The following is a 249,916-nucleotide window of genomic DNA, read 5'->3' as shown; positions in this document are numbered from 1 at the left end:
GAATAAACTGTTATAAATTATACAAACGTTAAAGGAATGTAACTGCAGGGCGTATCAGGAGTAGAAAGCTGTTTCTGAATCCTTATTTTTAAATGGCAATCTGATTTTTCTATGCCCAAAGTCAGAAATTCTGGATCCAGAAACTCCTTTCATATTAGCAGGCATTTAGTAATTGTGGAAGCAATGTGGGAGCTAGTTTAAGAATACCTTACTTGTCCTTCCAGTGCACAGATTTCCCCAGTTTCCTATTTGTGTTTATAAATAGCAGCGACCAAGTCACCTGCACACAGCTATTAGAACTTCTGCGGTGGAAGCCCTAGGCGAGAGTCTCCTTGCAGTCTCCCAATACAATATGCAACAATTAGTGCCTTTAACAGTGTGGTGTTAATGATATTTCCAGCCAGGGGTGGCTGTCGCTGCTGGATGCCTGGCGTACGCCTCCTGTGCAGGGGGAAGCCTTGTCTGTTCATCAAATGACAAAGGGCAGGTCCTTCCCACCAAAGCTTGTCAGCACACACAGATGCAAAGCAGCCAAGTCTGATTTACCTTTTATCCCACTAGGTTCTTCAGCAGCATAAAAGTGCTGACACAATGGTGGCTTTGATGAAGGTTTATGAAGAAGAAGACGAAGCTTATCAGGATTTGGTCACCATGGCAACACAATTCTACCAGTATTTACTGCAGCCCTTCAGAGATATGCGAGAGCTGGCGACACTCTACAAACTGGAAATCCTGGTAGGTCTACCTTTACAAAGTGAAAGGCCAAGTAGGGCATCAGCTGCTCTTGGAGCAGTTTAGACTCAAATCACTTAACATTCCCTACTTCTGTCTGTACCTGTTGTTTTTTTTTCCCCTGCCAAGCTACCAAACGTGACTGAGAAATTCAGTTAGGGCAGAACCACCCTCAGAGGTTCTCAAGAGTCCATGGTATTAGCTTGAATAGAACCACATCTGTCTTCCCACCGGTGTCCCACCTCCCTCCGTTTTGAGGAATTAAAGTGTCCCGAAGCTCCACCCCTCTGGGGTTTACTCTCTGGTAGGCTGAATTTACAGAGATCTAAGTAGCCTTTGTTGTGCCGCCTTTGGTGGGAGGCTTTGTGACATTGAGAATGCCATCCCCCAGCAATGCTGATGCACCAGATTAACTCAGCTGAGGTAGAACAGACGGCAGAGGAGACCTTATCGCACAAAGTAATTCTCTATTGCTGCTACAACCTGCTGGAAGTACAGATTAAAACATGTCAGTTATCACTGTGTTCATTTAATTTTCTGTGCATCTTGAACTGGAAGCACATACTGAAAGCTGTGATGCCTCTGGAAAAGACAGCCATCTACTACTTTGATTTTTCCTTAAGTAGTCTGTGAAAATTGAAGCGAGCTGTTCTTGAAAAGAGCAGAACAGTTTTAAGTTTAGACTAAGGTTCTTGGATACCAAAGGTCTAAATCTGTGAAGATAAAATACCCAGTATGCTGTACTGAAAATCTAAGTGAAAATTGGAATGGATAAAACAGAAACGTTGTTTCTGTATAAAAAAACCCTCTAGGGCTCACTAATTCTTTTAAAAAAATATTTGAATACTAGTCTTGCACCCATGTACGCTTTGTGGACTTGAAAATATTCTGTTACATTTCTTTTCTATATCCCTGTTCCTATGTGAAAGAACTGCCAAACTGGAGAACCTGACAGTGCAATGTGCTGTCAACACGTGGGGAAAAATAGAAGAGAACATTGCACGTAGAAGAGTGGTTTTGAGTTACTTTTAGTAACAACTAAAACCACTTGTGTTGGACAAGATTTTTAAGATGATAGTTTAAAAATATTTTAAGAAATAAATCAATCCAAAGTTAAGTGTGAAGTCATAATTGGGAAACAAAGGTTCTGAGTTAGCCCAGAGAAGGAAGAACAGGGCAATACGCAGGCATGAGTAGTGATTCGCTTTGTGTCAGGCGAGGGGAAGGTCATGTTTGCTACTGTACTCTGCCTTGCTTGAAATGTCTCCAAGTATAGCATAACGTGAGCTGCACCACTGTGGTAACCAGTTAGCAACTGAAAGTTTTGTCTCCTTGCAGAAATCCTTGCAGTATGATAATTTGGGGCCTAAAAGAGTAGCTGCTTTGCAGAAAGATGCTGAAGAATGGACTAAGCGGGCTGAGAATGCTGTGCGCTCCATTCAGGATATCACTGTGAACTACTTCAAGGAAACTGTAAAGGCTCTGGCAGGTAATCAGAATGATTTGCACAAAAGGTTGTTCAAATACTTGACTCGGGGGACTGAAAGGTCTTTTTATTACCTTTGCTGCTCTCTCTCTGCAGACCCTGAGGTTAGGATGAGTGTCCAACTTAAGCAGCATTTTGTTCACTTATCTTTTAACCAATTTGGTTTACAACTTGCATTTGACTTGCACACACAAACATTATCAAGGCCTGAGACATGCCTGCGCACCTCCGAACAAAAACCATGCACGCTTTTAATGCTTGATAAGCAAGCCTCAAGGATTTCAGTGCATTAACTGAATAGATCACTGTGTAACTGTTAAGGCATGTTTCCATGGTAAAATGAAATATTTTACTTACATATATAAAACCATTCATTCAACCTTTTAGTCTTGTAATTTCTAAAGAAGCTTCAGAAATTGTTTAATAGTATCATCATTTTTAGTACTGCAGCTATCACGGAAACACACGAGGGCTGTAAGTACACTGTATTTCTCATCTCCTGTTGCAATGTTTTAATCTGCAGCAATGGAAAAACAGATGGAACAAGATCAGGAAAGATTTGGTAAAACAGCCTGGGCATCAGCCTTGCCACGACTAGAAAACCTGAAGTGCATGTTAGCTAAAGAAACCCTTCAGCATCTGCGGGCAAGAGAGTTGTGCCTGAAACAGAAGAGAGCTGGCATTCAGAAAAACGTAAGACCTTGAAAAGCCTCCTTTTCTGTCACTGGTTTGTGAAGGGCTGAGCAAAACCTGCCAAAGTGGTCATGGCAGTAGACCGTCAAAGTCTTTGTCTGTGAAACAGCTTAGGTTTTCAACATGGTTTTAAGTTGTGGAAAAATGCATGTCTCCAGTTTTTTAAAATGCTTCTGCACATATGAGGACGCTTAGCAAAGGTTAAGATGCATTCTTTTACAGTTCAGGTGTCATGTTAGCATTTGTAATACTAACCTTTAAAATTGTTAGTTTTAGGGAGATAAAGACCAGATATTATTTTCAGGGGACGCTGCAAAATAAAGATACTTACTTGATTTTAATCTTCTGATCTTCTTGATTTGATGCTATCTAACTGCTGCTAGGAGTACCTGACGTTTATTTTCCAAGAGTGGTGTACTGCACTATATATAATTGTCTTCAGGAGCAGTATTATTTGTGCAGATTGTAATGAAGGCTTTCCTGGTAGACTTAAGGTAAAATTACACTTCCTGTTAATAAGGCTCTCTGTTCCTCTGAGTTTCTGCTCCAAGCCATTTCTAAAGTTCTGTGCTTTCCGTACCACTGTGCTTTCCATACCTAAGCAGCTGCCAGTTAGGCCAGGCTCTGTACAGGTATTTGGGCATCCATGCATGTTTCCGGTGTGCATATTTTGTTATTAATGCTTTTTATTTTCTATTTGGGGCTACACAGATGGAGAACCTCAGTGAACAAGAAGAGAACCTAACTGTAGTGGAGGAGCTGGAAATACACTATTATGAAACCCAGCTGGAATTATATAATGTACAGCTTGAAGTATTAAAACATGAAGAGATGCTGCTTATCGTACAGTTGGACACTTTAAGGAGACATATTCAAGGTAAGAATAAACAAATATTTAAGCACATATCCAAAACACAGGAATGATATAGCCTGCTCTGTTTTCGCTTAAAAAAAAATAAAAATAAAAAAGGAGGATTATCACTGCTCAGGTCTTGATAGTAGAATGCATCGTTGGAAAACACTGATGCTGTGGCACAATCTGGTATTTTGTTTTCTGACTAACTAGACACTAATTTGGCAACACAGTTTAAAAAAAAAACCCCACACTGGTAGCTGATCTTGATAGCAGCTGTGATATGTGCATGCACTGGTTTAGGGTATGGAATAACTTATATTGGAAATACTTAACTGTGCTTGTAGTTACAGGATCTATGCATAGAAACTGTGGATATCATGACCTGCTGAAATGGGCCCTGAAATTCATCACAAAGCTGTTGTAGTTTAACAGGTAGAAATTGCAACACCCTGTAATGACAAAAAGAGGTGATTGTAGTTAGGTGGTACTGGAGTACTGCTATATTCCAGTTTTAAGTGTCTCTTTGTAACATATTTATGACCAAATTAGGCACCGGTCTTGTTTATGCTTATTTGTTCTTATGAATACTCTATTACCATGTACGCTGTGAAGTAAATATTGCTCCTGCTTGCTGCATAATTAAAGCCTGGTAAATAGTTAAATAAGTCACCCAGTGTTGATCGGAACAGTCTTCAGTTTTCCAGGAATACTCCAGTTGGTGAAGGTAGGGATTAAAGCACAGAGGGCCATTTGAAAGGGGAAGCTAAACAACAACAAATGCTAACAGCATAAATTTGATCCTGCAAAGCGCCCCTGTGAGTAACATCACATGTTTGCGTAAGGCTTTGAAGGACCAAGCTCGGCTCTGGAGCATTAGACTTTCTACTAACTCACTCACTGCCTTCAGTGGCTTTTAAAATGTCATTAGTTCTTTAAATGTTTAAATAACTGTGGCAAGTTTTGGTTTTTTTAAAAAAATGCCAAATGCCTTTTTAGAGAAACAGGATGAAGTTGTTTACTATGATACATGTGAAAATCCTGAGGAGCTCAAGGTCATTGAACAGACAATGGGACAACATTACGCTAACTTGTCAGAAATGACGATGCTGAGGCAGAAGACTAAGCAGTTGGAGACAAAGCGTGGGACTGTCTGTGCGAGGAGAGCCTACCTCAGGAACAAAAAAGTAAATGCAGTCCTGGAGATGTGCATTTTCTTTAGCTGATGTCTTGACTCACGAGGGATGGACAGGAAACAACTAGGGAAGCTTTGGGTGGAGCGTGCAAGATGATACATGGCTCAGTACTGAGGCCACCAAACAGAAAGAGGGGCAATGTGATCTTGAGGCAGCTTTACACTCCGCTGTGTGGTGCAAGTGCCTCTCTAGTTTAAAAGAGCACAAACTGACGTGGATCAGGAGGTGTTCCCCAATCAGCTAAACCTTACCAGGGCCCCGCTGTGACCAGCTGGAGCTTTGCCCTGGCAGAGTTTTACAAAGCAGCTGCAGTAAAGGAGGAAACCTGGCCTGCAATGAAGGAAGCTGCAGTGACAGAGCAACCCACACAGGGATACTTACTTTACCTTTGAATGGGGGGGAGCGGGGGGGGGAATTCAACTGTTGCAATTCTCTCTCCAGCCTCTCAGTTCTGTGGAAAGGGCAGTTTTTTCCTTTGCTTCCCATTCATAGCAGACGCTAGGAAGACAAGTGAGATCACAGTTGACTCTCAGGAACTTTCCCAGTGAGCTGAGCTTACCTTACGCTTGCACAGTCATGCTGGGGCAGAGACCAGAGATTTAAGCTCAAGTCTGTCTAGCCTTTTACCCCTCACTAGCCTGGACAAAATGGGAATGACATTGGAAATGTTTTGTGAGCCATCATTGTCTCTTGCTTGCAACTGCTTCCTCATCAGACGCTTCTTTTGCTTCTGTTTTCATTCACTTAATTGCTGTCTGTTGGTTATGTAACACTAAAGCCAAGTGCCAGATGATTTGCAAATGCTTACCCAGCCATGTGGATAATCCCCCGCTGCACAGTGACAAATAGCGACTCCCAGAGAAAATATTGAAGCCTGCAGCTTCTCTGCGGCACTTTGTTACTAACAGAAGGTACCCCTGTTAGGCATTCATTGTGCTTCCTGTACCTTTGCTTCCCTGGCTTTTGTATTTGCGAGCTATGGCAAATAAGGGGCAGAGGGAAAGTAGCCTTGGATTTTTGTAATGCCCTGCTAGCTTCCCTCTTGCCTTCTTCCTCATGTCTTTGCACCCCTGCCCTCCAGCTGGTACCTGGGTGAAATTTCTTCAGAGCTTGTTTCTGCCTTTTTTTTTTTTTCCTTCTCCTTTTTTTTGAACCTAAATGTAATGCAGAGGGATCAGTTCAGATCTGGGTCTATTTCCTCTGCAGCATGAATAACCCTAATAGGTTATTATACACTAATTAGGAGAAAAAAGATCCCATTTGCTTTAGCCATGAAGGAGTCCCACAGGCTTCACCGTCAGGGTCTCACACATCTGCCATAGGTTGAGCTTAGCCATCCTTCTTGGCACAGCCAAGCACTTAGCCTCGGTCGCTGTTTAGTGGCTTCTGCACAGGAGTTAATGGCACAGATGGTGCACAGTAAATGTGAACTAACCGAGGGTTGCATGAATTTTGCTGTTCTACCAGGATCAATGTGAAGCAAGCCATCAGCAGAGACTGCAACAGGCAGAAGAGAGCAAAAAACGCTTTCTGCAGCATCACAGCATTCAGATAGTGAGTACTGAATAGCAGCCTTGGAGAATGTAGCAGCTGCTTGTTTTCACACACTAATGCTTGCTTACTTCTATTTTAATGCAGAAGAGAGAAAAGCAAAAAGAGGAGGAGAAAAAGAAAAAAGCTTGGATAAGCCAGGAACGTCAGAAAACACTGGAGAGGCTGAAAACATTCAGGGAGGCAAGTACTGTGAACTATGGTAGTCCAAAATGGTGTCAAAACACAGCATCAGAAAGTAGCCGTAGCTCATGTGTGAGCGCGGTCCAAACCAGAGACCACCATCTGGATGACCATGAGCCAGCAATGTGCCCTTGCGGCCAAGAAGGCCAGTGGCATCCTGGGGTGCATCAAGAAGAGTGTGGCAAGCAGCTCCAGGGAGGTCATCCTTCCCCTCTACTCTGCCCTGGTGAGGCCGCACCTGGAGTACTGTGTCCAGTTCTGGGCTCCCCGGTTCAAGAAGGACAGGGAACTGCTGGAGAGGGGACAGCAAAGGGCTACGAAGATGATTAGGGGACTGGAACACCTCTCTTATGGAGAAAGGCTGAAGGATTTGGGTCTCTTCAGCTTGGAGAAAAGACGACTGAGGGGGGATCTTAATCAATGCTTATAAATACTTAAAGGGTGGGTGTCAGGAGGATGGGGCCAGACTCTTCTCAGTGGTGCCTGGGGACAGGACAAGAGGTAATGGGCACAAACTTGAGCATAGGAAGTTCCACCTAAACATGAGGAGGAACTTCTTTACTTTGAGGGTGGCAGAGCACTGGCACGGGCTGCCCAGAGAGGTGGTGGAGTCTCCGTCTCTGGAGACATTCAAAACCCACCTGGATGCGTTCCTGTGCAACCTGCTCTGGGTGACCCTGCTCTGGCAGGGGGGTTGGACTAGGTGATCTCCAGAGGTCCCTTCCAGCCCTACTGTTCTGTGATTCTGTGATCTGGATAGCCTAAAAAGAGGATTGTGTGTAATTGTGTGTAATCTAAAGGATTAAATACACTAAGGGTATAGTTTCCAGATGCAGAGCCTGTTGCAAAGAATAGAAGTGAGGAAATGGCTTTAAAAGAAATACCTTGATATTGATTTGAATATGTTCAGGGTTGAATTTTCTACTTGAATGGGTGAATGGGACAGGTCTGTACTCTGTGGCTTTTTTGTTTCTCTGGGATTGATGTTTTGACCAGTCCAATGGAGATGTGACCTTCTGCCTTATGATTTGTTTTTCAGAAGTGTCCAGCTCATGTTGTTTTGAAAACATCTCGTCCCCAACCTCTCAGTCCCAAGTTGCCACGAAGCATCACTCAGCAGGTTGCAGTAATGTCCCGTCCACGTTCATCAAGAGCAAGGGTAGCTCCAGAGCAGCCAAAGAGCATACTGCTAGTAGAAGCCAAAGAATCAAAAGCTGCACATCAGAATACCCCAGCGGATATCCCTGTCCAGATCTTTGTTACTGATGGTGACACAGAGCAACAAAAGCACAGCGAGGGACCATCCTCCTCACCACCATCACCACCTCCAGGACTGATGGTCTCTCCATCCTCCTCACCATCACCACCTCCGGGATTGATGGTCTGTCCATCCTCCCCACCACCACCACCTCCAGGACTGATGGTCTCTCCATCCTCCCCACCACCACCACCTCCTCCACCCCCTCCTCCTTTACCCTCTCCTCCCCCACCTCCCCCTTTACCTCTCCAGTTAAAGACACCATCAGCAACAGAGGATAAGCCACTTCCCCTTAGCGCCGATGGCCCCACAGAGAGCCCTGCACTGCACAAACAGGATGACTCATCCAGGAGGTCTATAAATAATTACATAGGTAAGAAGGCTCACATCGACTGGTGATGTTTTCTTCGTTTCCTGTATTTCTCTGTTCTCCCTCTCTCTGGTTCTGGTCAGCAATAGTGTGAAGTCTTGCTTAAGAGAAGGAAGCTCTTGGAAAGCTTAGTCTAACGAACCACATATGATAACACTGACCATAACTCAGGATGTTAAATGAGTAACCATGATTTGTGTATTCTGTTTGCACTTGACAGGGTTCTGATGCTCACAGTGTGTGACTCGGTGTTTTTGGGGAAGTGCTGTCAAATTGGACAGGTCAATCTTTTAGGACATTTGAACTTGAATCTGCTGGAATCCTACATTATTAAGTACAGCCTTACAGGTTTAAACCGTGTGTTGTGGTTTAACCCCAGCTGGCAACCAACCACCACGCAGCCACTCGCTCACTCCCCCCCAGTGGGATGGGGGAGAGCATCAGAGTATAAGTGTGAGAAAACTCATGGGTTGAGATAAAGACAGTTTAACAAGTAAAGCAAAAGCCCCCAACATGAGCAAAGCAAAACAAGGGCTTAATTCATTGCTTCCCATTGGAAGGCAGGTTTTCAGCCATCTCCAGGAAAGCAGGGCTCCATCACATGTAACAGTTTCTTGGGAAAACAAATGCCATCACTTTGAACATCCCCCACTTCCTTCTTCCCCCAGCTTCATATACTGAGCAGGACGTCATATGGTGTGGGATATCCCTTTGGTCAGTTGGGGTCAGCTGTCCCTGCTGTGTCTCCTTTGAACTTTTTGTGCACCCCCGGCCTACTCACTGGTAGGGTGGTATGAGGAGCAGAAAAGGCCTTGAGAGCTTAGCAACAATCACAACCAGCAATCTGCTATCAATGCTATTTCCCATCCCGTATCCAAAACATAGCACTACGTCAGCCTGCTCCTAAGAAATTCGTCTCTGCCCCAGCTGAAACCGTGACACCATGCTTAATCACAGCACTGCTAGTTCTGTGGAGATCTTAATTCAGGACCTGCCTTTCTCATGACGCTGAAAATCCCACTGCTGTAATAGGTAGGAAAATGTCAGAAGAAATTCCAAGGAGAGAGGGGTTTATTCATGTTGTTTGGCGAGAGGCAACTTTTATTACCAGGTTTGTTCTTGCTGCAATTTTGCAACTTTTGGACCGAATGTTATATTTTGATTAAGGATTAATCACCTGTCCAGTCAGAAGACCACAGTGGGTAAATTTGTGGTTGTCCTATGGCTCCACTTTAGTGTTGTGATTTATGTACTCCAGAGCTAGCAGTTGGGCTGCTCGCATTTCCAAGGTCTGCACAGCCCGAGTCCACTTAGAATTTGCTTGGTTTCTAAATACGGATTTCTTAAGGGCATTTGTGCAGAATTCAACCAGGATTTGAAAGGCAGGTGGATAACTTTGGCACACTAACATTCCTAGGGCAAAAATTCTGTTCTGCTACACCTCTGCTTTGTTAGCAAGATCATGCAGGTGTAATTGAAGGCTGAACTTGGCAATTGAAACAGTAGTTTGAATGAGAATAGAGCTCAGCAGCCTCCCGAGGCCGCACTGGTTACATCCTGCTAACAGGCTTATTTTTATCTCTAAAGCAAGCAGATATTTTTACTATGTCAGGGAGATTGATCTAAGTTGGAAGGCAGCAATTTTTTATTGTCGTTTTTCACAGTGGAGCTTATGCTAGAATGAAGCACGTCTTTAAATGCGGTACATTCCTTTTCCTTTTCAGACTATTCACAATACCTCTAAGCAGCCTTTATATCCTCTCAGTTAAGAGGCAAACCGCAGGCAGAAATCCCAAGGAAAGTTCAGCATTTTCAGTTCTTCCAAGGTGCGGGGAAGTACAAGGGCTGAGGCAGTCGAGGTACCGTGCCAAGCTGCCGCGCATCCAGTGGATCAGTGAGCGGACTTCAGTCTGGGAAGTCCGTGGGATAACTCCGCCACAGATACTCTGAAGCAGCTTTGATCAGCAGCAGGAGTTGTACGCCAGGGCAGTCTGACTGCTGCTGGAACAGCCTTGCTAGTAGCTACTACTTACTACCATTTACAGCCTAACATTGATGTTACTACACTGTTTTTGGATAAGAAAAATCCTGTTTTGTTTATTGGAGAGATCTGGTTGGTTGTTTACACCCATTTCATGAAGAAAACCAGCATGCTAATTGCTGCAATAGTAATCGATAAAATACTGCCACAGGAACTTACTGAAACAGCTTCATAACCAGGTTGGTTTTAGTTAGACGTGGGCTACTCATGTCTTTGCACGTGAAAAGCCAGGAGAGGTTTATATTCTGGTGTTGAAAATATTGTCTGTAATGTGTTAACATCCTTTCCAAGGGGAACTTCTTTTATAATTTGTGAGTCTGAGTAGTCTTTTACCAGGCAGCCCATTTGATTAATAGACTTAAGGTTTACTTGAAGGCTTTGTAAGACAACTTGGTGCATCTTTGCTCGATCCTTGTCTGGCATCTCAAGTCTTTGAAGGTACCACAGATTGAGCAGAATGTTATGTTTCGAGCGCTTGATGTTAATCGCTTATCCTTCTGTGCACTGCACATGGCAAAAATACTTGTAGATGTGAGGCACAGATGGTCTGAACCTGTGGCCGAAGGAGTCGACTGCTGTCCAGGGAAGCTGCCTCCCTCCCCGACAGTCTGAAGCAGCAACAGAGACTCCAACAGAAGGATTAAAACCCAAATTACGGTGTGTATGAAGAGAACTAGTGGAAGCTCTCTCAATGTGATGTCCTTTATGGTCTGAAGTTCAGAAACATACACCTGAGATTTAAATCACGCTGTAGAAGGGGAATTATTTTTGAAGTCCATCCAGAAAAGAGCTGCCTGCCTGCTCAGGGCCTGATCTGGCTCCCACTGACTTCAGTGGTGCAGTTTCAAGCCCTTCTGCTCAAATCCTTTCGTTTTTCTCTTGGCTGAGCAGAAATGCAGTTGACAGTCTCAGCAGGCATCTGAGCGAGCTAGGAGGAATAGTAGATTGTTGCTAATACAGAATACAAGAGGTTTTTTGGTTCAGTGAAATTTTTTTGAAAGCCCATAAAGTTGTAATGAAAAAGAAGCATCCTCCTTTGCGTATAATTTCTTGCTTAAAGCACAACCTTGTATAATGTTGAAAAGGCGTTGGATTCTCAATTCAAGATGTAAAAGCTTTAACTGCTTTTTAAAAGCAGTTCCAGAGCCTGGTTGTTGCAGAAGCTTGAAAGAGCCTGTGCCAGAACAGACCAGTCTTCTTCCTGTCTCCAGCAAAGATGAAAGGAAGACTCCTGAGCACTTGAGTAGGGTTTTATACCTTTGAGTGGGGCTGTCTTGTTCGTTCTTCTGGTAACAATAGATTTATCTGTTGCAGGTTCCATGGACGAGGTTTTGGCTTCTCTAAAACGCGGTGAAGTTCATCTTCGCAAAGTGGAACAGCCAAATCCATATGCCTCTGTAAAAGACAGCATCCTCTCTGCCATAAGGCAAGGAGTTAAACTAAGGAAAGTGAATCGAGATACAGAGAAAGATGTCAGTAAAGGATCCGCTAATGAGCTAGAGAGAAGCATTAAGGCAGCCATCCAGAGAATTAAGAAAGTGTCTGCTGATTCGGAAGAGGAGGAGAACAATGATCAGAATAATGGAGAATGGGACAGCTAACCAATTCAGATAACAGACTTACTGACTGGAACAGCATGTGTCTCATTTTGCACATTGTGGAAGACTGTCCCTTTCAGAAGGAAAACCAGTGTGATTGTGTGTTCTCATAGTCCAAAATGTCTTGTAAAAGAATCCTGTTGATTTTCCTATAAGAGCTGCAGATTCTTATTTTTGCATGAGAAATCATACTCCAAATTATGCTTGCATTAATAGGTATTTCTGCACAACCGTGTAGAGTTTTCGCCACATCTGAAGACAGCTAAAGTGTTGGATTGAAACATACTTCATTTAGATTGTTACTACACAGTGGGTAATGCTATCACAACAAAATTTAAGGAGTGAAAAACTAACTGAAAATCTGTTTTGTCAGATAAAAGTAGAACAAAATCTGTGGTGATAGAGGCAGACCAGAAGACTTAGCACAATCTGGAACCTCTCATTCCTACCTCCATTATCCAGAAAATTCTTTAACATTTTGCTTGTCTAATACAGCTCACTCTAATAACTACATGGATTCTTCATTTATCATTATGTTACAAAGTGTGCATTTAAGAATGGGCTTGGTAATGCCAATTGGAAAAATTACAATCAAGTTTGAAATAAACACTACTGTAGTAATTACTGAAAAGTTTACTTTTTAGCTGGAAGCTTATATATAGAGGATTTTTAGATGGTAAATGTTTTTCATACATCTGCATTTACAATGAACTGTTGGCGTGAAAGCAGGCCAATATATTGTATATAATATTTTCTGAGATCTAGCCCTGTAATACAGAGCTGCATTTCTCCACTGAGAACATCGATATGTGTTTGTAACTACTTTCATGAATTTAAATTACCCGATAGCCTTATAAATGGCAGATATTTGCATTGTGCCTGGAACCTGACTATTTAAAAATTCAGCTACATTCAATTTAGAGACTGTTTCTATTTTGGGTAGATAGTGACAAAAATGATTCAAAGTTTCTTTTGGAGCTTATACTGACCTTTAATAAAAATATATCCTGACAGAAGTAGCGGAGTCAGAGTGCTCTCATTTTAGGATGCTGCTGGGAAGTAAGCATTGCTTACACCGTGCTGCTCTGGGTTTTGATAGCAAGTGGCAGCCATACAGCAACTGTGCTCTGTCACGAGCCGTATATGGAAATGCCCTTATTTTCTCAAATATTTATGAATTGTAATCTGTTTAATCAGCACGGTAAATATGTGTGCAACAGTTTTCATGCAAGAAGCAGAAGCAGCAGCTGGGGGTTCATTTCTTACTGTTTCAGCACCTATTGCTGTTTGGAAGCCAGAAAAATATGACTTTTTTTTTTTTGTGTCCACTGCCATCAAGCCAAATGGAGAGATGAGCGGTGTCGGCGGCAGCACAGGTCAGTTCTGCACGCTCAGGCTTTCCCGCGCCCGCGCACTCCTGCCGAAGGCAGCTCCGAGTCCAGCACAGAGCCCTTCCACGTTTTATTGCTACGGTTGAATCCTCAGCTAGTGTGCTAGGGAGTTCAGCGCGGCAGTTTAAAGTATGCAGAGAGTAAGTGGGTTGCAATTCCTCCAACAAATCTTACGGCTTTTGCGTGTTTAAGAGCAGCAGTTTGACCCAGGAGAGGCCGTATGAGTAACAGCAGCCCTGGACGGTGATTTCTCCTACCTAGAGTTGTGGAACCGTATCTGGAGCTCGGGAAGGGGCTGATCACAGGTGTTCAACATCCCAGGCTGTAAAACTTCCTTAAAAGCTGACTCAGAAACCACCTGAACCCACTTGTTTTTCTGAATCCCACTTCATTTGCAGTGTGGGCAACAGACCTGCTCTGTGAAAGATGTGCTGCGGCGATTTTCTAGTTGGGGTGGAAGAGTTCACCTCTGTCAAATACCCCTGCCGCTTGGTTCGCTACCAAACTCTGAAGGATGCGACTCGGCAGAGATGAGCCCTGATGGGAACAGGGCTCCCAGGAGGCAGAGCAGCCCTTGCACACCCTGGAGACAATGGTGGGGTCCCGGCCGTGCCTGCGGGTGCTGCCGGAGCATGAGCGCTCCCGGACATCAGAAACTTGACCAGGGAAAATACCAAAAGCATGGTGCTAGCGTAAAGAAGAGAAGGCGAGAGAGCAGCTTTCAAACACATAAGAGGCTGCTGCAAAGAGGAGGGGAGTAATTTGTTCTGCGTGTTCACAGGGAGATAACGGGCTTAAATTACAGCCAGGAGGATCGGGTAAGGGGAGGAAAACCTTTGTAACAAACAGGGAGAGCAGAGAGGTGCAGGGACAGATTGCTTGGGAAGGTGGTGGAGTTTCTGGCTGTCTTTCAGAGCAGGTCAGACGAACAGCCCCCGAGGTGCTGCTGGAAGGGCTGCGGCGCTGCGGCAGGGCCAGACGATGGATGCGAGCGCGCTGCTGTGCTGCCCTGCGGCTCCCTGTGCTCTGTGGGGGAAGGCACAGCTCGTTTTGCAAGAAATGCCCAAATGTAAGAGGACTGGAAAAAAAACCCCTTACTGAATCACCCTCAGATTTTTCCTCTGTCTCTCCATGACTATGACCTGCCCTGTGCCACTGGCAAGGGGCTGTGGAGGGAATGGCGGGTAGGAGATGGCCCCGGTGCCCCTGCTTCACCCCAGGTTGATGAGGGGGTCAGGAGGAGAGAGGCCTTAATCTGGATTTGAGCTCAGGCTCCAGCAGGCGCCTTCCCACCACGGCAGGTTTGGTGCCACGGGCTTTTAGCAATGTGCAGGGGCTGGTGGGCAAAATGAGAAACTGGAGGGGCGGGTTGGCTCTGGGGTGACCAGCTCTACCGGACTACAGTAACATTAACCCGCAAAACTGCTGCGACAGCTTTTTGACATTTAAGACCCTTCTTAAAATAGCTTACTCTGGGCTAGTAAAAGAATCCCTCGATGGGAATAGTCTGCCCTAACCATCCAGCTGCAGAAATCGCTTTGTTTAAACTGAAAAAAATGCAGTTGTCTGGCTTTAGAGAGTTAATAATGCACAGATTTGCTGGAAAGCCCGGTAATGAGGTAAAAAGAGATCAATTTCTATAAATCAGCATTGCTGTGGCTTGTGATGTCTCTGACTAGACGTGGGCAGCCCAGACAGCAGCTGCCAGTATTTTTAGGGAGGCTTAAAGTTAATGTATTCAAAGATGACTTGGTCTGACTAAAGGAATTGCACTTTGAAATCCCAGGGCTTTGATCACAGCAAGAGGAGAGTCGCGGCAGCGTTACGCAGCGCATGGAGCACCGTGGCCATAGCCGGTAATGTCAGTGCAGCTATGGATTTGTCAGCATTTCTGTCAACATGCTGTTTTTCAGGATTTATGAAGCTCCTCCATGACCAGCCCCAGTCCAGCACGCAGGGCTAACTCACAGGCTGGATGCTGGCTTTTTTTTCCCCTGCAAAATGGTATTGAATCAAGCAAATCAAGTCTGAGTGTGACCGCTCTGAAGTGATCCAGGCTCTGATCTTACAGGGGCTGGAGCAAGTATGTCACTTCACTCGTGCCGGTTCAAAGAGCCTCTTTGAATTAATTTAATACTATTTGGAAATTGATGCTGATTTATATAATGTGCTCATGCCAGAAAAAGCCTGTCCTCCCCTATGGGCTTCTCAGCAACACGGAACACCATGTCTGCCGGTCATGGAATTACTGCTGTTTGTACAAGGGACGAGGAATGTGTCCAGAGCTGGGAGATGCCCCTTCCTCACCACCAGTGCTTGGGAACTGCGGGCGTTTCTATACACAGAGAGCTACGAACATGCTATAAATGTTCTTCACCTAATACCAAATTGTATTAAAAACTCCAGTGCCTGTCTCCATTCCAACCACATGAGTGTTCCTTCTCCTTGGCTGTTTTCGGAGATGCCTGGTTGGAAGTGGCTGGTGTGCAGCACGAGCAGCCGGCTCCCCCGTGCCAGCTGCACTGTGCCTCCCTGTTAAAACCAAGAAAAAAAGCCCAAATCCACTCAATTGCTATTTCTGCCAAAAATCAAGGTTTAACCTGGTCTTCAGAGGGCCTTTCCTCCTCTTCCCCTGGCAGAGGAGCCGGCCCAGGGGATGGCGTTGCCCACTGCCCTGCCAGCCACCCTGAGCCAGAGCTGAACTCCCAGCGGTGCCACCACCAGCCTCCTGCTACCCCTCGTGTCCCAGAGGCCACAGAAACCCAGTGGGACCTACGGGGACTATTGACCGTGTCTGGGTTTGAAGCGGTGCCCGGGAAGGTTTGCAGGTCAGGGCCCATGCCCTGTCCTTTGATTGCTTCCACTCACTTCTTTTATTCCTCAACTGAAAAGATGCCTGTGTACGCCAGGACACCAGGAGCAAGAGGGAGAAAGATGATCAGTATTGGGCCTAACAAAAAAGACGGTAAATGCTGCTTTTTTCAGTCCTCCTTGACAAAGAAGATGAGAGTGTGCACCCTTTGGAGAAAATGAGATTTAAGGCTACGCATGCCCTCACTTGAAAAGCGTGGTTTTAATTCCAAAACTTCCTGTTTGCATCCGGGAGCGCATCTGTGCACTACACACCATAATAACATGATATTGGCAGGAAAGAGGGACACGGCGGTTCAATTAAACCCGTGGCGATGATAAAATGTGAGTGGTATTGAAGGCATCTTTTAATAAATGCCACAGCAAACCTTGGCCGCAAAAGCAGCTCCGAACAATATGTGAACGAATCCCTGGAGGAAACACATGCTCGAAACTGCTCCAGAATGTGGCATTTTCTTTTTTTTTTTCTTGGCGGAAAGGTATGTGATTTTCATTCTCAGCATGTCATGCTAAGCTGAAAGCAAGCAGCAGCACAATTAAATCTGCTCAGGTAGCACTGACATTAACAGCTCAGCTACTTGTGAAAATGCTTTGTAAAACAAGCCGTCTTTAGCACGCCATTGCTCTAGCAGCAAGAATGAGCCACAACCTGCTCAGAATATACACTTAGCAAAATTACAATTGCTCATTTTCCACTAGATCCCCCTCCTGCTCCTTATGCCCAGCAAAGCAGCGAGGACAGGGGTGAAACCCCCCTCCCCGGGTGAGAAGGGTTGTGTGGCTGCAGTTTGGGGCCAGCCCCGAACAAGAGTGTCCCGAGGGAAGCAGACTACATGTGCCCCCCCACCCTTGCCCCATGGCAACATACAGCTCTGCCCTGTTGGTAGCCGAAGGGGGAGAAGTGGGCAAATGCTGGCTCAGCTGCAGCTTGGGGAAGAAACTCAACATCCTACTGGGAGACAGGGTTCGCCCCCACTTGACGGGCTCAGTTATCGCTCATGTAATAAAGACGTTTGCAGCTCCCTTCTGCCCCAAGGCAATGGCCTAACCACCATCCCGTGGGTGTCTTTGCAGAACCGAAAGGTGTTTCTCTGAGAAGCAGCAACAGCCTCTGCTCCCCCCCCCCCCCACCCCCCGTGCAGGGTTTCCAGCCTCTCCTCACCCAGAAGGGGTTGAAAAGCAGCCAGCTCTGACGCCAGCAGCCTGGCATCGCGCGGCTCGGCGCCGTGGCAGTGGGCAGTGCAGACGCTGCGGGGGGTGACGAAATGAATCTGTCCCACTCCTGGAGATGTGCTGGAATCACTGTTCATCAGCAAGTGAGTCACTGCCCTGCCCACGGTCTCTTCCTGCCAAGCAGAGGTGACAAAAACAGGATCAAGCACCTACGCCCCCCCTCTCCAGCCTACACAGAGAGCTCTGCTCCATCCCTCCCTCCTGAGCCAGCGGGCCCGCGATTTCGGAATGAAAATGCTGAGCAGTGTGCAGGAGCGTGCAGGCACACGGAGCCGTGAAGCAGAAGTGGATCTTGTCTGCGCTGCCAAAAGGAGCACTTTGCACATGTAGATGTGCTGGGAAGTATAGCACCATAGAATGTGTTGGGTTGGAAGGGACCTTTAAAGCTCATCTACTCCAACCCCCCTGCAGTAAGCAGGGACATCTTCAACTAGATCAGGTTGCTCAGAGCCTCATCCAGCCTGGCCTTGAATGTCTCCAGGGATGGGGCCTCCACCACCTCTCTGGGCAACCTGTGCCAGTGTCTCACCACCCTCATTGTAAAGAACTTCTTCCTAATGTCTAATCTAAGCCTACCCTGCCCTAGTTTAAAACCATTGTCCCTCGTCCTGTCGCTACATGCCCTTGCAAACAGTCCCTCCCCAGCTTTCCTGTAGGCCCCCCTCAGGTACTGGAAGGCTGCTATAAGGTCTCCCTGGAGCCTTCTCTTCTCCAGGCTGAACAACCCCAACTCTCTCAGCCTGTCCTCACAGGAGAGGTGTTCCAGCCCTCGGATCGTCCTCGTGGCCTCCTCTGGGATCTACTGCAGCATCTACTGCAGGAAAAAGGGGCTGCAGGCTGGGGAGACCCAGCCTCTGTGTGTGTGTGAGAGACACTCCTGGTCCCTCCTGGCATTGCTCACCGGTGCATGCCGAAGGGCAGGGTCTCCTCACGCTGCACCCGGTGGCAGAAATGGGGCTGGCTGTGCGGACCAGCCTCCATCCCTGCGGATGACTGCCGGCAACAGCGGAGTGCTTCCCACGGCGACACGAACGGCAGCCCATCAGGGCTGGAGTCATCTCTGTAACCGTAATTGGCTTTATGTTGGGCAAAGAGGCATCTGGCCCAGAGGTGAAGCAGGCGTCTAGAGAGAAGCAACGCTTTCTCTCGGCGCAGATCTGCAGAGCCTGCCAGGCTCCACCGCAGTGCCCTGGTGTGACCCAAAGGAGGTTTCGGGATGAGGCGTCCCAGTACCGCTCCACATTTTGCACAAAATGGGCCGGTCTGCAAGACAAGGGGAGCCCAAATTTGCTGAAACATTGTGGTTCTCAGTCCCTGTTTGCACACTCCCATCAGTGCTGGTGTTGGCTTTTATATGTATTTATCACACACGGAAACAAGGAGTTGTACATCAGTAACAGCCTCGCCATGCCGTTATGGTGCTTTTCTAAAGAGGCGCTATGATCAGCAGTGTTGGCTTACCCAGAAGTACTAAAAAACACCCCCACATCCGTCACAGCAACCATATCTGAAGAAAATTGTCCAGAGTTTGTTCGAAACCCTCTGCGGGTCAGAGGTTTTCACCTTCTACCTCCAGTGCCAAGACAGGCGATACAAAAGCAGGGCAGCCGAAGCGGGGGGTTGCCAGGGGACGCTGCAGCTCACCTTAGGGAGGGACCAGGCCACTGGTCGTCTTTCATCCGAACCATAAGGCATACAAAATGCTAAACCCCGTGATTTAGAAGAGCTTGGCTGCAGTGCAAGGCATCCGTGCCTCTTTTCCTTCTTGTTTTTAAAGCAGTGTTTGTGTGTCTCTCTCATCCCTGTGCTAAAGCCCTTCCCACTGAAATGACTGTGCTGACGACTGCGGGACCTCCGCAGTATGAGGAGAAAGTGAATCACTGCCATTTCTCAGGTTTCAGAGAGGGATTATCTTTATAAATGCACCCAACACTGCCATAGATAAGCAGGATTCGATACATAAATACTTTGTTTCTTTCCTGGCTTCTTTGTTCTTCAGGGAACTCCGGGATCTCATTTTGCATCATTCATCTCCAGCCTAATGAACGGTGCAAACCTGCACCCGCAGGAAAATGAAAGCCATGGCTAATGGTAGCAACAAAATGAATGGCAAAAGCCATGGTAAATAGCTTTGAAAACTGATACACTTCAGCGTGACATGATAATGCAGAAAGGTTGCCTGTGCTGGTATTATTTATAATTCCCTGAATGTCTGAATTCCCTCCAGCCAGCATACATTAAGCACAATCCAGGGCATATGCAACAAATCATATTCAATGATGGAAAGTTGGGAGAAAAGCGAGAGCTCAATCTCTCTTGATTACAGCAGCCACAGATTTCGTTTTCATAGACTGCCAGTACTAATGAATGAAGAGGACATGAAAGGAAAACAAAACCACTCAAACCAACGTGGTTCACGTACCAGTAGATATATCTGCTTGTAAATTTGACTAATTAAATGCAAACCATTGTCAAGAAATGTTGTTTGGGGTATTTAAGCCCTCACTCAGACTGCAGCATCCAGCCACGCGTGGACCGGGAAAGCTGCGTGATGTTTCTCTCTGGGATGCTGGATACAAACCACTGCTGCAGGCCAGCACACGACACATGTGTTTATGAAGAGAAGCGCTTTATGGTGGACAACAGCTGGTCCCCAAAGCTCTGCTCCAGCAGGACCAATTCAGTAAAATGTCTGTAAGTGCTGTGCCTGTGCGCTTGGGGTACCAGCCCTACAGCCAGAAGCTGGGCCCCACATCGGCACGCGGAAGTTTCTTACTTTCAACCCAAATGGAAGCCCCGCAGTTTTCTGTCTAGAGATCATTTCATTTCAGACAGTGCTTCTGAGAAGATCTAACAGTTCTGAAAGGTGACTGAAATACTTTCAACTTTCAAGGAAAGTGCTAAAAGACCCAAAGGGAATTTCACAGCATGGAGATCCGTCTTTGAAAAAGTCGCAGGCGGAGGTCAAAGTACCGCTCGGCTGCGATGAGCTGTCGAGTGTTCCCAGCAATGCATTGTGGCAATCAGATCAGAGATGTTTGCCTTGCAAAGGTTAGCCAAGCTTGTAAAATTCACCAGGTCTCAGATCCCGGTGGCCGCTTGGAGCGCTGCTCGCTGGGATCAAAGCTGGCCGTGTGCCTGGCAGGGTGGGTTTTTTTCCACTTTTGAAGGATGGTTGGACTTCGGTGCAGTGGGTTCGGTGGTGGAAGCAGGGCGGCCCCACCGCTGTGCGTCAGGGTCCCAGCCACAGCCATCGCCCAGCTTGGCCTTCTCAGCTGCTGCTGCTGCTGTGCTTTTACAGCGTCTGACACGTAAAGGCAGCCGTGCGCAGGAGGACGTCAGGTCACTGGTGCTGCTGGTCGGCTCTGCTGGGCAATGCCCATTATGTAAATGGTACTTAATATTGTAAATCGTTAAAATTATTTACAAGCTTTTGGATACTTCCTAGGAGAGAAAAAGAAATAAAAGGAAAAAAGAAATGTATGCACATTTCTCTATGTATCAGTGGGTTTGTGCATAAATGCTCAAGTCTCCTAGGAAGTGGGGAGACAGAGAATAATATATAATTAACACATCCTCTTTTCTTCCCTTGTTGGTGCAGACGTGCCTTTAGATGAAAAGTGCAGAACATTAAAAGCGTTTGGAGCGCGTGGGACAGAATAATGTTGAATTTTATGTAAGTTCAGCCCTGGCAGCAGTTCCACGTGTTACAGGGAGAGCGAGCCTGCTCCTGCTTGGGGAGCTCATCCACTGTGACGCTTTTATACTGGCCTCCCCCCGGGCGGGGTGGTGGGGTTTTTTCCTCCAAATGGAAGGAAATTAGCTTTCCCTATGCTCCTGAAGGAACGCAAGCTAACCAAAGGGAGGACAATTTACAGTGTCGTTCCTCCGCTTAGGTGTCAAACATTAAACCTAAACTTTGTCTCACTTTTTAGCTCATGTTTTCACCAGACACCCCAAGGTGACACATCACAGCTCAGCATCACGCAGCAAGGTAAAAAGCTGTTTAATGGATAACTTCAGAAATACAAACCCCATTTAGGAGGCTCCCTGAGCTTTCTGGTATAAATCCAGGTGAACGCGAAAACGAAAGGCTTGCGGAGAGGCAGCAGCAGATTCCCCTGGTGGCACCGTCGCTCAACTGTCTCCTTGGATCACCTGCGTTAGGAACAGCCGGCGAGGAACAGCCTTTCACACGGACCAGTAACTTTCTCAGTGCTAAAAATACAACCTGGGCTCAATGAGGTGATTCGACTGCAAGAGGCATCAGGTGTGCCTGTCCCGAATAGGCACCTCCACGGCACCAGTGGGTGGGCGGAGAGGGGTGCTATCGGCTCCATGTGGCAACACGCGCTGCCGGATCATCAGCTGGGGCGGTAACAGGAGAATGAGGCTGGTTTCTGATAACCGTAGGTGATGGGACGTACACACTGGTACTTCTATTATGCTAAGCTTTGCAATTTTGCAAATCCAAATAGATGAATGCTTTTTTTTGCTAAGAATTAGAGACTGTTGCTTGCATTTTACCAGAACACCTATAAGCTGCCCTTATAGCTACTGGTTATTCAGGGACTGCCAAAACTGACTGCTGAACTGTTTGTCAGAGCTATTCATGGCTCCTGGTAAAAGAGCTCTGGCAAAAGGTCAGGGCAGACATGTTTCTCGCTTGCCCCAGAGCTGACATTTGTAGCCTTGTAGCCCAGAGCAACCAAGGCACGATGAGCCTCGGCCGTTTAATGGTCTTCAAACCTTCTTATCTCCTTTAGGGGAGCCTGGTTTGGTGCAAAGACAGCAAACAGCGTCTGCACGATGACAGCAATGATGCTGAGACCATCATTACGTGCTACCTGTAGATGGACTTCAGCATTACTGCCTACCAGGGCTGCGCTGCTGAGTGGGGACTGTGTCGCCGGACGCCAGCGGGGACCTTGGGAAACAGTCTCTTCTGAGAGGGCTCTTATTTACCACCATGTGCCAGTGAGGGAGATGATTGGTGTCAAAACCCCTCTAATTTCAGTACAGAGGGTTATCCTGAGTCCTAGTTAGCTCCTCCAGAGAAAATACCAGCTCTAGCTGCCACCACAGGCTGCTACAGCAGTTACAGGAATCACAGGAGGGTTTTCGGTCCTGAGCATCCCCCAAACAGGGCGACAGAAACCCTTCTCCGAGCGACAGGCCTTTCTCTGCGTGCAGTAAGGCCAAAATTTCACAACCAACTATTTCTAGATGCTGCTTTTCCAGTTTAGTATGTATGTACCCAACGTGATCCTCCACTCCCATCTGGATGCGCTAACAGTATTGAAGTCAGTCAAAACCGAATGTTTTACAACTTCTCCTCCTGAAAAAGAGCTTTTAAGCCTATCTAAGGCACCTAAGGCACAGTACCATATCTATAGATCAAAACCATGCTCCTCTTACCAAAGGCCAGCATCGCCTTGAGTTCAGATTTGCAACTGCGACAGAGAAAGGGTGTTCATTTGCTGAAGTCAATGAAGACAGTGAGACGAAATTTTACTTAAACTATATATTTTTACATAAAACAACTTTATGTTACAATAAAATCAGATAAAAATCACAAAGTTATATAATAAGTTCATAAAGAAAAAAATCAAGTTTTCCTTTTATATATATAAAACCCAGCATTTACTGCTACTAGGAGTCTAAATGTTAACGTTGACTGTCCATGGTCAATTGGAAATTAAAAAAAAAAGAAAAAAAGGAAGAGGAAAGTACTTTTTCACAGCAGACAAAATGACGAGGTAAGAGATGTTTTTACAATGATCCAACTGTAGTAAACACTTCAGTTTTCATTAAACCATATACTAAATATAATAAACCCAAATAAAAATATACATGTAGAGCACTGCAGTGTTTTCCTACAGTTGTATATCAACAAATTGTCAGTCATCCACTAAACTTTACTTGAAACAGTAAAAACAGGGTGTATGTTTATCTTTAGTACTAAAATCTCATAATAATCTAAATATTTTGGTATAGCAGACCACACTAAAACACTCTCAGAACTTTCAACTACAAGGGGTATATTCATGTTAAAAACGATGTGCTTTGTTTGTTACTCAATCAAATGAAAACATCTAAATGCTGCAAAATACTCTTTTATTGAGCATAGCTCCCTCTTCACGCACCCAAGTTAATCAACGTACCACAAACTTAGAAGCTTAGTTCACAAATCCTACATTATCAGTCCTTTTAGCTAGTTTATGGCTAAAATAATTATTGCTGACCAGTGTTAAAAAAAAAAAACCCAAAACAAACCTAAACATAAACAAAAATACAGACAGACTTTTCTCAAGTGCCTTTCTTGTAAGTGCCATTATTGTTAGGTAACTAAATGACCAGAAAGGAAAAATAAACCTATTTCAAATGTGCATATAAAAATTTTTTGGAGGTATAGGCACCTTCATCCAAAGACTGTATGTCTAGGCTATCTGTTAAAAAAAAAAAAAAAAAAAAAAAGCAAAATAAAAAGCAGGAGAGGTAAGACAAAACACAGCAGAAAGTCAAACTGGTTTGACACCCGACATCCCCAGGGACGCAAGCAAAGCCCTCCCGGCAGGAGCAGCCCTGCCCGCAGCCTGCAGGAGAGCCCTCCTTTGGGAAGCACCTTCCCCACATCTATCGTTCTCCTCCTGACTCTGCATTCCGCTGCAGGTACCTTAGTGCTTATCGCAGAGAACAGTATTTAAGACATGGGAATTTCATACAACTGCCACGTTCATGCTCTAATAAGGAGCCCAAAGCCCTGCCCAGCTCCCAGGGGCGCAGGGCTCCAGGCGCGGTGTCCCCGGCTGGGCTGCATCGGCCAGACGGGGCTCTGCCCTTGGGGGTCCGTCTGCATTAAACGGCTCGTGGCTATGTATTGCTTTGCTCGACACACAGGTGCTCGGTGAACAAAATCCATGGAAAGAAAAAATACCTTAGGGTAGCTCTGTGCTTTACCATTGCTAACCAGTGCCCACAACGAGAGCCCGGCCGGGGGGGCCTCGCTGCCTCGCAGCCCCCCGAAAGATGAACCTGCCCTTCTGCGAGGGGTCTCTGGTGCCGCTGAGCCTGCGAAGGATGGCAACAGATCTTCCTATTTTTGACTGAAAGCATCTGACCATAAACCAGCACTGCTCGGCTGGGCGTGTGGCCATTTGCCCGCCATCCCTCACATTGCCACGTTAGTGATATGCTGAGGACTTTTGGATATTTACAGGCTTGACAAGCCTAGAACTGCCCGGACAAAGGTGGATGAGCTGACGGATCAGCACGGCCATCCTAGACCTTTGGCAGAGCCACAGCTTGCGGGCAGGGCACATCCTTCACCGAAGCTTCTGCTGAAATGATCATCAAAATGACCTGCTGCCGGTTCCGCCTTCCACCCCTTCCCTTCGGATTCAGCATCAGCCACGCACTGAGTGGGGCATCTCCCCATGAGGGCAGTTTTATCTTCACTAATCCACAGGCTCTGGAAGACAGCGCTATATTCCTTACAAGCCATGGATGCCCTGAAGGGTTTTGCAGAGATAACTATTCGGAACAGCCTGACGAAGAGCACAGTCTCGGAGCCGAGATGCTCCCAACACTATGAGGCGGCAGCAACCACAGGGAATTTTCCTTCGGTCATTTATGAAGCAGCCAAAGGTGGCAAGAAATGAATAAGGGAGAAAATGAACACTTGGGGGAAAAAAAACCAACAGCGCGACAGAAGAGTGCAGAAGCCTGTGGATAATTTGTGCCCTGCTGAGGGGGGGACAGGGGTCACCGAGCAAAGGTGGGACGAGCACCCGGCGAGCACCCGCCGTAACACCACTGATGCTTCCGTTCATATGCTTTGAAAGCGACGGCAGCAGCAGGGACGGCAGGAGGAACAGCAGGAACCCTTCCCGCTTGCCTTAATTCATTGAGCAGCTTTAAAAAATGTCCACCCTAAATCGCTCACAAAAAAATAAAATCAGGTGTTCGTCTGGAAAAAAAAAGGCATTGTCTAAATAACATTTGTTTTCTGGGCACAGATGCACCCAGGGTAAAACTGCTTTTAAAAAGTACCTCTTTTAAACACTAGGATATAGAAAGTGAATGGTGGGGCTGAATTTCTTACAGAAAATACAGTTTTCTTCCGTGAGCTCACTTAGTAAAGGAGACACCAGACAGACGCAGACAGAAGAACACTGGAAAGTACCACTTTCGCTGAAAATGCACTTCTAAGCCAAACGAAACGACCTGTGAATTTGAGTCAAAATCAGCAAATAAAGGTTCAGCCAAAGAGGAAAAGAGCAAAAGGTGAACCTGTTTTATTTTGGGGTGGGAAACAATGTTTTGGTTTTTCATTTTGAAATAATTTATGCCAAGATGGTGCTGAGGTCATTTTCCAAAACATGAAATAATGTATCTAATGAAACACTCTTTCCCCTGGAAAACAATATTTTTATGTCACTGAATATTTTTAGGTTTTGTGCCAGTACAAAGTGGACCTATTTATTTGTCATTTTGGCCACCAACTCCCTCCTCCCATTATTCAGCAGCTCTAACAGCAGCTCAAAGGAGCGTCTCACTGGAAAGGCCAGTAGGAAAGGCAGTAAGACACTTTCTCCCTCTGACCCATGGTGTCACAAGAGGCCAGCACAGATTTTCTGCTCCCAGAGCCACCAGCTTGCCGATGCCACCGGGGCCAGACAGGCAGGATGGGCAGCGTGGTGGGACCCACGGCAGTGCAGCCGGCAGCCATCGGCACGGGAAGCGCCAAGCACAAGACCTCTATTAACAAAAGACCATTTAAATGAGGTAGGCTAGATCCTGCCATCAGCCACTTAGAGGGAGAAACCTGTGCCCAGGGAGGGGACCCAGGATTGCCCGAGGTGAGATATAACCCCATATAAAGACACGTCCGCTCAGGCTCGATGGAGACGGAGCGATGACCTACTTCATTGCCGATGGCGTGGGGAAATCAGGCTTCGCACAGCACTGCATTTTAATGACTAATAAAATCAAGCTCTGCAGACGCTCTCTTGGACAGGGATGAGCATTTCTTGGCCCCAGCAGCATTTGGGGCCATCCCTAAGCAGCTGGCCACCAGCCAAGCGCGATTCCTGGAAGGGGCTGAATCCCCAACGTGCCCAACAGGAGGAACAAATGCATCCGCAGGAGGGTGAGAGCATTTCGGTGGGGGAAGGCTGGGCGCCCCACTGCTCCTGCCAGGAGGGAGGAGGCGTTTCAATGCCAGGACGAGTCCCTGAAGAGCAGCGTGGGGCTCACAGTTTGGCACACAGGGGTTATTGCTGGGCCACCACAGAGCATCAAGGAATGATCAGTGTGTGACAGCCACGGTCCCTGCTCAGCAGGCGCACGGGGCTCCAGCCCTGGGGCAGGGACGGGAGCTGCACTGGTGTCCAAACGCTCCTGAGAGCATGCGCCGCCTCTTCCTTGTGCACTTTTATCTTTTGAAGAAGAAAAATACAACATCAGAGAGGGAAAGGTTAAAAGAGATGGAGTGTGGGGGAGGTTTTTAAGTGATCGTACATAGAAGCTCTCAACTCACTGCTGCTGGGAAGGAAAAAAGAGAGAAAGGGGGTAATTATAGCAAGACCTTGGATGTTTGAAGGATGGAGTTTCCCATAGTGTACAGCCATGCAGGGGCATCCCTAACAACTCAACACCAGAGCTGTAGCAGATAAGGAAGACATACATTTGGGGCACAACTAGAGGAGCCAGAGCAGCGACTCCTCTGAGGACACCCCTATTGTTCTTCTGGTGGGCACAAAGCACCCAGATAGCTGCCCTTGTCAGAGCTGTGCACTGGTTTAATGCAACAGTATTAAACTCCATCTGTTAAATCGATGCAATTCCATAGAAACACTTTTCCTGCAACTCAAGAGTGGGTTAATACATTCCTAATGAACTGGATCTGAGATAGACCTGGCTAAACGGGAAAAAAGATCTGCATTAACCCCAACAAAATAATTTGTTCACAGTCTTTTGCACCCTCTACCCAGAATCATGTTAAAAATCATATTTTATATTAAAACCAAGAAGGAAGCCCTAAGACTGCTCAAAAGCAAAAAGGAAAAAGGAGATGGAGCAGGGCCCGCAGTGTGAAAGCAGCAAAACACCGTGATGAGGGCGACCCTGACTACCGGTATTGCTTGCAGCTCTGAGCTGCGTCATTCCCTGGCTCCCAGCTGATGGAGGGACCGGCTGCAGTTTGGGAACACTAAAGCAGCATGGGAGGAGAGGAGAAGCAGGAAGAGCTGCCTATTAAATGACAGTGTCTATCTGACTTGCTATCAAATAAAAAGACTAAAAATGGAGACTACTTGTGCACAACCACACGCAGTTTCTGACGTCATTTTCAATTTTGAGAAGTCTGATCTAAGCCCACATTATGCAACCGTTGAATCTTCCACGCTGGCAAAGTCTAATTTTCACACGCCTGCATGCTATGTACCTGATTTTTATTTTTGAATATCAACAGCCTACAGCAATGTTTTTTTAAAGAGACTTAAATGGTCATAATGGTTATGAAAGGTCCCGGTTTCACATCCGCTGTTTAAAAGGAGTAAAAGTAAAAATGCACAAAGTCCTGTCTAAAACCCAGGCAATGAAGGTAACGCAACGGCAACAGATGAAATGAAAATTCAAGGGACAATCGCAGACAGAACCTGTCTCCAGCATGGGGGTTATATATCCATGTGCAAAAAGTATTAAATGCATATTTCATCTATAACCCACCTTTCTTTTAAAGGTCACTTTTATAATTGAGATGTGCTGAGAAAATAAAAAAGCCCCTAAATAAAAAAAAAAAAGCATGGCCATTTTATATCAGTCCCTGCTGGAATGCACTAACATGGTGCTTAACTAAGCTTTCGCCTGAATTAAGCAAATAATAACGTCACATAAACAAAAGTTTTTTCCTGAATTAATTCAGATCCTGTGTAAACAGAACCTCAAACCAGGTTATGGGGAAAGAAGGGAAAGGAGCTGAAGGCAGTCCTGGGGGCAACAGCAAAGCTTGGGCTGAATTCTCCTCTCTGGCCCTTTCTACATCCCTCCCTGTGATTAAGGGAATTTCCTTCTCGTTGGAGCCCAACGTATGAACTTGAATTTCTCAAAACGTATTTAGAGCTGCTGAATAATCAGTTCGAGAATACAACAGCATTTCTGCCTCTCAGGTTGGGGGTTTTTTTGGACAGTCTAACCTGGTGACTAATTCCCACCCTACTGCCAAAGACAGAGGCGAGAATGCAGAAATCATAGGAAAGGGGTTTAATTTCATGCGGTCATGACCCTGCCAGTCTCCTGGGCAGAACCTTGCTTCTGAGCAACCCCCTTTCTAATAACCTTATACTGCTCTTCACGTCAATGTCTCCTTCTCCACTGCTGCAGAAGTTAACCAACGGCGTCCTGTGTACAAACCAGCAACATACCGCTTTTTAAAATAAATACCTGGTCCCGAGACTCGGGTGGGCATTATCTCAGAGATGCACATGAACGACAGAACTATATGGGTTCAAAATCGAAGGCCAAAGAGAGGTGATCTTGCTAAGCAAGAGAAGCTGTCCTCACCTACCGGGTAAGATGCATGACTTGAAGAGCTGAAACTCATTCCCACATCGTTGACTTTGAGCCGGTTGGGTCCAGGCAAGTACACGCAACCTATATCGGAGGTTATCTGAAATCCATTGGATTTTTTTCGGCGAATCAGGCATGATTGGCATGGTCCCTAAAGATACCGGTATCCGCGTGAAGCGATTCACTTGGCTGCAGCTCATCACAGGCACATTTTACAAACTGCAGGAGCTCCAACTAATCTTCTCTCTGCTCCACCAAGGAATAAAAGTGGATGTTGCTAGGAGTGCTGATAATCCGGACAAGAAAAAGACTTGTTTTCTGTTTCTATGGTTGCAACAGCCCTTAAGAAAGATATAATTTTCCCTGCAACGACTAACTGCATATTCATTTTAAGGTAGATCTAGTTCCAGATTCCTGAGACAGAACCCTCTACCTGTTCCCAACCCCACAAAGCCAGAGCAGCAATACAGAAAGTTTCTAATCTCAACAGAATTCAGTGAGCAGCACGATTGGTTTGGAAAACAAACAAAACAAAACAAAAAACAAACCAAAAAACCCCCACAGCAAATTTTCAGCCTCTATGTACAAAAACAATGCAAACAAGTGGAACATTCTAGTTATATTTTGTAAAACACACGTTTGGGATCAACAAAACATCAAACATCCAGACCCTAGATTACAAAAAAAAAATCTATTGCCATCTAGTTGTCAACCCCAAGTTTAGACAGTCCTTGTCGGAAATCATGTAATTCATCTATCTTCCCGTCTAGTACATCTAAAAAATTCTTTAATTCAGTTTTAAGGTTGGTCTGCCTATGTTTGCTCTCTTCAACTTCTGTCCTTAGCGTTCTGACTTTCTCTTCAAGATCTTTGTTCTTTTCCTCAGCAGCCTTAAAGACAAAAGAGACGATAAGATGAATCACAGAGAAGAAGGATGAACAGCATTTAACAGGGTACAGCAACAAATGGCAGCCGGGCTGTAAAAGTTTGCTCCGACTTCTGCAAACTGATTAACACAAGCACCTCTGAGAGCAAGTGACATGGGCTAGTCAGATTAAAAGGAAAAAAAAAACCATGCAGGAAAGGACAGAGATTAACTGGAAAAGACGCTTTCCATCAGATTTTGTCACTTGGCTGATATCTTAAAATTCAGCTGGATTTAAATCATGCACTGTGCCTAGATTTCTGTCAGTGCTACAGTTGCAGAATTAGACACTGTGCCACCAATTACATGCAGAATTATCTATGATGAAAAAACAAGCTTACAAAATACTGCCTGAGGAATAATATTGCTTTATTCAGCACTTTTGGATTTATTGGTATTTTTTTAAAGTTCCCCTTTGTGTGAGCACCCAGGCAAGGAACAGGGCAGCCGTGTAACACCTCCCTTGCTGCAGTTTGTTCTATTATTTTCCCCTCTCATTAGCTCTTCTGCCTATTGTTCTCCATCTCATGCGTGTAAGCACATGCTCCAAATCCCACAACAACATACTGTACCGTACCGAATCAAACAAAACCCCTGTTTTAACCATTTTCAGCACCTGCACTCCTCAGCAGCCTTCTAAATAATTTTAGATCATTTAGATTATCAGTGTGATGGATTGGATTTGACTTCATCGATGAGATGCCTTATATTTGTCCTCCTTTCATGCACTAATTTACTATATTTACACAAGCCCTGACTTTAACAAGTGATGGAGGTGGAAAGCCCAGAGCCCGGCAGGAGCCCCATGTGCACAGCCAAGCCCGGCCAGCCACGCTTAGCCGGGAAGGAACAACGCGGCACGTGAGCGCATCCTCAGCTGAACCTTTTTCCCCTGGTGGTGTGGAGCTACGCTCATCTGTTTCTTTCCAACAAGCTTTCCCTAGTGCCGCCACGGCAATTAGCCGCAGGTCTCGGAGTGCCGCTTGCCACATGTGGCTGCGGTGCGGTTCCGTGAGCCCAGAGCAGCAGGAAAACGGGATACAGGATAGCCTGGGATCCGCAGGAGGTAGATCCACCATGATCCCAGGCAAACCAACTTCTGCAAACAGTAAGGCAAAGAAATGGAACTATTTAATTACTCCTGTGCTGGGAAGGGCACGGTGTATTTCGCATGTAATTAGTATTTCTTGGTTTTACCAACTGCAGTTCTTTTGCCTTCAAACACTGAAGTCTGAACAGAGAAAAGCATATAGTTACGAGAAAAAAAGTAAATGTATCAACTATTTTAAAATTCATTTCATTGCTAAACTGTACCTGTAATTGTTGAGATACAGATTCACATTCTGACATTAGCTGTGGTATAATTTCACCCTGCTTTCGGAGCTCTTCCAGTTCCTTTGAAAACATAAAAAAAAAGAAGAATGCAAGCTTCAATTTAAAACATAATGAAAACTTGAGAATATGAAATGACTTTGCATATTTTATTGTATTCTGTACGGTACTTGGACGCAAAATAATCAAAATAGCATGTCTGCATTCCAAAACTCATGCTAATTTTCTACTAGAATACATTTTTTGCACTATATTTTTGACTTTTTATTTCTAAACCAGACAATGTAATCCAATCTCTAGCATGTATGCCATTAATTATATTGATGAAACCTTAACCTAAAACACATACCTATGCAAAAGATATATTCAGTAAGAGAGAAATCTGAAGGGCTGTAATGCTGCAAGCAATTTATAGATGGTAGCAAAGAGCAAATTAGACATGAATTTTCAATGATATATGGCAGCAAAAAAAGGCCAATGATGTTACGAGCTGAATATATAGAGGCATCATTACAGAGCGCAGCTGTAATGGGCTCTCCTCCACTGTGCAGCTCCGCGAACCCTCCCCCCCTCCAAATTTGTATTCGGTTCCAGCATCACTATCAAAATTGAGAGGACTGGCTGAAAGGAGTTCACGAAAAGAGCGATGTGTCTTGATAGGAGACCATATCTCCGATGGGAGTTGGGAGAGCCGAGCACATTAACACCGCAAGTGAACACCACCAATGTGGGTAGTATGGAAAGGCTCGAAAAAAGCCTGTACGTTTTATGGAAGGATTGTCAGAGCATCTGAAAAGCACATTTGCAGGTCCCAGAGAATCTCTGTGACTTGAAGAGACTGCAGGGTCCTCCTCCAGAAACTGCCCTTGTGGGTGACCGTCTCAAGAGTAAACAGGGTAGATCCTCTCTGAGCTGCACCCACAGAAAAAAACGGCCCTACCTGAAAGGCAGATTTCTTGGCTACGAAAGGGGATTTCTTCCCTAGCAGCTGAACTTACAGCACAATGCGAGTGTAACAGAGTCCAAAGTCAAGCTCTTCCACAGAACCCGACAATAGCGCTTTTCCTCAAGCCCCCCATTCCCTTGCTTTAAGTACATCAATATTCAGCACTTGCCGCCTCTCCCAAATTTCACAAGAATCCAGTGTATCCTGGACAGCATGTTGCTTTCTTCCGAGGTTTGCCAAAAGCCCCATTACATCAATAAATTCTTTTTTTTTTTTGAGAAAGTCTGCAATTCCAGGACAACTCTAACTGGTTTTATTGTTTCCTCTCAGTTTTTCAGCATTAGTTTATGATCATGTAAGAAGACAAACCACATAATACTACAGATTCTTTGTGAACTGCACTGAAGAATTTAACTAATGTAAGAGTAACTATATCCAGGCAATGTCCCAGCTGCTGATAGAGGGGAAAGAAAGGGTAACTTACCCTTCATTTTGAGATATGAGTTCCCATGCACATATATATATATATATATATCTGTATACACATAAATAATGTCTGGGGGTTCATAGCTCAAAATATAAATATATTATACTATATGTATTTACTATATACATACACTACTATACTGTATACTTATTATATATAGTATGATACAGTGTGTGTATATATATGCTATATGGCTTATGATATATATATAAAAAAATATAAATATTTCACTAGATATTCACTAGATATATCATCTCGATTCCCATGTCTTTACATTTCTCTCTCCTCTCTTCCTACATGATGAGGGTATCAGCAGCTCCTCTTACATGGCAACATCCATGAGCAGGCTTCACGCTGGTTTGAATTGAAAACCATGAAAAAGTTACGGGTGGTTTAGACCTAATGAGGAACCTGCTAATGTAAGCATGCAGTTTGAAAACAAGTTAGTATATTGTCAGTGTAAATGGAAGATAGGCATGTAATATTCACAAGTCAATCAATTTTCTGGTTCATTTGGTACCATAAAGACGTGAATCTTGAGGAAAATGCTAGCAGAGAATAAGGGTTATTATACATGCTATTACCACAGAAAGGTTGGGAAGAAAGCATGACATTTTCCTTTGAAATATGGGGCTGAAAAACATATTTATAACAGTGCATCAAAATCCATCTCCCTAAACTATTTCCTTGTGCCGTCTTAAAACCCCTTAACAGCACCGCGTTTAAGAGCACCAGCAGAGATGCTGTAATGGCACATGGCAAACTTTACTGCACCTGCTGACAGCTTTTTCTCTTCAGCCAGCACAGAGCATTTGGTCACTGTAATGAAGGAAAAAACCAAGGACCCCATTATTTTCCCCACTGTTCCCGGGCTCCAAGCCATCAATATCATTCTCCGTAGAAAAAAAGAACACCCTGTATGTCAAAAATGACAAACAGGGGTACTCTAAATGAATCTGAATTTCTCACTCTTGGCACTAGTCCTGAGATCAGACGGAGACTGTAAAACGGCAAAGCTGAAGACTACAAGCCATCCGGAAAAAGAAATAGGATTTGTTACACAAATGCCAAGTGATCTTGTAAATGATGCCTTTTTACTGATGCTCCTGATGTCTATGGGAATTCAGGACATGGGGATTGGCAACCAAGTCTGTTCTCAGCACATGTCTGTCTGGCTTTGGGCAACTTGTTTTCACCACTGCAGCTCTTGTATCAGGAATAAAGTGTTGTATACCTACAAGTATCATGTTTGTCAACCACTTGTCGTGGTTTGGGCTGGACTGGCCACTGCCAAATTTAAGTGCGCTGTCACAGAGCGTAACACATCATGAAATTGAAACCTGAGGAACTCTATCAAACTATTGCTGGAGTTGTACATGGAAAATCCAGAAAGGGGTGACACCCTGAGGCATCGGGCTGCTTCTGGCTGTAGGTGAGCCAGTCCATAAATCTACATCCCAAGCGAGTGGCAGAAAGACCCCCTCAGACCCTAAAGCAAGCCATTTCTGTGTGCAGGGCACTTACCAGCTCTTTGTCCTGAAGTTCTGTTTCCAGTTCCTGCAGACGTCTACTCAGCTGTGCGTTTCTTTCCTTCTCTTTATTTATTTCATTGCACTGTTCCTCCAGTTCTTCAATCTTTAAGAAATGTCAGACATTAGGTGAAATTTTTCAAATTTCTGAAAATCTGGGGCAGACCATGCCTGATATAAAGGGGCATTGCTCCACTGAGCAAAGGGAAGTGCGGACAATTTTAATTTGTCATGGATCCGTTTCTAGATCATAGCACTTGATTCACTGCAACAAAATTACCCCTTCTTTCCTTAAAAAGAGCCAATTCACACATCCATTAGGAAGCCTCGGGACTGTGTTTATTCTCTCTTGTACAGTATCTCATCTAATTACTCAGGAACGTGCTGCTAAAATAAGTGGGGCTGGGGATAAAATCCACACTTCATTTCTGTGAAACCAACACAGGACTGTAAGGGATAGGTTTTCTTAACGCAGCAAGGAGAAGAAGTCTCTCCAGCGCTCCCGGCTTTGCCCCCTCCAGGGTTGCTTATTATTCTAGCTGGAGTACGAGAGACACAACATGAAAACTTCGGGGGGAGAACCAGTTCAGAGTAACGCACGCCGCTTTGTTCTCTCGCCCAGGGACATGCTTTGCTCTCTCCATACCTCCTCCTGCCAGCTCTGGACCGAGCTCCCAGGAGATGCACTTCCCACAGGCTGACGGGCCAGCTCATTAAAGGATGTGCTTTAACTCTCAGCTTCGTGTTGCTTTGGGATTAGAACTTCCCTCACTTGAAGGTAGAGCAATATGCAAAATATTCTGACCCAATTAATAAAGGAGAAGGAGCTTCCCAGGGCGCTGCAGCGGCGCAGCGTGAGTGCCGAGCAAGGAACCTACATGGGGGAAAAGCTCAGAAAAACCTCTCTGCACAGAAAAAGACAGCGCGGTATCCAGACAGCGTTGCTGCGCAGCCTGGCTAGTCACCGGTACGATGACTTTGCAGCTGTAGTAAGGCAGTGTTTTGATAATCGCTTCCTATCTAGGCTACAGCTACTGAGATGTGGCATGTTTCATCAGTTAATGAGAACAACTTTGCTCTGCAACAGTACGGAAAAGCAAAAAACTACAAATTAGCAGTTAGTCATTTGTAGAAAATAGCAAATTACGCTATTTTCTTATACCATAAATTCTCCCCTACCCAAAAGAGACTGGATATAGGAACCCAAATCATGCAACAATTAATATTAATTTGTTAATGTAACGTCAGTTAATACAGCTCTGGTTTGATCTCTGAATTATCACTGTGCACACCTAAAATACATGTGAATAGAGAGTATCCGCCAGGGGAAAAGGTTGCTCCACATGGATTTTCAGTGCTGACAGGCAACCCAGGCCGCCTCCAACACAGAAATACTATTTGCAGCCTACTGACATACAAAAAGATATGAAATTTCTTCCCCTCTTTAAAAGTAAACACTAAACCAAAAAAACCCAAACAATAATCCTCACCAGACTGATGCAATCTGATCTCTACACCAAACGTCCCAGTGATCCATCTAAGCGAGCAGGGAAAGGGTCCGGCTCTTTCAAAGACATTTAAGATGAATAACGTGAAATTACCCCTGCGAGCCCTGCTTACAGAAACCAGGCTCCCCCGTGCCCAGGTTGGTGCCAGCGCTGTGTGGGGCTGCTACCAGCTCTTGACAGATAGCATGGGATTATTTGAGAGACAATACCAATGACTATTCTAAACTGAGCCTTTAAAAATTTAAACCCCTCAATTGTTCTCTGCTGCAGCCGCTGCTCACCCTCGGTCTTACACTACTGAGAAATGTGCTCAGTAACGGAGGCGGGGGGAAAGGCTTTTGATGGTGCCTCTTGGCAGGTTTCTGGATGAGATGTGCCTGGCGTTAGTGCTGGAGGACCCAGCTCACAGCCAGCTGGGGACATAACTCCCGCCCTCATTCCCCATCTGCCGTCGGGATTTGCTTCTCATACTGAAGGGTTCCCAGCTTGGTTTCCCGTGGGTAACCAGGCCACAACCTTGCCTTCTGCTCATTCATCACCTGGCAGTTCAAAACGAGCTTTGAAAGGGGTATGAAATAGTACTCCCACTTTTAAAACCTTTCTGTTTTGTCACCCCAGCCAGCAGCCCCTGCCCATACCAAGTCTCCCAAACCAAGAGGAGGGAGCTTCAGGGGATGTGGCAGCACCGGTCCTCCCGCTGATCCCCAGCCCTTGGAACTTCCCTGCCCGCTGTGTGCAGAGGGAAGCAGCTGCCTCGATCCCCCCTCCACCTCCCTTTCAAAGACAAAATCTGTCTCCTAACACATGCAAAGACAAAAAGCAGCAGAAACCCAAGAGAAAGAGCAATGGCAGGAGCGGCTAACGGAAGGGACGGCTCTCCTGTGGGTATGCTCTGCTACCTTGGTCCTGAGCTGGTCGTTCTCCTCCTTGCAGGCTGAGAACTGCTTCTTCCAGTGCTCGATGCTGGCGGCGGACTCCTGCAGCGCCGTGGTCAGCCTGGCGTTGCTCTCCCGCAGCGTCTGCAGCTCCGTCTCCCACTTCTTCACATTGGATGAGCTGAGAAAACCAGGGTGCCATGAGGAGGCTTCACCTCATCATCCTGTGTATCATTACCTGACTGCAAACCATCCACCCGCAGCGCATGTTTACCCATAACGTGTTGCTATAAGATCAAGCATACTCAGATGGATGCAACCTCCACACTCTTTCCAAAGAGAGTTTTTCTCCCGGGGCCACGCACGGTCCGTGCTCACCTCCAGGGCGGGCGGCTGTGCCTCGCTCAGCACCCACCTGGGCACCTGGTACCCGTGCAGCAAAGCAACTCTGCACATTTGCAGACGGTACAATAATTCAGAAGAGAAGATGTCAGGGGGTTGACACTGCTTATATTTGATTTTTTTTTTTTTTTTAATGCTCAGCCTTAAATATAGGAGTGTTACATAATGCTGAAGAATTAAACTACTCATTCCCCAAAGCTTCAAGCTGCAGCGTAGAGCACGAGATTAAAGAGTGAATGGAAGGGAGGCTTTGAAGGTCCCCACACGCCAGTCGCTACTTGCCTGTGGAGGTGTCTTCAGCAGCAGGAACGAGCAAATGTTATGATTCGAAATAGGTTACGCTATTGAAGTGTCAATAAAGAGAGATGAGGTACTGCAAATATAATATATGCAACCTTAGAATTGCTCACTGGGTAGCGCTGCTTATGGTGCCGCTGCCTTATTTCTTAAATAGCTTTTTAAGAGTAGCTTGATCTTGTTAGGTTTTCTTTCCATTCACAGATATATTCATATGCAAGAGGCAGACAAGGCAAGATCCCAGTAGAGAAAGATTCTATTTTAATGTCGTAACTTTGCATATTCCGACACCTGTATTTTCACTATGGCTGCAAATTACTCTTCTCAGCATTTTCAAATAATTTATCAAATCAAATAGCAAAAAATGTGACTTCAAGAGGCACTGTCCATAGCTTAGAAACATCCCCCTAAGACTTCTAAGCAGCCTGGTGGAATTACATTTCTCACTTCAACTTTTTATGGTTGAGTTCATTCCCTTTTATAATTTTAAATATCCATATCTATTTTCATCAAAGTAAATGTAGCAAACTCAAAGAGAAAAAGAGATTGGCTTCACATGTTATCAGTAGCAATTGCTCCCCCATGGCTTCAATGTTGTTTCTGTAGCTCTAAAACTTCACTAACAAAAGTGGCTATAAGAGTTGGCATCAGCAGAGTAAAAAAGTTCTTATTTCATCACAAACTAGATCAGGAAAAAAATAAATGGTAAGTATGGCTCAACTGGATACCGGGACATACTTGCTAAAATCTGCTTATTCATCCAGTCTGCTGTGTCATTTTAAATTAGTGCAATTACATTTGAATAATTCCTGTTAATATCATTAACCATCAGATAATTACAGCACGCTATTCCAATGCAATTTAGGTATTAAAGGAACTTCACCTTTGGGCTAGAGCAATTTTTAATTTATCATTCTCAGACTTGAGGTGTGCCTCAGCAGGACCACCATGCGATGCCTTCTCGTCGTCTGTCCCATTCACACTAGATGCTCGAGTGGAAGATGGCGTTTCACGTCCAGATTCCTGCAGCACAACACACAAATAAATGAACACTGGGCATCTCCTGCAACACCACAACACCAGTTTCTTTGTAATCTTGATCCTGTGCCACCCTGCTGAGACCTAGGCTGCGGATGCTCTCCTGGCAGAACAGCCGTAACAAACGCATGCCCTTTACATCTTGGCTGCAAAGCTGGTCTGTTTAAAAAGAATGAAGAAGTAATAATGATACAAGAAATGGAAGTATAAAGTGTTAAAAAAATATTAAGTGTTTTAATGGAAAAGGCTTGTGTTTTCTAAATGTTGTTTGGGTTTTTTAAGATAATGAAACAATACAGTGCACCTGGAAGCACAGGGTCCAAACCAAAAATAAAAAAAAGAAGATACTGCTCCTCCAAAGAGATACAATTCATAGACTGCTTGGTCCTGATCACCAACAGAGAACAAACAAAGTGAACCATAAAGGCCATGCACAAAGTCTTCAAAAAATGAGTACAGCCTCTCAGATTGATCTTTGTGGACCCCACAGAGAGGGGCAGTCGCAAGACTTAAGAGCACTCAGCAACTTCTTTTCTGATCGCGCAGCTTAATTTCTCTCTGATCAAAATTCATCTAACTTTCCTCCAGATGTTAACCCAGGCCAAGAACGCCCGCTGAACAGGGTTCATTCTTACCTAACACAACGTGTATGAAATTACAAACACGGAAAGACTGGGGCAACCCTCAACTTCCTCAATCTGTGAGAAATCCAGATTTCCCTGGACACGGAGGCACTTGGCTATGTCAAGGTGTGCTGCCTAGAGAAGTGCACTGTACAAATACAGAACACAAACACAGCCCCTCTTCCCAGCCCACAGCCTTCCATCAGTCACACCCGGGCAAGGAAACACTACGGCCACCAAGTCAGACTCTCCATTGGCAAACCGAACTCCTGCAAAAGTAGATTAGACGGAGGACAAAAAGAAGTACCTCGATGAATCTCATCTACTGCCTGCTGAAGCACTACGCTGACTTACTTTCCAGTGACCAAAGTAAGCGTAACAGTACAAATCAAAGCATGTACAGCTTTCCGTTATTAAAGAAGTTGTAACAGCTCAAGAATTGCTTAAAAAAAATAGATATAAATGAAGGCAAAGAGTGTGGATGGATGAAAAATATTCCTCTGACAATGTTAATGTCCAGCAGCTGACAATTACCTTCTGCAATCTTCATTTTACATACTTTAAGCTTGCCGCCAGAAGCTGGTACAGTCCATTAGAAAATTTAACTTTAAATTATTTATCCTGTATGCATACGGGCATTAAAGCTAAATTACAGACCTGGGAATGATTGCTTGAGGTCTCAATTTTCTCTTGAGATCTGTCTCTTGCTAGTTTGGCAGCTTCTTTTACTTCTTGGAATTTCTCTGCAAACTGGAAAAAGCATGAAAGGTATTTATTAAAACGATTTATCATCTATTAAATCATTCAGATTACTGTCTTTATACGGTTCATAGACCTCCAAAAGTGAACAACTAACTTTGATACTTTAAAATTTTTGGCAAGAAAAAGCATTTTAATTCTTTGGCAGGAACGTTCTTTCAAAAGGAACGGGGGTGGGGGGGGGTCTAAAAGAGGGATATCTCTGTAGCTCTGGCCAATCACAGTAAAAACCCATGGAGAATAAAATGAGCTATTAATGTCTCCTGGTTTGATTTGGTTTTGTTTATTTCCTCCCCCTCCTCTGTTTCAGTTGGTGTTGACAGTCTATTAAAGTTGAAAGTATTAAAGACATATGTTTGGATAAAGAAAATTATCAATGTCTTCTGTTGCTAAGAGCAAGTCAATTAAATTAAAGAATGCAAATGAGCTCATCTGCAGGATGCAAGCAAGGGATTATCAAGAGACAGAAAAAATGAGAAGGTAGATCTGAATGTACGATGGGCCCATATGAAAACACAGCTTTTCTGGTCTGATTTTCTTATTACTGGCAAAAATGAAGGTAGAAGACTTCAGGGAAAGGCTTGAATGCTTCCTGTAAGAGGGTTATATCAAACTGGTGGAGGCAGGGGCACGGAAGGATAAAGATGAAAAGTAACGATCCCAATCTCTACAAGTTGCTGTAGGACATCTGCTGCGAAGCCAGCCTGGCACTTTTGAAATACGGCTGTTATCTCAGCCAGTCAGGGCTGCAGGGCTTTAAACACTTTAAACGGTGTTTAAAGTTTTAAAAGGAGGATTGCAAAGATGAAAGAAAAGGCACAATATATAATTTATTTTTTTAATTAAGGTGTATCCAGTATAAGAATGAGTAACTTTGTCTTTCTGCTGAAGCAGCTTGGTCTTGCTTGCCTGTGTTCTGAGAAACTTGAAATGCTAGAAAGGAAGGACATATTAAAAGTAAAAATATAAATAGATGTACTTCATTGCACGCTTTGTGAATAAAAGGATTGCCGTTATATCCTCAGATAATTCAGACCACTTATGACAAAATTGTAAATAAAAGCATGAAAAAACCCCATCACATTTTGTAGTCAGGGAATGGGGAGAATCATTATCCACTTACTCATCTTATCTTCTAACTTTTAGATTTACAGCAGGTATTTGGTATGCTCTCTCTCAGTAAAATACTGGGGCCACAAAGACTGATAAAACAAATCTTCTCCAACCGGTCTGAGAGGAATCTGGATTTTTATGTGGAGGCACCCGTGTCCTGTGTAACGCACACAAATGGAGATTTCCAACACACACACGTACATCATTCTTAAATCCCATGGACAGTCTCAAAGCCAAGTGAAATTTCGGGTGTGGACCACGATCTGTGATGATGCTTGTGAATGAAGATCGAGCTCTCGCATCCAGCTGTTTTCTGTACAACCGCTGAAATCGCACATGCAAAGTACGTGCTCGCTGATGGCAGCGGTTGCTGTCTGGTGGCATGTGCAGTCACTGCACACGCAAATGACTTGATTACCTTTGCGGCACCATAAAGATCATTAGGAACAACTACATTACATTTTCGCCTTAAGTGATTTAACTCCAACTTTACACAAAATGTATTTCCTGCTGTGACCAAACAGCTATAGCAAACTGATTATTTCTAAAATATTGTGTCAACAGTAAGTTCTGCACTTGGGTTTCTTGCAAATAGTAAAGGGCTGTTTTGAGTCTCTCTTTTACAATAAATCTTTACGGGCAAGTATGAAAAATTTATGAGGGTTCTTCATGGCCTGTAAGAAATATGAAAAGACAAAAAGAATTGGAAGCGATCTATCAAATTTTATTTTTGCAGCTATCTTCATAAAGCACACAGGAGACTGCTGTGAAAAATCATGTGAGCTGAGAAGAGCAGGACGTTTTCCCACATTTCCATAATAAAAAATTGTATATGAGCGGGCAAAGCTAATCTTCAATATAAAACCAATAATGATCTCATTGCACAATAGCTTGCGGCCGTGCCTCTGGTTTACCAACACATGTATTTAACACATTTGCTTTTAGAAACAAGTACAGATAACTGAATTTTTCACCATCTTAGTGACAGATCTTTGGCTTTAAGAGTCAAAATATTACCCTTCATTCTTATTGTTGTTACGAATGTAAAGACAGCTGTATCAGAAACGGGGTGAAAGACTGTCTCTGGAAACAGTCAGTCCATAAAGGGTTCTGCTGCCACTTCTTTTTAATTCTCAGCTAATTAATACCTGCTAGATTTTACTAACAGTCTATTTTTGAAAGCTACAGAGGATCACTTGGCTTGTTATGAAATGAAAGCCTTTCACTTGATTACCCTTCTGAGTGCAGCAACATGGTGGTGACAGCCCAAACTTGTCTTGCATTACCAACGCTAATTGCTACAGCAGCAAATCAGGCGTTCCTGAAGCCACCCAGATCCCGAGGCCATCTCCGAGAGTGACGGCATGGCCACAGCGTCTCATCACTGGCAGAAATTAAAGAGATGCTGTCTCTCCAGTAACCAATTTCTTCTGTTCCAAACACAGATAACGGACAAATAATTGATACTGCAAAACCACGTGCCACCTCCAAGATCTAAGTTGACTTTGAGCTATCAAACCATTGCAGCAACAGGGAGTGCTTTTTAGATGTGAAATTCCTAGTTAACAAGTGAAATAATCTTCTGTTTAGTAAATGAAAACTTGGTAAATGTGGTCTCAAGGGAAAATGCATATTTAAATATCTAAAGCAAACTAAAAAAAATCATCATGCTCCTTCCCCATCCATCTTCACTCCCTTTGTCTTCCCTTTCCTCCACCCTCACCCTTGGGCAAAGTTCCCCAAAATTAGCGAAAAAAGAAAAGACTGGAGTAGGAGAAATGCCAACTAAAGGCCACTCCAATAGTCCATCATGGATTACACGACGTGTCTTCCCATGCTCCAGGAAGCTGTGAGACCGAGCTGGAAAAGATTTGAGACCTATGGAAAAGATTTGCTGCTACCAACGCTTGTGAAGCCATTCAGTCTAAGGCTGCTGCAGCCCATGAGCCCTGTTGATTATGAGTCTTGGCCAGTGAAATTTAATGGGGATTCAAGGATGCTACTGCGCATTGTACAAATTATCTAAAGGCTGTTCAAATCTGCAGCCAGCTGGCCACCTGGAAAAAAATATATATGTTTTAATAGATCTTCCTAACATTTTAGACCTTAAAAAGCATTATTTTGAACGTGTAAATTTTAAGCTGCTGATCTGGGCACAATATTTTACATCTCCTACTGACAAATTGTGCCAGTGTCAGATAGATGAAACAGCTGCTCCCACCCAAAGCAGTCTCATAAATATTTCATCGCCCTCTCGGTTTGCAGAAGGCTGGGCGATGTGACAATCCTGTTGGGGAGCACTGCTGTGCCGTGACCCACAACGCATGTGTCGCTTTGCCCTTTTGTTTTTTTGGATGAGCCCTTGGTACCGGGCAGATCGGCAGCAAAAAAAAAGACTATTTATTCCAGAAGGCGGCCAGTAATTTGCAGAGGGCGCTGGCAGCAGCGGTGCCGGTTGGACTGGCTGGGGGCTGCGCTGGGGGCAGGGGCAGGCTCTGCTCCGAGCTTTCCCCCTGCAGCACAGCGCCTGGCACATGCAGAGGAGCAGAGTCCTGTGCTCCCCAGATGCTGACTGCGGTTGCTTTATGATGTGCAAAGTCTGGGTTTACTGGGTTTCTCACCTGTGTAAATCTTTGTCCCTGTGCCCTTGACTGCCTACAGCTCCTCAGAGAGCACGTCTGCCTCCAAGCATCCGGGATGATTGCAGAAATTTTACTTAACTGCTTCATGAGCAAAACACATCACTACCTTTACAGCACCGGCCCTGCCTCTTCATCACACCCCGGCACACCATGAATTCTCTTCTGATTCCGGTTTCGATTCGGCCGTAGCGATGTTTGAATAGTGCCTTGAGGCAGAGGGTGGGAAGGGGGGAAAGGCGGGTCAGCGAGTCCTGCAGGAGGGGAAACGGACCCCGAGTAGGACATCAACTTTAAGCCCTGGGATTCTCCCTATCAATGTGAATGGTAATTAGGTTACTAGGTCACCGAATGCAGTTTTCATTAATGGCTTATGTTTAATTTGAACTGCTTTTCCCTATAGGTATGGATTAATGCTTAAGTATCTCAAGAGAAGCAAGGCATTAGGAAGAGGCAATATCTTTTATTAGGCCAACCAATATACTTAAAAATGCAGACGTTCTTAGGCATGCTAACCTCTTCTCCTGTCTCATTATTATTCATCGTTTTCAGCAGACATTTTTCAGCTTTATTTATTTATTTATTTTAAGCCAGGGCTATTGATCTCTGGTTTAGTGGAGTTTTAGTGTGTCCTTCCAATTCCTCACTAAAAGCTTCAATCATTTCCAGTAAACCTGGCAAGCTTTAATTTATATCTTTTATAAGAGTATAATAATATCAACATAAAATTAAACTTGATTTTACTATTCCCAATACGCTTATACATCTGTAATCTCTCCACCACCTCCGATCTTTCTCACTAATGGTTCAATAATTAAACTGAGGAGCATGGATGACAAGGGATATCTTTGTCCCACTGCTTTGCGTGGTGGTAATAAACCAGGTTTTCTTACATTTTCCAGCTAGATAACTGTCGGAATTTTTTTTTTTTTAAATAGCTCATCTCAAGCCATTTTCAGAAGTGCTTTCCTTCAATATTCTGAGCAGAAAAAAAGTCTTTCTGCTGATTTGGAAAGCTTTTCCTGCATGGAGAAGGCAGCGGGCAGTGGGCTCTTCAGCAGACCGCGCAGTGCAAGCAGATGTGCAAACCGATCTGAGAGAAACATCTGGTGCCGAGGCCCTTGTGCCCACACGACATGTTTTTCAGATTGGCTCTAGTTTGGCCACATGAACGTTGAAGAGCTGCTTTTGGATACCAGCATTAAATTTATTCTAAGTATGTGTTTGGACAGTTTTGGAGAATACGGTAAAATCTCTCTGATTAGGGTGCAAGGACCTCCAAATGTACCTCCTGCCTTGTTACACCTCCGTCTCCCGAGCCAGCCTCGGCACCACCTGCTCCACGCAGATTATTGCCGCAGCACCTTTACGGACGTCCCAAGTCCAAAAATAATTTGACGTGAAAAGTAAAATATGCTTTACCTTTATGAAACAGTTGCAAAAAATGCAATTCTCTGGAAATTTCAAAAACTCAGTAAGACAGACTTAGTATGATAAATTCCTATAACAATTCAGTCGATGGAAAAGTCCTCCTTCTATTGCAATGGCCTGCCTTTGCTATTTTAGACACTACAAGAAACACCTTGTTCTCCTCATCCTTTTCTTATCAAAGCACACAAGAGGACGGCAACAGGAGAGACTGGGTGCTGTGCCCAAGGACACAATGTTGAGTTAACTGACAAAACCCACTGCCAAGTAGCATGCTTCAGGTGTCACCTATGTGTTAGATAAGTAGGGGTTATCTTCCTACATGAACAAACAAACACCTCAGCTGCTTGACGAGCACTTGGCAAGACCACTAATCTAATGACAGAGGACATATTTTAAACTGCTGGTTATTCATGGCAAGAGGCAGCTCTAGACTTTGCACGCCTGCTGTTGCAGCCAGTCCCTGGTCCAGGGAAGCATTGCATTAATAGCAAGCCCCCGGCCAGGTTTGCCCTCTGGGAGAGGCAGCTCTGCCAGCAAACCTGGCGTCAGACCTCCCCAGCCACTCATCCCCCCGCCGGCCCAGTCTCTGCCGCGACTCACCGCCACCTCCGCAGGTCTGTGATAAAGCAGCTTGGGGTCAGGGCTGCAAATCACACCACTGAGCTGAAACGCCAAAAATGCAGTACTGGTTTAACCCAGATCAGTTCACTGAGCCTCCCGAGAGCACGGCCCCACCAGCACTGGTTATCTGCAAAATGAGGGCACCAGCAAGCCCCAGGGGCTGGCAACTCCTTTACCTCGGTTAGCTACCAACGGCAGCAAGTCATCAACCCCCACATTCCTGAGGCTGCGCAGCAACCCTCTTCCTTCAGACACGTTAAGCAGCCCTAATATCACCCAACAGTCCTGGCACATCAGTGGTTCCCTTTGCTTTTGGTGCCACTTTCAGCTGAAAGGAGCACACAGGCCAGGGAGATGCCAAAAAATACGACAGAGTTCGGGTTGTTTCTGTAAACATCTGAAAACACAAATGCTTTTAGCCACGCTGGGCAAGATACTGTCGAGATCACCTTGCAAGTACCATCGTCAGAGGTCAGACTTAATTTATGGTTTTGACTAAACAGTTTGCAATACTGCCTGCTTCTGTATATGCAGACATCAGGTAATTATAGGAGATGGGCAACTTGTGCGAATGAAGAGGACTTGCATAAGCATACAGCTCAGAAGAGGTCGGATGGATAGATGCAATTTTTCACTAATAAAAAACAAGAGAGCCTTCGCAGAAATTCCCTGAGCCCCCCGTACCTTCGTCAGCTGCTGCTCGGAGGGAAAGCCCAAACCAAACACAGTATTTGCTCTGCTGTCCGCCCACTGGCCAAACTTCTGCGATGTTTTAGTGAAGGTCATGTTGGGTGTGATTGTGCTGTTTATGATCACCTGTTTGGAAACAGATCAAAAAAGAATTAAAAAGTAGAAGCCACATTGGAAACGCATATCTTAGCAACGATATCATCCAAAGCAATTAGCAGTCTAAATTGGGAAATTACTGTATTCGGAAGATTTTTTTCCCAAAACACTACAGTTTCTATCTTGTCTTACTTCATGCAGGAATTTAGATGTTTTATCTTCTTTTCCCAAAGCACTACCACGGACCTGCTGTTAAACACGGCTGCAGGAACGTCACTGAACTCGAAGCAACAGCAGCGACAGGAGCTATAAAATTACCCTGGCAGAAATGCAGATGCAAAATCCACTTTTTCCAGGGTTACAAAGGCAGAGGCGGGGAGGCACACGGCTACTCCCACCGCCCCGCCAGGCACCCGGGATGGCCCGGGGACTCCAAGCATGGTGTCCACCAGCAACACCTGCCCTTACACTGGAAGAGCAAAGAGATATTTCTGCATTTCTCCATTTGTAGGAGAAGTACAAGTAGGATGTCAGAGACATGTCAGAAACTTAAAAAAAACAATAAAAAACAAGACAAGGAGAAGCTGATAGCTTAACTGTGGGTTTAACTTGGGAGGGTGGTGAAGTGTATCACCACCAACACACACGCAGGATCAAATGTGGGCCTCAAGACAAATATTTTGCCACTTTACACAAGTTAACTAATATCTGCTTCAACACCAGTAACCTTGAAGGCAACGGTGTTCTTGTAATTAAAGAAATAGCCAACAAGGGGAAGGCTGTTGGGATGAGGTCTCTAAGGAACTTAGTGGAGCAAGCGTAAAATGTGATCTTGCAAAAAGGAATGAGATACATGTCAGGTCATTATCAAAAACCTTAATTTTATTTTCAAGATACTTCATTATATAAGTCTAGAGACTCCTTCCCCTGGAAAGTAATTCACGTACAATGTTCCTTCTGCTAACAGAAGAGGAGCTTTCTTTAGTAAAGCTACCATCATTTCCAATATGCAAATTATGCAGTAATTAAGCCAAATCTGTGGGACAGTTTAATTAACATGATCAGGAAGTATCCTGGCAACATCATTTACTATGTATTCCAAGCAGTTTTTTTCCTAAGCTATCATTTACATTTAGCAAAAAGTGTGAATTAAATTTACCAGAAAAAGATCTTTACTTGCCTCCGTCCCCTCCTGAACCTCTGACCTCTGTGCTGATGCTTATATTTGCTTTCTTAGAAATGGCTCAACTTCAGTAGTTCTCTATTTTTGCACCATCACTTTCAAACAAACATACGATTTTCTCCCATTTCCTACCACCGAAAGCTTCACCAAAAGGATCAAACCAGATGAGGGCCAGGCGGCTGATGCTCCTGAGATTGTTTTTTGCGTGGGAAGAATCAGGGAAGAAAGGGGGAGAGGTGACTCTGCCACCAGCGCTGGCCATCGTGCACCATACAGACATCAGCTTTCAGGGTCAAAACATCTCTTTGAATGGCCGGGCGACAGGCAGGGGTACAAGCAAAACTGCCCAGATGTGCTCTCCTCCAGCTAAGTCGCACAACAGAAACGCAGCCAACATAAAATCCAAGTGCAATTTCAGAGATTTAAATTAAAAGAAAATCAAAGATTTTATGCAGGGTTTTGACAATGCAAAGGGAGTATGATGATGCGAGGACTACATGATACAGAGAGTCACAAGAACAGGAGGAAAAGCTATCACCAACCCAGAAAAACCAGGATGCTTTCCAAAAACTTTAAGGAAAGTGCTACATGTATATTTCGTCTTTAAAAATCTCACATCAGACAGATGAACTACTTACAAATGTTTAGCTTCTCAAGTTACAGAATTTATTTTAGAAGCTATGAAATACCCAGAAGTTTCAAGTGATAAAAAGTATTATTTCAGTCCTACTGTGCCTATCAAATTAGACATCTGTGGGGAAAAACTAATAAAATGACCCATTTTATTGACAGGCAAAAGCCTCACTCGCTGCAAGAAGACTCTGAGAAGAATAAAATTCTTCCACAGCTCCTACAATAGCCATTGTAAATACAAATATGCAAAAAAAAACCACAGCAAAGATATCTTTTAGACCACAGTCCACTATTATTAAAGATGTGATAAAAGGAATAATGAAGCTTGCGAACTATAAACCAAGGAACACCTTATTGAGTGATGAAAGGCACTACATTAGTTTAGCACTTTAGAGGTTAATTTTCTTCTATAGCCAGCGCAGAATCCAAGAAAAGGTTGTGGTGATCACACACCTTCAAGAAACTGACAGTTCATCTGTTAAATTTATAATAAGCTGCAATTAGTGAAACTGCCTGGAAGCCAGCTCTACCTTTTTTTTTGCCTTAAATCCTCCTCAGTCAGTCAGGCACTTCAGAACCGCTGCGTTCCTACAGAGAAGTGAAAACCTAAGTGGAAGCTTAGGAGATTAAATCAGAGCTCATGGAAACCGTTCAGAGGAGCTGGACGCTGCGGGTACATCACACTTACCCATCCCAGTCTTTCCCCCTCTCAAAGCCGGCTCACTCTCGGCTACGTGAGACGAGAAGGAAAGTGCTGCCCACCACTCCTCCATCACCCGGGCAGAAGGTGTCCAGCCAGGGCAGAAGGTGTCCAGCCAGGGCAGAAGGCAGGGGAAGCATTTGTGGCTACCGTAACAGGAATGTTCAGACAAACTGGGAAAACCATCTTTTTTTCATGAAAGGATGAGCCAGAATTTTCAAGTTTCAAAGGAAGAAGGAGCTGAGAGGAAGGGCGCAGAAGGGAAAGGGCATTATGTGAAAACTGCCACGGGCAGGATGAGCCCACGGGCTCTTTTCCACCCCAACCTGCAATCCAGTATTATAATTCTATAAGAAAAGGCCATTCATCAATTCAAATGGGCTCTGATGAAATAACTTTGCATTTGGTCCTCATTCGTATACTACACACATGGTGCAATTCTGTCTGCATCAGAAAACAGAATAAACTTGTGGACTTTCATCCAGGAGAGAGGATTCAAAAGACAAACTATGCTCTAATCAAATGCAATCAATCCCTGAAGTGGTTAAAGAGCTCTCCCTAAAGACAAAGGCAAAGAGGAGCATAATGTAATAAGCACCTTACAGAATAATAAACTCATTCATCATACTGACTGAGTTGTCTGCATGTGGTTATAAAAAAATAAATATCTGCCTTTGCTCTCATCTACATGCAAGCATATCAGACGGCGAACATTCCTGATGCTTCCGCATAAGGCAAACAAAATCCCATACTAATTTCACTTCCTTTGGGAGAAAAACAATCCTGACAGATCTAAATTTTTATTTGAAGATGACACAGAAGAATGTTCACAGTAAAAGGTAGCGCTACATCAACGAGGAATGACTCCAGACATTTAGAAACACACCAGGTATATTCATCAGATAAAAGCGAATGCAAATAAAGCTGCCGTAGAGCAGAACCTCCATAGGCTGTAACACACCCATCCCACTGCCTTCCCACGGAGAGAAACTGCCAAATAAATCAAGCAGGGAGAGGTCACAAGACGACCTGAGTGTGTAGAAGGAAAAAAAAAATGTATTGGCAGCTCATGCTGCTTGTAATATATGAGCAGTGCCCATATGTACAGCTGCCATTTCTTTCAGGGGATGCTTCGAGTATTTAAAGGGTTCCCCTCCCACACTCCCTGCATCACAACAGCGCATCGAAGGGGAAAAGCTGATGTGGGTCCTGAAAATACGTTTTCCCCAGTCACCATTTCATTAACGAAAGGTGAAGGTGCCTGTCGGCTGGATGGAGTACAGCGGGAGCAGTGCCGGAGCAGCACACGGGGCTTTGCCAGCTTGGCTCACAGCGCACGCCCGGGCTGCATCGGCCCCGGCTTGCCAGATTGGCAAGGGGGAAAGCAGAGAGGAGAGCAAGCTCAGCTCCAAGGCAGCAGAGCAGCGATCATGGTGGGTGTTTGGCACAGCCGCCGGCACAGCCCCGAGGAGGAGGGCCAAAGCGCCGGCAGGAATTGGCCAGGACACCTCCTCTGATGAGACACCCACCAAAGAGGACGATGAGCCAATTCAGCCAGCCCTGTCACAAGCTTCTCTACCTGGGAAAAGACCAAAATAACAGCTATGAAATAGCGAATGAATATATTAGCCAATATATTTTGGAACAGCGTTAAAATAAATTGGGACAAGAGCGCCAGATTAGGAATTACTCTGTAATTTCCCCTTTAAATTCACATCACTTGTTACTCTGAAGTAACCTCACCTCCAGAAAAGCCCCAGGGCTCGAGGCCATAGGATCTACTCATTAAGAAGTCACTACATTAAAACCTCCCCATTTCGTTTTCACACCTCTGAATACATGCTTTCCAGTTTGCAGCCCTTGTGAAATTTAATTTCCCCAACCCACCAGGCTGCTAATCTACAGTAAAGATGTATCCCAGTCTAAAAACAGAACTGAAGAGGGAAAGAAGCTGCTAATCCTCTGTCCACAGCTATCACAGGCTCAGCAGGTTCTTCCAGCTCATCAAGTCGATGTGAATCAGAAGGGCTTGTGACACTGGATATGAAGATGAGGAGACAGGGATGGATTTGCAGAGAAATTCTCTCTCTATCGAAAATGTTCAGCAAATCCTTTGTGGAATTAACCCACCTACGTTTCCACGATTTGCACTATCCTTTGCTATCTACCATCCTTCCTACCTCTGCTGAGAGCTTCTAGACTTAAATGTAACATCTGTTCACCAACGTGACACTGGTGGTAAACTGATCATCTCATTTCTAGTTCTACAAAGCCAGCACACACACACACACACACGTTAATCAAGACAGTACTATTAAAGGGAAAAAACAGCATCCCTTGCTGAGGCCACCTAACAGAGTAAAGCAGGAGCAGCACAAAGACGTGCTCACAGCAGAGCAAGAACTCGGGGATGAAAGAAAGAACAGCCTTTGGCCAAAACAGTGAACCTGTAATGCAGGAGGATTAATTATAATTGCTTTACAAATCAGGGCCAGCAGATGTGATCAAATCTTTCCCCCACCCTTCCTGCTAAGTCTTTGTAGAAGGTCCTTAACGCAAAAAAGCCTGGGAAAACTGAAGGTAGCAACTTGTTCTATCTTTGCCTTACCTGCTGCACCTGACGTGTACGCGGTGCTTTACCTGGGACAGGCTGAGGGTATGGATTCATTAGATTGGGAGCACTGTAGAAATATGTTAAGAGCATTGGGTTTCTCCATTTTGCTGTTCCTCCTGCTCCACTCCATCCTTTGTGCGTGACAGAGGGGCAGAGCACGGGGCAGGCAACAGCTGGCGGGACATCTACTACCAGACTCTCGCTCATTTTATCCCTACTGTGCTAGCAAGCTTCGCCAGCCACTGCTTTTCAAGAGTTTCTGTTCTTCACAGCTAACCAGGACAGTGGCTATTGCACCCATTGATGGACTCCAAAAGCTTCCATAGCTACACCATGCATTGCTGCGGGAGGGGAAGGGGAACCGCAGAGATTCATCCGCACTCTGCAAAGAGGAAGGTGCCAGGTCGTCTCGCAAGCTGCAGGGGACTTGCTGCAGTCTGAAGCATTTAATTGCCATCCTGAGCTCCCTCTGCAGAGAGAAGACTCACCTTTTATGGATAAAGTACCTCACGTGCTGCCGCTGCTTGTTTTATGGGGAAAAGGGCCATTTCTACAGTTGCACATAGCTGGTCTTTGGTCTTGCGTCACTTTTCATCCCCAGGATAATTCAATGAATGATGAGGTTCATTTTTAACCTCAAAAGCCAACAAGTCAAACAAAAACCATACAGTTCTTGTCCACATTCATGAAAAGAGACATAAAAATAAGTACCCCCTTCCAATAAAAAGACTAATAACTGTTTTTCCTCTGGTAAAATATTTCTGTTGTAAAGCCCTCACTGAGAACCTGTCTAAATGCAATGAAAGTGGGTTTATGATTATGTGAATTCTATTAAGTAAATCTCCCGCTACACCTACTCCATTGCGCTCTTTTTCTTCCCAAGGTAATTAACATCTCTGCAGAGTTGGCTTCCCACCTCCTCCACCCAGTCTAAGTCTCTGAAATCTCCTATTTTTGCTTTGACATCTGACTAGATTTTTTTTTCCTTTTAGGCACAGCACACACATCCACCCACCCACACGATTCAAAGCACCAGCAGCTGTTTCATGAAGAAAATCTTCAGCAAGGATTTTCAAGCCCTCTACGCTGGAACAAATTGTTACCCAGGAATTTCATGCAACATTTTACAAAATATATAAACCAAGATGCTTGTGTGTTATTTTCATGCGAAAAATAAGATTTCTAACTTATCACAGACAGGGAGAAGTGACTTAGTGACTAAAAAGAAGATAAGAGAAGTCTTAGTGACTAAAATTGGGGTGACGGAGAAGGTTGCGTTATCTACCATTAGATACAATTTAAAAAACCCTATAGTTATATCACATTCATGCTTTGGAGGATTTAATAAAAGCATATAGTCTTTTTGTAGAGTATAACCACATCACTACATGAATTATTTAAGCACTGATCATTTTCTGCATCCTTCAAGGTATATGACAACAGCTTCACTTAAGCCTGAATGTCCCTTGGCAGAGGTCAGAAATGGCATGTCCACGTGGCATCGTTAAAGACTCCTCTAACTCTTTTAACAACCTACACACCCCGGGGAGCAGTCAGCAATAGGATAGCTTACCACTGCCTCTCTAACACCTGGAAAAACTGTCCCTTGGCATGAGGAATGGCCAAGAAGGGAAGGTCCATTATTTTTAGGAGATGACTGGATCTACTTGGCATCTTCTAAAGCACCTCCAAGTGGTCACTGTTACGTGACAATCAAGGGCAACCAGGTCTAGCAACACTTAGGAGCAATACACTAACATAACTGAAGATAAAAGGTATCTACGAGATAATAGAAAACACCAATCCTTCTGCATCCTCAGAAATGCCTCATCCCTTATTTTCCTGTTAGAAAATAAAGCTGGGTGGAGGTTAGCTGGGGCTTATGCGATCATCTTGTTCACTCCTCGGGGAGAATCAGCTTTAGACTGCAGCTTGTATTTAATGGTTGACAGTCATTTATACTATTCCTCATCCTCCTTCTAACAACCACTGTGCCATTGGATGCGACTTGACAATCCAGAATCGAGAAAGAAGTGATGTTTCGAGGGTTTTTTTGCAAAACTAGGAAAATACTGCCTTGAATTATGTTTGATGCTCGAATTTTAAGAATACACAATGCAGTGTAGTTATTTATAAACTCCATCCGGCATGACTCGATTAGCATGTCTGATACATTGACTCTCCAAATAGGGATTTCCAAGTATTAGGTACCTCTGGCACCACAGCAGGGGGGAGAAGGGAATAAATAAATTATATAGCTGTTTCAGTGGACAAGAAATCCTTAGAGTTTCATAAAGCACAGCTTATAGGAATAATTCTTTATTACTTTCAATAGCTGAACTTAAAAAAAGAGGGAGTAAAAATCCCAGATTAGGAAACGAACAGCTAACCAGTGCTGCATTTATTGCAATTCTTGACGGACGTCCCTAATACCCTGGGAGGAGGCTGCGGAAAGCTCGAGGGGACGGAGCATGTGCTCAGTTCACCTTTGAGCATCATGTTCCTCAGCCCCCTTACAATTTCTTTTGGAAGAAAAAGGCAGCACAATGCAAAACCCACAAGCAAGGTGAACACCACTGTGCTCCCTGGAGTCTGGTGAGAAGGTATGGAAGTCTTTACCCTCTGTAAATTTCCCTATTTCGTTCTCATCCCACAGGTTTTGTTTTGAGCAGCTAATGAAAGCTAATGAAACCAAAAGGAGGAAAGCATCTGTAAACTCTACCATCTTGTGCCTGTGTTGATGATGTTACTAAAAACTTTGAATTTTTTCTCAGTTTTCACCTAACAGCAGGAATAGATTATTTTCACCAAAAATTTGTTCAAGATTCTTCAAAAGCTTTGCTAAGTTCAAGGACCATGACCTAAAGCAGGCACCCTTTGCTTGATTCCAGGTTTCTCTACAATAACATCACATGGCTTAATTAACCTCTCTGGCACGGTCAGATGCCACATCCATACTCAAGTCTGGTACCCAGAAACAACTGTGTGTGAGGCAGGTACACACTGAAAAACTTTCTTTTACAGAGCTTTTCCAAGAAATTTTATGGAGAGGTTTTAGAAAGGAAAAATCTACCCAGACCATAGTTTCCCTGCGTGCTGGTGAGCGGTGCAGGAAGAAATCCTCTAGCAAGGAGTCTTATCTTTTCCTTTTTTCTTTTTTTCTTTTTACAGAGTAACAAATTGTGTTTCTGTAAAGGCTTCTGCAACATTGGTCTCCTGCATTCGGGTGTGTGTGGTCTTTCCAGAGCCAGTGACACTCGCGCGCACTCTACACACAGGCAGAAAAATGAGCCAGATAGGATCAAACAGTGGCAGATGTGCTTCTGTTCTTCTGTCAAGGATACAGCTGTTGCCAGCACTTTGTTATCTTTTCTCCTAAGCTTACTAACTGGCTTCTGAAGGATTTACTTCCAGAAATAATCCAGACAACGAACAGAGGATTTTTCACATTTCCAAGTTAATAACTTGAAAAGAGATTAATATAGAAACATTTAAGTGATATGAGTTCTACAGCTCCAGACTTTTCTTTTTTTTTGAACCAAAACACATCCTCGGCAGATGATCAAGATTTGGTCTCAAGGGACCGACCAAATTTCCTGGCATTTACTTTGTTCCATTTCTCAGCTTTTGACAAGCTCTCTTTCACTTGAAGCCCCAGGTCTTGTTTGTGCAAACATTTTTAATTTTTCCTTCCATTCCCAGCTCAGCTCCACCGGTATTAGCAATTATGAAATTACCCATGCAGTTAAGCCCTAACAGTATTTTTTTTTACCCTCTGAACATCCGAGGACCAGTCCACACAAGCGCACCCAATGTTACCAGCTCTACCTATCTAACGCAGTCTTGGCAACTGCTGAAAGTTCTCCTGCAGACACAACTCCGGGCAATGTACTATCCTCCCTCCTATTAAATCCTGCACCTCCCCTCAGCCTGAATTTCTGAATACTTGATATCACCTCAAGCAAATAAAGGATGATGCAAGTGGGTAGTCTCATCCCTGTCCGACTGCCCTGCTTCTCCTTTGTGCTGTATTTCTTCATCACCAAATTCCAACGAAAATGTTCTCAAGTTATTTTAACGTCTAGAGAGAAAAACTCAAGTAACTTTAGTCAAGCTGAGTACAACACGAACACAAACAACAAAAATATTTTAAGACCATTGCGGACTGTTATTTTCCTTAATTTCATTCACTTTTATTTCAAAGATGTCTTTGAGAAGGATGTGAAGTCCTGGCCTATGTAGCAGAAGGATCCAGTGCCCAGTTGTCCAGTGTGTTGACCCCACATAGATACTGATCCTTGTTTTAAAACATGCATTTCATTTTCTATTTGTGTCTGTCCTGCTTCCACTTCTGTTAATCCCAACATTCACATTTCTCTTTGATACTTCACGGGCTGAACGATTTACGTCACCACAGGACCCCTCTGGAGCACACGCCGCACCCTCGGGGTGCCTCCAGACACACTGCTGCCGCTGCCCCGCTCCCCGGCTGCTGCTCACCCGGCACCCAGACCCAGAGCAGCAACCGCTGCCTGGACGGCACCAGCAACTTCTCCTTAAATTGAGAGTTCCCTCCAAATCCTTCACAGTGACGCTAAAAACCTGGACATTGCATCACCACCACTCTGACAGCTTCCAATGACACCAGGAAATAGCTATTAAAACCAGCACAGTAAAAATATTAATTATTTACTGCAATTGCTTCACTGCCTGAATGAGAGAGACCGGTTCCAGCTTAGGTTAGGCTGGTGTGCTACATCTCAGGGCAGGACAGATGTTCTCCCACTCTTAATCTGTTCATCATACAAAATGAAGGAGAACTTCGCTACAAAAGGAGCAGCTGCCTCTCCGAGAGCAGCCCAATCCAGCGTTGTTATTTACAGCAACAACAAGTCCAAAAGGGACTGCAAAAAGCAGCTAGAGGCTCTTCAGGCATCTTTTACAAAGTACTTCGTTGAGCACAATTGGTACTAGAACATGCCTCCAGCAGACAAGCATCGTCTTCCAGCACGGGCTGGGAAATCTGAACTGGGTAAAGTCCACCCTGCAGCTGCCTCAGGAAGGAAACTCATCTGATGAGAGCGCATTAAATGGCACCAAATTATTTTAAGGGCTCTAGTATGGATTCACAATATATACACGCTGATATTATTATAGTTGCTCTGTCTCAATGGTAAAGTACTTATCTGTTATATGATGTGTATATATAAAGATCATAAAACCACAACTAATGTTTTTCCTTAATAGTCATCTCGCTTGCATAAAAGCAATGAGATGTTTATTACATCATACACACAAACTATGCACACTTGAAGACAGGATTATGCATTAAAATTAGATTTTATACCGTGATTTTGTATTTCAAAAGATGTTCTTTTTTATGTGGGGGGTTAATTAGTTCCATTTGTTGGAATTACTCTTTTATGGCTCCAGTATCATCTCCAGTGCTGATAATCATGTTGAAATTAGCTCCAATAGTTCACAAAATACTTAACATACTATGATAAAGAGAAGATGAAGGCCATCAAGTGTACTTAGATTTCTGTATTACGGTCCAGTACTGGAAATCTTTTCTTACGGCATATGAAGGTTTCTTTTCTGGACAGGTACGGCCAAGAATGCAGGAATACTGGATCAGTCAGCTTGGACCTCCAGAGGTCACAACGTGGTCATCTTTCCACCAGCTTACCCTAATGCGGCATCACCCTTAAGCTGGATGTGTCTTCTGGGCTCTTCAAACAGTAACAGGTGTCACACGCTGCCTTTTGATGAAAGGTCCTTTTTGTGTTGGTTCTCAGTGCCAGAAGTATAAGTGATATTGAGCTTTCTCCACACCTGTTTTATGGTTGGCACACTTTCTGGGACAAGAAAAAAGGGGGTTTCCCACCCAGCCTGGAAGAAACAGCGTGAAGGGTAAAAAAGAGCACGGCCGAAAAAGTTTTGAAAAAAAAAGAAATACCCATCTCAATTACCCAGCAGCAAAAAAAAGCTTTGAGAAGCTGGAATAAAAAAAATATTTTCTGCTAATTTAATCAGATTTTACAGTAGGGACTGTCTGGAAATCGTAGTCCTGCCAGTGCTGCGGTCAGCAAAATAATCTTGAGGGGGACGAGCGGGCAGAGGGCAGCCAGCTCCGGCCCCAGCAGCACCGCGCTCCTCCGGGAGGCAAACGGCACGCAGCACTCCGCTCGAGCAATGGCCATCAATAGAACTAGGGCAGGCAAAACTGGAAATAAAAGCATCTCCGTCCCTTACCCAAAATACACGTACGTGCTTCACCCACACCTTTCAAAATCATAGCATTTAATTCAGAGTTTCTCTATACACATTAAAAGAAAAAGCAACGCACCACCTTGTAAGGTCACTTTTCATGTTCTTTTACATCCCTTTATCTTTTCCTACCCAAGACCATAAAACATCTTCTGATTGTTTCAGTACAAAACTACTAAACCTGAAAATTTAGGTAGTTAAAAAACTTATGTATTTAAGAAATATAAACCACGGTACATCGCCCCACCTCATTCATCGTGCACGGGGTCAGGCGAACACACACTGGTACTCTGAACGCCACGAGGGAAGGTGATGTTGTGATTGTTTCCGCTACACATTACCGCAAATCAGATCCGTGAGGTTTTAGAGGCACAGTTAATGCTGCCACACCAACGCAGGCCCCTGCGGAGGTACGCGTTGCCAGAAGCCTTTTTTAATTCAGTGCCAAAAATTCCGTAATATCTAAATTACTTGGTTGGTTTTTCCTGAGAAAGAGTTGTTATTGGTTTAATGGCTGAACTTACGTCAATGAAAGAAAAAAAAAGAACATAAAGAACTTGCCAGATGAAGGAATTTCATCCATGTTACCGTACCCTGCAATTTTTTTTCCTGTGAAAGGAAAGCTTCTTAAATTCAGGAGTCACCTTTTGGCAAAATACCCTAGGATATTTTTAACAAGTATGTCTTAAAATAATTCCATTTCCATGGGCAAAGAAAATGATTTGTTTTGAGTTCTCCGAACAGAGCACTGGAAGGACTCTGAGTTTCCTCTCCGTGTGCCGAGGACGCCTGCCTCCAGCCGTGAGAACACAGAAAGCGTGGTCATAAAGAGGTGGGCAGCGATTAAATTAGGTAGCAATTAGGACTAGTACAGGAACTGAGAAAGCCAGAAATACATCAAATATTAGCAGATCGTCCCTTCTTACCTCCCTAAGTATCTGCTACCACGTGCTGCCGGGGCTCGGTCCCTGCCAGCTTCCTTCTGCTCTGGAAATCATACTGTCCGTTCCTGCTGGGATACTCACTGATAGATCCCGTGATAAGGGCATACACGCCACTTAATCAAACACCTTCATCCCACTGGACAATGTACTGTATTCACTTTGGGCAACAGTATGTGAATACCGACTGGCAAAATTTGGCCCATATTCTTAAATCTTACTAATTGCAATTTACTTCAGAAATAGACCCACTGATTTTGCCTTCCCAGCACAGCATTTTTTCTCTTTCTCTCTTCAATACTTTCACACGCTTATGCCCAACTTAGCTGCTGATCTTCAATATTCAAGGTAATTGTTAGGTAATAAACTCTTAAATGACCTAACAACTGGGAATGAGTGTCAGCTGACAACTTTTTTTTCTCTGAAACACAAAGTCTTTGTTTCTGTATCATGTATTTACCAAAATTATTCTTGCAATCTATTCATGTTTTTAACCCTGATTTTAATTTTTTCTAGTCATCTGTTTAAACATCTCACAGAGACAACTTTGGACCAGCACCTGAGATGACTCTTGCTGTGTCACTTTGCTGCTGCCATAGCAGAATGCCTCGCTATCCACTTTATTGCTGGATATTAATTTTTAAGATGGCTTTATGTTCCTTATTAACAACTTATTGCTCAAAAGATAAAAGTGATGTCGTTCCAATCACAGGTTCTGTAAAAATGTAACATCTAAACATTTGAAAATGAGGACAGAAGCTTGTTTTTGAGGGATTATATTTCCTTCTCAAATTCTATACAGAAACAAGTTTCTCATCCTCTCCCCTTTGTCTATATTGTTTGGATAACACATATTTCCAATTTATAAAAAGTAAACAAACCCACCAACCAGGACATTACCATACATTATTCCAGAGGATGAAGGAAGATACCAGTCTGAGTAATTTTCATGCTTTCCAACTTTTTTTTCGCCTCTAAAAGGCAGAATAATGTAGGTCACTTTTAATGAGGAGCCCTGCGCGTGGCTGTCCCCACACACTACACAGCAACCAGGCACTTACAAGTTCACGTTCTCCCTGCATCATCGCTGTATTTTGTCATTTTTCAACAGGGTTGACTTTTGCCCACGACGCTGGGCACTTTCATACGGTGAAGTCTCTTGGCTGCCTCATTAACTCTGAATCAGTGCGTGCCCCTGCATTTTACTGTATCATTTCCTCCAGCACTCGTTATGCTGCAGTTTAAACAGCCTCTGGCTAGAAACTTCTTAAAACATCATGATGAAATTACTTTCTCGACAACATACAAGTCAATTATAATGTAATTAAAAGCTACACTAATCTATTCCCTTGTTTGGTAATGGTATCTTGGTTAAGATCATCCAGTGCATACTCGTATGGTATCTGTGAAATCTTTTGCTATAAATTGTAAGGTACAGTCCACAGCACCTGTTCTTCTGTGAAAGACACAGGAATTATAAAACCTGTTCTCTTCTAGCTTTGCAAGCACGAGGAGCTAAAGTGGTACAAGTTGTTTTGAATCTAGGGTCTCCGCTTTCCAGTGCCTGACTCCCTGGGCATTTCAATGGGGTTTTTCGCTGTTGGTCTGGCAGGATTTGGAAGAAACCTGGCACCTGGAAGGCGTATGCTCTCGCCTGGCCGCCCTCCATCATATCAGATTCCTGGTTTTCAGCATGAGCCTCTTGCATATTCCCCTGCAAGGGAAGAGTTAAGCTCACTTGACTTCACTCTGCTCCCTACCTTTACCTGCTCCCTTTCTGTCCCATTTTCCTCTCTGCTGCAATGTCCGTCTTCACCACCTCCGCACGTACCATCCGGTCCCTCTGTCCTTCCCCACCACTTGGCAAACTGGTACAGACCCGAAGGCCGTGTCCTACTGCCCCGGCAGCAGAGCCAACAACCCCCTGCCCCTCTGCCACCCACACTCACAAAGTGAGTTCTCAATATTTATGCCTTTTAACATACGGGCTCAGCAGTTCCCTAATCTCCATCTTCAGCCCACTCCTTAATCCTTCTGCTCCCCTGTGCCCTGTGGCACCCCTCCTCACCCTCCTGTGCCACGGGGGGCTTGGGGACGAGGGACAGGGACCTGCCAGGGAGAAAGGGACAGGCTACGCCTGCTGGAGAGGAGAGGATGGGGCTGAAGGACAGGGGACTGCGGAGGGTCCAGGCCTTTGGGGAAGCAGCGGCAGCCTGAGGAAGCCACTCCTGCAAGAACCACAGCCATGGGGTTGGTGGTGCACCACCACAGCCATCGGGTTGGTGGTGGATCAGGAGGAAACTAAATATTCATCAGGTTGACATTACACAGCCTGCCCACAACAGCAGCGCTAACGGGTTCCAGCAGCCCTCTCTTCCTCTGCTCTGTCCAGAGCAATAGGTTGAACGCTAAAAGTAAAATAAAGCTTATGCAACCAAGCAACGAACAATGTTTAAGTGAAGTGCACCGTATTCTTCATCACTTAAAAATATTTTGTTACTATGTAATGTCAGCATAAGGATTCGTTCTGCCTTATTTTTTTTTTTTTTTTTTTACAACTGCTGCATACAGGTTGGATTTAAATGATATTTTTCTGCAAGATCAATGTGCATTGTACATGTTATTGTATAAGCTGTTAGAACAGGCCCTTGGCAGTTCAGACAAGAATGGAGAGTTGTAAGAGACACACGTCCTTCATCACCACCTTCCTTCTAGGGCCAAGTCCCTTAATTTACTTGGTCTTCAGGATTTTTCTTTAAAACAGGGATAACTTTTGCCTGCAGCGATGCTGTGATGCTAATCCATCTGGTATTTGCCAACACACAGAAGACTTTATTCTAATAAAGATGTACGGAAAGCAGGACAACACCAACCAATGCTGTTTATATTCTTCCTCACAGTCCTACCCAGTTTCATTTTTGGCTGGAAAAGTAGGTCAAAACACTAAACAATAGTTATTTGAGGCATAAAAGCAACTTTTCACCTTATTTGGGTATAAACACCCTTCTTTTTCCAAATCAGCACTCTTAAAACGGACAGGCAGGGTAACTGGGGGCTCTCCGGAGGCGAGCATGAAGGCAGCATCTCTTCTCGACCTGTTCCTTCATCAGCAAAGGTTCAATACAAGAGGAATAATTCATGTGGCCAGCAATTGATTCTTGCTCAGGAAGCCCCAGGGGAGAATTTTAATCATGGAAATCTCGCCTTCTTCTGGGACATACTAAAACGGGGGGGTGGTTCCTTCTGAATGGCTTTGGGGCAGATTACAAAGCAAAGCTCGGATGCCCACCTTGTTCTCAGCACGCACTTTGCAGTTCTGGGCAGGATCCCTGGCTGTGGCCATGCGCTGTCCCTGCAGCTTCCCCCTGCCACGTACAGTAATTACTTTCTTTTCATTAATTGGTCTTAATGCATGCGTGCACATCCACAAATCAAGCGACCCACTGCTGCGAGTACAGAAGTTTTGGCTTGGAAGTCACGCTCGCCTGGGTTTGCAAAGCCAGCAGCCCACCACCACCAGAAGCACCCGAGCTTTGCCCGAGCAGGAGCGGGAGCATCCGTGGGGTGAAAGCAAATTTGGGGGGGCTCAGCTTTCCCCAGAAAGTTGCAGGGGGGTTGTGTGAGCTGACTGCCAACGGGCAGTCGGGGCGGTTAGCTGGCGTTCGTGGAAATGAACACACCGGCACAAACAGCGTAATGACGGTGATATATTAATGCTGTACTGATGTCAATGAAACATTACCATCAATTTAAGCAGGCAGTATGGCTGATTTATAAGCCAATATATAACCAAATATAGCACAGGAGATGTTTGGAAAAACAAGCATGTGAAATAAGCATGACAAATAGAAAATTACTAAGGGATGATTTCTGCCATCTCTCTCTCCCAGGACAGTGGTATTTTAACATCCTCATCCAAACAGGAACACAGATAAACAGGCTGTAAACTTGTCTCGTTATCCTGTGGCTTGCGCTTTGACAGAAATGACCAATGATTTTTGTACATGAGTGAAATGTTTTAACTTATACCTCTGATTGGGATCTCCTAGGGGAAAGTGGTCACCTTACAAGTTACTTCGGAGGGACTAATGAGAGGGATAAACCTAGTATGTAATAAAAACACTTGTCTGAGCAACCCATTCCATCCGACTGATTGGGATTCTTACAGGGAATACTTCAGCAAACTATCTGGTAATGCAAAATAAAATAAGAAAAAGAGAGTGTGTGTGTGTGGGAAATCTTCATGCCTCATTTTGTCATCTGAGGCTGATGAACTCCAGTGCAAAAGCTGAAGAAAATTAAGTGCTAACCTGTAAACAGTTCAACCAGGCAAAAGTGAATATGCAGTTGGCATTTACATAAAAAGTTCTAGCCTGCACATATCTGTCTCCTCATTCCCTTTAAAAAGAACGTTTTTTCACCAAAAGGGCCTCAGCCTTATCTACCTAAAATGATGGTAGGTTTTAGATACTGTGTTACAGACTCAATTTGGACACTTAAAGCTCTTGGTTCATTAAGATCATGAAGTCAAACTAGTCAGAGATAAAATCAATTAACTCTGGCAAAATAATTTTTAAGGTGTCTTTCCGATTATCACTACAAGTGTCCACAATGGATCATATTAAAAAAGCAAGTATTTATGAACTTAAGATAGACGTCTATGTCCATCTTCAGCCAGGGCTGACAGTCACGATCCTCTCCGCACAGTAAACACGCCGGGGTACCATCAGCCTCCTACCTTGGCTCCATCCACACTGATAATCCGATAGCTGTTTCTCGTGCTGTCATAGAAGTAGGAAACAGTTACAGCCTGCTTGCTTGCGGGAACCCAGTTCTTCTTCGTGCTGGGGTCAATTTGGAAGACATGGGCTCTGGTGGTGAAGATGGGCTGTTCTCTGGAATAGGGAGGGACAGGAGAAATGGATGCATGAGTCTGCGGAAGATGAAATGTCCCAGAAGCCCAGCCTTGACCAGGCATGCTGAAAGCACAAGACAGAGAGTGCCTGGCAATCCCCCAAGTGAAAAAGCAGAGCAGTGATGCTGCCGAGCTGCGATCCAGCCTTGGGTACCTCTCCTTGGCATCGCGAAGTGACACTCAGTGCCCTAAAGTTACTGCTGTAGCCCAGGAAGCAATCAGCTTTTTTATCCCCATGTTACAATAACTCAGTACCCACCTTTTCCTCAAAATATTTATTTCCAGGAAAGGACGCTCACATGCATTCCTTCTTTCCCCATCCACATATTTTGCCAAAAGCAACAACAAGCTCCCCCCGGCTGGATTTCCTCCTGCCACACATTCCTGTGAACCACTACCTACAGCCAGAGCTCCTCTGCAGATGCACCAATGATACCGGTGATCTACAGGCATGGTATAATTACTGAAATATTATTCTCTATCCTTAGAATCCCACTGTTCTGTGGATGTGCAGGATCATTGCATCGGATGCAAAACCAGTCAATCATCCAGGGGAGCAAGGGGGAAAAGAAACAACCAGAACCCTGCATTGATACATATTGCCTTTCAGATCGACTATCAGTGGGTGATGTACTGCCCCGGACACCCCGTTCCTAAACACCAGCCCTCCTCAGATGCTTTTATTCATCAAGAAAATCGTGCGGCCAGCGGAGGGGCTTTGTTTTACCTTCAACACACGACAATCACACAGAAAAGCGGAGGGTGCAGGACCAAAAGAATAAAACGTGATACAAAGTCATCTAGGTTGAAGATCAGAATTAAGACTTTAACTTAAAGGCCATAAAACTAAATTCCATTCTAACTATACCTTCAATCCAAGTTTAGAAGTAGAAGCGATCTGCAAATCAAGCTCTACTGTGCTTTTATATACGTTTTTATGCTTTGAGTTTTTAAAAGCTACAGTATCTAACAGTCTATATTAAGTGCATTGCTCAATATATTGTTATCACATACAAAACATTATTCATGAATAGTTACGTATAGAATAGAATTATGACAGGATTCAAAAACAATTGTACTACAATAGAGTTACTGCCCAAAAACGTTTACCACATGGAAACCGAAAAGGCTGCCAGGCTGAATTTTGCATAAAGCAAATGAAAAGAGGTAGGTGAAAGGCCAGAGAGAGCTCTTGCTCTCATATGCTATTCTTTCCTATTTATATAAGTAATTCTCTTCTATTATTCTCGGTCACATAGTTTTGGAACTGTGTTTTTATTAAGATTTCTATAATCTTCAGCTCCCTGTATACCCACACACCCGCGCATTTTTAGAATTGAACAACTTTAGGTGCCGTATGTAGGAACTGTATCAAACACCACACATGATCTCAACCGTTGCAGTTAAATTAAAATCAAGGGGAGTACAGTAACGACTATCAAGCAGATGAAGCGATCTACCTGTTGAATTAGCTCAGGAAAGATGGCGTGAGCTTGCAAAGCCCAGCAAAGCCTCAGGAGGGAGAAAATGAAACAATGGTTTTCCCCTTGCAAGACATATGCAAAGTTTTACGTTTTTCCAGGGGCTGCCATGCAGGTTTCTGGATGCATAGCTGTGCTGAACTCTGTACAATACTTATATGAAATAAAGTGAAATTACAATGGGACTGTCATGTTACAGCTGTGAGAGTAGCATTTGCTTCAGCTTTTCCTTATCAGTAGCTCACTGAACCTGACTCATTTCACACGCTAAAATCGATGCCGTCCTTAGCTGGGAGAAAAGAAGGGGCAGGTCTCTGTCACATTTTAAAAATATTTCCGTCATCCATTACATGGGATTAGCAGCGAAATGCCCATGAAGGTCGTGGGGTTTGTTTGCAATAAGGAATGCAGGGAAGGGAAGTTTCCCCCAAGCTACTTACTCTTTTACTCTAAAAATATGTACTTTCCCGAGCGAAAATAATTTTGAATTTATTTTGCCTTTTACGTAGCACTCTATTTTTTATGGATTCTACTAATGTTTTTGCTAATGGTAATACGACCTATATATTGCAGTCTAAACTTTCTGAAGTTTCAGACTTTTCCTTCATGCAAACCCATTCCACAAACAACTTTAACTCTGTTAAGTCATCTTAACAATGCCAAAAAACATTGCTAAAATTTATGCCTGGCCTCTCTGCAGCAGCAGCAGCAAGCGCATAGAGTACATCTGGAGATAACAAAAGTAGAATGAAGGGAAAAACTATCTTTCTCAATTTTTTCAGGAGTCTTGGAGCAGCTACTGTTGCCACCATGCATCCAAGTGGATAAATTAGTGGATAATGAAGCTCACGGCTTGAGATAGCCATCTATCCATTCGTGTGGGGCTTTTATTAAAAAGTAAAGGCAAAACCTGACTGTGTTTCTAATCCTTATGATTATTAAACAAACAAAAAAAAGCGCATTTTGTCTTCCTGGGCGCAAACAGCAGTCCTATCACTCACAGTGACACTGTGCTAGTTGATGAATTATTTAAACAAACAAACAAACAAGTACGTATAAACTTAAGCATTTTAGCACATTCAAGATAAGTGAGCTGTTGACCTTGTGTTGAGTCTCAAACTTGGAAGGGGACCTGGTTGCTCTGCGATACCCCTTTGACCTTCCTCCTGCAGGTGGCTCCGTAAGGCAGCAAAGCCCCAGGACTGATTTTTGACCCCCTGGAGCAGATGAAGTGCCCCCAGGACACAACCTCCTGGAAGGATTCCTGGTGTTGGCTCATAATAATTAAGAAAAGAAGATGCATTTCTGCGGCCGTGCCTGCCCTGCCGCACCCACCCGCAGGTCTGCGCTCAGCTGGCCCCCCAGGGAGCCCAACCCCACCAGCAGTGCCCATCGGCCGGCTCTGGGAGCCAGTGCCACCGCGCTTGGCCTCACACCACGGCGGGTCGGCAAAGCCAACAGTGTCAACAAGCTCCGGTGGTGCAGCTTTCAACACGGAGGGGAAACATCCTGCTTCATTGCACCCCAAACTCTTTTGACCAGCGAAGCACGCACTGTGGCACTCTGTTTACAAACAAAACGCTGAATTAGGCACTTCTACAACACTTACCACGGCCTTCACACGGCTCCAAACTGAGAAGGATTATTCTGCGTTACTCACTCGCAACTCTTCACTTTAAAGAAAGCACTTTACTGATAGAGGAATGACTTCATTTACCAGGATTTCTTCTTTCTTTTTCATTTTAACAGAGATTTATCAAGTCTTATGCTTAGAAGAACAGCAATGCTAACTCGGAATTCCCGCAGCGCATCCTGCCTCGGTTGAGCCCCTGTGAGCTGGTCGCTCCGTGAGGCTCCCAGTTTGCCTGGGGAGGCCGGGAGCAGCCAGCCAGCCAGGCTGCGGACTCGTAAACCAGAAAACAAAGAGAATTTATGAATGTTTAAAATCTCATTAATTTTAACCAAAGTTGTTAATGATTGATTAAATAGTCTTTAAAAAAACCAAAACAAACCAAAACCTGTTTAAAAAATCAATTTGACAGCAACACCCACTGCTTAGAGTAAAGCTGCTTGAAAAGTAGAAAATGGAGACCTAAATTACAGGTAATAGTTCTTCGTTTAATAATGCAGATTAAGACAGAAAATGCACTTTGATAAGATTTTTCATTATTAAATATGGCCAGGATGTTTTTATAAATATGACTGCAATTTTCAACTCATGGTTTTATGCATTTTAGCTGACTTTTAATTTCCATCATTGTGTTGTGTCAGAAAAATCTCAAGTAAAAAGCAATCATTCTCCATTAATGTAGAAATACGTCATTAACCTTTTCTGAAGAATTTAAAAAGCAAAAACCAAGACTCTGGAGCTAAGTAACCGCATCCACAGCTGCGTGAGATACCGTATCACTTTCTGGTTAATATACAACCATGCCAAATTTTACAAGTGTGTGACTAGCTGCAAGCCATGTGTTTTATATTACTCTTCCTAATCAACGGGAATGAGCTCTCGCTTAGGGAAAGTTCAAATTATTTAATTCCAAGTTCCTTGTTTATCATTTGAATCATGTGCACAACCAGTGATTTAAATCACTTCAGCTGCAAAGAGCCTTCGCTGACTGGCAGCCAGCACCACAAGGGCTGTGGGATATTGGTGGCCGCTGGAGCCGTGGCGCGGCGAGCCCTGGCTGGTGGCCAGCCGGCACCTGGGAAAGCCCCGGGGCCCCAGCCACACGCGGGGCCACACGGAGCCGGCTCTGGCTTCGAGCAAGGCACTGATGATATGAACACTTCTGTATTGCAGCAGTCTTTTTTGTAGTATATAGAACACAGTGACTCACGTGGGTGCCTGCGGGAGCAGCACCCAAGTGCTTTGAAATGTGCGAAGTGTCCAGTGCGCATCGGGTGGACGCGGTAAATGGAACAAAGCAGCTGCTTTATTTCTTGTAGGATCTGGAACATCAAACATATCTGTGACAGCAGCTTTGCCTGGTACTCCACCAGAGGCAAAACCACTATTTGCACATTTTGCTAAGACTTTTATTAACGGATGACATAAAATTCTCCATGAAGAGGGTTCCTAGTTTACAGGACAGGATTATCTGTGCTCTCCCCACACTAATCCTAGCCAGCTTTGCACTAACTATCCAATTTACCAATTGGCATAAAGACATTTTTTAAAAGAATACGTCCCCTTATAGCTGCCATTTGGCGCAGGACACACATGCCTGCAGACAGCACGTCAGCGCAGAGCTTTTGGAACATGGTCCTTCCCGCTACAGGCCAGCGTCATGCACACGCTGAGGTTTATGCTACCTGACAGTGCCAGCAGATCTGCAGTGATTTGCTATAACAAGTATTAGATAATGAGGATCTTTCAAGAAAGAAGAAGAGTAGGTATGAACGCAAAACCCTAGATTGTGACAAAATCCCCCCAGTGCTGGTCGCAATGATACAAAAAATTTTATTTGCTAAACGCAACATGATACACTTGGTGCCAATAGTTATTTGGATCAAGGATTGCTACTACCGCCTGACAGCGCAACGAAAAGAACTAATCCCTTATGTATATCTTCACATATAATGTAGTTTGGAGTGCCATTTGTATTTATTTGTGATAAAAAAATGCAGCAGTGTCGGCACCGGGGGTCCCCACGCCTCGGGGTGCAGCCACCTCACCCCTCCAGGTTGTGGCCCCCGAGTTCACAGATGGAGATTTTTCTCCTATTTGAAATAGTCATTTCGATGAAAGTCCAGGCAAGTATTGATGCCTAAAAATTACCTGTGAAAATTACTGTTTAATCTGCCCATAACGCTACTCACTTGTTCATACACGCACATCTCAAACTTTAAAAAACAACCAAGCCTCTCCCCAAAACACCAAAATCCAAGTAAAAGCCAACCTCTAATGGAGAACATAACTACTGTGGGAAGAAGTTACAGTTCGTGGTGTCGCACATGGCAATTAGGACACTGGTTGCAGTTTACACACAAAATTAATCTTTGCTCAAAGCAAAAGAGAGAGGCCACTATCCTCCAGCCTGTTACCTCTACACATTGAAGGCTTGCGCCACCTTGGATCAGATCTTTTCATGAAGCGGAATGCCACACAAATTAGCTTCTTAACGATGACCGAGGATGGAGTTGGAGGACTCTGTCCTCGCCTCACCACAGGCAAGCACGTCCCTCTCGCGTCCGCCACAAACAAAGCAAATTCAGCTGTCTGAGCCCAATTCCCTGAGATACGGTACACTCAACGTCCGTCACCACCTCGCTCCTGGCTGGGGTCAGGGACCAGGACGGTAGACTGGACCATCGGCATGGGCAATACTCAGAGCTGGGGAGAGACCAACCCTAAACCGCCACATTTTACAGACGTGGTAGCAGCAAACCGGCATCAGGAAGGCAGGCAGCTTGCTCCCTTCCCAAACTGGCATATGCTCATTAATCCGGGGCAGTCCGATCCCATCGGCTGCGACAGGCAGGGTCGGTGCCGGCTGCCGGCGCACACCACCAGCAGTGGTGGAGAAGGTGCAGGACTCACAGGGTGAAGCGAGCCGGTGGGGGACGGCTCCATTTTACACCTGAGGAAAGAGCCATCGAGAGCAAGATGGCATCCCGGGATAACAGAGCCTATAGCAAGCCTGGAAATAAAATTAAATCACCTCATTTCCTCTCTGTAGCGTTGCTATCGCTATCATTTCAGGGCAGGTTTATACCAGATCCTCCACCCAGGGAAGTTTTTAACTACGTGAATACGAAAGGCTAAATCAACAGCTGAATATTCACCACTCAACAAAAGGGATTATTGTAAAAATTAACAGCCTTTACAGACCAGAGAGAAGCTATTGGTGGTTTATAACAAGTGCTCCCGCATGATGTGGAGGCAGGTGGGCATCCCGTTTGCGTAGGGATAAACTCAAACCCTATTAAACCGAAAAAAATATCGGTCCTCTGTATACCCGCACCACCTCTCCTACCCTAGTTGACAAATGAGGCTGCATCAGCACATAAAGGGATGCCCAAAGCCTTCCTATTTCTCTACTTTCTTCCTATTTTCTGCCTGCCAGCAGCCAAGCACTGGTCTGCCCGGAGCTGCTCGGCTCCGCACACCTGGGCAGCTGCCGTTTGTCCCGCAGTGCAAACAGCCCTCCTCACGCAGGGATTGCCAGAGCAAAAATGACTGGGAAGGATGGAGAAGCAACCCTGAGCAACAGAGGGCAGGAAAGGTGAGGGCAGAAAGGAGAGAGAGGCCTTAATATCTGTTGTTGCACACGAGGGATGGGAGAACCGGCCCAGAGCGACAAGCTGGGCTAGCAGGGGACAACTACACTCGGTTTTTGCTCTTTTTTCTCGCTTGTAAAAAAATAAATATGCATTAAACTGCCTTTGTGGGTACTCTGCTAGACAAATGCTGCGCTGCTGGGTGGTGTTTTGCTGCAGAGCTGAACTGCAGGTACAGGGAACAACTTCTGAAACACCCAGACTAGTAGGACAGAAATTACAGCCTCCCTAAAAAAAAAGAGCAAACAAGAAACAGCTATTTCTAAAGTATAGTTTACTCAAAGTCCTTCTTTCCAGTCTTTTATCCCACTTCTGCAAGCAGACCCATCTGCCTGTGAGTGCCCGCGATGAGGCTGAGAAGCAGCGCTGAATCCAGCGGCAGCGCTCATCCTCGTCAAGGGCAGGGTCGTGCTCAAGTAACCACAGTTGTGACTCTCTGCTGCCCACTTTATACTAGGTTTGATATCAACTCACCTCCAGGAATATATGAATTTCATGCAAGAACCCCCCCCCCCCATCTTTTTAGCTCCCTCCTTTTACAGGCATTATTATTTCAACAGACAGAATGTAATTAGCAAAAATGCTTCTTGCATTTGCAGGAAACATAATAGTTCCAGTTATTTAGACAAAAAAAAAATTAAGAAAAAAACCTAGCTAGCTAAAGCACAGATGTTAATTAAACTCATTTTTGATTTGCGGCTGAGTAAGTCCAAAAGAATAAATCTTCATGACAAAAGCTCTTGGTATGAAAGTCACTGTAACATCTGCGAGATCTCACAATACCATTATGCCTTTATGAAGTCAATATACAAATTAAAAGGCTTAACTTCGGCAGTGAAAAAGCTCACACTTTATTTTTGGGCTATCTCCAGACAGCTATTAACCTTTCAAGACTCTGTGAATAAGCACTCATACGCAAGTGACAGGAACCGAGAGGACCCTGAACTAACCCTCCACAGGTAAGGTTATTTACTAGAAAAAAAACCCAAGTTCAGTCACACGTGTGTGAAACTGGTTGTGTTACTCTGATTATTTCAGAGATTTTTCCTCAGAAGACACTGAAAGCAGATACACAAATTTGCACCCACAGGAACGTTTACACGGCCTGCCATTTGCATGGGGATAAATGCAAACCCTATTAAACCGGAAAAAATACCTCTATACTCTGTTTATGTCCAGCACTTCTCCTACCCTTGTTGACAAATGAGGCTGCATCAGCACACAAACAGAGCCCAAAAGCCTTCCTCTTTCTCTGGATCCGTTAAAAATTACATCCTTGAGGTTCACCCCAGCTCCAGTAGAGTTAATGCTTTTTTAGCACAGCCTCCGCTGTGGCACAATGTTTGCACTGTAATATTTCAGCGCAAGATTGCCATTGTAAATTGGGAGTGTAAATCTTGGCGCGGTGAGCGCGAGCCTGCAGGAGAGGGACCGCAGCCTCCTGCGCCCTGCCCAGTGCCCGCGGCCCCCACCCAGGGATGGCAACACCCCCCCCCCCCCCGCCAGGCTCTGCTGCACACACCTGCCGGCACCCACCAAAATCCATCCCGTGCCGCTGATGTGAGGAAGGATGAGGCACCAGCATGCACTAGCCTTGTGTTTCACATGCTGGGGGCTGCTCTGGAAAGCTCTGGGCGAGACCCACCGCCGCAGGAGGGACCCCACAGGAGCTCATTGCAGTGGGGTGTGCGGGGCCGAGCGGGCCCGGGGGTTCCCCACATGAGGGAAACACTCAGCTCAGCCCCGCGGGGCACACATCAGCCTCCGCTGCTGCCCGAGCAGCCCAGCCGAACCCGAGCGAGCCCACAGCTCCGTGCCGCCATGAATTTTTCCAGTCTGCAGATCTGAACGGCGCCAAGCTCCTCGAGCACCATCCAAAACCGAGAGGCAGCATTCCTCAGAGCCCTCGCGCCCCCAGCGAGCGCTGCCCAGGAGCCCCCAGCACTGGCCATGCTGGGGCAGATGAGGTGCCAGCAGCGCATTGCTGCTGGGCCTCCTCACCCCACGTCAGACCCCGTACACATCTGGAGTTAGCATTGGTGAGGAATGGTCAAAGGGGATAAAACAACATGGACACAATACTGGGGAAAGCGAGAAATTTATTTTGCACTTGTAAACCAGCAGGAAAAATCCTTTAGCGTACTAGTGGGGTCTTTATTATTATTACTAATCCTTTGCACCATGTCTTCTGTGTGGCAGAAGGCTGGGGATACTTTGAGGTTCTGAGCGCTATTTGGTGTTTATTTAAAAAAAATCAAGAAATTAAATTTCAGAGGACATACGATCCTCTGAAAATGCACTGTACCTACAAACAGGAGACTGAAGTGAAAAACCACGCGTGTGATTGTCCATGTAAAACCACTGACACCACCAGGGAGGCATCCTTATGTTTAGGACTTTTTCTTCTCCCATACTGTAAGAATTTGCATGGCAGATGAGGTTATCTTTGCACAAAGAAATCTGAAAAGTTGATTTTAATCAGTAGCATAATCAAAGCCTCACTATTGCAAAATAATATGATTAAACACTTCATTATTTCAAACGCCACAGAACTAAGCGGATCCTTGGAGGGGCGTACTTTTGTGCACTAATCCATGCATGTAATTATTGATATGCTTTCCCATGCCCTATTCAAATACTCTCCCCTGAGGCTTTTCTTCCACTTACACTAGGGGGAAAAAAGGAAAAAAAAAAAGCCAATCAGTTCAGTTTAAAGAACAAGTTGTATAACTCTTTTTGATCTACCGCCTAAAGGATCAAATAAGGGATTCTACCAAGCGTAACGTCAAAAGCAAACGATAGGGCTTTCCCTGTCGCGGTGGCCACCACCCGGCGCAGGCAGCGCTGGCAGGGGACGGCGTGCGCCCTGTGCTGGTACACGCCGTGACCAGAGACGCTGCCAGAGCACCTGGGCTAATAAAACACTCAGGTCTGAGCGCTTTATTAGACTGCAAGAAAAAGGTGCGCCGACAGATGGTTTTAATACAAGGATGCGTGCCTTTAATGAAACTTAAGCATGTAAAAAATTAAAAGCAATTAAAGAATAAGCGTTTTACTCTGTAAGAGATTAGAAAGATGCAAACCAATGCCCACACTGGGTTTTCAGTGCTTGTATCAACTTGCCCATGCTGAGAACAGCACCAGGCTGGCAACAGCACTGCCATGTTCCAACAGATCCGTTGCTACCAGCCTCCTTCTTGAGCAAACCATCTAGAAGACAAAAATCACCAAATGTAGTCAAGAACACCAATAAAAACAGCAAGGAGAGGTTCCAGCACATCCCCTGTGCACACAGCCAGGAACCCCGCAGCTGCTGGCGGGAAAGGGCAAGGTGCTGGACACAAACGAGCATGGCTAAAGCCAGCATCATTCCCCACTCGATGAGGTTTAAATTGGACTATCTGGAAGAAAGCAGTTTTCCATTTTCTGGCAATTTTAATAGACTAATAGAATCAGCAACCAGAGTATTTTGGTCGCTGCTGGCACACAGGCAGCACCTCTCTAAGGAACTGGGGGACACGGTTCTTGAAACTAATGTATTTACTAGCAGCCAATAAGATCACAGAATGACACATTTCTTCTGCTTCGAGTTAAAAATACAAAGGAAATTTCAAACATTTAGAAGCGAACGTTATTCACTTTAATCTTTAAAAATATAACACCATCTGTTGCCATCAGATTTACAGTACAGATCTCAGATATGTACATTTATTTGTTGGTATAAAAAGCTGTCAGCAACCCCAGCGCAAAAGTGAAGATGCTCTGGTAATCTGCTGAGCTTCAGAGAGAAAAACTACTAAATCTGAAACACTTCACCAAGAGGTTATTCATGAGAAACACAGTAGCTACAAAACAAAAAATCCACTATTCCCCTTGCCACAAAAAAGAAAAATAATAATCATACCAGTGAAATCACAAAACTAAACCCCTACAACTTGCTAACATGGCAATCTGTGCATATTTGCAGGTGATATTAGGATAAACTTATCCCAGAAATTCCTGAACCTCAACAGCCCCATATTTCTGATCCCCGCACGCAGTCCTGCCCCCTCGGCACTCCCGATTTCTGCATGCCAATGCCTCCAACTTTGTGGGTTACGCAAGGCACAGGTTATGCGAGGTGTGGGCTATGGGAGGATTTCATTTCAAGTATCAACATTTTTCATGCAATGCAGGTTCCATAACTACAGGCTATAATGCAAATATGGAAAAAAATGTGACATTCTCATGTCAGCGGAGTCTCAAAAATTAGTGTGGGCTGGCTGAAAAGTTGTAGAATAAACAAAACATAGCACACATTCTTATTATAAACTTATTATGCAGGATGAGTCCGGGTAATATGTAAAACCATATAAAAAGTTCAAGATTTTTTTCTGGATATGCATTAGCCATTACAAATCTAAACCAAGTCTTAAGGCAGCAAGAGCCCTGAGTGACCAGGCTAGGACACCCGCCAGGGGCTACACTTGCAGGAGCGTTCAAAAGGCAGACCCCTTACAGTGTCAGATCATTAGCAATTTTAAAATAAAAAGGCCTTGACCTTTTTTCAAAAAAATTATTCACTCTGCTGAAAAGTCATCTTCTCACTTATCTGAAGTCAAACAAGAAACCCTGGAAAAATAAAATCTTACCTGTATGATGCTAATGATCACATTTCTCGTGTTTCTAACATTTAGCTTTGTGTGCCTTGGAAGGTAGTACAACAGGAGAGGACTTAATAATTTTTTCCCATGACATACTCTGTCCTGCTGGTATTTCTTGATTGAAAGACTGCAAGTAAATCTGGCTTTGCCTTATGAAATTAAGGTCTACTAGACATAAAAATCCAATTAGTGCTACAAAAGTTAAGGCATAACATTTCCATAGTCTTGTTTACAGCAATATAGACTTTTTTCTTCTTTCTGTCAAGGGTGAAGGACACAGCTGAATGATGGGATTTTTTTCCGTCTCATTTATATATTGACTGTAATAAGGCCAGACAGGTAGGCCTGTGCAAGTGCTGATTCTGTCAGCAGCCAAAGTTGCCAGGACTGTGAATATTGTCACTTATAGATTGATAAATGGGCTACACGGACTAATTGTATTTCAGCATCTCTGGACAGATGGCAAACCTTACAGCCATATGGTGATTATTTCCACTGCGCTGAAAGTATATTAACACTTACCAAAATGTTTAAAGTGATGAGATGATCTAAAATAATTTTTCCATGAACTGGGATAAAAACGATGGGCTCGGATGGGCCGGCACGCTGGGGCTGGGCTCCCTCCCAGGATTCCCGTTTGGTGGAGGCTCGAGGGCCTGCGGGTATCACACAGTTATTGATGAAAGCGGTTGTGTACTGGGTCCTCAGCTGGAGTACTGCGCCGTTGCGATAGCCACGGGATAACATGCCTCATTTTAGCTGTTCTGCATTGCCCTTATTTAGTTGCCACTGTTTGCTGCTTGATACGCCGGCTGCCCTGTGAGTTGGCAGCACTGATAACGTATACTTTCTTTTCCTGGTATTTTTTTTCCTAAATCCTTCCCTGCTCTCTGGTTGAAAACACATTGAAGTTACTGTCCTATTTTTAAAGGTAGCCTCATACCCAGCCCTGGCCCATGCAAATGCAGCGGAGGACTGCCCAAACCATGGACAGTAGGGTCTCCGAAGTAGGACTATATGTGCCCTCTATGCATTTAGCTGTCCCCATGTCTGCTCCCAAAAGAGGAATCAGCTGGGAGAGGACAGAACTATGCCCCAGCAACCCTGTGAAACAAAATAAACCGGCTGGATGGCGAACAGAGGCTCATCCTGCTCACTGCCGACTGGATAAGCCATTGCTAAGTTCTGCAGTGCTACTTCAGCAGGCAGCCGGTAGCTCATCGTATTTACCAAATGCCAACAAAGCACTCAATGGATAATACGTCAGGCTGATACGCATCCCAGACAACGCAACCTGCTTATGGCTGTGTCCTTTACTAATACTTTTGCTGTGGGGCTTTGAACCTTTTATGAGATTTATGCAGCAGTGAATTCACCCTTCAAAACAACAGGAGAGTACACGCAGGAGACCAGATCCGCTTCTCCTCTAAGTTACTGCTTATTTATACCAACCAAATGTCAGCAAAATCAGCTTGTAAATTCTAAACAGGTTTTTATGCTAGAATAATAACCCATATTACACAAATTATTTTTTTTTCTTAATTTTCAGAACAAAATTATGAACATTTATGTGTTTGAAAATAGGATTAAAAATAATGTCTTGTATTCTGCAGTAATTTGTTTTGAGTGCACTCTCATGGTAGGAGACTCCTTGCTGGTGGAAGCATACACCTCCCCTGCTGGGGGAGAAAAAAGTTCATGCACCACATTCCCCTATTTGCCGTAAGTAAAGTATAGCAAGTCAAGAGCTAGAAACTGCACTCTTCGTAGTCCCTGTGATCTAAAATTAGTGCCTGGTGTTAGTATGCAGAATGGATCAAGTACTCACTCAGCCACTGAGGATAAGGTGCCAACTGGTGAGAAATTCTTACTATGCTTTTTTGCACGTTCACACTTTAGCACCCTAAGAATTAAATCGATTCGACTTGTACGGCCTCTATTACAGAACTCTCTAAACACAGTTTTCTTTTAAGCAGATTTACTACCCCTGAAAGGCAGCAAAAAATATGCATTTCAATTGCCCATTTCTCCCTTGACAACCCAGAGCAGCCCCGTGTTTTTCCATGTGCCTCCCCAGCCAACGCTTTGACCCGGGCTGGGAGCTGCTGCCGCCCCGGGCACCGGCCGGGATGTCCTCCCCGCAGGCAGCCGCGGCAGCTCCCACGTCACCACAGGGGAAAGCAGGAGTGCCAAAAGGAGAAGGAAAAAGAAAAGAAAGGGAGGAAAAGTAACTTTGATCCACGGTGCAAAGTTTGGACCACCCCGCTTAATTCCTGGAAATCGGCTGTGATTTTAAGGGGTAACAGGCAGCACTGAACCACCCCAGGTTGTTCCCAGAGGTCGTGTGTCTATTTTCTCTTCTGGCCAATAATTCAGAGGTCATCCTGTAAAGCAGCTGACAAGCAAAACTCTTTCCAGTACAGCCTCATGTCACTTACACTGATGTAGCAGTTATTTGAAAGCGTGTTGCAAATCAGTGACTGTTACTTTGATATTTCATGGGAAAAGCCTTCCAGAGTCACACAATATTGCTCTATGTCCTTAGGATAAGGATGCCAATTCATAAGGCAGGGAGGAAAAACCAAACAGGGAACGCAAAGTGGATTAGATATTTTGATTCTGTTCCAAACTCTAAGCTTAAAATACAAGCTTTGGCAACTTCTCCCCCATAGAATTTGAAATGCTAATTTCTAACTCAATGGAGAAAAAAGTTCTTGCAAAGATCTGAACAATACGTATGCAGGATTACTGCTCCAAGACTGAAAAATTCAGAACAGACCTTTTCTGTAGAGGGAAACACAGGTAACCACAGCCGCAGGAGACACATTTACCCCAAGCTTCACGAGGAACTCGGTTCAGCTGAAGAAGGCAGCTCTGCCCACAGCCCTCCGCAAAACCACAGGCTTCGCAGAGGAGTCTGGGGAGGCAAAGCAGAGTGAGGGAGATCGCTGGAAGCGTCTGGCTGCATACGACTAAGTCCTTGAGAGCTGATGCATCTTCCATAATAGGCAATTCTGAAGGTCTCAAAAAACAGATGCTCAGAACTTTCTGTCCGGGAACGTCTTTGAGGATTGCACAGAAACTTTAAAGATATTATTTGTCCTTCGGATCTCTCAAAAGACAAACGGGAATTTCACATTATGCACAAACACCCATTGCCCTGCTCCAAAGCACAGAGGAAGGTAGAAGAGGGGAAAGGAAAGCTCCCTGAGGAAGCACAGACTCAGGCACACTTCTGGATCTGCCTAGGAGGAGGTGAGCAGCCTCCCCGTCTACCCCAAATAACTCCCCAACCAACAGCTCCCTTTCTGCAACATGGGATTGACCCTTGCTCCGCTGTGATTGTGTTTCATTCTAACCGAGATTAGAGATCATAGAATCTTCATGGTTGGAAAGGACCTTTGAGATCATTGAGTCCAACCATACACACACACAAAAAAAAAAAACCCCTACAATCTCTGCCACTAGAGCATGCCCTGAAGTGCCAAATCTAGATGTTTCTTAAATACCTCTAGGGATGGTGACTCAACCACCTCCCTGGGCAGGCTGTTCCAGTGCCTCACCACTCTTTCAGTAACGTAATTCTTCCTAATATCTAATCTAAACCTCCCCTGCCGCAACTTCAGACCATTTCCTCTGGTCCTGTCGTTATTCACCTGGGAGAAGAGGCCAACACCCACCTCTCTCCAACCTCCTTTCAGGGAGCTGTAGAGGGCAATGAGGTCTCCCCTCAGCCTCCTCTTCTCCAAGCTCAACATGCCCAGCTCCCTCAGCCTCTCCTCATATGGCCTGGTCTCCAGACCCCTCACCAGCCTGGTCGCTCTCCTCTGGACCCGCTCCAGCACTTCAATGTCCCTCTTGTACAGAGGGGCCCAGAACTGAACACAGCACTCGAGGTGAGGCCTCACCAGTGCCGAGTACAGAGGCACGGTCACTTCCCTGCTCCTGCTGGCCACGCTATTCCTGACGCAAGCCAGAATGCTGTTGGCCCTCTTGGCCACCTGGGCACACTGCTGGCTCATGTTGAGCTGTCCGTCCACCAGCACCCCCAGGTCCTTTTCTGCCGGGCAGCTTTCCAGCCACTCTGCCCCAAGCCTGTAGCGTTGCTTGGGGTTGTTGTGACCGAAATGCAGGACCCGGCACTTGGCCTTATTAAACCTCATACAACTGGCCTTGGCCCATCCATCCAGCCTGTCCAGGTCCCTCTGTAGAGCCTTCCTACCCTCAAGCAGATCAACTCTCCCACCTAGTTTGGTGTTGTCTGCAAACTTACTGAGGGTGCACTCCATTCCCTCATCCAGTTCACCGATAAAGATATTAAACAAAACCGGCCCCAAAAACTGATTCAAGCTTTTAATTGAATTTCCTTGAATTTTGGTGGGTGTAGCAAAGTGTCAAATCCCTGTTCTCAGTAAAGTCAGTTTCTGTTATCTTGAAAAAAACCATAAACCAAATTAGACTCGTTTTTACATATTAGCATTTTTAGAAGATCCCTTAAATACAAGTTTATAAAGACCACTTCCACAAACAACAGGCAACAGAAAATGAGCTATCTCCTGTAATGGACTACATAAGTGACAAACAGCTGTCAAACACAAAATAAAATAATCATGAAAAGAGAGAGCTCTCATTCACCTGTGTGCTGTAAAGTTTCAGGCAACTAAATCTCCTTTATTGTTTCATCAAAGAATAAATTTCTCCCTATCCCATCTGGAGGAGAGGGGATTATTATGACAATCATTGGATTATACATGTACATAAATAGAGTCCAAAGATGTTTTTATCTCCCCTCCTCGTACCTCCAAGGGCAGCGGTTGTGCCCTTGGGTGTACATTGTGCCTGTGAGCACCACAGGGCTGCCCTGTCTGGGCAGGAACCTCCTGGCAGGTCAGGGAGGAGTATTTTGGCTTTGGGGCTACCAGGGGTTTGTCCTACTTGACGGTGTAAGAGGTAGGGGCTCTCCCTGGCGGGGCAGCACACAGGTACACGCTGGTTAGAGATGGGGCGATGGCAAGGTAGAGACAGGGGGACAACTACGCTGCTGCCATCTTCGCACCAGCATCTGAGCTACCCGCCAGAGCAGAGCCCCCGCCTCGCGTATTTAGACATCACCATCTCTGAAATAAACAATAATAAAGTGTCAGGCTCTCCCTACATTTCCCACGCATCCTCGCAGCAGCTCAGAGCCCCAGCACAGCCCTGGGTGCTGGTTGGCGACATTTTGCATGTCTCGTCTCAGAGAATTTCTCAGATTTTTTTTCAAATGCTCTCATTGACAATTTTCAATATCACAAACCAGATCACATGTTCCCACTTAAATAACTGCAGGGAGACATTTTAGATGTGTGCAACAGATTTATAGTGAGAAGCTGGAATAGAAGAGCCTGGTAAAAGCGGGAAATGAAACAAAGGCAACAACAAAGTGTTGCTGTTACAGATTACAGAGCAACTCATCAAAAGTGAAGAACTTGAGTCAGTCACTGCAACACAATTAACATGAAGGAGAGACAGTGTGCGTGTTGAAGTACTACGTTTTCAAAAGGAAAAGCCTTGCTGAATACTCCCAGCTCTGGCTACACTACCTGTCCTTCTTCCAGGGATGAAACAATAAGTAATGAATACTGAAAATAAGATGCTCACACCTCCACATAATAAAATTAACATTTCCCTTCAGGGCCATGCAAGATTTAAATTTTATATTTTCCCCCCCCCAAAAAATACAGTGTTCCACATTTGAATAGAATCTACTGCAAAATGATAAGCAGAGGCAAACAACAAGTATTTATGCAGTAAGTACTCATACACACCATTTCACAGTCCACAAGGAAGGATCCTTGGTACAACTAGAAGCAGCTTTAGGAAAAAATATTGTACAAGCTGGCTGCATATTTTTAAACATATTCCACAGAGGCCTTTGCTGTCTTGCTGCATTGATGTACTAAACCTCACCTGATAAGAATGCAGTTGCAGGACTTCTGTTGTTCCCTGTTAGCATTTGCATTATAACAACACCTAGCAGCTCCAGAGGGCTCTCTCAGGCCCCTTGACGCGTAGGCAAAGTGCAACTCCTACAGAACATTTCTTTTTGAACTGCAGCAGGGTTCGAGTTTCTAAATGCTGTAGGCTGCAGAGAATCTTCCAGACGGAAAGAAAACAGTTTGTCACTTCAGAAATTCTTACAATCTTGCATTTTGATAAGGCACGTCAAATAAATAAAATCAGACTAGTGTGCGGGGGAAGCAGGAAAGGAGGCTGCGCTGCCACCGAAGTGAACAAGCTTTGCGCAGTAACCAGCAGTCACTTCTGCTCACACCTCCATCGCCAGGCCCTCTTTCCCCTGTGTCAAATCTGCTCGCTCCTCTCCATGATAAAGCCACAGTTGTTTTGCAGCTAAAGCTCCCAGTCTTGCCAGCCTTCAACATGAAGCCCACAAATCCTGAAACACCTACACAGCAGAGCCTCCTGCTCCCCTATGAGTCATTAAGCAGGCTGTCCCGCTTGGTGATGTCACCCAGCAATAGCCTTTTTTTTTTTTTAAAAAAAAAAAAAAAAAACAAACAAATCCTAAAATGCCTCAAGCATCAATTATTTAAAATATTGTCTTCATTTTAATCCTGACCCCAGTGGCAAAATTACCATTACGAAGCATTTCCAAGTGATGCAAGAGGGTCCAATAGCCTCTAATAGTTGCTACGTCAATGAGGAGTAAGCAGCCAGCTACTCGTGTCACACATGAGCTAAGCACAGAGCATCCAAGCCAGCAGCAGCGGGCAGATTTCTCTCTTACAAACAGGCAGAGAGCAGCTAGGATGTGTCATCAAAAATATAATCAAAGATCAACTGCATCATCCAATCTCATCTTGTACATTTTGCATGAGTACGTATTACACAACCCCTGCTCATGCCGTCTCTAACCCGTGCTGGGTGATGTGTGGCGATGGCGCAGCAGTAACCTTCCCTGATACTAATGGTCTATTCCCTGCCTAATTGCTCTTGCCATTAAAAGTGCTTCTTTAATGTTCAAGCTTAAATGCTTCCTGTCTTCGTTTGAAGGCAGTGCCCTTGCCACATTCTGAGATTTAATAACAGGATTGTCAGCTATTTACAGAGTACAGCTGAATTATCAGAGAAACATACTTGAAATGTGTTCCCCTAAGCACACTTACATCCTAAAAACCCACGACCAAAACCCAGTATAAACAAGTCACACACTCTATTTGCAGGGCACAAAGTGCACAAATGTGACGGACTGCATTCAAGGTGAAAGCAGGCAGAGATTTGACCCTGTAGCAACCTTCAGGACTGAGGACCTTCCCACTCTGCACACACCCCATCACAAAGTCAACAGGAAAACCAACAGCTGATTCAAAACGCTTACGCATCCTTAAATGTATGTTCATGGGTGAGGCTATTTATTGTAGGCACTGCATTAATAGAGACGGAAAATCCAGATGCAAAACCAGGCTGATGCCTTTGCTCTCAGGTTCTCAGCAAACTCATTGCTCCTCTCTGCCTGTTTTGGTCATGCCGGGAATATGCTTGAACAGTTTAAGATCCTTTGTCAGATCTTGAACCAGTTAAAACCACTTTCAGTTTACAGGAACTGAACATCAAATAATTCTTTTTAACATTTCAAATGATGCCTTTGTTACCAGGAGACCTACTCACCACCCTCTTTTCAAATGGAAAGAAAGGCTTGAGGGACAGCCCAACTTTGGGGAGGATATTTTATTTATAAGTTTTCTCAAGTGGTAATCAAATTAACAGTAGTAATTAATTAGGTTAGTAACTGAAAGCAACTTGACTACAATCACTCTCTCAGCATTAAGTTTTCTTTCTGTTCACTCTTTCTACAGCATTGTCTAGTGAGCAAATTTTGGTGAAATTTACACCAGGGCACTCAAACCAGTTGTGGCACTGGCAGATTTTTCCTATTGTAATTTGCCGAACTCATCTCTAGCAGACCCTACAAGTTTTTCCTTAACCCACTGTGTCTTTCATGACAATCATTCCTTCATCATTTCTTTCTGCTACTCTTTTATGAGCTTGTTTCGTAATTTCTCCCAACCCCATGTTTTCCTTGGAGCTTATTCACACAGAAGATTTTTGCCCAAATTCAGTCACGTGCATCTATCTGCACTGTTACAAATGCCTCACGTGATTGTGTGAGAGGCGACAACGTGTCTCACTTGGTGGCAGACTTGGATGAAACGCTCCAACATTACAGGTTTGTTCACTCACTTGAACGCGACCACACCAAGATCCTTAGCATACACAAATCCTTATGACAATATAGCTGTTTGCTCTGGTTTTTTTTCTTCCCGCACCCCACCAAGCTCCCTGCCTCTCTAATCTTATTTAAATTGTGTTAAATATAAGAAAGGAACTACACAGAACAGGTTTTATACATACTGTTGAAGTCAACGGTGTTTTCCCATCTATTTCAGTGAACCCAACATACTGCTCCAGAACTCAAAGTTCTCTGGATCTGACTTTTCCACTGGATTTTGTACAGACACCTGTATCTGTTCACAGAGGTACCGAAATCTCCAAGTCAGAACAGCAGCTGTTTATACCCCCCCTGCAAAATGGGAATAGCTACATAAGGAACCCAGGCTGCGAAGACTCAAGCATCCCCAGCCAGCTGCTTCAAAAATCACGACATTAACAGCCTCAGCATCTATCAAATCTCAGTCCCTTTCCTTGAACACCAACACCATCAACCAGTTGGATGATGCCTGATATAATTGCCCCCCCCTCCCACCTTGAGCTATGCTAGGAACTGAAGCTGCTGACCTTAAAACCTCAAAAAAAAACCCCAAAGAGTCCCTGAGCTCACAGTATCAGCTCAGCTGCGTTTGGGCATACACTCATCCCAGCCCTGCTTTGAGGGACACTGGCTTTGCAATGAGAGCCGGGTGCTGTTATCTGCCCTCTGCTCCCGGGGTCCCAGGGTGCCCCCTTCCCTCATGGACAGATGGCTCGGACAAACTTTGGAGGGAGCCGGCACAAGACTCCCATGGATTTCAGCAGGAGCTGGATGACAGCCAAGGTGAATTTCCTCTGCAACGCGCTGTTCCCCGCTACGGAGCTTCTTAGGGGAAGCTTATCACCATGGTATCTAAAGTACTGCTGGTACCGGGAAAGGCCAGCTTGAACACCGTCCAAAATTAATGTCTTCCTTCCTTCATCACATCTTCTGCTTTCTTCACCTTCTTCTTTCCTCGCCCTCCCATTTGTTTGCTTTTTACTCCCCAAATAAAGCTGTATGTTGGCCGATGGATGTTACTATTGCTAACAGCAGAAGGGAAGAGTGCAAGGCACGTTCCTGATGCTCTTAAATGTCACTGCATAATAAAAACATTACATACCACCACTCTCAGCAATATAGGCCCCCAACTGCACCTTTTCATAAAAATATTACAGGAGGGGCAGAGCGCTGTTCCTCAGTCTGGTCTCCTTAAGACGAAGTTACTTCATTGCTTGATCCAGGCTTGGAAACTCGCCTTTTCCCACCTTCCTGGAGAAAGGTGTGGGCATAAAGTCCCCCTGGGGGAAGTACGGATGGATCCCAGCTGGACGGGACTAATTTACCACATTAGCCCTTGTGGGAGCAGCACAGAGAAGCCATCTCCTATCAGCCAAAAGAAACGTGTACTATGAGCTAGTTCATCATTAACCCACATAGCACACACCTCTACATTGTCGTACAGCTTTCTGCAATACCTTCTAACACTCAGAGGCCTGATTTTCATTTTGATATGATTTACAAAACAGATTTAAAATCCAATTTTATTGCTAGAGGGTATTTAAATTAGTTCAGTTTTAATCCAACAGATAATATAAATAACAGCTTCAGCAGCAGTGAAGTGATTTAGAGGTCTAATCCAAACTGGATATTTGTCACATGCCTCATAAAAAGGAATATTTTGTAGGGGACTGATAAGGAAATTCAAAAATGCTAAAGAAATGAAAATAGTAAAAGAATGTAAGCACAGCTGAAGCAGCTATCCAATACTTCCTTAAATCATCTAATAACTAAACCTGAAGCATCTTTAAAACTGGAAAGTTAGCTTAGACTGCTTAAATTGAGGTCAAATTGAGTCAGACCACGGCTATTGATGAGTAGGTACAGCTCACTACCACCAGAGCCATAGACAAGTGAGCCACTTTCTTGGTTGTGTTAGCCCTCGGCTTGCAACACCAAGAGACAAATCAGGTGATATTTTCAGACAAAGATTTCTACAGCTGGAAACGCGTTACACTGTGGTTTTCAAATGGCTAAAGTTTAAGCTCCGAGACTACTGAGGTAACAGTAGTTATCAGATACGCTGGGCAGGAGAAAGTGGTGACTTAGGAAAAGATTTGTTCCCCTATAAGTAAATATTTGTCCAGTGAGATCCTTAACAGTGGCTTGACCCAAAGACAATGGTTTTCAGCCAGCAGGAACCTTCACACTGATTTTTATGGGCACTGAAGCAGATTTTTTTTTTTCCTGGACACTTTTTTTTTTTACAACACTGTTTTCGTATCCCCTGAATTACGGGCATTAATTTTTTTTTAAACATGCAAATTATTTCTATAAGACTTGACACTACCTTGCTGCCTAGTAAGTTGAACTAAAACAACAGTTTAAATAGCTCAGCTCACAGCTAATAAGCAATTTAAATAGATTTGCTGAGCTCAAGTAGCTATATCAGGTTTCATAGCACCATCAGTCACTGCCAAATCCATAGGCAGCATTTAAATGAATCATTAGCAATGGTTACCCCCAGGAAAAAAAAAAAAAAATTTAAGAGCTGAGTCAAATTATTGTCATTATTTCTGTGAGAATGTGCTCCATACGTGACACCAAAACATGCCCAGGAAGCAAAATCCCACTGGAATGTCTGGGACAAAATATATTCTTTCAAGAAAGAAAGACTGAGCTCCGTGCTCTGATCACAACATACTTGGTAAAGACAGATGAGTACGGAGGTGCCCATTTCACAGAATGAAAAGCTGGAGCACACAGAGGTGAAGGATTTGCCAGCAGAAATGGAACGCGGAGGAACGCGGGGAGGTTGCTCCTGTGTCGTGTGTGCTGAGCCACGGCTGCAATAACACTATCACAAACATACTTTCAAGTTCTCTGTATGAGAAAGGTGAATGGCAAGATAATGACGCAAGACACTAAGCAACATGTACATCCAAAGAACACCTTGTCTACACTCTGTACAGAGTGTACGAGTGTGTACAACCCACGCCAAAACCCTGGGGATGAATGATGCTGGGAGCTTGGTCTCACGTGCACCGGTACAAGACTGAAATAACTTACTTAGAGTGAGGCTCATTAAATCAGGATATTGAACCAGACTGGTAAACGTGCCTTGTACCTGTACAAGACTGCATGACACAACCAGAGCACTCAAAAGCCTTCAAGTCCTTCGCGGTTGGAACAGCTGTGGAGGCAGAGCAGGACCACGCCGAGCCCAGAGCTACAATCAACTTAGAGAAGGGGGTGGGGATCACTGCAACCTTCCACTCCATTCTCTTCAAGCCACAGCTAAACTTTTCAGCTACACCAATCTACCAGTACAGAAATGGTTAAAAATGATGACAACAAAAATATTTGGCCAGATAAAACGACAGAGGCAAATTTCCCTTGGATGGCTGTTTCTGACCATCCTGGACTCAGCAGGGCAGCGCTGCTCCAGCCAGGTTTTGATGCTTCTTTCTCCAACCCCAGGGACAGTTTCTGTTTTATTTTCCAGTGGAACTTTACATAATTAAGAAGCAGATGAGCCCCTTGTAATCCTGATGTGAAACACAGGGAGATACTGACTTAGATCTTATTTCTCCCTCTGCCCATGTACTTCTATTCAATACTTCTGGGTATCAAATTCAGACACATGGATGGCATTTTAATTCATTATTTATCCATATTATCTCAAATTATATCATTTTGACAATAACAAATCTATAGTGGGAGTTTGCATAGTTGGAAGTGGCATAAGGAACCTCAGAAACCAGAGAATGATTCCTTGCCACAGGGGGGTGAGGGGAGGCAAGGAAGAGAAAAGGTGTAAGAGAACTTAATAGGATAAAAATAAAGCAAATTAAATGTGTGGGTTTGGAATCCCCCAAGACATTCTGGTCGAGAGGATCTCAAACCTATATATAGTTCAAGCCAAAAGCACAACGTTAGCCTCTGTTTCCTCATATTTCGTCCACAAACTGCTCTAAGGCCAGCATTTGGCTTTTGTCCCCTTATTAAAGTTAAAGGAGAAGAAAAATGCAGGACTGATTTTTTTGAAAGATCAAGATGAATTCTCCAAGAGGCCATCACATGTGATCAGAGACTTCTGGCATGTCAAAAAAAAAAAAAAAACAAAACCAAAAAACCAAAACAAACAAGGGGGCGAACATTTACAGAAATTAGAGAACAACTGGCACAGTTCAGGCAAGTTTTTTGTGTGCCTCCAGCAGCCGAGAGCTCTCGCTGAGCCAGAGCACGAAACATCTGAGGATGAACTCGCCGCTCAGCCCGGCGCACATGCCGCAGCTCCCCGCCGAGGGACCGGACCCCCCGGCCCCGCACCAGCCTCCCCCGGCCCGCGACACCCCTCCCAGCTCCTCCCCGCTTATTCCAGCGGGGATTTTGCCGCCGGTAACGTGCCCAGGGGTGTTTTTTCTCCGCTGCGTGCCCGCTCCGCCGCTGCCTCGGGCGGGAGCCTCCCCGCCGCCGCTCCGCGCGGGTGGTAAATGATTAATTACAGTATAAACCGCCGGTTTTAGGGAACGCTCACAGTGCTTCCCGGCGGCCGGGCGCACCTGCGGCGGGGCCGGGACCGGGGCGGCGGGAGACGGCGCCCACGCGTGGGTCGGGACGCGGGGCCGGGGCGGCGGGAGGCGGCGCCCACGCGTGGGTCGGGGCGGGACGCGGCGCCCGGGCTGGGGTCGGCGCCCACGCGTGAGTCGGGGCTCGGCGGACTCACCCCATGTCTCGGCACCTTTCGGCGGCGGCGGTACCCCCCGGCGGCTCCCCGCGCTCGGCGGCCAGCGGCGGCCGCGTCCCCACTTCGCACATGCGGCCGCCCCGGTTACCGGCACCGGCCCCGGCTGGCTGCGGCTGCACGGCGGCGACGACGAGGCGTCCTGCTCCTCCTCCCGCCGCCTCCCTCCCCCCTTACATAACCTCCCTCCCGGGCGGCGGCGGCACCGAGCAGCTCCCGCCGCACCCGCCGCCCTGCCAGGCGGCAGCGCGGGGGCGGTGGCGGGGCGGGGCGGGGCGCGCCCCCGGGGTCCCTCCGCTCCCCGCCCCGGGCCCGGGCAGGCGGCGGCGGCGAGAGTCGCCTTGAGGGGTTTGTGTCCCGGGTGGGGAGCGAGAAGCCCCGGTGGGAGGCTTCAGCATCTGGGGTGTGTGTCCCCGCTCCCGGCGCCTGCGCTGGGGGGGTGGAGGCGGGGGCGACCTGCCGGAAGGGGACAGGGTGGCGATAAAACTTCGGGTGAAGTTGTGGGGGTGTCCTCCGAGCGGCCCCGCCCGCTGCCGTGAAGCCCCAACAGCGGGGTCAGACCGGCGGTCCCGGACACGCTGCTACCGGCACCGGATTCTCCGGGAGACCGGCTGTCCCGGGACCGGCTGTCCCCGGACCGGCTGTCCCGGGACCGGCTTGTCCCGCAGCGGGAGCGCGCCCCGCCGACAGCCGCGGCTCCGCGGCGCGGGCACGGCTGCGGTCCGAGAGCGGATCCCGGGGACGCCCTTCCGACCCCGAGGCGATGTCACCGCCGAGAGATGTCCTGTGAAACGCAAGCAGGCGGTTCTCTCCCGCCATCGGGCCCTCCCCACGGCTCCTCAGGCTTTGAATCCCTTTTCCCGGGGGAGTGAAGGAAGCGCAGACCGTGTGTGCGTCCCTGCCATCCCAAGGAGCTTCTAAGCCACCGGGCAATTTCAGCCACCTTTGGGCAATGGGCCCTGGCAGACAGCCCTGCAGTCCTGATCTGGCCACCACCCTGCTGCTGCTCAGCCCAGGAGCGCAAAGTGCACCAGGAGGACTGACCCTCTCTTGGCCTTCAGTCCCCCTGCAAACCTGGTCCCAAAGCTATAATTTCCCTCTAGGTTTCATGAAAATAAAGAGAGGGATGATTACTTTCCACGGAAGGAAACGTGTCACTAGTGTGGAAGAGCTGTGTCATGGCTGCCCAGCCACGAGGGTGACACTGACATCTCACAGGCAATCACAGGACACAAATCCATAGGAAAGCCACGGACCTGCTCGTTCAGGTATTTGTAGGACTGTGCTACACAGACACAGTTATTCTTTTGTGGGCAAAAGACGCCCAATTCACACATAAGAGAGGATTTTAACTTCTCCCACACAAAGTTATAATTAACACCTTGCCACCAAGAGTGATTATTTTAATCTTTTTTTTTTTTTTTTTTTAATCTCACATTGATTTATCCTTTCTTTCAAAGAAAGTTTAGAAGTTGTGGGAAAGACTTAATGCTTGCTTGCTTTAACTTAGTGTGTGATAACTGGGGTTGTCCCCAGTATCACCTGGGGACCTCATGGGAACCCTCAAAGGAGAACTCAACCAGCAACATAACACCTTCCAGCTATGGACAAGGAAACTGTTTCCCGCCCTGACAGATAACTATTTCCTGATATCTGGAACACCAAAATGGAGTATCAATGCCATACACTCAAATAAAGTCTATGCCATGGGGAAAAAAAAAAAAAGCAGGGTGAATTACATAGATGTTTTCAAAAGGCTGTGGGATGACACCACTTCAACATTTCTGTTCGCTTTACCACAGTCAGATGGTTACTGTGGATGTTGAAGGAGACTTAACTCCTCACCCAACCACTGACCCCTAAAGAGTTCCCACGTCCCGTTCTGCCAGCTGAAGGCAAGGTCCCGTTTTGTCCAGGACAGTCATGGCAAAAGCGACAATCCTTCTGTGTTCACGACGGGCTGCAGCCTTGAATATTGCTTTGATGTGACCATTCCTCTCTTCCTGGGGACACAGCGAGGGGTAGTGTTCTCCAAGGGGAAAAAATGGCAGCCTGGCAATCCCGTGGAAAAAACTCTCACCATAAATCGTATGATTTTACCTCACTGTTTTACACCATTCACTTCATTTTGTTAAATTACATACTCCATTCATCAGAGAAGAGTCGACTTAGTCCTCTCTGAGTGATTAGCTCATTTTGGTGAGTATCTGAAAGCTGTGTTTTATGAGCCAGTGCTGTATGCGGCTTACAAATATCTAATGGAATTGGATCAAAATGGGGTAATGCACTTGCTACATGTGTCACGATAAGATGAAAATTGGAAATAGGAACTGCAGTTGCCTTTGTGTTTTCTAATGTTTTAATCTTTTCCAACCACAAATTAAAGAGTGTATTTTCATCCCCAATTACAAAAACAAAGCTTAAGCTTATGGAAGTAATTTTGGCTGTGAAATTCACATGATACAAATTTTTGCATATAATTTTTGTTCATAAGGTATTCCCATTTTATTTATGATCTTTTCAGAACTGTCTTCTAGAAGAGACAGAGTTGTGGTCCCATTTCTCAAGGACCCGGAGACATGTGGCCTGGCAGGCAGCAAGTTAACTCAGTTTTCTGCTTATATTTGGGTTTCTGTAAACGTGCTCCCTTTGTCTGAAATTCCCTCTATTCTTCCAAATGGATGAGATATCCCTCTTTCTGAAGTGTGGTGCAACATTGCTGTCCTCTTGTCTCTGCCAAACACAGGATGAAGTCCTGTCCTCAACTGAAGTCAACGGTAAATGTCTCATGTATTTGAATGAGGCCCAGATCGCATGCAAACCGTTTAACACTATCAATATTGAATGAAGTGATCGCTCTACAGAAGATTCCATCTTGGACTCCTCCATCATCACAAAGAGTCCTAATTCATGTATAGTTCCCATTGATTCACGTTATTCCAGTATAATTTAGTATTCCATTTTCTTAAAGCATTTTGAGTTCTCCGTAAATGAGAACTATAAATACGCTATTAAAATTAATCAGTTCTTAAGCTTTCATATGTGACATGATATTTGACTTCCGATGTGGCTCCGATGCAGGATGTGTACATGATGGTAATTCAGTCCTCATTTGGTATTCACAAGGGTGCTCTTATTACTGTGGCACGGTTCAGGAAGACTCAAAATACTGAAGGCACAAGACCCCTCGGCATGATTCAAGCTGAGCAATAAAAATATCCACATTCTGTAAATGGATGTAACTTCTTTAGATGAGAAATTTCTCCTATTCTCATGGCCCTCCTAATGATATAAATTTTTTTAGTTCTTGATACAGGGTAGATATCCTTTTCAGAAAACTGATCTGGCAATCAGGCATATGTGCCCAGTCTGCATTCTGAAAAGCAAAGAGCTCACCGGTCTTTTCCTCTCTCTCGGGGTTTTTGTTCTCTCCTTTTGTTTGACTTTCACTATTGTCATCTTTTGCCACTCTATTTTATTTTAGATATAATTTTATTTCAGAAAACCTGCTGTTTAGTCTTTTTCAACTGTTATACTTCAAGACAGTTTTCTCCATATTTCCCATGACAGATAGTATTAAATAAAATATTCAATACTGTGATTTTCTCTTTTTTTCCAGCTAGACTGATGAAATTTGCATTTTTTTACTCCAACAGAACTCTGCCATTTCCCTTTTTTTTTTTTCTTCCTTGACAAATAACCAACCATTTTCAAGCTTTAAATGTTATCCAGAAGTTTAACCGAAAAAGCTTTGGGGAATTCTTGATTTTTACATTTGAAACAGAGAATTAGTTTTCAAAATCCCCTGACAAATGGAGAATTAATGAAATTATAATATCACTGGATATAAAATTTTAAAGATGAGCAAATAAGAAAAGAAAGGATCTTAAGTCAGACTGCTGAAACACTGATTTACGATTTTTGTTGTTAAAACCTACTTAATCCAGTATCTAATAAACAATTTGGTCAAAGGGTCTATTTGTTTAAAAAAATCAACACCCCTGTCCTTTCAATTAAAATGTCAGAGCTCACAATAAACATCTGAGACCTTCAACAAGTCCTCCAGCAAGACAGAAAAACCTCCAAAGCTGACATTCATGTGATTTCTAAGGTAAAAACAGTTTTCCTCTAAGGTAAAAGCAGTTCTCTTCTCCACTCTCCTCCAGAAATAATCCAAGAACAATCATTTAGGAGTACTTTCTGTGTCTTTAAAAGCAAAAAAGGAGAAGCCCATTTTTGAAAGCGTTTTGTCAATCATCTTTAAAGAGTAGGTTGAACATTCTCTTATTATTCTTTGCCATTTATTCTTACATGTATAATTACTTAGTGCCAGGAGGCTCCTGTCTAAGTGGAGTAATAGAAGGTACACCCGTGTTCTACCTCACTTTCAAAAAGTTGTCCTGTAAAATATGCAAATATCAGTTCAAAGCAGATTTTTATGTAAATGCAAAGAGCTGTCATTCTCGCACTGTGGTATATGCTGCCTTCTCAATGAAGACAAATACACAGCTAACAAAAAGTAATATTAAATACAATTTTAGTGAGAAAAACCAGACACATAAAGAAAACCAGCAAAACCAGAATAATGCCCTACCAGCCACCACAGGTCTCCAGGCCCTGAATGTAAGTACCCAGCACAGTGTTGAAGGCTGCAAAATTGCAAGAGGCTGATGGATTTCTAATAATACTGGCATAGTCAGAGAGCATCTGTCAGCATTAATAAACAATTTGGGACAGATCCTCTAGGCATCCTCTGCACTTTGGTCTACTAGAAATCCAGCCTGAGACACATCCAGGAATCCACACTAAATCTGAATATTCGTAAGGGTGGTTCCATGCTTGGAGCAAACCTCATTCCCTTTAACAGACCTATTTCTCTGTACTTACACGGTAAGATAGAGAAAACAGATGCTCCCCATTCTCCTTCTTAATGTTCTCATTGATGTATACACTTTGATTATGCCTACTCCACCGTAAAGTAAATGAGTTTGGTCACTCTTCACATGACAGCTTTTTTCTGCACCTAGTGGGTCTTGCTGCTCTTCTCTGAAATCATTCAAATTTCAACTGGTTTTGCAGTGGACCGACTGGGACTCTGCAGAGTAGGTGAGGAGTATGCATGTATGGATGTAAGGAGCATGTAAAAGTCTCCCTACAGCCTGCATTTGAGTCTATGTACTTGTTTCATATACATCCTAGTACTGCTTTTTTTTGAGCACATATGCATGAGTGGAGATCTTCATAAACTGAATCACAGCAATGCACAGGTCTCCCAGCTGGTGAGCTGAATCCTGAATTGCTCCTTCAAAATTGTACCAAATGCGTTCAGTTTTTCCTTTCCAATATGCAGCACTTTGCATTTCATATGTCACTTTAGAAGTTACCAGCTTTTTCACGTGAAGTTTATTTTGGGCGTTTTCTTTTTAAATGCCCAAAAGAAGAAAAAAATAAATTCTATTTCATCTGCGAGTACAGATGATGACTTTGGTTTCCTTCCAGGCTCACACCACAACATTCCATTTATTTGTAATTTATAAAATGGAAGTTAGAGCAATCAGGCACTGGTTACACAGACGAGGTAGATTAATTTTCTTTTTAAGCTAATTCAGATGAAAATTTTTGTTCCTGGCAGTCCAAATTGTACAAGAGATAGGAGAAGGAAAGAACTATATACCCTGTCTGTTAGAAACAGGACCCTCATATTGCGACTTGACTGTGACAATGATGGTGACAGCCAAGGCTACCAGTAGAGAAGCAGATAATATGGAAGAGAAAAGATATTCAGATTTTTGGTGAAAGAACCTTAATTTTCAAACATGGAGAATTTCACGACCATTCATTTCAGTAAACCATTTTGCTCACATGTAAATTTTCTTGTAGCTCAGGAGTTTTTAATTCTCAGGCCCTTTCTACCATCTGTAACTCAATCTCTATTTTTTAAAGAAATTGCAGACATCTGTTTAAATACCCATCTCTTCCGTCACATGGAATTTTGGATTCAAAAATCTAAGCTCGAAAATAATACCGAAGTTGGATTACAGTTCCAAGCAACCATGGTCTGGCATTTTAAATGCTGCCTTTTTAATTAGCCCATTCCGTTATACTGTCTGTGTCGGGCTCTACAGTGCATGAACAATGTCTGGTGTGGTGTGGGTCGGTGAGTCGGGCGGGGGGGGTCATGCTGCCACAGGAGCCGGGGGGATAGGGAAGAGGCAAGTTGAAGAAGACCCCCAGGCTCATTGCAGCCAGCTCTCCTGCAGCAGGAAGGGGGTCTGGCCTCCAAGGGGGCTGCGGGGCCAAGGGCCCATGGCTGAGCCTGGGATTCTGCTGTGGTCCTGCGTCATGTGTGGAACTAATCCTGCCTATGAGACCACAGCCAGCTCAAGCAGCATAAGCAAAACTCAATTTTGCTGCCCCACACCAGACTTTTTGCAGCAGTGGGTGCAATTTCAGAGTGTAATCAGGGACATGTGGGGGACAGGGGAGGGTACTGCAGAAGGAAAAGGAGGGCAGAGCAGTGGGACCCATGGGAAGGGATGAGACGGCAATGTGGGATGTTCCTAGGGGCTGTAATGAGAAATGTGGTTTTTTTCTTTTTGCAGCCTGTCCTCCTCCAAGACACCCTGCCTCCCCCTCACCCTCTACCAGGGTCCTGGACGTGCCAGCAGGCAGGTCTCCATCCCTCAGCTCCCTCCCTGAAGGATCACTCCCCAATGCATCCCCACCTTCACTCTCCAAAAAACCACACTATTCCCATACAAAATAGGACAGAGAAAGAGAGGCTGGGGCCAGACCTTTCAGAGCATTTTAGTTCTCCAGAACTGCTTGCCTTATCTGCTTGTAGGAATTCATATTTCAGACTGGTGCAAAATACTTCATTCTTCATGTTTTTTTAGAACTTACTCATCAGTGGACTTCGACCCTTAATCAACTCCTTGCTTGCCTTACCGGAAAAGGAAGACATTTCCATGGGTACACCAGAGGTCTGATTCATTTACACAAACGTCCAGTGGCTTGATAAAGGCTTACGTGTTTCCTTGTGGGCAGAGGTATCTGGATCCCCCCATGGATGAATTTCTTAAAGGATTGAGCAGTACAGACAGAGTGCCAGGTGGGAATGAAGCCACATGGAATTTCAAGCCTATTTACAAAAACTGATGGTTGAGGTATAGCAGTGAGCACCCCAAAGCTCATAAGGACACGAGTGGCACTGCAGCACACGATTTCCTCCTTCAATTGTGGAAAATATCTTGAGTTCAGGGAAGCCAGACCTGGCTCAGAGATATGAAACTGGAAGTGCCCAACTGTGGGTGTCTTTCACAGACAGAGAGAACTTTCATTTGTGAAGGAAACTATTTATCACCACAAAAGCTATATTTTGCATCATTCTCTGGAAAAAGTGTTGAGTTTTTCACCCTGCAGACTCTCCTACGGAAAGCAATTACGATGCATTTAAGAAGTAGGCTAATATTTTTATGCTTCCAAAATGCATTCAAAAAAACAAAACCAAAAAACCCTACTGGACTTAATTTGCACTACTTTCAAATAAAGTTGAAGACCTTGACTTATACTGGTCCTTATGCCTAGGTCCTGCTAAACTACAGTAATTAATCAGTAATAAAAGTGAAGCCAGAAGGCCGCAAATAATGCAGAATTTGTTCTCTTTTTACTACACTAGTAATTACAGTCTGCAAAAGTAAAAAATTGTTATTTGACAGAAGAACAACGAGAATACAGCTGCCAGAAACAAAGATACCAGGCATACTTTGATGAGGAAATGCATTTTAAAAGAATCTGTTAGGTGGCAAGTTGTGCTGCATGCCTTCCCTAGACAAAACTAGCTCAAAGGAAGCTTATGCATTCCTAATTCTACGTAATATAACTTTGTTCTGCAACAATACTTGGATGACAAAATACATAAACACTACTAATCAGTTAAACAAACACAATCAGATTTTTTTAGCTCCATATTTTGCTTCTCGAAGTATTTACTGTTAACAATCTTAAATCCAATATTGTGTAATTCTAGTTAACCAAAGTTATAAAAGTGTTCATATCTAATGGTAAACACAGATTCCACTTTTCTGGGTAAATTTCATAGTCCTTGGGGGGTGTATAAAATCCGTATTTTTTGAAAGATCAGAGTAAAATTTTTAGTCACTTGCAAATATTAAAAAAAAAATATTTAGGGACATGGTTACAGTTCAAGCACCTAGAGGAGCACTCTGTAGATCCAGAATGCTTTACCTGGGTTTTGAAGAAGTACCGAAAGGATGGCAGGCAGCAGCAGCCATGCATTAATACCATATTCAGTCCTTCAGCCACAGTTCAGTTAGGGCTTTGGAGCCAGGGGAGGGATCACAGTGCACCACCATGGGAGATGACACCAAGCACACAGTTACAGAACTCAGTTCAACTCCATGGGACTTGGTGGAAGGTGGAGCAGAACACTTACAACTTTCATAAAAGCTTTGAGCTATGTTTTGTTTTAAATGAATCTTTAGCCAATAGAGAAATATTAATATACACACATCAAAATCTTTCCTACATACTTGAGAAAATGAAGTCAACACTATAAAGTATGGATGACACATATCCTCTATTTTTCATTTACTGTTCATTTGCAGAAGAGCACATGATTTATGTTGTGAGTGTACCAACATTTTTCTAAGTTTAATTTGATAGTTTTCCTGAAGGAATAGGCTAATCTTCATCCATACCCACCTTTAGTAATATTTATTACTGTTCTTCAGCTCCTCAGTGGCCGACTGAATATTCTCTCTATGTCCACCTGGTGAGTATGCTTTTCCCAAAATAGTCCATGACCACTCTTTTCTATATTTGCACGAGAGACGTACTATTATTATATTTGCATGGAAGAAGTTAGGCAATCCTGCAAAAATGTTTTTCAGTGATATCACTTTTCCAACTTGTAAATTGATTTACAATTTGAAATGCGACATCTTAAGTGGCACGTGACAGAAGAGCTAAGCAGGAAATATTTTGCAGTCTCGTAGAAAGATAGCCAGAGTTGTTCTTTTTCAGATCTTCTGTTTGCCCAGAAGAATTAACATTTGGTCAAAGAGGATAACCTGCAGCTATTGTTTTTCAGTATCCAACTTTCTTCCAATATTTAAAGCTGAATTATTGATGGTTTTAGGAACATGTCTTCCGAGATACAATTCCACGCCATTAGCTGCATTGGGAAAAGAGCAGGAACCAGCCCTGAAAGTATAACAAATCATGTTTTGAATGCATAGGACATGCAAAGCCACAAATGCCAGCCAACCAACACTACATGTTTAAAGCCACATTCAACGAACCGGAATTTCCTCATGCACAATAATGCCTGTTGTGACAAGTAACTAGACTCTTGAGGAAACAGCCTTTAAAATGCATTTTCTCTCCAGCTAAAGGAATTCTCACTACACAGACACCTTCAACAAGATAATGCTTTGCATCTTCATTTGTGCAGGTGTCTCAAAATAATAATATCTGCACAGAAGCCAGTGCTGGCCCCCATGATGCAAATGGAAAAACCCCTTCTTTTGACTTCACTGGGATCATGATGCGGTCATAATTGATTAATCCTCATTCCATTCCTGTGAGACAAGTGAAGGATATATACAGATCACTTAACACACCACTGCAGCATGGTTGTTTCTGGAAAATATCAGCTGTTCCAAAACAGAGAGGAGCCCAGCACACAGTTTGGAACAGGATGCAATAGCCAACACTATCTCCATCTGGAACAATACAGGAAATGCTGATAGCCAGAGTGGCATCACTGAAAATAGATTTTGGCCAGCACACAGGGATTAAGAGCCTTAATTTTCAAAAGGTGCGCTGGGACCTTTAATAACCATAAATAGTCATGACTTTGTATTTGTGCCTCACTGGAAAGATGGCAGCACTTGCAGTGTGGTGTTTCCTCATACCATGCTGACACATTGCTTCATTACTGGATCATCTGCAGTTTTCAACACAACTGACGTGACTTCCGAGTCAAACGGAGAGCCACAGCAAATTCCTGACCCTGCTGAAGGCAATATCACAACAGTACTTGGAACCAGTGGAACAAGGATTTCTCTCCCTGGAAATAGTCTGTGAGATCTGGCAGCACATTTCCCATCAGATAGCAACCGTGAGATCTTTGATATCTTATGTAACTGCCATCCTTAAATAAAACATATATCTAGTTCATCATTTTTCCCCCTGATTTAATTAGAATCTTGCTTAGTTTTTCAGGTTGGCAAAGTCTTATCTTGCACTATGCTGCAGATGCTACTGCTTGGAGATTAACGTTTGCTTTTTAATTAAAGTTTTTACTCGGGAAGTTTGTGATACCCCCACAGCAGCATTTAAGACCAAGAAAATAACTCTGTATTATTCTTAAAATGAGCAGCCATAGCATAATATGAAACAATCACATTCAATGTATCACCAAAAATTACTGTGTGGTTTTCATTTACATGTGAGATTTTCTGAACTTGTTTTTAATAAGCCTCCATCAGAGGCTCCATCAGAACTTTGCATTTTCCAAGATAACATCTCTATATTTTTTTAAGTTTAGACTGTTGAGTAGTCAGCATGTTGCTCCGCACTGGTTCCCAACCAACACTAGAAAGCAGCGTCCAGCTGAGCACTAGCACACAAAGCAGCTGGTTGCCACCAAAGCACGGCTTCTGCAGGGATGGGAAAGAAACAGCCACAACTCAAGGAAGCAGTGAAGAGAGAGACCTGAAACTGGGAGGGTGAGCAGGGCCACGGGAACAGCAGCACTGTGGAAAGGTTCCAGGAAAGGAAACTGCTGCAGGAGCTGGGTCAAAGATGGAGAAGGAATTACAGCAGCACTGGGGCAGGCAAGGACGCTGTGCCTCAACATCTGAATCAGAGGTCTCAGGGAGAGCAGGAGGGGACACAGAGGGGTGGCAGCCACAGCATAATCTCCTGAAAGATTAGGAACCCTTGTCTGCTGGAAAGAATGATCTGCAGTCCTAATTTAGTAACAGAGGGAGAGTTATTACTGCTAGCAGTAGTGGTGACCTAGACCCCCAGACACAGCACAAACATAAAATTAAAAGATAGTCTCTGCTCAAAGAGCTTTCAGATTTTGTGTAGGGCAAGGCACAACGCAAGGATGCACAGGGTAGTGCACGGCAGTAGCGAGGCAATGTCAGAACAAGGAGCAGACTGCTCAGTCCAGCTTTGCAAAATCCTGCAGGCTTCTCTGCAGCTCAGCTAATTCACTTATACCTTATTTCACTTCAGCACAGTGTGGTCTCAATACAGATTGGTATCTCTGGAATATTCAGGTTTACAATTTTAAAAAAATTACTTCAGATTAAGAAGACATTCCAAAGTTGAAGTGTACAAAGTTGGCCTATACTTCAGCCCTTGCTTACTCTAACGACCCTTAAACTTAAGAGGAACTGCAGAGAACATACAAGAGCTCTCCTTACACACAAAGAGAAGAGAAAGAAGGCAGACAAATTCCTGTGTTAACTAACAGCTTCTTGGTAAAGCCATCCGGGGAGAGCCATGTTTAGTATCTAAAGGAGGGAGTATTACTTAGATCAGGTCCACTGACCTGAGCCTTGAGAGGGAACAAAACACTGAAATACTGTTGTATTTCATTGCCTTTAGCAGTACCTGAACACGTGCTTACACATCTGCAGTGGTTTTGGCAGACGGAAGCAGGAGGACAAGTGTGAGCGGGGCCTCATTGCACATCTGTCTGCAGGGCTGGTGGCGAGGGCAGATTTCGAAACCAGGCCTCAGAGAGGAGCCTCAGGGCAACGCTCCAGTGCCTGGGGAATGTCACCACCCAGAGAAGGGAGACTCTGGGAGTAAATGGGAGACCTAGGTATCCTCTTTAGAGGTTGAATATTTAACTTTGTATCTGAGGCAACCCATTGGCATGCAACATGCAAACTGCATGACCTATCCAACCCAGGAGAAACGCTAGATGTTGGCTAAAAAGGCACAACCATTTCCTTCTGCTAGATCCTAGGTTTTGCAAGGATCTGAGTTTCTGATTTAAACATAACAGAAATTGTTACCAGATGTGCATGTCAAGGCCCTGAATGCACTGACAGGCCTTAATTGCCACGACCAACCCCCCCGGGGCCTCCCACACACCCCTGCCCCGCGCAGAGGGGCTCAGGAAAGCTCAGCCCTGGGCCCGCATCGCTGTTGCTCTGCCAGGCTTCAGATCCAGCCGTGCTGCAGCCATGCCGTGCCTGGCCATGGGCCCTGTCAATCTAGGCAGTGACCCACGGACTGAATTTCTGACCTGCCTTGGACTCGTCTCGTCCCCATAAACTTGTCCGGCCCTCTGAGCACTGGGCTGCCATCCCCAGCCAGCCCTGCACGGGGCTGTGGGATGGGCCCCCTACCCTGCCGCCATGCTGTCAGCTTCCTGTCCCTCCCTGCTCCTTGGCAGCAAAGAGGGAATTCTCTAAATTCCCCTTCTAAACTCAGCTAGGTGCTACTAATTTGTATCTAACTTACAAGTTGTCATTTCAATAGTGCAGCAGATTTGAATGTATTAGGCTGGATACGAACAAAAGAAATGAGCCCAAACTAAAATATCCAACTATAAAAGAAAATTGAATATGAATAAACTCTAGTCCTAGAATCTTCTGCAAGTACTTCCTTTATATTTTGCGACTATCTTTACAATAGGCTATCCACAGTAGCACTGATTCATACATCCCCACTTCCAGGATTACTTGACATCTAAAAAGCATCTGAGTTGGAACTTAGACAGCACGACGATTATCATGAGTTTGATATCTTAGCATTTGGCTACTCCATTTTCTGACTTTCAAGCAGTTCCACAGAAGAATGCTTGAATTATCTGAATATTCCTCCCACTTTTATTTCTTCTTTTCTTTTTTCTTTTTTTTTTTTTTTTCCATTTGTACGATACCTACGTCTGCGAAAGCACATAACCTGTGCACCAGATGTGCTATGTAAAAACTCCTGCCTGCCCTTCAGCCACAGCATGCGTGCCTCCACGGGGTCTAACCCACCTCCACCCCAAATGAGGAACATATGGAGCACCATCAATGGCAGAAACAAGACTTCACTTTGAACTACATTCCTCCTATCAAAGGGCCCTCTGTCTTGCCTTCTTCTTCTCTGTTCCTCTGGGTAATCATAAGGAAAGAACTGAACATTTGGAAAAGCCTCCTGGGGACAAATTCATTTCTCGTGTAACTCTGCTGAAGTTAATGGTGTTGCACCATGGATTAAAATGGCACCATAATATTAAAAAACAGAGACAGCATACTACTCTGTAATTACTGTCTAAGAGAGCAAAAATAATAAAAATGATTCATTCTTATAGACCCCAAAGGGCACAGCTGGCTTAGTCAGTTTAAAAGGTGAAAATAAAAGAAGGCAGCTAGAATGTAGTGATTTTTAATTTGTATATATGTATATAGATATGTATAAATGACAGTCAGATAACACCACCTCTGCACTAATTTTAAGAACAATACGCTAGAAATATAATTTAATGTGACTGTGAGTTTTAAAAGACTGATAACAGAAATAGCTCTTAGGAAAATTAAAGGCCTTCTTTCATACTGGCATAAATTAGGAATAAATTCCTTTTAATCAAGTGTTACACTGTTGTAAGCTTAATGCAAAGGAATTGGGCCCCACAGCACCAAAATGGTTATTCTGTAACACAATCAAGCACCAGGAATTGCATTTTCGCCTTCTTAAATAAGGACAATGCTATTTTTTTAAGTTAACATTTAAAGGTCATTGTTACAGGAAGGAAACATTTCTTCTATTAAGTTTAGTGAAGTTGGTAGAAATGGCGCAGTCTGTTCCTTTATGGACTTCACTTTACAATACCATATGGACGTGTGTGAAAGACACTCTGAATCTCAGTGATATTGTACAATATAACAGCAAAGGCAGAGATCTGACAGAATAACTGCACGGGCTTCAGAGGCATTTGTCAGTAACAGCTGTTATATCTCCGGCTTTCTTGTTATTTAAGTGAGCTTCATCTAGGCAATAATCCTTTCCAGCCAAAGGAATAATACCTCGTGATGAGAACTGATCTTCCGAGCACAGGAGGTTGTAGAGAAAGAGCACAACCCCAAATATTTCTGCAGATTGGCTAAAGAATATCTCTGCTTACCTATCTCTCAGTGCAATGAATGATCTAGCAAATACTTTGCGGTCATTAGTTACTCGGATGTCCCCTGGTGGTCTTATGGCCTCTCGTGCCCACAGAAACACAGTTTTCCTTTAGTGTGTAATCAATAACAAGGCTGCCACGCACGCCCTTTGTACCTGCCGTTAGCCAGAACACAAAGTCTTGCTCTCTCTAACAGTGCCAGACATCACCATTTCCTAGAATAAATTATCTGTGGAAAACTGGTTTCGTTGTACAAACAAACCAGGCTTTCAGTTACACTGTAACTGAGACACTGAAAAAAGAACCAGGGGAGAGGGAAATTGGCTGACAGGAAATCACCGGTCAGGTTCAGCAAGTGGGGGAAAAGAAACAGAATTTTGAAGATAATTAAATTTTCACTAAAATATTATCTGATGTATTATTTTGTTGTTTAAAAACCAGCAGGAACCCTAACAATCTATGGAGGTTTCTGTGCTTGTTCGTTTATAGATATACGTTCCCTTGATCAGACAGGCCTCAATTACAAAGGATGTTAGTTCCTTTGTTGATTTCTCAAGGTAGATATTAACATTGAAGTAAAAGGATCCCTCCTGTTTAAAGATACAGAAATGAACAAAAAATTTAGTTCTCTTTTTTTTCCTGCTACCGAGATACATGCTGACTTTTCATTAAAAATGCCACAGCTGTCAGCCTCTACCAAGATAAAACAACAAACCTAGTCATAAAGAAAAGGAAAATTGTAAAAAACATAAGATTTTAAACAAATAAAACTTGAATAATGTTTTCCTTTTGCTTCTGGGTACAGGCTGGTTACCAAGTAAAGCAGACTTACTTCTTTTCCCAAGCAGTGTCCATAATAACAGGGGCCAGAAATTAATTTTTAAATGAAAGTTGAGTATAATGAAAACACATGAGTCCAGAAGCTAGGGATTTACGTAAAACATCAAATACAAAGTCTTGCGACAGAACAGTAAGAGTTATCAAGACTAAATAATTACAAAAAGAACTGCCATTTTCCATCATTTCAAGACAGACAAGACTTCGCTAGTTTTACTGTATATTCCTTTGTTCAGTCAGGAAGACCCATTCTACAAAAGCTCCATTCATTTCCAATAGGTCAAAAGAAACAATTCTTAGTTTAAAATTTAGAAGATAAGACTTAATCTAAAAGCACATTATTTAACAGAATAAAAACCCCAGAAAAAAAAAAAGCAAACCCTTTGAGGCTTCATCACACTACAGTAGACTTCAGAGATGCTGATTATGAGATTGTGTTTGTACAAAAACACATTAATTACTCAGAGAGGCTTGAAGTGAGCAGAGAGATTGCAAGAGTGGATTATCAAGTCCTCAATCTTGACAACACTTGGAGCTAGACCTTTTAAGTACTCGGGCACTTACTATGTGTTGTGTGAGGCATTTAGTGGGTGTTGAAAGACCTACTTGGTGGCAATATCCATTTTTGAGTGCCTTTATTCCTTTAAAATTCACCTGCCACTTTGGCTTTTTTATAGTCTGAACTTCAGTATAGCACCTCTGAGAAATCTTAGAAAACCGCCACCCGGATCACGGTCTCCTTGATGTTATAACCCATAGCAGGCACAAAGACGTGCCATGAATAAAGATCCAAAGCACAAACATCATATATAAATGAACATGATATATATAATTATGTGCCACTCTGATTTAGCCATTCCCTGCAAATGTTCTTCTATGCAGAATATGCTGACGAGAACACCTTAGCAAGACTGTAATTTGTGAAGTACACTGCTCACAGCATTTACAGGGGGCCCACGCCTTCAACAGGCCCATGCCTTAGATTATGTATATGCTTAAATGTATGGATGACTTTAGTCTATAATTAAAAGTTTAATATTAAATTAAGTTTGGTCTTTTATGAAAAATGTCACCCGTGAAACGGCAGACTAGAGCCTCAAAAAAAAGAAGTATCTCCCTTTTATTAAGGATCATCTCATGAATTTTATGCATTAAATCCTCTGTAGACACACCTGAAACTGCAATATCCAGTGGTCAAAATGAAACTTGTCTGAGAAAGAAATAAAATCCTACTTACTTCTGCCCATTCCGAAAGGGCAGTGAGTAGAACACGGATTATATCGGGAAAATGTAAGCTAAAATATATTATTTTTCAGCCTCAATGACAATTTGTTTGGCCTAGAACTAGCTATCCAGGCTAAGATATTTGCATTAGGCTGTTTGGCTTGAGGTCATCGCTTCTATTTTGCAAGTGACAATACACTCCTACTATAGGTCATGCAGGAGAGCAGGCTGTAATTATTTCTGTTTATATCAAACAAAGGGCACTTATTCTGGTCTAATATTTTTGGAGAATTGGATGCCGCTGTCGCTGTTGCTGGGGTGTTTTGTTTCAAGTGACGTACTCCATTATCAGTCTCCATGCTTTGCTAGTGCCTGTGAGCAATAGAGTCTCTAGTAGAGCTTATGAAAAACCATTGCTTTCTATAAGAGTCCTACAAAAAAATCCATTTCTTATACACAGCACGAGAGGCCATTTAAAACCCATTGGCTTAGGAGCTGTGGGAAGTAGCAACACAAAGACGTCAGAACTGTGGAAACAAGGCAAACAGGAGAAGAGGGGCACCAATGCCATTTCTGCTTCAGGAAGGTCTGGATGCCACCAGTCATTCAGAGGAGAGAGGTGACACCGCATCCCCACACTGCAAATCCTTTGGGCAGCGAGCTGTTAATAACTGCTGTGGCACTTCATAAATTAATAACAACGCCCAGGGCCGCAGAAGTACAGCAGGGGAGGTACAGTTCCCTGCCTGTAGCTACTTACATGCACAAAGACTTCGTTTAGGAAAAGTTTGGTGCTCTCACATAACTTCAGGTGTATTAAAGGCGACAGGACTAACCACTTGCTACAGCACCAGGTGGGAGCGTAAATATGTTCCTGAGGCAGACGCCAAACCAGAATTGCTTCAGTTTACACAGAATTATTTAGCTGCCAAAAACGCTCCATGTCCTCTTAGTTTCCTCTCACGGTAGCCAACACACTTCTGAACTTTTTGATACCTGAAATACACTTCAAATCGCGTTATCAAACAGCCACGTAAGGCGCCGCGTTCGCTTTACCCTTTTCGGTTGTGCCTTCCTGTGAAAAATCCAAGTATCGCCTCCTCAAAACCCGCCTAGGAGCCAAGGAAAGGGCCCCAACAAATCTCAGTACTATTTATGCGACCGTGTTTTGTACCAAATCCTAATTTGAGGGCATCAAGGCTTACACTTTTGCGGGCTTCCCACAGCCGCCGGGGCAGGTGCCGCCTCAGGCCGGCGTCCCCTCAGCGCGCCCGTGGCGCGCTGAGGGGACGCCGGCCTGAGGCGGCACCGCCCCGGCGGCGGCGAAGGGGAAGCGGCGGGGCCCGGCCCGGAAGAGGAGGGCTTTCCGCGGCGGTTCGGCGGCGGCTGGCGGAGCAGGGTGAGGAGAACGGTTGTCTGTGAGGGAGGAGGGTGGCGGGAAGAAGGCGAGACCCGCCATGAGGGGACGGTGCCCCGGCCCGACGCGCCGTGAGGGGAAAGAGGGCTCCGGCGCCAGCCCCTCCTGAGGGGAGTGAGCCCCGTCCGTTGGGGACGCGGGGGAAAGTGTGGGGGTCTCTCCTGTTATCGTCCCCCCGCAGGATGAATACTGATATTAAAATTACTAATCGTGAGGAGAGCAGCTCCCACTGCTCCCTGGAGAAGGCTGTAGTGGTATGTGGGGGGGGTCCTCAGGGCAGAGTGTGTCGTCGTGTCGTCCCCCCTCCTCCCCCCCAAGTCTGAGAAGCGAAATTCCTTGGAGATAGCTCATTAAAAACTAACGAGGTTAGCTCATGGCACAAAAAAAAAAAAAAAGGAGAGTGAAGTCACTGGACATCCTGCAGGAATAACTCCTACACTTGCTTCCGAAAGATTTACACTGCGTCATTAGGTGGGAAGGCTGCAGATGGGCTCTGGAGATCACCAGGCGGTGATGCTGATGAAAGGGGAGTTCAGTCTACAGAAGGAGTTCTGTGCTGTATTCCCCATAAACATCCCGCTTACTTACCCTAGTCTTAAGCTGCTCATGGGCACAGCAGGGAGAAGAATAGAAGAATCAGGCTTGGTCATTTAAGGTATATATTTTAGCCCTCAGCGTCCAGAAGAAACCTGCCTCCTCCTTCCTTCCCTCCAGTTTGCAAGGTGAACATTGCCTGCAAATCTTCAGGAGACGGCAGAAAAGCTTATTCTGGAAGTCGAGAGGCAAAGACCTTTAATGTTCTGAATTACCCCGAGTTGTTAAGGCATAGAGCCTTTCTCAGCTGCATCTGCTATTAGGGACAGACTTTTACTGATGGATAGTACTAGATAGCACCAACGCTGAAGGGCAAATGCATATATACCAGATAAATAAGGAAACTAAGGCCTTGAACACCAATCCCATCACAGAGGCATATTATGAGGTAACTTAACATCCTCTTAGGTGCTGTCCTTTCCCTGAATCAAGTTATTAACACAAACATTATTGTGAATAAATCTGATTCTTTTACTTTGCTGGCTATGTGTATCTGTAGGCTTTGCATGATATTCTACCTTAGCAAACTTTTCACAGTGATTGTAGTAATGTTTTTACTGTCAAAAATGGATTAGGAGTAGATTGGGAGTACATTCTGAAGAAATACTTTTTTCTATTACTGACCCTCAGAAATGTCCTGTATCTCTCTACGACAGCTCATCTAATCTAGGTTTATCAAAATTGATTCAAAGGTGATGCTGTGTAATGGCTGACTACATTAGGTATTAATATGAGCTGAATTTCTCCGGTGTGGATGGAGTCCCTTAAAACCACTCCCAGTGTTTAGACAGATCAGTATCCGCATATCCAGTATAGATGTCCAAAGACTGCACATAGAATTGGAACTGCTTTCCATCAGAGATAAACTATTCAGGAAAGTTATTTTCAGTCTTAGATCATCAGGACTTAAAAGTCAGTCACCTATGCTGTGCCCAAAACTTAACTGCTGTGTTAATCTGAGTGTAACTTTTCATTTTGGTAGCTATTACATTAAGAGTCTTTGTACATTGCTAAAGCCGCTTTTATTGTGTTCATGTTTGAAGTTTTCAGAATGACTTCCTTGGTTGACATGCCCCTGAATTATGAAAAGATGTTTGCTCATCGATTCACATCAGATGATGAAGAATACCAAGAATATCTGAAACGTCCTGCTGATCCTCCTCCTATAGTTGAAGAATGGAGAAACAGATCTGGTGGCAACCAGAGAAACCGAGATCGGTACTGATTCTTTTATCTAGTAGAAATGACTGTAAAATCCATCATCCAGTCTGTCTAGCAAGTGCTGTGTTACCTGCCTACTGCAAAATATTTGAATTATTTCTTCAGGATGTAATTGCAGCTTTTTACTGAATTCTGGGACAGAAACATCTGATTTTTGTGTGACTGAAAAACAACGATTACAGCATAGAGTATGTTTGGCAATAGTAACATCAGCCTTTAATATAAAGTAGTTAAACTCCAGTCCAACTAACAATTGGGAAGACTTCTTAACTAAATACCTAAATAGGATTTGTGCCTTACATGAAGAAAAGGACAACGTTCTAACTTTTTCTCACCCTGGAAGCTTGTCATTAAGTTAAACACAGAATTGATTTCTAAGATTAAAAAAAACCCCATGATTGTTTAAGGAGATGTTCTTACAAAACTGTGGTTCTTTGAACTAATGAACTCTTACATCTACACTCTGGGCACAAACTGAACCTCATGTAAACGTTGTTTGTCTACACCACACCATTGTGAAAACAGTGGTGGTATGGATTTTAGGGAATATGCAAATTCCAGGACTCTGTCTGGTTAGGTAGCTAAATTGTACTTAAGCCTGCTTTGCCACAGCTTTCAACCATGAAGCTACTAGATTGACCCTGGCTTTGATACAGCTACAGATGTATCTTGTGGTTGCTTTTTAGGTACATGGTCTGTTTGAGTCTCTATTCAGAGTTCCAGCAGTTCACCTAATGCCTGTGAATACTTTGTGTTAGGAAACAGACTGTCCTTCTGTGGCTTAGCAAATAGCGTGTTGGGTAGCAGTAAGAAATTAATGAATGATCTCAGATGACTGTAGATATGTTTTCATCAGTTTTTCATAAAAAACTATCAGTAATTGAGCGTATAAAGACTTACATGACAGTTTTCATGAAAACTGTAAAATTTAGGAGTTCACTATTATTTACCTTTCAAGAAGTCACAGTTTACGTGAATCTTTGACATTTCTTTTCGTTGCAGGTTTCAAGATGGCAGATATTTTAGAGGGGACAGATACAACTGGCAAGGTGACTACAGATCTAATCAGAGGCCAGAAAGAAGTTGGGGCAATAACTACCAGCAGCACAGACAAGGACAATCGTACTCCTCCCACTACGGCTACAACTCCTACAACCCAGGGCCCCGTTACCATCCCTACTGATGATGCGTGTGGTTTGAAAGTCCAGTAATGCTGTGTAACAAATTCAGTTAGACTTCAGTTTTCTTATTCCACTGTTTTATAGATATCTGGAGAATCACTATTACAGTCCATTGCTGTTTATCTGTAGTATGAATTGAAAAAGGGAATACCTTTTATGAATAATGAAAGCATATTATACAGAGTTTGTTTAGAGTCTGTAGATCTTAGATTAAATTTCTTTCTCGTTCTTTTGCCTGAATACATAACTGTAAATCTTAGATTAAATTTCTTTCTCATTCTTTTGTCTGAATATATACTAGTATACTTTTTCCATCACTGAAATTTGTCTCTTACATTTTAGGAAACACACCAGGTCAGGGGAAACCAGCTGCGGTTTGTGTGCAGCCTGTAGCAGTGTCACATCGCCCTAAGATAGTTCTTTTTGAAAGCGACATACTGTGTCTTTCTCTGGAGAAAATTTCTTAGTTTGGCTTTTGATGGTGATAGAAGCTCAGTTTTGTTTGAATTTCAGATGCATTAAACCTGGGAAGAGAGATGCTAATATAGAAATATTTTATGGCATCAGCAATAGTGTCTGTTGACTCAATGACTTCAATTTATTTGCAGTGTTCCTCTTAAAACATAGTGTAAAAGTTGGAATAAAAATTAAGTAGTTTAAATATGTATCTTATTGTAGTAGTTTTACCTGAGAAGTGATACCAGACGTAGATTAATTTGTATCATCTTAAAATAAATTTGGTATGTGCATAACAACTTCTGAAATTCCCATTTCAGTAAAGCTGTAAAATTAATAATTGCAATTAGTTTGTAATAAATACTTTGTGCATGTTATAGAAGAAAGAAACCATAATAAGTACTGTTCTGCATACTTTTTCTGCATGAGAAAAATAGCATAAGCAGCGCAGAGTGTTATTCAGTTCTTAGAATTTAAGTTTTGTGGGTTTTTTAAGTCTTCACACAATAAAATTATAGTTCAAGTGTAATGATGTTTCTGAGTATTTCTGAAACGGACTTTTGAAACATCCAGAATTGCAACACTGTCACCTGTGCTGATAGCTGCACAGAAGCAGCTCCGACAGGGACACGTTAATGCTGGACACCTGTTGGCTCAAGTTAGAAGAATGGCCTACTCGGCTACAGTCGAGAGGATGAGACACACTGTGATTAATTAGAAGCCTGAAGTGTTAATCCACTGTCTTACATTCTACTGTAATAGGGTCAAAGTTCTCATTTTCACCATTTACGTGATGAGCTAATTTGTATCAGGAGAGCAGAGCATTTCTTTGTACTTGACATTTTCTTCAGCTGTACAGAAACACGGAACCATCCATGCTGACTATTGAGTCATGACACTATGTGATAAGGAGCGCAAATTAGCGCATCTTGATTTAAAAGCAAAGAATAAATACAGAAGTGAAAAGCACAGTCTCACAGCCCATGGGATGCTTTTTAGAGCCGAAGAGTATGTTCTCCACTGATCTTAGCAACACGCACCGTACGTAGCTTTTACATAGTCTGTGATACAAAAGCCGTTGATACAAGTGTCTCCACCTGCCTAAGTATTTGTGTTCTCTGCTTTTCATTAAGTATTGTTAACTCTGATACAGTTTTTAATATCCTACTCCCTGAAGTATTTGCCTTGAATTCAGTTGTTTGTTTAACCTTGGAAATCTTTGAGCGAAAGGTTTGCTTTTCCTTAAGGAGTTCTACTGGATGAAATACACCCTTTTTAGCCCGTGTTAACATGGCGGAGCTGTTACACTGGGGGATACACGATCATGCAAAGCTCCTCTCGGTGCACTATGGAGAGCCTGCAAGTTGGCATGGTGGAATTCCCTTTTAATGCAGAATCCCATGCAAAACGCCAGCTGCCCCAGGCTCCCCCCTCCAGGAAGGGAGCGCGTCTCTCTCTGCAAAGAGCCTGACACCGCCAGCTCTGCCACGGAAGCCAGGCTGCGCCTGGATGTTCTTTCTTCCTTACCATCTGGGGTAGCATCTCAGGTTGAAACAAAACCTGGCAAAAGGCATGGATTCTGCCTCATCTGTTGCCTTTCCTCAAGACCAATAACTATTTTATTTTTAGTGCCCATCACCTAGTGAATAAAGAATCCCCAACACTGTGCCCAAGCTGTAGAAGCAGAGAGATTTGGATGGCTGAAGTGGAAGTTATGACTTAGAATCACACATTTCATGATCTCAGCTCTCTTATTCTGAGTTTCTCAACTGCAAGATGAGGAGAGATGCAGGCCAGGGCAGCTTCCCGGTTTCTCTCTTTACATTCCTGAGCTCTCAATTCAACTATAAGGACTCATATGATTTACAAAACTTTTCCTTGGACCAATTACAACAAGAATGCAATTTTTTTGGGGGAATACATTTCTAAATAGATGTATGCCTTGCACTGGAGAGAAAGGTAAATAGAATTCAAAATATAGTACCTGCAGTAGTTTCCACTTAGATGAATTAGTATTTATTATAAAGTCCAGTTTACTTTTTCTGTCAAGCTAAATAAAAGCAGTAAGTATTGCCTGCAACTACCGTTTGTGCATTTCCACGTGTTATACAGATAACAAAACTGCAGCTGGGTAACTTTAGCATTTGCAACTTCAAACACTACAGAAATTGTTTGCTTTAACTATGCTGGAGATTGCGGAGTAAAGATTAATATTCAGTGTCTGGAATCTGACTTTAAGAAATCTCTTCCACCTGACATTTGCTCAGACATCATTATTATCATGAATAAAACAAAAGAAAGATAAGTGTTATGTATTAAAAAATGACTGCCACATTACTGAGTGTTTGAACACGCCAGAAGTTCTCAATATGGCTCTTGCAGCAGTTCTAAATCCGCTTCTGAACACATACAGCAATTTTGCATGGACTGTTAATTGATAACTGAAGAATTACCATGCTAAATTACAGGTGCTGTGGCAAACAACTAAGAAAACTCAGTAGCTTTCATACAATGTCTTAACTAGCTTTTTAAAAAATGCTAAAGGCTTTCAAATCACAGCTAAGCCACTAGATACTGGAAGGCAAAAGAAAGTGCATAGTAAAAAAAAAATAAAAAATTGTGTGATTTGTGAGATACCATTTTACAAGTGTTCACTGCTATTCAAGCTCTATTTTATCCCAGCTCTGCAGCTGGGAATAGCAGCGTGCAGACGTGCTCTGAAAGGTTAGTTAGAAGCTGAACTACTTTCAAGAGGCTCTCTAGTACAGATTTCAGACAGGGAAGACAAGTGTCGCTTCTGATACACGTATAATCAACATTCAACTTCTAGAACAAAAAAGATATTTAATCTATTGTTCAAATATATTTGAATATATCGCAGCAGTTACATATTTGAACATATTTCAACTCATACTATCAATTTGCTAATAAATATTCTGCTTAACCAAGAAACGTGTTCACATGTGCTTCTTATACTGAGATGTTGAAAGGAAAATTCTTTTTTTTGTATCAAATTTAAGCTAAGGTTTTGTCTGCCACCACCCCTATTCCTTAGGAAAAAAACCCATACATCTCTGAATTACACAACTCCAGGTGAATTTTGTTAGCTGATCCAACTTGTGCAGTCAGACCTTCCCTCACTGACAAACAAGAGGGGTGGGAGCATGGAGCAAGAAGGAAGGGAGAACGGGGCTGCCCCTTCCAGCAGCTACTGACCGCCTTAGGAGTGATTTAACAACACTGCACCTTCCTTGCCTTTCCATTTTCAGGAAAAATTACCATAATCTGTCCCCTTGTCCCTGCACATTAGAAGAGAGCTATGTAACCCTGCTGAAATTATGCACAGCGCTGATATTCTAATGACCATAGGCGAAGCAAGATTAAAGGGCAGGGCAGGTTTCCCTGGGAGTACCTGGGAAACACAACTCATGGAGGCAAATCCTAGAGATCAAACCAGTGTCCAGCGGCTCCCGCACTGCCAGGAGAGCAGACGGCAGCTCTGCTATGGTGGTGCACAATGATCTTGCCTCTCAAGAGGATTATTTTTTCATTAGGCCCCCCAGGCTGGAATTTATTTTTGTGTTTACCATGGCCTATATTTTCCTTCAGTAAAGCACGGACTGCACTTGGTGGTTGTCAGTCCTCATTTGCTTATGTGAAACAGTGATGCCAAAGTGCTATTTCTATACAGCTCACCCCCTGACTTTCTAAGTACCCAGTCCTGTTAAAACGTAAACATATTACAAGAGATGGTGAAAGGTGGTAATAATGATGTTTTACTCTCAGCCTAACAAACACACAAGAGGATAAATCACATCATCACCCCCAATGGTTACCTCTTGTGTTATTGCGACTAGCAGGAGTACAAATTAATGTTGTCTTTTGCCTAACACAGAGATGCTTTTTTTTCAAATAATACTTCAGCGGATGGATGACTTTTTTTCCAGAAGTATGGCTGCCTTCTTTTTTCTTTTATTTTGCATATTGTGTAAATCAAACTTTGCTTCACTAATAAAAGATGTATCAATAACAAGCATCAAAACTGCTCCTGCTCATTGTTTGAAGAAAAAACTTATCTACTCAAAGATGAGTTAAAGTTAAGGAAACAACTTAGTCATTTGTTATAGAACTACAAAAATAACGGGGGCCCAACCTGATCTATGAAAAAAAAATAATTTTCAGGGATTCAAGCAGAATCTTCAAACTGAAACATGATACATGCTAAAGAATGATTACGACACAAAGCTTTTTCAAAGTTCTTGTTCAGTATGAGGGAAGACAATTTGGTATTTATATACCCACATAAATTAAATACTTAAGATTGCAATTAGTACTGTTGAGATAAAGATTAAAAAAACAAGCATACCGTAAGGAGTTTCACGTAGTTTCTGGCCACCGTGTTCCACGTTTAGCATGATCAGAAAACAGATGCTCTTTGTCCAAAGTCACGGCTGAAGTTTGTTTCTGAAGAAACGCTTGAAATGATACATTTTCTATTGCAAATGTGTTCAAGAAAAATAAAGTAACATTAATAATTGCCAAGTGCAACCAGCCCCTAATGATTACATATTCTTTTTACAAAATAAAAAGAAAATAATTTTTTCCATAGCGAAGACCTGGTTTTTAAGTTTTACCCTTCTGTAGTCATCAAGTCATCTTGATTTATGAATGCCGCTGAGACCTAAAACAAAGTATGTTCAAACTACTGCTTCAGTGGTTTTCATAGCATGACCATTTAAACACAACATGGGAAACCTCTGGAGGTCAGATCAGCTTAGTACAAGAGCACTGTGTGGACACATGTTCTTCTCAGATCAAGCTCCTGTGACTTATTTATAAGCCACATGCTTGAAGTGCCTGCTCTGAAGCGAGCTGATGGAGCATCCAGCTTGGGGTACGCATCCCCTCCTCTAAACCCCAGCTACAGCTACATTGCTAGAGGAACGGAAAGGAGCTTCACCTTAAATTGCCAACATGGACAAATCCTATTTCTCCAGCCCTGCAGCTCAGGGAATACTTCCATCAGCAGAATTACATTTTTTGTTGTTCTAAGATAAGATGAGAGTGGGAGGGTGTGCTGTACAGCCCAGGCGAAGACGGGAATGAGCACGGCTGAGCTAAAGGAACAATTGCTTCATGGCCATTTCCTCCTGCATCCTGAACCCTGTAGGGGAAAATAAGTTTTGAGATATGATTATTTGTTATCAAGTGACTTTACTGCCATGCCACAGCCTGGGGGGGTAAAAAAAAAGAGAAATTCCTTCCTCCTCCACAGACTCCAGGGACCTCCCCAGCATAAAACAAGCCGGCAGAATATGGACCGAGGAATCTGGAAGCAGTTAAGCAGCTGGCTCATTACGCTGGCAGAGTTTAAGTCCTTAAGCAAGGTGGAGAGATCCAAGGGGCGATAAACAAATAACTATTGATCACATATTCTGCAGTCTGGGTAAATCCAATTGAAGAACTCTTTAGACCTCCCCAGCAGGATTTTCGTTTTTAGAGACAAAATGGATTTAGACTAGGTAATACAAGATCAGCCTAATCTTACTTCCCTCCATACCTGCATTAGACATATTCCTACTACCAGCGTAAAAATGTTTTTTAAATCTGATACTGTTTTTACTCTCTCTTCTTCCTGTCACCATGCAGGCACCAAACTACTTATTTCAGATATATCTGCTTTACTAGTTCCTCATATTCTTGAACAATCCTGCAGACAAGACCTATTAAAGCTACTTTAAAATTCTAAAAAGACAACTTTGCCAGAGTGCCAGTCATCCTACCTGAATTAAAAAGAAAGTTAAAAGGAAAAGATGTTTTCAAAGATAGAACCAGACACGCGTGTTAATTCCCAGCTCAGCTACAAACCAGTTTTAATGCTTTTGTGTCTCAGCTTCCATCCGTAACGCAGTGGTAGGTCTGCCCTGTTTCCCTCTTCTGTGCCTTGGTATTTCGGCTACAAACCCTCCCAGGCAGGGGCTGCTCTGCCTAAAGCATAGGTACGGCGTATAACAATCTCCGCTGGGGTCTGTATCTCTCAACACAATGCATTAGAAACATTCTGGTAAGAGAATGAAATTTTAAATATTTAAGATACTATGAAGGCAGTGACTTGGCTTAAACACTGCCTTTATGTCACTCCACAGTTACACAGTGTAGTTTTTAGAGGCGTACAGCTGGGATTCTGTGGCCTAGCAAGCTCTCAAAGCTAGACCTGCACTAAACAACAAGTGATTCTAATCCTATGGGTGTAGTAGAAAAGCCCTTCAAAAATGTAAGTAGCATAAAGACAGCCTCATCATAGCTAAGAGGTACGGGCAGTCCAATTTGATAGTTAACACTGAATTAAAGATAAGTGAACTAAAAACAAGGGACAATCTACGCAAACCAGATTCCACATCAATAAAACTTGTGACTGTTACTGTATTGAATGTACTATTCATTTATATTCAATTGATTTTAAAAACATTCACGCACACACCACACAATCAGGGCAAGAGTGAGTAAAATTCCAGCGTTATGCAAGTGTTACAGTGCTTGTCCTTTTTTAAATCAAGTAGATGCAAACATTTTAATGCAAACTACTGAATACATAGTTAAGCATCCAAGTTTCAAAAACATTAAAGTTTTTTTCTGTGCCTAGAGCAAAAGAGGAGGAAAGAAAATACAGTGGTAAGGGGAGGAGTGGAGGAGTCATCTCTGATGGAAGAGGGAATGCACTGTTGCAAGAAAAGGAGAGAGAAGACTGACAGAGCAGCCATTGCAAGAAGTGTGCCTTATCAGAAATTAAAAAGTCGTCTTCTAGAAGAGTCTACTGAAAAGTCAGAGTGTCCTTAGTAGCTGAGAAGACCAAGTCTTCTGACGGAAGGTAAAATATAAATCTATTTAAAAGCCGTTTGTGATTGATGAGAACTGGAAGACAAAGATGGCATCACAGTCCCTTGGCAAGAAAATTCCTCCAGATGGCATCTATTTCTCATTAATGCTCTGGGGGAGGATCCTAGACATCCCAGCAGGTCCTGTCGTGACTTTGGATTCAAAGCTGTCCACAAACTGAGCTGCTCTTTGGCTCAACTCCACTTTGGCTGCACATGCATATGGCACGCAGCAGCACTACAGGACATCGGCTGATGAATGGCTTTAACTGTTAATTTCTGTCTCTGTAGATCACACCTCCTACACCGTCTTTTAAAAGGCAGAAACCTGTCTGTAACCATGCCACCCAAGACATGGCTCAGAAAATCTTCTCAGTCTCTTCACGTTTTCTGCTACTACTATAGAAACTTTGAGGATTGCTAGAAAGCACTAAGAATTGTAACACACACACACACAAAAAGGAAGGAAATCTTAACAAGTGAATGTCAGCTCATTTTTGGTTATTCACACCTCCCAAAGTGAGCACCAAGGTGACCAAAAAGTCAGCCTTGAGTTAAGACTGTATCAAATATCTGCATCTTGGTGTCATTTGGCAAAATCAGAGCAGAGCTTTAAAACAGTCTCTAAACTGAAAAATCTTCACTCCCTGTCCATCACCAGCCTCTTTCACTCCACCTGTGGTGGTGCCACCATACCATCATCCCATCCCTCACACACACGGAACATTTGTAGTTGGATTGGGGTTTTTTTGTCCAACCTAATTTTAGATGAATTGAGGGACAGATTTTCTACGCTTCCCTCTGGAGGCTATTCTCTGAACCTCCTGGAGCTCGTTCCTTCTTTCTTCACCATGGCGTAAGTATGTTTTTTATATATATACATATATATATAGGAGGAAGTATACCTCTTCCTCCTCTACCCTGTTATCATCAGCTATTTGTCACTTTGGGATAGCTTCATTGTGGAATAGCGTGTGGCAGTGACCTCATAGTATTTTTGCCCACATCACTTGAGATAAGAGCAGCCTATTCTGGGATCCCAGCTGAGCTCCAGGGAGCCCAGGATCCGTAAAGTGCTAAGCACCTAGCCAAATCTCCACCCAGCTCCCTACTCCTGCTTGCAAGAGAGACAAGCAGAGTTTAATATGGCAGTCTCAACCTTAACTTAACATCCTTAACGCAAGAGTGCCTCAGTTTCAACAGCTGAAAGGAGGCTATTTAACAAAAGAAAATGACTTTAGGTAAAAAAAAACCTCATTGACACCTCATTACGATTTGTCTGGGTTAACACACAGGGGTGGAGAACACTACAGACCTGAAACAAGCACAGGCTCCAAAGAGTAGGATTTATTTGAATTCCTATGGATTAAGCCGCTAAATAAACCCCACTATTTTCTGTGAGCATAACAGATATAGGAGCAGTCAGTCCACTGCAGCATGCTGGAAACCTAAACTAATGTTATAACGCATGAAAGACCTTGCGCATGTAACATCTGCATCACAACCCGGGCAGGGAAGCGCCACGCTGGGTCTGCGCTCCTTCCGAGGCCGGGGATGCCCCGCGTGCCCCCCGACATCGCTGGCCTGCTGGCAAACCAGAGAGCGCACGAGTTGGTAACCAGGCTGATTATCTGCCAGCAGATGATAAACTGCAGGCTCCCATGCAGGAACAGCCAGACCTTCTATTTTAACTAGCAAAATGCTATAGCGGAATCACTGATCTGTAGTTGGGATTTTACTTAATTCAATAAATTGTTTGCTGCGTGTCCACATCTTGCTCTGTTTCCAAGTCAAATTAACACACCACTTCAGGCTCAGATAAGCAATACATCCCGAATACTGATACAGGCCAGAATGTGATTTACTAAAATCAGTTTATAAATCCTCTTCATTGGCCCTTTGTCAGGAAACTTCACTATACACAAGAAACGAAATCAAACACAGTATGCTTAAGGAACAATTAAAATAGGTATTTTAATTCACCTTTGTAACCTTCTAAGAGCTTTCAAATTTATATGGCTTTAAATGATAATGATTTTGACAAAAAACATTTTTTCCTCTGTGAAAGGTATTAGCAGGAAATTGAAAAGCTGAAGGAAAATGAAATTGCATTTTTCACATTTGTTACGAGCCCCACTCTAACTGTGCAGCAGGAGAGGTATTTGTCATGCGTAGCCTGTCCTTCTCTTTGGATGCTCTCTTCCAATTTGGACTGGAAGCACGGTGTGTTAAAGGATCATTAACCAAAGTCACGTACACCAGCTCTCCCTCACAAACGAACACCGCAAACACCGCAGCGGCCACAGAGACACTGTATAATCAGGGCACAGTGTAGAGCTGCTGGCTCACACAAGACAAAGTAGACAGACTAAACTACTCAAAAGAAGTCTTTTTTTCCCTAAAACACACCCATCCCAAAGAAAGGGCAAGGCAGTGGCCTGGCAGCTGCTGAAGGGCTCCTCAGAGCTCGTCTATCTCACCCGCAAAGTGCAGAACCTCCAGACATCCCTCCGGCCCCAAGGGACCCTGCCACCTTCAGTCTTAGCACAACCAGTGTTATTACCTGCCTTCTGGATGGACAGTGTTCTTATCCCTCGTATTTACACTAAGTTTCAAGCACGTAACAGGCACTCTACACTGCGAACACATTATGAAAGATGATGGGAGACAGATACGACCTTGCACTGGCTTGTACAAGTGGTGATGTTGGGACTGAGTATTGTTTCACAGAACAAAGGGCTGGGTCACAGCCGTATCACAGAACGTTTTCACATCAGCACACTCCAAGAAGTTTTGAAATAGAGTCATAACCCCGGTTGCACAGATTCATAAAGCAATCAGATCCCATGGTGAGAGGTATACTGAGGTACAGGGAAGAACTGCTTCCTTCATAGTTATATTCCTGTCTCCAGGCACTAAATGCAGTATCTCTGACTACTAAAATGCAGTCAGACGACGCAATGCACTTCCAAAATTACAGAAAACCAGTTTTTTGAAACTGAATTCATTCCTGTTTAGTTTCTCCCACATAAACCTGTCTTTTATATAGCACTCTTGGCCCCTAACACAGACAGGGTGATATATGCCCCAGCATTCTGGAAATCATTTTAGGTTGGTGTTTTTGCCATAAAAGAGAGGAATGCAATGCCTGGGGTAGCAAAGAAAACTGAACAAGATTTTCATCTCCTTCCAAGAGTCTCATGATCTACTTTTAAATCTTTTTCCATTGCTATTTAATGGCATCATAATTACTGTAAGTCTCTAGCGTTCAGAATAACCACAAAACAAATACAACCTTGATTATGCTCTTATTATTATTTGTATTACAGTGGCAACAAGAGACTTGGAGCTCTACCAAAGCAACAGAAGAGTGGTATCTCCAAGAACCCGCATCTAATCTAGAATGAGAATTTGTAGGTTATTACAGAAAAGACTGGGGGGAATGGACAAAACACAGAGGTTGCTATACCTAGTTTACATGCTCTTATTTTCTTATTTAGAAGTCTGACATTCTTCTTCGGAAAAGATTCTGTCCTTCATGAAACTGGAGACAAAGATAATCAGCAGTCCTAGTCTCTAGAATTGGCTCAAACCTCATTGCTTAGGACAAGTTCTTTAAAATCCTCAAACACAGCTACCTCCCCTGCTGCCAGTCCAACGTTCACAGCAGACTTGATAGCTTATTCTCTGCTGCCAAACCTGCCTCCAGTCACACTTTTTTGTTACAACTAAGAAGTCACAGATTTATTTATCCTCTAAAACCGTGGGCTGTATTTATCCTCTAAAACTGAACAGGCATGTAGCAGCAGACCAAAGGCTTCTTTGTGGAGAAAGCACATCATTTCAGAAGAAACAAAGACGGGTGTCTCTTCTGCTCAGTGCTGTTCGCAGACAGTAAAGCAAAGGAAAACAAGTCTTTGATTTACCCTCTCACATACGGCACCATTGAATGAGTCAGTTAATCAGAAGACCTGATTTTACCATTCCCAAGTGATTTCACTTAAACCTTGACATGTCATCCCCTTTTGGTATTTGTGCTTTTTCAACAGTGGAAATTAATACACCAGAGGGGCTAGGTCTATAATTCAGAGATGAAAGGTGGCAATGATGGGTATAAATTTCTCCAAGTTCAAATTTCTCTTCTAATTAGAGTCTTAACGCTTTCTTTTCTGACACAGAAATAGAAGACAGCATTTCATATTTTGAAAGAATTCTTAATACAGTCCACAGTTATCTCCCCCTGCAGAGCAAACTCCCACCGTATCCACTAACCCGACTGAGCGTTTCTGGCAGCAGCTCCTCCCTCTGCCCAAAGCTGGAGGCTGAGCTCCCAGCACTGCCAACTTTGCCTAATGGAAACCCGTGGGAGGCTTCACAACCCTTTGGATGAAGCTCCGAGATAAGAGAAGACCCCAGGAGGTGCAGTTGGCCGACTCCGGTGTCGAGGGGATGTGCCAGCCTCTCACAGCAATTAGAGAGTGTTAGTCCTGCCTTGCTGTGAAGGGTAATGGCTCAGTCACCAAAACGAAAAAATACTGGCAAACTGTAGATGCCTTTGTAGAATCAATTTACCGAAATGAGATGGGAAGGCAGAATAGATTAACTGCTTACGAGGAGCTCACCAACTCTTCCATCTGAATTTGTATTTTAACCCGCACAGCTCTAAATAACAACAGCATCAGTAGATGCTCTTCCTACATTACACATCAATAGCCCTTATATCAACCTATCATTTCAGAAAATGAATCTTTCCTTCCTGAAAAATTTCAGATTGGTATTTAAGGGCTCAGGATTCACATTAAGAAGGACATAGGTAATATCCTTTTTCCCAACCAGATTCACAGATTGCAAGTAAAAAATAACTGTGAAAGTTATATTGCAAATTATTACTTTTACAGTCTTTGAAAACATGACAGGTTTTCTCCTCATTCTGACTTGAGTGCTAAACAGCAGAGCAGGTGCTATAAAATATCTAGAGTCTCTCACACCCTCTATTCTGTGCATGTTCCTCCCCAGCAGAGCTTAGAAGGACACGCAGCAAATACTTCCAACAAGCCAAGCAAAATTACTCCTAGCTCAATAAATGACCTTCGATTAATGTAAATTATTCTGCATTTTTTCCCCCTTTCCCCACCACATTTTATTTTCTTTATTTTTGGATTGCAGAAGCTCACTTAGTATGCAAACCCAGGAATCAAACAAACAAGCTCCGTTTCTCCAGAGAGTGTCATCAAGGTACCTCCCACTGGATAATTGCAGGACAAAGCCTAAAACCCAGGCTGGAAATAGCTAAGATCTGAAAATGAACTAACAGAAATTCCTTCTTTAAGTTTATAAGCCCAAGTGTGTAAAATTTGGAGCACTTCACTAAATTCTTGCCCAGCTAAGAAGACCAAGTAGGTCCACTGAAGTGAACAAGAATCATATGCAGCTGAGAAATGAAGGGTCTTCTGTAGAAAAAGTTGTTAAACACCATTTTCCATAACACATGCTCTAACGGAACTTTTCTTCGCAGCCTTGTGACATGAACAGTGGTGCAGAAAGGTTTCTGTTTCTTGTGGAGGAGCAAGATCAGAGAAAAAAATACTTTCCAATTCAGATTTGCAATGGTAACCCCATAAAGCTGACAGAAAGGCTTATGGCAAGCGCTGGTATTACACATTCTTTTTGTCTGTTTCTTTAAGCACATAACACATGTATACAAACACCTCCACTGACAGGCTCACTTTACTTATTTTTGCAGCTTTAGAATTTATATACTTTTCAGACTACTGAAAGTTGTGTTTAATTAGCTCTTACACCTTCTCTTCTTTTACACGCAAATGCATTTGGCTACTGAAAGACTGGCCTTGCCACACATTCACAATTTAATGACAGCTATTGTCAAATCAGTGTTTTCAGATGCTCTAATTTCACATTTATCTTTTGCCAGAAATATTGCCTGGCGCTGTATTAAATAAAGAAAAAACTTTATTCTAGCTGATATGTGACAGTAATCACAGCAAACAGAAGTCATACAGTTTGAGAACATCATTACAAGCTGATAATCTTTAAAAAAATATTTAACAAAATGCTCCTGGGTCTGCTTTAGTAGCTGAACCTGAACTCAGTGAGGAAGTGACTGAGCAGAATCAGACATCCTCTTTAAGTAAAATTAGCCAAGTGCAATTTGCCTGGCTGGCCCCCTCTATGTATTAGCATTTATATTCAGCCAGTGATGAGCTTAATCAGGTTTTTCAAACAAAAAGAAAAAAATCCCCCTCCAAAACCATAAACCTATCAGGTTTATTAGGAACAGACTGCACTTCCATTGTAAAAAGGCAACTAAGAAACTGAAGAAAATTGTCTGTTCAGAAGTGTATCCTAGTAGCTAATGGCAAATTTTGCTCAGAGCGGAAACATGACCTCACATACATGCCAGCTGATTCCTGTCAGATTTAGTGAAGACAAAAGGAGACACTTTATTAAAGGGCAAATGCCAGGAGGCTCCACAGAGCTGCTACAGGGCCTGCTGGGGAGGGACAGGTTTGCCCTCTGTTTGCAAAGATTATATCCCAAGGTCTTTTTCCCCCATCCCACAATGAGCGTATCTCAAAGAGCTGTCAGGCCCAAGAAACAGAAAAAGAAATGCAGGAGCATCTAAGGAGAATCAGCATCAATGCTGATGTGACAACTAAAGAGCAGGAACAAGCCCAGAGAGCCTGGTCCTGCTGGAGGGCACTTACCTGAAACAGCAGCAGCAGCAGCAAAACTGAAGGTGGGAGGCAGCAAGAGGCCACAGGAACCCCGTCTCAGAGACGGCAGGAAGGTGGTGAGCACATCTGCTGATACCACTGTCAAATTTAACCTTCTGAACCTCCTGAACACCAGAAAAGCAGCAAAAAATTATGTAGATTTTAAGACAAGCTATTGAAAGTAGCAATGGTTAAAAAAAAAGGTTCCACAGAAATAGCTTGTTTTCAACTTGCTAACGCCTCTTTCAGACAGATGGGCACCAAGTATGTCCAAACACTTATTGAGAGCTTTGAAATTTTTTATAGATTATGCCTTAGTGCATCCTGGTTTGCAAAACACCTGGCCAAAGGAACAACGTGCTGCAGCCCTTCCCGGCTGCACTGCACAGGTACTAGGTAATGGAAAAAAAGGCAACTTCATGACAATTGCCCCAGAATTACACTTTGAAACCCCAGTTATTCTCTTAAGGCAGACAACTGCTTTATCTGAGCAGCACAAAATGAGGCTTTGACCCTCCGTTGTTCATTCCAACGTTCTCTTCTCCTTAAGTCCATGGTTAACTGTTCTCTTTACAGCACGTTTCTATAGTGACCAACTGCTAAATTGATCCTCGATATATTTCCCTTTCCACTCCCCTTACTTCAGACTTGGAAACTCAAAATGTGATTTAAACAAAATTCCAAAAACTCAGCCTGGGGCTGTAGTAAGATGGTATGGTAGACTACTTCATCACTCTAACTTCCCCAGCTCTTGAAACAATGCAAAAACAAATAAATGCAGCATTTATAGATGAAAGCAGAATTCTTCATGGCTCGCTAACAATTACTTGAAAAGCTAATACATAAAGGACCAGGAAGAAATGAATTCCCAGCACCTCAGAGAAGTGTCAGACTCCACCTTTCATGCAAGTATTTCATTTCTTCAGCAGCTTTTTGACTGTTTATTGGGCCTTGGTTACATTAACAGCACTTCGCCCCAAGTGCAGCAGCCTTCCTGGAGAATAATAACCAAGATACACTTTCCATGTGGGTAAAGCACCGTGTTCCCAGAAGGAGACAGGGGAGCACATTTTTATAACAGTTAATACAGCAATGAATCATCCTCCCGAGATAAAGACTAAAAATATTAAGAGGGGCATATAGTAGGTTGAAATAATAAAAAAAAAATTAAAAAAGGGACTCAGCTGGTTCAAGTTTTACATATGCAAATAAACAGTATGAGAGGGGAAACAGAGTGAGACATACGAAGTAATGATCAGAAAGATCAGGTGTATCTATCTTCCCGGAGGCTGAAAGAAGGAAGATATTAAACTGTACTTTCTGGTAAATTGCCACTGCCAATTATTGACAAAGTTGTCAATTATACGGGATTATTCAGACTGATGATACCTGAAGAAATGGGGACTTCGAAAACACTTGGGACTAAAAGGAGAGATAGGAATGCACTGCAGATGATAAATGGAGTGGACTGAAAGTAAAAGAGCAAAGAGGCCAGCTTCAGGGAGTATAATTAAATATTCTTAATTAGAGGACTCCGACTAAACCATGCACCTACTTTCAAAGTTGGATTTTAGAAAATAAATATTAACCGAGTGGAAGAAACCCAAGAATGTTCTATGCCATAAGACTGCTCAGTATAGAATTTATTCGGATAACTTTTATTTTGCTATTGTTTAAACAACTTAATTATACAAAAAAAATGCCATGGCCGCCCAGGTCTGTAAGCAGTAAGATATTAAATCACCATTAGACAGATTTTCCTGAAATTGGTCAGACAATGCATTAGGAAAAGAGGACAGTGCTTGAGTCAACAGTAGGTGAGTAATCATGTAGCTTAACGCACACGGATAAAACAGGGACCAGCAAATAAAAGGAGGGTAGCAACTGGCACCACAGTGTTTTTAAGCTGGATAAGGAGCAAGAGTTAAGTTTTATTTTGAGACAAGGGATGTGAACAGTGTTTTGAAATTCTTGGAAAAAGCCTCATGCAATATCACAAAGCTCTGTTCTATTATAAACATACTCTGATGAAGAGTTAGGGATGTTTGTTACCACATTTTTTTCTCAATGGAATGAAAGTTTTTACATTGTGTTTATGAAGAGACAGGTGACAGGTTAGGATTTCAATACAAGATTTGAAAGAACTAGGCCTAAATCACAGTTTTGGCATTGACTTGTTTGGTCACCCAGCCTGCTTAACTCTTCTGTTTCTCACTCTTGATATACAACGGACCAGCAATTCCTGCCTGCCAGGCATTTCACCAGAACACACATATCCACAACCAAGATATTATGGATATAATTGGAAGACTGGATGAAAAACATTGATATAAGAGGCGCTTAGATATTAGATATGGCAACACCCCAGTGTTATTTATACTAACCTTCTAAAACAATTGTGGTTACTCATATTTGATAAATCCTCAGCACATAAAGGCTTTATTTGCCACACTGCCAGCTAGTTTGCTGCTTCAGTCTTAAGTGAGACAGGGCGCTACTACCAGGAGAACTTAATTTCCGTCCCTCTGCTTTGATTGCTGCTGTGGCTTTCATCTGTCATAGCTTTTTTTACACAATCACTGCGGCCTCAACTAAGTAATGCCTTGAGCAACAGAAGCTAGGGCTTCAATACATGCCACCAATAATATTTTTGCTTCCTAAGAAGCAAGGCTGAAAAACAGCCAACTGCAACAAGCTTTGAAAGGATACTGTATGATAATTGAACTGGACAGATTAAAGTGAGTCTTAAATGCCATATTACAATCCAGATGAAAAGAAAAAGTACTTGGCTTGGCCAAGCACAAAATCAGTATTCTATAAATGGTTCCACCCTCCCCACACACTTGTAAATGCAATAGAAAACAAAAATGCAATAGGAAGGAGGGCACAGTGGTTGTTTTCTCAAGGACTAACAAACTTCCTAGCTGAACAGTACTTGTCTTCTGATTGACAAGTGATGAATATGACAATATGCCTGGCTCACATTACATCAAAATGACAGCATAATGCACTGAAGGCACCCCATTTGTCCTCAAGTTACTTTCACTGATTAGGAAGAAAAGATGCAGAATTATAGTTGAAGGTGCTTAGAAAAGGTGAAACCTCCGAAGCAGAAGCTAGCAAAGGCTAGGCAGAACATGCTGACAAGACAGAGAGGGAACTGAAAGATTAAATTGGCTATTGTTGAAGATAATCATCATTGAAGACCAATGTACTTCAGAGACTGTACCTGTCCAGGAGGAGCCTATCCAGCTCCTCCCTCCATCTGAGGGGCCTGAAGTCATGGGAAAGTGTAATACATTATTTCAATACAGTATATAATACATATAATGTAACACATGGTATTAGCTTCCAAAGAAATCTTTATAATGGCTGTTGCAGCATCCAATTCAGAATACAACTTATAAATGCAGCATTCCTCAGTCTTTGGATTGCTGTTTTCTACTCACAATCAAAAGAAGTTTAGGAAATAAGAAAAAAACTCCCACCCATAAACACTTAGGTTTGGTTTGCTTTGCCTTAATTTTTCTGCAAGGCTTGGTACCCCTCTGCTGGGCAAGAAGAGATGAAACAGCAAGGAGCTGTGAACCAAAACCGACTGAACAGTAAAGCAAAACCAGCCTGTCCAGACTGAAACGGATAAGTAAAGAAAGGCAAATGAGGCAACGTAAGGCTCACCAAAAGCCTGAGAAAACAAGGACCCCCGATGCAAACCATTAAACAAACAGCATTCACAATTTAGACTTAGTTCTCCAAACACTGTCCAAAGAAGAAAGTAACATTTTTCGTAACATCTTTAAAATGAGTCACCTTGAAGGAGCTGTCATCTTGACAAGCACCAGTTCTCTAACTCTAAAAACAATTGTTCCAATATTTAGGACAACAGGAAGTGTAAAGAATTTCCCAAAGCAAAAGATTTTTGTCCATGAAAAATTAAATTATGAGCTATGAAGCCTGCATCGCATGAAGCCGGTAAAGAAATTTAGCTGTAACTTAAGCATTCATAACATTGTTTTCCAGGAGAAGGTACGACACACCTTAAGCAAACTTTCAGAACAGTTTTTCTTTTTTTACTTCAGACATTACATTTATATATGTGTATTTTAAAATGTGATAACCACAGTAAAGATAGGACAATTTCAGACATCAGTAGTGATGCAGATGAAAAAGCAAATTTCTATCAGAGACATGTGCAAGATCACGTGTTTTTGGGAAATACTAGTTAAATCTCACTTTGACCTCTGAAGCATGACAAAGAGAGAAGTTAAGCCACCTTCTCATTAGCCCTGAGACCGGAGTATAGCTGCCCATTTTGTTTCAGACTTTTTGTTCTGTTCAACACGTGACTCTGCTCAGTTCTCTATGCGTTGGAATACTACTCATTTTTAAATGAAGGAAAGATTGCAAAAAAGCCCTGTTTAAAAATAACATTCTAGTAAGTGACTTCTAGGAAACCTTTTTTTGTTGTTTTTGTTAAAAATATAAACGCAAAACAAAGTTTGATAATACTTTTTGCCCCTTTTATTAAAAACAGTCATTACATGTGACATACATTTGTCAAAGACACACGATTATATCTCTACTTTCCAGGAAACTACAGACAAAGCGACACCGTGTATGCAATTACTAGGTTCTGGGTCAGTTTTTCATACTGCAAACTTCTGGTTTTGTTTCAGTTGTTTGGGTGATTCTGCTTTTAGCTTGCCTGTGTGATCAACAACAGTATATTGGCTTCAAATATGTTTATTTTAAATGTACATATGTGCACACAGTGCAAAACTGCACCCAGTACCTGCTGTTAGATACTGAAGAGAACATCCTTCTAGCGTCTTTACCCTCCAGACAGACTCATCCTTCTGTACCACTTCACATCGAAGCCTATAACTCCAAGCCTTTCACTCTGTTAACCAAAGTTTGTTTTACTAAGAAACAAATTTTTTTTAAACCACTTGTTTAGGGACCTGGAAAGAGGTCAAATCTTACCAACAGGAAACTCTCCAGAGGGGAAAAAAAGTCTTTAGTGACAGAAGCAGATACAGAGCCTCAGTAAAGACAAGTTTTTCTTACCAAACCCAGACAAAAACTTTAACTATAGAGCAGGGGTGGCGGGGGGAGGAAGAACTATCTTTCCCTAGTCATTACTCACATTCTCAACAAAACCAGATTTACATAAGAAAGAATATCAGTCCATTTACCAAGATGCATTGTCCCATTTCTCGCTCTTGTTTTAGGTCAACTGGAAGCTTCTTTTTTCAGTTTTTCTAAAATCTCATCTGGTGTCATCGATACCAAAATCTTCACCACTTTTTCACGTGATTTACCACCCTGGTTTAGACACACACACAAAAAAAAACATCTTTCAGAGAATCACCGCCAAATACACATTCCAAAAAAATCTCTCCGTAACGCCGACATATCAGGTACTTTTAAAATAATTCATAAAGTGTGGGTATGCAGAACTAACAGCAGTAAGAGATAGTTCATCAATGTCCTTTCTAGTTATTTGAAAGGTGGAAAACACCATCTTATCTACTCTCCTTTTAAAATTGGAAACAGCTCCCAGAGCATGCCCTGAACTGATCCTCTTTTTATAGGCTAGAACGAAAAGCAAGGACCGATAAGTCTCCATAATTCACTTGTATCATCTAGAAGCAAGACTCCAACTAATTTCCACTTTTGCTTTTAAAAAGTGGGTGTGTACACACATATGTGTGTATATTTGATAACCATGTACTTTCAGAACCATTCTTCAGAGTTGTCTCCCAGAGTATTAGTTAGTCTAAAGATGAGTTCTCAAGTTGATAATATCAACTAAATGAAAGGAATCACATCGTATATAACCTATAAGACAGATTCATACAGCAGTTATTTGAAATATTATTGACCTGGTTTTGTATTACTGAAAAAAAGACTATTTTACATAAGACCTGCCAAACCTACCATCTCATTTCATATTGCCTGAAGACACAACTTTGCTAGTATTCAGTAAACAACGAGAAACAAGTTGCTTGTTAATCTGCAACCTGGCAAAAAGTTTTAAAAGCCCGTAAGGGACATCCTGAAGGAGGAAAAAATCTTTAACTCTATTATATAGAAATTTAGCATGAAATTTAAAATCAAAAATAGATTTTTGAAGCAGTCTAGCCAGCTGATGATGAAAATTAAGACCCTTGCAAAGAAATCTGGTAGTCTCAGTTTTATACTGGATCATTTCCCACCAATTTCCCGATTTGGATTGGTTTTGTTAATGTCAGCACTTATCACAAAGCAAGTGGAACAGAAGAGAGGAACCAGTACCAAAAATCACTTGCTGTTTACAACCAGCAGATCAGGATGGAAAAATCTAAGCCACAGGTAAAATACAGACTTTACCACAATGCTTCACTGAAAACAAACAGTGGCTTGTGAAAAACAAACACTAGCATGTAATTATTTGGACACTGTAGATCAGAACAACTGAGTCAAGAAGGTCATACAACACTGGTCCCTTTTATCTTCAACTCTGCTTAGCACTTATGAGAATAATCTAGTTAAACTTGAATGTCCCTTTAAGATAGGAAAACAGTGTTATCTGCAAGATGTTGATAAACAAATGAAGCAGGTTGCCCATCATTCAGGAAAAACAAGACCGAAATCTTCGTATCGCTACCTTTCAGCAACACAGGCTCAATCCCCTGAGCACATTGCCATTTACCACTATCTTTTAACAGGCTTCTACAACTACAACTTCATTGTGCTCTTATGTTCATAAACTATAAATGAACACAGCTGGAAAGACTGACTTTAAGTACAATGAATTAATAAAACAAATTATTTATTCAGTGCAATGAATAAAACAGAGTTTCCGCTCGCCAAAGTCAAGACTTGTAAATTCTAAAACAAAGAAACTCGAGGCCCAGCTATAACCCAACAGCTTAGAGACGCTCTTGCTTGTGTGTAACAGTTAACGGTCGGAAAATTTTAAATCAAATACAGAAGTTACTTCAAAAAAAAGAATGAAAGGTTTTATTAATAAAATGCACATTCTCTGCAAAGCACAAATTTTGTGAACTGCATTTGGAATGAAACCAAGAGACTCTCTGAAGAACCAGAAAACATGAACCACACAAATTTGGAAAATATATCATGGTGAGAACCATTCTGATTAAAGATCCTAAGGTTAGCTGTGGTTCTTCCCGCACTTTGTTCTCAATGAATCATTCCATTAACTCAACTAAACGCCTTTAAAGTGTATTTTGGACTGAACTTGGAGAGCAGCTCCCTGTAATCAATGAGTAAGTTTCAAAATCTTGAATTTAAATTGCAGTAGGGCAAGACAAAGAAAATAAAAAAAGTACCTTCTCTAAAATAACTTCACTCTTCTTCACCTCTAGCACCTTAGAGAGGTAGCGACACAGCTCGGCATTTGCCTCCCCTTCTGATGGAGGTGCAGCAATAGCTACACCCACTGCCTCAGCCGTCACATCTATAACAAATAATTTAAGGATTTTATGCTCAAAATACTCAAAACATCTAGTTATTGCCTCCTAAAAAAGAATGTTTATGCTTTCAAAAGCATTTTAATTTAAAATAAACTCATAGATTAACAGGTAACAACACTTTTACAGTTCACAAATTCCCTTAAATTAAAACTGTTAGCGAGTACAAATCTCCCGATATGGAGAACAGCGAAGCCTTCAGACCTGTGCCAGCGAGCGGCCATGAATCCCCAGCGCTCGCACCCCCGGGGCCCTGCGCTGAGCCCCCCTCTACACTGCCCGTTCTGATGCAAGCACGGTCTAGCTTAGCATCACGTAGTGTAACACAAATCAGGTTACCCCACCATAAAAAGCATGACAGCTAAGTCTGCCCAGAGAGCTGTGCTACCACCAACAATCTCCTCGTGCTGCCCATTGAGGCTGGACACTCTCCTGGACATTCCTGCAGCCCACCGTGCTCATCTCATACATATACCGGTATAAAGTGCCGTTCTAATTCGTACAGAGGCAAGTCCAGATTTGCGGAGGGAGAACGCATTTTATTAGACGACACTTTTATAGTTCAAATCGAGCGGCAGAACCTCTCGGCAGACGAACGGGACGCACCAAATCGTGCTGCTCAGGCCTGTTTGCTGTCACTCCTTTCCCAGGCGTCAGCCCGGAGGGATGCAGCCGCGCTCGCTGCACCCCCTGCCGCCACCCGCGGGATGTGACCGTGCTGCTCCTGCCTTCCCTTAATCAACGCGTGAAATCACGACTTTCTGCCGTTTTCTGACCCTTTTCTTTCCTACAGCTGAGGGGAGAGGGATGAGCTGCCGCACCGGTCAGAGAGACCGTCTTTCCCGCTCCGTCCCCGGCTCAGGGCCGCTGTTTCCGGAGCTCCCCGGGCCGGCCCGTGCCCACAGACCCACCTGTGACGGCGCTGCGGCGGGCGCCGGGCTTGGCGCGAACCGCCACCCTCACGCACCCCTCGCCCGCCGACACCGGTCCCGCGGCGGCGCCCGGTCCCGCGGGGCCCTTCCCGGCTTCTTTTCCCTGAAACAGAGGAACGGCCGCGGTCAGGGCGGGCTCTGGGCGCCCCCCTGGGTCCCGTCCCGTCCCGTCCCCCCCCCCCCGCGGTCTCCCCGCCCGCACCTTTCGGGGCATGGCCCCGCCGCCGCCCCGCGCCGCCGCCGCCAGGGGCCGACGGAAGCCGGCGAGGGCCAGCATGGCGCCGTGCGCCGCTCCGGCAACGCCGGCTCGCCCCGCCCCTTCCCGGCGCTCCGGCCGCTCCGCCTCCGGGCACCAGCACCCCCGGGACTCCGGCCGTTCCTCCCGGCTTTGAGGGGCAGCCCCGGTGGCGGCTGCCCGCTGGAGCACGCACGGCCGGGAGGGGGCGAAAAGGACGGCGGCAGGGGCGGGGGACGCGCTGAGCCAAAGCGGGAGGTGGGAATGACACGGCTTTGAGACCTGAGACCTGCAGCAGGCATTTAAAAAGAAACGAGGAAAGAGAAAAGAAGAGGTAGTTGGGGTTTTTTTGGTGGTTTTTTTTTTTTTTTTTTCTCCTGCATTCTCAAATTATGACTTTAGTATACAGGATTTTGTAGGTGAAGACGTTCTACTGCGACACCGTACACATTGCAAGTCGCTGAATGCTCTATACATACATGGTTGCATCACATCATTGTATGCAATCTGTAAAGCTATGCACAAAATAATCCTTAATTCATACTAATATTTTAGTATTAGAATACCCAATGATAAAATAACATCATTACAAGTCTTGTATTCTCATTATACATTTTCTTATAGGCACATATGTATATACAGTGGCTATTTCCATAACCAGCTCTATGTTCCAAAACAGCCCTTCTGAATTAAGAGAGATTCTGGAAAGATCTGTTTATTGCTGCTGAATTTAACTTAGTATCTCTTCAGTGCAGCTGCAGATGCCGTCTGCAGCGCTAAGTCCATTAATTCTCCATGGCTTATCCAAAAAGTCAAGACGGTAGCAATATGAATCCAGCTTTGCCGATGCACTTCAAAAAATATAGTAGGCAAGTCCTGTCCATAGGGTTGTGGGAGGTCACGTTGGAAAGAAGTGTAAGCTGGGACTACAGCAGCAGCTTTACTGTCTTTTTAGGACAGGTTAGGGAAAACGTACACAAAAAGCTCATAATGAGTAAGGATGATGTTCCAGTTCAAAAAAATTAATCTTAATACAAGAGAAATGAAGGGGTGAAAGTACAAAGCAATTAATCACAAATTACTATTTAAAACAATCTTTTCAATATACAGCGTACTTACTCCACTTGATGTTTTGTTAAGAGGAAAAGCTAAATTACATTCTGCCTTTAACAATGCAGAGAAAATAGCTTTTCTGGTACCTCTCAAACAAATTAGTTTTGTTTTCACACATTCATGTAATTTCACATAATTTTTTAACTGCCGCCAATAGTGAGCTGAAGTCCACTGATGCGCTGACACATTCGAGATGATCATATGAAATTATGTATAAAATATTATTTCTGGTATCTGTCCATCTTCTATTGAGGTACCGTTATTGTTACCTGGTGAGCTATAAAAAACAAAGCATGTTTTGCTAGCAGTAGGAGATTCGTGGATCACTTTTTTCAAACCTTTTGTTCCGTAGTGGGAGTCAGGACCCTGAAAAACAGAAGAGATTAGCAACTGAAGGAAAGTGGGCAGCAAGACCCATGAAGTGCTGAAGTTCAAACACTACTGACTTAGGTCATTTTAATATTATAAGATTTACGTACCTACATCATAGGTCAAACCCAAAATCACAGACAACAGAAGCAAGTGCCTTATGTCTAAATAACAAAAAAAAGTTTCCCTGACAGCAGACTTAAACTACTTGATTTTATCCAACTAGTAACAAATATTTTCTTGTATTTCTCCTTGTCGTACAAGTTGTCTATATTCTCACCTAGTTCCCTGCCTCAGCTTCTTTTAGTGTGCAACATTTTTTTCCCAACCCAATCAACTTTGATTTCGGTATAGGGAATTATATTTAAAAGAATATTAAAAGATTTTTTGAGAAAACACTGAATAAATAAATTTGTCCGTAACGTTAAGGGGAGACTTCCCTAGAACAAATAATTCTTTCCTGTATTTCAGCACTAGTATATAAAAGGTAATTAAAAAAAAAAACCTTTCAGTTTTCTTGACTCTAGCTAGTGGTTAGAATACCCTTGATAAAAGAAATCAAACTTAAATTTTTATAGGAAGCTGCCAGATTAAATATTCTAGATAGTGCTTTTGCCCACACAGAACCAGTGACTTCCATTAGGACTCATTCTAACTCTTACATCAAGCCAGTAAGTGGAAAAGCACAAAGGGTCCAGTTATGAATTCTGTGCTGTGGCACAAAAGAGAGGTAGCAGTCTTGTAAGTTACCGTGGAGTTTAAATACAACCTTCTTTAGCACTGAACTTAAAATAAATTCAGGATCTAGAAGACATTTTCCCATCACAAGATGCATAAAAGAACAATTCTTGCATCAAAATAACATTTTCTTCTGCACTGTTAGGCATTCTTACTTTCAGCGTTGCACAAGCTGTGTAGCAAACCGTTGGCAAAATCTCTATAGGTTCTTTGAACATAACTCTAAACGTACTAGCTGTTCCATCACAACTAAATCCAGTATCGTTTTGTCCTAGCGTTTGATTCTTCTCATAATCGATTATCTGTACAAAAACATGAAAACAGTATTTTTAGATTTACAAGCTTGAGAAAGATTTTTATTATACGCATATTAGAAGATACAAGCAAACACTTGCCTACTCCACCCAGTTTAATTGCAAGGATAGTGCAATCTCAGAACTGAAGAGTAGGTGTAATTTCCCGATACCATTAGGGCTGACCCAGCAGCGTGCCAAACGATGGCTTGTGAATTTTACACAGGCTGTCTTCAATCTGTGAGCTAGATTCAACGCTGCTCCAACCAGGTTATAGTCTTTGCTTGGGAGACGAAGAACAGCTCTTAGACCTTCAGCTTCTGACCTTCATATACTACATATAATCCTGAACTTAGATTTGCTGATCTTTGTACCCCTGCACAGCCCACATGAGGGAATCACATTTGCTGGCTGTGGCTCATTTGAAAAACAAGTTTTTACAGATAATATAAGCAGTCAATGATACATTCTTGAAAGAAAACAAGAACTTGTGCCGCAATGTTTTATACAATTTATTTCTATTCTAGATTCAGGATAAAAATTACACTCAGACTACATATTATTTCTTTTGCCGTCAATTTTAGTAGCGAATAGGGATCACTAGCTAAGATGTAGTAATAGCAGACTACAATGCTGAACTAATTAACGACTACAATGATGAAGTCCTAAGCCCCTTTCACATAAAAGATGTATTTGCAATAAACATTATCACTATTTTAAGACAAGTATTAGAGGTTTAACCCTCTGAAGCTCTGCTAGTACTGATACAGGTCCAAGAAGAAAGGTAAAGACATAGGACTTAAATACCTGTCTGAAAAGATTGTGACAAGAAAGTTTCAGATTCATCAGGAATTGGGGATTCTTACAGAATAAAGAGAACCTGTATCAGATGGATGGCCTTCATCTGAACCATAAAGGTACATGAGCCTTTCGGTTTGGATCAGGAGCATGTTTTTCAAGTGAATCTCTTGATCATTCCCACTTAATATGCTTTGTTTTGCCCTGCAAGAACTAAATTCTTTTCAGATGAAATAAATCCAGCAAAAATGCTGAGGGAGCACACCAAATGCTCTCATCTGCTAACAGGAATTTAGCCGAGAGGATCAAACAAGAGTTAATAAAAAGTAAAGATCCCCACATATGCATAGTATAGCTGCTAGGTCCTCAGTACCAACTGCTACTCATTTACGTTGATACATAGTTTGAGAAAACCAAACTGATGGCACTTCAAATCAAGGAATTTGCAAGTGAGCTTTTAAACTGAGGAATGTGGAAAAGCCAACAAATTCCTTCAAAACCTCATTCCAGATACATTTTGTTTGGAACACCACAAGAGGAAAGGCACAACATTTTTATCTTAAGAAGAAAGACACAAAATTCCTATCCTTAAGTACAGGATGGTCAGAGTAATGAAATAATACAAAACAGAAGACAAATAAACTGTCACTTAAATAGGATGCCCAGAAATGAACTGAAATAGCAGTTCCAGCACACGCTAGAAGTCTACAAAATAAGATAGGGACAATGGAATTTCTGTCCCTGAATGAAGTAACAAATTTTGTCTTTCACAAAATTTCCCACACACCTAATAAATCAATGTGATACGATAGTACCAGGTTATGAAATACGCAGTACAGAGTAAAACTGTGCCAGTCACGGAATGCTAAAATCTTGTTAGAAAGCTTAGAATCAAATAAAAATTAATCTCAATAAAAAAAGAGAATTCAAATTGACTGAAATTCCACACTTAAAAAGGAAAAAAAAAATAGTGCTGGATCAATATTACTAGAAGACAGTCCTGATCACAACATGCTAAGAGAGATCAAAACAGGCTACAAGAGCAGGAAATAAAATTTTAGCAGTGTCTTCAATTACCCGCTCAGACCGGGCAAGTGTCATACCAGGACATGAAGCAGGGTTGACATTTTTAGATGCTATCACTGACCATTTCATGAGCTTGCTAACCAATTGCTCAGTAGGAAGAAACGCAACCCTTGATTCGGTGCTGAACGATGAGCAGGATCAGATTCAAAATTTCATAATGGAAACACTACGTAACAGTGTCTATAATATACTTAGAGTCAATGCTCCCATGTGAATAACAAAAGCAAATCCACCACAGCTGTGCTATATTTCAAAGAGAGAAAAATGAGGATGTTTGTTCAAAAGAAGCTAAAACAAGCAATTAAGAAAATCAAATCCTTATAAGAAGCATGCAGACTACTGCCCAAGGACAGTACCACCTATTAGGAAAGGCTTGAGAAAAGGTGAAAAAAGCTGGCATGGCTGATCAGCAAAATGCTATTACTGGAAATAAACAAACAAAAAAGGGCATCCTATAGAAATATGAAGTTGTATCCAGACTAAAATAGAAAGGTTCAAACTGACAGATTAAAATGTAAAAAAAATACAATTAAGTAGGCCAAAAGAAGGTTTAGGAACAGCTCTCCGAAAGCATCAAAACCAATGTTAAATCATTCTTTCAACACAGCAGAAGCAAAAAGCCCTATAGACTGTCTGGTGGGCTAAATAGCATGAAGATATAAAATGAGTAACAGGAGGATAAGATTATCACGTAGGAGCCTGGAGAACAGCAATACAAATACGTCATCTACCAGCAGAAGAAACAAACAGCAAACCTAAAATTGAAGTAACTTTACAGAAGTAATTACAGTAACAGTAACATACAACCTTCTACCTAAGACTGAATCAGTAGCAAATAAGATGGCAATCTTTCCGAAAAAGCTCTGGGCAAGTACAAGCTTCCAAGCCCCAATACGTGTACCAGGCAAGCTAAGAATGTAATTAATACATAGTCTGGTCAGACAAATACAAATGGCCCAATGTGCTCCAACAGTGGCAAGAGAAGATGCTGCTGAGAGTTAGAATACAAGTCTGGGCTCTGCTGTCTGTTGCCCCAGCATCCACAACTGTTCTACTAGGGGCGCTACAGTACACTCCCCACTTCTGTGTCTTCTGGAATCTTCTGAAGAATCTGCTATTGATGAATGAACATGTTCAAATACCACCAAATTCAAAACAGCATATCCGCTTCTTGTGGCGGTATGTTTAGTATCCTCTGCATTGAAAAAATGCTCTCATCCATTTTGATCTTCTGCTAGTATCAGTAAGAGTCCCCTAGTTCTATTATTCTGGGGTTTGGTGAACAACAGTGTTCTGCATTTACCTTATCCATTGCCCTCATGATTTTAGAGGTATTGCTCACACCTCCCCATAGCCTCTCCCCTACAAACTGAAGAGTCCTAGCCTTTTGGTCTCCCTTCACAAAGCAGCTCTATCCCCTTAATCATTTTATTTACCCTTTTCTCTACCTTTTAATTCTGTTGTGTGAGATTGGGAACTGCACACAATACTCAAGACGTGGGCATACCTGGCTGTCATACAGCCACACAATGTCACCTTTTATCTTGTTTTCAATGTCTTCCTGATGACACAGTGAGCTTTTTTATCAGTCACTACATGTTGTGTCACTGATTTCAGAGATTCCTGAATTACTAGAAACTTTAACAAAGGACAGACTTTGTGCACAACTGAACAGATTACAAAGCCATGAAATTCCTCTGCAGAAAGCTAACAGGAATTAAAGGTTAGACCAGACAAGTATCCTGAAGAAAGATTCACCAGGAGCTACTAAATAGAGAAACCAAATCGGTCTCTCAGGAATCACCTATACTAAAAATGACTGAAGGACAGGAGAATACAGGAGAAAGAGAGAAGGGTTACATATTGTTCTTACTTTTCCCTAGTCATCCGCTTATGACTACTGTTGGGGACAAAATACAGGTTAGATTCCGGGCCTATCGATTGCTCCTACCCAAATATACACCAAACGTTTTGCAAGTACTACAAGTGTAGTTTCTGCATAAGCCTATTTAAACAGAATATACTGTACCTGTATATTAACTTGATAGTCTGTGGGTCCATGAATAGATCCATATAATCCAAATCCCACTATAGAAATTCTTCTATTAACTGTGAACCTAGTAAAACATAAGCAAAGAAAGGAATTTAAATAACTGCGATGGGTGTGTTACCTTATTCCCAGTCAAGTAAGAAAAAGACTCCCACTGAAGAGCAGGGAAATAAACTGAAAGTGACGTTAATTTCTTTTTCCAACACCACTTTCTATTTAGATTTCAATAGCAAGACAAACGCTTTGTAAGGTATCAACTTTACGGGTTAAAGCTTTGCTAATCTTCCAAGATATTCAGTATCACTAAAGAAAAAAAACAACTGGATCCTTTTTAATACCTCCAAAATAAAAACAGATCAAGAGACTTGGTATTTTAAAAAGGAATATGCAGGTAACACCCAAACACTCTAGAATGCACTCAACCCTCCTGAACTTTGATCTTTGCTACTTTATATTTTATGTGCGCAACAGCCTAAGTTATTTTTAAAAAAGGATAATATCAAACATGCCCAAACAGAACCAGCATGTTTGTTGCTGTATCTTATGCCAAAAAGTCAAAGTTGAGTAATATATTCCCTTTCTTCCCACGCTTCTCTGTCTCTCCTCCAAATTGTTTCAAAAGCGATACCTAATCCGATCACTTGTTCCACTGTAGCCCCAGCGACTCTCCACTTGCTGGAACCTGTTAATACTGCATTCTTTTCCTCTTAGGCAACATCTTGGTCGGTCAATATAATCTACTTTAGGTTTAGGATTGACAGTAAAATGCAGGAAGAGATTTACTACTTCCCGATCTGACAAAATTCCAGACTGAGCAGGACCTGTGGAAAGGAAAAACTTCTCAGATGATTTGAAGAATTACTCCAACTGTTGTATTTAAACCACACATATTCGCAAACTGAAGATGACAGTAATATTTTCCAACGGCCAGAGCGTATTCTGCATAATGTTTTGCTTTCATTTGTGCATCACAACTTTTATTAGTATGATATTAATAACAGAATAGAATGTTAGGCATCTAAACACTTGCAGTGAGCAGCGCAGAAATGCAGTCTAACAGTAAGACAAAGAACCCCAAAACTCACCTGCTGCAAACTCTTCAATAGTCATTAACGGAAAACGGATTAAGGAAAGAGCTCTTCCAAGGACTTTTTGTTTGTTTCCAAATGTCACGGGCAATTGCTGTCTTTGACATTCTGCTTCTGCCCAACGAACAACAGCTCCAAAGAGTCTACTTTCTCGAATACTAAGTGTATCTCTTTCTAGAACTGCACATAATGTGTCTAAAGAAAAAGTTACCAGATTTAGATCAGTTTTTCATCCAAATCAGTAACAGTGCTACACATTAAGTAAGCTTAAAATTTTAATTAAACACTAAGAACATTCATCATAAGACATAAAAAATAAGACAACTTATCTTATGTATAAGGAAATCTCACAATGGTGTATAGACTCCAAACTAAAAAATCATTTTCCTGCTATGAAGACAGCATATGAACTTCCTTCTTGATTCCTAAGAGTGCAACTATATATAATCCATGCAGTGACAACCAATATCCTAAAGAATTTCCATGGCTAGGGCAAGATCGAAACTGGAAGTGACCAGGCGGTGAATGTACACTACTGAAAAAACAAGTTATTCATGATGACATTGTCATATTCTCACCCACCTACCAATCTGGATCAACTATAGACACAAGCAGCAGTGGTGCACACAAAACCAGTTTAAAGATACACGAAAGTGATCTTAAACATCGATGTATTTGCCACTCACAAAGCTTGAAGGTAGAACACGGGATGTGAGGCAAGGTACTCTCACGTGTTTTACAAAAGCAAGTTTTCCTGTGTTTCTTACTCATTTTGGCTTTTTATGAATAATAGGTATTCTATCCTCAATTTATCATAGAACAAAAGCCTGAAAAACAAAAGCGTTCTCATAATCTGAATCTTCTGTCTTCTTTGGGAATTTTTATATGCCCTGAATTTAAGCAAGACATGTTTGCAGTCATAGAAAATATCATATTGGAAAGTCGAAACAGATGGGGACTTACCAAGAGTAAAGATGAACACTCACAATCTGGGTACAAATCCCACTGAACACAAGTTAACTTTACAATTTCTTTAAGCAGCTGGAATACCTTCCTTCACTTTGAGTTTTTCACCCAGACTAGCTGAATTGGAGTAAAATCTTAGACATGTACAGTAACAATGAAATTAAGTATGCAAATTTACAACTGCTAGCTTTTCATAAAAGATGAAACATAGAAACCAGCAGTTTAGATTTTATTTTCTTTAAACAGATTTCATAAATTGTACCAGATCTGTGCAACTCTGAATAAAGAAGTACCATGCAGCAAAAAAACAGTATGCTTCCTGTTATACGAGAAAAGTAGGTATGGAACCCTCAGGGACAAAGCACAACACTCAGCAAGTGAAAGCGCTGGCTTTAGTGAAAGTGTAGTGTTACCATGGTGGGAGCCCTGGGACACCAACACTAATCAAATGGGGACCCAACGCAGTGGAACCCTGCTCAGGAATGAAGCTCAAAGGAAAGCACTACAGGGGTGGATAATAAAACTTGCACTGATTGAAATATCATACATATGCAATGTCCTGTTTTGCTCATTAGCACACTTGCTGATGTAATGCAGGTGTTGTTCTCTGAATTCCAAGATTCGCAGTTGGCTGTTGCTTTGGTGCCCATGTAAAGTTGGGTGCAGATGAGGGGGAAGGCGAACAACCCAGGTTAGCATGACAAGGAGATAAGATGTACCCAGATAGGGGAGGTGAACTATCCTGGGTTACCATAACAACGTCTCCTCGTGCCCCTACAATTCTCTTCAGAAGTTTAATGCTCAGGACACACAAAGTAACTTACCTATATCGATATCAGTAAAGCCTTCTGCACTTATTGCATCCATAGTACTTTTGTCTATTGTGTCAAGACAAAGACTAGCAAGCTGAGGTTCATCAAACAAACGAGCCTTAAAAGGTAAAGAAATACATCTTCAGCATAAAAAATACTTTTACTCTAGTATAGATCTAAATTAGGATAGGTTGATTTGTCTAAGTGTTCTTTGTGTTTATACCTTAAAGAGAACTTAAATTCTCAAAGGAGTACATAACTACTGAGAATTCACTACAAGCAATTTTTGCTTCATGCTTATGTTTGTACTTTTGGCAATATAACTAAAAAAAAGTACACATGAAATCCGCTATAGTGAACCGAAGCAGTCTTAACAAAAAACAATCAAAAAGCAATTAAGAGATTCTGTAGATAAACTGGCTCCATTTGAAGTCCCAGTCCGTTGTGTGTTAAAAAAAAAAAAGAAAAAAGGGAAAAAAAGCCTTTCCTCCACATTAATAAGAAGCTTAGCCTGTAAAAATGCTAACAGAGCGACAAGACATTTTCATACATAAATTAGGCTATGGGATAGCAAACCCACTATGAAGTAATATTTGGTCATTTCCCTCCAAATACTGATTCTCCTAGTAAATCAAGACTAAACTTAAATTTACCTACTTGAGTAAGCAGCATAAAGGCATTATCTGCTCGGAGGTGCTTCGTTAGAAAATCCACACAATGTGCTTCCAGGGCTGGGACTGCATACTTTTTAGCAGTGTATAAAGTAGTCATAACTGTTTCTGGACCAATTTGAACTTCATCTGAATAAAGAAACCTAGAAATCAATACACAAATACAGATCATAAGAACATATTTTGAGGGGAGCAGTCAAGCAGAATGTAACAGTCTCTTTGCATTTAGAAAACAGGTCAAAGATTCGCACTGTGAACATGCAACAAAACAGTTGACCATGTAGCATTGTTACGAACTAATAAGCTAGTTAAATGGCTGAAGAAAGAATATTACGTTAACCTAATGGCATACATTTGTTTTAAATATGTATTACTCCCTAAGACTGCTCTGGGCTGTACTAGTTATACATAGCTACCAAACTGTAAACAACAGCTGAGCTGCAGAATTACTTAACATATGAATGCATGCTCTTTTGATTCACCAGGAAGAGCTGCATTTCTAAATGTCAATACATAACCCTCCGTGGCTATATTGCTGAACTTAATTTACTGACCGTGCACTGACTGCTTCCCTGACACGAGGGGAACAGTGTCAAGGACTTAACACTGTGATAACATCTTATGTCAAAGTTACCATTCTGTACTGTTCAGAGGAGAGGAAAGCAGATGACCTTGACTCTTCTATTCCTGCCATAGCAAACACTCTGGCTTGTCTCCACTCTTTGAGGCCAGATGATTGGTTGAGATTTTAGCATGAGCTGTAAACCAAAAGATAGAAGCCTCCACCAAAACGAGGAAAAAACCCTGTTTCCTGAGCAGCTGTTATTTGAGACCCAACAAGATAAGATTTATTTGAAGATTCTGTATGGAAAAGATGACTTATTTTTAAAAATAAATTTTCTTACAGGTGACACTGAAGATATCTTAGCAATATTTAATCAGTTTTTCAGATAATAATCAAGAACAGCCTGTGACTTACAAAAATACATTTGTCCCAACACACAGATGATTAAACATAATCAAGCAGGGCACATCAGTAAAAGCAGGAACCCCACAATGAAGACCAAGCCTTTCCTTTATATTTCTTTTTTGTTCAGAACCTCCTGGAAATGAGTGGCAAGCAATATGTAGAGTCAGAAGGCGTATTTAGAAGGGTTTTTAAATGTAACAATAAGCAGACTGTATTCAACAGGAGAAACTTGTGAAACTTGTTTGCAAGATGGGGAGATCTAAGTAATAGAAACCTAGAATTAAAGTCTCAAGTTCTTCACTGTTTACATTTCGTATATTCTTGGTAATTGCTAACACACAACTAAATCTGGCATTCCACATTAAATTTTCTGCCACTTACCAACAGGTACATATTTACCATTACAATACTCCAATCTATTCAAACTGTCGGCTTTCACATCACTTAGGAAATGTGAATGATGCTCTAGATTAATTCTTTAAACTGGATTTACATCAAACAGCTTTAGAAAGAATTAATTTAATTAAATGCTAACTTTTTTCTTTTTAAGTAAAAGTTTCGTACAGTCCATTTAGAACTGATTTATGAAAGCTATAAACTATTATCTGTCGATGGAAATGATGGGCTGACTTGCCAGTCACAATCACCGACAAATTTACTTTTAAGAAACTAAGATCTCACAGGTACACTCGTATACCAAATTCAAATTGACAACTAGTTCATTAAAGCAGTAGAATAGTGCATTTAGATTTTGGTTTTAAGATTTAAAAAAATCTGTTTAAAATGCCCTAATTCTCCTTGTATGGCTTTATAGAAGATTGGAGTCCAAATCACGTAAGAGTTGAACATTAACAGGCTGTACAAAAAGTGGCATTACCATGCAAACTACACTATAAATTTTACCTAATCCTAAAAAAAAAAAAATTTAAAAAAAATCCACCAAATTGGAATGTAATTTGGATTTTATTCCTTAAGTGTGTCCAATCTGAAGCCAATGAACTGACACAACAGAGATTATCTTGCTTGTGGTTCACTTGCTAATATGCCTTCTTAAGAATCAAGGTGCAGATCCAAACCGCACTTTTCTGACCCTTGCTGTCCCAGGAATTTTGCAGGCTTTTTCCTCCTATGATCACAAACCAATTACACGGCCAAACGACAGGAATTCAAATGTGGCAACAGTGCATATACATGCAGGGTTTTCGTTCATGTGAGATCTTTGAGCTACAGGATGCTTTTTCATCCCACAAAGGACACGCTTGAGGCTCTATGCTCCAATCCCTCCCCTGCCGTATGGCTGGATATACATTAAGAGACACTCCCCAACTGAAAGCGTGTCAAAGACAAACTAACAGGACTTAAGTGATTCAAGTTATGACAACTAAGATTTGCACAGCACCTCAAGCAGCAACTAAAACATCGGCGTGTTATCAACACTATTTTCAGTACAAACAGTGCAAATACTAAAAAGTGTTAATTTGTAAAGTTAAAAGGCAGCTGTAAAAACTACGAAAAATGCTAATAAAGTACATTGCTCTAGGATGTTGTATAATCCTATTTCCCTTAAGTATACAGATGGATGATCATGATGCATTCATCTACTCATAAAAGAGGAACTCTAGGTGTGTCTTCTCTCTAAAAATCCCTCTGCTCATGTGCCAAGAGCCCTATCTCTGTTAACTCTCCCATCTGTGGCACACCTCAACTAGCACATCTTTATATTTATACCACTGTTGATCCTCCACTTAACACAGTGGGGCTCAAGATCACTTATCCTTCCCCCTTGCTTTCTTCCCTCCTCTCCTTCCCTTCAAGAGACTTATAGAAACAAACTGTTCTTTAGACATTGACTAATTTTATTGTCATCCAGGATGGTGTGCACATGTGTATACGCATAGTGGAAGAACACTTCTAGTGACCAGAACAAACCTTTTTTTCAAGTGACCACTCAATCATTCACTTTACATAAGCCTCTCATACATTTTATGCCACTTTTCCTTACTCTCATGTTAGCGCTTCTTTCTCCCCTAATCTTAGCATCTTCCCAAGAGCTGAAGTGTTGTCATCATTATAAAAGCACACAGGACTCTTTTTCCAGTTAGTCATTATTACCCCTTTATTTACTGCTTGCCAAAGTCCTCTGCAAAGACATCTGGAAGACAGACTGCTAAATTTGTGCCATGTCGTCACTTTCCTTTATACTATGATCAAAGGCCAAGTTAAATTACTGTAAAATGTGAATGAAATTTTAAAAAAATCTTATTAAAAACAATAAAATGAAGCCCTAAACCAGAATCCTATTGGGACAACTTTAATTTTCTTGATCACTGCTATTCAACTTGTACAGTTACAAGCATACAAAAAAACCCCAAAAACCTGTTTAATTGAGAAGCAGATTCAAACTTGGTGACTGATATTATTTCAGCTCTTAAGGATCAATCTGTCAAACTACTGAACTGGTCATCTGCTTGTAAAAAACTCCTCTGTCTCATGTTTGAAAACTCATCAGGCAAGAGGAATACTGGGTGATAAACCAAAACACACACCACAGACATTTCTAAGCCTTTGAGTACAGCCAACTGTTTTCTAAGAACGTTCTCTTCCCTTTCCCCAGCCAATTTGAAAAGGTTCCCCTTTTCCCATCTTTACAGTTAAGATTTCAGCCCACAGACAAGGAGGACTACCCAACTTTCTGTAGGGGAAAAAAGAAACCCTGAAACATATTATTGGAATTACAGCGGTACTACCAATTAAAGTTTCAGTTCATTATTTTCAAATACTTTTACTCTACAAATTTGTTACTTTAGAGTCCCTTGTCAGAAAAGGCTAGCAACTGTATCCGATTTTAAGTTGTGTATGAACATATCCAAAACAAAAATAAAAAAACCACAGACATCATATTAACTTGGTGACTATGAGATGTTTAAGTCGTTCGATTCCTAACTACTTTTTTCTTACCCATAAACATAACTCTTGAACTACCATCTATTTTGTGACAAAACACTAACATTTATGAAAGTTTACATCATAGGATACATAAATGACAGTCAGTCTCACTGGACAGATACAGATGGAATGAATTTAAAGAGAATCAGAAAAATTTTCATCAAAAAAAATCTTTTCCTTTGGCTTTAATTTACAAGTAGCATTTGTCAGTAGGTCTTCACGAAACACATCAACTATAGATAGGACCTAACAAACCACGCATGAATAAAATCGAAACAAGCTGTGGAACATTAAATAATTAGTAGATTATCCCTATAAATTTTGCATCACTTAAATATTTCCTTTACCTTGACGTTCATTTGCTATGTGTACTCAAAGATCCCAACTTAATTTCTAGCCAATACACTTCAAATTGTCTTTGCAAAGATTAAAGAAAAGTCCTATAAAAGGCAACCATCATTATCTGACCAATTTACTAATGGTAGATAAAAGCAGCCAACAGTGCAAGGCATAATTCTTGTCTCTTCTGGTCAACACCAGGAAAAAAAATCAGGTTGTCTTATAGTTGTTATACCTTAAAAACAGCCTATACAAGCACAGAAGTCATCCGGTACTGGTCTGTATTAAAGAAGTTCTCCTTAGATATATTTTTAACATGGTGTTCTAATGTATATTTATTCCAATGTAAGCTCAAAATATAGATATAATATGGAAGAATGTCCTGAAAAGCTGCCATGTATTTCATACCAAAGACGACATCAAGCCTGAGATGATTCAACAGTTCATCAGTCTGGTGATATTTAGACAAGATATAAGTATAATCAGTTTACTTATGTAAGTCCCCTGACAATTACGTACTAGCAGCTCTACCAACACAAGATGGCTTTTGTTCACTTCTAACATCTCTTCGTTCACTTCTACAGTTTTCAAATACCATCCTTCTTATCTCTACTTAGAACTTTCCTGTTTCCATGTTTATATTTTTATCCAAACTTCTCTCATTATATTAACTTTTCACTGTCCAGTGTTTTTTTCCACATATATATATAGACAAACACATAGATGTGCACAGTCATTCACTTTTAACCCTCGAAACCATTGTGCTTGAAAGACACTTCCCACTATCTTGCACTCTTCTACACAAACTCTTCACCTTCCCACTACCTCTTTGCTAAGAATCCACAAAATACATACAGTTCATTTGCTAATGGCAACAGTGAGACATTGCTGCTGCATGGTGGTTTGCTGGTTTTTTTTCAAATCAGTTGTTGCACCTCCTGTGTTCATGATTACTAAAAGGACTAAGTGACTTCTCACTGTTCTTAAGTGTTAGGCCTCAAAACAAAGAGAAAAGTTGCTAAGACTTTGGAGCTTTTTCTATTACAGGAAGTTTCGAGACACTACATACTTATTTCCAGCCAATAATATTACTTGTTTCCCAAACATTCATTACAGAAGCCTGTTTCATATATATATAGAGAGATTTTGCCTAGCAGAAGTTTCTTTGAGAAAAACCTTCAGGTTAAGCAGTTTAGTCATATTACCACACCACAGCCTGATGCACAAAGAAACTGTCAGTAATTGTTTCTGTGAACACCATAAATTGTATTTACCATTACACGGAGTAAAATGAAATGGTAGACAAACTCATCAGTTTTGCGAGCATGAAAAGTAGCAGATCCTGTTCTGCCCAAATTAGAAACCACTAACCCATTTTACATACTTTTTGCCATCACTGCACTCATGGTCTCACTTGGGTGGTTTGTGTGTAAAAAAATCAGTTAGTTACTGGATTCTGCTGCATGTTCACTCTCCAACCAAAAGTATCTATAGTAAGTGTGATTAGGATGGGCATTACTCTGGTAAAAAGATATATCAATTTATTTCCACCACTGAAAAAGTGAACAGCAAGATGAGTAAGATTTCAAAGTTAAGTACCAAATGAAATTAAAAGCTTGGCATAACAGCCTCTATCCCTTCTTAGCCATTGTGAGAAGGTGGATGGACGCTCAGAGGAACCACTAATTCCCATCATCTTACTGTAGAAAAACAAACAAACAACCCACAAATGGAATCAAAAGGCCAAACCAGACACCCACCACTATCAAAGTACTGACTGGACAATTAACTGCCCTAAAATTGGGGCACTTCCCTTGGGAAAAGGATGCAGGAAAAGAGCAAGAAGGAACCAAAATGTGTTCGGGGTCGGGGGGCGGCTTGACCTTGCGTGCCAGCCCACAAGGTGGTGAGGCGTTCTCTCTGCATCTACCCCCACGCCACGCAGACGGCGGCTCTTCGGGGACAGGAGCCAGGAGGGGCGGCGGAGCGAGGCGATGACACCGGCGGCCGAGCGGAGCCCCCGGCCCGGCCCGGCCTAAGGAGAGACCTCTCCCTCCCAACCCCGCTGCGAGATGCCCCCGGCCCATGACCCCCCAACTGGCCCGGGACCTCCCGCCCCGCCGCGGCCTGACCTGAGGAGCGCCAGGAAGGCGGCGGGCTCCACGTCGGGCAGCTCGATCTCGGCCGAGGTGGTGGCCATGCCGCCGTTGAACATCGCGTCGAAGACGGCGCTGCCGGCCGCCAGGACGAAGCGGTGGGCGGGGATGCGCTGCTGGCCGGGCCCGGGGGGCGCCCCGCCGCTCCCGCCGCGGGGGCTGCCCTTGCCCACCACGAAGTGGACGTCACTGAGGAGCTCGTTGGAGAAGAGGAAGGCGAAGCGCTCCCGCAGCGAGCCCTTGGTGGCCTGCCAGTTGTACAGCGGCTCCCGCTGCAGCACCGCGCCGGCCTCCGCGGCAACGGCGGCGGCGGCAGCAGCAGCGGCGGCAGCGGCGGGCGTCTCCGCGGGCGGACCCGAGCCGCCGCCGGCGGCCGCCATCGCCGCCCTGAGGGGCCGGGCCGGGCCGGGCCAGGCCGCTCCGTCCGCCGGCGGCACGCGCACGGCCGCCGCGCTGCCCGACGTCAGCCGCGAGCCTCCCCTGCGCCGCGCATGCGCCGCAGCGAGCCTGCGCGAGGCGGAGCCGTTGCTGCCCGCCCTCCGCCAGCGGGCCCGCCGGCCGGTGAGGGGAGCGGGGGCGGCTGAGGGGGAGCGCGGGCTTCCAGGCGTCGTGCGGCTCATCCAGGCCGCGTTTCGGAACCGTGTCCCTGTTAGTTTTAAAAAGGCGTCCAAAAGCCGTGTCTGCGGTGGGAATGCGCTTTCCAGGGCTGCGAAGAGGGGAAAAAAAATACCCCGAACAGACGTGCAAAGTGCAGAGCGCCGCGACAGTCACAGAAATTTGTGTCGTTACATGAAGGAATGAATAAATCTTGCATCTGTTCTGTTTAGGCACGTGAAATGCAAAATCATTTTTGTAATACCTGATTCCTTACCATAACAGACAAAACAAGGATTGATCATCTAGTTATTTCTGAAATAATGTTGAAACATTAGTGACTGTTGGCACGTATTTCTTCTTATACAAAAGAAACGCATTTGCAACGTCTGTCGTCATTTCATGCTTTAAACTTCTGAGGACAAAAAATTGGCAATAGTGAAAGTAGAGGAGAGGCAGTGCGGTTTTTGTGCCTAACGCAGTCAAATTTAACGTCCTTGGACCAGAGAATGTAGGGTGGTGAATTAATTTGGCAAATTCTGACAAGCAAAATAGGATAATTTTTAGTGTCCTATCTTGGTAGCTTTGGGGAAAGAAAGGGCAAAGGAAAAAAAAAAAAGGTATGTTTGCGTTTTCACAGTCCTGTCAAAGCGGACACTGTCAGTTGAAAAATAAGGTGTATCATCTTGCCATCTACTGGACTTTTGCTGTAAATACATCAGCAATTTAAATTATGGAGCTGAAAGCTATTTATCGTAGCTCCTGACTTGTCAGCATTTATGGAAGCGTGTGTCTAAAAGAGGAACAGAATATGTCACCACTCTGCATTTAGGTTTATAATTAGGACAAAACTGAGACCAAGCAAATGTGGTCCGTTTCGCAGAACAAGTTTTAGAGAACCTTAAGCAAGATGGAAGCAATTTCAGAGGGGTAAACTATAGTGGGAAAGGGCACAAGAAGACATAGTATACCAACCAGAAAGCAGCAACTAGCTTTGCACAGAGGCTATATTTAAAAATAAAATCATACTGCTGACTTGGAAGAATGAAGGTATCACCTTTGCGCTTTTCTCCTCCCAAGGTGGGCAAAGAAGGGAAAGCCGAAGAAGCTCAGATTTCCTCTGGTAGCTTGGGGACAGAGATGGAAAAAATCATGAGGGAAATGGTGACACCGTGGTCACAAATAAATAGTTTTCTGGGGATAATCTTTTCAGTCATGGGATGATCTGGGTATTAATGAGTTTCCTTCATTGCTGTCTTTCTGCTTTCACTCACAGGTTAATCTGTCAGCTGAGAGCCGACAGCCGTGACTGCTCTCCTTACAGAGAACTCTGTAAAACATGAACGTATTGTCAGTAACACACCAGAAGAAGTTAACGAGGATGGAGAAGGGCTAAGGAAAAAAGAGCGAAACATATGCTGAAGAACCAAAAGGAGAGTGACTGGGGCAGAGAGAGTATGTAAGCTAGCTTCAGGGATGAGAAACCAATCATAAGAAGACAAAGCTATGCACGACAGGAAAAATGGGAAAGGATATAAGATGGGCTGAGAAAGAAAGTTGACAGAGAAAATGAGGGGAAAGAAACAAAATAATATGAAAGGACTCAAAACCCTAAAAAAAGAGAAAAACAGGAAAGGAGAAAAAGAGAAAAAGAAAAGGAGATATGCGACCTGGGTGCCCATCAGATCTGATCAGCTAAAAGCCAAATGCACTAATTTAAGCAGTTTTAGAAGTGAGAGCTAAGAAAATATTAAGTAAAAAATTTCTTTTTGAAACGGGGCTTTTCTGCACGTAGGCAATGAGCCTCAGACATTTGTTTCACCTTGTAATCTTCGTGCCAGCTTCCTTCTTAAAAAAAATCAGCTAGTTTTTCTTTGGCATTATCAGTAGGTGGATCATAGCCATTTTTAAATGTGATGTCATGGGATTGTATTCACCAGTCCAGATCAGAAATAATACACAATGCTTTTCCCAAAAGGGGCTACACGTGAATGTCACTGAAATGCCGTCCTGTTGTTTGCTTTCTTAGCATGCTCGGTTTTTGTCTAGGAAATACAGCAAAAATTAATATAGAGAAAAATATTTATGTAACATAAGCAGTGCAGATTAGCCCAAGAACAACTTTTTGTTTGATCTCACGTAACAGAATGGCTACAAATCAAGGATTGCAGACAAAAGTTCAACGGTATTATATTATATAGCTGTGAAGGTTGTCCTGATCACTAGCCAGCAAAACAGAAGGTCAGGGAGTGTCTACATTTTTGAGCAACTCATTTTCAAAGTCTGTGTAATGGCCTGAGCAAGCTCGTGCTGACCTGATGCCTTTTTTTCTGTGGGAATTCATGAAGGACGTACTCTCCGAGGTTTGAGGTTCCTTTATCTGTCTGCAGGGAGAGCGAGGGCAAAGTGGGTTTACATACGCTGAAGAAGAACCAGAGAACGTCCTGCTCAAACGGCAGGGATTTCTGAGATACTTGCAATGCCAGGGATGTCCCAGAAGCACAGGAATGCCTGACCAGCGGCCCTGGCCTTCCCTGCCGGTGAAATGGGGCCAGTTCTCTGAGACCCATCAAAAGGGCTTGGGTTACAAAGCGTATTGTTTTCATTTGTTCTTGAAATTATTTAAATTCTCCTCCCTTTCCTTCTTTTCCCCACATGAACTCAGCTTTGTGTATGTTCTAAGGAGCTGTTTGTTGTTATGGCCAGAGTTTTTGAGCTGACACGTATTTTTACAGTGATTAGCAATTGTTCTCATAAGCAGTTAGCATCCTTTCTCTTGCTTCAGCAGGGAAAAGAATAATTCAGAGTAAATCACAGATTTGTTTCTGATTCAGCTTCCTGGTTGGGGCCATTTGATGACATCTTTTCCTTTCCATGCTCAATTAGATTCTTAAAATCCCCCTACATCTGATCCATGCCATTGCTGTGAATGACAGACATGCATATTACCATTCCCGTGACTGAGTTACCAGAAGCTGAGTAGAAGAATTAAAGTTATTCAGATGTGCAAATTTTTCATAACGATGCTTTAAAAAAATAATAATAAGAGTTATCTCCTTGGGCTTTTTATTTTGATTACTATTGTTATCTTCTCTCTGTTTGGCATTAACCTGTTGTGATGGGGGGTCTGCAGCTAACGTAACCTTGCAATTTTTGCAGCACTGGATCCATGCCTGCACGGAAAACAAATTCAGAGTCTCAGATCTGAGGAATATTGAAGGACAGGGATTACATTTTTTTCTTATGTCTTGTAAAGTGCCTATATAATGTTGGTAAAAATGCCAAAATAAGAGCAATTGGTATTTTTTACTCTGTTATAAATTCAACTGTAATCTAAACCGGAACACAAGTATGCAACTTTCTCAAAATTTTAAATTTTGTAATAATTTCTATAATTTCTAAAAGTAATTCTTGTATGCGAGCGCTTTATTGCGCATTTTCAGCTGTGCTGGTTAGTTGTCCTGGAGTATTAAGGTGGTTATGTATCTTATGCCCTCAACTATATTGATATACTTTTCTGATTTTTAGTGATAATATTCATAGTTTCTACATTAATTTCTGTTAATACGTTGTAATTATTGCTTACAGCACACTCGCCATAAACATTCCTGCTAATTAAAATATTTCTGTAAAAATTTTCAGAATCCTAACTTAGCGATGTGTACAACTGATACAAATATCACACGGACATTTTTAATCACTCCCGTTGTGGAGGTAGCTCTTTCATTTTTCATTCTGCACATTTATGTGTTTAAAAATATACAAAAAAATGGCAACAGCAATGTTCTTCACATCTTTTATCTGAAAGTAATTACAAAACCAAGCCAATTAATTAAGCCTCAGAAGATTCTACTCACCACATCCCTATTTTACATATGGTTTCAAATACTGACATGGCTGGCTCTATGAAAAATCTTACACTTTGACATCTTTTTTAAATAATTAAAAATGCTCTGCTACTGCATAGCTGGAGAAGCAAAGGAGGGAAAATTCTTTTATTAGTTTTTACCAGCGTATCTTTATGATTGAGCAGGGACTGTTTTGTGAAGCTATTCACTCTTCAGTCCCTGGCAAAGGTGTTGAGGCACAGCAGCGTTCCAGACAGAGCACGCATTTCCTCCATTTCTACCAGGGTGTTTAGCTACCAGTTCAATTTCCACATGATTAACAAGATTCTTACGGAGAAGCCACACTGTTGCCATTTACAGTTTAAATCAAAGAGTACAACTATTTTTACTCTGACTTGTCTCTTTCCCTCTTAAGATTATTCCTGGGTGAATAGACAGGCTGTAGCACAAAAAGCAGCTCCATTTTTGAGGTACTGATACTCAATTTTGTAAGCGGAGTGGACACTGATCACTAATTCCTCTTTGCATGTGATTGCTGCTGGAGAATCCCCCAAATCCTCGGCAGATCATTAGCAGGTGGCCTCCTGACCCCCAGTGCATACCGTATGAACTACATTATATCGCCTCTGGTGTGCCGTGCAGTCTGGGATTTACAATACAGCATCGTTTATTAGGTCTTATGCCCTCAACTAACAAGAAATTCAGAAATACAATAGGTTGGCTTTAAAGCTGATGGAGGGCTGCAGCTATGTATGGTCTAAGCTGCTCCCTCAGCAAATTAACAAATTAACAGAAATCCTGAACACGAAGCTTTTAATTCATCATCTTTTAATCCACCTTTTAATCCATCTTTATTGGACTATTGGCTACTGACTTTTCTTGCCTTAAAACCTCTCTTGCAGATAGAGGAAGTACACTCTCAAGAATATGTCAGTTTAGTTCAATAAAAACTGAATGACACGAACTGGTTTGTACCAGGATGGTATTTTGTAGCTGGCATCATAGCCCAGGGAGAGCTTGCTGCTTGGCAGAGCCATATGCGAACACACGAGCAATGCTTCCACAAGCTATAAATAGTGACTCTTAATCCCTGCATTGATCTTCGTGTGCTTGCTTAAGGTTCACCTACCTATATTTGTATAGATTAATGTAATTTTTTTGATTTAAAATAAAACCAGTATAATGTTAAGCCCTACAATTTGTCAAGATTTAACAGGCAGCTATTAAAGATCAGAGCTGTTTCCCAGACCAAAAGTGGACACAAAGACCTAATGGCCAGTTAGTCTCCTACTTTGAAGCTGACCATTAATAAATAAGCATTTTTATGTCCTCCACAGTGTTCTTTTTCTGGCACACTTACAAATGCCCTCTTAGTCCTGACATCAAGACTGATCTGCTGCCATTTAGTTGAGACACTGAAGAGAAACATCTTCCATGTTATAAAAACTGATTATTGATCCAGTAACGGTCTAATGGAGAAGCTGACAAAGACCAGCCCAAGCATGCGCGTTGAGTCATGCCAGCCAAGGGGCCACACAACTGGGGCTGGTTTGGTGCTGCGCTCAGGATTCCCGGTGAGGAATCCGTCATGTGGCATACAGCTGGTACTTGTGATTTGAGAGAGACTTGGGCCACCTACTTCAAAATGACCATTTAGAGAGAAATCATGTCGTTCCTGACGCAGGAGTGTTACAGTGTGGTGAAGGATCATCGTGTTTGATGCTGTGCTGCTGAAGGGACTGTCTTTCGGATGAAATGTAAGATCAGAACTCTAGGAATCACATGTCAATAAATCTGATCCTCTGAAGATTTCTGTGTGGGAAGGAGTCTTAATTTTCCTGTTTTCATTACTCCCTTTTGCTTTCCTGAGCTTCACAGCAGTTTATGTAGGATATATGTGTTTTTCAATCTTATCCTGACGTCTAATATTGCTAAATACAAGTGATGGCATCCACATGCCTTATGATGATGTTGCCATTTATAAAGTTCAGGAAAAAGAAAGAAAAAATGCTTTTGCAACATCAAGAAATGAATATAATTGAGTATGTGACAGGAAGCTGAGAGGTCACAGTTAATCTGGTGATGGCAGCTTATCAACACTGCTTTCACGTAACACTTTGATTAGTGATTATGTAGTTAAAGACACCCTATTCCTACCTTCATTTTCATATTGCTGTTCTGGTACCTGTAAATAGAGGGTGTTGTTACATACAGTCGAAGTTCTTATTTCCTCTTCCTCCCCCACAAGAACACTTACAGCTTTCAAGAAATGCATGTGTTAGTTTTTGAGGACTTCTGCTTTTAAACTGAGGGTGTTGTTCGATCAGTAAGATAGCTTGCTGTTTGACTTAATTTCTGACTTAAAGCCGAATTTCCGAGTATTTGCTGTTGGGGAAGTTCATCAGTGGTTGTGGGATGCACTAACTGAGCAAGTTTTCCCTTTTTCTCTAGAATTGGTGTCAACTACACAAATAAAGTCAACAAGAATGCTGGAGATGTTATTTTCTTTCTAAAGGCTGAAATAGAAGCCAGAATATTTTGGCACAGCAAAGGAAAGTTGGAATTAAAAGGATCTGTAGCTACTAGAAAGATTCCTGATATGGAAAGCGTGGCATGCCAGAATCCACATGTTCAACACTACCATGGGTGGACTTGGGGGCCTCTTCTGTCGGGAAATGGAGAGGAACGATGGAGATGGAAGGCTGGCTAGTGCTTCTTTCACAGAGTGAGAGATGAAAATGAAAGGAAAAAACACGCCCTTTTGAACAAACACTTCAAACATCCCATTTCAGGAGTCTTTTCTGCTCCCAGATGCTCATAATTACTTTTTTAATCAAAAGTTGATAGATCTCACCACAATAGACTCAAACAATGCACCCTGTACAGGTGAGGTGCTATGTGCCTACCACACCATGTGCCCTGACAGTTTCTACTCAGAAGCTGGAATAGGACTTGATCAACAAGATGGGGGGGAATCAGTGCCGGAATATGCTGGCGGAGCGGTGAGGAAGATCTCCTGTATTGCCTTTGACTTTACGGACATAGGAACTACGAAGCAAAGCTTGAGACATGAATCTTGGGACTGCACTGTGCCAGCTGCATACAAATAAGCAGCCTATACATTTGAAAGCTTGAGAAGTAAACCGGCTGTGCATTGAAAGGTAGGCATTTGGAGGCGGTAAATTTAGCCCTGACTCATCTGATGGCAATTTTGACACTTGGGTGGACTAAATTACTTTTAGGAGTTGCATCATGTTTTTACCAGATAGTTTGGTTGAGCACGGTTTAACCCATTCACCTACCTGTGGCCAGATCCTAGACCTTCTCACTTGAAATAACTATTCAAGAATTGGTACATAATATATGGGACATAAATATGTTCTGGGTCACCAAATTCCTTTCTTGCAATCATATCGATCAGTCTGTTGCTTAAACTTATCAAATAACATCTTATGGCTGGATTCTTATGTTGGGTTTTGTTTTTTTTTTTAATTCACTGCTCTTATTGTAAAAGAGTAGAAGACCCTTTACTGCTTGTAGCTAAAAATCTGTTTCCAAAAACTTCCAAGTTAAAGTTTCTTCACAGCTTTGTCCTTCAAATTAAAGAGTTCTTTCCTCTCGCTGGTGTTAACTCCTCGAGTATTTACGGAGAGCACTCGTATGCCAAGCCCTTCATCCTCCTCCTGATGGACAGGTGCTGCTTCCTCAGCCTCCTTTGTACTGCTGCAACACCGGGGAATCGGAATTCTGCCCATTATTGCAGACGTGTGTTTTTACAGCAGCGTTAATACTTCCTGGTCTCGACTAGCAAGAGCTTGCCTGGCACGCTCGAAACGCATTTGCTGTTTTTCCCCCAGCAGCACAGGATGATCGCTCTCCCCGGCCAATGTCCTGGATTCAAATGCTCAGAACTTCTAGGAATAGTGGTTTTCACTTCTGTTTGCCTTGCACACAAGACTCATTTAACTTTTTTTTTGCACACTGACAGTTTAGTGCTGATACTCATACAAAGTTTGAAGCCAGAAAAAAAATACTGTTGGATAAATTCAAACATATGCCTAAGTTTTCTTAATTTTCTGGCATTTAAATGGAAAAGGTGAGTTCATAATTAAAGCACTTTTAAAATGCTATTGCCCTTGTTCTTAACAACCCAGATAAATTCTGATGCAAAAAGAGATGCCGAATTTTCTCTCAGGGGTTTCTCGGAGACTCCTGCCCTAGTCGGATCGGGGGAACCCCTTTCCCACCTACCGCCTTCCCCCAAGACGCGTCGCGTCCGAGAGACCCGGCGCACACGGCCGCATCCACCGGCCATTTCTCGCCGTGCCGTTCGTTAACGATTAACCTCCGAAGCCTCTTTCACAACGCTTAGTCCAACCGCGACAGCATCCACTTGGCAGTCCGCCGCTGCCCTTCCTCGCCGTTTACCGGAGGAGCCCCTTTCCCTGCCGCCGCGGCACCACCGCTCGGGCAGTCCTCGACCCCCCCCCGGAGCCCCGGGGCAGGCGGGGAGCCCCGCGGCCCTCCTCCCCGACCCGCGGGCGGCTCCGGTTTCCGAGGCGGATTTAACCTTTCCCGCCGCGGCCAGGGGGCGGGCGGCGGGCCGAGGCCGGCGGACGCCCCTCGGCGGGGCGTGAAGGGCTGAGGCGAGGCGGCGCCTGGGGCAAGGCGCGGCGCTGGCCCGGGGGCGCAGAGGGCGGCTGCCGCCTCCCGCCGCGGGGATGAGCGCCTCGGCGGCCACCGGCGTCTTCGTCCTCTCCCTCACCGCCATCCCCGTCACCTACCTCTTCAACTGCCTGGCGGCCGGCGGCAGGTGAGGCGGGCGAGGCCGGGCGGCTCCCGCCCCGCGGGCGGCGGGGGCGAGGGAGGTGCGGGTGGCCGGGGCAGCCCGGAGGGTATTTTTAGCGGCGGCGCAGGGAGAGCGCAGGGGCGGCGGCGGGGCTGAGCGGGACGAGACGAGACGAGGCGGCGGGTCGGGCCTCGCCGCGGGCGGCCGGCCGGGCTCGGACGGAGGGAGACCCGCTGCCGGGTCCTGTCCGCCTCCTCCGCGCCGGGATGCAGCCGGGGGTCGTGAGCCCAGCTTGGCCGCTCGCCCCAGCACCCTCAAAACTGCCGGTTCCGCATCACCTGAAGCGCGTCCCGGCCGCTGGTAGCGCCAAAAGGACGAACCGGCCCGGGAGGGATCGCCCGGTCCCGCACCGTGCCCCAACCCCCGGGGCGCCGGGGGCTTCCCGCGGCTCTGCGGCCTCCCCCCGGCTCCCCCGTCACGGCGTTTCACAAACAAAATCCAAATTCTGTTTAAAAACGAGTGGAAGGACTCACCGGCCTCAGTGAGCTCCGCACGCTTCGGGCACCCTGTGAGACGTGCGAGTTTTAACTGAAAATGTCCATATGCTCTCGACCTGTCAAAAAAAAAATTGGTAGGATCCCAGGATAAACCGCAGGTCTAGAAAAGAAAAGTCTTTCCTCATGGAAAAAACAATGTACTTAAAGGTCCGTGTGGTATTTTGTGATCTCACAGCCTGGGGTGTTTTGCAACTTTCCTGCACAAATATTTGCTGCATGTTTTTAAGGCTTTCCTACATCTGTTCCATCCTCATTTTCCTCCTTCTGGCCGATAACTTAATTTTTTGTTTCTCACTAAAAGAAATGCCGAATAACACATGCTGACTTACTTGATTCATTGCCAATATTTATTTCAAATTGATAGAGCGCAGTGAAAAGTCACTGCAACATTAACAGCTGTAATGGCGTGAAGAAATTCATCACTGGGAAAACAAACTAGCAGAAGATTCAGACCATAAAATAAACCGTCAAGCTAGTACTGCTCATCCTGACTCGGAAAGTATGTTTGTATATATTTTGAAATATTTGATCTCGCTATTTTTTTACAGTAATTTTAAGTCAAGTTTCAGTGAGACTCAAATTGTCATAGTCACTATTATTTGTTAGTACACAATCTGTTTTCTTGACATACAGAGTGCTACCATGTATAAAATCATGTGCCAAATATTTTTAGCTTACGCTTCTGGACTTTACCTAACTTTCCACTCCTTTCCCCCCCCGTACACAGGCACAAAAGTGAAGACTGACAAGAAGAGTCTGTCTTAAAGAGAACTAAATACATTTCATGCACTTTGAGCTATAAACCAATTTCAAACTGGTTTTCTTAACTCATGTTTTCTTGGGGAAGGAGACAAATTTGCTATGCACTGAAGATTTTTGTGCTTTCCTCCACCACCACTTTACATGCGCTATCATTATAGCCCCCATCTTCCAAGAAAAGGCCTTTTCTGCCGAGCCCACCTGTATTGATTACCGAACCCCTCAAGCGATCCTGCCTTATAGGGCTGGGGAAACCTTTGGTAGCCTTTTCAAAACTGGAAATTAAACCTAGATCCATCATAGGCTTTCCACACTGCTATTCCTATTCCATGGGACTGATGTGTTTTATTTGCAAATATGTAATTTCCTGAGTAGATAATTTATTGCTAAGGTTAGACTAGATGTCCCTAATGATCCTACTCTTGTTGGCCTTTAAGTTTTCCATCATTTTTGTTTATTTTTGCAAATACCAGCATGAAAACTGATTTTAGTCAGACAAATCTAGTCTCCTGGTTATGTTGTTTATCTAGCTATTTTCGTATTTTCTTTTTTTAGATGATCACATGTGAAAAGACAGCCACATAAATTCTGCAAAACTATAAAATGAATACTATGGCAGACTATGCGATGGATTTAATAAACAGCCTTTTAAAGTATTAAAAGTTACTTTAAGAGTATGTGCATTTGAGGATAACTGGTAAGAAAAGCTGAAGAAGCAAAATTCCATCTCTTTTTTTGTCTTTTAAATTCTTTTTGTTTAATACTGTTACAGTTCCTGGGTACTCGTTGCAGTTGGATTGCTGGTTCTGGTTTTTATTGCTCTGTTGGCTCGTGTCCTTGTCAAAAGGAAACCACCAAAAGACCCGCTGTTTTATGGTATGTCTTGGTAACAATGAAGCTAAATTCAGAAAGTGTTAATTTATATATATGATAATATATGATGGTTATTTCAGATTGAACATTTAAGGCACGGCTTCAGAACCCAGTCTGGTGAGGTGCTAAGGAGCCAAGAAAGAAAGAAAGACTGAGGAGAAAGAATGCTTCTTTTGAACCTTTTTATTCTTTTCAAGTAGGAGATCCAGCTTAGGGACAAGCCAGACTTCCTATTTGAAAAGAATAACACTTGAGTTGAGCTGTGAATGTGTTGGAATACTGTCATACCTGCTCTGTTAAGATCCTTCTTGTAGCAGGAGTTAGACACCACAGTAGACCTCTCAAGCGTATCTGTCTCATCCTGGGTGGACTCATTTGGGATTTTTGGATCTTTGTGATCAATGGCCTCCATGGTTTGGTGTTTCCTGTGATTGAATACCTTAATTCTCCCATTTTTATTAGCTTCTGTGTTAACTCACCTTTGTGATATCTAAGTTCAAACCACCCCAACTCTTGGCTCGGGCTGTCTGCAGACTTGGGCAAACATTTCTATATTGATACTTTGCCATGAAAGAATAGAAACATTGATTACTTTGTAAAAGGAAACCATAGATCTAGATTACCTTATATCAAAAATCTAGAAGAAAAACCGCTGCTGTTTTTTGAAATTTTACAAGATGGGCCCATAGGCAAAGCAGCATACAAACCACCTGTATTTGCCCTTTGCCTTCCTCCTCTTTACAACTCGTAGGCGTCTGTCCTCAGTGTTCTGCCTGAGGCCGGGAACTCTCAGTTCATGTTGAAGTCAAAGGAAATAAGTAACCTAAACCTACTGCAAATAAATTTCCTGTCTCCAAGGAGTGACTCGCTAACTAATGGTCTCCTATGGACTGCGGTGGCTAATGCAGTTTGCCTTGTTGACCTCCCAAAATGGCAAGTCACAGTTCCCTCCCCACCTCCTTTTTGTTGTCCTTTCTCCTTTCCAAGAGATGACCACAGTCAAGCTTCTCTACTTCATGTGCCCAAGAATTTTGAAAGGCCACATTGTCCTTTCTGCCGACACTGACTTTCCATGGAGGCTGCACCTACAGCTCTACAGAATTTCACATTCCTAAGAACTTCGTTGACTAACCACTAATGAAAAAATGCTAAGCTATGTAGGGAAGTAATATTGTGTGTTAAATATCTGTCACCTCAAAGTAGATGCACCTAATTCAATAATTCTCTGCCTGACTGAATTTCTCAGACTGTGAAGCAATTGTGCAATTCTGAATCTTTATTAACTTATTAATTTCCCCCCCCTTTATCTTATTACAGTTTATGCTGTATTTGCGTTTACCAGTGTAGTGAATCTAATAATTGGACTGGAACAGGATGGAATTATTGATGGATTCATGACTCATTATTTGAGAGAGGTAAACAATTGTTTGGCTTACAAATGTAAACAAAATCTTTGCCGTAACTAACTTGGTATTTGTCACAGAAAAATAGCCACTTACGCATTCAAAAGAGTCTTCTTGAATTTGGTCATTGCCCTGTTTCATTACTGTTGCAGGCAAAACCTTCACTGACGTGAAATCACTGACTCAGGAAAAAGTAGCATACTGTTCAAGCTGCAATGTTATTTCACTTAGTTTAAGTGACACGGTTCTGTATTAACTCCTGTGGAATTGAATAGACTGTAGATGTTTGCAGAAAGCCATAGGTAGCACTCAGGAGTGGATGAGTGCTGCAGTACCTAAATGTGTTACCAAGAAGGAAACAAAGTTGCATCTTTATTTTTGCCTAATCACTTTACTAAAAGGAATTAAAGTGGAGTTAAAAAATGATGATGCCAGATACCTAGTCAGCAGAATCTCTTGGCCGCTGAATATCAACATCCACCAAAAATAGCTCAGTAAGAGCTTGATGTGAAAGTCACTGAAGTCATTGAAAAGATTCCGTGAACTTCAGCGTGAAGCGAGTTGGACCTTACAAGGTTATATGTTGTCATCAATATGTTCAATACTGCGGCAGATCTCTAGGTTGCTAAATAGATCTTTACTTGTTCTATGTTAGATGTATCTTTATTTTGTAGCTTTTATCACTAAAATATGAAAAAGTAATATTTCCATAATGTAGCAGGACAATGCTGACAGTCATACATAGGCATTTGCCCTTCCGTCTTGCACCCTATTTTGCAGCTATAGAACTGATTTAATTATACCTGATCTTACCTAAATCAGCTTTGTGCTTGGAAACGTGCATTGTCAGTCAAAACCAGTACCTCTGGATTGAAAGAACATTAGTTACTTTTCTGAAATTGTTTCCTGCTGTTCTTTATTATGTTTTTCTTCCTCTAATCGCTGTATCTTTTTTAAAATAAATGTTCCCTAGGGCGAACCGTATCTGAACACTGCGTATGGCCATGTGATCTGCTATTGGGATGGTTCCGTTCATTATCTGATGTATCTGCTGATGGTGGCAGCTATTGCATGGGAGTAAGTAATTTTGATCTGTGTACCGTTTGGTTTGCTTGCATTCTCATATAATTTACAGAGGGCTTTCTTTTCAGTGCAGTATTTAGATTTTTCTCTCAGGACTGTTGCATGTCTTAGACCAAAGCAATGCTATTAAGATTTCATTACTTCCAGGAGCTGTACCCTCACCAAGTTACCCTTTCTCTCGGCTGAATAAGCCCAGCAAATGCATTGAGTTGTAGTCTGTCGTCTTCACTGTGCAGCAGAGAACATGGCCTCTTTGAATGCTTTGTGTTAGTTAAAAGGAAATCTTAAAGGTGATGCATGTTAAAACTACGTGTGAAAAACCATTTTTTTTTTCCAAATAACATATTTATGATAGGAATAATGTATTGCTAAGTATGATGATCTCTCATCCACGTTAGAGAATATCATGCAGTTTAAGAGAAAATGTTTATTTCTAGAGATTCTTATGTTTCTTGCTGTTGAATAAAGAGTTTGAGGAAAAAAAGTACTTAAATTCCAGAAGCTAATCTACCCCCTGGTAATAGAAGCATGAACAGAATAAAATTATTAATTCTTTTATAGTCTTGTACAACCTGTGATGTGCAAAACCATGCAGTCAGCCTTCAGATGAGTGAAACAACAGCAAATAACTGAGTATGCACAGATCCTGTTCTGTTCATGTGATAACCACACACACGAATGTAGGATTTCTCCATATCCCCCTCTCAAGGGGCAAGAATCCACTGTTGACTTGTGGTACAGGTTTTAAAGCCTTTACTTACTAAGATACAATCATGGTAATCCGTATAAAATTTGAGAGTGATTTGGAGTAGTAGATTTTTAGGGACGGTGCAATAATTACATCTTTTATCCTTTTTTAAACAGACAAAGCTATAGAACCATTGGCCTCTACTGGCTAGGTTCCATTATCATGAGCATCATTGTCTTTATGCCTGGAAACATTGTCGGTAAGAATGTAATTTATATGACTTTTCCTTATGAAACATTTTCTAAATTCAGCATTAGGCTATGTGTATTTTACAGCAGTAATGGTTCCTTTCTGTAATAATATGAAAGAGGAATTTTAGCTGTATCAGTAAAGAGATGCAAGGTATTTTGAAATTTAAATATGAGGAGGGGAAGATGGAGACCAGGGAAAAAAAACCAACTTTCAATTTACATTGTTCTGAAGGAAAAAAAAAAAGTATTGTATTTTGCTATACCCATAACTTTCATCCAAACTAGGTTTAATTTAAGCAATGAGACAATAGCTGTCTCTTAGTATCATAAAAAATTATAAATCTTATTTTGCGTAACATTTAAAATTTACTTAATAGTCTGACTTTCAAGCAGATTACAAGAGGGATCCAAATTGCCTTTAAAAGTGAAATCTGGAAGTTGCTCTATTTTCAAAATAAATGTAACATTCATAGATTTCTAACATAAATCAGTGCATAGCTGTGCTGCTAGAGGTTGAGAATTGTAATAAAAAAATTTCACATCATTATTACTGATAGTAATAGTGGTCATTTAAGAGTACCACCCTCCTTCATTAAAAATTTCCTTTTTAGCAAAGCTTAAATTGATGCTGAGGAAAATGTTCATGGGTCCAAATCCTGTAGACAGCTTTAGAAAAGCTTGCTTTGGCCCTGCTTCTTATGACAGAGGAGGAATATTCATGGTACAGCCTGGGGCCAGTCCAGTTCCCTCCTCCGTAGACACACATGCACCACAGAGAAAACAGTCAGTGGATTTAATGTGACAATATCTCTTCCTCTTTCCCCTAGGGAAGGCAGAGAAACTTGTTCTCAAGAGCATGCCTTCTGCCTTCCTTTCTGACATAGAGAGTAGCCCTGTAAAAGACACAGTTTTTCTTGATTTACCTGGGATGAGGGTGGCTCTCTCAATTTGTTTTGTCCTCAAATATTAGCACAGGCCTGTAGGAGAAATCGGGACTTTGGAAAACAAACATGATATCAGATCTTAAAAAATGGATACATTCCTTTTTTCCATACTTTAAAGAATGATGTCTCTATTAGAAGCAGGTTCCATTAAGAGGTTTCAAAGTGGTGCCATCCTATGGGATTACCTAGTGCAGAGTGACAGAGGTGGTTTCCCGTCCCCTCAAAAAACCCCTAATTTCTGAAATGGCTTCCTGTCCGATACGCTCTCTGTCACCTGTGACTCTACTGTTATTAAACACATGATTTTCAACAAGATTCGTGTGTTGCTTTAACAGTGATTTCTAGTGTTATATGTTTACATTACCATAGCTGCTTCAGGTTTGATATTACATAGGATTTTTATTTTTACTCTTCTGCAACACAGCTTATAAGATGTATGACAATTTGTAATTATTTTTAACAGGCAAATACGGAACAAAAGTGTGTCCTGCTTTTTTCTTAAGTGTGCCATATATTTGCCTTCCCATATGGGCTGGGTTCCGAATTTACAACCAGCCTTCAGTGACTCACGACACTCCAGTCAAGGTAATATTATTGTATTTCAGTGTTGGCTACTGTTAGGAAAACTGAAATATGCTTGCTGTTTCTGCCGAGTTTTATAGGCCCCTCGGTGAGCCTGGAATGTACTGTAACTCTTCACTGTTACGACAATTGCTGCCAGGCTGTATAGACACTGTAAAAATATCTATACTGCAGGACCATTTCATTATGGTCTGATAAAGACAAAGCAAAAGAATCTCATGTTTAAAGGAAATAATCCATTTCTAGGTGTAATTGTGTTAACACCCTCTGTCTATTCAGTTTCTGACTGTTTCAGTTTCTTAGCTGATGAAAATATTGACATATACCAGCTTCATAAAGCAACACAAAATCCTTATAGAAGCTCTGCAGGAGCATTCTTCTGCAGGTGACTTACAGATTTCACGTAATGTAATACTTTTTTGAATGTGTGTTCTGCAATATTTGATTTTACAGGGAAGACATTGTACATTAATTGATATGAATATTATTTACACACTTCTTATTAAAAAAATCTGTAAAAATAATATTTACTTAAAACTCCTTAGACCTTTGCTTTTGAATTTAATAGTTCAACTGTAATAAGATTAACTGAGCAATCAAAACATGCAATAATAGTTTAGGTGCTGTTTTATAAAGAAAAAATGAAAAAAAATCCCTGTGGTACAAAGCACAGAACAGATCTTTAACTCTGTTGCTATAAGCAAGCCAGTTTATTGCCACAGCACACTGTATGAGTTGTAAGAAATATGATCAATTAATATTTTTGCATCACAAGAGATGGGTCTCAGTCAGGTTCGTTCTGTAACTGAAAGCATAGACACAGACGGAGGAGTTAGTTCCAGTCCCATAGGTGACAGGCAGGAAGCGTGCAGGTGGCGTAGCTTATGGCATAGAATAACAGCAGACGATGCACTGACAGATTTTCCCAGAAATGTATGAAAGGTAACATTCAGCCAGCCAGCCATGACTCTTCAGCAGGAAAGAGGGGTATACGCAGTTGTTCATATCTCCTGAAGTTTGAAGAACCGCTATAGAATCACCACTTTTAGGGCAAATCCCTATGAAAGGCAAACTGTGGGAGACTTCAGGTGCCAAACCCTCTTATACCCTCCTACATAGGCCTATAGGAAACCACACGTCCCATCCCAAAGCAATTTGATCTCATTTATTTAAGGGTGTCACTAATTCTGTCCAAAACCATGTTCTTTAGAGTCATCAGGGTAGAGAAGTTAAGTGTAGTTAAAGGCAGCAATGGAGATTTTTGCCATACATATTAGCAAGAACATCCTTCTCACGGAGGATGGATGAAGGTTTCAGTTTGTTTTCCTAGTACTGAGAACACCACAGAAATCCCTATTGTAGAAAATATGTGATGGCCTGCTTACTCGCTGAAATATAGCCATGTCTCCTACGCTTATCAGGAGTTAAACTGCCTACCTAAGGTTTGAGATTTTACTTCGGTATATGTTGCAGAGAAACTTAGTTTTAAAATTCTATTTCAAAAAGAGTGCATAAAATGCTGGGGATCTGAAAATTTAACATTGCACTTCTTAGTGAATCCTTTCTTGTAAACCTTAGCTTCCCTGGTCAGAAGATCGTAGAAAAAGCCTTGATTCCTTTCACCAGGGCCTCCTACCCTTCTCAAGTAATTTCTTTTTTAGAGTTCGTATTTTATCTTCACAACTAATTTATGCTCCATATGAGAGCATAAATACCTAGGTTCAATAACTATATACCTGAAAATGCCTTTAAATCTTAACATGACTACTCATGATTTTTTCTTACTTCTTATACAACTCTCTCAGTCCTAAATTAAGTATTGTTTCCAGGAAATAATTGCGTGTAATGCTACTAATCAGCTAGCTAATCATTGTAAGTCCTGAAAATATTTAGTTCTCTTTCAATAGATCATTTGCAATTAGCTGTAAAATTGAACTTTTTTTAGTTATCATTATTCAGAGTTAGTATTAACAGATTTAGGAAGAAAATGTGATAATGCTTTTAAACACAATAGTGCAAGTATATAGAAAAATACTTCCATGAAAGCAACACGAGCAGGGTATATTTTGTTGGCCAAGGTATTTAATATTACTATAAACCAGTCAAAAAAAAAATCACAGTGGGGACAGAGGAGAGGTAATCAAGTTTCGGGTGTTTTCTAATAGAGGTGGGTGCATGGGAGAGGAATGGCGTTATGCTCTCATTTAGAATCAAAGCAAGCTGTGCTGCAGTGTCTACAAAGCCCCGCAGATTTATCTGCAAGTATATCAGCTCAGAAGAGTTTAATGTGATTTAAAATTCATTAACAGAATACACATAAATTCAGATTTGCACACAAATTCTGAAGGGACTGTCTTCTGTGGACAGCACACAAGATTATTTTGATTCCTTAAAACTGATGATGTAAAGAGCCTCTCAGAAGTTATGGAAAATAGCTTTTCCCTGGAAGCGAGAGAAATTGCAAAGCGTGCCTACACACTTCCTTGCTACACAAAAGGAACAGCGGGGCTGGCGAGAGCTGTGCAGAGTTCAACGTTGTTTGCAATAAATGGGAAACCTTTGGCAGGTCATCTCTACTCGGCCAGCGTACTTAGCACGCAATTCACTTCAGCGCGTATTAATGCGACTTTGCTGTGAAAAAGAAGGGTGAGGCAAAATTACTGCGTAGCTGAGGTCTGTCAGCAAAGCGCATACTGTCTTTCAATTTCTTGCTTCTGCTTTTTTTTTTCCTTAGCTTTGCATTTTCATTTTGTTTCCTTAAGTGTATGCACAGAGAAAAAAGGTGCGAGTTTTCTGTACTTTGGCAATTTCACAAACTCTTACTCTACCAAAGGTTGTTGCCACTAGTATTGGCTTTGTCTCCAAAATCTCCAAGTACAACGTTCTATTGTAGCTTTGTGATCACAGTAAATATGCACATTCATTTAATGTACCTTTTGAAAGGAAGAGTGATACATACATACATAAGCTTCATACTTAGACAAAAGTGGAAAGAAAATGTATCAACCCTCAGACTTTGCATTATCCTTAGGTAGTCTGCATCTGAGAATGACTTGCAACTCAGCAGCCATGGGAGGCCTTTGTCTTTCATAGCAATAAATATTAGAATATAGACATTCTTTGCAGGTAATATTATAAACATTCCTACACTACTACTTTAAATACTGTAAAGTGACACCATACTGCTAGAACAGACCTGGTTTTTGTGTTTGAAAAACAGAAAATGGCATCACCTTTTTTTTCTGAAAAAGATCTTTTAATAGAAAAAAATAGTTTTATGAAAGGGATGGCCTATGTGTTTAAAATAGCCATATTTTTGTTAAGCTACAATTCAGATCTTGCAGTTCTTACTCAGGAATAGGGCTTGCAAGATCAGTTCTCCTGTTTCAATAACTTCATTGTGAGTATCTTGATCCTGAGTGCTTTTAACTGTGCCTCTACATCCTAATTATTGTTTTGTGCTTTGGAGACAATTCCACAAATGTATAACAGGAAGGAAATCAGGTTTTTCTTTTGCTGTCTGCATGCCAACACACAGCTAATAAAAAGGAAGAGGAAATGAGTAACACATATAAATGGGGAAGTTTTCCCTCTGAACTACAGAAAGGTACTCTGATGTGCTTATAATTTTGTCTGTAACAACACAGTGCTGAAAGTGTACCCCAGGTTATTTCCATGGGTCTTGCAAGTTTTACCACGTAGGCAAAGAGATGACTTTTGTTCCTACAAACCACCTTCCATGTTAGATACCTACATGGCCTTTGCTACCGTAGGCTGTGAACCCCTCACATCTGCTTGTGCGGTGCCGCGGGGGGATTCCTGTTCTGAAGCTGAGGAAAAGGGGTACAGAACAGATGAGATCGGGGTGCTGAGAAGCTCTGCCGTGCCCATCAGAGGAATCCATAGCGTACAGCAATAAAAGAATGAAAGAAAGATTTTTCCACGTGCTCCATACACACATTTCGTTCTCTATTTCTGCATTACATATTAAGATATATTATTTACTCACTGACCTCAGCAGAGAGCTCAACTGCCACAGAAAAGCTTTTGTTTTATGTCAGTGACATTCCATCAATTTCCATAGTGTCACAGGCTGCTGAAGCCCAGCATTCACTGTCAGTAATGAGATGACCCTCATTTTGCCATCTCTCCAAACAGTCCTTTTACAAAGTGCATTACATTCAACTTCAAATATTCGAGACAAACCTACGCTTCCAAAGCTTTCCTACATAGGGACATTCAGGAAAATTAATTAATTCTGATTAAAAATAGACGCAACTTTGAAGTTAGTTATGCTGCTTTAAAGCCACATGTGGTTGCAGAGTTAGAGTAGTGTTCATTTGATTTAGGTTGCTTTGAAAGTAAACTAATCTGTATTGAAATGGCTTTAGTTGGATCCATCCATTTCTAGAGTTTATTCGGGTTAATTTTCCTCAGTGCATCCTGTGAAGCCTGAAGTCACCTTTTTAGATGTGGAAATATGTCTCTGAAATCAGTGGGTAAATAGGGTAACATAACTGAGAACTAACTGTGCCTATCGCAATGTTTCATCGCTTCACTGTTCTTATCGCCAGTGCTCTGGAGTTAAATACACATCACATAGAACCGGGCTGTACTCACGAACCACCTTCTGTGTTGCAGGTGGTTCAGGAAGTCCAGAAGAAAGGACTCTTGAGACGGCCAGTAGATTTACTGTTAGCTGCGTACCTCATTCTAGCAACGGGGTTTTGCATATTTAGGGGCATGGTAAGTTGAAACTTTTCTGGCCTCTAATTTTCAGTCTAACTTTTAAATTTTAAATCATTCTGTCTCTGTGAAAAAGTATGTACATTTTGGTCAAGGGAAACCCCATGTCTCTCAGGATTGGAATAGGCCTTAGATATAAAATGGACCAATTGATTATTTATGATAATTAGTGGTGCTTTGCTTCTCATTTTGCCCTGTGTAAGTATGTTACTCTTGTGCACAATCACAAGAGTAAATAGCATCCCAAGTGCAGATCAACATAACCTAAAACTGTTTTCATCGATCTGGTGTTACATTTACGGCCAAGAACATGGAGACAAACCAACTAAATTCAATCTGTGTTCATGTTTTTCTCACCAGAGACGCACAGTTAAAATTCAATAGGAAGCCAAGTTAATTCACACTGCATGAGCTAAAGGATAACATTTCCACCTGAAAACAAACAAAAAAAAGATTTATCCACATTACCTGAACAACACATGTTGTTTCTACTTACCAAGAGCCTTTTTTTTTTTTTATAAATGTTTGCTTTTTAAGCATATAAGAGAAATCTAGTCCTTTGTCAGCTCTAAAGCATTTTCGGTCTTAAGCAACTTCCAGAAGGGAAGTGGTATATTATTCAGTGAACAGAACTCAAATATTTAGGTGTCTTAGACAACCATCTGCTTGCTTGATTTGTAAATTTGATCGTTTAGAATAATTCAAGTAAGAGGTGACAATAAGTACCCAAGCGACATTTTATTTACCTAGTGCAGATTGTCCTTTTGTAGTTCTGCTGCTCACATTACTCTCATCTTCTGCTCTTTCTCTGAAAACTTGCCTCTCAAAAATACTTTTTTTCTTCTAACTTGTCACAGACTGCTTTGTTATAGATCGTGCTACCTCAGATCACCACTGATGCAGGTTAATCAGCTGTTTTACCTGTCATTTCACTGCAATCCCACTTTTTCATTTCTCAGAGGAATTTTTTTGTTGGTTGAGTGTGGTCATTTCCTTACATATTTCCTTTATCAAACAGGAACTGCTTACCAGCCTTACTTACGCATACAGAGATCAGCTGAACATCTCTGTATAAGCTGCAGTAACCATGATTTGTGAAAGAGCTAATAAAACATAATCCGGTGTAATCCACTCAGACCTGCTTCTTCGATGCCCATGTTGGGAAAGAACAGGGAGGAATATACAATGTTTGTAAATCTTTGTGTTTCCCCGACAAAGTCACACAACAAACACATGAAATTAAGTTGTGCAAAACTTACTGTTCAGTCCTGTAACTTAGGCATCAGTGGTGCCTTGCCATAAAACACTCAGCAGCAGCTGTTGACACAGATTGCTAACTTATTTTAGAATACTATTTTTTTGTAGTAGTTTTGGAGGCTACTATGAAAAGAAACTACCTTTGCAACTGGGTCTCTCCATGTTTATTGGGAGCTTTGTTCTTTCTATAGGAATGTAAAATCCAACAATCTCTCCTTTGCTACTCTGTTTTTAAAATTATTATTCTTATTTTAAGTAACACCTGTCTCTCTGCATTGCTCTCCACTGCTACCTTGCCACAATGTGATTCTTCTCTTGGACTACAATTCATAGCTTGCTATCCTCCAATTGTGTGCTTAACCTGAAGTTTCCACCGTTTGAGCAATTTTCCATTGGAAAGTTCATTTGTTGGGATGAAAGTCTGTTTGTCAGAGCAAATCAATAGCAATTATACTTTTACTGCAGCATAGCTAACCGCCTAAATTCTCTTCCAGTCAAAACCCTTAAAGCAGGCTGTCAGCGTTTCCTCGCAAGCCCTCTGAGCAGGAGCTGGGAGGTGGCTGCATTTCAGCCTTGTAACTGGTGATCAAACAGATCACCTCCGCAATAGTTTGAGCAAGCCTGTGGGGTAGCAGCGCTGCAGACCGCTGGTGGGTCTGTAGGGCTGGCAACAGGTGCCAGGTTAGCTAAGTTTTAGAACAAATTCTTTGTTCACGGGAAGTTTTAAAAATTCTCCTTAGATTGCTCTGGATTGCCCTGCTGAACTCTGCCGGCTGTACATTCAACTTCACGAGCCTTATATAAAAGATCCTGCTGCCTATCCTAAGCTTCAGGTAAAGCATTGACTGTGGAACATAGAGTGTTAAGAACTGATTTGTTAACTGGGGCGAAGATGAAGCCATGGGTTGCACAGATGACAAGACCAATATGGGAAGTATTTGGGGATGGCAAGTTAAACGGTATTTCATGTTTTCTACTACAGCCATTACAGGGTACCAACTCTTCATTGTGATAAACATAACTTAGATTCAAATCAGTTACCTAGAGTTATTCATTCTAATTACTCAGGCTTCTTTTAATATAGTCCGTGAAACAGATCTGCATGATTTTTATGATCATTCCCTTTCCTTAGAAGGGCAAAGTAGACTCTCAGCCAGGAATAATGGAGCAAAAAGGGGTGTTACGCTTCTGTCACCAGTGACATGTGACACTTTTTACAAACCCTATTTACACAAGTATTGCAGAGGAGGGAATGCTGTCCTTTAGTTTTGTTGTGTTTGCAAGGTGGCCATTCTTCCACAACCCCCGCTGCTGCATGGGGGCAGGGCCTGAGCGGTGAGAGGATTCAGGAGTGAGGGAATGGGCAGAAACAAGTGTCTCTGCTGGACCTGTTCTTTCTGGGAAAGGGGTGGCTGGGGTATAGCTCACACCTCCCAACTGAGAAATGGACACCCATGTTGGGTTGGACATTGAGTGAGGTCAAGCCATACTTATTGGCATGGTCTGAAGATGGCAAGGGGTTGGAAGACACGTGCTGGGATGAAGTAGATTTGGGTGGGGCAAAGAGACAATAGCCGTCAACATGACTGGATCCAGCTTACCCTAAGGTCTCCAGTAAAGAGCAGCCACATATAAAGCTCTTTTCTCAGAGAAGCTATAGCTGCAAGAAGGCCTGGGAATTGTTGCTGCCAGGAGCGTAGGTTTGAGTAGTCTCAACTGCTCAGTCAGCAGCTGGCTGGTTTTTAAATGCATCTCCCTCACTCTGCAAAGCAACTAATATTTCTGTTTAAAACGCAGATGCTGGCATACATGTTCTACTCTGTGCCATACTATGTGATTGCTCTGTATGGCCTCCTGGTGCCTGGTTGTTCCTGGATGCCTGATTTAACCCTTATACATGCTGGAGGACTAGCTCAGGTATTTCTTCGAAAACGTTCCCTCTTGAATTACAAGTAGATAAGTAGAGACCTATAGAATAAATAAGGGGCCCAGGGTTTGTTCTTCCCATGCAGGTTTTATGCTATTGCAACTCAGATCGCGTTTTGTATATGTAAAAAGCTAACTTAAGGGAGTGGGGAATCAAACCTATTACATGTTTCTAACAACTGCATTCTTGCTTTAGTAGACTTTTCTTCTGCAGAATCTTTTTATTGGGCTCATTTAAACCCTACTAAGCACCATGCACTCTTTAGCTGAGACCATGAAGGAAGCCTGTCTTAAAGCCGTGACAGTCAACCATATAAAAAACCTCAAACACGACAAAACAGTACAATACATTCTTTCCACAATACGTGTTGGCCAACTGGGTAGTTTGAAAAATATAGATGGAAAGAGTACTTATTAGTCACATAAAATGGACAATATCGATTGATGATGTTGGTACAACATGGGGAACCTCCTTGGCCACCAACCACAGTGACAGTAAGACATGCTTGCGTTGCCAAAGGCAGACCAATGATCACACTTTAACTCATTCTGTTCTGATTCTCTTAAACGACTGTAGTTAATTACTAGATGGTGCTGATGCTTATGAGAAGACTGATGGAAACAAAGTAAATGACTTCTCATGACACATAGATGACCATTCAACAGCTGAGACGGTGACAAGTGATTTGTACTGTACGTAGGAAGTGAAATGCGCTCTGAGCGTCCAGACAGAAAATACGCACAGAATCCTGCGGCAATAACGAGAACATAGGGACACAGCAGTAAGTGGAATTCAAGTACCACTACTAGACAAACACAGACCAACAGCTTGCGCCTCAGGCCTGAGAGCAATCATAGATACAAACTACAATCCAGCTCAACTGCCCAGTAAGGATGGGGGCACTGACATTTTATTTTCTATTTGTGAGCAATTATCACAGAGACTTTTTTTTTTCCCCAAAAAGGTTTATAGATAACCTTGAATTACCAAATTATATCAACATAGAATCTGGCAAACATATAAGTGAGGAGGTTTAAAATGCTCCAAAGGTATCATGAATATTATACAACTTTGGCCCAAATCTAAGCTAAAAAAAGCACAAGGCAGCTAAAGTAGGCAAGCCAGTGTCAGGAACCTCTCGCTACTGACAGATTACTCGGGTTTCATGAATTCCCTAGACAGTCGTGAAAGAAACTGCTCCTTCAGAGATTATTTAGCACAAGGAAAAGGAAACCAGAAGTCAGTGTCCTGACTGTCACCATCTCGCAAACTCACCAAAATGCTCTGCCTCCCAAATTGAAGGCGATTTTTGTTTGGTTGGTTTTGGTTAGTTGGAGTTGGTTTTGTTTTGTTTTTCTCCACCCACACCCCCATTAAAATGTTTCCCACAACAAACACTTTTTATTTTTTCAATGGCACTTTATACCTTTTAGCTGTATGCTTAACACATGCATCATTTTTTTGCTGAAGTCCAAAACCCCTCTATTGTCCCCTGTGGTTTGGCTTCAGGATAATTCTGATTTACACATTAGATGGGGGGGGGGAAAAGAAGAGCTACTGGTAACCCAAAGCTAACACTCACAATTGCTTTGACTTGGTGAAACGTGAGCAACCTGGGTTGAAAAAAAAAAAATGTGTGTGACAATGAATTGAGGACTCCTATATTATTTTTTATTTTTGTCATTTTGAGGCACAAAACACATTTCCAGGTTTGTCTTGCTGATTTCTCAAGTTAAAACATTGTAATTGATAATTAAAGCATATGTAGTTACTGAAACACCTTTCGCTTTCTATTATGCACAAAGGTCCAATGAAGGTAATTATCTAACGATGGAAGCAGTGGGCATTGCTCCCTGGGAACCAGCACTGCTCCTACAGATGGGCAATGCGGAGATTTTCATTATTTTTATTTCTATCATTATGAAGTATGTACTTTTTGCAAAAACCAGTCTCAAAATACCATGTGATGCATCTAAACTAAGAAGTGCCTAGCCTTTCACGCACAAAGAGAAATATTTACTGTTTTTCAGAATTACATATAGCTCTCAGCTTGAATTCTTCCATTACTATCATTCCGACTCCAAACCCAGGTTGTGACACTTCTTAGACCTTCTGAAGCTGCAGGAAGAGCTCTTTAAGTGTCACACAACTAAAGCACCAGGAGCTTTGATTATACAAAAGGGTTGGAATAGCCTCTGAACTTGATTAAATTACTGTTTCCCTATGCAAGTGAGCCACACGAGAAGGGGTGAAGAGCCACAGCCCTGCTATCCAAAACCATCCTGTCTCACCAGCTCTCTGCAGCCCAACGTCCCTGTTCTCTCAGATGTAGAAAGTTTTTCTCTATTTACTCCTTTTCTATCTAAGGGTTTTCCTGAATCCAGCAATTTTTGGTGGCTAGTTTCTGCAGTGCCTCTTGTCTACAAGAGAACCTAAAACAAAGGAATGTTTTTTTTCTCTCCCTACTCTACTTGATGGCTTTCCTTGGGCTCATAAAGGCCCAGTGCAAACCCCTCCAAAGTTACAGTTTTTGTCTGATTTCAGTCAGTTTTAGAGAGAAGGCACAGAGTGAAGAAGGGCTCCCAACCTTTTTCCAGGCCCTTCTCTGTCCCTAGCTGGAGGCCGTTCTTGGCTGCAGGGTAAGAAATATTTGAAGTATGATTAGTCTACAGGCCAAAAATACTGTAAAAAAAAATTCAAACAAACAATTTCCCCAGACAACCCAGACAAGAAGCTTAATGAGTAGCAGGCATACACAAGTTGCAGTTGTCAAGTTGAGCGGTGCCACGTCCAGCAGCAGGCAGCTTCCAGTCGCTGATGGATCAGAGACTGGCTGAGGCTTTGAGGCCAACAGAGGCTGTGTGTTAAGCAGATAAGGCTACCTTAGAATTTTACCTGCAGCATCTCGTTTGGTTGATTTCTCAGCCAAGGTTTAGGGGTGTGATCCTCAAAGTCCTCCAACGAGAGAGGGTTCAGTAACAGAAAGCACCAAGAAATGGCTTATTCACTGAGAGGACCTGATGTGGGTGGGGTAACACGACGGACTCGGGGTTGCTCTCACTTATGGCAGCGCCAGACTATTGCCCAACAGGCGCACACACACCTGCAGTAACTAACAGCGCTTGCCTTACTGCTTCAAATTACGGATTTGGTGCAAGCCTGCCTAGTGCTTGAAAGAAGAGCAGGACTGGGCTACTGGTGAGTCAGAGATCTGCTTTTAAGATACACACCCTGCCCCAAGGGGTGGAAAAATAGGGAAAGAAACTAAAAAAATGCAGATGCAGAGTACAGTCACGGAAAGGAAACACATGAGATTAAAGACATAACACAATTTCCACAGAGGCAAATCAAATTCAAAAAACCCAAATGTGACTTTAAGAGACCTAAATATCCTCCCTGGTAATGAAAGGAAAAAGCAATGTGTTATATTGAAAAACAAGTCTAATAAACAATAACTTCATTATATGCTGCATCGTTAGCTAGTAAAAATCTTCATGGGCTACAAATAGAACAAAATGTTTCTGCTTTTTCTTTTTATAATGCTCGAAGCTCACTAATGCACCACAACTCTTGTAAAAGACACGACCACACAATAAGGCTTAGATCTCCAAAGGCACATAGGAGGCTGTGGGAGTTGTGGGTCTCTCGGCAGCACCCCCTCCCAGCTCTTTCTGACAAGGCTTACTATGAAGTTACTATCAACTCACTGTGGTGCACATCTGGCCACCCTGGGCGACAGGCAGGCCTTGCAATCCTCCCCAGAGTGGTACGCAGCTTAGCATCTCGTTCACCCCAGAAGAGGCTCCAAAATACTACCAGGAGGCTCTTGGTGTCCAGGTAAACATGAGACAGACACAAACCTCCTACCTGAAGCCTGAGGGCAGCTGGTTATCTGCTGGGGAACCTGCTGCCTCACAGAGCACCAGGTCTTTGCTGCCGGGGCAGAGCGTGACCACCCAGGTGCCCAAGGCAGTTCCTGCCCCAGACAGGTGAGAACAAACGGGCTGCAAGAGGGAGGTGGAGTTACGAGGCTGATATAAAAAGGCTGCTGATAGTGTGCCCCTGAACATCTGTTCACTGTGTCACAGCGACTTACAGGAACGTGCTAAGTGGCACTCTGCTGGAGCGTGTTTGTGTTTGGTTTCTTTCTGTACTCCCTTTCCCGACTCAGGTTTGCTCAATCAGCTCTCCCCATTCAGGGGGGTGGTTAGAATCACCTGGAAACCGATTCCTTTTTCTGTTGATGTATGGTCTCAGACTAACCTTTTGCTAGAGGGTGTTGTATTAAAGCACCGGCACTGTATTTCACTTTCTACTTTGCTAACCATGATCAGAACTTCGTGAGTCCAAAATATCTCCTGCTGAAGCCAGAAGAGAGGACACGTTTTGGCCATAGTGTACTCCTCTGCCTTACTAAAATCCTGGTGTCCCTTTCTCCTGCTCTGCTTAACATCCAACTGATGTTTATCTTCTCTGATCTCCTCCACTGCAAACTAGCAAATAAAAAAAATATTGGACACACAATAGTTAATGTGAACGAGCTGTGTCTTGAAATAGCAGGTAACAGATGGAGACAAAAGACAGCAACTATCCTGACGCTTCTATCTTTAAATGTTTGTTTATGCTAAAAATATGTTTCAGCCCAGCAAGCTTGTCTTTGTGTATAACCTTCACTGTAAACTTAACCTATACTTCAGAACCATCCCCAGCCCAAAAGCCAAATATTGCAGACGTTTCCTGAAATCATCAGGAGTTCTGGGATCAGAATCTGGAAGACTGAGTTTAAGATTTTTTTTTTTTTTTTGAAATGGAAACTAACGTAGCTTCCAAGATTTTATTTTCTAACTGTATTGAGAGTGAGCGCGTGTCTGGCAGCTTCCCCTTGATGCCAAACACAAGGTTCCCGGGTAGGTGGGTGCCAGTCCCCCCACCGCAATGGGGCAGAGGCCGCGCAGCGCAGGGCCCTGCGGTGACGCACGCGGCAGCGGCCACTCACCGGGGGGACCACGGACCCCGCTGCCTGAATGATCACCCTACACCAAGGGTCAGATCCTGTACCTGAGGTGAAGATCAGTGCCCCCAGGTGCATAAAACATGCCTCTGACCATGGGACTGACGGTTCCTCTTATGCCTCTTGTACCAAGACATGCATGACCTTAGTTTAGGCTGTATTTGTATCCCGCTGTGCAAAAGTACGATGGATAAGTCTGGAATAAAAGGGTTGGCTTGGCAAATATTCTGGAGTAAAAGGGTCGGCTTAGTAAATGTCGCTGGAGATGCATACTTGCATGCAGATGATGCTGTTTTTCCAAAATATACATCAACTTTACCCTTTTTTTAATATATACGTTATATACACACCACAGGCTCAGTTTTCCCATATTGGTGCTTCTCTTCATGCTCGAACTCCCTACATCTACAGAGTCCCTGAAGAAGCAAAACAGTTTTTTCTGATATTGAACATAATGTATGGGATCCTTCCCCAGCTGTTGGCTTACAGGTGTGTCAACAAGCCAGAGTTTTTTATGAAAACAAAACAAGAAGAAAAAACGGAATAGCACAACTGCTTCCAGCTCCTCTTTTTGGCTATGTATATAATTGGGTTGGGATGTAACCGAACTGCTCAGACGGAACCCCAATGAAGTGTGTACGATGTGTAAAATTGCCCAATTGTGTAAAGCTGCACAGTCTGTTTCGTTTATCCTACTCGAAAAGGGAAAATAAAGACGCCTGCCTTCAGTACCACTTCTCCCCATTGTGCCTGTGCGCGGCAGCGGAGTTGCTAGTTCACACAGCTATTTTTAAGTAAGCCGCTTTGACAGTTTGAGAAATACTGCATGAAGTTAAAGAATAATAATGATGTCAGTGTTTAGCCTCCACACACCGAAGAATATCAGTGCTAGCAATCTCTATGCAGAGCTACTGTGGAATATGAAGGTCAATATTTTGAAGTGTGAAAAATTCACATACATAACTCTGTCACATGCACATGTTTTATTTGTCAAAAAGTATGTCTTGCGGGTCAGCCTTGTTAAAAAGCCCAAGAAATCTTTTAAGAAGCAATCAACTCTTACGGTAAGACTCCAGATATGATAAGCAAATCATATAGTTTTGTTAATTCTTTGAAGGATTCACTTCCGCAAGGACTGCTCATCGGCTGGAAGTTAAGCCTGTGCCCGGTAGCACTTGTGACCCGGGCAGGGAGGGCTCGTCCCCCCCAGGAGCCAGGCCGTACGCCGCAGCATGCACTGTCACACAGGAGGGGGTTTTGCCCTTTTCTCCTCTGCAGCTACTTCTGCTCACGCTGTTGGGTCACAAAGAAAGTATCAGCAAATACAGCGACCTTGGTTTGTGTAGTTTGCAATGGTTCCATTGGCAATTACAACTATTTCTATGATTTCTCTGTGTATTTATACTAAAAGCAGTACATTTAGTGCCTTTCTCACAGACGAAATTAGCTGTTATGTTTTAACTGGAAACACTTTATTTTGGGATGTCGACTTTTGGCTGTTTTGATTTAGAGAATTTTCATTTTCTTGTTAAACCTAATGGGTAACACAAAAGCATCGGCTCCTGTGCGTGCGTGTGGCTCCCGCGCAGGGGGGCTTCGCGAGCGGCAGGACGTGGATGCGTGAACGCCCTCCCGCTGAACACCGAGGAGCGGGTCACGGCAGCGCTCACAGGAGGGAACCCACCATTTTACACCTCCAGCCAAAGGGGCAGGCCCAGAATAACCACCGCACGTCTCGGCCGATGCTTCTTGGCAAAAAGGAGCTCAGCAACGCTCTGCCCCGGCAGCCAGCCGCCCCGGTGGGGGTCCCTCCAGGTTCCCTAGAGCTGGGGACAGCTGCAGCCCGGACGTCGCCCCAAGAAACCAAACCCAGAGCTGTTGGCGGCAGCAGGACACGCCGGCTCACGACCGGGTGTTCGAGCCTCCCATGTTACTGCTGATGGTTTTAAAGAAACTTTGAATACATTCAAGGTGAATTTAATAACCTCCTGTTATCCAGAAAAGGCAAAGTACAGAAAAAATAAAGATCTCACCTGCACTTGTATCTATTATGGTCAACTCATGTTAACAGAATGTTTTGCTTTAATACTTGACTTACATTAATACCTCACATTATTACACGTATGAAGCCAAATATGACGCTAACTTAGTTGCTTACAACCTCAAACCTTACTCCCAATACACATTCCAATAAATTTATTCTGTAAAAACAATACATTTTTTTGTTTTCTTTTTGTTTTGTTTTTTGTTTTTTTGTTGTGGTTTTTTTTTAGTTTTTTACAGTAAACTCGTCAACTACAAACCTTGAATACGCAAAAGATGTTCCAAGGACAAGCATAACAAGGATTGATAAAACCAGACTAAATATGTTTTCACAATAAAAGCTGGCATAAAAATAAATAAAAATCTCTATTATCACAATAGCAACAATAATGTACACAGAATAATGGATTTGGAATGCTTACTTACTAGTCTAGTTCTATTTCCAAAAGGAAAAAAAAAGCCAGAATGACAGCATCCTTTTTTAAGCCTTTCATTATTTAAAATTGATGTTTTCTTTTGGTTTCCCATAGGGTTCTATATCACAGTAAGCTTAAAAATGGAAAGCATCCAAATGAATGATTTCAAATTGTGTTGGCATTGGAAAAAATCCTTGTATTAATCTAAAGAAACACAAAAAGACTTTCACTAACTCCACATATAGGAACTAAGTCAGATAGTGTACATTACATCATGATTTTGAGAAGTATTAAGAGTATAACTAGCTAGGTACTTCTAATAAGGAAAGGTATTTTATTACATTATTGAACTTGGCGGTGATCTCAACTGAAGAATTTTTTTTTATGTTGTAAACTGGTCAAAAATCAAGAAAGTATGGATATAGGGAAATTTAAAATTATGTTTGTACGTGGAAGATATTGTAGTATCGTATGGAGGGGACTCATTTCTAAGATTTACTTGTTTTTAAAAAAATGCTGATTTAGAATGATGTAATTTGGAGTTACACCTTTTCTCTCTAGAAAAGGAATCTAAAACATGTTCAAGTATGCGGTATCTTCATAAACCTCAGCCACTGGTAAAGGGCAACTTCATGCAACCAAATAATAGGAAAATCAAAAAGTAACCCTTAGAAAAAAGGGTAAAATGTCATTTCTGCAAACACAACAGATAGGAATGTGAATAATGTGCATACAAACTGGGATGCTGTTGATGATACTAATGAACAGATGTGGTGACTCATATCAAATCCAAGAATATTAGACAACCAAACATGTAACCTTCTTGTGTTTTCCCTTAATATTCATCAGTCATTATGTTGGTTAAGTCTGAAAGAGAGAGAGAGAGAGAGAAAAAAAAATCACATTTCATGTAAGAAAAAGCATGCTGCATCAACCTTGATCTAATTAATGCCTTATTGCCACACTTCGAAGTCACAGGTAGAAGTAACCACCTGGTCTGCGCAAACAGAAATCTTTTCTAGAGAAAACTGCTTACGTTACATCAACTAAACATATCACTACAAATACTAAAGAACGCAGCTTAAGAGTAAACACTTAGGGCTTTATTCAAGTAAGCAGCTCCAGTCACGTATGTGGGTTGTTCTTCGTTTTCCCCATTCACTTCATTATGAATCTCGCCGTTTACTTCACACACAGCCAAACCTTGCATTTTTCCACTACACTAAATCCCTGACACGCTTCCTGCAAGAGCCCAGGGCTGCTGTATCCCTGATGGCCTTGCGATGGGAACACCCTTTTGTGCAAACAAATGAACGCTGAGCGAGGATGGAGAAAGACAGAGAGTTTTCACAGCTAACGCATCTGAATGTTGCTTCTGAAAAGGAAACAGTCTGGCTCGGAGCTGGCTGTAAGGTGATGACAGAACAGGAAGAAACTTCCACTTCGTGACTGAGTCAAGGTCAGCTCCTGCTTCCACTGACATTAGTGGGAGCAGGATCAGACTGTCCCCATGGGATCATGGCAAGTGTCTCCGAGTCTCGGTTTCTTCACGGAGATAGCAAAACTCACCTACAGGCACAGGGACATGCTACTTTTGTCCAGCACCATGACGCCCTGCAATGCTACATGACTACCTAACCCCGAGCACGGCATCCCTTCCCCTTCGTAAAGAATTCAGAGTGTGAATGCTTGTCCACCTACGGACGGACGGACGGAAAGAAACACACAACACACAAGCAGTACGAAGGAATTAGTACTGTATTTGGTGTGATTGTTTATGAAAAAAAAATCAACATCAGGGAATAAGTGGGGGGGTACAAGTTAAATCCACTGGGGATGACAGAATGTTCATTTTACACAGGATCCGGGGGAGAATATGAAAAGAAGACATTTTAACATCCCTGCACTAGCAGTTTGCCGCCTAAGCTCTCTCCCCCTCCGGCCCATCATACCCGCTGCGTGCAATGCGGTGGCTATAGCGGACTGTGCTTCCCTATCCAAGAGGATGAGAGCATACGAGTGCCCACGGAGCAGCCCGGCATCCCGACCTGGTTGCCGCACTGCGTTTGTTCAGGGTGCTGCTTCTCTCCTGCGACCGGGGGTTTGCAAACAGTAAGTAATGGAAACCTGCACTTTCCGTGTGGGAGGTCCTGGTACATCCTGACTAACAGCACATGATAAGGGGGCTCCTGCATGTCATGACGGCTTACAGGAACTGCCGGAGCCCTGCCTCCCCCCAAAAGGTGTAACACTGCGCTGCTCATCCAGAGCACCGCGCTGCCATTGACCTCGGCCCTGCTCAGGAGTCAGAGAGATTTTACTTAAGAGATGCTTTGGTGATGTGGCTTGGAGGGGTTCACTGCCATTTCTTTCCCTCCGGAGGGAAGTGCAGACACCCAATAAAATAACTACAATGATTAGTCCATCAAACCATGCCTTCTGCTGAAGTTCTTAATGACAGCTGCCACCCTGCACTGATAGGCAGGATGGGTGGTGAAACACTCGGGTCCCTAAGTATCACTCTCAGATGCAGCAAGGAAAGCTGTCCTTCGGAGCATGAAATCTTTGTACTCATTAACAACAATTATCCCTCTGGAGTACGGCCAGAAGATTGGGTAGGCACCATTAGCTCGTGGGGCGCTAGGATTATTAATACTTCCACTCCCCACTGCCTCGCAGACAGGTCCGTTGGGCCACAGTGTGGTACAGGAGGGACAACAAAGAGCCAGGTATGCAAATCATCCTCGAGGATTTTGAGTTTCCAGTACCATCTTCCACCATGACACACGTTTTGCCTTTCAGGCGCCGCGGGAGTCAGCGAGTCTCTTCTCCCGGGCAGCCCCTGGTGTGCGGGGACCGGGGCTCCTTCCCCTCCCCGGGCAGCTCTCGCGCTGCCAGGCTCCCGCGGCAGCTCAGCAAGGACGCGGCAGAGCTGAGCAGTTTCCATCGTCTCCATGGTTTCACGTCTCTTCAGAAACAGATCAGCTCGCATCATCTTTGTTTGAACAAGCCTCTCGGCTTTACTGTAAGATACGGTACAGCGTGTGCCGCACCGACCAGTGCTACTGCACACAAAAGAAACAGCGCAGAATCTGACCGGTTCGAGGGAAAAATTTCAGTCATCAATAAAAGTGAAGGACAGAGAACACAGACAGCAGGGAATAAAACTAAACCCACAAATTGCTTTGTCTTTTTCTGGCACTGAAAATTCCTTCCTCAACAGCATCTGGCAACTGTCTCAGCCAACCTGTACTTTAAAAGCTCTTGCTGGATGGGCAGAAGGAAAATAATTTACTTGCTCTGTGTGATCATTGTTATTCCATGTTGGTTTGAGGTCAAAATGGTTCCAGGATTCAACGTACACAGAGATGCAAAGAGTATATTTCATCTATCCAGGCTGCTTTAATCTCAACTTTATTCAGACATTTACGTTTCTCCTGAGTTATGTCCCATTGCCTTACTTAGCAGTGCTGCTATCCTGAGCTGCAGCAAGGCAGCAGACAACACACCTCTTTACACCAGAGAGTGTACCAATATTTGATTTTTACATAGAAATTTTTACTATGCAAGTTAAACACATTTTTATGCATGTTACCTTTTTTGGAGGGGCAGATTTTAACTTACCTCAAATTGCAGAAAAAAATTTAGACAGAAATACATACTCTGTTTTAATTTTCTGGAAAAATGCCCACATAAATGCTTTTACATTGAATAGAGCCCTAAATGCTATGCTTTTAACGTCGATAAAACCCCAAACCTGTCACGCAGTGCAACCAGTGTTATTCTTGAGAAGTAAAGAAGGAAGAGCAAAGGCACCAAACATCTCAAAACCACGGAAGAAGGACACAATGAACCTGTGTTTCTCTGGCCAGGTTTGGCCACACCACTTGTCTTTCACAGCGGTAACTGGAATTGTTACTTCCCCACAAGAACAGACAAAAAATATGTCCTGGACACAGGCTGTTTAAAATATGTTCTCCCAATTGCAATAGTATCAGATGGCAGTAATTTTGGACCAGATTTTGATCCCCTTATTCATGCTGGCAAGCAGTCGCCTCCACAAATAGATCCACTGACTCCCATGTTAGTAACTGATTGTCAGCGTGAGTAAAAAGATCACAGTCCTTTACCCCACTTTAATGTTCGGGCCGTTCCAGGAGCAAAAAAAAAGTTATTTAATTTCCAACAAATCTATTCTTTTTCAAAGACTCAATTAAAATCATTCACCTCCTGAAAGGCAACCACATGCGTCCGCACGCAAAGAGAATGCCTCATTTACCAACGCAATGTCCGGACTGTAACTAAAATCATGAATACCAAAAGAAAAACTTGCCACATCCCCTGCGTGCTGACCTTAACGTTCAAATAGTCTCTAACAGGGCAGGGACTACATCCAGCTTTCAAACGTCATGATGTGGGTATCCAGAGAGTAAAAGTAAGAGGTGACTTAGGTGCTCAGTTATAAAGATTCAGAGTTATGCCAGCCAAGAACCAAGCACACAAGTCACCGGAGATTTAAATGTGGAATGTCAATCTGCTGCCATGAATTCACTGATTTATGAGCTAATTTTGTACCATAGAAAGTAAACAACACACAGCCATGAATGCCTTTCCCCCGGAATACTCTGTTTACGTGGTATTTTGAGAAAGCCAAAACAATCTAGTACTTAACCGCAGAGGACTGTCATGGCGAGTTCTGTGACTCTTGACTTGAGCAAACTCCGGGATGAGCTGTCTTAGCTAATATATTATTAGTTAATCAATATTAGATAATAAACCCCTGAGGTTCAGGGTTTGCATCTTTCTGGGGAAGGCATCAGCCAAAGAACAGTGAGGGAAAGTGCTTGAGAAACAGGTAGTGGCAGGACGCAATTATAAACTGTGGCTGAGTCTGAGGAAGCCAATGTCTCTTCTGTTGAGAGTGCCTGTAGTCCTCAAGAACAGTTGAGAAACTAAGGGATGGAGATAAGAAAAGAAAGCAGCTTTCTCAACCCCAGGGATAAAAAAAAAAATCACAAGTTGAGCCCTTGAACAGTATGAAATTGTCTGAAAAAATATCATAGCTTTGGAAGTACTTTTATTTGCTCTGGGTTTTGAGTCTTTAGGAAGCCATCACTTCACATTTTCAAGCTTTCCTCTACCACCTGGAGGTTAGAAATTTCATTAAAAAATATAGGCGAAGATGCTCCTGCAATCATTTGACTTCAGCCGTTAACGCTTCAAGAAGATCCCCGTAATGCTGAGGGGAAGAGCGTGATTAAAAGACAAGGTTCCCTCTGATCTGAAGAGGGGAGATGTGTCTTCAGCCAGCAGTCCAGGCATTACAAAACATAATCACTACCTCATTATTACTAGTATTATTAACAGAAAAGCTGCTTGTGTCTTCAGGCAACTCTGGCGTGGTCAGAGCTGGGAGGTGCAGAGCACGGGAGCCAAAGGCTCTGCAGGACGCAGCCCGTGGGGAGCACTGCAAGTGGGGAGCTGAGCCCACTGCCTTCTGCCCATCCACCTTCCACAGCCCTTCCCGGCCTCCCCCACCTTCCACAGCCCCTCCCGGCCTCCCCCACCAGGCCTCTCGTAAGCAGCCGGTCACGGTGGCAAAACCAGGGGAATGAAACACGTCTACCCTTGCGGTCAGGGCTCTGACCTTTTGTTTTTCTGGTCTCTTTGCTTCCACGGTACATTTCTACAAGTTATTTTGAAACAAACTCTTTTCTGGTGGGAGTCTCGGGCAGCCCCCAGCCCTCGGGGGAAGGAGCAGGATCGCACCCACTGCTCCTTTTGGTACGCTCTTGGCGCCATCTCATGGCCAGACAACCCAGACAGCCGTGCCGAGCTGGGCTGGGTACACAGCTCCTGCGCTGCGGAGGAGGAAGGCCATCTTCTTCAGATTGCCCGTAGCTGGTCCAATGCTCTTCTCACAAGCAAAATGATTTTAAAGAGACCATAATCTCACCTATGCTGGTGTCTTTTAGCAGACCTAGACAGCCTTTTGAATTCATGCGTGTGAACAAGAGGACCATATCCCAACTCTGCAGGCACATGTTGGTCTTTTTCAACCTTCCTTTCTATAGAAGAGAAGTCCAGGTGCGTGGGCTGGAGGAACTCAACACCCTTCATCAGACTCCCAGTCTGGATGTCCAGCAGAACATGGCTGCAGGACAGCCTGCAACCCCAGGAGGTCAATCGAGACACACGCTGTGTGTCTGATTAACACCAACTGAAAAAAATATCTGCTTACTCTTTCCCCAAACGCTTTGTTTCTGATGAAGGCATACCTTCTAAAAACACACCTGGCTTGGCTTTGAGGACACTAGGAGATGGAGTGTCCCCTCCTGGTCCTAAAAGAGAACTGCACTACTGACAAAATCTCCAAAGAAACTGAAGAGGATTTACATGTGAAATGCTGATTCTGCAGCAGAAATGCCCAAGGTGAAATATCTGGATCAGGATGTGAATTTCTCCAAACTTATCAGTGCTTTTAACTCAAGGTGCCCATAAAACCATCTCTCCGTCTCTCTTCAGTACATGCAACTAAAACTCCACCTTTCCCATAATGTTAAAAGCACCCAAGATCTAGTTAAAAGACTGGTTGTTCAAGTGTGAGGTCAAGCCCGAGTGCTGGGGTTGCAGAAGTCAGGGCAGAGCCAACTCCTCACATGGGTATGACAATGTTCAGTGAGTATTTCTGTGGAGTTGGTGCAGGCAGGAAGGACACAGACTCTTGATGATATTTCAGCACAGAAGCCAAAATACCTGCAATCCTGAAAATGCTGAAGAGCACTGTGATGTTCTGGCATGCTGGACTTTACCTCCCAGTGGTTTCAAGCATGTCACATACAGAAGGAAGAGCAATATGAATGTCACCAGTCACAAAGCCTATGTGACTTATTAGACACTTAGTCTGCGACTGACCTAACTCAGTAAGCATTTGGTCCTTACATGGAGAACATGCCTGAAGTTCACAGGCATATCCCGTCACTGTTACAAACACGGGAAACAAAGCAGGCCCTCCTGAACCTCTTGTCACCTCACATGGACCTTACGGCCAGTTTTCTCACTCAAATACCTATTTGAAGACATGAAAGTAGCCAGAATGTGGGCAACAAAGTGTGTTGTACTACGCACTCACTACAGTCCTCAGCCCCAGACTCTCCAGTTTGGTGGGTGAGGTGCTGGGAAGGCGCAGCTGGACATAGTGTCTCCTTCCATCCATCTCTGGCTCAAGCCAGCTCCTTGTTCGGAGTGAATGGGAGAGGCTCAGGGCACATTATCTTCCTGAGCCCAGGAGCAACATATCAAAGTCTTTATAAGGCAAGGAGCCACAGAACACATGCACTGTAGCGGGGAGACAAGGGGAAAGGAAGCTCTGGGAGGAGTCTTTAAGCGGGAGACAACAGCAACTCCGCTGAGGTTGTGTTTTGTGAGAAAGGGTTGGGGCTGAGCCCGCAGCTGGGTGCTAAGGCACCTCCGCAGTGTCAGATGAGAGCCCGTGCTGGCTGGCTTCCTCTCACACCTGGGGATTCGTGTCACTCAGCAGCTCCTGTGACAGTCCGGCCCGGCTGCTGGCCACGTGGCAGAGCCTTGGCACGGGAACTGCACAAGAACTGGTTCTGAGCCGGAGCTGTAAGTGCTGGAGGAGGGAGGCTTGTGCTGCTCCAAAGGCACAGAAATAGCAGTGCTCGTTAAAGGTGGCTGACGATTAACCAATTCCCCTGCCAATTGCCCTGCTCAGCAGCCTTCCTTTCTGTTGTTGTGGTCACAACAAAATACCATTGATATGAACACACAACTGACACAAACATACAGGGAGATCATATGAACCCTCTCTGGAGCAGACTGTATATCCCTTCCTTGGAAGGTAATATCCCAAGCAGGATCTGCCCTAAAACCCGCATCACACAGGGGCTGTAAAGTGCACATGAACCCTCATGAACTCCAAAGAAGTCAGTGGGACTACACAAATTTTAAACAACTGTGAAAGGATAAGCAGGCTCCCGCTGTTTAGTGAGCCAAAACGTGTTATGCAAACAGTGTGATTCTGCTCTCACATCAATTTTGCATCATTCCAGCTCATGGTTTTCAGTAGTTCCTCTCAGCTGACATCCACGTAAGTGTTGGAACAAAAATAATGCTTATAGTGTCTTTCCTCATTCAGTTGTTTCTCTAGAGCAAAATTTGTACCAGTGCAGGGACCAGTCCCGTGTTTCTGTTCTCGACACATTCTGAGCACTGAAATGCAACGTAAAACGATGGCCCATGGTATGCACAGGTCACTGCAATGCAATGCCCTTCCCCCCTCGCTCCAAACCCCCCCACTAGCAAACTGCATGGGAAGTGAATTATATTAAGAGAAGATTACCCCTTCACTGGTTTTCTGCAAATCTGAAGAAGTGTTTCTTGTGTCATTGCCTGCGTCCCCAGCATCAGAGCTGCTCTTATTTTCTTCCTCTTTGCAGTCCTTATCATCTTCATCTCCAGGAGATTTCCGTGACTGCTTGGAGGATTTCTAAAATGATCAACAACAAAATTAAAAAGTAAAAACTGAGCTTCAGTCATAGAAAGACACTTTTGAAATGTATGTGGAAATGCTGTCTGATCACGTGGCTTTCCCTGTTCAAGGTGAATATTGGGGAGGACACGTGGGGTGAGAAGTGTTTTTCAGGTGAAGTAGCTGGAGTTACTGCCATCAGTAAAGCAAAAGGAGAAATTCCGTGTGGAACACAGGTTGGCAGCACAATTGACTGTAAGACAGTAATAGGAGATGGGTATTAGTGTTGGGTCACCTGTAGGTTTTGCTAGTTAATGAAACAGATGGTGCCAGCTTGACAAAAGTTTTGATTAAACACAGAGATGTAAAATGAGAATAACATTAGCAGAGCTGCTTTCCATACTTTTTTTAGTGCTGTCAGCTTTAATATATTAACATTAAAGCCATGTGGAACCAATACATCTTTTCTGCTCCCTTTATGTTATGCAATTCTACAGTACAAAAGGATAAATTGTGGCATTAAGCCACCATTTTCCTAATCCTCTGTTTGCCCAGAGTCTTCTGGAAAGAAGATGGTAGACCAGACCTGAATTTCTAATGTAAAACACACAACGGGGGTGAAATTACTTAATACATTTCGTTCAGCGGATGAACCACAAAAACTCCTGCTCTCCCCCAAATTGAGCCAGGATCACATTGTTTGCTTGCTTCTTTTCATTTCATTTAGTTTTCACTTTCAGAAAAGAATAACATGAATGCAAATGAACAGGACTCTGCCACACTTTCCACAAATTTTTAAGCGAAGTACAGACCTGGAGGCACACATAGAACTGGAGGAAGTGACTACAATGTTGCTCCCTTTCACCCAAGTGACAAATGAGAAACGTATCCGAACCCAAAGTTGTCACTACACGGGTGATTACCTTCACCAGCCATTATGAGCCAGTCTGAGACACATTACTCTCAGCTTCCTCATCTATGCTGTTACTTAGATATTAACAGGTCAGGTTGGTACTACAATGCAGGTCTTTTATCTACAAATTGAGTGCCCTACTCCCTGATTAATTAATCAGTTCTTCCTCTCTCCCATTGCGTATCCTGTACTGAAGTATTTTACACTCGGCTACAACAGGAGCAGCTGAGCACGTCTGACTCTACCTTTTAGCATGGCATCTGGGGCGCTCACTGGCGATGGGAGAGGGAAGCTTGAATTCTTCCAGACACGAACCAAACCTGAACTCATGTCTCCCAAGAGACACACTCCTAAAGCTTTTTTTTTTTGCTCTTTATGGGGAAATATCTATCTAAGATGATCAAACCTATCAATCTGTCTTTGCATGGATTTTCTTTCCAGCCCTTCTGAACTCCTTCCCATACTTTAACTTCTTTCTCAAAGTGTGGGCACCAGAACAGAGCAGACTATTTCAACTGCTGTCTCGCCAAGGCTGTCTACAAAAGCAAGAGCAATTCCCTTTGCCTGCTTGAACACCATCGTTATGGTACTGGAATCAAAATGCCGGAGAAGGAAGAATGGATTGCCATACGGTGGACAGTATTCTAATTATAAATGTACATGGGTAACAATGGAAAAACTCAGAAGATAACCTTTGAAGTGTAGGATTTTTTCCGTTTTGAGCCTGCTTTTTCATTCTTTCTTTTTCCTTTTCCATCCTCTTCTACTCGATCACCTTCCTCCTCACTGCTGGCATCTGCTGTATTTCCTCCTTCTCCCTCAGTTTCTGATGAGCTCTGTTGCTGAATTGCCTTTAAAGTAACAATAACAATAATAAAATAAACAACAAAAATGTCACTAAAATCTATTACTCAATTTTTGTTCTGTACTGAAGACAGAAATACTGGTAACAGACAGCTTACACTTTAATTGCTAGAATCAGGAAGAGCTCAGGTTATTCTTGCAATTATCAAGAAAAAGCACTGCAAAGGCAATTTTCTCAGTCACCACTTGAAAACAGCTGCAGATTCTGGGATAGCAGGTTCTGAAGGGTTTACACAGAAACAGAAGATCCGATAATAAAAACGCGCTTGCCCGAGAACTAGGGGTTGGCTCAGTGGAGAGACCTGGCATGTTCTACTTTGGGCAAACTACGGAAACTTTTAGACTTTGGCTGCAATAGGAGAGACTTACACAGGAGAGAAGATGGCTGTTACAAATCCCCCCGAAGGGCAATATCTCTGTGCTCAGAAAAAGCAAACACTGACCAGAAGGCTGAGAGCACTTTGACAGTCCATCTCCCACAGACTATTCACTAGATTTTTTTAAATCCCCAAGTGTATGCAAAACATCTGTAGGGCTGAAAATATGAAACAGGAACTGAGAGGGGCAGCAGCTTGTCTGCAGGTGGTCCATATCTCTGGTTTGTAAGGCTTTGTGCTAATAATGTAATAGGTGTTCGCCTTCTTTTGGAGGTGATTTCTGCCTTCAAAGGACCACATTTTTTTAACGAGAAAAGTTCCTTGGTTTTATACAGCCCACCAATTACTTTTCTCCCCTTCCAGCTTCACTGAATTCTGCTGTGGACATCCAACAGGGAGAGCTGTTGTACAACAGCTACTATCTCCTAACAGCAGCTTAAGCCTCCACCTTCTCACCCCTCACAACTTCGGCAGTGATGTCCGATGTGTTTTTTACATTACCAATGTAAAAATCAAAAGTGCAGTGACCTTAAGGTCTGTGTAAAAGACACTGAACCTGATACAAAAATAAACAACAGAATGAAGAAGTCAGAAATTATTCATGTTTATACTGCAGTAAATAAAACCTTCCATTTTTAATTCAACTAAATCTGCTGCAGAATTTTCCACTTCGCCACCTCAGACTGCCACAGAAAGCAAAGGGCTCTGCAGTATGATGAAAGTTGAATTTGTCACAGAGTGGAGGATCACAGTTGTCTTTACATTACACAATCACAAAAGCCAAAACCAGGACCTTCCACATCCCTCATACAATGTTTACATTGACAAGAAGTCTCTTCAAAGAAGAAAACAAGAAAGATAAGTAGGAATAGAAGTGAAAGTCATTTACCTGATATCCAGTAAACTTTACTCCGGGGTTGTTTTCTATTTCCCACAGGCCTTCATTAAACCCTTTTCGCTTGTTCGACTTCCCAAACTTATCTTTATATTCTTTATATGGGAAAAGGTCTTTGGGCCCCAGGAACGCGCTGCATTTTAACAAAGGTAACATTCGAAAAATGACTTGAATTCCTCCTCTTCAAAAAAACGACAAACATTAACAGTGCAAATATTTTCCCCATTCTTCTGCTCATCCCATCATTTCTTTTTCATTTTTATTTATTTGTTTGTTTATTTATTTAACACACTGGCTTTGAGTTACTGCTGTGAGTCTGAACTAATGGATTGGCTCACCATCCTGATGTCTGATGTTGCAAAATCACGCTGAGTCTCTCTAGAAACAACTAAAACAAGTCTCATTTATTATATTAACTGCTGTTGGGAACTGGCACTTCAACAGTTTATGAAAGGGATTATATGACGTACTTGCCTGCAATAGCAAGGGACCAAACTTCCAATCCTATGTGTTACAAACCTAGAAAGGCCTAAAAATACCCTCTGAAAAGCTAACGCATGTCAGGAGTGCCTAGAACCCATGAGCCAAAACTTACCCCTTGTCCTACTGGAGAGAGAAAGCGGTGGCATTTATTTTTATCTGTACTGCCAGAAAGCCTGGGAGCTTCTTTCTTGGAATAAGCCCCCCACGTGCTAGATTCTGTGCAAACACAATAACAATGTTCTCTTTCCCAAAAATCTTATAATTTCATATAAGACAAGAAACAATGGGTAAATATAGGCAGATGAGTAATACAAGGGAACAATGAGACACACGGGGTGCTTGTGGCCAAATTGTTTTTTAGACAGCACAGCAAAGGAGGGATTTTGTGCTCTGCTGCAGCCTAAGTCAGCTATGCACTGGGCCAACTCATTTCAGGCACAGGCAGCACAGTAATAAAAAAAGAATACTGGTGATTTATCCTGTTTTTTCTACATACTTTACAGTAAAATTCTAACTTCTTACATAAAACTGAAAAAAAGCACAATTTCCATTTCGTTGGGTAGCTATATCCAGTATGTTTACTGCGCTCTGTATCATGGCACTGGGATGGCCAACCATAAGTTAAATTAAAAACAGTGAAAGCAAAAAAAATACTCCATTCCCACATGGAAGATTCTGTGTCACCAATGACCGGAGCTGCGCAAGTCACAGTGCCCTTCACTATAATCACTGCCCTACTTTCCTGATGATCTTTGCAATTAATGTTAACTCTATGGTCTCCATTACCACGGGATCTTGGAGCTCCACCATTTACAACAGATTTATTCTTGTAACATCACCACGAGGTTGGGAAGTTGCCCTTTTTTGCATATGGGCTTCTGAGGCACAGAGAATTGCCCAAGGTCAAACTCAAACCGATAGCGAAGTCCACAGGAAAACCCAATTCTCTTCAGTCCCAGTCTAACACCTTCATCACAGGATCGTATTTCTTCCTTGCTGTAAACTTTATTTCAGATTAATGCCTGATTTATGCCCTGCTTCTTCCCAGCATTTATGAATGTGCAAAGTTTCATTCACTTAAATCATCGCACTGGCCAAGAAGTTTGCCAGTACAGAGCCAACTGGTGGCTAAAGGCATCAGATGACGAGTCTCTGGGGAAAGAGCTTCCTTTCAACTAACTACACGGGAGAGAGTGTGGCATCCACACTCAGCTGTCTCATTGAGAAATATCTCAATTATATAATTACAAAGCCAAGAATGCATTTCTACCTGAAAGCCAAACAGCGATTTCCAAACAAACAGATGTCTCCTTAATATTAAAGGCTACAATAGACTAAGGGACGTGAATAAATTATTTTATCTATGCTTTTGCTAATACTAGGAGATGTCTCCTTGTTGCCAAAAACACATGCAAACAGTTCTAACACAAATAACAAAGGTAAACTGTATGAAACTTACCACAAGCTACCTTCACTTAGCTCAACAGTAATGTATGGAAATGTTTCTACAGGCTTTTATATACAGTAAACACTGAAAAACTTACCATGTCTTTGTTTGAAATGCATTCATTGCCACCAGGAGAGTGTAACAGTTGCCACTGCTCTGCTATAAAACTAAGGAGCTGCAATCTACAGTTCATTTTTAACAATTATGCTTTTTAAATTATTAAGGTAGTAACTACAAGCTGTTTTCTTGTTTCAGATGTCACAGTCAGATCATGAGCTAATAAAATCTCCAAAACAAAAGAAATTAGCAGTTTGAGATTCATTCATTTTAGAATAAAAGTGGTCAGGTTTTTTTCTCAAAATGTTTCTCAAGAAAAATGTTTCCATTAAAAAAAAATGGTTTCTGATTTTAAAGCATCATAAGTTTATTTGAACTTTATTCTTTTTAGATTGTTTTGTGACAGCAGTAGTAGATCGCAATATATCAAAATATCAGGTTGTTTTATTACAGCAATACTGTAACTAAAGAGGGGCTATTTTGATCTTCATAAAGCAGAAACTGCCTTTAAATATTTTTAAAATAAAATGTGGCATATGGGCTGTGGGGCTTATTATGTTCTGGAATAATGTGAAAATTCGAAAATAAAAATTATATTTTTAATAAAGCTTCAAACCTCTAAAACTGAATTTCAAATGTCATCAGAATTTCATTTTTTCATTTTTCCATTCTTTAAGGAATTCTAGAAAACATGTTCCCTGCAAGTGAGGAAGGAAAAGTTTTAAAATGTAAACATTTCATGCAAAATGGAAACTGATTTTTTTTAACTACCTCAGACATAGTTTAAAATAGAGATGTGTACATCATAATTTTGTACTTTGTAGCAATTACTACCAGACCTAACTTCCCCTTTTTGTTCTGATTCCTTTCTTTCCCTATTAGCTCAGCCACCTCAGTTCTTCTATGACTTCTGAGAGCCCCATCCTACAGTATTCCCAGCACAAATCCCACAGGAATGCACATATTTTAAAGCTATGTGAAGACTGGGTGAGATTCTGAGGTCTGCTTCCTTTCATTTTACAAACTCCCAAGCGAGTTCTCACACAGGACATGAACCCAAATGTGTCCCAATACAGCAGCCTGATCTCTGCCATCATCTACATCCAAGTAAAAAATTTTTGCCCCTGCATCTGAGTTCAGATGACCCTTTAACAAATTTATGCCAACACTTTTCTTTATGGGAAGCACAGGCATTGGTTATTATTTATGCTTAGACTATGGTACACCATCCACGCAGCAGCGTTCCTATCTACTTTCAGGTCTCGCTTCCACGTGTTAATACAAATGAGTTGGGCCTATAGGACCTATCTCTAGGCTCCCAATGGCTTCAGTCAGGATTTGTTACAATAAAATTGGTGGAGATGCTGTTAGCTGCAGTGGAAGACGACATTTTCAAAGGAAAAGATCGTGTTCATTCACTTACGTTTCATGAGTCCCGAAAAAGAAGATGGGGTATTTATTTGCTGGAGGCTTCACGGCTCCTTCAGGGAGTTCATCAATCTGTGAGACAGAAATGGAAAACGGATTATTCCCAAATGTGGTATCCCTCATCCAAGAATCCCTACCAAGCTAGTGCAGGTATCCCACGGCCCTGGGAGGTCCCACCGTGTGCTGGGTGGGGAAGGGGAGATGGCTGCTGATTTTTCAGGCAGGCAGGTCACACAAAGTCAGCATATGACAGAAACGCTACAGGGAGACGACAGAAGACCGAGGAGCAGAGAAAAAGTTTTAATGATTTCATGGGCATTATAATACACAAAGGCAATAAAATCAAGTCTGCCTAATTTAAGTGTTAACTTCAGATGCTGCCTCATCAAAGGCACCGAAGCCCAGAGAGTAATCCTGTCTGTCTCGCACAGCCACCTGAATAACTTCTGCAACAAATGGGGAACAGATGGTATCTCTGAGACTCCGCAGCCGGAAAACCGGACAATCTCCCATTGGTGCTTCCTGGTGGTGATGGTGGTACCCAGTGTAAAATGCATAACGCAGGCCAGGGAGGAGGGCCTGGGATTCTCCTTCCTCTGCAGCACCCTAATACCCATTTTTGGTCACCGCTCCCCTCTGTACTCCATCTCTTCTTTCACATTTTATCCCTGGCCTCGTATTTCTCGAGATGGAGCTGCAGAGCAGCTAAGGGAGGGATGGTGAGGGTGCTCTCCTGAGATATAGCTGGAACTGGGACAAACCCCCCAGGCTGAGCAGTGCCTAGACCCCATCTTCCGATGTCTGACTGAGGGCGTTGCTCACGAGGCAGGAGGTTAGGTCCATGACTTAGTATTGTCCATATCTAATTTTTCAGTCCTCTGCAATAGCAATAACAGAGTCCAGGTGACTGCCCACATAAACCAGAAACGCAGCCTTCAATAAGATCTAAGCGCCTGCCTACCCAGAAATGGCACTTCTAAGCACATGTGGGCGTCTAAAATTAAGGGTCCAGAGAACTGTTTGTTTAAGAGGGAGCCTAATGAATCTAGAGATCTATGGGGCTGCACCAGAGAGCAGGTGAATGGCTTGCTGCCTGGGTCTTAGGCAACTCAAGCTCAACATAAGCATATTGAACCCTGCCAAATGTCACTGGAACCGAGAGCAAAGTGCTGACATACCAATGCTATATGAAATCTGCTCCTCAGCAGAGCACGGGGATGGAACCTGCATGTTTTCACTCAGGAGGCCAGGCCCACATGTGCTTTCCTTCTCTTTTCCTGCCGAAGGACCCCAAACACTGAATTCTTGTTGATTAATAAACACCAGATTGTTTTCCAAGGATGTTCTCTTTCACTGTAAAGCATCTGCTGGCTATGTAGCTCTCTAAGGAGTACAAGCTTTTATAAGAATTCAAGTCCTTTTGGTCTTTCTCAAGGACACCCGTTGGGGACAGAGAAACCAAAGCCACATGTAGAGCTGTAACATCACAAGACTTCTTTCTGCAAAATTACCATCTTTTAGGTCTAAGTGGAGCATTCTCTGAAGCTATGCCAAAATCAGAGGATATAAGAGCACTTCCAAACCAATGCCTTGTCTCTTTTCAGTGGCACAACCCAGGCGTGTGGATGGTGGGGCTCTGGCACGCTGGGCCATGTGTCACCATGCGCTCACTGCCCAGCATGGTCTGCAGGAGACCATCCGTAGTGGTCAGAGGTGTCACACACCTTGTGGGCACAGCAGTTACCCAACCTCTTTTACTTAACAAAGCTAATGAATTGATAAATAAAAGGAGAATCTATTATTTAAACGCACATAGAAGGAAGATACACGCTGGCGGAACATGGAAGCGTGCATTCATTTGTAGCTCAGCTGTGTGTAAGAAGAACTGAAAGGACCTGACAGGCTGTTCGGTGTCCTCTTCATCACCAGGAATACACAGAGGAAAGACTGCCAAAGATATTTTTTTAGAACTCATTATTTTCTGACATTAACTACTTGTTTTTAAGTAAGTGCCCATAATGTGGTTGGGCACATCATTTGCTCACTAATTCATGATTTAAATACAGTTATTAGACTATAGCAGTGATAAAAAGACTGCAGGGGAAAAACACCACAATTCACTTTACAAACTGATAGCAAGTCAGGGAGATAGCCTGTCCCACTCTGCAACACATTTTATGCCTCCTTAAAGATGGAAGTATCTACGCGTCAGACCAAAAAAGGCTGTGCTGGCAGTTTACCAAGTAGGGGGGTAATACACCTCAACTGTCTGGATGCCATAGCCACCTTCCTCTTTCTTACAACAAGGAAGATGCCCAGAGAGATACTAGACCCCATAAAAATGTGGGCTCCCACGACAGAGATGAACAATGTCTGCTGGGACTTGAGTGCGAATCTCATTCGGCTGCTTGAAACGCAGGGCCAGCTCTGGGCTGCGTTACAGAACAGCGCAGTCCAGTTACTGCCTCAGCCCTTTTAGGATTTCTCATGAAATAAAGCTAACAGCTGTAAATGATCAGTAAAGCGGAGGAATGAAGACATGCTTAGTAGGGAACGCTGATCAGAAGGGAATGGGGATCTTACATCACACGACGTGCTGTGCTCCAAAGCAGTGAGGATCTTCTCCTAAGCACCATCCCAAGCGGCGTTAAGCCTCATGTCGTATTTCCAGCACTTTACGCTGTTAGCTAAGGAGCAGCACCGAATCAACCAAGGACAGCACACACATCTGTCACGCAGCTCACCTGCTCCCCATTTCGTGGCATATTTCTTTATTCATCTGAGTATCCCCCTGACTGTGTATCATCACAGGAAACCATAAAAAAGCTTTTCATAGCTTTTGAAAGTTGGCATACACATACAAACACATGCAGTATAAATCTGCACTAAACAGCTCAAGGATAGACTGTTAATGCTCCCATTCTAACATTTCACTGTGCAGCTGAGGTCAAGACTTTTCCTGCCTTCACTGATTTTGCAGCAAGCTCCCAGCTCTCAGGCTTATGTCAGTAGTGCTGTAATGAGGTTGAACACGAAGTGACACTGCTATCTTACAGTCATTTAACTCCGTGGCAAAAACTCCAGGGAATTTAGTGAAGGACGAGACCCTCTACCATTAGGAAAGATCTGTTCCCTTTTTACCTGTTTCAGGCGAATCCTGCATTAGAGAGACAAGAGGAGAGCTTTGCACAGTCCACCCATTCCCAGTGAAACCGCCATAGCCCTCTGTGAATGCTGAGCCCCTGAGTGCTTATTTAGCTGCAGAACAGCCTCAGCACTCCTTGACGATTGCTGCTGTTGTGTAGTAACAGAAGGCAAGCAGTACAAGCAACCATACTGCAGCCCCCAGCTGCTGCACTCAGTCACAATTTATTCCCATCCTACAAGATGTTTTGGTTAAGTATGCTGAAGATTTGGATCTGGTATTTTCCCCCATATCAGCAAGATCAAAGACAGAGGGAGAGGGAGGGAGAGAAAGAGAGCGAGCGCGTGAGCACAAGAGCGAGAAAAGCATCACTGCTTCGAATCAGGAACAAAAGAGATAAGTGCACCCATGCTAGGACACAGTGTTGTAGTCACAGAAACCTCACTAATGACTAAAGCATCTGTCTATCAGAGAGCCAGGCCGTGATTGCATTTTGCTCCTGGAAGGAAACAAACAGATCCTAAAGTGCCCGTTATAACCTGCAATCAAACAGGAGCTCCATCCCCTCCCGAATCAGAGCAGACAGTGGGCTGCAGCTTGCTGCCACAGAAATGAGCGAGAGCAGCGCATGGCGTGCAAATCTGATACGTGCATCAGCAACGTCATGGGCAGCCGCTTCAATTATGGCTAAAATTAAAGCAGGTGGTTTCAGATTTCGAGTTTTATCCCCGTTGCTCCCATTGCTGTCATCTGCTTAATGAATAACAATTGCTTTCTTTTTGCACAACCTCAGCAGAGCTGCACTTCCCAGCATTTGTTTGCCGACCAAGCAGCAGAGCTTTGAAGACGTAACTGTGCTTTTTTTTTGGTAAACAAATGCCAGGCTTCTAGGGTCAGGAACACCGAACAGAAAACTCAACCTGGACCTCTCAAACCAGAGCAGGGCTTTATCAGATGGTGTTGCTAGGGACTACCAATGTGCAAGCATGAAATCTGCCTCCTTACATTGTAGTTTACAGGCTGGGATGTATATGCAGCCTGAATATTTCGCTCCCGGCGCTGAGTAACTGCTGACTTCTCAGGTAGTATTTCCAACCGGTTCTCAGGGGCTGGGTTTGGCAGTACTCGTACTGCAACATCTTCTTGCCAGTTGCCGTGAGGTCAGGGACCCTGGGGAGAGAGGCACTGGCTGGGTGGGTTGGACTGGAACTCGGCGCCGCAGCGCTGCGCGGAGGACAGCACGGAGCTGCCCTCCGAGAACAACAGTGGCTCCCAGAAGCACAAATCATCCCCGTGCCTGCCTGTGGGATAACGTGGCATCTTCCAGCCAGGCGGAGGAGCTCCCTGGGAGGGCTGGTGCAGAACCAGAGGAAGCTGCACCCCCGCCTGGGTGTTCTGCTCTGCAGAGCTCTACATTCCCTGCAAAATGGGAAACATGTCTCTCCGACACAGAGAGAAAATGGCAAGCTTTGTCTCACTGCTTCTCTATGTAAAGCAGCTTTTTGTGGAGGTTTACGTTATTGCAGCAGTCAAGAAAGGGGCAGTTCTGCCCGTCAAGGCGGAAGGGCATCCCAGATGCATCTTCTTCCACTTGGAGGGACAGCAGGTGTCACGTTGTATGGCTATCACAAAATCTCTGTGCTGTGGCTAAGCTGCTATTCAGAAGCAGGAATTCCAGGCTGTCACGGTGGCTTTCTGACCAGACCCTGTTCCATTATGTTCCAACTACACTGCAAAAAAAAGGTATTATGCAAAAATACCTATCAGGTCCAGATGTACAGACAAGAAAGCTTTACTTCAGCATGCAGAGACGCTTGTGTGGTCACTGAAACCCCAAGAACCAGTCCTTTTATTTTGCAAAATGAGGGAATTAAAACTGCAGAGCAGTAATCACTGATTGTTTTGACATACTGTAAATGCCTTTGATTGGCAAAAGCACACAGAAGCATTGCAGAGATCAGTATCTCCCACTGAAATCCCTGGAGTCACTGCACAGCAGTCCAGCAAAGGCCTATAGTATTTTTGCTGGAAAGTGGTTTGTGTTGCTTATTATTGCCCAACACATGCAAGCAGCTTGATCTTTTGCAGTTAGCTTATTAGCAAAACTCTAGATGGATAAAAGCAATACTCTTCAAAATCCATTATTAAAATAGGATATTTTGCTTTTCTACAACAGTTTATTCAGATGGATTTAATATGCTTTTTAATAGCTAATGCTACTGGGAGTCAGCAGTATGGCAGTATCTTTTCTAAACCATTATTTAAAATACTGTTCTGTAAAATGTAATTTTTTTTTTTCCCAGAGGATCCTAAAATGTAAAAAAAAAAAAAAAATCCAACCTCCTCCAAGCTAAAAACTGTGAGTCAAATTCTGTAGTACTTCAATCGAACAGTGATTCAACTAAAGCTGATTGGAGACTGCAGGATCTTTCTCTCATTTATCAGGACTATATGACATTTGAAGCAGAATACAACTCCTTCCCCGATGTACATCACATACTAGAACTCCTAGCGAGGAATGCTGGCATATGCACTTTTTCACCCATTAAAAAAGATAACCCTGTGAAGAGTGAGACCAGAAGCAGAATCCAACTTAATAAGGTGGAATTGCACAGCTACAAAAGTAAAAATTAAAAATGTCTCTGGGCATGGAATAGTGCCACCAGCAAAAACAAAAAGCAAAACAAGATTAAAAACAGCAGAGCATACTTTTGAGCACTGCTGAAAATGGCTGAAGGGTATCCTGCAGACAGCCAGAAATGACAATATAAAGACATCAATCCTCCTTTTTTTTTGTGCATGCTCAGGACCTCAACGAGATAGAAGACAATGAAGGGTTAGTTGGAGTCCAAACAATGCTGGCAGGCAACGTCTCACTAGGAAAGATCAGCAGCCTTGCAGCTGAGTTCAGCCCCTTTACATCCCTAATTAGCAGCATATTTTTAAGACAGCAAGCTGAAATACACTTTCTGCAGAGCTGCTTTAATCTTCAATATGAAAATGGGGCCAAAGCTTAGTTCTGCGTGACTGGTATCTATATGCATGACTTTGTAGATAACAGATCTATTCATGTGATTCAAGTCCTCTGTGAGCTTTTGTGGCTGGTGGACAGAAGACTGTCAGAGGAGGAGACTGGGGGATACAAAGACCAGTCCTATCTCTGCCACTGGCCTCTGGGATGACCTTGGCCACATCACTGCATCTCCTTCAGCCTCACTTTTACAAATCAGGGCTATGGTACTGTTCTCCTTATAAAGCACTTGAACTCCACTGCTAAAATGCTAGGTACTACTAATAACAAATACTTCCAGCTCTGTCAAAGGCAGATTTCAGGTTACCAAAGTGTAATCCTCCCAGTCAGCACATCCCAAAGACAGACTGCTGCAAAAATGCTCCATTTTCTCCAAAGGAAGTGTTTCCCTGCCACTGTGAGAGAAGCAATGGTGCTACCACTAGGATTTTTTTGCCGCCAGTCTGTTCCCTAAGGAAAGGAAAGGATGCGATCACACTATTTTCAGTCCAACTCTTACCTGCAATAACTCAGGGACACATCAGACAATTTTGCCAAACCAGCCAAAAGGAGAAAGGCCAAAGAGATATTAAGTTTCCCCACGTTTTGTGATAAATAGGCTGTCCATCAGAAGACGGACAGACAAGTAGCCCATCCGCTGAGAGACAGCTTGCAATGCAGGCTCAACCAAAACATCAGACAACAGGGAATCCACATAAAGGCAAGCCACAGAAAAATAAACTTCTTAAGTTTCATGGCTCACAAAAGTACTTTTTATTTGTGAATGGGTGGGGAGAGGTTGTTCACTTTCAATAAATATTGCCGGCTCTGAGGCATTTTGTGTTTACTTTTCTTCTCTTTAGGCATAGTGAAGCTTGGTTGTCCTTTGTCTGAATTATTTCTCAGATATCAAAATACTGTTTGCAATGTACATCCACCTGGGCAAACCATAGTGAGCCCACTAACACCAAATGAAAGCAGTTTCTGATGACAAAATCTGGTTATCCTACTTTATCATCTTACTACAAATATTTTTCTCTTGAAACATAAAAGTGTGCAAGAAATGCAATACAAAAATGTGTTTGGAAGACATACAGCAAATAAAACCTAATTAACCAGTCATCAACAAACAAGAAATTTTAGGGACTGCACATTCACAAACACCATATTGTTCTCCTGCCACTCTCTTTTCATAAGCCAAAGGGACATGAAAAGTTGTATCATCATCTTCCTCCCCAAAGTGCTCAAACCCTGACACTTTCTGTATCACATCTGCTAAAAAGAGTGGATGGGTGGTGTAAGAACTCATTAGACTGAGGAATATTTTTTTGGCCTTCCAATATTTACACTAGAATTTTACTATTTCATTGATTTTGTTTGTTTGTAAGGAAAAATGTTGTATTCATGAGACAGGATTCTTTGGCCAGTCAACTAGATCAAAACCCTTTCAATCAGATGCAGCCTGCCTAGAGCGTTGACATTTGGTCAAATACACACAACCAAATTTTATACTGGAGGCTCATCTGTTCCACATATCCAAAGCTCCATATTCCACTGTTCAAGCTTTTATTAAAAGAAGTGTTGCTAGTCCTTATACTCATATTGGCACACTTAAAGCCAAAAGGTAAGCAAATTTCTGGAAGGCTGCAGTCTCCTAGACTTGGCTGGCTTAATTTACTATTTCTTTTCCAATGTAATTTACTTCCCCAAAAAGTCAGTTAAAAAAATTGGATTGGCACAATATATCCAGGCTGAAGAATACCGAGCGTCCCTGTGCAATATTTGGTCCAGCTTCCCACAAAGCACACAAAACCCTGTTGACACTACAGCTTGCGGCTAAAATTGTTTTGAGTAAGGAAATGTGATCGATGGAGACTGCAGGTCCCAGAATATGAGCCTCCAGTTTGCATCAGGGTGAACACAAACAGAGTAGAGACAAAGAAGGGAACAATCTGCTTCACTCACTGCTGCCTGCAGGCTCCTGCTAGGGAGGATTCAAGCTTGACACTCTGGAGGTTGCAACTATCACCTGGGCCTTTGGGTACAGAAAACCTTCCTGCTCGTCTCCTCTGTGACCTGTTTTGTTACCACCAGCTGCAGCTAAGGAGTATAATATCAGGGGACTGAAACACTCCTTGTCGCTGAACAAGTGCCCGCATCAAAAAAGAACACAAAATCTTTGTCCCTTAAAAGCGCGGAACATTTTTAGTCTCCTGCAACCCTCTGAGGTTTGGGTGCACCAGCAGAGAGGAGACTACACGAGTGTCCTGACTAGTTCTCCGGAGGGAATGGAGACACAGCCAAGCATGTATCTGGCTTCATTATGTTGCCCTCTGTGGACCCACACGCCTTAAAGACTCACGGTCTTAAATACCTGAGTGTGTGAGTTCACACCAGAATATCTATTTGCAGGATTTAAGCAACTATTTTGAAAGATAAACTTCTGTTTCACAGTATCATAAACTAATTTACCCATTACCTACCCACCTTTTTGCAGGGCCGGGTAGCCTTCCCCAGCTGAGCTGGGTACCCAGCGCAGAAGCCACAGGAACAGGGATCTTCTGCAGGCAGCAAGTATGGTGGGATCCCTGAGCAGACAGTCCATCCTGGCGCTGAGGACCGCAGAAGGCCAGGCAGGCTCAGCGCACCAAATCACGGCACACAGGGTGCTCTTGTGAAGATGGTGGACTGGCACTCTGCGGCTGGGGAGAGGCCTCAGTCCAGATTTTGGGGCTATAGGATAAGTATAATCACCAAGCACCACGGGCACACAGGCCAATTATTTTGTAGTGATGCAAATAACAGGTACAACAACAACGTGTACGCAATCTGGGGGGAATGAGAAGCAATGAAATCTAATTGCAAAGCCAATGAAATAGAGCGATTTGCAATAATTTTTCAAAGGCAGGTTTTCCTGTTTCCTCTGCCGACAAACTGCGAACTCCTACTCACAGAAGAGCTCAGCGTCTGTAGAAAGCCTAGGATCGCTATAAACCTAACAACTGTCTGTAAATAATTGTTTCCATTACTCCTGAGCCTTAGCCACCATCTATGGTATAAAACAACCAATTAAACCAGCAGACTATTTTGCTAAGATGGAACTTTTGCCTGTGTCAACTGGGTCACTAAAATCATGGAATGAAACGAGATTCGTGGAGTCACAGTGGTCTCTATTGAGCACTTGGACCCAGCTTTGGTATTTTTACTGGGTTTGCTTTCAATCTTTGCTCAGATTTCCAGGAGCTGTCATTACGGTGTCAAATACTTTCTTTGCAAAGTCCCTCAGTCTAGGTTAAACTCTTAGGAATTTTAATCTGTCTGCCTAAAGAGAGTCAGGAATGAGTTTTTCCAAGCCAAGTCATACTCCTTCCCACCTGCTGGTTTTTCTGCTTCCAAAACCTCAGAATGAGAGTTTTCATTTAGTTTTGACCAAAAATGCAATGTTGCTTATATTTTGATAGTTCCTAAAAGATTAACACCCTTATTTATCAAAATGAACGTTTTCCTCAAAAAAAAAAATTAATAAAAATCTTAAGCAGCAGTTTACAGGAATGAAACTTTTTATATAAAACTATTCAAAGCACTCCATTATGTACATGCAGACCTATGACCACAAATCCTAATTACTAAACCATGTTAGAAAAAAATTACTTGAATGAAATAATAAAAACATGATAGACAAAAAGATGTCATTTTAGAGCTGTAAGTGGCATTAATGTCAGAGACAAACAGAATATATCAATATGGTAGTGACCAGACTTGCTAGGGTGGCATACCCATTATTCTAAAAAATTCATTCTACATCACAAACACTAAATCTGCGTTTTGAGCATGTCAGTACTGTCTTTTAATTTACGTTGATTAATCATGGGCTCGAAGTTGCCTACATGTTTATATACTTGCAGGATTAAGAGTTACTTTATAACATTCTTTTTTTCTATCCAATAAGTTAACTTGAATTTGTGTATAAGGTATGTGTAAGTATTTTGTGTTACTTTCAAATAACCTCTCAGAATATGGTGTTTCCATGAACACCAGTTGTCTACAAAACCTAGTGACTCAGCTGCAGTTATGTTACAGAAGTCACAAAGTTTACTCCAGAATCTGCTTTCTTCCAAAAGTCTCTGATTTTCTCTAACTTTCCTTCTCCAAACACCACCAAGGGCTTCTGGCCATCGCTCTCTCTCATTTCTATACCAGACTTGGAGGGGTAATCAGAAGATTAATTTTAAAGGAATGATGATTTTAAAAAGATACAGGCTGTCAAGGGACAAATTACACGTGTGGAACTGTAATAGCTGTTTTCCCGCATACATTAATATTAAATTTTTAAAACACTCTGAATGAGGAATGGCATCCATACTAAGCATGGGAGCTTAGCACTCTCCCTTGGCAGCTCAGTAAATAAACATGTTTGAAATCAGATTACCATTTTGTTTTAAAAAGCAGCTGTAAAGAAACAGCATATTATTCTGACTCATATTGTGCAAATAAGTGGAAAAAGGCAATTATGCATAGAAGAGAACTTGGTTAGTGGGACACATACCTGGAACTAGGAAGGACATTAGGGAACACTGCACATAAAAATTTATCCTGGGATCCAAATACAGTGTTTACATACACCTCATACAAATCAGCAAAATCCAACCAAAAAGCCTTTCAGTCACTATTCAAAATTTTAATTCTAAATGTCACTTGCCTTTACTTTTTAACACACTGGTGATGACACATGACACGACCAAACCATGCTCCACAACCAAAGCGTTTCAGCTCACACTGCTTTTAATCGCCAAGATGCCCAATTATGTCTCTCACGCAGCATTCCCGATGGCAGTCCTTTTCAATAAACCTGCCTGCCTGGGAGACAGCCCCGACACCCCTGTTATTATAGCGGGTCAGCTGTATTGCTGACATTTGACAAACAAGTAAACTAACACCTTCATCTAGCAGCAAATGTTTCAGAAAAAGTATAAGCTTCACATTAAAAAATTGTTCCACTTGCTCCCACATCTGCTAAAGATGCTGGTGTTTCTTCTTAACATATTGCCACTAAAATCTTTATTATTATGGGCTTCTAGAAACTTAACAGCTAGAGGCTTCATCCCGCAAGCACAGCTGGGCATACAGTTTGGCAGCATAAACAAAGCCGTTGTGTTTGTGTGATCAGATCCCATCCAGCACAATAACATGGCAATTATAAACGCAGGTGAATCCATTCATTTGTAAGGCAGGAGATGGCATAAAACATTTTCCAAAAGATAAGGGGAAAACATTCACAGCATTTTAATGCTGAAGAGCCCTGCCTGACAAATGTGTCTTCTCTAATCTGTTTTCATCTTTTAACAAGGAATTCTTGTCATTTTACCAGAAGTATCAATTCAAAAAACCTGCCCAGAAAACCGACCCACTCCCTTAACAACAACCAAAATCTCCAAAGCAGAGTGTCTCAAATAAATGCAGAGAAAACAAAATATTAACAGGTAGAACAAGCTTATTATTGGTGATATATCATTGCAGACATCAAAATTGTAACCACAAGGCTTAATAACTGTATGCTACCTTCTTCTAAAAGCTGTGATAGAAATACTGCCTGCAATAAGGAAAAATAAAGTTTGCATAATAGGAAGATTTTGAAAAAGAACTCCTGATACAAAGCAGCAAAAAGGGGTACCTGAAAATGTGAACATATGTGAGTCACCTGATACAGACACCATACGAAAAGAATTATCTGTTGAGTTTGCTGCACCGCTAATATCTTTCAAAAGCCCTGGTATTTGGAGAGGCACTGCAGTAAGAAATGTCATCTTTTATTTTGTTCTCTTTTAAGATGAACGTCTACCTTCTCCCTTAGGCTGTGGTCCTACTTTATGTTTCTACAGGCACAGCAGCACACATGTAAGCAGTTTTATTGAAATCAAGGAATGTTTACGCAGTCGAACTCATTCGATGCCTTTGGGACATGGTCTTTAGAGAGTAAACTAATGGGGTAGGTATCGTCTTCCTTCTGCTATTCCCTAACAACCAGGACAGCAACCCTCCAGCCCTGCAGTGGATCTGTGCAGGGCTACTCCTAGAACACATGGAAGGCCCAAGCCCGTGTCTGCTGGAGGATAACGAAACACAGTGGCAATAGTATGCTGCTAAGAACACAGGGACCTCAACTCTGCAAACACTTCTGCATGTGATTAATGCTGAATGAACGCTACCTAATTGGATTCCAGATAATAGTGGCTGAAGAAATCCTTACAGAAATCCAAATTTACACTAGCTCAGATGGAAATGGTGACATCTGGGCTGAAAACCAACGATCAACTAATTAGTTGAAGAAAAATATGACAAAAGATGCCACTACAGTAGGGCACAGTGCCTGGCATAAGATGCCTTGCTTAGGCATATTCCTTGCCAGGATGTGCCTCACTTAACAACTTCTTCCATGTTCTGGAAGAGGCATCTGGGACAGCAAGCTGGGAACCTTCGCAAATATTAAGACAAAGACAGTCTCTTATGCTCATATGTATGTCTGTATAAACATGCAGTCACTTCACTACACCCAGTGACGGTAAAACCAACATGACAACTGACTCACAGAGTCCTGGGTCTGTGAGAAATACAGGCTGTAAGTAAACCAAAATTTAGTTTGCAAAAGGGAAAAGCTAACACATTTGGGAAAAAGGATTGGCAACGTAAGAGAGAGAAAGCTGGAAGCAGCAGTACTACGGGAAGCCAATAGTGGACCACAAGTTACATTTGAACAACCAATGTGCTGCAAAGGTCAAGGCAATATGCAGAAATCCCCATATGCAAACACACATCCTGCCAGAGAGTTGGCAGACAACCCTCACGTGGTGCAACCGCACCCAGGAAAATTATTTTGGCTCTGTGCAGAACATCACTGTACAGCCTGGTAACAAGCTGAAGGAAGCTAAAGAAAAATACACAGATATTTATGTCAATGCACACACCAAAAAGCTATCAATGGGGCTGGAGGGGTTGATTTACATACAGTGACGAATAATAAATTATATCCCAAGGAAGGAAGGCCATGCATGGACGGCCTCACTTCTGCTATGGGGTCCAAATCACCTCCCTCCATGCCTGCTGGCTCTCGAGCCCCCTCAGCCCTTGTACTTGGGTGGTCTCCGCAGCAGCAGCAGGAAAGAGAAAGGCAAAACTCCTTGAGAGAAGGAAGGACACAAACCTCCTTTCGAGGCACAGTCATCTGCTTTCTGGCACCATCTTATGCTGCTTTGCCAGGATGGCCAACCTACGGCAAATGCTACTCTAAACGCCACTCCATCAGGGCTTTTCGCCCTTCCCCCAGTCCCCAGCTGCTGCAATGCGAAGACACTGATACGTGCCATAGAAAGTGAACCGTAAGTGCCCTACATCTGAAGTTTTCCCAAAGGATATGTGGAGGAGGAGCTGGAGGAACTGCCTCCTAGTTACCAAACAATAGGTTAGGGACCAGTGTAACAGACAGGGACAGAAACCTGGATTCTTGTTTTCTTCAGGTGGAGGAGATTCCAGCTGAGGAAGACAACCTGTCCTCCAGGAATTAGAAGAAGGGGTTCACAGGATCCCCTTCATGGAAGCTTAAACACTGTAAAACGTAAGATTTGTGGAGCTGAAGAAAAACTAGCAAAAAAGAGCTGCTTGTATCCAATGACTTTCTAGGCAAAATGCATAAACATTTCAAGGGAAGGACAGTAACTCCAGAACTGTTCTTTGCAACTGTAGCATCTGCCCCTCTATCTGTACCTTCCTGCTTTTCCCACCTGGATTGCATCTCCAAACTGATGCTACGTATCTCCGTAAGGTCACTCCCAATGTTATTATTAAGTTTCAATATGTACTTATATTCAGTACATTTAGTAACCCAGTCTGATATGGGATTGATTCCCAGAAATGGTTTGCATTATTGTGCAATTGTGTCTCGAGCTCTCCCAGACTTATAAAGTTTCTCCTACTCACTGTCTCAGTGTGGTTTTACTTTCTGTGCTATAAGTAGCTTCACAGGTAGGTGCTTTCCAAGCCCAAAGAGTACAAACTTACTGACTTTAAAGGCTGACACACTGTTTCCTAGTTGACGTGGGTGACACCACAGAGACACCCGTAAGGTCCCTACGGTCTGGAATTTTTTCCTTCCTCCCTGGCCCTACTTGCTCTGCTGTATGTAGGATGCTTTGTTACCTGATGCTCTTAAAGAAATTCTTTGGTGTATGATATTCCTTGCCCTGTTTTTCCTCTTTTGTTACATGATGTCTTCTATTCAAGCAGCCAAACTAGAGCTGGCAAACAGCCTCTCTCTAGGTTTTTTACACATTGCTGCAAGGCAAAATAAACAGTTGTTTCCAGTTTGCATTTTTGGGGCTACAGATGTATGCTAATTATCCTTTCAGTCTGCTAATGGAGAACTGAAAGAGATTTAAATGTACTTTTCTAAGGCAGAGACCAAAGTCTGTGGACACCTGTCCCTTCTAACGTTGGGCTTTGTGCTACCCAGAGCACAGCACAATGTTGTCTCCTCCCTTTATGTTGACTCTGAAGGCATTTTCACATTTCAGCAGGGCTTTACAAAAGGGCAGGAGACAGAGATTAAATCCTTCTGAAATTCAAGAACATTTTTTGTCTTTTCGGAGCAGCAATGATGCCAAGGATAATATTTGGGTTGACCTAAGACCATTTGAAGGATGGGGAACTTCAGAACGGGGTGACAGGAACCACATCATAACATGGGAATTTCATTGTTTTGTTAAGATACTGTAGTATTTACTCTAATTTCTTACCTTAGTCTTCTAGAACAAAAAATAAATATAATCAGACAAAGAACAACCCCAAAGCCAGGTCGCATATATCCTTTAGGTTGAAAGTAGGTATTATCAAGACTGTCATTCATGTCAAATAGTCTGAGTAGAAGAAAGGAAAACTGGAAATGAATCCGCAGCTTATTTCCAATTTCTGTATCAGGTTTAAAGCTGGCTGTTACACAAATGAATGAAACAATCTCAGATGTGCAAAGCCAGCAATGCAGGGACCTTCCCAAGAGGAGGAAGCAAGGATCTGTTTCCTTCTTTAAGTTTTACAAGTTTTACCTCATGATACTTACTTGTCTGCCAAATATTTCTTGGAATCTTTCAAATAACTGTTTATTCTAGTTACTCCTGTTGTGCTTCACCCAAACTACTGGGCCCTTCTCTGTTGATGCTGCCTCTGCAGGAGTCCAGCGTCAAGTGACGTGCTACCACGACGATGTGCTACACCTATGTTTTAACCATTGATCTTTTCCATGGGGGCGTGTATATCTCTGCACAGAATAGGTATGTGTATACATACAGACACATACGTGTCCATGGTAAGTAGAGATCAGATGCAGGTGACACAGGGGGAAGACTTGAAAAGTACCAAGGTACCTAAAGGCACAGCGAAGTACTCATGTTCAGCTAATTCCTGACACCTTTAAAAAGCTGGCTCCACAGCCTCTTCCTGCCTGCTCCACACGGCTACTTTCCAGTGTTTGTTGCTATATTTATCACTCGAATTACAGTATCACTGAGAGGCCTCAGGCAGACTGGTTCTCCCTTATGCCTCTCAAGCATACAGTGGAAAGGTCTCTACTGCTCAGACAACACCATTTCAAACAGTTAAAATGTCCAAGCTCTCTACATTGTCATCACTTTTCCAGCGTTATCAGGAAATCCTTTCATCTATCCTCAAATGACAATTGTATATACTTACTGTCAGCAATCACTTGCTTACAAGATTTTTATTACCCTAAATGCAGGAAGACTCGTTGATGCATTATTATGATGGGGAAATGAAGAGTTAAGACTAAAAACTCAGCCTTCGTTTTGCTGTCTGCTTACAAAAAATCCATTCCAGTTGGGAGTCCTAAAAGGTTCTTTACACAATAATAAAAAGAAGAGATCTGTCAATTAACATAATGGAAACTAACATTTCTCATATCTTTTTGCAGTAAGAACATACAGATTGACTTGACAGGCTACAAATTTCACTGAAAGGGGCACCCTTCCTTCAGACAAAACATATATTCAATGATTTCCATGAGATTAGTTGATGAAAATTACTCGGTGGCTTCACAAGGACAAAGAAAAATACCTAACAAAAAGCCTGTACAGTATGGGTATAAAAAACTTTAACTGCTTATTGCCTCAAAACTTCTGAGACAACTGTCTTCATTCTGGGTCAGCTTCACTTGGACTTAAAATCATGACACTGCAGGAGAAAATGTATTCATCTATTGTCGTTCACACACAAAAAAATCAAACTTGCACATTTAGGGCTAGTTATTTAAACTAATTAAAAAAGAGAGAGATTTAAGGAACTGAATTTTAAAGACATTTTCCCAAATATCCCTGTCTGCACTAACACCAAACATAGAACATCTTGTCCCCAAAATGATTCGTTTGCCCAACAAGAGCAACTGGAAAGGTTTTACTGTAAGCTACGGTTCAACTTTGTGTATAAAAATTACTTCATTTTACACTACAATCCTCAGATGAAATCTCTTTTTAAGTCACACTTAAAGCAGAATGCAGGAGCATGGAGAAAGACTATCAGCTGCTGAGGTTCCCTGCCTTCCGAACACTAGGAGAATTCACACTTCACTCCTTGTTATTTTTGTTTTAGGAAATGAAGGAAACAGTACTTAATGAGCTGATGAAGTCACTGAAAAGGCACTCACCCCTACCCTAAATATGACCAGATATCTGCAAATAAAAGTTTAAATGCTATCTAAGCAACATGTGTCAACCTGGTGCAGAAGGTTTAAGTAAAGTAAAAAAGTAAAAAACAATTCCATAAAGGACTCACTGCCTTAAATGCACTCTTTTCAGATGCAGCAGAGCAGAAGTCATGGGAGTGCTGCCTGAAGAAGCCAACAACTTCACCGTTAGTTCCTTAGTTAAGACAGACCTTTGCTGTGACCAGCAAATCATGTCTCATCTTAGATAGGAACAAACAGAGACCTACCACGAAAAATCGCTTGCAGATCTCCAAGGAGTGATGTATGAGTGAGGTACATAATTAAAGAGGGAGAGAGACGGATGAAGCTCCAAGTTGGTAAAGGAGAAGTCACAGGAGACTCATATTTAGTAACACGGCAAAAGTGAGGTCATAAAACAGAGCAACCAAAAGGGGAAAAAGGAGAAAAGCACATGGTGAAGGACTGGACAGGTCCCAAATGGCCAAGGAGAAAAGCTCAAAAGACTGCAGACTGGGTTTTGGCAGAAAAACACAGGGAAAGATCTGTTGTCTATTTCTGATGGACCCTTTGAAGTTTTCTGGATCTAATCTGATTTTTGTCTGTCATTCTTTGCCAAAAAAGATAAACCCTGCCAGAGAAAACCTACCTTCCCTTGCCCTTATACTAATAAGAAAACAAATGGTCTGTTTTAAATATCAAACACTTAAAATGTAGAATCCTTCTTCTATGATGTGTCTGAGTGTTTGATTTTTCCAAGCTGCCATACTTGCAATTATAACTGACCAAAATTGTTCCTGCTGAAGTATCTCGTGTTTTACCAAACTATGTCAGAACATGGGCCGTGGTCATGCACTGAGAGCTTCACCACCGTCAACCCACTAGCTCTATCCATACTTCGCTGAACTGGAGGAGAGAGGTTTGTTTACTAAAATGCCTGTGTAGGGGTGTCCAAACTATAGATTTTTAAATTTTTCTTACTGATACTGAAAATCTTTGGGAATTCTGTCACTCTGTAGTAGTAATTTCTTTTAATAGTCTCTGATATTATATTACACTATAATACTATAGTGTTATTAGCCTTATCTTTTTAGGCTCTGGTCTTACGAAGTCTTTAAGCGTAAGTTTACATTTAAGCCCTTCCCTTGGATTACTTTAGCTCATACTTTATGGTGCCTTACTTTCATGACTTGCTGGATGGGGGACATAGTCAACAATACTGAAAAAACACACTCAGCTAAAAATTATCATGTAATCCTTACTTTTATGATCCTCAGCCCGACACAGACACTAGTTCCCATTAAAATGTATTACTCTATGTATTACAAGCAATACGCTAAAAATTTCATACCCATTTGCAACTCTAATACATTAAAGTGCCCCAAATACCATTTTGCCATTGCTATTGGCAGATGTTTTTTAATAGCGATATTCACAAATAGGATTGTCAGCTAACTAGCAGATCTGGAGTTCAAGTAGGTGTTAATTCAGAGTAGCAATAAAGGAACTGGACAAGACAAACAGTAGTCCAGAAAATAGGAAATTCACCTTCACAAAACAGTAAATAAACCTTCATAATAGTTAGTGTGACACCGTCACTTTAAAGGCTGTGTTCTCCTCCCAGCACAAAATCTTCAAAATAGCTCTAAACATCCATGTGTTTTACACCGAAATACATTGCCTTACCTGCTTGGATCTCTTTTGTATTGTCCCAAATCAACTTTACCATCCCCACACAAACTATTGGTGTTTACTCAAATCTAGTTCTTGTCTCCCCAGCTGTATGATCCTAGATTTCTGTTCAATAATGGCATTAGCCATTTTTTTTGGGCATGCTCTTATTTTATTGAGGTCATTCCAGACTTTTTTCTCCGCGCTCTACAGTTGCACTAACAGCTTCCTTCCTATTTTTAAATCAGCAGCTAATTTCAGCAGCTAAGTGCCTATTGTTTCTTCAGGGTCACTCATAAAACAAACACCATTATTGATCTTTCTGAATCTACCACTAGTTTTTCCCTTTTATCTCATCTGAGTGACTATTCAAGGGGCAATTTCTCAATAAACCAGGACATCTATCCTAGATAAACTAGGGGATCCGAAGAAAGAGATATCCTAAGAGATGCTCCTATCACGGCAGTAGCCAAGCAACTCATAAATGTTAGTGATTTTGTCTCCCCAACACCTTTTTAAAGGGAAAAGTGTTGCTAACTGTCTTTTACAGACATGGAACTAAGACACGGTGCTTCAAAGGCAAAGACCACTCATGAAATGTAGAACAAACTGAATCCTTATTTCCTATATATTAACCACAACAGCACCTTCCCTCTATTTTTGCATGCACCGTGGATACACAATTGCTTATTTATTGGATTACAGCGCCTGATGACCTGGCCAGTTGGTATTTATTCTGCATTTTTGATGAGCATCTGAAGACAACTGACATCGCAGGCTAACATGAGAACTGGGTTAAACCAAACTGCTGCCAGTATTTTATCTACTGTTATTACTTCATCTTCAATTCAATTCTTGTAGCCTAATCCCTAAACCTATTCACTGTCCTCCACTTAAACTAAAGGAAATTTTGTCTTTACCCAAGAGCACATGATACCAAAATGCAAAGCAGCCCTTCCAGGTAATAAGACCTAAGTGACATCTTTCAGACACCAAGTATCTAAAAGCATCTTTTGAAGAGAGTGGTTTTATTCACCAATTCTGTTTTAACAGGGTATGCAAAGACAAGATTTACCAGCCATTACTGTTTTCGCCAAGTGTGTCAAGTTTGTTCCTTTTCAAATTAATTCTATCACTAAATCAATCCACAAAGAAACTTTAAATGCAGTTTGACTGCTATAAAGCACCATCAATTATTAGGCAAAATTCATCAATGGTCCCTGGGTGTATCAACACTACTGGGACACTTTCTTCACAGTTTCTCTCTCTTTACTCACAGTGATGAAAGTCAGGCTTGCCAGTCATCTTCTTGCTGATGGCAAGATCAACGTACCTCCAAAGAGAGGGGGTAAAAAGCTAATGGTCTAAGAGTAGAGATCACTGCCTACACTGGATACATCTGCAGTGTTGTGCCCCATGGAGCTGGCTGAGCCCACGAGCATCATACCTAATGAGAGGCAAGAGTAACTGAGCTAGGTGCAGATCTGCACTAGCGCAGCTGGACTGCTTCTGGGATCTGAGTTAGATTCTCTGTGTGACACTACCCATGCACACAAAAATACTCGGTTGATTCTGAGCCAGGTCAGTTATGTCTGTGTGTTTCATTAGAGGGCAGGCAGAGTCCTTCTGTCCTGCTTTAACACTTCCCAGGTTTATTAAACACAGTTTAAGAAGTTTGTCCCTAGGCAGGAAATTCATGCCATAGGTGTCAGAGATGCAAAACACCATTTGGTAGGGGCAATAACACTGCCATTTAAATGTACTGTTACTTGTATTGTTAAGCTAGTATATTAGCATGAAATACTTACATTTTTACATGAGAACATAAAGATCAAACACGCTAATTGCATAATGAATAAAGAAGTAGGTAGCAAAAACTCAAGGACCTGGAAACAAGTGAATCTCCTGGATAAAAGGCATTCAGTTAATCAGAGTATGAGTTGCATTCTCAACTCAAACACTTCTTTTATTTGTATACAATAATGTTTTCTGGGAAACAAAATAAAGACTAGTGTCCTCACTAGGTTTTTCCTTTGCTTACGGAGTGTGCATCAGGCAAAACTTGGCAACCAAGATGAAAAAAAGTCCTAGTAAAGATGGTATGAACTGTACTTTTCACAAGCAATACATTAGGTTCAGGCAGACATCAGCCTGATGGAACATAAAGTTGCGTGTAACAGCATCATGTGTCACATTCTGTGCCTCTTGACACTCAGGTGAACTAAAACCCAGTACTAATGCTCCCCTCGCCCGACTGCCCTCTTCCTACCCGATGTCAGACTCTGGGCTCTCTGCAGTTTCTACATCCGCTTGCCAAGTCATGTTAAAACTAGAGACTGCTTTGTCTTCGCTTGAACTTTACATCCTGTTAGTTTGCACAAAGGAAGTCAGTTATGTTAATAGCACACCTAGGTTTTCCAAGTGAAGATGTACTCTGTTGGATATTATTGCCAACCAGATACCTATTTAGACACTCAGTCAAAGGCCATGACCAGCTGCATAGCATATAATGATTTTTTTAAAGGAAAGAAAACGCCATTAAAACAAAAGGTGATGTTCTGCTTCTGGGTAAACAAACGGGAACTTTACAAAGGCTCAAAAAGGAAAGGGATTAACATGCTTCAACGTGGTAATGGTCTCAACTGTTCACATTAAAATTTTCACAGTAAATTAAACCATGACAGAGGTAGGAAAGAAGTCAATTTTCAGTGGCTCATGCTGTTCTGCTGACATAAATTGCCATTTTTGAGGTATACATCCACCAACCTGTATAATGATAGAATAACAAAACCACAACCCAGTGTTGATTAAGTTTGGCCTTTTGCATGCTAATTTTAGCCTGCTCTGCCAAAAGAATTGAATGCACTACCTTATTGACATGCTTCTAGATATTTAGCACCCTCTCACTATTGTTTCTTCACCAACCTTTCCTTAAACCTGTGGTGTTGGCCTTCCCTCCTTGTACAGCATCTGCTGTTCAACACCACTCCTCCTGCTGCCTCAGTTATACTCAGGACACCTTTCTGCCACTTACATCCATCCTTTTCCTGGGCTCTCTTGTCAAGGGCAATGCTAAATGTCCGTCCATCTTTCTCTTGCCCATCTATGTTTTCCCGCATGTTGCATACAACACTTCATTATCTTCATGCTCTTTATAAAGACCAGCAACTTTCCTTGACTAGAAAACGATGGCACAAAGCACCACTCAGTCATCCCCGTGAGGTTGGAGAAGACAAGTAAGTACAGACTCTCACTGGTTGGTGCCTGCCAATGGGTCCACACAACGGGCGTTACACAGCGAGTTTACACAACAGTGACCAAGAAGGAGGGAAGGGACAGGCGGTGTGAGTGTGCCACGGTACCAGACCCCGCGGAGAAACCTCTGCTCCACGTTATTATAGCGGCACCAAAAATGGATGTTCAAATACAATGGGGCGCTTATCTGACTGCCAAATGCCCACGATGCCCTTCCACCTCAGTTAGATCACGGTGGCGTATAACAAAATAATGACAAAGGACTATGAAAGAAAGTCAACGCAGTAAAAGACAAAATAAAAGCCAGTGTCTGAGCGGCAGGCCCAACACCCAGAGAGCCGGTGTGCGAAGGGCCGGCCAGCGAGCGGTGGGCGAGGGGCCCAGCACCCCGCGGGGACCCCGCCACACCTCGCTCAGCGCCAGGCCCTGCTTCACCTCACCCAACCTCTCCACACCGAGCCCCGGCCGCCGGGCTCCCCCCGCAACCCGCCGCCCTGGGGACAACCGCAGCCTGGCTGCGGGCCTGCCCCCTCCCCACATGTTCCCCGCTAGACCTGCCCGTCCCCCTTCCCCGCACTGGTCGCCAGGCCCGGCCCGAGGCCTTGTCCCCCCGCCCGGGCCCTGGGCCGCGCTGGGCCCGGGGGAGGCGGCCGCCCTGCCCTGCCCTGCCCGGCCCCGGGCGCCGGCCGCGGGGGGGTGGGGGTGGGGGCCCCTCTGCCCTACGGGGGAGCCGAGGGGGCCGGGGCGAGGGAGGGCGTATAATAAACAGCATCCTTGTCGGCAGGCAGGGCTGCCGGCTCCCCGAGCCGCCTCCCCGCGATAACAACCCAGGTACAGCCCGCGCTCGCCCCCCCTTCCCTCCCTTCTTCCTCCTCCTCCTCCTCCTCCTCCTCCTCCCGGGGGGCCGGGGGAGAAATCTGCAGATCAAAGAAAAGATGCACAATAATAACGGGGTGGGCTCGCACCGCGGCCCCCCGTCCGGCGGGGCCGGGGCCGGGGCCGGGGCCTCCAGCGGAGGCTCGCCGCGGCCCGGCTGCTGCCCGCCCGGCGGGAGGGCGAGGGGGGCGGCGGCGCGGGCCCGGGGCCGGGCGCCCCCGCCGCGGTACTCACCCGGGCCGGCCAGTGCGGGTACCCCTTCATTTTGGCGAACACCAGGTCTCCAGCCTTGTATTCTCGGGGCCGCGGACGAGCCATCGGGAGCCGCCGCGGGAGCTGCCGTGTGTGTCCCCCCCCCCCCCCAGCCCCGCACACGCCGCCCCGCACACGCCGCCCCGGGGGCAGCCGGGCGAGCTCCCCGCGGGGTGCGATGCGCCCGGGCACGGGGCGCAGCCGGGAGCGGGGCCGGGCCGCGGGCAATCCCCGATCTCTCCGGCGGCGGCGGCGGCGGCAGGAGAAGATGGGGTGTGTGTGTGAGTGTGTGTGTGTGTGTGTGTGTGAGTGTGTACGCGGGGGAGGGGGAGGCCTTGGACACAACCCCAGCAGCCCCCGGTAGCAGGGAGCCGGCTGGCGGCGGGGCGCCTGGCCGGGCGGGGGCGGCCGGGGAGCCCTCACCCCGCGGCGGCGGGCGGGCGCGGCGCTGCCCGCGGCCCCCCCGTGCGAGCTGGCTACGCCGCCCGCGCCGCCCGCTCCATCCCCGCCGCAGCCGCCGCGGCCCCGGGAATATGGAGCCGTCTCCTCCGAATTACTCCTCGGGCAGCGACCGAAAACAGGATCTTCTTATCCCCCCCCCCCCCCCCGCCTTCTCCCGCCCGCGCCTCCCCCCCGCGCTTTCCCTTCCTGTTATTTTCTAGGTACACAGATCGGTTTCTATGAAAATAGGAGAGCAGAGAGCGGCTCCCGGCCCTCCCGGCCCTTCCTTCCCAGCTGAAGTATGACATGGTTCTTTATGCGCGCCCGACATGGAGGCTGGCCGACCAGAAGCCGGCTGAGCCCGGCTGATTTTTGCAGCGGGGCCCCCGAATTCCCCTGGCCGGAGGGTCCCAGCCCTTGGGCCTGGCGGGTGCCCTGTCCCCGCTTTGGTCATGGAGACCCAGGCCCCAACACAGATCGGCTCCCCGGGGTGCCCTGGTCCTCCAGCACCCCGTCAACAGGCCTCCCCAGCACCCTGGGGGTGCCTGCAGATCCCTGGCTTCACCCTGGCCCTCCCCATGCAGCCAAACACCCATCCCCGGGCAAAGGCCTGGCCACAAATCACAGGGTTTTCCCAATTTCTGTACCCAGCCTCTTCCCTACTGCCAACCTTCCTTCTCAGCCCCAAACTCAAAAAAAAACCCCACCGCTCAAAGACGTGAGCCTGGGACCTGCGTAAATTCACAGCAGGGCCTTCCCCTCAGGGGGTGTTTGGGACCTGGGTCTGCCAAATGATGCCAGTTTTTACAAACATGCGCCTCTGTGAAAGGACAGCACTGGGAACTCACAGATCCAAACCCCAGATAGTGCTGGTTTTACCATAATGTTACCAGTTAAGTTGTAATGTTCAGAAATTAATTATTATTTACATTTATCATACCAAAGTGTTGTCTAGAGGAGCAAAACTAGGAAGGCACCCGCAAGCTGAGCCACAAGCAGAAAAGTTTAGGAAAGGTTTTTCTGTAGGTTTCCCTGAGACTGTAGCAGTGGGTTGGTCCCCCAACCGTTCCCACGTGCAAGATGGCAACTAGCCCTTTTGGTTTTAGGGAGACAGCTCTGTCTGGGAGCTTCCCTAAGTCCCAAGGGAAGCACCTGGTCACAGGCGGTTCCCGAAGATGAAGGAAGAAGTATGTGGCTGAAGGCTGTAAGGTCACGTAGGGGAGGGAGTAGGTGGCCCATAGAGAGCGCTACCAGTCTGTGAGGGCTGGTAATGGCAGAGATAGAAGAGAAAGAAACGTTTCTTCTAGCACCTGTTCCTGGGCTGGAACAGGACCAAGAAGACTCTTATTGTTTATGGTGTCCCCAGATATGGCTCTGGTAGCCAAATGCTGCTGTTGGTACTACATGAGTCAATAAAGTTTGTCACTCTGCGTCATAAAATAGGATAAGGACTTCTCCGCTGGGGGAGGCACTGCTGTAAAATCATTAGCTCAAGTAGCAGCAGCAGACTAACAATGAAAAAAAATAATCCAAGAAGCTGGATAAACATTTAGATGATTAGCCTGCACTGTGCTCAATGCTGTTATCTGTTCCTGAAGTACCGAGATCAGTGACAGGGTTGCCAACGCAGCCACCTTCAGCATAGACATGTGGCCAAACAGCTCACTTTCACTTTCACATCAGATAGGACTTTGCATCCTTTTAAATTGATACCTCATTTCAGTTTAAATTCCCTTCAGAAAAATGTAATATGAAATCTCTGAGTCTGTCCATAATAATTCCATGTTGTGTTGTCTCTTACCTCCCAAGCCTCTGTTATCTCCCCAAACCAGCCTTATCTCCAGAATACTAGAGAGGTGGAGCTGCCTTTTTTTTTTTTTAAATACATTATTTGCTTTTCATCTCAGATATGAATAGCTTTCTAGTAACTTATTTAGTGACCCTAAATCAGAAAGGAGAAGGATGTATGCCAATTTCTTCCAAAAGGAAATTGTACACATTACATACACATCCATGCAACAATGTATTGCTAATGTCAGAATAGCAAAATTCAAAGTGAGTAGATACTGAACTGAAACATCTAATTGAAATGTCCACTTTTTTACTTCCTTTTGTCCCAGCATTGATGTCTGCAGAGAATGCAGTGAATGAATAATGTTTCTAGTTTGCAGTGAAGATAGTCACATACTGAGCTCCAAAGAAAACTCATCCCATGGGCATGCAAGGATGCATGTCTCTTTTTATCTTGTGTATAGGCTGCAAAGGATAAATGAGTTGCCAAGGTAAGAACTCTGCTCAAGTTTGGCCAGCTGAAAACTCTTAAACATGCTTTGCAGACAGTTCCTCCATCAAGCCATGGTTAACGTTCTGGGAAAGGATGGGGAAGAAAAAGCAAATTTCCCTGCTGATATAAACCAAATCAAACGTTCCACACATTAACAGCACAGAAAACCACCTCAGAACAAACAGCAAGGGAGTTTCTTAGTGTGTATAACCCTGTCAGCCACTCAGCAGAGCGTACAAAGCCCGAGATCTGCTAGGTCACCTGCATTCTGTTGCTTTCTCTTCTGTTACAAAGGGGAGTTCATCTACCCCTTCTACACAGAAGTGGGAAAGAGGAGTGAAGAGAGTTTCTTCCAAACACTTCAAGAGCAGTTTCAGATCATAACCATGAATGGAGGGGTGCGGGGGCTTGCTAATATATACGCTACATGTATATAGGCCAGGTCCTAAGTCTACAGAAGTCAACAGCCAAGTCTGCGTTGGGCACAGACAAAGATCAGCAGGTCACAGAGGCAGCAACAACTTGTCCTTACTGAGCAAGGGAGACCTGCAGCAGGGATGGCTCTCTCCTTCCCGCCTAAGCTCCTCGAAACGATAAGACCAAGTTCCCCCTCACTCCTCATCCTACCAGACAGGTGGTGTGTTTCCAGAGCAGGGCAGTATACACCAGTACGAGGAGGGGGGGGGAGTAAAGGCAGAGGCCCAGCGGGACCATGCAGAGAGGTGGCAGGGCCAGGAGTGTGGTCAGTAGTGAAACCGTGAGTCACCCAGGACAGATGGTGTCTGAGGTAACTGTTTTGAAGCCACTGCCACACTACTGAATTTTGCTTTCCCAATAATTCCTAGGAAACAGTGTTCTTAAGCTATTGAGGAGCTTTAAGCCAGTCCTGATAATTTCCCCTCTATTCATATGAGGAGAAAAATAGCTGTATTCCTGGTAGAAAATTTTCATAGAGAAAGAATTCCATTGATTCAAAAGCATGGATCAATCTTTAAGAAAAGAGCATGTGGACATAAAAGGCCTAATTTCAAAAGCACCCTCCAAAGTCATGAATAAATTTTTAAACATACGTAAGTTTTGTATGAAATACTCCATGATCATAGTTTTGCACAAATATATTGGGTATTTGCATGTGAACTGTCTTGCATATGGACCCTATTCATGCTGCTATCTTGTACTTGCCACGTTGTGAGATGCTGCCTGTCTGTAGAATCCACACAGATTATTATATTTGCCTCTGAAATTCTGTCCCTGGCCACCTTACTATTTTTGCTTTCCTCGCTCAAATCCCTTCTGAGATCAGACTATAAATGCTCTGTAGCATGACTACTCGTATAATCAACTTTACTGTGAGATACTGAAATAAATTTACTTCTTTTTGCTTATCTATCTATAGCTGATATAATTTTCTTTCCTTCTGCATTTGCTGTATGTAAAAACATGTCAGCGATGATTACAATGATTAGTATTTTGCTTATGTCCACAGTAAGCTAGTGCTTGTCTGTTAAATATTTTAATAGGAAATTGTTCTGAGTCACAACTGAGCCATTCCCCTGTGCAAGACGTGTCTGAGAGCACTGTCTGCACTCACAGAGCTACTTCATGTCAGGCAGAAAGGGGCCGCGATGTTATATGTCCATCCCAACATGCACAGGAAGGCACTTACCATGCCCATTAGGATATTCTTAATTACTGGAGATAAGAAGCTCACCAGGGGATCTCAAAACCTTCTCAGTAATAAGCTTAGAAGGGAGAAGGGTAGGTATCATAGCTGGAGCAAGTTATCTATACTCAGGTTCATGAATCTTCTTATGTTATACACTGGAGCAATCTCCTAATCATATTAAATTAGACAATCTTTAAGGTGATTGCTTTACATGTTGCAGAGGTGTGAACGCATATCCTAGAGGCAGAAAAGATCAGAGTGCTTCAGTTAAAAATAACTTCCTCTGTGGTTGGGAGCCTTCCACTATTAGCTGGAAAGGTTTGTATGCAATGGAAATGTTATTAGCAAGTACACATTGCTGCCATTCCTTGTGCTCTACAGGCGTTTCAACTAAAGCTACAGCAGAGAAAAGATATCTACAGTTAATGCTGCTTAATGATTTCCAGTTCAAACCTTTGTTTTGAGTTACTTGTATATTTTTCATAATTTAACCATCAGAATTTAAATTTTCCATGATGATGGTGTGGCCGAAAATCAAAACTCTTCTGGCAATGACCGTAGAAGAAATAACTGTAAAATTACCAAATTGCCAGGTACCTTTTGTTATCCTAAGGATACCCATAAAAATGTAGACAAGTTGCAAGACTGAAAAGTGTTCATGCGTGCTCAATAGGGGCCGATAAACAAGTCTCAGATGGTCTGTCTGGACTAAACGTGCTCTAGGCTAAAGTGAATGTGATTCAGCTCATGACTGGAGATGACTGTGGAAGCAAAGCTCATGAGAGGAAAACATGGCTGTCTCCCTGCGAGTACGAGTGGAGTGACCAGACGTGCATGCAGAGAGAACTGGGAAAAGCTGGGAGGGGAGCAGGAGCTAAAGCCTGGGAAAGACATGAGAAAAGCAGAAGGGGATTAGGATACAGAGGTGAAAACAGCCACGACTGTAAGAACACCAAGATATCAGAATATCTTAGAATACACCAAGAAAACCCACACATTATGTAACAAAATTCTATGTCCCAGTACGTCTCATTCTCTGCTGGTAACTTCTCCATGCAAAGACTAATGATTTGTTATTATGCCACCCATTAACTCGTCAGCTTATGTGGAAATCTTGACACTGCATTCAAAGGTATTGGACTCTATGACCTTCTAGAGTCTCTAAGTGGTGACCAGCCTGAGATTTTTTATGGGGGGAAGAAACCAAACAAACCAACTCAGAAAGATATTATTAAAGATTGTATCACAAACCTCCCAAGAAGACAGCAGAATTAAAGTTGCACCAGCAAACCGAGACCAAATATTTCCCAACATCTGAATATCTGACTTTGCAACTTCTGTTCTTTGAATTTTCTCCTGTGGCATGTGAGATGCTTTAGCAGCCATTTGTTGAGAAACGCTCATCAAAAACTAGTACTTCCATTAATATGCAGTAAACATTATCTGTGGTATGAAGATTATCTTGTCGGACAGAAGTTGTACGGTCTGCTTTGCTGTTCCCATAATTTTATGTGTTTGTTAGAGATGTCATTCATTACAATGAAACTAATAACTTCTCATCTCCATTTGATATACTAATCTATAAAATGCCTCTTCAAATGGCCGTGTGAGAAACTCCATCTCTAAAGCCATAAAGCCATAATACCTAGGAAAGAAAACCTGCAACAGATATTTATCCTCTGAAGAAATATTTTAAATGTGTCATCTAAAGCCTCAGAAATTTATTGGGTGAGAAATATGTTGAGAGTTGACAGGAACAATAAATTTAGTGCCAGATTCATGACACTTACCCCATCGTAGTTTCCTCTCATAAATACTGGAGAAAGAGCTTTCTCTCACGTGCCCTCTGATACATTCATCAAAGTGCCTTTTGGAATGTGACTTAATGAATAATTACATCCCAGCCTGGACCACAGAACATATTTATTTAAGTAGCTTGGTAACTTCACTTTTGTGTCACCTGAATAACAGTGCCAGAAACCAGGGAACAGAAAGAAATAATGCGGCCAACATGCAACCTCTTGAGATTGTGGCTGTTTGGTACCATAAAGCCCCTCTCAGGGGCAGCGTTTGGATGTTGGGATGCACCTATTGCTCTAGAATTCACAGCTCCAGATCCCAAGCTCTGAATCTCATCTGTTGTAATGCAGTGTGATGCATAGGTGTTATCACAGGAAAAACAAGGAATTAATTAATAATTCGGTTGTTTCTTCCTGGATAGCTTGGCATCAACAAGAGTTTAATAGAATCCAAACTGAATGACCAGAATGTCATCCTAACTCTGTTGAAATCAGTAGAAAAACTCTCAGCATTTTTCCCATGATGTCACCTCTCAAGCTTTCTTCAGATCATCCTCCTCCATTCCCATGGACAACATCACCAAACTCTCAGTGACTCAAATCTATAAAGCACGTCTTATCTTCCTCCACCTCTTTTACATAGGCCACATCCAAATCTTACTATCTTTCTTTTTCCGTGAGAATTTTTCTTCTCCATGAAGGCACTTTTGTCCAGATATCACCACGACGCATTCTTTCTTGCCCTCTCCCATCCACGTACCCTCTTTCTCCAGTCCATGTGAATCAGTACCTTTGAGGATATGGCAATTCTTTATAATCACTGTGCTTTGCCCAAGAGTCACTTGGAAATGTCTTCTTCCTGTCATACTGGCGTTTTACACATTGGCTTCACTGGACTGAGCATCCTGCTGCTGCTTTGCTGTGGGTTAACCCCAGTAGGCAGCTAAACCCCACACAGCCTAGTGGAAAGGGGAAAGCAAAAAGCTGCATGCGCAAGCAAAACAAAATAAGGAACTCATTCCCTACTTCCCATCATCAGGCAGATGTGTAGCCATCTCCAGGAAAGCAGGGCTTCATCACCATGGTGGTTACTTGGGAGAACAAATGCCATAACTCCAAATGTCCCCTCTTCCTCCTTCCACCAGCTTTTATTGCAGAGCATGACATCATATGGTATGGGATAACCCTTTGGTCAGTTGAGGTCAGCTGTCCCTGCTGTGTCCCCTCACAGCATCTTGTGCACCTCCAGCCTAGTTGCTAGCAGGGCGGTGTGTGAAATAGAAAAGATCTTGATGCTGCATAAGCACTGTTCAGCAGTAAATAAAACATCCCTGTGTTATCAACACTGTTCTGCTCACAAATCCAAAACATAACAGCATATGAGCTACTGTGAAGAAAATTAACTTTATCCCAGCCAAACCCAGTACATTTTTTCTCACCTTTCCATCCTCATCCTGCCCAGACCCACTGCCTCATCCCTCTGACTCCTGGGTGATACTAGTGCTCAAAGGGATGTGGGGGTAAGGACTAAGATATTACTGGGGTTGAAGGCACTGAGGAGAGTTCACAGGCCATGTGGCCATGGTGATACTGAGGGTGATGACCATGTGTGATGCCAGGATGAAAATGGGCATGAAGAGGGGTTTGGGGAAGTGGATATGGATGACTCTGCGCCTGATGGCTTGCAGCGGAAGTAAGTTATCGCTGGCCAGGCAGAAAACGTGGCAAGTTATTTCCTCTCCCTCTCTCATTCCCAACAAAGAAGAACCCAGTTCTCTGGGCAGCCACTCCTTTCCTCTCCAGGGAGTGAAGGGAAGCTGGAAGGGAGGGACTGAAGCTGCCGAATCCACCACTACCACACTTGGTCCGAAATGCTATCACTTAAGCCTTCTGGTGTACTCTGAAAGATCAGCACACCAGCCTGCACAATGCAAGAACTGGTTCCAGCTGGCTCCCGTGAGAACTTCTTAAAAGCACATTTCTTCACACATTCCACATACCCGCTACCTCCAGATCATGTTTCTTGCGATGGCCTGCAAGACTGCCCCTTCCTACTTACATCTTGTCATGTGGCAGCCACATGTCGATTGTTTCCCCATTAACCATGCCAAACCTAATATCCTGCTCACCTATTTGTCTCTCCGAGATCTCCAGTCTATACTCCCTGCTCGTGATATGTCCTTCATATCCTACTTCTCAAGAATCACAACCTCATTTCTTTTGAACTCTTTACCCAAAACTCCATCCCTCCCAGACAGCCAGGACAGCTGATTAGGTGTACCACATCTCTAATGAGCGAGGGTTAGCATAGGAATGTGACATAGGAATGTAAAGAGCCTGTAATTAAAGTGGTATATAGGATGAGAAGAAAAGGTCACAAGTAGGATGTGGAGAAGGAAAGGAAGTTAACATGCTTAGTAACAATTAAGATGATAACTTGTAATTAATATTACCTTGTCTGGCACTTCAGTGATCCCTTTGTTGTATAAGATATTTCTTTCCCCATAGTCTGACTTTGTTTTCCTTAACACTGCCCTCTTCAAAGAAAGCATGGTTTTCTTCTTCTGAGTTTGGAAAGTTATATGTTTATAAATAATAAATAGAATAATAATAAATCAGGGCTACTGCACTTGCTAGCAAACAGCCAATATGCACTAGGTCTCTTAGAAGTCAAAGCCTCTGTTTCTGCTACTGGTTATGCCACTTTATCTGCTTTGGATACAGTGAAGTTGCTCCTGATTCATACCACTGAGAAACTAAGTTGCTAAAATGTAAAATCTCCGTAAGATACAAGACAACATTACAAAATAATACACATCCTGACAGATTAGCAGAGCAATTATTATAAGCCAGGAAACGTACGTATTTCTAGAGAAGTGACAACATTACCATTTAATTAGAACATAGTGCCTTGGTAAGGAAATGGCTTGCTTCTGACCACTTGTTTATTTTCTTATTTAGCTGTTGCTTATGTTTAAGTGGGTGCCACCTTATCAAACATAAATACTAGGTCAAACCTTCCCACTGTAGTTCAGAGAACTACAATGCCTCAGAATAAACAGAAAAATGATACCTATCTTCACTGAGTAGCAGCTAGGGGCTTAGTATATTGCTGGAAGACAAGCATAAAATATTTAGGCTGGTTAGTATTAAGAAAGTCAAAGAGAATATTATGAGATGAAGCAGCCAAACGGAATTGGAAATGATAGTCTCATAATGGGCAGGTATTTATAGACTGTTACTCCCACTGGACATAATGCTCCTCCTGTCTTACTCAGGCAAAGCTCCCCCTGAAACTTTCAAAGGGCATATTGGCTGTCTAGAAATGAGCAGGGACTAAGGGACCAAAAGTGATACCCAAATCTTCTGTCCATTCACATAATGCCTGTATTAATTGCTTGTCTTGCATCCTCCCTCTGCAACTTCATGGGGTCTGGGAGTTTGCCATACTGGTAAGATGCTGGCCATGTGAAGATGACAGTCAGTCGTTGTTGCCATATTGCCCATGGTGCCCAAAGAGGACAAATAGTTTGAACACTCACAGCTGCTTTTTGTCATCCAGTGATGAACAGTGAATTTCTGGAGCACGGCTAGCAGAGGAGCAGTAGAAAGGCAAGAACTGGTACATCTGGTTAGGCACCACAGACCTTTAGTTAAATTGTGCTGCCCTGCATGGCCCAGTTTAAGCAGAGAGCTAACACTGAGATCTAGCTCTGGATCTATGTGTCATTTTGGACCCTGCCAACAGGAAAAGTTCTTTTCCGTACATCTGTGTGAAGGACAAGTCTCAGGCAGCAATGCCATGAAATTGAAATGAGCTGCAGTTTGCTGTCCCACGCAGTGTCCTCTGCCCACTACCAGCCTTCCAGGACAGTTTTTACCTTACAATGGTAGCTCAGGGAACTCATAGCATGTAGAATTCAGCATCCAATATAGAAGGATTCAAACCAATATAAACTATTTACCTGGACAGCAGTAATGTCCACATAATATAAAATTAACATTGTTAACAAGGGATATGAACAGTCGGGATTCAGGGCAGTAATATAAACCAGGAACAGCAGGCTATTCTATAACTGAAAACCGTAAGCTGTTTTACGTCTATTACTGGCCATTACATAGACTTTGTGCAATTTGTTTGTCTGTTTGTTTCAGCAATGGGACTTTAAATAAACAGGCAAAAGATGGTTCCATTTTGTGTTCATTTCCCAAAGTTAATAAAGTGACAACAGGTATACAAATTAAAGCGAGGAATTAATTTCTCAGCAAATATGTAGTTTACAATAACTGCAAATGTAACAAAGGTCAATAGGCCAATAATGGTTCAACTTTGCTGGCACCAATACAAGGAATAATTTGGCCAGTGTGTAGCTGGTGTACCCAGTCCTCTGCTGCACTGGGCAATGAAAGAAAGCCCCTTCACGCAAGCCTGCCGAGTGTAAGACTCCCATTAATTCCGACCGCCCACTTGCATGACCAGCAAGGTTCTGCATTTGAGTTCTGCAGACAGAATGTCAGTCTTACAGATGCTGTGTAGTTCTGCACACTTACAGACTACTAATGAAAAACTGGAAGATTAAATTTATGCTAAACATTACTTAAACTGTATACATGTATCACATAAAATTGTATTCAGTGAAGCATACGCACACAAGGCTAATGTAAACCTTCAGACATCAGGAATGGTATATACACATTCCTTCATTTCATTGAATATGCAGTCGTTCTCTCTCACACACACACATTCTCATACACACACACACACACATTCTCACACACACTCACACACACTATAAGGAACCTACTGGTTCTTACTGATCCTGAGAATCCCTGAAGGGCTGGGCGGAGGTCCAAATAGCCATCTCGTAGTAGATCACTCTGGCATATGTTCGCCCTTCTACACAAACATTTGCCAGGAAATCTATCACCGTCAATGCAGCACCATCATGTGACATGTTAATAAAAATGTTTATGTGCAGTTTCTCTCAGTGTTTTGCAGAGAGGGAAGTATCAGTAGGAACGAGGATACTGCTGCACCCTCTCTTTTAACTACCACATTTTTTTTGGCGACAGCTTTGATCCTCTCAGTGTCCTTCTTCTGTCAGTAACCACTGTGGTTTGGATTAAGGACAAATGCTCCATTTCTCTTGTTTTTCTTAGTGAAGTGCCCCTGCAAGCTCCTTTATTTGAAGTTTGTGCTTCAAACGCTTAAAAACTAGGGCAACGAGCACCTAAATTCTTGCCTCCAGATTCAAGGGATGTAGTTCATTGCCAGACATGTCAAAGGCTGCTGCCCCACCACACAGGGTGCTCAGCTTCAGTCTTCCACTGAATGGGCAGTAGCATCCAGAGATGCTGCTACAGTAACGAGCGGAAGCCAGGTCAGAACATGTACAGCTGTTATTACTGGGTTTTGTTGTGATGCTCCTGAGGCCTGGAGCTTTATTGTTACTGTCTATCCATATGCTGACTGAATCACTCAGATGCCCTACGAAAAACTCCAAGAATAAATGACCGAATAGAATGAATGTTGTAGTAGAGACACCTCTGTATGAAAAATCCTAGTGAGGCAAACTTAAGATTCTTACTTGAAAAGACTGAAGATGTTATCTCTTGGTGTTGTGTCACCATGAGTCTGAATATGCCTGTGCAATGTCAACAGATGAATCTATACTGGTTTCAGCCTTCTCTTTCTTGGCTAACAACTCTGGTGGGGATGGATTTGCTTTTAAAATGTTAATTAATTCCATCTTTAAGGCTGATTAGTCCCAAGGCTAGGCTTTTGTTTTCTAGTTGGTCTGAAATCTTCATCTAGAAGAAGGTGTCAATATGGTGACAAAACTGATTTCATTTCTAGTCTGTAAAACCTACACAAATCACACAACTCGGTTCTATATTATAGTTTACACACATGCACTTTTCACACATGGCTCTTGCTTTTTGGAGGGAAAGCTTTTTTCCTGCATTTTGGTGGGTTTTGCACTAGAGGTCAGGGAGGCCCAGCTGGGGGCTCCTGCACTATTTAAAAGGATACTGCAGGGCTGTTTTTGTGTAAAAGTAAAAACAGATGACACTATAAGAAAAGGGCTTCTCACTTGCTTGCCAAACCCTCTACAATTTCAGAATTAATCTATGCATTTTTTCATATTCATTTCTGTGATCATTTATAACATACAAATGCTTTTAAAGTGGCCTCCAAAGCAGACTTTCTAAACACTCTTGCTTTCCGTTGTACTTCTAAGCATATTATGTAAAAGGAAGAGAACACTGGCTTTCTCTAAAATTAGCTTGCTTTCAGAAATGTATGTACTACAACTCCTGCTTTCCTTACAATGCTAATGATGTGCATAACAGGTAAAAATACTAATAAAAACAATGGGTATTTTAAAGGATTTGATGGGCTACATGTTCCTTCCAGATGCAATCTCAATTATTTCATCAGGGTTGAGCACAATAATGTAAGTAAACTTTTGCCCAATGTTTGATCCTCTGTGACATAATGGTGTCAATTTACAGCTTTGTAGTGACTATCCTCAGCTGGCCACGTGTTTCTTCATGAACACTGCTTGTACTGCCAATTTCTATCAAAAACTGTTCAAATTATTTTCAGTTTGGATCCCCAGAACTCTTAGAATATTTTTGAGGACGCCATGGAAGCCAAGCATCCAGAACACCTTATTTGTATTCATTTTTCTCCTTCCACACGAACGTGGCCACCAGACTGCTTAGGTAATCTAGAAGGTCAGTGCAGACTGGCGTGCGCACGGGGATAAGCAATACAAAACTAAGTTCGGGCACAGGGTTTGGAAATGTTATGGTGGAGTGTACAGAAAAATCATAAACTTTCTCTTTGCACTGTCTAGCACCTTAGTCCAGTGGAGCCTATCTCTGTGGCAAATGTTTGTCACAAAAACTAGATACATACAGGTTATGAAAGCTGCTTACATCTGGAGAAATGAAGAACATTCAGGCCCAATATCATAGCAAGGTTTATCACATCGTGAATTTTATTTTATGATCAGTAGTAAATAATGTAAAATATATTTGAGTGATTTGTTCTGGCATGTTAGGGAAGCTAATCTGTATGAACGCAACTCTGTATGTAAGGTAATATATTGTGTATATTTTAAATATTCCAAAGGCACATATTCTGTTTACCACAGAAAAATAATGTTGTTAGTGTAGATCAAAGAAGAGTCAAACAATGTGTTAGGAGGGAGGTATCAGAGGATCTTCTGCCTCTTAAACGTCACTGAAATGGGGAGGTCAATGGGCTCTTTGTGTAAGACAAAGGTTGTAAGAAACATGGTTTCTTCTAAAAATCAAAAGCCCAGCAGCCCAGGAATTCCTAAGGCATATCTAGAATTGGTGTGAGAAGTGATTTGTCAAAGGAAAAGAGACAGGGCCAAATAAGAAGAGTCAGAACGTGAAAACTCACTGAGAAGGAATTTTGAACAAGCAGTTACATCATGCTGGATGAAAGAGCTTTAGACCAAGATTATCTGATTTCTTCTTTAATCAGAAAATCTGTGACTCTGGATATTCTTTCAAATAGAGAGGCGTGTGTGAACTGAACTAGTCCACAAGTATTCAGTATTGGCTATTTGGGTCAATAGGAGCAGGAATGTCTTTGTATGAAAAAAGTAACTGAAAGAAACATTAGCTGACAGAACCATAAAATACTACAAAGCTAGGATTTCTAAACTGGGCTTTAGTCTGAGGATAAACCAAGAAAATTTTGGCAAATTTTTCTAAGAAAAATAGGAAGTCCACTGAGAAGCTTTAGTTTAAAAGTTAATATCCCAACCCCTCCAAGAAATCTGTCAGACTGTCACTCACACTGAAAACTTTACTACCATTCCTTGTACACGTGGCCACCAGTTACACTCTGCTTGGCTGAGAGCAGAGAAAGCTGCAGTTGTAAATGACGACGGAAACTGTTAAAATGTGATCTACTACATAGGCATGTTTTGTAGCTGGTGGAGATGCTCTGTTTGAGCACAATCAGAAACTTGAAGTCAGTAGGAATCTTTCCGTGAACTAATAAACTTTGCATAAGGGCCATTTTAGAGCCTAATTTACTCCACGTTGCATTGATTGTGCTGTTTGTAACTCTGTACAATGTTAGACCAGCAGACTGACTGATCAACTCCAAAGAATCCAAATGCTTCTAGACATTTTGTTGTGACTTTTTATGGATTTGGGGAGAAAATAACAGCACATACTCATGAGTTGCAATTTCCATGAGAAGTGTTCTTTCATTTTTGAGCTTGAATCCTGTTGTCAGGAGACAGGAACTCTTCAGAATTAGGCCTGCTGGACATTTGTTTAATTTCAGGAGCTTTGGTGGTTTGCTGTTTCCAATGCCGTCCCAGAGCAGAACCAGTTTCCTTTTCAGAGATGGGAAGCCAATGCTCCTGACAGCTACCAAATTTTGCAACCTACTGGGAAAAACTATTGGTTCAAGCCCTGCTTTAGCTTTATACAACCTGCCCTGAGTGTAGAAACTGGCAGCATACAGCTAGCTCTACCATGGCGTCCAAAAGCACTGCAACTATTAATAAAAGAAAATATCAATGAGGAAGCTTCTGCAGAACAGACTATCACAGGGATTGCGGCTTCAACATTTTGCTGGTCGTTTGTTGATGCAGTTAATGGCTTTCTCTGAAGCTACTTAGCACATGCTGGTGCTGTACTTGCCAGAAGGACTTGTCCAGCTGGGCTTTCTCTTCTCCCCGGGGTCCCCTGCATTAGCCCAAGGTACGTCTCCAGCACGGCTGTTGCCAATGCCATGAACTTACATACGGCTCTCTGCCAAGACACTGCTGGGTCAAATGGACTGCTTTTTCCCAGAGGCAGTCTGAAAGTGTTGCCATTGTTGTACTCAGGTACAGATCCAAGTTAGATAATTTATTTTCTTTAAAGAGAGCCATTCGGCTCTCACAGAAAGGACAGAGAGAAAAGCCACATAGAGAACATCTCTGCTGCCATTAAAGTAGTCCTTTCCAGGCCTCTGACCTTTCTCACCAGGAGGGTTTTCCAACTGTTCTAACAGTTAACAGAAATCTGTATTTCCCTGAAGTACTGAACAATTTCCAGCAGAGGTCTCTGCCTACTAATAATTAAGTTTGGCTGGGCTGCTTACGCACTGCAGGGGTCAAAAAATCACGGTTAGGCTTTGTCCCTTCCCAGGATTAAGAAACAAAACCAAGGCTTCATGAATCTGAGTGCCTGAGAAATCATCATCTACTTCACAGGGCAGTAATGCCCATCTATTAAATGCACAGAGATTCTCGAGAAAGGTTTCCTTTGTAAGATATTTTAAATAACTCTGTTGCGATTTGCACAGCACATGTAGCCTATCTCCCCAAACCAACATGTTTCAAAGCATTTAGGAATTAAGAGCCTCTTACTGTTAAATACATCAGATAATTATTAAACTGCAAATATCACACTTCCTCTGGATGCAAAACACACAAGTTCATTTCAAGCGAAGAAAAGAAACATCTCCTTTGTTCTCAGAGTGTACTGTGATTGCTCAGTTGAGATCTAACTATGGTCAAGGGGAACTGCTCCAAGAGACTTTTAGCTTTCAGACTACAATGTCTTTGCTTCTTATCTGGCTCTAATACAAGTGCACTGTCTGCTTATGAGAAAATAATTTATTTTTATGCCTACATTTACCTGTCTTTAATTTTATTTACTAATCTACTTCACTGAGTGGGATGCACTCATAAAATGCAAGGTGCTAAAAATAAGGATTAAACATTTCTACCTTTAGGTCTGGTCTCTAATTGCGCTGTGCAGCATCTCAATTTACCAAGAAACTTTAAGAAGTCTCAAACAGAGGCTCTTTTGAAGCTCAAACAATATCATCGGGGTGGGGCAAGTTCCCTTCCCTCACCTCAGGAAAGAACTTTACCCTCCTCTGTGCCAAGCCGTTTGCTGGTGTGTACACTTTGTTATGGCAGAGAACAGTGAGATGTGAGAGTCTTGCAGCAGAATAGCCATGATTTCCCCAGCTCATAGTACAATTGCAACACCTTCTTTTCTGTGAACATTACAATAACTATGGTACAACCACAAAATACTGCTAACGGCTGTTCACCCTGAAAGCTTCTTGATAAACATATCCTGGCATAGTTTTTCAACTGTGATGTGAAAGGTGCACATTCCCTTCATCTCCAGCTTTCCAAAAATCACAGTTCCTTATTTCAAATTGAAACAAGGCTGGTGACCAGTCCAGTGACATCTGTGTCACTACCAACAGCTTCCATGAAGAAAAGACCACCAGGCAAATACCACTTTTGGTCTGATCCTACCAATCGGACCAGCAAGGTCTGATCCTATCCATCTCAGTGGGGTGACTCACAGCAGTAGGTTTTGTGGAGAATGCCTGAAGAATCACAAGCCAATTTCTTAATTTCTTAATAGCTCTTACTCATGTCATAAAATCTAGCATTATTAGATGGTAACTCTACATACATACGTGCTGTCACTTACTTCTGCAAAATATTGCAAGTTGGGACACTGAGAAGATATTAGAAGCTGCATGTACAGCACACTGAGAACAATACTGAAAACAAATTCAGCCTTAAAACACAACAAACAACAACTGCAAAATGAGAAAAGCTATTATGCTCTTTGCGGGCCATAGCACAAGACCTACAAGTTACCTTAGCACAGCAGCACAATTTACTCTGACCTACACCAACCTAATCATACTGGAGTTAAACTGGCGTTATATGGATGCGATTGCAGGCCAGATTCCAACAGCACCATAATTCTTTGTTCAGTTTTGACACAATCCCTCCTATTCATGCCCAGCTAGCAGAAGGTGTGTGTATTGAACAAATAGATAATGTGCTCAGTTGCTCATTGTCCCCCGCTATAGTAAGCCCTTTGGGACAAAGTGAAAGAGAGGAACTGCTTGTGGCTTAGCACAAGGAATTTTAATCAAACAGCAAAAAGTTCCACTGTGTCTCAAACTGAATGTTTTAGTCAAATCAATGCCTGCACCTGTCTTCTGCTTATAATTCACCATGAGACATAAGTCCCTTAGTACTCTAGTAGATATTCTTGCAGTCCTTTGAAAAAACACACTTGCGACTCTAGTTCTTTGATTTGAAAACTCTGGGTAGAATTTGATTCATGTTTCACTCCCTCTTTCCCAGCAAATACCTGCATTCCAGCTAAAGCTGATCCTTGTTTTGTTAGTATTGTCTCTGATTTAAGATGGTATGTTGACTTTTTGGGGAACTCACCATAATCCAATCTGTCCTGCTACCTTGCATTTAGCTAAAATATGTATTGTGATTATGATAACGGGGAGATGAGAGGAAGACCTGCTTAACCTCTGGATATCAGGGTTCAATTCCAGTTCTGATACTTTGCGGTTAGATGCCTTTCTCCAACACAGCTGCTGCAAGTCTGGGTCACATTGTAGTTATAACTCCCTCTTTCTACCGTGCTGGATAATCTTATAACTAAAAGACGCTGGAAGAAGCTACAATGGGAGGTAGGATTGTCTGGAAACAACACAAAGATTAAATTTGGAGATATGGATATTCAGAATTCTGAAAATTACCTAAAAGTCATAACAATATTAGGGACTATGTCTGAGGAGACTATCCTTCCCTTTCTGTAAACCCAAGGACAGTAGTATTCTCCTTTATCCCAAGAATGACAAAGACTGTTTCATTAACACCTCTGAAGCTCTGCAGCTACCACACAAGTATCACTGTGGTCTGGAACAGTAAGTACAATTGACCATATCCCTCCTCCTTACTGCTTTTTTTCTTAGTTTTCCGTAAACATTCTGTATTGTCCCAGAATGTTTTAATGAGCCAAGATCTTCAGACAAAGACCATTTAAAAAGCTTACATTAGGAAGAAATCAAATGAAGGGTAAGGAAAATGAACTTAGGGTACAAGTTCAAAGGCACATTCATCATGTTTTGCACCTGAAGAAGCTCAAAGTGAGTCTATTTGATTTAAAGCTCACCAGAATATCACAGATTAAAGGTCTGCCTTGAGCTCAACTATTAACTGGATTTTGATCCATATGAGGGAGCAGGATGCAGAAGAAAAGTACCAAGTAAAGAAAAGATAAGCAATAGAGAAAGGAGAGAGAAGACACATTTACCCTGTTTTGTGTCCAAAAGCGGCTCTTGTGTTCACTTCATGTGAAAGAAGCAGAGGGATGGAGAAACTTTCTGTCCTTGTTTAGCTCCCTAAATAAAAGTTAGGCCCCTCCTTTCTTGCTGCTGCAAAATTTAAGGCCTTTCAGTAGACTATAGTTACCTTCCAGAAATGAAAATAAGGCAAGAAGAGACCATTAACTCAGCAGAAGGTTATATAATAATCCAACCAGAAAGGAGAGTTTGTGTCTTTTCTTGGTTATGTGTTCTTTGTAGAAAAATTCTAGCAGAGAGGTTCGGAGCCATCTTACCACAGATCTTCTCCCAACATCTATCCTTTACACCTGCTATATCAAAACATTTGCAGGTGTCCTTCTATTGAGAAAGCTCACCATTGGCCTGGAAAAAAATATTTTTTTCCCCTATGTATTGACTTCAGCAGAGAGATACATTTATTATGTGAGAGCAGAATCTGGGAATAACAGAAGGCAGAAACAGAAGTGCACAAATTATACAAGATCCTCGCTTTTCAACTTGGAATGTGGTCAAGCTTTTATCACAGCACAAGAAAACAACGGAAAAAGTGCTCAACAACAGAAAAAATATTGCTGAACAATGTGGGAAAAGAGCCAGTCATGAGATTACAATTCTTTACTCTCAGTTTTTGGAGCCATGAACATTAAGATCTCAGCAGTATTTCAATACTTGCAGAAGAAGAGAACTCATATGTATTCTGCGTGTCAGATATTCGGCATAATACTGACATTATTTAGCTGTTTTACAAAACTGAGTGCTATTAATTCAGCTACCTGCAGGTGTGAATTCAAGGCTCTCAACAGATTAGCTAGTATAATTCCAACAGCCACTGTCGATTTCATGCATGATAAGGTTGCACAGACAGTATTAATTTTTAAAAATTAAAAAATTATATACTTCTGCTGTGTAATGCTACTCAAAGTTAGCACTTTAAAAATGAGAGTCACCTTTTCAGGGCAAAAGGCCTTAGGAAATATGTAGGAGTGCCATGATTTGATCATGTGAATAATCTTTCCTTATATCACACGAAAAGATCTTTTAACATAGTCCTTGAGTAAGGATGCAACGTTGGGCTCGGTTTTCACACTGTAAACAACAGATAAAACCAGAATGTTAACAACACTTGGAATGATGATGTATTACACTTTGGGCTGGCTGGAGGAATACAATGCTGAATATCTGAGTGTTCCCAAACCACATTTCTTGTAACATGCCAATGGCACTAATTTTGCCATGCTTGGGTCCTTTTTCTCACATTTCTAATTCCCACTTAGCTTTAGATTCTGTAAGAATTCTCAGGACTAAGAATAAAAATACAGGGTTTTTTTCCCTTTCATTTAATCAAATTATATTTCTGAAGTTTTGCATTGGTGCAAAAAAGCCACACAGATGCTAAGTCAAGTGTAGCACTTGCTGCCAGGCCCTAGATTGGAAAAGTGGGATGAAAAAGTCAATCGTGTTACGCAGAAAAAAACTCAAAGCACACCCAACCCAACTATACTATTCTGACAGATTTTACACCATGCATTTTGCAATTAAAATAACCCTAGGTGCATGCCCTTGCATGTCTTAGGGCACTAGTCCTTAAGACATAAGAAGGCTGTAAGTTGACTCTTGCACCAAGATGGACACAGGGTCATGCACCCGGATCCAGAAACTTGGGCTATCCTCCAGCTTAGACATAGCTTCTATAAAGCATACAAGTATCTTGAATATCCAACTACCCCTAGCTATTTCTTCCATAGAGTAACCTTCTGCACTAGCATAGCAACATACAGTTATTTTAGACAAGAACAACAACGAATAAAGCATTCAAATTCTACTTGTGACTCAGTCCCAGTCCTGGGACTTTAGAGGCTGCAAGGCCAAAACATTGGGGAGGGAACTTTCTCTTTCCAATGTATGTTTCACTTGAAAGTATTTTCTGCACATAGAATTAAACATTTTTATCTTCATTTGAAATGCCCTGAGACTCTCCTTTGATGTTAAATTAGGAAAGGGGTGCACTCTTTGCTGTTCACAGAATTTTTGCAATTTTGGGATTTTCACTTACATCTGTGTTAAAGCACAGGAGAAATACTTCTAAGAAAGAACTGTGATTTACTATAAAGATACAAACTATAAATACAAAAGGAGAAATCGGAAAGATATCTTCTCCCTTTCTAGAAGAGCATCACTGCTTCATGAGGTATTCTAAATTTCAGGAGCAGGGCGCCAAGTAGGGTGATATTTCTGGTCTGCTCTGCTAAACCATGTTCTGCAGAGATTTCTGGGATAGAGTGTGCTCACTCTAGTTTGCAGGATTCTTTGTGGTATTTATATTAGTGCAAAAGTTGTTGATGTAACGTCATGATGGTGGTCTTCTACCCAAATCCAACATGTAATTAATGTGATGAAAAACACAACTTTTCAAAGAAACTTTGGCATGCTTTTGTAGAAGGCTATGCAGACTTCTTGAGATTGCAGTACATATCTGAATGCAAATACGCATGCTTGATTTCCCCTGAGTGGTGTGGGTACAGTTATTATTACTGACCTGGAAATTATTCTACTTTCCCTGTTTGACTATTGTTTTTGTCTGGGTTACATGCATCCCTGAAACCAGATGTGCAACACTTGATATATTTCCATTACTTAACGTGATCATGTGTATTTATTATCTCAAAGTTTAAAGCAGTAACAGTTGGTTTGTGCTGCGCACTTAATGATCTTGGTCTGTTACAGTCACCAACAGGCCTCATAAGACAAAATACAGTGTGTTGTAAGGAATCCATCTCAAGTTAGGCATTGCCTGGGACGTTGAACCTCTTGAAACAAGAGGAAAGAAAATTTAGATTTTATTTTTCTAAAGCATGTGTAGATTTTATACAGGCATCTATCGTGTGGCGGAACCAGAATCGCCTCCCGTTGTTAGCAATGAAAAGGCTGGTCTGGCCAGTTCTAATTCCATCCAGAAGAGTGCAGCAGTATATACCTGTGCTGAACATGTCCTCACGGGACAGACTCAGAAAATGACCAAAAGAGAAATCACCCACTCCCTGCAATAATAGCCTGACATGTAAAACAAAATAAATGCCAGTTTTTAACAACAAATTGATTTATTTCAGTCACACAGAAGGGTAACAGAAAGGGGATGGAAGTTGTCATCAAAGAGTGGCTATTGCTCTTCAGCTCTGAAAACAAGTAATTTACTTTTTATTGCAATTTTGCTGTAAACAAAAAGACTGGTGGTAGAGGAAGTGATTGCTTATAAATACTGAAGATTTTTTAAAAAATGAGGAATTAAAGGGTGGGGAAGTATAATGTCATCCAAAAACTACCTTTGCAATAATCCTCCATAGGGACACAAAAAGGATTTTATAGAACCACATTCTTATGTGGTCTGCAATATCACAGCATACATCCAAGCCTTTATTAGCTCAGTTACTCTCAGAATTTTCTTCTGAGGTTGGAAACTACTATTCTGACTGAGGCATAAAATGCCTTTGCAGATCTGGGCTGAACTGCTTAAAATCAAACGGGAAGTTGGAGTTGTGGCCGGAGTTTTCATGCAGGTTTCCCGAGCTCCAGACCAGCTCAGTTACCTGTGGATAGCCCTTCCCCTCCTCGGCAGGAAGGACGCATCCTCAGAGCACGTACCAGGCTCACATTACCTCTGCTCAAGGGCGCAAGCAAGAGAGCAGGGAGTGCGTAATGCAGTGCTGGCAGCCCAGTGCAAGAGGAGGCACTGTTTTTTTTTTTTTCTGACAGATGAACTGCATCATTTGAGAGAGGGGAAAACCCCCATCCCTTTACCATAAGAGTGTTGCGAACTGATACTGCTTTCCAACCATCCCCTTACAAGAGTTTTTTTCTTTTATCATGACAAATACAGGAAAAAGAAGGGAGGGTAGCCCCAAATGCAACAGGGAAAAGAGTATGAACAGAGAAGGTGAATCAGAGAATACAGAATTTTTCCCTTTCATCTTAAACAGGCAGATCTTTCTCCCTTCTGCCTCATCTCCCACAATATAATCACCTGCTCACTGGCACCGGCTGTTGATGCCCACATAGCTTCCAAAATGGGTTCTCCTCCATTCAGTTCCTACTGTTTTCTTCAACAAAGAAAGATCTGCTCCCTTTCTGCCACAAATAATACTTGAGAAGGAACCCCTCATAAAAGATTCTCTCTCTGTGAATGGTGATAACACACAAAAGTACACAAATATCATCCGCATTAGTAACCGTGTGCTCCATACGCTCCTTCACCCTTTGGAACCACCACTTTAGCTGCTCTCCAAATTACAGCCCCCCAGTTTCATTCACAGCTGCTGTTCTTCATTTCTGTTTGTGCAAGATAAGGTTGAGAAAAAGTAAAAGGAGCCTGGAGATTTTTGTCAAACTCTACAGCAGTGAGAGAAACCCAGGTGCCCCCCCACACCTCTCCCCTGGCTGAAGAAATAGCTGAAGGGTAAGGATGGGCAGAAGCTCTAGCTATTCCATCCTTTGTATACAGAAGGTAAAGACGTGGTTTTTTTGCTAAAGCAGGGGGAGGCAGAGTGCTGGGAAAGCAAGCTAAGTACATGTTTTGACTCAAATAAGTTTTTCCTGCCTACGCCTAGGAGGGCAGAGGGGCTCACAGTCTATAGGACATCAGGGAAGGCTGGAAGCTCTGCACAGTGACTTTCTGAAGAGAGGTTAGCCCTCCTTTTTGTAGATATTATTAACAAGCCCTGCATTACTGTGCACACGACAGCATTAGGCAAGTTGTTAGTTTGGAGCATGGCCTATTCAAGCTGTTCACAGTCTGAGAAGCCTGCGTATACCTCTCACTTGCACGTGGCCTCTCTATGCAGAGGAATCCAACGTAAGGTTTATATCATCCCACACAGAGGTGCAGATGTCAGCTTCCCAGAGCAGCAATAACGTGTCTCCTCTCTAGTAAGTTATGTTGTTTTTCTAGTGCCTCCTCTGAAGTTACTCTGGCTACTCCTGGTTCTTCCACATCTCTATACGCCATATACTCACACATTTTGTTCTCTTTGAGAATTTTTGGCTGGAGACTGTCTGAATGTCATACGGTATATCTATCTAGATTTTGAACTTGCCTAAACTGGTAGAGCTCACTCAGTGTTTTACATCTACACAGGATCTGTCTCATGCTACATTACCAGCAAAGATAACACTTTTCATAGTACAGTTGTTACATTGGTCATGTAGAAATATAGCTGCAAACTCATCCTTTATAGTGGAAACAGGGGTGTAGAAATTAGTAAAACTTACTTGTTCTTTCAAAGTATTACATTTTGACCTGCTTCAGTAAGCTAGCAATTACAAAGCAGCATAAGCAGCCAACAAGAGCCTATGTACTCACACATGCAACTTACGATCCTTGTTGAGACACGACTCTAGTATTATGTACCCTGTTCTACTGAATTCATTGAAATTACTCCCAACTTGTATTACCATAAAGGAGAGTGGAATTAGGTTCAACATGAATATGCAGCCCTATGCATATGCAATTATACTCTGTATTGATATATGTGTGCATAAATTACCTATGCATGGGGTGCATATATATACTGTCATTCTTATAAATCAGCAGATTCAGATAAGATAAATATTTTTCTAGAAAAGGGCTTGTATAATGACTATAATTAAAAATAATAATTTTGGAATTAAAATGAGAACTCAGATGGAAACCTTTTTGTCTGCTCAGTTTTACTAAAGTGTAAGTTGCTCAGTACAGGCCTTAACAATAATGTGTTACTTGCAACTCAAGGATCCTCTTTTTTAAAAAAAAATAGCAAGCCATTGCAGTTTATTACTGTGACTGAACAAGTATTAGGACTAGCTGTTTCTGAATTTGAATGGATACAAAGATGAGGTGAAAAAAGTCCAGGATGGTTCAGTTCATCCTTGACAGTCACTTCACTGGTAGCTGGGTTTATGGCTTTAGGCTTCAATGAGAAGGGCAGGCTGGGCTGCTGGACTTGAGAAATGCTAGTCTGTGGTAGGAGATGTGCAGACAGGGAATGAGTAGGAGATGTCTTACACATCTTAAGAAACTTACAGTCTGACTCAAAACCTCAAAAAGTCAACAGGGAAGCTTCAAAAGTACCGAATTCTCTCACTCATATCATCATATGACAGGGATGGTTTGGGATTTTTCTAGTGCTTCTAGGACCTCTTTTCAAGCAGCACATCAACATGCTTTCCCAGAAAGTGGTAACTAATTTCCACAGTCCAACCCTGACAGTTTCTTGGACTTGCAACTACCTGCAAAGTGTACAGTCTTCAATGATGGCCTCTAGTTAAATTTGTAAGCTTCAAAAGAGTGGTAGAGGTAGGAACTAACAATAACAGTAGTAAGAGGACACATTATGGAAATCCGTACACTGAATGAGCAGAAACTATAGAACAAGAAGATTAGTGACCAAAGATTTAAAAGACTGAAGCAAAGAATCAGCTCACACTTAAGACATTTTTGGATTGGCCTTAATTTATTGAAAGAACAAAAAAGTTTCAAAAAAACTGTAGAAGGATGCTGGTGTATGGTACTCCTTACAATTCAAATTGATGAGAGTTTTGCTAGAGACTTTGTCAAGCACAAGTCTGACAAACTTTTTTAGTACTGCACTCAGAAGTTAAAAGCAACTTCTCTGCTTATTAAACATGTGTATCTGCAGGCAGTAATGGCAAGTAATTCATAGTCAGTTTTACCAGTTTAGGGTAGGAGCTACAGAGACACAATACAAAGGGCTACAAGTGCTTCTGTGAAGCTCTAAACTGGTGCAGAATTAGATGAAGTGCTCAGCAGAGAGGGACTGTCACTCCACGGCATTACCTTTCCTTTACCCATTTATAGAACGCACATGAAAGCTGAAGGGTGCTCACAGGGAATGGAGCTGACAGGGCTAGAGCTTAACAGGGTGATGTTTCAACAGTACATTTGCAAGTTAGCAACTTTGCGTAATCCAAGGAGTGCCAAAAGGCACGGGGAGCTGGGGGCTGGGGGTGAAGGCAAGGGGAAACTAAAAGCCTGTCTACCTTCAGAGACGTGCTTGCTGAGGTTATGTGGAAATCTCACTAGCCAGCAAACTGTTCAAAAGTGTTCCAAGTAATTCAAAGCTGACTTGATCATGCTATGCATACTTAATCCAACTTCAAACCTTACCTTTTATATATTGTCTTGCCCTCCCCTCAAATGGGGGGGACTGGCAGTAAATGCTGCTCTGAACAAAACCTGTAGCCTGACTTTCTCTACAAAACCTCTTTGATCCAGCTTTCCTTCTCTTATTGCATCGTTGTCTCCTTCCCAATTCAGAGTAAAACTCTCATTTCAGTTTGGAAATGAACACTCACTTGCAGGCTGAATGGAATCCTTATGGGCTGTATCTCAAACTCTAAAGGTGTTTTTAGTTTAGCTGCATTTCTTAAACCTATGCTTGCTGATTAATCAGAAGCTGCTTGTGAACCCTTTTCAAGGAGGACCTGGCACCCTATTTAAAAATCCCTGGACTGAGTCCAGATAGTTTAGCTGTTTTTTAGGCTTTCCTATTCAATACAGGACATCAGACAGGTATTTTAAGAACTTGTTTCTCCACTCTGATGGGTTTTACAGTGTATAACTTCACTAAAGATTCATCAGAAACAATAGCCTCTGGTTTTGCTGCAGTTCTTTGAAAAGTACTTAGAAAACTGGAGCTATAAGAACAGATCCCTTACACTCCGTTCAAAATGGATTTCTGCAAATACTCCTGTAAGCACTAGGACACTCATTATTCCAGAGCAATATAGGCTTGCTACCGAGAACTATTCAAAATACCTGTATTCTGAGAAATCGGAAGCTCAAACGTACAGAGTGGCTACCCCGCAGTGTGCATCTGTGCCTTCTCCTTTGGAGTCACAGAAAGATGACAGGATCTAGTTTTTGAGGCTCTTGTTTTCTAAGGGAAAAAAAAAAAAAGAAGATACAAATAAAAAAATGGAGCAACATACTTGGGTAGCAAGGGTGGGCACGTCCAGGCCCAGTTCAAATCTCACATAAAGATTTGAGCCTCCAACTGTACATACTTGCAGCATCACAGATGTAAACATCTCTGGAACTGAGCCTCAGTCAGTGGAAGCTGCTTCAGCTTTCCAGGCGGACTCTGAAAAGCTCAAAAAATAATGGTACTACTATTCTGAAGTGAGGTTACTTCCTTCAACATCTGTGGTGAATATGTGATACAGGCTGCTATAAGCATCACACATATTTAAAACTAACAGGAGATGTTAAGGCTTGGTCCAGCCACATTGTGGTCATTAGGAGGAGGGAGCTACACAAATGCTTCATGAGATACATATGCTGTACTAGGGGTACTAAGGGCTTAGCCTATTCTGATAAATCTCCCATCCTGTCCAGATTTTTGAGAAATAACAAAAAAACCTTTCCAAAATATAAAGTATAAATAGGGCCCCAAGTAATCTATCTTTTAACACAGTTCTCAATGATGAGATATTTACCTTCTGTTTAGCTGATGGCATTTAAACTAATCTCTTACCCTTGCCTACTGTGCAAGAAAAAAAATAAATCAATAAAATATCTGGCAATATTTATTACATTATTTCTAATGGCTCATTAAAATAATGACACTTCCTTATTATGGAATAAGTTAGCACCATTATCAAAACAGTGCTCTCTACAGATGGAATGTGTTTTCAGATTTTTTTTTTTAAATAAAAATTAAGAATAGTAGTTTTTTCAATCACAAAACCCTACTTTTCTGAATCAACCAGAGGCATTATTATTTGTTTTTATTAACACATACAAAATTATTAGGGTATACAAATGTGTTTCCTTTTTAGACACAGTGAAAGCTAAATTAATGGGCATTACAGGATTAGTTTACATCACACTTTGTTTCAAAAAAACACCATTTATGATTAAACAAATAGGTTTATATATACATATATAAAAAAAAGAGCTTGAAATAGCTGGATAACAAATCATTGACTTAAACTATCAAAAGGCTGGGAGCAATTGTTACTCCTATGATTGTGCCCTTAGCTTTCAAACCATCATCTCCACTGATATGAGTTCCCCTTTTAAAAAAAACCACAACAAACAAACACCACCCAACTCCCCCCAAAAACCCCAGAACACCAACCTCCCCCAAAACACAAAACCTCAAAGCAATGGCACAACTTTCCCCAGGCTAATATTTTTTTCCTGACACCTTCAAGCACAAATGGATTATTTTAAATATCACATAAACCTACTGTAAATTAAAAAAATAGAAGATTACTTTACACAATGCATGGAAACCATTTCTAGTGAGCACAAACATTTACAACTGTGTCATGTTTTTCTCTTGCATAACCCATACTCACACACAAACCAGTTTTCAAAAGAATTAGTGAAATATTCAATCCACTTTTGTTTCTTTTATACAATATGAAATGGTTACAATACCATAGTATTTTTTAGAATAAGTTAAACATCAAGACATATGGCAATAGCATTGTACTATCCTTTCTACATACATATGAAATCCAGAAATTCAGTCTATTTTTATTCAGTCACAAAAATGAATAAAGACTAGGATCCAGTTATACTGGAAAACTAGACTAGTTCTAGAAACCACAAATACTGTAAGCGCTTTGGTATAATATGTACAGATTGTGCTGTCGATATCATGCTTGCATACTAGAATTGATCAACAGATTTCAACTGGTGAATTAAAGTGGAAAAAAAAAAAGGTACTGTAAGACTTGCTTTCTTATTTCTTTTTCTTTTTGGAAATGATTCAGTCAAAAAAGATGCACCACAAGTACACATACAGCATTTGTATGATGTGACTACAAATTAAATATTAAAGTGTTTTTTAAATACAATGCAAGACCAGTCTTCTTAAGTGCATAGAACATAATGCAGAATACTGTTAATTACAGGGACCAGTACAGAGATATTAAACATTTTAACAGATATTGAACAATATCTCATAAAAAAAGGTGTGAATGAGAACAAGCATTCTTCTATTGTTACAAAGATCAACATGTTTTTCCCCCCACCAGTAAGAGAAACAGTAACTGCTGAATCATGGAAGGTATCTACTGCATCTATTTTATCTCTGTCTCGCAAAAGCTTAGAATGGCACCTTCAAAGTCTTAAGCAGCCTGGATATTTAGTTGGTTCTCCTTTTTTTTTGTTTCTTTTCTTTTTTTTCCCCCATTTTTAACAAAAACTTTTCTCTATCTGAAAGTGGAACTCAAAAGTGCATTTTAAATTAAAGGGTTTTCTTTTTCCCCCTATTTTATGGATGCATTTGCTGTGGTTTAGAAATTTTAGCTTAACCAATTCATTCTTTCTATCACTATAATTTATCAGAATGTCTCAGATTTATTCAGGCAACCCTGCCAAGTTCAGTAGTGCCTGCTTTTGCAAAGCAAATGGTATTAAATTCTAAGCAAGCCACAATACTGCAATCTTTATTCAAGTGAAATGACAACTTAAAGAGTAAGGATTGCAGGATTTTCAGAAAATTTGGACTGTATGCAAAGTCTTCCCAAATTTGTATTTTATCTTTTGGATTTTGGGATACAGTAAACTGCAAATACCATGTTCCACTAATACTGCAAGTCGGCTTCAGATTAGGGTCTCAGGAACGAAACGGTAGCCCCAAAACTCTCAGTCCAACCAGAGGAAACTCATCCCAATCACTACTCCTGTCTTACACAACACAACCCATTTAACATGTAAACACAAGGGATGATGCTTCTCATTTGAAGCTCCTATCGTTGTCAAGTAATACTTCACAGGTATCAGAAATACTTTAGTTAATGTCTCCATATTTCCCCCATTTCTAAGATGCTTTCTTTTCCTTACAGAAGATTTAGCTATTTAACATCAAACCAAACAATTGCACAAAAACTACAGCACCAAGCTTTGCTAAATGAAACTGCTGGAGAGCACACACAGGAGAAAAGAATTTGACTGTGGTTGTTGAGTGGGCTAGAAGTCAAATGAATTTAAATAAGACTAATGTTAACACATTCCTTAATTGAAATGATTGATTCTTAGCAGAAATAAATTAAGATCAGCATGATCTTACTGTAGGCTAGTTGGTGACCCAGCCAGACTTTTGTGCAGGTTGGGGTTTTGACTGTGCCTGTTCCGACTGCGAACAGATGAAAACATTGTGTTGCAACCGGGGACTTTACATTTGTGGAGCTGGCGGAGATGCACAGTTTTGTAATGAGCCCTGAAAGTTCCTTTATTACTATAAGTTTTTTGACATATATGACAAGTTATTGGCAAACTGGAAGGTAAATTTGCGAAGTTTTGACTAGCTTTCTCAATTAAAGTACAGTCTTGGTAGAGTTCATCATTGGGCATTAGGCTGGGTCCTTCACAGCTTTCATCACTATCATCCAAGGGCATGGTGCATATTTCACTTCCTCCGTCAGAATCCCAAGAAGAATGAGCACTGCTCTCAGATTTAATGCTGGAAGTAGTGCTTAGATCCAGAACAGCTCCATCATTCAATGGATCGTATCCATAACTCTCAGAACAGGGTTCTCTAATTTTGCTCATTGGAAAAACCAAGCTGCCTGTTCTGTTCATTCCTTTGAAGATTACAGAAGTATGTTCAACATGTTGCTTTAAAGAGACATCTTGACAAAACTCCTTAGCCATGTCTTTCAAGAGGTATGTTGCATTGAAATGGTTGTTGAATTCCAGTGTATCTTTAGTCAGAAGCTTATGATGAAGATTTAGGTTTGAACTATGTCTAGAAGAACAAAGACAAGCTTAGCAAGAAAGTGTTTCGCCTCACTTAACAGCTGTTTCATAATGATCATTAACAAAGAAAAAATAAATCAATATTTAGTAGCATGCATGAACTGTATACTTCTAATTTGACCAGCTGCCACACTGGGAGTGCACATGGATGATTTACACATTTGACTGTGTATCTGAACTTGCTGGCACTGGCATATATAGAAATAACTCTACAGAAATCAATGTTTCAGATCGTCTCCTGCGTTGTGGGTAGCTGTCTGCTCCACTAGAACTAGTGCTAGGCCTAAAAGAGTTGGGGAACAGACTAAAACCATGTATACTGAACTGAGATCAGAGAATGGACTAAGAAGGGGGAAGATACAAGATTCTTTCACAATGGACAAAGCAGGAAAGGAGTGACACCTGAGTCTGCAAAAAATATTGATGATCTCAACTGCTGTAACCATGTGCCAGGATGCAGCTGGACACATCAGTACAGAGCTTTTCCTTGACAGGAATTTCCTTGAAGAAAGGAATATTGCATTTTATGCAACTTGAAGTTTTTGAATGGGCACCTCTAGATTCAGTTTAAAACCATCAAAACATATGAAATCAGTACTCCTCACTGAATACTGTCAATCAGCTCACCGGGAACTTCCAGGACCTGGCTAGAAGATTCAGTTTATTGCAAGACAGGGAAAACATTAATTTTTTCCCTTGCAATCATGGCTTAATCCAAACCATGAACCGTTCAAAAGGGCACAGAAATATTTTGCACTTGCAGTCACAGCACTCTATGTTAATGTCCAGAAACTTTTGCAAAGTTGTTGCAAATAACTACTGTTTTGCACAAAGCTTGTGAACTTGTGTGTTGGCTTTCTTTTTTTTTTTTCCAAAAGCACCTATGTTAAAACTTAATATATTGGTGTTGGAAGGAATTCGTGGCATGTGAATGCAAGTCTTACTACTGGCCTCCTTTCCTGTGGCCCATAGCACAATTACAGCAGAGAGGAATTCACATCTGGGAAGATGCAGGCAGCAGATCAGGGTATGAAGCCCTGCCAGCAGCAGATGAATCTGTGCATCTCAGATGCAGCGGCCAGTCCTCAGAGACTAGCTCATCCTCTCTCTGGACTGCATCAGCTGGCTCCAGTACTCCTAGCAGATTACAGACAATCTAAACCTTGTGTCACTCTGAACTGCTATCCAGGCATGCTTTCTGCAGCCAAAAGCTGCTGTAACACGGTTACAGGAGAGTTTGAAAACTTACAACACTTAGTCCCACTTTTAACAGGTTTGCTACCTATCACTTAGCAATTCAGATACATAACTGATGGTCAACAATAGAGCTTCAGTTCTTGTTTCTCAGCCTAGGTGCATAATAGGCTGAAAGGAAATGATTTACAGCAACACAATACTGCAGCTAACAGTAAACCGAATGAAGATTATGATATGGTTTAGGAATTAATATGTAATCTCAAATAAAAGCACTACTGATGTGGATACACACCAGGTAGCGTTCAACCAGCACCGCGTAACGCTAATTTTGTACTGACACAGAGTAATCTTGCTTTTCTTATGGGCTTTTTCACACCACTCTCTTCAAAATGCTTGGGTAAAACAAGGACAAGGGCAAGTGAGGATTTCCTGAATTGATCTCATTGCTTTTTCATTAAAGAACACTGCATACATTAAAATACACATGAAAGTACATATTAAACATATAAGTCCACACATGCATCTACTGGAAAATTGCTGAATTCATACCCTCGTGGCTTTCCCTTTGTGTTATAAAGTATTCTTTCAACTATTTCAGTCTTTATCAGTTATGAAATTTTCATGGCTTTATTTAATACCTCGTAGTCTAGTGGAAAGGAAACGTTTCTTTCAATGGATTTTCGTTTCATGAATGTTCTGATAAGTTATCGTACCTGTTATATGAGGATACACAGAAAATCTTTGCAGGCTCCATTCCTCAAACACTCATTTCAATTTCAAATTAGGCTCCATTGTGATGGTAAAATAAATACAATTTTGTTTATAATTTTCTTACCTGTCTCGACTTCTACGAGAAGGGAAAGCAGCATTACAGCCCTCAACTGTGCAAATATGCATTTCTTTGAGATGTACATTTTTAAAATGCATTTTTACACTGTAAGGGTTTTTAAAAGTCTTCATACAGATGTCACAATGAAAGCGGCTTTCTTCCTTCTGAATCCCTAGTGCATGTTGACTGACATGATCCATATCTTTAGAGTCTTCAAAACAAGGAATGGCAGCACCCCTGTTTGACAAAGTGCTGAAAAAGCCCCCGGTCAGCAAGTGGTGTTGCAATTCAGGGCAGTCATTTTTAGGAATCCTGCGCTTTGACTGCTCTTTAATATACATGGGGGGTTCAGTCATTGGTTTTATAA

General features: G+C 42.7%; 8 protein-coding genes across 12 annotated transcripts in view; 3 read left to right on the top strand and 5 right to left on the bottom strand.

Moving 5' to 3' along the window:
- Positions 1-12,977, top strand: part of WHAMM (WASP homolog associated with actin, golgi membranes and microtubules) — a 16,336-nt gene extending 3,359 nt beyond the window's left edge. The window contains exons 2-10 of one of the 3 annotated variants that reach the window (XR_008468366.1): positions 562-735; positions 2,071-2,221; positions 2,742-2,911; positions 3,623-3,788; positions 4,764-4,951; positions 6,428-6,514; positions 6,599-6,694; positions 7,734-11,020; positions 11,678-11,812. Coding sequence is in view for 2 of the 3 variants with exons in the window: in XM_054213804.1 (XP_054069779.1) it covers positions 562-735; positions 2,071-2,221; positions 2,742-2,911; positions 3,623-3,788; positions 4,764-4,951; positions 6,428-6,514; positions 6,599-6,694; positions 7,734-8,325; positions 11,678-11,964 (1,911 nt within the window). In the remaining variant the exon portion in view is untranslated. Of the gene's footprint in view, positions 1-561; positions 736-2,070; positions 2,222-2,741; positions 2,912-3,622; positions 3,789-4,763; positions 4,952-6,427; positions 6,515-6,598; positions 6,695-7,733 lie in introns of all 3 variants that reach the window. The other 2 variants (XM_054213804.1, XM_054213805.1) reach the window with 2 other exon arrangements.
- Positions 12,978-27,906: 14,929 nt separating this feature from the next.
- Positions 27,907-88,183, bottom strand: HOMER2 (homer scaffold protein 2). The gene is made up of 9 exons (XM_054213807.1): positions 87,979-88,183; positions 63,418-63,574; positions 46,237-46,368; positions 39,647-39,739; positions 38,212-38,351; positions 36,654-36,810; positions 34,242-34,352; positions 31,267-31,347; positions 27,907-29,917 (listed from the first exon to the last, which is right to left on the bottom strand). The coding sequence occupies exons 1-9, from the start codon at positions 88,068-88,070 to the stop codon at positions 29,729-29,731; spliced, it is 1,152 nt and encodes a 383-aa protein (XP_054069782.1). The 5' UTR covers positions 88,071-88,183; the 3' UTR covers positions 27,907-29,728.
- Positions 88,184-105,513: 17,330 nt separating this feature from the next.
- RAMAC (RNA guanine-7 methyltransferase activating subunit) lies at positions 105,514-109,619 on the top strand. Of its 2 annotated transcripts, XM_054213815.1 has the most exons (3): positions 105,514-105,620; positions 107,276-107,450; positions 108,456-109,619. In XM_054213815.1, exons 2-3 carry the CDS (start codon positions 107,284-107,286, stop codon positions 108,634-108,636), a joined length of 348 nt encoding a protein of 115 aa, XP_054069790.1. In that variant the 5' UTR covers positions 105,514-105,620; positions 107,276-107,283; the 3' UTR covers positions 108,637-109,619. The 2 variants fall into 2 exon arrangements, with proteins under 2 accessions (XP_054069790.1, XP_054069789.1); XM_054213814.1 differs by lacking the exon at positions 105,514-105,620 and having other exon boundaries at positions 107,266-107,450.
- Positions 109,620-126,043: 16,424 nt separating this feature from the next.
- On the bottom strand, positions 126,044-131,897 carry C9H15orf40 (chromosome 9 C15orf40 homolog). Its single transcript, XM_054213813.1, has 4 exons — positions 131,312-131,897; positions 131,089-131,212; positions 130,037-130,164; positions 126,044-128,024 (listed from the first exon to the last, which is right to left on the bottom strand). Exons 1-4 carry the CDS (start codon positions 131,384-131,386, stop codon positions 127,932-127,934), a joined length of 420 nt encoding a protein of 139 aa, XP_054069788.1. The 5' UTR covers positions 131,387-131,897; the 3' UTR covers positions 126,044-127,931.
- A 453-nt stretch (positions 131,898-132,350) lies between these two features.
- On the bottom strand, positions 132,351-148,134 carry BTBD1 (BTB domain containing 1). Its single transcript, XM_054213806.1, has 8 exons — positions 147,716-148,134; positions 141,315-141,471; positions 140,670-140,775; positions 138,877-139,074; positions 138,420-138,612; positions 137,771-137,858; positions 133,720-133,866; positions 132,351-132,823 (listed from the first exon to the last, which is right to left on the bottom strand). Exons 1-8 carry the CDS (start codon positions 148,117-148,119, stop codon positions 132,665-132,667), a joined length of 1,452 nt encoding a protein of 483 aa, XP_054069781.1. The 5' UTR covers positions 148,120-148,134; the 3' UTR covers positions 132,351-132,664.
- Positions 148,135-156,495: 8,361 nt separating this feature from the next.
- On the top strand, positions 156,496-179,076 carry TM6SF1 (transmembrane 6 superfamily member 1). Of its 2 annotated transcripts, XM_054213810.1 has the most exons (10): positions 156,585-156,994; positions 159,059-159,162; positions 160,477-160,574; positions 161,536-161,639; positions 162,510-162,592; positions 163,992-164,113; positions 168,752-168,856; positions 170,854-170,946; positions 171,911-172,030; positions 177,407-179,076. In XM_054213810.1, exons 1-10 carry the CDS (start codon positions 156,903-156,905, stop codon positions 177,596-177,598), a joined length of 1,113 nt encoding a protein of 370 aa, XP_054069785.1. In that variant the 5' UTR covers positions 156,585-156,902; the 3' UTR covers positions 177,599-179,076. The 2 variants fall into 2 exon arrangements, with proteins under 2 accessions (XP_054069786.1, XP_054069785.1); XM_054213811.1 differs by lacking the exons at positions 163,992-164,113; positions 168,752-168,856; positions 170,854-170,946; positions 177,407-179,076 and having other exon boundaries at positions 156,496-156,994; positions 171,911-171,996.
- HDGFL3 (HDGF like 3) lies at positions 179,013-217,820 on the bottom strand. The gene is made up of 6 exons (XM_054213812.1): positions 217,377-217,820; positions 194,461-194,537; positions 191,045-191,183; positions 189,607-189,765; positions 187,873-188,019; positions 179,013-180,377 (listed from the first exon to the last, which is right to left on the bottom strand). The coding sequence occupies exons 1-6, from the start codon at positions 217,458-217,460 to the stop codon at positions 180,372-180,374; spliced, it is 612 nt and encodes a 203-aa protein (XP_054069787.1). The 5' UTR covers positions 217,461-217,820; the 3' UTR covers positions 179,013-180,371.
- A 29,010-nt stretch (positions 217,821-246,830) lies between these two features.
- BNC1 (basonuclin 1) overlaps positions 246,831-249,916 on the bottom strand; it is a 6,473-nt gene continuing 3,387 nt past the window's right edge. The window contains exons 3-4 of the mRNA XM_054214758.1: positions 249,556-249,916; positions 246,831-247,512 (exon numbers count right to left, since the gene is read on the bottom strand). The exon at positions 249,556-249,916 is cut by the window's right edge and continues 1,567 nt beyond it. Coding sequence (XP_054070733.1) covers positions 246,831-247,512; positions 249,556-249,916 — 1,043 coding nt within the window. The remainder of the gene's footprint in view (positions 247,513-249,555) is intronic.

Source organism: Rissa tridactyla, chromosome 9 (assembly GCF_028500815.1).
Source record: "Rissa tridactyla isolate bRisTri1 chromosome 9, bRisTri1.patW.cur.20221130, whole genome shotgun sequence".
Taxonomy (NCBI): Eukaryota; Metazoa; Chordata; class Aves; order Charadriiformes; family Laridae; genus Rissa; species Rissa tridactyla.
This window is presented reverse-complemented; position numbering and strand designations above follow the sequence as displayed.

What these genes read in the sequence shown, in the direction of transcription:
- HOMER2 (XM_054213807.1), bottom strand. Translation starts at nt 88,070, where the DNA reads ATGTGCGAAGTGGGGACGCGGCCGCCGCTGGCCGCCGAGCGCGGGGAG. An exon ending in CCGAGCAGCAGCTGACGAAG is followed by an intron (nt 39,740 to 46,236) that starts GTACGGGGGGCT and finishes TGCTTTTTCCAG; the next exon opens with TTTGCAGAGAAATTCCAAGA. An exon ending in AAAATTGCTCTAGCCCAAAG is followed by an intron (nt 36,811 to 38,211) that starts GTGAAGTTCCTT and finishes TGGTTTTCTCAG; the next exon opens with CTCATCCAATGTGAAGAAGT.
- HDGFL3 (XM_054213812.1), bottom strand. Translation starts at nt 217,460, where the DNA reads ATGGCTCGTCCGCGGCCCCGAGAATACAAGGCTGGAGACCTGGTGTTC. An exon ending in ACCCGCACTGGCCGGCCCGG is followed by an intron (nt 194,538 to 217,376) that starts GTGAGTACCGCG and finishes TCTGTCTCACAG; the next exon opens with ATTGATGAACTCCCTGAAGG. An exon ending in AAAAATCCTACACTTCAAAG is followed by an intron (nt 188,020 to 189,606) that starts GTTATCTTCTGA and finishes TGATCATTTTAG; the next exon opens with AAATCCTCCAAGCAGTCACG.
- TM6SF1 (XM_054213810.1), top strand. Translation starts at nt 156,903, where the DNA reads ATGAGCGCCTCGGCGGCCACCGGCGTCTTCGTCCTCTCCCTCACCGCC. An exon ending in TGACTCATTATTTGAGAGAG is followed by an intron (nt 160,575 to 161,535) that starts GTAAACAATTGT and finishes AATGTTCCCTAG; the next exon opens with GGCGAACCGTATCTGAACAC. An exon ending in GTGGCAGCTATTGCATGGGA is followed by an intron (nt 161,640 to 162,509) that starts GTAAGTAATTTT and finishes TTTTTTAAACAG; the next exon opens with ACAAAGCTATAGAACCATTG.
- C9H15orf40 (XM_054213813.1), bottom strand. Translation starts at nt 131,386, where the DNA reads ATGCTGGCCCTCGCCGGCTTCCGTCGGCCCCTGGCGGCGGCGGCGCGG. An exon ending in CCGCCGCAGCGCCGTCACAG is followed by an intron (nt 130,165 to 131,088) that starts GTGGGTCTGTGG and finishes TATTTGTTATAG; the next exon opens with ATGTGACGGCTGAGGCAGTG. An exon ending in GTGAAGTTATTTTAGAGAAG is followed by an intron (nt 128,025 to 130,036) that starts GTACTTTTTTTA and finishes TGTCTAAACCAG; the next exon opens with GGTGGTAAATCACGTGAAAA.
- RAMAC (XM_054213814.1), top strand. Translation starts at nt 107,266, where the DNA reads ATGTTTGAAGTTTTCAGAATGACTTCCTTGGTTGACATGCCCCTGAAT. An exon ending in AACCAGAGAAACCGAGATCG is followed by an intron (nt 107,451 to 108,455) that starts GTACTGATTCTT and finishes TTTTCGTTGCAG; the next exon opens with GTTTCAAGATGGCAGATATT.
- BTBD1 (XM_054213806.1), bottom strand. Translation starts at nt 148,119, where the DNA reads ATGGCGGCCGCCGGCGGCGGCTCGGGTCCGCCCGCGGAGACGCCCGCC. An exon ending in CTTTACTGATATCGATATAG is followed by an intron (nt 139,075 to 140,669) that starts GTAAGTTACTTT and finishes CTTTTTCTTTAG; the next exon opens with ACACATTATGTGCAGTTCTA. An exon ending in ACTATCAAGTTAATATACAG is followed by an intron (nt 133,867 to 137,770) that starts GTACAGTATATT and finishes GTTTTTGTACAG; the next exon opens with ATAATCGATTATGAGAAGAA.